At 53.9% G+C, this 286,460-nt stretch overlaps 5 protein-coding genes and 1 pseudogene across 5 annotated transcripts; 4 read left to right on the top strand and 2 right to left on the bottom strand.

Annotated features, from left to right (window-relative positions):
- Positions 1 to 46,522: 46,522 nt before the first annotated feature.
- Positions 46,523 to 147,642, top strand: LOC140389171 (uncharacterized). The gene is made up of 11 exons (XM_072473333.1): positions 46,523 to 47,251; positions 47,342 to 47,437; positions 47,531 to 47,764; positions 51,228 to 51,250; positions 51,348 to 51,463; positions 57,429 to 57,981; positions 129,672 to 130,015; positions 139,899 to 140,095; positions 146,582 to 147,094; positions 147,185 to 147,280; positions 147,374 to 147,642. Exons 1-11 carry the CDS (start codon positions 46,841 to 46,843, stop codon positions 147,629 to 147,631), a joined length of 2,841 nt encoding a protein of 946 aa, XP_072329434.1. The 5' UTR covers positions 46,523 to 46,840; the 3' UTR covers positions 147,632 to 147,642.
- Positions 73,686 to 96,109, bottom strand: LOC140390519 (zinc-binding protein A33-like; annotated as a pseudogene).
- A 4,803-nt stretch (positions 147,643 to 152,445) lies between the features above and the next one.
- Positions 152,446 to 191,428, top strand: LOC140389170 (zinc-binding protein A33-like). Its single transcript, XM_072473332.1, has 4 exons — positions 152,446 to 152,472; positions 155,017 to 155,039; positions 155,137 to 155,252; positions 190,798 to 191,428. The coding sequence occupies exons 1-4, from the start codon at positions 152,446 to 152,448 to the stop codon at positions 191,379 to 191,381; spliced, it is 750 nt and encodes a 249-aa protein (XP_072329433.1). The 3' UTR covers positions 191,382 to 191,428.
- Positions 191,429 to 213,813: 22,385 nt separating this feature from the next.
- Positions 213,814 to 221,397, bottom strand: LOC140389169 (zinc-binding protein A33-like). The gene is made up of 2 exons (XM_072473331.1): positions 221,256 to 221,397; positions 213,814 to 214,391 (listed from the first exon to the last, which is right to left on the bottom strand). Exons 1-2 carry the CDS (start codon positions 221,395 to 221,397, stop codon positions 213,814 to 213,816), a joined length of 720 nt encoding a protein of 239 aa, XP_072329432.1.
- Positions 221,398 to 224,455: 3,058 nt separating this feature from the next.
- Positions 224,456 to 237,142, top strand: LOC140390528 (zinc-binding protein A33-like). The gene is made up of 6 exons (XM_072475699.1): positions 224,456 to 225,177; positions 225,268 to 225,363; positions 225,457 to 225,690; positions 228,296 to 228,318; positions 228,416 to 228,531; positions 234,525 to 237,142. The coding sequence occupies exons 1-6, from the start codon at positions 224,767 to 224,769 to the stop codon at positions 235,079 to 235,081; spliced, it is 1,437 nt and encodes a 478-aa protein (XP_072331800.1). The 5' UTR covers positions 224,456 to 224,766; the 3' UTR covers positions 235,082 to 237,142.
- An 8,104-nt stretch (positions 237,143 to 245,246) lies between these two features.
- LOC140390523 (E3 ubiquitin-protein ligase TRIM35-like) lies at positions 245,247 to 262,929 on the top strand. Its single transcript, XM_072475694.1, has 3 exons — positions 245,247 to 245,678; positions 261,245 to 261,340; positions 262,565 to 262,929. Exons 1-3 carry the CDS (start codon positions 245,328 to 245,330, stop codon positions 262,838 to 262,840), a joined length of 723 nt encoding a protein of 240 aa, XP_072331795.1. The 5' UTR covers positions 245,247 to 245,327; the 3' UTR covers positions 262,841 to 262,929.
- Positions 262,930 to 286,460: the final 23,531 nt, after the last annotated feature.

The raw sequence follows: 286,460 nt of genomic DNA, 5'->3' as shown, positions 1-286,460 counted from the left end.
CCATCGAGGCAAGTTGATCACCGTGCTGCAATAACGTCTCCTCTACTTCTTTCAGCGCCTCCCCTTGCTCCCGTACCTCCGCCACTGCGCTCGCCACCTCCGTCCTCACTGGGGAAACCGCCTCCTCCACCAGCACACTCAAAACCTCCCTCATCTCCTTCCTCACCGTCTCCATGCATTTCGCAATCTGCGCCAACTGCTTTTCAAATTCCGCAGCCATCACCTTAGTTATTTCTTCAGCCGTAAGCAATGCGGCCTCCCCTGGTGCTCCAGCCTCCATTTTTCCTGGTGACCTCGCGGTGACCTTTCCACCCCCCGACGGACCTCCAGCTGTTTTTTTCCGGCAGTTTTCTTGCTCACCCTCGACATTTTTCTTTGTTCCTTTTTTCCTCCTGTGTCTCCACTGTGCCTCCTCCGTGCCTTCTCCCTCCTTCTGCCGCCTCCGCGGACCCTGGGACCGGGCTTAAAGCCCCGAAAATGCCTTTGCCGACCGGGAGCCCTCCATTGTGCGGCCGCCTCCCGCCCGCCGTCACCGGAAGTCTTCAGTGCAACACTATTTTATTGAATTATTAACTGTTTAAACATACTCAGACTGTGGGTTAATACGATACCAGCTTTAACTAAAGCCCTTTGCCTTGTCCTAACCAGTCGATGCACTCAGCACTTGGTGAATGTCTGTGTTACAGGCTGTGAGCTCTGTCCTCCTAGCTAGCTGCTACTCGAATGAGCGGGAACTCTGATGCCCCCTGTCTTTATAGTGCGTGTGCTCTCACTGGTGATTGGCTGCGGTGTTGTGTGTGTTGATTGGTCCCACTGTGTGTCCATCAGTGTGTGTCTGCACCATGATATACTGGGGTATATTATGACATCCCCCCTTTTATAAAAAATGTAGCTGCTTGACAATAAATAGTGAATGGTGAATGTTCCTGACTACGTGTGTGCAAAATATTTACAGGACTATGTACATGAAACTAAGCTATTTACATGGGAAGGTGCCTGGTGCAGAAAAACAGTGGGCGAAATTCTCCTACCCGCCCCGCCACATTTCTGCCCCGACCGGCCAGCGGGAGTCTCCGTAACACCGGCCGGTCAATGGGGTTTCCCATTGTGGGGCATCCCCACGCCGTCGGGAAACCCCCAGGCGCCGGCAAAACGGAGACTCCCGCCGGCGGAGAATGACGCCCAGTGTGTCACAAGAATAACGAGATGAACACTACATACAAACCACTTGAACGATTAAACGGAAGAACAGAAAAAATCAGAAAGCCCATAAGTCCACAAAGTTCACAAATTAAGCCTCAAGGGTGGGTTGGGAGCCGGCGGCTGAGGAGCGGCAGCGGCGGGCTGATGTTGTCCAGGTTGCAGGATGACGGAATGCTGGCGGAAGGCAGATCACTTGCAGGTAGGTCTAAGAAGTGCTAATATCCCTCAACTCCTGGTACCATGATGTGTTGGGTGTCCAGGTATGTGTCTGTATTGGCTGTGTGTGTCAGGCGATATGTGGTGCCGGTGTTTGCATGTCTGTCAGGTGTGTGTGTGTCGGGTGTATGTGTGCTGGGTATGTGTAAGTGTGTCTGCGGTGCCGGGGGGGGGGGGGGGGGGGGTGTTGGGGTATCTGTGCATGTTCGGAGTGTCTGTGTCGATTTGTCGAAGGTGTGTGTCGAGGAGTGTATCTATGTCAGGTGTCTGTTTGCTTGTGTGTTGGGACAGTGTGCATGTCCTGGGTTTGCGTGTGTTGGCGGTGTGTGTCTGTGACGGGTGTCTGTGTGCCTGCGGGCTGGATGTGTGTCTGTGTTGGGTGTCTGTGTGTGTCCTGGATGTGTGTCTGTGTTGGGTGTCTGTGTGTGCCCTGGACGTGTGTCTGTGTTGGGTGTCTGTGTGTGTCCTGGATGTGTGTCTGTGTTGGGTGTCTGTGTGTGTCCTGGATGTGTGTCTGTGTTGGGTGTCTGTGTGTGCCCTGGATGTGTGTCTGTGTTGGGTGTCTGTGTGTGTCCTGGATGTGTGTCTGTGTTGGGTGTCTGTGTGTGTCCTGGATGTGTGTCTGTGTTGGGTGTCTGTGTGTGTCCTGGATGTGTGTCTGTGTGGGTTGTCTGTGTGTGTCCTGGATGTGTGTCTGTGTTGGGTGTGCGTGTGTGTCCTGGATGTGTGTCTGTGTTGGGTGTCTGTGTGTGTCCTGGATGTGTGTCTGTGTTGGGTGTCTGTGTGTGTCCTGGATGTGTGTCTGTGTTGGGTGATGTGTGTGTCCTGGATGTGTGTCTGTGTTGGGTGTGTGTGTGTGTCCTGGATGTGTGTCTGTGCTGGGTGTCTGTGTGTGTCCTGGATGTGTGTCTGTGTTGGGTGTCTGTGTGTGTCCTGGATGTGTGTCTGTGCTGGGTGTCTGTGTGTGTCCTGGATGTGTGTCTGTGTTGGGTGTCTGTGTATGTGTTGGGTGTGTGTGTATGTGTTGGGTGTGTGTGTATGTGTTGGGTGTCATGTGTATGTGTTGGGGGAAAAAATAAAAAACGAATATATTTTTGAGAAAACCCCCTCAGATTCTTCTCAATAACCTCCTCATGACCCCAAAAACCTCTCCTGGTGACAATAATCAACATCTTGGTGACTCCGAAAACCTCCTCATCAATCTCTCTCTATTCCAGTGTCAGAAAAGTTAAATCTTTCCTTGCTGAACAAAGTTAGACAGAGAAAGTTTTCTTTCCGGAAAACAGTCCCTCGTTTGACAGGCAGGTACGTTGAGGGCTTGTTCACATCCTTTTCAGGGCAATATGCAAATAGCATGGTGGGTTTTATAATCTATGTGGTTACTACTAGAGAGGAACATTCGAACATTTGTCAAAACAATAGAACAGAACTAGTCTTAATAGTAGACCTGGGAGAGAAAATTGTGAGTCAAGGGACAATTTGGTGCTGTAAATGCAGTAAGTGTGAGGGCCAGGGCTACACTGCCCCCCCCCCCCCCGCCCCCCCCCCAATGCATCCCCGTCGAGTTCACGGGCCCAGTGAGGACCAGGACAGCTTTCTCAGCCCTGCAACTGTGCTAAAGTTTGCGAGCACCACCGGCATGCTGGGGAACATTCAACAGCTGGAACACCCAACTGCATAGACTCTGGACTCTGAGACTGGTAAATCTACCTTTTGAAATGGGGTTTAAAATTGCATCGATTAATGTGCGAAGCATTAAAGATACTTTGCGGTGAATAGCCACACTCGGCTACTTAGCAAACGTGACCTACTGTTCCTGCAGGAGTGCGGAATTCCGCACCTCAGCAACTACAGGCGCTGGTCGAGCTGGTGGTCCCACGGGCCATCCATCTGGTCAGGAGGAAACGACTGCCGCTCCTCCGGCCTGGGTATTCTGCTGCGGGGAGGCAACTTCACCATCTCCGGCGTTAAGGAGGTAGTGGGCGGGCGCCTCCTTGTAGCAGACGTTAAATACAATAACGTCCCTCTCAGGCTCAGTAACGTGTACGCCCCGGCTGTAAAGAGTGAGCGGGGGGCAGTCCTTCAGCAACTCCCGCTGCTGTTGGCCACCTCCAAGGCTGTCATTCTGGGCGGTGGCTTCAACTGCATCATCGATGCGGCTGGACGACCCGGCACAGCCAACAGCAAACTAGACGCTGCGTCCAGACTCCTCATGGAAACGGTAAAAGACGCCAAGCTGCTCGACGTCTTCAGCAACCCTGCAGACGGAGCGCAGCGTAGATACACATGGTCACGGCCAGATGGGTCCGTCCGCTCCAGGATAGACTTCTTCTTTGTGTCCCGAGCTTTCACGGTCAGGTCCACCGACGTAAGGCCGGTGTTCTTCTCTGACCACTGCCTCCTACTGGCCGACTGCAGGAGGACCAGGGGGCGGGCAGGGGACATGGAAGCTGAATGTAAAACTGTTGACTCCAGAGAACCTCGAGGAACTTAAAAGAGATTACAAAGGTTGGAGAACCGTGAAACCCCTCTTTGAGTCTCCACATCTCTGGTGGGAAGCAATCAAGGGGAACATCAAAAGGTTTTTCATCCTCAAAGGCATTCAAAAGGTGAGAGACAAGGGGCCATGTCCAGGCTCCAGAAAAGTATGCAGAATTTGCTCCAGCTGCAGTTGATGGGGGTGGATGTCAAGGAGGATCTCCAAGAGGTGAAGAGCCAGCAAGCCTCGCTCTACACCTCGGAGGCCTCCAAGGTTATCTTCCGTTCCAGAGTCCGCTCCGTGGAGCAGGACGAAAAGTGCTCACGCTTCTTCTTCCAAAAGGTGCACAGAGAGACCTCTGTGATCAGCAGCCTGAAGGAAGAAGATGGCTCTGTAAAGTCAACGCAGTCTGACATCCTGAGGATCAGCAAATCCTTTTATGCCGGACTGTATGACCTGAAGCCAACAGATAGCACTGTTTCCCAGACCTTCCTGTCGACTATCACGGAGGTCATAGGCGACAGCGAGCGGGAAAACCTGGACATACCGCTAACTCTGGAAGAGCTGACAAAGGCCGTCAGGTCCTTTGAGACGAGTAAAACTTCCGGAAGCGACTGCTTACCGGTTGAGTTGTACTCGGCTCTGTGGGACTGGATCGGCCCAGACCTGCTGGAAGTGTACGAGAGTATGCTTCTGGACGGCAGCATGTCAGAGTCCATGAGGAAAGGCATCATCACCCTCATCTACAAGCAGAAGGGGGAAAGGGAAGAAATTCGAAATTGGCGCCCCATTTCACTGTTGAATGTGGATTATAAAATTCTAGCCAAGCTCATCGCCAATCGGGTCAGGTCTGCTCTGGAGTCGGTGATCCACCCTGACCAGACCTGTGCTGTACCCGGCAGGAAGATCTCTGATAGCCTCGCGCTACTCAGGGATACGATCGCCTACGTGCAGGACAGGATGATGGACACCTGCCTCATCAGCCTTGACCAGGTGAAGGTTTTTGACAGAATATTGCACACCTACATGATGGATGTGCTCTCCAAAATGGGGTTTGGAGAGGGAATTCGCAATTGGATCAAACTGCTCAACACAAACATCTATAGCGCAGTCTCAATCAATGGGTGGGAACCAGAAAAGTTCCAGATCAAATCTGGAGTCAGGCAGGGCTGCCCTCTCTCCTCGGCCCTGTTTGTGTGCTGCATAGAACCTTTTGCCGAGTCCATCAGGAAGGATCCGGGTATAAGGGGAGTGACGATCCCAGGCAGCGGAGGCGTGCAAGTTAAGGCCTCCCTGTATATGGACGACGTCGCCGTCTTCTGCTCGGATCTCGCGTCTGTACGCAGGCTCTTGACCACCTGCGACCAGTTTGAACTGGCCTCGGGAGCCAAGGTAAACCGTGGCAAGAGCGAGGCCATGTTCTTTGGGAACTGGGCCGACCGGTCCTTTGTCCCCTTCACTGTCAGGTCAGATTACCTGAAGGTGCTGGGGATATGGTTCGGAGCCGCTGGGGCGTGCACCAAAAACTGGGAGGAGCGCATAGCAAAGGCAAGGCAGAAACTGGGCTGGTGGGAGCAACTATCCCTCTCCATTGCGGGCAAAACCCTGGTCATCAGGTGTGAGGTACTCTCGGTGTTACTGCACGTGGCGAAGGTCTGGCCCATTACCCGACCCTACGCCGCAGCAGTCACCCGGGCCATCTTCAAATTCATCTGGAGATCCAAGATGGACCGTGTCCGAAGGGACACCATGTACAAACCTCTGGAGAAGGGAGGGCAGAACGTACCCAACGTCTCCCTCATCCTGATGGCCATCTTTGTGTCCAGCTGCATCAAGCTGTGCGTGGACCCCCAGTATGCAAACACCAAGTGTCACTACATACTGAGGTTCTACCTGTCCCCGGTGTTACGAAGGATGGGCCTGGCCTCATTGTCGCGGAACGCTCCAAGTAGTTGGACCGAGCCGTACCACCTGTCCCTCGTGGAAAAGTTTTTGAAGAAAAACACCTTTGACCACAAGGCAATGAAGCAGTGGTCAGCACGTAATGTCCTCGAGGCCCTCAGGGAAAAGCAGACTGTGGAGGACGTTGGACGGTTCCCTGAGCAGACTGCCAGAGTCATCTGGCAGAACGTCTCATCACCAGAACTTACAAACAAGCACCAAGACACAGCTTGGCTGGTGGTGAGAAGGGCCCTCCCTGTCAGATTCTTCATGTACACCCGAAGGCTCAGCGCCGTTGCACGCTGCCCTCGGAGTGGCTGTGGGGGAAATGAGACGGTCACACACCTCCCTGTGGAATGTGCGTTTGCAAAGAAGGTCTGGAGAGAGATGCAGTGGTATTTGTCAAGGTTCATCCCGAGCAGCTCTGTGACACAGGACTCTGTGCTCTACGGACTGTTTCCAGGGACACACACCGGGACAAATATCAACTGCTGCTGGAAGGTCATCAACTCGGTGAAAGACGCTCTTTGGTCTGCCTGAAACTTGCTGATCTTCCAGTGCAAAGAGCTGTCCTCGAACGAGTTTGCCCACAATGGAGAGGGAGCGTTGCCGCCAAGGCGCTATGGGGAAAGACCGCTGTGTAAGGTCTTACCAGCAAATGTACACCGAGGGGCGGGTAACAGTGGAAACCCCCCTTGGTCTGGGTCATTAACACTCCAATGCATAAAAGAAACATGACAATGTAAATGTTTAAGAAGGAATTGTGACATAAAGAGCGATATGTGTGTAAGGTTATCAACATTGAATGGAAGAAAGTCAAGGGAATGTGTAACTCTGATGGAAATGTACAGTCAAGACAATTCGAAATGTTCTGTAATGTTTACGATAGATTTTATGAATAAAGTATATTTTTTGAAAAAATTTTTTTTACGTCCAACCTCAACGTTTAGACTGGCAGGCGGATGCCAGCCCAGGATGGGGAAAACCCGGAAACAAGGAATTAAGGAATGTTAACACTCGGCAGGAAATAGGGCGGGGGGAGGCAATGCCTCCATCTGAATCCTAATTCTGATTACGGTCACCTCCCCACATTAAGGCCCGGTGACCTCCGGACCTCTCTATCCTCTGGCCCATCCCCAAGACCCTGATGTCCCCTTTGATGACCACCCAGGCCTCCCCTACCCTCCCCGCACTGGGACCCCTTTCACTTGCCTGCGTCTGCCAGAACATGGTGGCAGCTCAGAGCAGGCGGGTGTCAATGGCAAAGCCAGCATTTTGTTGTCCATCCCTAATATCTACACAGACTAATGGAGCCATTCACTGACTCAAACAGGAATGCTCCCTTCGCTAGTTATTGTCAGTAAACAGTCAACAGAATCATCTCCCCAAAAAGAAACAACTGTGTTCTACCACCACCAGGTGGCCAAAGTCAGTACTGCAGGGAAAATAAATCTGTGGAGTACCGTTCTCAGCCAGCGGGTGGCAGTGTTGCTCCATGCAAAATAGGACTTTTATGTTAAAACTATTTGTATTTATTTACCTGAATAAAGATCAAAATACAGGAACCCTGGGAGAGATATCATCAGATATTAGTGACTGAAATCCTGATATCATATTTGAGGCAGGAAATTAAGTTGTGTGAACTAATTGAGCTTGAAACAAATTTGAGGACCTGAATAACATAAAGATTCTGAGAAATTACTGAGTTAAAAATAAATCCATAGACAGTTTGTGGTTTTAGGTTTACTGTTTTGCTGACAAGTAATGTTGTTGCATCAAGTAAACTATATTTATACAATCTAACAATTTGATCTGTTGCAATAAAAACAAAATACTGCGAATGCTGGAAATCATCTGAAAAAGATTCATATTCCACTCGAGACGTCAACTCTGTTTCTCTATTCACAGACCGGACCTGCAGAACATTTTTCCAGACCTTTCTGTTTTTATTATTAATTTGACCTGCTGGTTAATTGAACAGGGAAACATGTTGTTCCAGTATCACCAGGAATTGCTGCACTGGTTTTAAAAAATCTAATTTTATTGCTGCAATACAATTCTCAGCCAGGGGGAGGTGGTGTTGCTCTGGAGGTGGGAAGTTGAGGCTGATGCTTATTTCTCCTCCTTTGTTTCTGAACCAATTCTCTTTCAGTTGTGAAGAAAGGTCCTGCCTGAATTGTCTGATCAGCGAGTTTTTGAGCATTTCGTGTTGTTGTTATTCCTGCCAGTACCAGGTATCCAGCAGCAGGTGGCGATACTGCGCTGTAAAACTTTACTGATCTTTGTGCAGCTCAACATCACCATCGTGTGGCTGAAGATGTCACTACAATGAACTGCAAGCGAAAATTCAAGATATTTAATTTGCTTTTTGTTTTAATCCTCTGGCATTTCTATTTGTATTATTTTTATTTACAGTCTGATTGGGATTTTACAATTTGGAAATTAAATGACACATTCAGTGACACCCTGTTGTCAGTGGTGGTTTCTGACCCCGACCCTGACCTCTGCCCCAACCTGAATCACGGGGTCAAGTCATTGTGACGTCGGGAATGATGTCACCACCCGAGGCCCCGCCCCTTTTCCCAATCCGGATCAGAACTGGAGCAGATTCTCAGAAACTGGTTTCCATCCCAAGTCCAGAAGAAAGGATAAAGTTTCTCAGTGAATTTATTCCCGGTGAAGGTGTGGAGATGGGACTTGGTGTCCACGTTGTAAACTGAAACTGTCCCAGACTCATAACTGAGATAAACTCCCACCTTCCCGGGGATCTGACCGACAGGGAGACGGGATCCAGGAGAGGAATTTATATAAAACAGATCATCAACCCGCCCAATGGTCCAGAATCCAGTCTCTGGGATCAGACTGACCGAGTCCTTCCTCTCCACAGACTCTGCGGCTACTCCCAGAATCCAGCGCCGATTCCCCGTCACCTCCACCTCCCAGTAATGTCTCCCGGATGTGAATCCCTCTGATCCCAGCACACAGGGAAAGTGCGTAAACCACTTCCTGGTGTCAGGGAGACTCCTCTGGGTGCGGGTCCACCTCAAAATCTTCAGATCCTCAGGCACCTCGAGCCGGGGATTTGCTGTTTCCACATCCAGGGTCACAGAGACTGGGAGATAAAGCAGAAAATTAGAGACTAACTGGGGATCGGGGGAGAGACTCACTGGGGATGGGGGAGAGACTCACTGGGGATCGGGGGAGATACTCACTGGGGATGGGGGAGAGACTCACTGGGGATGGGGGAGAGACTCACTGGGGATCGGGGGAGAGACACTGCGGTTCGGGGGGGAGACTCACTGGGGATCAGGGGAGAGACTCACTGGGGATCGGGGGAGAGACTCACTGGGGATCGGGGGAGACTCACTGGGGATGGGGGAGAGACTCACTGGGGATCGGGGGAGAGACTCACTGAGGTTCGGGGGAGAGACTCACTGGGGATTAGGGAAGAGACCCACTGAGGATCGGGGGAGACTCACTGGGGTTGGGGGAGAGACTCACTGGGGATCGGGGGAGAGAGACTCACTGGGGATCGGGGAGAGACTCACTGGGGATCGGGGGAGAGACACACTGAGGATCGGGGGAGAGACTCACTGGGAATCGGGGGGAAGAGACTCACTCGGGATCGGGGAAAGACTCACTGGGGATCGGGAAGAGACTCACTGGGGAGCAGGGAGAGACTCACTGCCGATGGGGGAGAGACTCACTGGGGATCAGGGGAGACTCACTGGGGATTGGGGAGAGACTCACTGGGGATCAGGGGAGAGACTCACTGGGGATCGGGGGAGACTCACTGGGGATCAGAGGGGAGACTCACTGGGGATCAGGGAGTAGAGACGCACTGGGGATCGGGGAGGGACTCACTGGGGATCGGGGGAGACGCACTGGGGATCGAGGGAGAGACTCACCGGGGATCGGGGGAGAGACTCACTGGGAATCGGGGGGAGAGACTCACTGGGGATGAAAAATGAAATGAAATGAAAATCGTTGATTGTCACAGGGAGGCTTCAAATGAAGTTACTGTGAAAAGCCACTCGTTGCCACATTCCGGCGCCTGTTCGGGGAGGCTGGTACGGGAATTGAACCGTGCTGCTGGCCTGCTTTGGTCTGCTTTCGAAGCCAGCGATTTAGCCCTGAGCTAAACCAGCCCCTGGGGATCGGGGAGGGACTCACCAGGGATCAGGGAGAGACTAACTGGGGATCGGGGGAGAGACTCACTGGGGATCGGGGGAGATACTCACTGGGGATGGGGGAGAGACTCACTGGGGATGGGGGAGAGACTCACTGGGGATCGGGGGAGAGACTCACTATGGTTCGGGGCGGAGACTCAATGGGGATCGGGGGAGAGACTCACTGGGGATCGGGGCAGAGACTCACTGGGGATCGGGGAGAGACTCACTGGGAATCGGGGGTAGAGACTCACTGGGGATGAAAAATGAAATGGAATGAAAATCGCTTCTTGTCACAGGGAGGCTTCAAATGAAGTTACTGTGAAAAGCCCTTCGTCGCCACATTCCGGCACCTGTTCGGGGATGCTGGCACGGGAATTGACTACGTGCTGAGGGACGCACTCAAGTTTGGGGCAGCTGCCGCCAAGGCGCAATGGGGAAAGACCACTGTGTAAGGTCTTTCCAGCAAATGTAACGAGGGGCGGGTAACAGCGTAAACCCCCCTCGGTCTGGGTCATTAACACTCCAATGCATAAAAGAAACATGATGTGGAGATGCCGGCGTTGGACTGGGGTGAGCACAGTAAGAAGTCTTACAACACCAGGTTAAAGTCCAACAGGTTTGTTTCGATGTCACTAGCTTTCGGAGCGCTGCTCCTTCCTCAGGTGAATGAAGAGGTATGTTCCAGAAACAAATATATAGACAGATTCAAAGATGCCAGACAATGCTTGGAATGCGACCATTAGCAGGTGATTAAATCTTTACAGATCCAGAGATGGGGTAACCCCAGGTTAAAGAGGTGTGAATTGTGTCAAGCCAGGACAGTTGGTAGGATTTCGCAGGCCAAATGGTGGGGGATGAATGTAATGCGACATGCATTCCAGGTTCCGGTTGAGGCCGCACTCATGTGTGCGGAACTTGGCTACAAGCTTCTGCTCGACGATTCTGCGTTGTCGCGCGTCCTGAAGGCCGCCTTGGAGAACGCTTACCCGGAGATCAGAGGCTGAATGCCCTTGACTGCTGAAGTGTTCTCCGACTGGAAGGGAACATTCCTGCCTGGTGATTGTCGCACGATGTCCATTCATTCGTTGTCGCAGCGTCTGCATGGTCTCGCCAATGTACCAAGCTTCGAGACATCCTTTCCTGCAGCGTATGAGGTAGACAACGTTGGCCGAGTCGCACGAGTATGTACCGAGTACCTGGTGGGTGATGTTCTCACGTGTAATAGTGGTATCCATGTCGATGATCTGGCACGTCTTGCAGAGATTGCCATGGCAGGGTTGTGTGGTGTCATGGTCACTGTTCTGAAGGCTGGGTAGTTTGCTGCAAACAATGGTTTGTTTGAGGTTGATCTGTAAAGATTTAATCACCTGCTAATGCTCGCATTCCAAGCATTGTCTGGCATCTTTGAATCTGTCTATATATGTGTTTCTGGAACATACCTCTTCATTCACCTGAGGAAGGAGCAGCGCTCCGAAAGCTAGTGACATCGAAACAAACCTGTTGGACTTTAACCTGGTGTTGTAAAACTTCTTACTGTAAAAGAAACATGACAATGTAAATGTTTAAGAAGGAATTGTAACGTAAAGAGCGATATGTGTGTAAGGTTATCAAAGTTGAATGGAAGAAAGTCAAGGGAATGTGTAACTCTGATGGAAATGTACAGTCAAGACAATTCGAAATGTTCTGTACTGTTTATGATAAATTTTATGAATAAAGTATATTTTTTGAAAAAAAAAGTTTTACGTCCAACCTCAACTTTTAGACTGGCAGGCGGATGCCAGCCCAGGATAGGGGAAACCCGGAAACAAGGAATTAAGGAATGTTAACACTCGGCAGGAAATAGAGCGGAGGGGAGGCAATGCCTCCATCAGAATCCTAATTCTGATTACGGTCACCTCCCCACATTAAGGCCTGATGACCTCTGGACCTCTCTATCCTCTGGCCCATCCCCAAGACCCTGATTTCCCCTAGATGACCACCCAGGCCTCCCCTACCCTCCCCGCACTGGGACCCCTTTCACTTGCCAGCGTCTGCCAGAACATGGTGGCAGCTCAGAGCAGGCGGGTGTCAATGGCAAAGCCAACATTTGTTGTCCATCTCTAATATCTACACAGACTAATGGAGCCACTCACTGACACAAACAGGAATGCTCCCTTCGCTAGTTATTGTCAGTAAACAGTCAACAGAATCATCTCCCCAAAAAGAAACAACTGTGTTCTACCACCACCAGGTGGCCAAAGTCAGTAATGCAGAGAAAATAAATCTGTGGAGTACCGTTCTCAGCCAGCGGGTGGCAGTGTTGCTCCATGCAAAATAGGACTTTTATGTTAAAACTATTTGTATTTATTTACCTGAATAAAGATCAAAACACAGGAACCCTGGGAGAGATATCATCAGATATTAGTGACTGAAATCCTGATATCACATTTGAGGTAGGAAATTAAGTTGTGTGAACTAATTGAACTTGAAACAAATTTAAGGACCTGAATAACATAAAGTTTCTGAGAAATTACTGAGTTAAAAATAAATCCATAGACAGTTTGTGGTTTTAGGTTTACTGTTTTGATGACAAGTAATGTTGTTGCATCAAGTAAACTACATTTATGTAATCTAACAATTTGATCTGTTGCAATAAAAACAAAATACTGAGAATGCTGGAAATCATCTGAAAAAGATTCATATTCCACTCGAGACGTTAACTCAGTTTCTCTATTCACAGACCGGACCTGCAGAACATTTTTCCAGACCTTTCTGTTTTTATTATTAATTTGACCTGCTGGTTAATTGAACAGGGAAACATGTTGTTCCAGTCTCACCAGGAATTGCTGCACTGGTTTTTAAAAATCTAATTTTATTGCTGCAATACAATTCTCAGCCAGGGGGAGGTGGTGTTGCTCTGGAGGTGGGAAGTTGAGGCTGATGCTTATTTCTCCTCCTTTGTGTCTGATTCAATTCTCTTTCAGTTGTGAAGAAAGGTCCTGCCTGAATTGTCTGATCAGCGAGTGTTTGAGCATTTCGTGTTTTTGGTATTCCTGCCAGTACCAGGTATCCAGCAGCAGGTGGCGATACTGCGCTGTAAAACTTTACTGATCTTTGTGCAGCTCAACATCACCATCGTGTGGCTGAAGATGTCACTACAATGAACTGCAAGGGAAAGTTCAAGATATTTAATTTGCTTTTTATTTTAATCCTCTGGCATTTCTATTTGTGTTGTTTTTATTTACAGTCTGATTGGGATTTTACAATTTGGAAATTAAATGACACATTCAGTGACACCCTGTTGTCAGTGGTGATTTCTGACCCTGACCCTGACCTCTGCCCCAACCTGAATCACGGGGTCAAGTCATTGTGACGTCGGGAATGATGTCACCACCCCGAGGCCCCGCCCCTTTTCCCGATCCGGATCAGAACCGGGGCAGATTCTCAGAAACTGGTTTATATCCAAAGTCCAGAAGAAAGGATAAAGTTTCTCAGTGAATTTATTCCCAGTGAAGGTGTGGAGATGGGACTTGGTGTCCACGTTGTAAAATGAAACTGTCCCAGACTCATAACTGAGATAAACTCCCACCTTCCCGGGGATCTGACTGACAGGGAGACGGGATCGAGGAGAGGAATTTATATAAAACTGATCAACATCCCGCCCAATGGTCCAGAATCCAGTCTCTGGGCTCAGTCTGACCGGGTCCTTCCTCTCCACAGACTCTGCGGCTACTCCAAGAGTCCAGTCACGATTCCCCATCACCCCCACCTCCCAGTAATGTCTCCCCGATGTGAATCCCTCTGATCCCAGCGCACAGAGCCAGTGTGTAAACCTCTTCCTGGTGTCAGGGAGAAACCTCGGGGTCCTGGTCCATCTCAAAATCTTCAGATCCTCAGGCACCTCGAGCTGGGGATTCGCTGTTTCCAAATCCAGGGTCACAGAGACTGGGGGAAAAAAACAGAACATTATAGACTCACTGGGGATCAGGGGAGAGACTCACTGGGGATCGGCAGAGACTCACTGGGGATCGGGGAGAGACTCACTGGGGATCGGAGGGAGAGACCCACTGAGGATCGGGGGAGAGGCTCACTGGGGATCGGGGGAGAGACTCACTGGGGATAAGGGGAGAGACTCACTGGTGATGGGGGAGAGACTCACTGGGGATCTGGGGAGAGACTCACTGCGCATCGGGGGGGGACTCACTGGGGATCGAGGGAGAGACTCACTGGGGATCGGGGAGAGACTCACTGGGGATCGGGGGAGAGACTCACTGGGGATCGGGGGGAGAGACTCACTGGGGATCGGGGGGAGACTCACTGGGGATCAGGGGGAGAGACTCACTCGGGATCGGGGGGAGAGACACACTGGGGATCGGGGGAGACTCACTGGGGATCGGGGGAGAGACTCACTGGGGATCGGGGGAGACTCACTGGGGATCGGGGGAGAGACTCACTGGGGATCGGGGAGAGACTCACTGGGGATCGGGGGAGAGACTCACTGTGGATCGGGGAGAGAATCACTGAGGTTCGGGGCAGAGACTCACTGGGGATTGGGGAGAGAATCACTGAGGTTCGGGGGAGAGACTCACTGGGGATCGGGGGGAGAGACTCACTGGGGATCAGGGAGAGACTCACTGGGGATCAGGGATTGACTCATTGGGGATCGGAGGGAGAGACCCGCTGGGGATCGGGGAGAGACTCACTGGGGATCGGTGAGAGACTCACTGGGGATCAGGGGGAGAGACTCACTGGGGATCGGGGGAGAGACTCACTGGGGATCGGAGAGAGACTCACTGGTGATCGGGGGGAGAGACTCACTGGGGATCAGGGATTGACTCATTGGGGATCGGAGGGAGAGACCCACTGGGGATCGGGGAGAGACTCACTGGGGATCGGTGAGAGACTCACTGGGGATCGGTGAGAGACTCACTGGGGATCAGGGGGAGAGACTCACTGGGGATCGGGGCAGAGACTCACTGGGGATCGGAGAGAGGCTCACTGGGGATCGGGGAGTGACTCACTGGGGATCGGGTGAAACTCACTGGGGATCGGGGGAGAGACTCACTGGCGATCGGGATAGACTCACTGGGGATTGGGGAGAGACTCACTGGGGATCGGGGGAGAGACTCACTGGGGATCGGGGGGGAGACTCACTGGGGATCGGGGGGAGAGACTCACTCGCGATTGGGGGAGACTCACTGGGGGTCGGGGGAGAATATCACTGGGGATCGGGGGAGACTCACTGGGGTTCAGGGGGGAGACTCACTGCGGTTCGGGGAGAGACTCACTGGGGATCGGGGCAGAGACTCACTGGCGATCGGGATAGACTCACTGGGGCTCGGGGAGAGACTCACCGGGGATCGGGGGAGAGACTCACTGGGGATCGGGGGGAGAGACTCACTGGGGATCGGGGCAGAGACTCACTGGCGATCGGGATAGACTCACTGGGGATCGGGGAGAGACTCACTGGGGATCGGGGGAGAGACTCACTGGGGATCGGGGGGAGAGACTCACTGGGGATCGGGGGAGAGACTCACTGGGGATTTGGGGGGAGACTCACTTGGGATCGGGGAGAGACACACTGGAGATCGGGGAGAGACTCACTGGGGATCGGGGAGAGACTCACTGGGGATCGGGGAGAGACTCACTGGGGATCGGGGAGAGATTCACAGCGGATCGGGGAGAGACTCACTGGGGATCGCGGAGAGACTCACTGGGGATCGGGGGAGAGACTCACAGGGGATCGGGGGAGAGTCTCACTGGGGATCGGGGAGAGAATCACTGGGGATCGGGGGAGAGACTCACTGGCGATCGGTATAGACTCACTGGGGATCGGGGAGAGACTCACTGGGGATCGGGGAGAGACTCACTGGGGATCGGGGAGAGATTCATAGCGGATCGGGGAGAGACTCACTGGGGATCGGGGAGAGACTCACTGGGGATCGGGGGAGAGACTCACTGGGGATCGGGACGGACTCACTGGAGATCGGGGAGAGACTCACTGGGGATCTGGGAGAGACTCACTGGGGATCGGAGGGAGAGACTCACTGGGGATCGGGGAGAGACTCACTGGTGATCGGGGAGAGATTCACAGCGGATCGGGGAGAGACTCACTGGGGATCGGGGAGAGACTCACTGGGGATCGGGGGAGAGACTCACAGGGGATCGGGGGAGAGTCTCACTGGGGATCGGGGAGAGAATCACTGGGGATCGGGGGAGAGACTCACTGGGGATCGGGGGGAGAGACTCACTGGGGATCGGGGGAGAGACTCACTGGCGATCGGTATAGACTCACTGGGGATCGGGGAGAGACTCACTGGGGATCGGGGAGAGACTCACTGGGGATCGGGGAGAGATTCATAGCGGATCGGGGAGAGACTCACTGGGGATCGGGGAGAGTCTCACTGGGGATCGGGGGAGAGACTCACTGGGGATCGGGACGGACTCACTGGAGATCGGGGAGAGACTCACTGGGGATCTGGGAGAGACTCACTGGGGATCGGAGGGAGAGACTCACTGGGGATCGGGGAGAGACTCACTGGTGATCGGGGAGAGACTCACTGGAGATCGGGGAGAGACTCACTGGGGATCGGGGAGAGACTCACTGGGGATCGGGGAGAGACTCACTGGGAATCGGGGGGCGACTCACTGGGGATCAGGGAGAGACTCACTGGGGATCGGGCAGAGACTCACTGGGGATCGGGGGGGGGAGACTCACTGGGGATCGGGGGGGCGAGACTCACTGGGGATCGGGGAGAGACTCACTGGGGATCGGGGGAGAGACTCACTGGGGATCGGGGGAGACTCACTGGGGATCGGGGAGAGACTCACTGTGGATTGGTTAGAGAATCACTGGGGTTGGGGAAGATTCTCTCCTCGATTTCACTATTTCTGATTTTATTTCCTGTTGCTCAACAGCAAGAGGATTTGCCCTGAGGGGAGGAAACTCATTCTGTTGGACTGTGTGTGAGTGACATCATCAAAATAAACTCATCTCTTCTTCAATATTGACTGGGAAATTTAGATCCAGATCCCAACACCGAGATATTTCCATTCTGCTCCGGAAACAAGTAATATTTGATGTGAGGCCACATGTGGAGGTGGTTATTCAATGTGATCCTCCACAGACAAACCTCTACCTTAATCCTCTCCCTGGATGTATAAAAGATATTCATCTGGAGTGAGTGCAATGTTTCCTCAAGGCAATTGAGAAAATGGGCTTTGCTGACACTTTGAGGAAATGGATTGCAATCCAGGGCTTGTTCCCCAGGCCCACAGTGAACAGCAGCTGACTCCATCGCCCTCAGCTCTCCTCCTCCCTCAACAGGCAGACAAAGCCTCATTCCCAGGCTTCCTGCCCCAACCTTGCTGTGCACAGAATTTTCTTCCTTGAATGGAGCCGGTGAATGGAACCTGGAAACATTCAACTGGCTTCACCTGGGGGAAGGATCTGTGACAAATGAAATGTAAATGAAGTGTAAGTATAAAGGAAAGAGTGAAGGAGAGCGGAGAAGCAACTGGACTAACCAGCAACTAAATATCCCGCCAATAAATAGAGTTATACAACAGGAGAGTAAAGACAGAGTGAAAAGTGAAAGGGGACAAATGCAATTTGCTCATTGCCGCCCCATCCGTCTGCTCTGAATAATCAGCAAAGTGCTGGGAGGTGGATGTGATGGGCAGAGATCTCAAATGACACTTTCTCACCCACAACTTTTAATGGTCCATTAAATTGTCCGTCCCGCCCGCCCCGCTCCCCCCTCCCGCGGGGGTGGCAGCAGTTTGAATGTCAATGAATGTGGGAGTGACGGCAAAGGGCTGCCGGGGAGTTTTGTTTGTGGATGCAGACATTTCCCTGAAGGATGTGAGTGAAATATGACAGAGTGAGGGGGGTGAAGCTGCAGCTCTCCCTGTGCAGCCGCCTCACCTGCGCTTCTCCATTTCCCCGCCGCCCCTTTTCTGACCAGGTGGCTCTGATTTTAAACGGTGTTTAACTGCCGAGCAGAGGAGCGCGCGCGCCGCCCCGCTGCAGAGTGAGTGAAGGCGGCTGGAGAGCGGCCGCGAGCCAGCGCGCGTGCGCCAGCTCAGCGCTCAAAGCCCAACGGTCACAGCGCGAGCGGAGCGGCTGGAGAGAGTGGGAGAGACAGAGGCTGCGATTGGAGGATCAGTCAGCGGCCCGGGAGAGACAGAGGTTGTGATTGGAGGATCAGTTAGCGGCACGGAGAGACAGAGGCTGTGATTGGAGGATCAGTCAGCGAGCCGGAGAAACAGAGGGTGTGATTGGAGGATCAGTCAGCGGCCCGGGAGAGACAGAGGTTGTGATTGGAGGATCAGTCAGTGGCACGGAGAGACAGAGGCTGTGATTGGAGGATCACTCTACCCACTCACTCCCTCTCCACAATCGCCCATCTATTTGTCTCTTCACTCCCCCTCCTTCTCTCCCCCCCAGACCCACACTGATCCTCGCTCATCTTTCACTTCCCAGTTCACACACAGGCTTTAGAGCCGCAATGTTAACCTGGCTTCTCTCTCTCCCCACAGCTGGGCAGTGAGCTGTGTATTTGCAGCATTTTCCACTCAGGTTTCCAGCCTGGGGACTGAGTTGGATGTTTCAGTGTCTCTGGGAACTGCCTCTGGAGGCAGCAGCTGACCTGAAGAATTTGGAAGCTGCCACTTGCTGTTGGGGCTGCTGACTGCTGCTAACATTGGAGGAATTGACCAGATTTTTACCAGGCCTCACTTTTTAATTCCTTCTTTCAGATGAAGAACCTCATTGAGAATAAAATCCCTCAAGTGAAGCAATTATTCCCAATGTGAAAGTTGAGCTCTGACAATGACCATATTCACAGACTCCAGGGAAATGCTCCATTTACCCATTTACAGAATTACAGCCAATTACTCTCACATTTAAACTTCTCACTTTCCCAGTAGCTGTAGATCAGTTAAACTGAGACCCTGTCCCGTTTACAGATCCGGATCGGAACCGGATCAGAATCTCAGCCACTGAATATCCCCCAAAATCCGGAAGAAATGCTCAATATTTCCTCCTTTTTCCTCAACTGAGAATTCCCTGGGTGAACCGAGCCCCACATCTTGACCATCAGAGAACCATTTCCTGGATTTCTGCTCTCACTCTTTGCCTTTCAGAATCGTGATCGGATTCTCCTTGTCCTCACCATCCAACCCATCAGCCTCCACTTTCAACAGATCCTCCATCTTTTTCACCACCTCCAGTGTGGGACCATCACCAAACACACCTTCCCCTCCCCTTTCAGCATTCAGAAGGGACCATTCCCTCGGTGACTCACTGATTCACTCCTCAATCACCCCCAACTCCTCCTCAATCACCCCAACTCCTCCTCAATCACCCCAACTCCTCCTCAATCACCCCAATTCTTCATCAATCACCCCCAACTCCTCAATCACTCCCAACTCCTCCTCAATCACCCCCAACTCCTCCTCAATCACCCCCAACTCCTCCTCACTCACCCCCAACTCCCCCTCAATCACTCTCAACTCCTCCTCAATCACCCCCAACTCCCCCTCAATCACTCTCAACTCCTCCTCAATCACCCCCAACTCCTCCTCAATCACTCCCATCTCCTCCTCAATCACCCCCAACTCCTCCTCAATCACCCCCAACTCCTGCTCAATCATCCCCAACTGCTCCTCAATCACCCCCAACTCCTCAATCACCCCAATTCCTCATCAATCACCCCCAACTCCTCCTCAATCACCCCCAAATCCTCCTCAATCACCCCAACTGCTAACATTGGAGGAATTGATCAGCTTTTTAACCGGGGCTCACTTTTTAATTCCTTCTTTAAGATCCAGAATCTCATTGCAAAGAAAATCCCTCAAGTGAAACAAGGGCAGCACGGTAGCATAGTGGTTAGTGCAATTGCTTCACAGCTCCAGGGTCCTAGGTTCGATTCCCAGCTGGGTCACTGTCTGTGAGGAGTCTGCACGTCCTCCTTGTGTCTGCGTGGGTTTCCTCCGGGTGCTCCGGTTTCCTCCCACAGTCCAAAGATGTGTGGGTTAGGTGGATTGGCCATGCTAAATTGCCCTTCGTGTCCAAAAAGGTTAAGTGGGGGTTACGGGGAAAGGGTAGATATGTGGGCTTGAGTAGGGTGCTCTTTGTAAGGGCCGATGCAGACACGATGGGCCAAATGGCCTCCTTCTGCACTGTAAATTCTATGAACTCTTCCTCAATCACCCCCAACTCCTCCTCAATCAGCCCAGGATAATCCAGTAACAACGTCTCCACTTACTTTTGACCAAAGTATCTCCCAGACAAGCCCCAGAAATACATTTCATGTCTTCACACCCACTTCAGTGATTTTTAATCTTTTCCACCAATTAATCTCCTCTCTGACTCGGAATACAGGCCCAGATTTGTGAATTCACCACCTGACACACAGCAAGATCCCAAACTGGGAAATTTCACTTCCCAACCTGGCCTTTTCTGAACATTGTCCAGACCGGCAGTGTGCAATTTCCCAATAGGGACTTGGTGTGTGACAGGAACATGGAAGTGGGAAGTCCAGGCTCATGTTTATTTTCCCTCCTTCGTTTCTGATCCAATTCTCTTTCAGTTGTGAAGAAAGGTCCTGAATTGTCTGATCAGTGAGTGTTTGAGCATTTTGTGTTTTTGGTATTCCTGCCAGTACCAGCTTTCCAGCAGCAGGTGGCGATACTGCGCTGTAAAACTTTACTGATCTTTGTACAGCTCGACCTGAAAATCGCTTATTGTCACAAGTAGGCTTCAAATGAAGTTACTGTGAAAAGCCCCTAGTCGCCACATTCTGGCGCCTGTTCGGGGAGGCAGGTATGGGAACCTGGTGATGGTGACGGACATCACCATCTTCTGGTTAAAATTGGCACTACAATGAACTGCAAGGAAAATTTCAACAGTCTGGGCTCAATTTTCACTGTAATCACCCGTCACAAAATAGGCGCTGGAGTCAAGTGCGGGAGCAGAGTGAGAAATGGAAACACAGAAGAAATCCCAGCTTCAGACTGGGAAGCAGTTGCCATACCAGGCTGTGAGGCAACCAGATAGGATGCTTTATATGGGGCATCAGTGAGAATTGATGAGACTCAATGTGGCCAAATTACCTTAGTTTCCTGAGGACGCACAGGTGCTGTTGTGCTTTCTTGGTCGTAGCGTTGATGTGGGTGGACCAGGGCAGATTGTTGGTGATGTCCACATCGAGGAATTTGAAGCTGGAGGATGGGACTGGGGTGGGCTGTTTGACTGACTGAAGCAGGGAGTAATGAAGGAAGGAGAGAGACAAGATATATAATTTACTTTTTATTTTAATCCTCTGACATTTCTATTTGTGTTGTTTTTATTTACAGTCTGATTGGGATTTTACAATTTGGAAATTAAATGATACATTTCGTGACAACCTGTTGTCATTGATTGTTTCTGACCCCCGACCCCTAACCTCTGCCAGAGAACCATAGAATCCCTCCAGTGCAGAAGGAGGCCATTCTGCCCATTGACTCTGCACCGACCCTCTGAAGGAGTATCCTACCGAGGCTCAAACCCCAGTCTATTTCCTTCAGCACTCCTAACTTTTTGCACACTAAGGGACAATTTTGCGTGGTCAGTCCACCTAATCCTCACATCTTTGGACTGTGGGAGGAAACTGGAACACCCAGAGGAAACCCACACAGATACGGGAAGATTGTGCAATCTCCACACAGACAGGCACCCTGGGTCCCTGGTGCTGTGAGGCAGCAGTGCTAACCACTATGCCACCATGCAGTCCCGACACTAATCACGGGGTCAAGTCATTGTGACGTCAATGATGATGTTCCCATTCCGAGGACCCGCCCCTCTTCCAGATCCAGATCAGAACCGGAGCAGATTCTCAGTAACTGGTTCCCATCGCAAGTTTCAAAGAAAGGATAAAGTTTTTTTCTGAATTTATTCCCAGTGAAGGTGTGGAGATGGGACTTGGTGTCCACGTTGTAAAATGAAACTGTCCCAGACCCATAATTGAGAGAAACTCCCACCTTCCCGGGGATCTGACCGACACGGAGAGGGGATCGAGAAGAGGACATTATATTAAAGTGTTTACCAAACCGTGCAATGGTCCAGAATCCAGTCCTTGGGATCAGATTGACCGGGTCCTTCCTCTCCACAGACTCTGCGGCTACTCCCAGAGTCCAGCCCCGATTCCCCGTCACCTCCACCTCCCAGTAATGTCTCCCCGATGTGAATCCCTCTGATCCCAGCACACAGGGCCAGTGTGTAAACCTCTTCCTGGTGTCAGGAGGGCTCCTTCCGGGACCAATCCATCTCAAACTCTTCGGATCCTCAGACACCTCGAGTCAGGGATTCGCTGTTTCCACATCCAGGGTCAGAGAGACTGGGAGAAAAAAACAGAAAATTAGAGATACAGGGATCAGGGTGTTTGTCGAGGGTCAAAGGGGACGTCTCACTGAGGATCAGAGGCAGAGCCTCGCTTGGAATCAGAGGGCAGAGCCTCGCTTGGGATCAGAGGGCAGATCCTCACTTGGGATCAGAGGGCAGAGCCTCATTTGGGATCAGAGGGCAGAGCCTTGCTTGGGATCAGAGGGCAGAGCCTCGCTTGGGATCAGAGGGCAGATCCTCACTTGGGATCAGAGGGCAGAGCCTTGCTTGGGATCAGAGGGCAGAGCCTTGCTTGGGATCAGAGGGCAGAGCCTCGCTTGGGATCAGAGGGCAGAGCCTCGCTTGGGATCAGACGAATGAGACGCAATATCCTCCTCCCTCAACAGGCAGACAAAGCCTCATTCCCAGGCTTCCTGTCCCAACCTTGGTCATGGACACGAGTCTGGTCCACAAGGTGGAGATGTATCAGGAGGATGAGGATTGTAGAGGAGTAAAGGTTCAGCTGGGAATGGCGGAGTTTCCACTTGCTGAAGTTTGTAAAGTATCGATGGGTTCTGGAGACAGAGCTTCATCTGAGAGTTCCTGTATTGGTGATGTTTAGGGAGCTGACAGTTTCAGCTGACCGAGCTGAGAATGATTTTTAGAAAGTGGATTAGATGCATGAATCAGACTTTAATTCCAATCAGGACCATTTTTATCATCATTTCTTTAACAAAGCATTTAAACATAAACTCTCTTTGATATTTATATATCAAATATAAGGAGCGGGATTCTCCGTCCCGCCGCACCGGATTTCAGGTTCACCCCGCCGGCAGGATTCTCCGTCCCGTTGCACCGGGGGCGGGATTCTCCGCAATCGGCGCGATGTCCGCCGACCGGTGCCAAAAACGGCGTGAATCAGACCGGCATCGCGCCGCCCCAAAGGTGCAGAATCCTCCGCCCCTTGAGCGGCCGAGCCGTAACATTGAGGGGCTAAGCCCGCGCCGGACTGATTTCCATCCCGCCAGCTGGCGGGAAAGGCCTTTGGTGCACCGCCAGCTGACGCGGAAATGACAGTGCCAGGTGGCGCATGCGCGTGAGCGTCAGCGGCCGCTCACGGCATACCCGCGCATGCGCAGTGGAGGGAGTCTCTTCCGCCTCTGCCATGATGGACAACGTGGCGAAGGCAGAAGGAAAAGAGTGCCCCCACGGCACAGGCCCGCCCGCGGATCGGTGGGCCCCGATCGCGGGCCAGGCCACCGTGAGCCAGATCGCCCCGCGCCCCCCCCAGGACGCCAGAGCCCGCCCACGCCGCCATGTCCCGCCGGTAAGAGAGGTGTTTCAACCACGCCGGCGGGACAGGCATTCTAGCAGTGGGACTTCGGCCCATTTGGGCCGGAGAATCACCGGGGGGGGGGGGGGGGGGCGCCAACTGGCGCGGCGCGATTCCTGCGCCCACCGACTATCCGGTACCGGAGAATTCGGCAACCGGCGGGGGCGGGATTCACGCCAGCCCCCGGCGATTCTCCGAGCCGACGGGGGGGGTCGGAGAATCGCGACCCGGATTTCAGGTTCACCCCGCCGGCGGGATTCTCCGTCCCACTGCACCGGATTTCAGGTTCACCCCGCCGGCGGGATTCTCCGTCCCGCCGCACCGGATTTCAGGTTCACCCCGCCGGCGGGATTCTCCGTCCCACTGCACCGGATTTCAGGTTCACCCCGCCGGCGGGATTCTCCGTCCCGCCGCACCAGGGGCGAAATTCTCCTACCCGGCCCGCCACATTTCTGCCCCGACCGGCCAGCGGGAGTCTCCGTAACACCGGCCGGTCAATGGGGTTTCCCATTGTGGGGCACCCCCACGCCGTCGGGAAACCCCCGGGCGCCGGCAAAATGGAGACTCTTGCCGGCGGAGAATGACGCCCCAGATTTCAGATTCACCCCGCCGGCGGGATTCTCCGTCCCGCCGCACCGGATTTGAGGTTCACCCCGCCGGCGGGATTCTCCGTCCGGCCGCACCGGATTTCAGGTTCCCCCCCGCCGGCGGGATTCTCCGTCCGGCTGCACCGGATTTCAGGTTCACCCCGCCGGCGGGATTCTCCGTCCCGCCGGCTGGTCAATGGGGTTCCCCATTGTGGGGCAGCCCCACACCATCGGGAAACCTCCGGGCTGCCGGCAAAATGGAGAATCCTGACGGCGGAGAATCCAGCCCAAGATATAAATCAGGACAGAGGAACTTATCTGAGTTTTACCAGGGTTAATGACATCCAGCATTTCTCTGCACACTGGGAACGGGAAAGGGCTGTAGAATCTTCCGATGGACAGGACACCATCTGCTCCTGACAGCTTTTTACCCCGATTGTGAATCCTGTAAATAGTTGATTATAAATTGACCATAAACACTTTGCTGAGTAATTTTCCCGACTTGCACTGAGTTTCAGTAAAGTTCATGACCTACCGGTCTTCCGGTGACAGCCATGGAGTGAGTGGTCGCACATTTGGTAGCTCCCGCTCGTGGCGGTCTTTTTGGGGCTTTGCCCCCGGTTTTCAAGTGGAAGGGAGGCGTAAAAAGGTTCAGGAGTGTGAGTAGAGGAGATTGACCCTCTAGTTTATGGAGCTGAGGACCAGAAGTGCCCGAAAAAGAAGGAACAAGTTGATCGAAGTGGGTGTGGAGATGCAAATGCACGTGGAGATGGCGAGGGGGCAGGAAGCGGCCTTGCCGGCTCAGTGGTCGACGGAGCAGCTGGTGAGTTTCTTGAATGAGGAGTTCACCCAGCAACGAAAGGAGAGTCTGGAGGACCTGGTCCAGGCGGTTGACTCGATCAAGGCGGTGGTTGACCGCGTGGAGACGAGACTGGCAGCTCAGGGTCGGGCAATCCAGACGTTGGAGGAGTTGGCGGGGGAACACGACGACCAGGTCACCTCGATGGCAGTGGAGATGGGGCTGATGTGGGACCACCAGAAGCAGTTGGAGGAGAAGGTGGAGGAGGTGGAGAACCGGTCACGCAGGCAGAATATTGGGATCATGGGTCTGCCGGAGACGTGCGAAGGGGCCGATGCCGGCACGTCCACAGGGAAGATGCTCGAGAAGCTGCTTGGTGAAGGTGCGTTTGACCGGCCGTTGGAGGTGGACCGAGCTCACAGGGCGTTGATGAGGAGGCTCCGGAGGGAACGAGCCGCCGAGGGCGATGGTGGTGCGGCTGCACCGGTTCCTTGGTCAGGAGCGAATCATGAGGTGGACCAGGCAGGCGAGGCGCTGCGCCTGGGAGGGCAGTGAGATTCGCGTGTACCAGGACCTGAATGCAGAGCTGGCCAAGAAGAGGGCAAGTTTCAATAAGGTCAAGGCGTCCCTCTACAAGGAGGGGGTGAAGTTTGGACTATTGTACCCGGCACGCCTATGGGTGACGTATGGGGCCGGGAACTATATTTTGGATCTTTGGAAGAGGCAGCGGTGTTTATGACAGACAATGGACTGGCAGGAGAAGGTAGACCTTGAACTCTGGTGGAAGGACTTTTGTTCGGGACCATTCCTGTTTTCCCTTGGTTTTTGGCTTCAGTTCTGTTTTTTTCATTTTTGTTCTTTGTCAAGGGATGAGGGCGGCTGGTTTCTTTATTCTGTTCCTAATGATTGCTTGCACTAATGTTTGAGCAGGGGGGAGGGGAGCAGGGGGGGGGAGGGGAGCGGGGGGAGGGGAGCGGGGGGAGGGGAGCGGGGAGGGGAGGGGAGCGGGGGGAGGGGAGCGGGGGGAGGGGAGCAGGGGAGGGGAGCGGGGAGGGGAGCGGGGGGGGAGGGGAGCGGGGGAGGGGAGCGGGGCGGAGGAGGAGGGCAATCCGGAGGTATATAAACATCAACTATACGGGTGAGGTGTCGGCGGGTATGGTCTGGGAGGCGCTGGAGGAAGTTATCGGGGGGGAATTAATTTCTATTCAGGCACACCAGGAGAAGGCGGAGCAGGGGGGAGAGATAGAGGCTGGTGGGAGAAATCCTACAGGTGGACAGAAGGTTCGCAGAGAGCCCGAAGGAAGGGCTTTTGAAGGAACGCCAGAGGCTACAATTGCAATTTGGTCTCCTATCCACGGGCAAGGCGGTGGGACAGCTGAGGAGGGTGAGAGGGGCGGTGTGTGAGTACGGAGAATTAGTGAGCAGGATGCTCGTGCATCAGTTGTGGAAGCAGGAGGCGGCGAGAGAGATGGGATAAGTGAGAGATACGGGGGGGGGGGGGGGGGGGGGAAGGTGGTCTTGGATCAGGCGGGGGTGAATGGAGTGTTTTGAGATTTCTACAGCAAGGTGTATAAATCAGAACCCTCAGCCGGAGAAGAGGGGATGAGGCAATTTTTGGGAGGACGAGGAGCTGGTCAAGGGCCTGGGGGCCTCAATCGGGCTTGGGAGGTAATGGAGGGGCGTGAGGCAATGCAATCGGGTAAGGCCCCGTGACCGGAAGGATACCCGGTGGAATTTTATAAGAGGTTTTGCGGGGTGCTGGGGCCACTGTTGGGAAGGGCATTTAATGAAGCAAAGGAGTTAGGAGTGCTCCCCCCGACGTTGTCGCAGGCGTCGGTCTCTCTCATTTTGAAGCAGGACAAGGACCCGGAAAACTGTGGATCATACAGACCAATCTCCTTATTGAATGTGGATGCCATACTGCTGGCAAAGATCCGAGGTTGAGCTGATGGTGGCTATGGACGCTGAGAAGGCCTTTGATCGGGTGGCGTGGGGGGACTTATGGGAGGTCCTGGGATGGTTTGGGATTGGGCAGGGATTTGTGGACTGGGCCCAGTTGCTATATCAGGCACCGGTGGCGAGTGTGCGGACGAATTGGGTGAGGTCGGAGTATTTTAGGCTGTACCGGGGGACGAGGCAGGGGTGTCCACTCTCCCCACTACTGTTTGCCCCGGCCATAGAGCCCTTGGCAATGGCGCTGCGAGCTTCGAGGGTCTGGCAAGGGATAGTGCGAGGCGGGGTGGAGCATAGGGTCTCGCTCTGTGCGGATCATTTGCTCTTATGTAGGTGAGTAGAGCAGTTGAAGGGGGACCTCCGGAGGTGGGACGTGCTCCCCCTGTCTCTGGCGGGGAGGGTACAGACTGTGAAAATGACAGACCTCCCGAGGTTGCTGTTTGTTTTTCAGTGTCTCCCAATTTTTACCCCAAGGTGTTTTTTCGGAAGATGAATGTGGTAATTTTGGGTTTTATTTGGGCCGGTAAAACCCCGCAGGTGAGGAAGGTGCTGCTGGAATCAGGCGTGGGGAGGGGGGCTGGCTCTTCTGAACTATTAACTTTTACCGGGCGGCGAATATATCAATGGTCAGGAAGTAGGTAGTGGGGGAGGGGTCGGTGTGGGAGCGAGTGGAGGCGGCATTCTGTAAGGGCACGAGTTTGGGGGCATTGTTAACAACACCTCTGCCATTCTCGCCGGCTCGGTACCCCTCAAGCCCGGTAGTAGTGGCAGCCCTGAGGGTGTGGGGACAGTGGCGGCAGCACAGGGGTTTGGAGGGGGCGTCGGTGTGGGCACCAATATGCGATAGCCATCGGTTCGCTCCGGAGGGGCTCGACAGGGGGGTTTCAGAGGTGGCAGCGGGTGGGGATCGAGAGATTTGGGATCTGTTTATTGATGAGGGTTTTCTGAGTTTGGAGGAGCTGGAGGAGGAGTTTGAGTTGCCGGTGGGAACAGGTTCCGGGACCTGCAAGTGAGGGATTTTGTACGGAAGCAGGTCTCGAGCTTTCCACGCCTCCCGCAAAGGGGGCTGCAGGATAAGGTGATGTCGAGAACTGGAGTTGGGGAGGGGAAGGTCTCGGAGATCTATAAGGAGCTGATGGAGTGGGAAGGAGCCCCAATAGGGGAGGTGAAGAGAAAGTGGGAAGACGAGTTGGTGTGGGGGTGGGGGGGGGGGTAGGAGGCCGGGTTATGGGAGGAGGCCCTGCGGAGAGTTAACGCGTCCTCGTCGTGTGCCAGGCTCAGCACACGACGTTGCTTCCCTGGTGGCCCGGAGACGGATTTTACTGGGATGGAGGGACTTGGAGCCCCGAAGTCGGGGGTTTGGGTTAGCGACATGGCGGGGTTTCTCAGGCTTGAGAAAATTAAATTCGCCTTGAGGGGTTTGTTGTGGGGGTTCGCTCGAGGTGGCAGCCGTTCATCGATTTCTTCCAGAAAAATTAGACTGTCAGCCGGTGGGGGCGGGGGTGGGGGTGGGGGGGTGGGTGGGGGGGGTGGGGGGGGGGGATGGTGGGTGGGGGGGGAATGGGGGGGAGGGGAGGCATGGAAGTGCCGAATACGGGTAGGAAAACCGATGGCGTGAGGGCCGGGAAGGGCTGGTGGTGTGTTTTTCTAAGCCATGTTGGTTGGGGGTTGTGTTTGGGGGGAATGATGGTTATTTTGTTGTGGGTCCTGTTGAATGTTATTGTTGAAAAATGTTAAAATTCTAAATGCCTCAATAAAATATTTTCTGAAAAAAAAAGTTCCTGTCTTACCTCCTCTTCCGAGATGCTTCCTCCTGAAATAAAGAAAGCACAAATCTGAGTTGAGAGACGGACTGCCTCGATCAGGGCTGTCCAACCTTTCCAGCTGGATGAGCCACATTTCCATTACTCACTCAAGGGTTGATGATCAAATTTGGGTGAGAAAAGTTTTCACTCAACATTAGACGTGAATGTGAAAAATATCATTGTCACCGCAATGAATTTCAAAAAAGAGGGATGACTAAAAATGTCCATTAAAAAGTTCCAAGAAATAGAGTTCACCATGAAAACTTCAGTTTATCTTTTCACCTCAGGAGCAGAGCTGGAGAGAGACAGACTGGGCCCTAAATCCTGGTTGTCAAACAAGTGGTGGGGACCAGGCCTGAGCCAAGGGCTTGTTTTTCACTAACACTGACCTTGCCTCTGGGGGCACACATTCCGTGGTGGGCTTGGCGGAATTCATACAAAAGTGGGGGTAAAGGGCTGGAAGTGGATTTTCTTTCAGCCTGGGGATTTCCTCTTCTCCCCACCTGCTTTGTGGATGGGTGGTTGGGGAGGGAGGCTGAGGAAGGCAGAGTGTGTGTCCGGGTTCACACCCAGTCTCAGAGTTTCTGCTCTCGCACACTCAATCACCACACACACAGACTCTCTCACCATCACACACACTTACATCCATAGACACTCACACACACTCAATCACCCAGTTACCTACACACAGACTCACACACACACACACACACACAATTTCTACCTCACCTATACACAAAAACACTCTCTCAGACGCAGAGTGGGATTCTCCCCGACCCGGCAGGGGGTCGGAGGATCCCGCCCACAGACTCTATCTCATACATACTGTTATGGGCCAGGGTTTAAAAATCCAAAGTGTAGTCTGGAGTTCACCTGACCTCTAACTTTTATGTTGAATTTGGCTCGGATGAGCACAAGAGCTTTCACTTAAGGTGTGATTTAACCATCTTCCCAGATACTTTAATCGAAACCAGCTTTATTCTAAGAACTTAGTTAACATTTATATAAACACACAGCAAGAATTTTTATCAATTACAAACATAAAGACACCCCACAGCTGCAGTAATCTATGTAAACACTGAATGGATTCCCCCTTAACTGTTCCAATTTAAAAACTAAATCCCATAAATCAAAACCCACTGAGATTGAGGCGGTGTCCAGGCATGGACCGCCATTGCTGTGGCCTGCAAAGCAGCCATCTTGCTGCGCACCCCACTGACCAACCTTGGCCATTGGTTCTGCAGAGTGAAACTGGCCTTATGGGTGCCCCCACCCCCTCACCTCTGCACCCCACCCTCCGCCATGCCGCCACACCTGCTGGCGGAGCACCATGCGCCCCACCCAGGGAAAGGCCCACTGTAACCCCTACGGAGGCGCCGGGAGGGGGACGCAAAGTGTACTGCTGGCAAGGGCTGTGCCAGCTGACGGTACCCCTGTCATCAGAGACGGGCGCCAGGGCCAGAAGCTTCACAGTGCTGGGCGCCGACGGGCCGGTGGGTGGGGGACAATGGGGGGCTGGGGCCACAGTGCCAATTGGGGCCACCATGTAGCCAGTTGGACCTGTCTGGGTACGGGGGTAAGCCCCATGCTAACATGTCATGTGAGAGTACCTTTAAGAAATGGATGTTTAAGCAAAGTACGGTGAAGAAAATAGTGATGTCAGAGAGTGAGTGGAGCTGAGCTCCATTTTGAGGCTAGTTCTGAGTTTTAGTTTCAGTTTTGAGACAGCAGCTTGGATGTGACTGTGTTTTTGGCTGTGAGCTGCAGGAAGAAAAGCAAGGTGCTGGAGCTGAAGTCAACCAAGCTGATATATCTCTGCCACCCAATAGAAATTATGTATTAACTGTGACCTGGTGTGTTACTGTTTTTGTGAAGGTGAAGTCTTTTGGATGTGTAAAGGAACAGTTTGCAGGATTGGGTAGTGTTGTATTATTTTCGGGGTTATCTTTGAAGTAAGGGGTGTTAAGAGATCCAATGTTTATTTAAAAGGTTAATTTGAGTTCATGGAATAAACATTGTTTTGTTTAAAAACCACGTGTCCATAATTGTAATACTACACCTGGGGAACAAGCCGTGTGCTTCAAAAGCAACAATCCATCAAAGGTGGGGGTTGGTTGAACTCCATGATACATTTTGGGCTTCTGAAAACACCTCTCCCATAACAAACATATCAACCTTTCACCCCCTGCAGACAATGGGTATTGGAACACAACCAGCAATGATGGCCTTCCTGCTGGTCTCCGCAGCCCTGGGGATGTTCTGCGGCTGTACGAGCTGGAGCTCCTCGAGGAGGAGGAAGCCGCAGCAGTGGAGCGGGCAGCAGTGGAACAGGAGGCAGCTGCCCACGATGGAGAGCCGGCTGCCCTATAGGCCGCGGAGGAGGAGGTCAGGAGGATGCACCGCATGAGGCCTCATGTGTACCGGCAGCGCCTGTGAACCGAGGACCTGTGGGACCGGACATGCCGTCGAACACTCCGGCTCAGCAGGGAGACTGTGCAGCATATCTGCCGGATCCTGGCACACCTGGCACTGCAGGGGTATGGGGGAGGACACCCGCCCCCCCGGTCACCCTGAACCTTTATGCCACGGGGTCCTTTCCGGCACTGAGTGGGGACCTGTCCGGGATCTCACAGACCTCGGTGCACAGGTGCATCCGTGCCATCATGGAGGCCCTATATGCCCAGGCGGCTCAATGAATCCATTTCAATGTGGACCTCGCCTCCCAGAATGCCCGGGCAGCGGGTTTCACCACCATCGCTGACATGCCCCCTACGAGCAGCTGCAGATGACAGGCCGCTCTACACAAACCGAAAGGGGTCCATGTGACCATCAGCTGCACATCATTCACGTGTGCGGTTGATACCCGGGCCGTGTGCAGTACGCCTTCGTCCTGGCACCCTCGACGATTCAGACATGTTCAAGACGCCCCTCCCCACCGGCCGGGGGTTTGGCTCCTGGGATTCCCGCTGTGGTCGTGGCTGACGATGCGTATCCGAGTTCACAACCCGCCACCGAGACCCAGGACAATGACGCCGATGCAGCGACCAGGAGCATGATCGATCGGTGATTCCGCCTCCTGAAGATACGGTTCAGGTGCTTGGTCCGCTCTGGAGGGGCCTCCAATATGACGCTGGGAGGGTCGCCCGCATCATGGCGGCCTGCTCCGTCCTCCACAACATCGCGCAGCAGAGGGGCGACGTGCTGGAGGAGGGGGAGGGGGAGGGGGGAGATGGGCAGGACATGGAGCCCAGGCAGGCACGGGAGGCTGCACGATGTGTGCGCCAGGGCCAACGCGCACGGGATGCTCTGATTGCCTCCAGGTTCACTGACTTCGGGTGGAGATGGGGGAGGGGGTGGGGATGGACTGGTCAGGGGCACGGACTCCGCTTCCCACCCTCACACCTCTCCCCCCTCCCCTCCGCCAGACACCTCACCGCCTGCAACTCCCTCCGTGATACATACCTGCCCCACTACGGGGTGATGACAACCCGCTCTGTGATGAGCCCTGGTTCTCCGCATCGTTTGACAATGTCTGACTCCTGCCCAAGGTGACACTTTCCACCGTCCACCTGGGTGATCCCTGCCTGCGAGCTGGCCATACCATCACACGGTGCCATCGAATCCTTGGGGTGATGGTGGTGGGAACGGCCGAGGGTGCAGGGGGGGCAAGCTACCCACAAGGCCTGCTCATCTGCTCATTCTCCCCCGCATCCCCCCCCCGCACCCCTCTGTGGCCAACCCAGTCCCCCACTCACACCCATCTGACAGAGCACCGAGGCAGGTTGTAGCAGTGTGAACAGCTGTTTAATTTGTGCCCTCGCTCCTATAACTAAACTGTGCCCTGCACCCATGCCAACGTAACCGGTGTCTAACTTTCTGGCCTGACAGGCCCTAACACTACATCTTGGTGGATCACAGACGGGACATCAGGAGTGGAGGCGGCCTGCTGTGATTCCCGGCCTGTGACCTGGGTCTTCTGAAGCGACTGGGCCTGAATGGGCCCAGCTGCTGCCCGGGTGTCCCGGGTGGCGTGATGCCGCCCTGTTCTGCCTGCTGCCCACCAGATGCACCAAGAACAAGAGCAGGTGGGGGGGGGGGGCCGAGGTGCTGTTGCACGGGTCCCATCACCTCCTCCTCCCTCTGGGTGTTCGATGGCCCTAGGCTGCTCCGTGGGGCAGGGTACAAGCAAAGCTATCCCCTGAGGCTCCCCTGCCACCTGGCCCTGCCAGTCCTGGTGACCCGCTCAGGTCTCGACCAGAGTCTCCACGGAGCACAGGGAGTGGACCATCTCCGTCTGGGCCTGCGCGACATCACCCATTGACTGTGTCACCACCTTCTGGGTCTGTGTCACATCAGCCAGTGACTGCGCCATTTCCCTCTGGGACTGGGCCACCTCCCTCTGAGTTTGTGCCACGGTGGTCAGCACCTGGGCAATGCCGCCGACATTCCCAGCCATGGCCTGCTGTGACTGGGCCATGCTGAGGAGCGCCGCTGTAATTTCCAGCTGGCTCTGGCACATGGCTGCCTGTGAGAGGGCCGCCCTGTCCTGGGCCTCGGCCAGCGCTTGCACAGAATGCCCCAGGCCTTGGACATGCTGATCCATGGCCGAAACCGTCGCCCCCAGTGCCTCCACCGCGGACGCCACCCGTGTGGTGTTGGCCTGGACGGCACCACCTCCTGCTCCTCCACACGGTTGGACTCCTCCAACTGCACCTGCAGATGCTGGATGTTCGCCGACAACCCCTCATGTAGTCCCTGGCTCTGTGACTGCACCTCCTCAATCAATGGGATCGTCCGTTCCAGAGGCCCGAAACCTATCTGGACGGCAGCGGGGGACACTGGCTGGGGGTGGGGTACACTGGCTGGGGGCGGGGGACACTGTCTGGGGGCGGGGGACACTGGCTGGGGGCGGGGGACACTGGCTGGTGGTGGGGGACACTGGCTGGGGGCGGGGGGCACTGGCTGGGGGAGGGGGACACTGGATGGGGGTGGGGGACACTGGCTGGGGGCGGGGGACACTGGCTGGGGAGGCTGACACTGGCTGGGGGGTGGGGGACACTGGCTGCGGGCGGGGGACACTGGCTGGGGGCGGGGGACACTGGCTGGGGAGGGGACACTGGCTGGGGGTGGGGACACTGGCTGGGGAGGGGGACAGTGGCTGGGGGGGGACACTGGCTGGGAGAGGGGCACTGGCTGTGGGAGGGGGACACTGGCTGGGGAGGGGGACACTGGCTGGGGGAGGGGGACACTGGCTGGGGGAGGGGGACACTGGCTGGGGGTGGGGGACACTGGCTGGGGGGGGGACACTGGCTGGGGGCGGGGCACTGGCTGTGGGAGGGGGACACTGGCTGGGGAGGGGGACACTGGCTGGGGGAGGGGGACACTGGCTGGGGGAGGGGGACACTGGTGGACCCATCCCATCTCCAGCAGGTCCTGCAGGACACAAGACAAGATGCATGATTAGACCACGGGCCGGGGGGAGTGGGGATTTGGGGGTGCGGGTGAGGGGGAGGCGAGGGTGTGGGTGGTGTGGTATTGAGGGTGGGGGGGAGGGTGGGGGGATTGGGATGGGGGTGGTGGGGGGGGTCAGGGTGATGGTGGGGATGGGGGTGGGGGTGAGGCTGGGGGTGAGGGTGAAGCTGGGGGTGAGGGGTGGGGGTGGGGGTGAAGGTGAGGGTGAGGCTGGGGTGAGGGTTAGGCTGGGGGTGAGGGTGAGGCTGCGGATGAGGGTGAGGGTGAGGGCGAGGGTGAGGGTGGTGTTGGGGAGTTGTTGACACACGTGTCACGGGGAATGGTAACTCAGCAGGGTCTCACATCCTCGCCCGCGGCCGAACTCCACCCCGGCGACCTCCTTTTCTTAAGGGCCACCGACCACGTCCAGGGCCCTCTGCTCTGCCACGGTGAGGGGCCGCAGGTCCGGGGGTCCTCCTCCAGTTATCCCCCCCTCCCGGCGGGTATTGGCGGCCTTCTCCTGGCGTGAGTGAAACAGAAAATGACCGTGTTCGACAGTCCGAGGCCTGCAGCCCAGGAGGTGGGTAGCTGGTGGACTCAGTGGCCAGTTCACCCGGCCATGGGGCCGGTATGAGAGCCGGCATGTGGTCAGGTTTGGGGTTGTGGCGGGGGGTGGGGGGGGGGGGGTGAGGCAGTTTACAGGGGGGGGGAATAGGGAGTTCAGGAGAAGCGTCTTTACTGAGAGTGATGACAGTGTCGACCTCAGGATCACACAGTGTGTTTGGGGTGAAGGGTAAAGATATATTTAATGAGAAACTAGATAAGAACATGTCGACAGGAATCAAGTGTTCCCGGAAATCCCACATCAATTTCCTGTCAGTTTCTCAAAACAGCTTCAGTTCTTCCTGATGTTCCTCACAGTGAAGTTTACTTTCCTTCTCTTTCCCATTCAGCTTTAATTTTCGAGCTTTCTCTGACAGATTCAACAAAGAACAATACAGCACAGGAACAGGCCCTTCGGCCCTCCAAGCCTGGACCTGTCATGATGCCAACCTTTGCCCAAACCCTCAGCACTTCCTTGTGCCGTATCCCTCTATACCCATCCTATCCATGTGCTTGTCAAGATGCCTTTTGTTTTTTTGTAAAACATTTTATTGAGGCATTTATGGTTTTATAATAACAAAAGACATAAGTGCAGATTTAAAAAAAAAATTTAGAGTACCTAATTATTTTATTTTCCAATTAAGGGGCAATTTAGCGTGGCCAATCCACCTAACCTGCACATTTTTGGGCTGGACCGACATAGTCTAAATCCCTCCCCCATACCCCCCCTATGCTCCCTGACCTCCCCAAGAAGTCGATAAACGGCTGCCACCTCCGAACAAATCCTAATGATGATCCTCTCAGGGTGAACTTGATTTTCTCAAGCCTGAGAAACCCATCCATGTCGCTAACCCATACGCCTGTTTTCAGGGGCTTTGAGTTCCTCCACGCGAGCAATATCCGTCTCCGGGCTACCAAGGAGGCAAAGTCCAAAACCTCAGCGTCTCTCGCCCCCTGGACTCCCGTGTCTTCCGACGCTCCAAAAATCACCACCTCTGGACTCGGTGCCACCCTCACCTTTAACGCCCTGGACATGACATCAATTAAAAAAAATAAAACATCTGCAAATCCCGGCCTGGATCCCCTAACATGTGGACATGATTTGCAGGCCCTCCTGCACATCGCCCACACCTGTCCTCTACCCCAAAAACCTGCTCATCCGGGCCACAGTCATGTGTGCCCGGTGAACCACCTTGAATTGTATCAGGCTGAGCCTCGCACATGATGAGGACGTATTAACTCGGCTCAGGACATCCTCCCACAGACCCGCCTCTACCTCCCCTCCCAGCTCATCTTCCCATTTACGCTTTGTCTCTCCTATCTAGGGTTCCTCCCACTCCATAAGTTCCTTGTAAATTTCCGATACCTTCCCCTACCCGACCCCCGTTCTAGAAACTACCTTGTCCTGTATCCCCTGTGGCGGTAGGAGCAGATAGGTAAAAACCTGCCTTCGCACAAAATCCCTTACCTGCAGATATCGGAACCCATTCCCTCCCGGCAATTCACACTTCACTTCCAGATTCTCCAGACCGGGAAAGCTCCCATCAATAAACAGATCCCCCAGCCTCTCAATACCCGCTCTCTGCCACCTCCGAAACGCTCCATCCATCATCCCCGGCACAAACAGGTGATTACCACAGATTAGAGCCCACACTGACGCTCCCTCCACTCCCATATGCTTCCGCCATTGCCCCCAGACTCTCAGGGCCGCCACTACCACCGGGCTTGTGGAGTACCGGGCCAACGAGAACAGCAGAGGTACCGTTACCAATGCCCCCGAACTGGTGCCCTTACATGATGCCACCTCTACCCGCTCCCACACCGACCCCTCCCAACTACCCACTTCCTAATCATGGCTAAATTCACCGCCCAGTAGTAGTTCCTAAAGTTCGGCAGCGCCAGCCCTCCCTCCACTCGGCTCCGCTCCAGCAACATTTTCTTTACTCGCTGGGTTTTATGCGCCCACACAAACCAAGTTCACCCGCTTAAAAAAGGCCTTTGGAATAAAAATAGGGATACACGGAAAAACAAACAAAATTCTTGGGAGAACCGTCACCTTTACGGTCTGTACCCTCCCCGCCAGTGACAACCGGAGCATGTCCCACCTCCGGAAGTCCTCCTTCATTTGTTCAACTAACCGGCCCAGATTTAATTTGTGGAGCTACTCCCATCTCCTTGCCACCTGAATACCCAGGTACCGAAAACTATCGTGAAGTACGCCACGCCGCCGGGGGGCCATTGCCAAAGGGCCGCTCAGAAATCCTCCGCTCACGACCGGCTGAGTTCCCGACGGCGTGGAACTAACCACCTATTGCCGGTCGGGATGCTCGCGTGGAGCTATGAAGCAATTGTGCTGTCCACAATGCTACCGTGCTGCCCGATAGGCGGCTGGCGATTTAATGTGCGGGGGTTGAGGCTCGGGCGCATCATCGGGATGGCTCCACAGTCCGAGTCCGCCATGGAGCACGGCGCGGCCGCTGGAGGTCACCGCCGTGCGCAGGCGCGGCCTCTGACCCAGAAGTGCAAGGGCGCATATCTGCAGCAAAAGCTGCGAGATTCACTCCAGGTCCCTGCTAGCCCCCTGCAGGGCTATGAATTCAAGTAACTTTTTGCAGGAATTTCAGGAGTAAAACTCCACGGTTTTTACACCGGCGTGGGGACATAGCCTCAATAATGGAGAATCCAACCCCTTTTCTTCGGTCAACATCGATGCAAACTACTCATTTAGTACCTCGCCCATTTCCTATGGCTCAACACATAGATTCCCCCCACTGTCCTGAAGTGGTCCAATCCTTTCCCTGGCCACCCTCTTGCTTTTTACATATCAATAAAAAGCTTTGGGATTCACCTTAACCCTACTTGTCAAGGACTTTTCATGACGCCCCCTAGCCCTCCTAATTTCCCACTTCACTACCTTCCTACATTCTTTATACTCAAGAGTTTCCACTGTCCCCACCCTTCTAGACCAGACAAAAGTCTCCTTTTCTTTTTGACGAGGTTCACAATATCCCTCGTTATCCAAGGCTCCTTAAATTTCCCAGACTTATTCTTCGTTCTCTCAGGAACGTGACTTTTCTGAATCCTAATCAACTGTCACTAAGATCCGATTGGCTCTGAGGTTTCTTTCTGGAAACTCCTGTCTACATTCCGGGCAGGAGTTTCTCTCCTTCTTTTCCCAACACTGGGTGATACAGGAGCGGCAGAAGTTGTGTCCACACTCCAGTGAAACCGGATCAGTGAAGAAATCAAGACAAATGGGACAAATTGCCTTCCCGGACAAACTTTTCTCCTGCTGTCTGGAAGCCATGTTCACACTCAGCACTTCCTGATTCAAACCACTTATAGTTCCAATGTTCCTGCTCTGCTGCTGAACACATTCAGTTCAGTAATTCCCTCACGATGCTCACTGCAATCCTCAAGGAATTATTGTTATTTGCTGCTCTCGGTCCCGCCCACTTTGAGAGCTGGAGACATAACCCGGAGCAGAATGAAGAATAAACAGGGTTAGAGTGAACGACAGGGAATAATTGAAATCATACGATGAGAGTGAAGGTCTATTGGTGGTGGGGGTGGGTGGAGAGAGGATGGGAGGAGGTGGGGATTTTGTCCTGTGAGTGACTGGCAGCCTGCTGCTCTCCTTCATATACTTCTGTCTCAAATGTCAGATGTCAGAGGTAGGTTCTTTACTCAGAGAGTAGTAAGGGCGTGGAATGCCCTGCCTGCAACAGTAGTGGACTCGCCAACACTAAGGGTATTCAAATGGTCATTAGATAGACATATGGGCGATAAGGGAATAGTGTAGATGGGCTTTAGAGTGGTTTCACAGGTCGGCGCAACATCGAGGGCCGAAGGGCCTGTACTGCGCTGTAATGTTCTATGTTCTATGTTCTCTTTGCCCCAGCTGTTTGTCTCTGTCCTGTACATTCAAACTTGGCTGTTTGAATTCCATTTAGGCCTGTCTGTGGTTCTGACCGTGGTTCTGTTAAAGTATCCAATTGTATATTGGCCATTTTACCACAATCATTTCTCCGGGGTCACTGTAGGTTCCCACTTAATACAGTCCAGAGATCCCTCCATGGAAATGCAACCCCAAGGTAAGGCCATAATAAGACCATGAGGCAGAATTGGCCATTAGGCTCATCGAGTCTGCTCCGCTATTCAAAGAGGTCATGGCTGATCTGATAAAATCCTCCACTCCATTATCCCGCCTTAGCCCCAAAATCCTTGATTCTGGACTGGACTGTACGCAGAACAATACTTTTCACTGTAACTTGGTACACGTGACAATAAAACAAATTCAACAAATCCAGTCAAATCCGATTCCCTCGCTGATTAAAAATCTGTCTATCTCAGCCGTGAACATGCTTAACGACCCAGCCTCTACAGCTCTCTGCGGGAAAAAATTCCACAGATTCACTCCTCTCTGAGAGAAGAAGGGCGGGAATCTCCCTTCTGGGGACAAAGTCCCCATGCCCGCGGGGAAAACGGGCGAGAATCACTCCGGACGGGGTGATTCTCCATTTCCAGGGGGCAAGCATAGCCCCGGCCTGTGTCCAGCAGCTCTGGCTGCCCGCGGGGCCCTGCTAGCCAGACCGCGCGTCCGCGCAGGCGCATAGCGGCCGCAAGCGGGTCCGTGAATGTGCGCGGCGGCCCACCTCGCCTCGGGCGCCGCCGACATGGCGGAGCCATACAGCAGGCCCGGGCGGAGGAAGGTAGGTCCCCCACAGATCGCGATGGCCCACCAATCGGTGGCCCCCGATCGCGGGCCTGGCCACCGCTGAGGCCCCCCCTGGAGTCAGATTCCCCCGCCCTCCCCACCACGACCGCGGGTCCCAGCTCCCGCCGGGTGGTACCACATGAATACCGCGCCGGCGGGAGTTCCGCGGAGAATCGTCGCAGGGGCCTCTTCCAACAGCCCCCGACTGGCGCCACGTCAACCGCGCGCATGCGACTGGCGGGTCCACGGAAAATCGCGGATGCGCCGTCGCGCCGGGTTTCAGGCGTGAACGGCTATTCTCCACCCTCGCACCGGGCGTGATTCCGGCGGGGAGGGTCGGAGATTCCCGCCCAAAATTCGTCATCATCTCTGTCTTAAATGGGCCACTCCTTACTCTGAGATGGTACCCTCTGTTCCTAGTCTCTCACACACAGGGAGCATGGTTGCACAGTGGTTAACGCTCTTGCTTCACAGTGCCCGGGTCCCAGGTTCGATTCCCGTCTTGAGTCACTGTTTGTGTGGAGTCTGCACGTTCTCCCCGTGTCTGCGTGGGTTTCCTCCGGGTGCTCCGGTTTCCTCCCACAAGTCCTGAAAGACGTGCTGTTAGGTAATTTGGACATTCTGAATTCTCCCTCAGTGGACCCGAAGACGCGTCGGGATGTGGCGACTAGGGAATTTTCACAGTAACTCATTGCAATGTTAATGTAAGCCTACTTGTGACAATAATAAAGATTATTATTATTCTATCAGGGGAAACATCCTCTCAGCATCTCCCCTGTCCAGCTGCCTGAGATTCCTCTATGTCTCAATCAGGTCACCTCTCATTCTTCTAAACTCCAATGGGTACAGGCCCAACCTACTCAACCTCTCCTCATAAAAAAATCCCCCCATACCCGGGATCAACCTGGTGAACCTTCTCTGCACTGCCTCCAATGCCAGTGTCTCTTTCCTTAGATAAGGGGACCAAAACTGTTCACAGTAATTCTAGGTGATGTCTAACTCGTGCCTTGTACAGTTTTAGCAAGATTTCCCTATTTTTCTCCTCCATTCCCTTTGAAATAAGGATCCACATTCCATTTGCCTTCCCCAGTACCTGCTGAACTTGCACGTTGTTTTTTGTGATTTATTCACGAGGACCCCCCAATCCCTCAGTGCTGCAGCTTTCTGCAGTCTCTCTCCATTTAAATAATATTCAGCTCCTTTATTCTTCCCACCAAAACATTTTCCTACATTATATTCCATCTGCCAAGTTTTTGCCCACTCCCATACCTGCCTCTGTCCCTGTGTAGACTCTTTGTGTCATCCTCAACACTTGCCTTCCCACCTATTTTTTGTTATTTGCAAACTCGGCAATTCTTAATCAAATTGTAAACATGACAACAATTCACCTTTAAATGGTCCCTCCCTCTCCTGGAGAGGGGGTCGGGGGGACGGGGACGTGGGTTATTCATGAGACCCAGTGTCCTTTTCTTCACTTCAGCGTTCAGTTGAATTCACAAAGAGGATCCAGTTTCAGTGTCAAGGATTCTAGATCAGTGATCATACAGCGGGGGGAGGGATTCTCCCTTAGCTGCCGCCAAAATGGTGAAATGTGATTGGGCGGAGAATAGCTTCCAACGCCAAAATCGCGGCAGCCGCCGATTTGACGCCAAATCGTGATTCTCCGTCACCTCAAAAATGGCGTCAATGCATTTCACTCCGCACGTAGAGTAGGCACCGTTTGCATATCATTAGCGGGACCGACCCGGTACCCTCCAGCACCCCCGCGATTCTCCAGACCCGGTACCCTCCAGCACCTCCGCGATTGTCCAGACCCGGTACCCTCCAGCACCCCCGCGATTCTCCAGACCCGGTACCCTCCAGCACCTCCGCGATTCTCCAGACCCGGTACCCTCCAGCACCTCCGCGATTGTCCAGACCCGGTACCCTCCAGCACCTCCGCGATTGTCCAGACCCGGTACCCTCCAGCACCTCCGCGATTCTCCAGACCCGGTGCCCTCCAGCACCTCCGCGATTCTCCAGACCCGGTACCCTCCAGCACCTCCGCGATTCTCCAGACCCGGTACCCTCCAGCACCTCCGCGATTCTCCAGACCCGGTACCCTCCAGCACCTCCGCGATTGTCCAGACCCGGTACCCTCCAGCACCTCCGCGATTGTCCAGACCCGGTACCCTCCAGCACCTCCCCGATTCTCCAGACCCGGTACCCTCCAGCACCTCCGCGATTCTCCAGACCCAGAACCCTCCAGCACCTCCGCGATTCTCCAGACCCGGTATCCTCCAGCACCTCCGCGATTCTCCAGACCCGGTGCCCTCCAGCACCTCCGCGATTCTCCAGACCCAGAACCCTCCAGCAGCCCCGCGATTCTCCAGACCCGGTACCCTCCAGCACCTCCGCGATTCTCCAGACCCGGTACCCTCCAGCACTTCCGCGATTCTCCAGACCCGGTATCCTCCAGCACCTCCGCGATTGTCCAGACCCGGTACCCTCCAGCACCTCCGCGATTCTCCAGACCCGGTACCCTCCAGCACTTCCGCGATTCTCCAGACCCGGTACCCTCCAGCACCTCCGCGATTGTCCAGACCCGGTACCCTCCAGCACCTGTGCGATTCTCCAGACCCGGTACCCTCCAGCACCTCCGCGATTCTCCAGACCCGGTACCCTCCAGCACCTCCGCGATTCTCCAGACCCGATACCCTCCAGCACCTCCGCGATTCTCCAGACCCGGAACCCTCCAGCACCTCCGCGATTCTCCAGACCCGGTACCCTCCAGCACCTCCGCGATTCTCCAGACCCGATACCCTCCAGCACCTCCGCGATTCTCCAGACCCGGAACCCTCCAGCACCTCCGCGATTCTCCAGACCCGGTACCCTCCAGCACCTCCGCGATTCTCCGTCTCTGATGGGCCGAGTGGTTCACTTATGCTTTTAAAAATGGTGAAACCGGCATCGTGGCTGCTGAGGGAGAGAGAGGGGTACGGAATATGTCCATCATCACCATAGTTTACTGACAGGTTGCTGGCTGGGGCCTTCTGCCAGGGCCGGGGGGAGTACTAGGGGGTGGCTAGGAGATGGGCTGTAGGGTTGGGGTGGACGGGCACAGGACACCATTGCCGCAGCCGGCAAGGCCGCCACGTAGCTGCGCCAACCGCTGTCTGCCCACTTTGAACCTGGTGCCAGGGGTCGTATAGGTGTCCCCCCAGGGCACCCCCCTGAGTGCCCTCTGGCCCCAAATGACCCACAGCTGTATGGGCACACTCCAGCACAAGCAGTGCCATGGTTTTGTCTGGAGTAAGTATGTGTGGGGAGTGTAATGTGTATGTGTGGCTGCAGCTTGTCAGCCTCCCGAGTGTCGAATCCCGCACCGTTTTTCATTGGAATAATTGTGTTCCACGAGGCCCCGGTGCTCGGCCCTGAATGGAAGCGGAATTGGTCCAGGGGCGGCGCCCCTTTTTCTGTCGTAAAAGTCCACAGATTCTCCGCGGCGTCAACACTTCGGGCTGGATTCTCCCATTTTGTGGCTAAGTGCCGACGGCGGCATGGAAACCGTGGCCTTTTACGACGCCAAAATCGGCGCCCAATCCTCACCGATCCTGGGACCGGTGCAGGGCCAGCAGCCGCGGCGGGTGAAACTCCCGGCTCCCACGACACAAACGGCGGAGGAATGGCCGGGTCCGTGACGCGCAGGCGCATGGCGACGACCAGCTTTAGCTGTCGATACGGCCCCGCCAGCCGTGCGCGGAACAACCTGCCAAATACTGCCCCCATGGCTACCCCATGGCCACCCCCGGCAGTCCCCCCTAGCCCTCGCGGAAGCCCCCCCCCCCAGCGAGCAGCATGCCTCCCGGCCGACTGTGGCACCGCTGGTCACAGTCCGCAGCCCCCACTCCGGGTTCCCAACCGCTGAGACTACATTTTGATAAGATCCTTCACAAGAGGTTAGTTGGCAAAAATTACCGGCGGGATAGGCAATTTATCGGCGGGACTTCGGCCCATCCGGGCCGGAGAATCCAGCGGGGGGGCCCGCCAACCGGCGCGGCCCGATTCCAGCCCCCGCCGAATATCCTGTGCCGGAGACTTTGGCAACCGGCGGGGGCGGGATTCACGGCAGCCCCCGGCGATTCTCCAACCCGGCGGGGGGTCGGAGAATGCCGCCCCAGGAGTGGGGAAGATTCTCGAGTCAATTATAAAAGATGTAATAACAGAACATTTGGAAAGCATTAACAGGATTGGACAAAGCCAACATAGGTTTATGAAGGGCTTCAATAATCCACTGGAGTGTTTTCAGGATGTAACTCGTAGAATAGATAAGGGAGAACCAGTAGGTGTGGTATATTTGGATTTTCACAAGGATTTTGATAAGATCCTTCACAAGAGGTTAGTTGGCAAAAGTTAAAGCACATGGGATTGTGGGAATGTACGTGGATCAGGAATTGGTGACAGACAGGAAAGAGTGGGAATCAATGGATCTTTTTCCGAGTCACAGGCAGTGACTAGTGAGGTACCAAATGGGTCAGTGTTTGGGCCCCAGCTGTTCACGATATATATACACAACCTGGATGAGGGAACCAAATGTAACATTTCCAAGTTTGTGGATGACACAAAACTGGGTGGAATTGTGAGTTGTGAGGAGGATGCAAGGAGGCTTCAAGGTGATTGAAACAAGTTGAGTGAGTGGACAAACACATGGCAGATGCAGGATAACGTGGCTAAATGTGAAGTTATTCACTGCGGTGTGAAAAACAGAAAGGAAGAGGATTATTTAAATGGTGATGTATTGGGAAGTGTGGATGTACAAAGGGATCTGGGTCCTTGTACACCAGCCAATCAAAGTGGGAGAGGCAGCTGCAGCAAGCAATTAGGAAGGTGAATGGTTTGTTGGCATTCATTGTGAGAGGATTGGAGTTCAGAAGTAGGGATGTGTCACTGCAGTTATACAGGGCCTTGGTGAGACCACACCTGGAGTATTGTGAGCAGTTTTGCTCTCCCTGCCTGAGAAAGGATTTACTTGTCACAGAGGGAGTGCAGCGGAGATTCACTCGGCTAATACTGGGGTTGGGGGGACAGTGCAATGAGGAGAGAATGATTCGACTGGGCCTGTGTTCACTCGGGTTTAGAAGGATGAGAGGAGATCTGATTGAAACGTATAAAATTCTAAAATGGCTGGACAGACTAGATTCAGGGAGGATGTTTTCCCTGGTTGGGGAATCTCGAACCAGGGGACACAGTCTCAGGATACGGGGAAGACTATTCAGGACTGAAATTAGGAAATATTTCTTCATTCAAAGGGTTGTGAACCTGTGGAATTCTTGACCACAGGAGGTTACCACAAGTCACTGAATATATTCAAGAAAGAGACAGATAATTTTTACATTTCAATGGCTTCAAGGGGTTTGGGGGGAAGCGGGAATGTGGCATTGAGATAGAGGATCAGACACAATCATATTGAATGGTGGAGCAGGCTCGAAGGGCCGAATGGCCTACTCCTTTTTTATATGTTTCTGTGTTTATGTGTGGGGTTTGGGGGGGGTGGGGTTCCCCCTGTGCTTGTGGGGGACGGGGTTGCCCCTGTGCTTGTGGGGGAGGGGGTTCCCCGTATCCGTGGGGGGTGGGGCTGTATTATTTTAACACAGATCAGGGCGCCCCGATCTCGGTGGAGCCGGCGTTGCCGGATCTATCAGGCCCCGCCCTGCCAGCGTGAGGGTGAAAACCACGGCCATAGATTTTCTGAGCTCAGAGTGCCAGAGAATCTGGAGAGAAAACTCAGCTGTGCAGCTGGAGAGCTACACACCGGCTTTCTCTCTCTAACCAGCTCTCTGTGCACAGAGAGCAAAATCCCATCCAATGTGTCAAAGAGCAGCACGGAGTTAATTCCTTCTGGATTGTGGAAAAGGGTCAGGAATGACCAGGATGCTGAAGAGAATGGAGATTCTCGTCATTCACAAAAAGTCCCATCTGGTCAGTGTGTGAAATAGTCCCTCCGAATCAAACTGCCTCTGCCCGGCTTCACACACTGATCCCTGTTTGGGCAGAGATGTGAAAGTGAGTGTCTGCCTCCTCAAAACCAGACCGTTCCCGATTGGCAGCTTTGATTGGCAGCCTGCCCTGGAGAAGGAAAACTCTGATTTGAAACCCCAGCCATGGGTCAAATAGTAAAGTCTTCATTGGCTGACAGTGCGGAAGGAGACAGACAAGACCAATGGTCTGGATGTAGAAAGAGCTGCTGAGGCCCTCCAGCTTGTTCAGTATCGAGGAAAAGGACAAGTGTAAAGTTAAAAGCTGCAGCCTTTCAGCTGCTACACTGTGACACACATTACACCAGTGCAGCAATAGCTGCCTCAGAGCAGAGAGCGGCTCTGTACAAACCTCACCCACTTCAATATACACACTGTGCAGCTTGTTCAACAAATCAACTCATCCAACACCCCCAGCATCAGTATGAAAAGCCCTGAGGGCTGGGGGAGGAGTCAGCCAGCACCAGAGACATTTCAGACTCGCTTTTAATTCAAATATTATTCTTGGAAGAAATTCAGACAACCTTGTAATTCTCCAAAGCTTATTTTTATCAAAAAATCGTCATTTTCACAGTGATATAAGTTTCAGTCAAAATTCATAACAAATAAATACCAAACATCCAACTTGAGTTGGAGTCAGGCTGGGTTTACGTAAAGGGACAGGTCAGGAGGAGCTGGACAATATGTTTCAGTTTGTGTTTCCCACAAAGTAAAACACAACTTGACCATCCGTGCCTGGGGCTGCTTTGAGACAGAAGTATATGAAGGAGAGCAGCAGGCTGCCAGTCACTCACAGGACAAAATCCCCACCTCCTCCCATCCTCTCTCCACCCACCCCCACCACCAACAGACCTTCACTCCCATCGCCTGGGTTCAATTATTCCCTGTTGCTCCCTCTAATCCTGTTTACTCTTGATTCTGCTCCGGGTTTTGTCTCCAGCTCTCAAAGTGGGCAGGACCGAGAGCAGCAAATAACAATAATTCCTTGATGTGGAGATGCCGGCGTTGGACTGGGGTGGGCACAGTAAGAAGGCTGACACCAGGTTAAAGTCCAACAGGTTTGTTTCGAATTGCTAGCTGTCAGAGCACTGCTCCTTCCTCAGGTGAATTCCGTGAGTATTGCAGTGAACGTCATGAGGGAATTACTGAACTGAATATGTTCAGTAGCGGAGCAGGAACATTGAAACTGAAAGTGGTTTGAATCAGGAAGTGCTGAGTGTGAACATGGCTTCCAGAGAGCAGGAAGAAAGTTTGTCCGAGGATTTAATTTGTTCCATTTGTCTTGATTTCTTCACTGATCCGGTTTCACTGGAGTGCGGACACAGCTTCTGCCGCTCCTGCATCACTGAGTGTTGGGAAAAGAAGGAGATAAACACCTGCCCGGAATGTAGACAGGAGTTTCCAGAAAGAATCCTCAGAGGAAGTCGGATCTTAGTGAATCTGGCTGAGAAAGCTCGAAAATTAAAGCTGAATGGGAAAGAGAAGGAAAGTAGACTTCACTGTGAGGAACATCAGGAAGAACTGAAGCTGTTTTGTGAAACTGACAAGAAATTGATCTGTGTGAATTGTGTCGATTCGCAGGAACACAGAGAACACCGCTTCATCCCGATTCAGAAAGCTGTTGAAATCTACAAGGTAAAAGGGAACAGATTTGATCCCCTGATTATCTGATCACATTTTCAGGATCTAACCCTTTTATTTTCTGATTTTCTCTCCCAATCCCAGGATGGGGTGAAATCTTCCTTCGATTCTCTCACAGAGAAGAAATCGACGGTTCTCGAAATGGAGCAGCAGCAGAAACAGAAGATTTCCCAAATTAGGGTAAAGTCTCCCTGAGCTGAGCTTCCAAATTTAATTCATTATTTTGTTGTTTATATTACAGAAACATATTATTTTTAATGTTTCTTCTTATAGAAACAGTCGGTCAGTCTGCAGAGCCACATCACATCCGAGTTCACTAAAATGCACCAGATTCTCACTGAGAAAGAGCAGCGTTTCATCCGAGATCTCAGGGAAGAAGAGGAAAAAATTCTAAAACCAATGGAGGAAAATCTTTGTGAAATTCAGGAGAATTTAAATTCTATTCAGGAGAAACTCTCAAAGTTGGAAAACCAGTTGGAACAAAAAGACGGAGTGAGATTTCTGAAGGTGAGGGATTATATTTCAGTTTAGTTCAGTGAAAGTTCACAGTCACAACATGATCCACACGAGCCTCCTCCCATCCTACTTCATTTCCCTGTCAATATATCCTTCTGTTCCTTTCTCCCTCATGTGTTTATCCAGCTCCTCCTTAAATGTATCCCTGGCTTTCCCTGGCTGGTGGAATTTAATGCTGTTCCCCCCAGGGTACATTTAGTCAGGGTGTGGGGTGAGTGGAAGGGGACATGGGGAATGACACTGTGGAGTTTCTGTTGTCTTTCCATCTCTACACAGATTAAGTCCGTGGTGGTAAGTCTTGTGGGACAGCCTTCCTGTAACCAATTCAGCCCCTTCACAGGGCAATGAATGTTCTCATCCTGCTGTCACTGGTATTCCCCCAGCAATGAGCAGGGGTCTCACAATACGGGAAGCCTGAAAATCAAACCCTGTTGGGGTTACTGGTGGGATTCTGGGAGGGGGTGAGGGAGAGGTGGTGGGATTGAGGCTGTAGCGGGAATGCCCTTGTTCAGTTGCACTGTGTACCTGATTGAGGGACTGTAAGAGGTTCACGCTCCCGTTTCCTCTGACTGATGGTTCTCGACTCGAGGATTTTGTAAAGGACAAAATTACACAGACACGGGGATTGGCTCAACCACAAACTTGTTGTTTAGTAAAAACTCTCCCAACACCCGAATACAAAGAGCTGTAAATAGTGTAAATAACATGAAACAATATTTAATTGTTTTTTCCGATTTAAATCCCTCCACAATTTAACCTCAGCTTCCACATAAACACACAAATCACCACAACTTATTAAAAAGCCTCTCCTGAAAATCCACAGACAAAACCCCACATTTCAGCCCAAACGTTCCTCAATTCAAACCCAAATCCCCCCAGGATTTGGATGTTACACTGAAGTTATTTTAAAACCTCAGCCCCAATCCCCCTCGGATTTGGCTGATAAATTACAATTCCCCACCCGGCTGCTCCTTTTGGTGTGAATTAAGACCAAAAGAGCATAAGACATAGGAGTGGAAGTAAGGCCATTCGGCCCATCGAGTCCACTCCACCATTCAATCATGGCTGATTTCAACTCCATTTACCCGCTCTCTCTCCATAGCCCTTAATTCCTCGAGAAATCAAGAATATATCAACTTCTGTCTTAAAGACACTCAACGTCCCGGCCTCCACCGCCCTCTGTGGCAATGAATTCCACAGACCCACCACTCTCTGGCTAAAGAAACTTCTCCTCATCTCTGTTCTAAAGTGACTCCCTTTTATTCTAAGGCTGTGCCCCCGGGTCCTAGTCTCCCCTGCTAATGGAAACAACTTCCCTACATCCACCCTATCTAAGCCATTCATTATCTTGTAAGTTTCTCTTAGATCTCCCCTCAACCTCCTAAACTCCAATGAATATAATCCCAGGATCCTCAGACGTTCATCGTATGTTAGGCCTACCATTCCTGGGATCATCCGTGTGAATTTCCGCTGGGCCCCCTCCAGTGCCAGTATGTCCTTCCTGAGGTGTGGGGCCCAAAATTGCTCACAGTATTCTAAATGGGGCCTATTTAATGCTTTATAAAGTTTTTATATTCCAAGCCTGCTTTTATATTCCAAGCCTCTTGAGATGAATGACAACATTGCATTTGCTTTCTTAATTACGGACTCAACCTGCAAGTTTACCTTTAGAGAATCCTGGACTAGGACTCCCAAGTCCCTTTGCACTTCAGCATTATGAATTTTGTCACCGTTTAGAAAATAGTCCATGCCTCTATTCTTTTTCCAAAGTGCAAGACCTCGCACTTGCCCACGTTGAATTTTATCAGCCATTTCTTGGACCACTCTCCTAAACTGTCGAAATCTTTCTGCAGCCTCCCCACCTCCTCCATACTACCTGCCCCTCCACCTATCTTTGTATCATCGGCAAACTTAGCCAGAATGCCCCCAGACCCATCATCTGGATCGTTAATATATAAAGAGAACAGCTGTGGCCCCAACACTGAACCCTGCGGGACACCACTCGTCACCGGTTGCCATTCTGAAAAAAAACCTTTTATCCCAACTCTCTGCCTTCTGCTTGACAGCCAATCGTCAATCCATGTTAGTACCTTGCCTCGAATACCATGGGCCCTCATTTTACTCAGCAGTCTCCCGTGAGGCACCTTATCAAAGGCCTTTTGGAAGTCCAGATAGATAACATCCATTGGCTCTCCTTGGTCTAACCTATTTGTTATCTCTTCAAAGAACTCTAACAGGTTTGTCAGGCACGACCTCCCCTTACTAAATCCATGCTGACTTGTCCTAATCCGACCTGGGAGCCAGGTTGACCGTTCTTGACCCTCCTTCTTGACTGCAGTGCCAGACCCTTGGATCTTGTCCTTTTAATGATGATTCTTATCGGAATATCACAAACACATTTCCTGAAGCCATCCTGCTGGAGGGTCAGTGCTCAGCACCTTTCAGTCTCTTTACACAGTCATTTTCAATCCCAGGGTCGCGGCGTTCCCGATCACGGAAAGGGGGACCCTCATAAAATCCAACCCATGGGATTTAAACTGAATTGAAAAAGCAGCAGTTAATGATGTTGGAAACAGGTTTAAACTGGCTTCACAAACTCATTAATGAGACTAATTAACTTCCTGCCGCTAGTCCGGTGCATTGACGGAGATGTACGAGGCAAGTTTTTTACACAGAGGGTAGTGGGTGCCTGGAACTCGCTGCCGGAGGAGGTGGTGGAAGCAGGGACGATAGTGTCATTTATGGGGCATCTTGACAAATACATGAATAGGATGGGAACAGAGGGATACGGACCCCGGAAGTGTAGAAGATTTTAGTTTCGACGGGCAGCATGGTCGGCACGGGCTTGGAGGGCCGAAGGGTCTGCTCCTGTGCTGTACGTTTCTTTATTCTTCCCGACTTTGACTTAATCCCGGGAGGTTGTCCTGCCATCGACAGACTGAGCCGTGTCCTCTCGTGTGATTCCCTGTGTCCGGACACCATGCTCGCTGCTGTGACAGACTGGAGTAAATTCCACCCCGTGTGATAGTGAGTTCCACATTCCCATCACTCTCTCGGCAAAGAAGTTTCTCCTGAACTCCCGATTGGATTTATTTGTAACTATATTATGTTTCTATCCCTATTTCTGGATTCTCTACAAGTGTAAACATCTTCACTGAATCTATCAAACCCGACCCCTTTCATCATTTGAAAGATCTCTATCAGGTCTTCTCTTGTCTACAGTAACGTTGATCAATCTTTGCTGTTAGTTGAAGCCTCTCAGTTGCTGTCAATCTTTTTGATACTTTCTCCTGTGCTTCAATATCCTTTGTGGAACATCCTCTTTCTATTCCATGTCTGCAGCAATGGGAATTGACAATTCTCAGCAGCTTGTAACAATGTGAGGGTCATTTCTGCTTTCTGGATATAGACAGTCCGTCTCTGTCAACTCAGATTTGTGTTTTGTTTATTTCAGGAGGAAGCATCTGGGAAGAGGAGGTAGGACATGAACTTTACTGAAACTCAGGGCAAGTTGGTAAAATTACTCAGCAAAGTTTTTGTGGTCAATTTATAATCAACTCTTTAATATTTACAGGATTAGCGATGAGGGTAAAAAGCTGTCACTAGCAGATGGTGTCCTGTCCATCGGAAAATTCAACAGCCCTTTCCCGTTCCCAGTGTGGAGAGAAATGCTGGATGTCATTAACCCTGGTAAAACTCAGATAAGTTCCTCTGTCCTGATTTATATCTTATATTTCAATCAATATCCATATAAACATCAAAGACACCGGGCGGGATTCTCCGGTCCGCCAGCCCCCTTTTCCTGGGCAGCGGCCCTCACCGGCAGCGGGATTCTCCGTCTCCGCCACCTGCCAATGGGATTGCCCATTGTGGCCACCCCACACCGCCGGGAAACCCGCGGGCGTGGGAGCGCTGCCGGCGCAACGGAGAATCCGTCGGCAGAGAGAATGTTTAAGAGCTTTGTTATAAAGAAATGAGGATAAAAATGGTCCTGATTGGAATTAAAGTCTGATTCATGCACCTAATCCACTTTCTAAACATCATTCTGAGCTTGGTCAGCTGAAACTGTCGGCTCCCTAAACATCACCAATACAGGAACTCTCAGATGAAGCTCTGTCTCCAGAACCCATCGATACTTTACAAACTTCAGCAAGTGGAAACTCCGCCATTCCCAGCTGAATCTTTCCTCCCCGAAAATCCCAGAGTGACCGTATTTAACCGCGTGTTTCCCAACGCTCGCAGTGCCGAGAAACTCATGGCGATAAAACGCCCCCCACGTTGGGTAAGGTGCCTGTGGGGAACGCGGGGCCGAGGCCACTCATCGCCCCGTTTTGTGCAGTGAGGAGCTCCGCTCGCCCGAACTCCTCAGTGCAGCGAGAGATCGGGGCGCCATTTTAAAATGATATCCCGATCTCCCAGGCCACCGATGCCACCCCGACACCCCCCCCTCCCAAGCACCAACTCACTTTGGGAGGGTCCCCATCTCCCCCCGCAACACACACGCTGGACACCCCCAGCCCGATCACCAGCACACAGAAAATGGCAGCCTGGCACATTGGCAGTGACAGCCTGGCAGTGCCCTTGTCAGCTAGCAGTGTGATGCGACCATCAATTCACTCAAAGAGACGAGGAGAAGTAAACCGTGGTTTTAATCAACTTAGAACAGTGCCTGCCTGCGACTGGTACAATACTGGGAACCGCCTGCAGGTCAGCTGCTCTTTATACTTCCTTTCAAGGGGAGGAGCCATGGGCAGAGCCCGTACATGCCCCAACATATCCCCCTGTGGGTGAAGCCACACAATGGCCCATAGGTGGAGCCCACAGGGTTAACAACATAACACAACAGCAGAACATGGTACAAATGCACTGGTGAATTATTAGCACTATACATTCCCCACACAGGGCCACCTGGGTGCCTGTGTGCTTTGTTTGGGGTGAGCTCTGCTATTCCCCTGCTTCCCCTGCAGTGGGGCTGAGCTTCTGATGAGTGAACTGAGGAGCGGCAGCACCTGGTGTGTCACTGATTGAGCTTGGCCACGCCCATCCCGGTGATGGCTCAGCCGGGGTCTGAGGCTTTCCAGAGGGGCGGCCTGGGTGGCTCCCAAATGACCAGAGGCTCTGTGAACATTTCCAGGACACAGTGAGCAGTCAGCAGAGTGAGCAGCCAGGGGCCTGTGAGTAGCACCAAAGGGGTGTGTTTAAAACCCAGACTGCAGCAATGGGGGTCTGAGCCAGGCCACCCCGATCCCGAGGGGGACACCCCGAGTGCACAGACCTGTCACCAAGTCGCTCCCCGTTACTCCCCCCGGCCCAGGCAGCCCCCCCAGCAAGTCCCACAATTATTGAGGCTTTTTGAGGGTTTTTTCCCCTCTCTCTGCCCCTCAGCAGCCATGGAGCCCAGTCCCCGTTTGTAAATACTTGCACTAATTCACACCCGCGAGACTTCTGCCTGAGAGGGGCGGAGCATCGTGGAAGGGCGGAGCATACTGTGTCCAATCCGCTGATTAGATTTAAATCTATGTAAATGAGGGTGTTACATGGGCCCGCTGCAGGGCACAAACTTTGATTTCACCGCCAGGGAGGGACTGGAGCCTGGCGTCGGAATCAGTGCCGGGCACAAACCTCGATTTGTGCATTACGCCCGATTCTCCGCCCGATCGCACTTCCGGTGCCGTGAAGCGGAGAATCCGCCATATTTGTTTCCACGGAGCAGAACGGAAATATCTCGGTGTTGAGATCTTCATCTAAATTTGAGGAGAGATTAGTTTATTTTGATGATGTCACACACACCCCACACACGCAGTTACACACACACACACACACACACACAGTTACACACACAGTTACACACACACACAGTTTTACACACACACACAGTTACACACACACACACAGTTACACACACACACAGTTACACACACACACACACAGTTACAGACACACACAGTTACACACACACAGAGTTACACACACAGTTAGACACACACATGTGGTAGTATGTATTGGGGGTCATGTGGGACTGGAAGCCCTAATGTCATTGGCTGACAGATCCCGGGTCCTGGTTGGCCGTTGACCTCATACTCCGCCCTGAAGGCGAAGTATAAGAAGCCGGTGCCTTCCCCCGCAGGCCAGTTTACTATCGGGCTGCTGGGGAACAGACACGCTTAATAAAGCCTCATCGACTTCACTCTGTTTGTCTCACGGAGTCTTTGTGCGCCACAACACACAGTTACACACAAAGTTACACACACACAGTTACACACACAGGCACACAGTTACACACGCACAGTTACACGCACACCAACACACACAGTCACACACACACAGTTACCCACACACACACACAGTAACACACACAGTTACACACACACAGTTACACAAACACACAGTTACGCACACACAAACACAGTTTCATGCACAGTTACACACACAGTTACACACACACACACAGTTACACACACACATACACACAGTTACACACACACAGTTACACGCACACAGTTACACACACACAGTTATACACATACACAGTTACACACACACGCACACAGTTACACGCACACACAGTTACACACACACACACAGTTTCACACACACACACCCACACAGTTACACACACAGTTATACACACACACACAGTTACACACACACAGTTACACACACAGTTTCACACACACAGTTACACACACACACATACACACACAGTTACACACAAACATACAGTTACACACACACATACACAGTAACACACACACAGTTACACGCACACACACAGTTACACACACACAATTACACACACACACACAGTTACACACTCACATGTACACACACACAGTTACACACACACAGTTACACACACGCACACATAGTCTCTCCCCGATCCCCAGTGACTCTCCCCCGATCCCCAGTAAGTCTTTCCCCCGAACCCGTGAGTCTCTCCCCCGATCCCCAGTGAGTCTCTACCCCCGATCCCCAGTGAGTCTCCCCGATCCCCAGTGACTCTCCCCCTGATCCCCAGTGAGTCTCCCCCCCGAGCCCCAGTGAGTCTCTCCCCCCGATCCCCAGTGAGTCTCTCCCCCGATCCCCAGTGACTCTCGCCCTGATCCCCAGTGAGTCTCCCCCGATCCCCAGTGACTCTCCCCGATCACCAGTGAGTCTCTCCCCGATCCCCAGTGAGCCTCTCCCCCCGATCCCCAGTGAGTCTCTGCCCGATCCCCAGTGAGTCTCCCCCCCGATCCCCAGTGAGTCTATCCCCCGATCCACAGTGAGTCTCTCCCCAATCCGCAGTGAGTCTCCCCCCCCCGATCTCCAGTGAGACTCTCCCCGATCTCCAGTGAGTCTCTCCCCCCGATCCCCAGTGAGTCTCTCCCCCGATACCCAGTGAGTCTCTCCCCCGATACCCAGTGAGTCTCTCCCCCGATCTCCAGTGAGTCTCTCCCCCCGATCCCCAGTGAGTCTCCCCCTGATCCCCAGTGAGTCTCTCCCCCGATCCCCAGTGAGACTCTCCCCAATCCCCAATGAGTCTCCCCCGATCCCCAGTGTGTCTCTCCCCCCGATCCCCAGTGAGACTCCCCGTTCCCCAGTGACTCTCCCCCTGATCCCCAGTGAGTCTCCCCCGATCCCCAGTGACTCTCCCCCGATCCCCAGTGTCTCTCCCCCGATTCCCAGTGAGTCTCTCTTCCCGATCCCCAGTGAGTCTCTCCCCCCGATCCCCAGTGAGTCTCCTCCCGATCCCCAGTGAGTCTCCCCCTGATCCCCAGTGAGTCTCTCCCCGATCCCCAGTAAGTCTCCCCCGATCCCTACTGAGTCTCTCCCCCGATCCCCAGTGAGTTTCTCCCCGATTCCCAGTGAGTCTCTCCCCCCGATCCCCAGTGAGTCTCCCCCGATCCCCAGTGTCTCTCCCCCGATTCCCAGTGAGTCTCTCTTCCCGATCCCCAGTGAGTCTCTCCCCCCGATCCCCAGTGAGTCTCCTCCCGATCCCCAGTGAGTCTCCCCCTGATCCCCAGTGAGTCTCTCCCCGATCCCCAGTAAGTCTCCCCCGATCCCTACTGAGTCTCTCCCCCGATCCCCAGTGAGTTTCTCCCCGATTCCCAGTGAGTCTCTCCCCCCGATCCCCAGTGAGTCTCTCACCCTGATCCCCAGTGAGTCTCTCCCCCGATCCCCAGTGAGTCTCTCCCCCCGATCCCCAGTGAGTCTCCCCCCGATCCCGAGTGAGTTTCTCCCCCCGAAACGCAGTGAGTCTCTCCCCGCCGAAACCCAGTGAGTCTCTCCCCCATGATCCCCAGTGAGTCTCCCCCCACGAAACCCAGTGAGACTCTCTCTCCGAAACCCAGTGAGTCTCTCTCCCCGATCCCCAGTGAGTCTATCCCCGATCCCCAGTGAGTCTCTCCCCCGCGATCCTCAGTGAGTCTCTCCCCCCAATCCCGTGAGTCTCCACCGATCCCCAGTGAGTCTCCCCCGATCCCCAGTGAGTCTCCCTTCCGATCACAAGTGAGCCTCTCCCCCGATCCCCAGTGAGTCTCTCCCCCCGAAACCCAGTAAGTCTCTCCCCCCGATCCCCAGTGAGTCTCCTCCCCGATCCCCAGTGAGTCTCTCCCCCCGATCCCCAGTGAGTCTCACCCCCCCCCGATCCCCACTCTCTCCCCGATCCCCAGTGAGTCTCCCCCCACGAAACCCAGTGAGTCTCTGCCCGATCCCCAGTGAGTCTCCCCCCCCCGATCCCCAGTGAGTCTATCCCCCGATCCCCAGTGAGTCTCTCCCTAATCCGCAGTGAGTCTCTCCCCCATCGATCTCCAGTGAGTCTCTCCCCGATCCCCAGTGAGTCTCTCCCCCCGATCCCCAGTGAGTCTCTCCACCGATCCCCAGTGGGCCTCTCCCCGATCCCCAGTGAGTCTCTCCCCCGATCCCCAGTGAGTCTCTCCCCCGATCCCCAGTGAGACTCTCCTCAATCCCCAGTGAGTCTCCCCCCGATCCCCAGTGAGTCTCTCCCCCCGATCCCCAGTGAGACTCCCCGTTCCCCAGTGACTCTCCCCCTGATCCCCAGTGAGTCTCCCCCGATCCCCAGTGACTCTCCCCCTGATCCCCAGTCTCTCCCCGATCCGCAGTGAGTCTCTCCCCGATCCGCAGTGAGTCTCTCCCCCGATCCCCAGTGAAACTCTCCTCAATCCCCAGTGAGTCTCCCCCGATCCCCAGTGAGACTCCCCGTTCCCCAGTGACTCTCCCCCTGATCCCCAGTGAGTCTCCCCCGATCCCCAGTGACTCTCCCCCGATCCCCAGTCTCTCCCCGATCCGCAGTGAGTCTCCCCCCGATCCCCAGTGAGTCTCTCCCCCGATCCCCAGTGAGACTCTCCTCAATCCCCAGTGAGTCTCCCCCGATCCCCAGTGAGTCTCTCCCCCTGATCCCCAGTGAGACTCCCCGTTCCCCAGTGACTCTCCCCCTGATCCCCAGTGAGTCACCTCCCGATCCCCAGTGAGTCTCCCCCTGATCCCCAGTGAGTCTCCCCCCGATCCCCAGTGAGTCACCCCCCGATCCCCAGTGAGTCTCCCCCTGATCCCCAGTGAGTCTCCCCCCGATCCCCAGTGAGTCACCCCCCGATCCCCAGTGAGTCTCTCCCCGATCCCCAGTGAGTCTCTAATTTTCTGTTTTTTCTCCCAGTCTCTGTGACCCTGGATGTGGAAACAGCGAATCCCCGGCTCGAGGTGTCTGAGGATCTGAAGAGTTTGAGATGGACCCGGACCCGGAGGCGTCGCCCTGGCACCAGGAAGAGGTTTACACACAGGCTCTGTGTGCTGGGATCAGAGGGATTCACATCGGGGAGACATTACTGGGAGGTGGAGGTGACGGGGAATCGGGTCTGGACTCTGGGAGTAGCCGCAGAGTCTGTGGAGAGGAAGGACTGGGTCAGTCTGATCCCAGAGACTGGATTCTGGACCATTGGGTGGGATGTTGATCAGTTTTATATAAATTCCTCTCCTGAATCCCGTCTCCCTGTCGGTCAGATCCCCGGGAAGGTGGGAGTTTATCTCAGTTATGAGTCTGGGACAGTTTCATTTTACAACGTGGACACCAAGTCCCATCTCCACACCTTCACCGGGAATAAATTCACTGAGAAACTTTATCCTTTCTTCTGGACTTGGGATGAAAACCAGTTTCTGAGAATCTGCTCCGGTTCTGATCCGGATCGGGAAAGGGGCGGGGCCTCGGGGTGGTGACATCATCACTGACATCACAATGACTTGAGGGTCAGGGGCAGAGGTCAGGGGTTGGGGGTCAGAAACTGCCGTCGACAACAGTTTGTCACTAAATGTGTTGGTTAATTTGCAGATTGTAAAATCCCAATCAGACTGTAAATAAAAACAACACAAATAAAAACGTCAGAGGATTAAAATAAAAAGGAAATTAAATATCTTGAACTATCCCTTGCAGTTTATTGTAGTGCCGATTTCAGCCACACGATGGTGATGTTGAGCTGTACAAAGATCAGTGAAGTTTTACAGCGCAGTATCGCCACCTGCTGCTGGATACCTGGTACTGGCAGGAATACCAACAACTCAAAATGCTTAATCGCTGATCAGACAATTCAGGCAGGACCTTTCTTCACAACTGAAAGAGAATTGAATCAGACACAAAGGAGGGAAAATAAACATGAGCCTGGACTTCCCACTTCCATGTTCCTGTCACACACCGAGTCCCTATCGGGAAATTCCACACAGCCGGTCGGGACAATGTTCAGAAAATCCCAGGTTGGGAGAGTGAGATTTCCCAGTTTAGGATCTTGCTGTGTGTCAGGAGCTGAATTCACAAATCTGAGCATGTATTCCGAGTACAGAGAGGATAAGAATGTCCTCCTGGTTTAATAACTGGGACATTGGTGGATAGTTCGAAAGTGCGAATTAAAGTGAAATTGGACAGAGCAACACCACCTCCCCCTGGGTGAGAATGGTATTACAGCAATAAAATTAGATTTTTAAAACCAGTGCAGCAGCTCCTGGTGAGACTGGAACAACATGTTTCCTTGTTCAATTAACCAGCAGATCAAATTAATAATAAAAACAGAAAGTTCTGGAAAAATGTTCAGCAGGTCCGGTCTGTGGAGAGAGAAACAGAGTTGACATTACTTGTCAGCAAAACAGTAAACCTGAAACCACAGACTGTCTGTGGATTTATTTTTAACCCAGTCATTTCTCAGAATCTTTGTTATTCAGGCACCCAAAGTTATTTCACTGTTCAATTAGTTCACAAAACTTCATTTCAGTCACTAATATCTGATGATATCTCTCCAGGGTTCCTCTGTTTTAATCTTTCTTCAGGTAAATGATTAAAAACATTTTAAACATCACAATCCTGTTTTGCATGGAGCAGCACTGCCACCCGCTGGCAGAGATCGGGACTCCACAGATTTATTGGTCCTGCATTACTGACTATGGCCACACGGTGCTGCTAGAACACAGCTGTTTCTTTTTGGGGAGACGATTCTGTTGACTGTTTACAAACTTAACTATAACTAGCGAAGGGAGCATCACTGTTTGTGTCAGTGAGTGGCTCCATTAGTCTGTGTAGATATTAGGGATGGACAACAAATGCTGGCTTTGCCATTGACACCCGCCTGTTCTGAGCTGCCACCATGTTCTGAGATTGGGTTCTTTGGCTCGGACTCTGGGTCTGGGACGTGGTTCTCAGACAGACTGGAGACAGACTTTAGTATCCGCTTCAACACTTGTTTATCAGGATTACTTCTGAACCGGTTACAGAATAGGCACGTAGCTCTTAGGCATGATTCCAAACTCTCCCTTGTGATCCATCTCATAACTGACTAGTGTCAGTGGCAGATCATCAACGTCACACAATAGAATATCGCACCTGTTAAACTTTTAAAGAACACGTGAATGCTTTATACATATTAACCCTTTATACAACATGCGACACGGTAGCACAGTGGTTAGCACTGTTGCTTCACCACACCAGGGTCCCAACTTGGGTCACTGTCTGTCCAGGTGCTCCGGTTTCCTCCCACAAGTCCCGAATTCTCCCTCTGTGTACCTGAACAGGCGCCGGAATGTGGCGACTAGGAGATTTTCACAGTAGCTTCATTGCAGTGTTAATGTGAATCTACTTGTGACACTAATAAAGATTATTATTATATCAAGAAACGGCTGAAGGCACTGGATACTGCAAAGGCTCTGGGCCCTGACAATATTCCGGCAATAGTACTGAAGACTTGTGCTCCAGAACTGGCCGCACCCCTAGCCAAGCTGTTCCAGTACAGATACAACACTGGCATCTACCCGGCAATGTGGAAAATTGTCCTGGACACAAGAAACAGGACAAATCCAACCCAGCCAATTACCACCCTATCAGTCTACTCTCCATCATCAGTAAAGTGATGGAAGGAGTCATCAACAGAGCTATCAAGCAGCAGTTACTCGGCAATAACCTGCTCACGGACCCTCAGTTTGGGTTACGCCCAGGGTCACTCAGCTCCTGACCTCATTACAGCCTTGGTTCAAACATGGACAAAAGAGCTGAATGCCAGAGGTGAGGTGGGAATGACTGCCCTTGACATCAAGGCAGCTTTTGACCGAGTGGGAACAAGGAGCCGCAACTAAACTGGAGTCAATGGGAATCAGAGGGAAAACTCGCCGCTGGTTGGAGTCATACCCGGCACAAAGGAAGATGCTTTTGGAGCTTGGAGGTCAATCATCTCAGCTCCAGAACATCACTGCAGGAGTTCCTCAGGGTCGTGTCCTGGGCCCAACTATTTTCAGCTGCTTCATCAATGACCTGCCTTCCATCAAAGGGTCAGAAGTGGGGATGTTCGCAGATGACTGCACAACAAGGGGCTGGTTTAGCACACTGGACTAAATCGCTGGCTTTGAAAGCAGGCCAGCAGCACGGTTCAATTCCCGTACCAGCCTCCCCGAACAGGTGCCGGAATGTGGCGACTCGGGGCTTTTCATTTGAAGCCTGCTTGTGACAAGAAGCGATTTTCATTTAATTTCAATGTTCAGCACCATTCGCGAATCCTCCGATAATGAAGCAGTCCGTGTCCAAATGCAGCAAGACCTGGACAATATCCAGGCTTGGGCTGACAAGTGGCAAGTTACATTCGCGTCACACAAGTGGCAGTGTCAGGCAATGACCATCTCCTACAAGAGAGGATCTAACCAACGGCCCTTGACATTCAATGGCATTACCATCGCTGAATCCCCACAACAAACACCCTGGGGGTTCCCATTTAACAGAAGCTGAACTGGACTAGCCACATTCATACTGTGGCTACCAGGGCAGATCAAAGGTTAGGAATCCTCCGGCGAGGAACAAAACCGTTGACCCCCCAAAGCCTGTCCAGCATCTACAAAACACAAGTCAGGAGTGAAATGGAATACTCTGGATGAGCGCAGCTCCAACAACACTCAAGGAGCTCGACACCATCCAGGACAAAGTAGCCCCGCTTGTTTGCTCCTCCTTCCACAAACGTTCAAACCCTCCACCACCGATGTACAGCGGCAGCCGTGTGTACCATCTACAAGATTCACTGCAGTAACTCACCAAGGTTCCTTAGACAACAGCTTCCAAACACATGACCACTACCATCTAGAAGGACAAGAGCAGCAGATAGTTGGGAACCCACCTCCTGGACGTTCCTCTCCAAGCCACACACAACCCTGACTTGGAAATATATCGCTGATCCTTCACTGTTGCTGGGAGAAAATCCTGCAGCTAACAGCACGGTCGGTGTACCTACCCCTAAAGGACTGCAGCGGCTTCAAGAAGGCAACCCACCACCACCTTGTCAAGGGGGCAACTAGAGATGGGCAACATATGCTGGCAGAACCAGCATCACCCACATCCCGTAAATGAATTTTAAAAAATCTTTAAGTTTACGCTAAAATTGTCTTTGTGGGTTAAGGGTTAAGACTTCAGTTTTGTTTCATGTTGAAAGATACAAGTCTGTAGGTTTAATTTCACTTTAAACATTGCCTGCATTGCAATGAGGGTTTTACTACTCTAAAAGCAAACACAGGGTATAAACAAAACTAAGCTATTGCTTAGAAACCAGAGGGTCACACTGAAAAGCAGAAGTACTTGAGTTTCAGTTTGGAAACAGGCAACCCAGAGGTAAGAAGCATTTCACAGAAACTGCTCGAACAGACAGGACAGTGCACAGGGACAGAGAGCCAGTCGCAAACTAAAGAACAGGAAGTTCCAGAATGGGACACAGGAAAGTCTCTGACGTGTGAAGTCCACAAAAGTTAAATTAATGAGTGGAGAAAGGTAGACCTGGAAATCCAGACCTGGAGGTGCAGACCTGGAGATGTCGGCTCGCGAGAAGCCAGGTATCCGGGATAATCAAATGTTTGGTGACACCTTAATCCAGCCTGTGAGACAGTGGTGGTCCATTGGAGTAGCTGGGCCTGAGAGATCGTGTGGAAGCTTGAATGTACGTGGTGATCCAGGGTAGAGGAATTCCAAATGGAGAGGTTGAAGTCCTGAAGGTGGATTCTTGGTGAAGCTATCCGAGCGAAGGTAAGTGGGGGATGATTCCAATATGTTTTCTTTGGAAGTGGAGTTTGGAAATTCTCGTGTGAAATTCAGAGTTTCAGTCAGTCCAGTTGGCTCACAGTGACAAGAATCTGGGAGAATTGGGAAACCCATAGAAGTTGTCACTTGGATTCAGAGTGTGGTGTGTCTGACCACATTTCACCTGGTGCTTTACATGGACTGTGTATTTACTGAGAACATTAGATTAAAAGCCTGTAACTTGTGTTATCCTTACAAATCTGTAAATATCTGTAAAGGTACAGCTGGGATGAAGGAATTGTGAATAATAGGGGGCAGCACGGTGGCATAGTATTTAGCACTGCTGCTTCACCTCTGGGTGCTCTGGTTTCCTCACACAGTCTGAAGATGACCAGGTTTGGTGGGATTGTGTGTTTTGGGTGGGGGAGTGGGACTCGGTTGGGTGTTCTTTCAGAGGATCAGTGCAGACTCGAAGGGCCGAATGGCCTCCTCCTGCACTGCAGGGATTCTATGGATAGTTAATATTTTTTTGTTTTCTTTTTTTAAAAATATATTTATTAAAGTTTTTTAACACAATTTTTCTCCCTTACTAACAAGAACCACCCACCCCCCCCCCACCCCCGTAACAAAATAACGAGAAATCGCGCAGAGCAAGATATATACATGGCAAAATGATATATTTATATAGCTTTGTACACTGGCTCTCTTCCGTACGTGCCAGTTTCCCCAACCCTTCATGTTATCTCTTACTCATCCACCCTCACAGGCAGACCCCTCCCCCTTCCCCCCCCCTTCCCCACCCTCCCAGGACGTGTGTCTCCCCCCCCTCCCCCCCCCACACCAAGGTTGCTGCTGCTGCTGACCGATCTTCCTCTAACGCTCCGCGAGATAGTCTAGGAATGGTTGCCACCGCCTGTAGAACCCCTGCGCAGACCCTCTCAAGGCGAACATAATCCTCTACCCCAAAGAACCTGCTCAACCTCGCCCCCGTCAAGTGCGCTCTGTGAACCACCTTAAATTGAATCAGGCTGAGCCTGGCACACGAGGAGGAGGAATTAACCCTACCTAGGGCATCAGCCCACAGACCTTCCTCGATCTCCTCCCCCAGCTCCTCCTCCCATTTACCCTTCAACTCTTCTACCAGCGCTTCCCCCTCTTCTTTCATCTCCTGGTGTATTTCCGACACCTTGCCCTCCCCGACCCACACCCGAGATCACCCTGTCTTGAATTTCTTGTGCCGGGAGCAATGGGAATTCCCTCACCTGTCGCCTCACAAAAGCCCTCACCTGCATATATCTAAAGGCATTTCCCGGGGGTAACTCGAACTTCTCCTCCAGTGCCCCTAGGCTCGCAAACGTTCTGTCAATGAACAGGTCCCCTATTCTTCTGATCCCCGCCCGATGACAGCTCTGGAACCCCTCATCCATCTTCCCCGGGACAAACTGGTGGTTACCCCTGATCGGGGACCACACCGATGCTCCCATTGCATCCCTGTGCCGTCTCCACCGACCCCAGATCCTTAGCGTTGCCGCCACCACCGGGCTCGTGGTCTACTTTGTCGGCGAGAGCGGCAGCGGTGCCGTCACCAACGTCCCCAGGCTCGTTCCTTTACAGGACGCCATCTCCATCCTCTTCCATGCCGCCCCCTCTCCCTCCATAACCCACTTGCGGATCATCGCCACATTTGCTGCCCAGTAGTAGCTCCCCAGGTTTGGCAGCGCCAACCCTCCTCGGTCCCTACGCCGTTCCAGGAACCCTCTCCTTACTCTCGGGGTTTTATTCGCCCACACAAACCCCATAATACTCCTGCCTACTCTCTTAAAAAAGGCCTTAGTGATCACGATGGGAAGGCACTGAAACACAAACAGAAACCTCAGAAGGACCACCATTTTGACCGACTGCACTCTACCCGCCAGCGAGAGCGGTAACATGTCCCATCTTCTGAAATCCTCCTCCATTTGCTCCACCAGCCTCGTCAGATTCAGTTTATGTAGGGTCCCCCAACTCCTGGCTATCTGGATCCCCAGATACCGAAAGCTCCCCTCCGCCCTCCTCTCCTCAGCGGTAGGTCCCCTATCCCTCTTTCTTGGTCCCCCGCCTGTAATACAAACAGCTCACTCTTCCCTACATTGAGCTTATAGCCCGAAAACTCCCCAAACTCCCTTAGAATCTGCATGACCTCCACCATCCCCTCCATTGGATCCGCCACATACAGCAACAGGTCATCCGCATATAGCGACACCCGATGCTCTTCTCCCCCTCGGACCACCCCCCTCCATTTATTAGACTCCCTCAATGACATGGCCAATGGTTCGATCGCCAATGCGAACAACAGGGGGGACAGGGGGCACCCCTGCCTCGTCCCTCGGTACAGTCGAAAGTACTCCGACCTCCGCCGGTTCGTCACTACACTCGCCACCGGGGCTCTGTAAAGGAGCTTAACCCAACTGATAAACCCTCCCCCGAACCCAAACCTACACAGCACCTCCCAGAGGTTCTCCCACTCTACTCGGTCAAAGGCCTTCTCCGCGTCCATAGCTGCCACTATCTCCGCCTCTCCCTCCTCCGATGGCATCATCATCACGTTTAAGAGCCACCGCACGTTAGTGTTTAATTGCCTGCCCTTTACGAATCCCGTCTGGTCCTCATGGATCACCCCCGGGACACAGTCCTCGATCCTCGTGGCCAGCACTTTTGCCAGCAACTTTGCATCCACATTGAGGAGCGAGATCTGCCTGTACGATCCACATTGCAGTGGGTCCTTGTCCCGCTTTAGGATCAAAGAAATTGTCGCTTCCGACATTGTCGGGGGCAGCGTCCCCTCCTCTCTTGCCTCATTAAAGGTCCTCACCAGTAGCGGGGCCAACAGGTCTACGTACTTCCTGTAGAACTCCACCGGGAACCCATCCGGCCCCGGGGCCTTCCCCGCCTGCATACTCCCCAAACCCTTGCTCAGCTCCTCCAACCCAATTGGTGCCCCCAAACCAGCCACCTCTTGCTCCTCCACCCTCGGGAATCTCAGTTGATCTAGGAATCGTCTCATCCCCTCTTCCCCCGCTGGGGGCTGGGATCTGTACAGCTCTTCATAGAAGGCCTTAAATACCTCGTTTATTTTCGTCGCACTCCGAACCGTGGCTCCTGTAATTGATAATATGGAAAGATGTGTCATTTGAAACATGGCAGTCTGGCAATGTCTGGTCTGAGAGAAACATGAGAGAATACAGGGAAATATCCCACAAAGGGTTAACAGCAGCTGCCAGGGAAGGATTGTAAAATGCAGATATCCTTGGTCAAGCAGGCTTAGCAAACAAGACAAACAGGATTTTGAATGAAGCCAAAAACAATGGCTCACACCTTCATTGAAAGTAACTAACTTAGTAAGGAGCTGGGAAAGAATGGATGAGGTTTCTAGGTTGAAAATTTGCTAATACCAGGTTTATCAGTCTACGAGAAACATAATTCAAAGCCAAAATCAAAGTCAAAATTGAGCTGAGGACACATTTGGAAAATAAAACTATAGAAATGACAGGAATTAAAAGTAACACCTCTTGAAACCAAAGCATTTTGAACACCACAAAGGACACAATGTAATCAGATCTATGAGATGAAGTCATGTCAAAATGAATACTTCGTTGGATTAGACTGTTTTAGATCAAAGTTCCTTTTTACAATCAAAGAAAATAAGAGTTACTTTACAATAACATCAAAAAATTGAATTGCTAGAAAGCAAATATAAACCTCGAGACCAGGGCAGGAATTATCCAGAACCAGAACTCAGGGAGAGAGAGAGAAGCAGAGAAGGGACAAGCAGCTAGACTCAGATTACAATCAGCTCGGCCATGGGAAATGGACAGGGCAGAGCAGCTGAGCTAAAAGAGCTGATACATCTAAAGAAGACCAGATTTTAAAAAGAAGATTGATTGTCAAGTTGGGCCTGAAGGTCCCTTCAACCAACCAGAAGGATCCAGAAGCAAGATCTTTTTACTTTTCTGTAAAGACAGTGATTGCATCTTTTAAAAATAAAAATAAAAATATAATAATAAAATAACTTAAAAGTTTTAACCTGAAACAGTGGTTATTAGCCTACTTTACTTACTTAGCAATGCGGGACCCAGGATTGATGCTACTAAGTGGTAAGTAGATGAAATCTTCGGTGAAGGTATGGGTTATACCAGGGGATAACTTGAAAATATAGTTTGACCTGAATAGCACCCACTGAAGCTTGCATCGGAGTCGGGGAGTGAGAATCCCTGATCACCATTTAGAATGTCGGCCCTTTTTGGTATAGGGGGACTTCTAAGAATAGTGGTGAGTTTTCAAAAACACTCCCCTTCCATCTTTGACTCCCCCTATTTCCCTCGCTGCCATCCTCTTACGGAGCTGGTGTGCCAGCATCCGACTAGCCTTTTCCCCATACTCGTAGGTCGCCCCCTGCACTTTCCTCCACTGTGCCTCCGCCTTCCCTGTGGTCAACAGGCCAAACTCCGTCTGGAGCCGTCATCTTTCCCCAAGTAATCTTTCCTCCGGGGCCTCTGCGTATCTCCTGTCCACTCTCAAAATCTCCCCCACTAACCTCTCCCTTTCCATACCCTCTGTCTTCTCCCTATGAGCCCTAATGGAGATTAGCTCTCCCCTGATCACCGCTTTCAACGTCTCCCATACCACCCCCACCCGCACCTCCCCGTTGTCGTTGGCCTCCAAGTACCTTTCGACACCCCCCCTCACCTTCCCACACACCACCTCGTCCGCCAGCAGTCCCACATCCAGCCGCCACAACGGGTGTTGGTCCCTCTCCTCTCCCAGCTCCAGTTCCACCCAGTGCGGGGCATGGTCCGAAACGGATATGGCCAAATACTCCGTCCCCTCCACCCTCGGGATGAGCGCCCTGCCCAGAACAAAAAAATCTAACCGGGAGTAGGCTTTGTATACATGGGAGAAGAAGGAAAATTCCCTGGCCTGCGGCCTTGCAACCCGCCATGGGTGCACTCCCCCCATCTGATCCATAAACCCCCTAAGTACCTTGGCCGCCGCCGGCCTCTTTCCAGTCCTTGATTTGGAGCTGTCCAGTGCTGGATCCAACACTGTATTGAAGTTCCCTCCCATTATCAGTCCTCCTATCTCCAGGTCCGGAATGCACCCCAACATGCGCTTCATGAATCCTGCATCATCCCAGTTCGGGGCGTATACGTTTACCAACACCACCCACGTCCCCTGCAGCCTACCGCTCACCATTACATATCGCTCGCCATTGTCCACTACAACAGTCTTGGCCTCAAATGACACCCGCTTTCCCACCAATATTGCCACCCCTCTATTCTTCGCGTCCAGTCCCGAGTGGAATACCTGTCCTACCCATCCCTTTCTTAACCTGACCTGGTCCGCCACCTTCAGGTGTGTCTCTTGGAGCATGACCACGTCCGCCTTCAGTCCCTTTAAGTGCGCGAACACTCGAGCCCTCTACACCGGCCCATTCAGGCCCCTCACGTTCCACGTTATCAGCCGGATTGGAGGGGCTCTCAACCCCCCCTCCCCCGCCGACTAGCCATCTCCTTTTCTGGGCCAGTCCCGTGTCCACGCCTCCCTCACCCTCCAGTCCCCCAGAGGGGGGACCCCCGTCCCGACCACCTCTTCTGTGTCCCATTCCCTTTCGGCCAATGCAGCAGCAACCCTTTCCCCCCCCCCCCCCCCCCTTTCCCCCCTCCCCTCCCCCCGCTAGACCCCTGTCTAGCTTTTTTGCTCCCCCCCATGTCACTCCCGTAAGTCAGCTGACACCTACTGACCCCGGCTTCCCCCGCCGTCCCATTGACCTCCCCGTGTGGGAGTCTCCCGATCAATATACGTTCCTTTGTTCCCCTTCCCACCTCTCTTCCCGCGCGCTGGAATAAACCCCGCGCTTTCCAAAGCCCGCTCCGCCCCCTCTGGCGCAGCTCCTGTCGCGGCCTTGTCTCTCTCCCCCAACCCATGTGACATTTCCTGCGCGTGATTGACCCCCTATATACAACAACCATCACACATCAAACCTCAAACACCCCCCCACCCTCACAAACCCTCAGTTAGAGTCCAACTTTTCAGTTTGTATAAAGGTCCACGCCTCTTCAGGCGTTTCGAAGTAATAGTGTTGGTCCTTGTATGTGACCCACAGTCGCGCTGGCTGCAGCATTCCGAATTTCACTCCTTTCCGGTGCAACACCGCTTTGGCCCGGTTGAAACCCGCTCTCCGCTTTGCAACCTCCGCGTTCCAGTCCGGGTATATTCGGATCTCTGCATTGTCCCACTTACTGCTCCGCTCCTTCTTGGCCCATTTCAGGACCCATTCTCAGTCCGTGAACCGGTGAAACCTCACCACCATCTCCCTTGGCGGCTCATTAGCCTGGGGCTTCCTCGCCAGCACCCGATGTGCCCCGTCCAATCCAGCGGCCTCGAAGGGGCCTCCGCGCCCATCATCGCCTCGAGCATTGTGCTCGCGTATGTCCCGGCATCGGCCCCCTCCACTCCCTCAGGGAGACCCAGGATCCGCAGATTCTTTCTCCTCGACCTGTTCTCCAGGTCTTCGAGTCTTCCCGCCCACCTCTTGTGTAGCGCCTCGTTCTGCTCCACTCTCACCGCCAGGCCCACGAGCTCGTCCTCGTTCTGACTGACTCTTTTCTGTATCTCCTGGATCTTAACCTCGTGGGCCTTCTGGGTGATCCCGAGTCCTTCAATTGCCGAAAGCATAGGCGCCAACATCTCCTTGCGCATCTCCTCGCGCTGCTCCTCGAAGCAGCGCTTGATGAACTCCTGCAGCTCCCCTTTGTCCCTGGCCGCCGCCATTTTGTTTTTTTCCCCTCGCTTCTCCCGTTGCTCCAGTGCCGCCATTTTGGCCGTTGCACTTCTGGTCCATTTCATAGAAGTTGGAGGGGAACCTCTCTCTTCCCTTCCCCACGGGTTGCGTCAAAAGAAAAGTTCCGTTGGGGCTCCTCTAGTGAGCCCGAAAGTCCGTGGTAGCGGGAGCTGCCGAATCGTGCAGCTTAGCTCCGCATAGCCGCAACCGGAAGTTAATATTTTCTTGTTTAATAATTGTTTTGTTCAAAGTTCATCGTCCTGTGACTCTGTTCATCCACGTCTCTAAACTTAACCAGGGGACACAAAATACTTTCCATCTGCAAAATACCCTTTATTCATAACATATCTGAAAGAACATTATAAACATTTCAAAGTGGCCGTCACACAAAGTGCAATAATATTCAGCTTCTCTACATACATCATGTTGCTCTCTGAGGTGCTTCAATACAGTCAAAGAAACATTACAGACATTTCAAAATGGTTGTTACAAATGGTGTAAAACTATTTCATTGTCGACAGAGATCAAGTTGGACTCTGAGGAGCTTCAATACTATTGTGACCCATGGAATGGTTCTATTTCTCTAGTTGCTGCAAAGGGAAAAGAATTTGAGGTTCCTCGCTCTCAGTTAATCACAAACACAGAGCAGGGTTTATTTGGCGATGTTGCTCTTACAGAACAAGATGGTGAACTGAAAACCCACGTAAACACTCTGCTGATGTCACTACAGATCACGTGACGTTCCACCAGCAGCTGGATTACTGAATACAGAACATAACTATTGATAATGAGACATCTCCAATTGTAGAATTATTGTTGTGGTGGGGGAGGAGGGAAAGGTGCGGGAGGCTTCTCAGCCAGCTGAGCTTTTCCCTATCTGCTCACCTCTTCCAATGTCCCTCCAAACAGTCAGCCCCCAGAGGGCACGGCCATCGGTAACTGTCTCCCAGTTGTCAGACTCAATGTCCATCATCTTCATATCTCACTGGCGGTGTCCTTGTAGCGGGGATATGGACTTCCAGCAGTGACCCAGTGTCCAGCTCACTGTACAGAAGATCTTTGGGTAAATGGCCGTCATCCACCTGGTGAATGTGACTGAGCAGCAAAGACGTCACTGACTGAGTAATGAGTGTCTGTTCATAGAGCTCATTGAATTTCACACATTTTAATCAATGTCTTGTCAGCAAAGTATGAGTTGCTCTAAGTTTGCTAATTGTTTTCTCTTTGTCTGTATGTATTTAAATAGTCATTTATTAATGCAGAACTTGAGTATTTGTGAAAAGAGAGACATCCTGTCAAAGCTTTTCATTTCGCACTTATCAGGCCAGACACAAGAATGCCAAGAATACTCGCCTTTTTGAATTTGAACAAAACCTTTGGGGGGACTGTTACCTGGTATATTCTCCATGACAACGTCTCAACCAATCAATGTCCCCCCGCCAACTAATCAGCACTCTTTTTCTCATGTGGTATTATTTGTTGTTCCCTTTGAAATTTGGAATTTTTGCCTCTGTCCTGATGAGTCAAGATGAAAAGCTTTGACAGCCTGTCTCTTTTTCAGCAATACTCATGTTTGTATTTCTTGCATTCATGGCCTGGGAATGTCAAATAAAAATTGGCACTTGGAGTTCCTGACACAATGGAAATGTGACCGATTGAGTTTATCCATTTCAATTTAAGATTTGGAAATAACTTTGAATGACATTCAAGTGAAAGATTTGGAGTGAATTTATTCCAACTAAAGTTTTCCTGTGTAAAGGTGAAAAGCTGTGTCTTTGGCCAATCTAAACACTTCAAATTATTTTGTCCGGGTTTATTCTAAAATCATCCCAGGGTCAGTGACAGTAACAAGACAGAGCAGCGAGTTAAAGTTTGGGAATGGAATGGAAGTGCAGGCGAGATAAATGATGTCAAAGTGAAACATCCCCTTTTAACCATTCAGTGATGCCGGGTCAGACTCTGTCCTGGGAACAACACCAACCAAAGCTTCTTTTGTGGAGGATTCACTATCACTCTCCCCCAAAGTGTGATATTCCAGAAAGACAATGGCGAAGGATAGAACTGGAGCCAATCTTTACACACTTTTATATCATTTATTTACAGAATTAGACAATACAAGCATGTACCTCCTAACCCAACAAGGACAGTTTCAGTCTGTATCTATTTTTTTCTTATGTAGAAATCCTAAACAAGAAGTTCCCCATCTGAAAGGGGCAGGAATAACCCATTGTGACAAAAATCCAAAACATTTAAAAGAAACTTTAAAACTCAAATTACAATGACTTTCCCAGGGTTGATGATGAACACCAGGCATCAACCCATCCCCCCCCCCCACCCCACCATCACCCCTACCGCTGCCCCCCTCCCACCCCGTACCCACTGGCCATGCGTGCGACCAAGCGTACCAGTGGAATCAACTGCCCACTGCCTGGACCTGTTAATGGTCACCTTTACCAGGCCCAGGAGCAAGAGGACAAGGGGGTCCTCTGCCCGATCTCCTCAGCACTGGGTGGTCAATGATCAGTAAGGTGGGGTTGAACTGTAACCAGAAATTGAGGACCAGCCCCTTCAGATAATGGAAGAGGAGCTGGAATCTCACACACTCTGTATAAATATTAAACACAGACGTCCCACCCCCCACCCCCCACCCAGTGACCCAGCGTGTGGGACCTTCCCCTCCCCACCCAGTGACCCAGCGTGTGGGACCTTCCCCTCCCCACCCAGTGACCCAGCGTGTGGGGCCTTCCCCACCACCACCCAGTGACCCAGTGTGTGGGACCTTCCCCTCCCCACCCAGTGACCCAGTGTGTGGGACCTTCCCCTCTCCCACCCAGTGACCCAGTGTGTGGGGCTTCCCCCTCCCTCACCCAGTGACCCAGTGTGTGGGGCTTCCCCTCCCCCACCCAGTGACCCAGTGTGTGGGACCTTCCCCTCCCCCACCCAGTGACCCAGTGTGTGGGGCCTCCCCCTCCCCCACCCAGTGACCCAGTGTGTCGGGCCTTCCCCTCCCCTACCCAGTGACCCAGTGTGTGGGACCTTCCCCTCCCCCACCCAGTGACCCAGCGTGTGGGACCTTCCCCTCCCCCACCCAGTGTGATGGGCCTTCCCCTCCCACACCCAGTGACCCAGTGTCTGGGACCTTCCCCTCCCCCACCCAGTAACCCAGTATGTGGGACCTTCCCCTCCCCACCAGTGACCCAGTGTGTGGGGCCTTCCCCTCCCCCCACCCAGTAACCCAGTGTGTGGGGCCTTCCCCCCCACCCAGTGTCCCAGTGTGTGGGACCTTCCCCTCCCCCACCCAGTAACCCAGTATGTGGGACCTTCCCCTCCCACACCCAGTGACCCAGTGTGTGGGACCTTCCCCTCCCCCACCCAGTAACCCAGTGTGTGGGGCCTTCCCCCCCCACCCAGTGTCCCAGTGTGTGGGACCTTCCCCTCCCCCACCCAGTGACCCAGTGTGTGGGGCCTTCCCCTCCCCCACCCAGTGACCCAGTGTGTGGGGCTTCCCCCTCCCCCACCCAGTGACCCAGTGTGTGAGCCTTCTCCCGCACGGTGGCACACTAGTTAGCACTGCTGCCTCACAGCGCCAGGGACTCGGGTTCAATTTCGGCTTTGCGTGACTGTGTGGAGTTTGCACACATTCCCCGTGTGTGCGTGGGTTTCCTCCGGGTGCTCCGGTTTCCTCCCACAGTCCAAAGATATGCAGGTTAGGTGGATTGGCCATGATCAATTTCTGAAAGGTTATGGGGGTAGGGTGGGACATTGGGCCTAGGTAGGGAGCTCTTTCACAGGGTCAGTGTGGACTCGATGGGCCAAATGGACTCCTTCCGAATTGTAAGGATTTTATGATGTTACCATCACCACTCAGTGACCCAGTGTGTGGGGCTTCCCCTCCCACACCCAGTGACCCAGTGTGTGGGGCTTCATCCGCACGGTGGCACAGAGGTTAGCGCTGCAGGACCTTGCCCTCCCCCAACCAGTGACCCAGTGTGTGGGCCCCCCACCCTCCCCCACCCAGTGTGTGGGGCTTTCCCCTCCCCCACCCAGTGACCCAGTGTGTGCCCCCCCCCACCTAGTGACCCAGTGTGTGGGCCCCCCCACCCCCACCCAGTGTGTGAGGCCTTCCCCTCCCCAACCCAGTGACCCAGTGTGTGGCGTCTTCCCTCCCCCACCCAGTGACCCAGTGTGTGGCCCCCCCACCCTCCCCCACCCAGTGTGTGGGGATTTCCCCTCCCCCACCCAGTGACCCAGTGTGTGCCCCCCCCCACCTAGTGACCCAGTGTGTGGGCCCCCCCACCCTGTGTGTGGGGCCTTCCCCTCACCCACCCAGTGACCCAGTGTGTGGAGCCTTCCCCTCCCCCACCCAGTGACCCAGTGTGTGACGCCTCCCCCTCCCCACCCAGTGTGTGGGGCCTTCCCCTCCCCCACCCAGTGACCCAGTGTGTGGGAACTCCCCCTCCCAGTGACCCAGTGTGTGGGGCCTCCCCCTCCCAGTGACCCAGTGTGTGGGGCCTCCCCCTCCCAGTGACCCAGTGTGTGGTGCCTCCCCCTCCCCACCCAGTGACCCAGTGTGTGGGGCCTCCCCCTCCCCCACCTACAGGAAACAGTCTTTATTTGGATGAAGGGATAGAACCCTCATCCTCCTGGATTGTTACTGTCCGCGGACAGATTTTCAGGGGTTCTGGGTTTTTACCCCCAGCAGTGAGTTCTGGATTGAAATAAGGATAGAGTTTCTCAGTGAATGTCCCAGCGAAAATGTAGATATGGGACTTGTTATCTGAGTTATAAAAGGAAACCTTCCCTCCCTCATAATCCAGAGAGACTCGAATCTTTCTCGGCTTCACTCTCAGATCTAAGAGTTTTGATGGATTCTCACAAGCCCAGTATTTATTCTCCTGTCTCAGAATCAATGTCCAGAATCTGTTATCTGGATTCAGGGTGAATTCTCCCTTCCTGTTTACGGATTCCTTGGCCACACCCACATCTCACTCAGTCTTGTTTCCCACCTCCACCTCCCAGGAATGTTTTCCTGATGTGACGCCCTCTGATCCCAGGACAACAGCATAGTGAACAAATCTCTCCGGATTGTCGGGAAGCTGCTCCCATTTCTCAGTGTATCTCACGGTGCTCAGGTCCTCAGACAGGAGAAGGACAGGATGGGCTGTATTCGGGTCGAAGGTGACTGGAGCTGGGGACAGATGGACACGGATGAAATGTTCGTCCCTCTCACTGTAACTTTCACAGCCGGTTAGTGATTGGCAAAATCAGCAAGGAACCAGAATTAGAAATTCATCCCCCGGGGAAGAGTTTAAACAGAGTACAGGGGAAACGGGAAGACACGGGAAACCGGGGAAGGTTTTACCCGGAGATCACACCCTGCAGTGAGGCTGAGGAAACCCCGTTACAGAGAGAGAGAGAGAGAGTGACAGACAGAAAAGGACAGATGGAAAGCACAAGACATACAGAGAGAAGGAGAGAGTGGGGTGTCATGATATTCAAGTGAACATCACAGCACATACACACACACATAATGATGGACAGATCAACGGACCAATTAGCACACACAACACGACAACCAGTCACAGACAAGAGCATACACAGTACAAAACAAGGAACATGACACTTTCTGGGCAGTCCAGCAGGAGACGGCTCAGGGCAAGGACCCCCATGCCAGACACTCAGACAGTCACCATGTGCTGAGTGCCAGAGTTTGTTATGTCAATAGTTAAATGAAATAAAACTGCGTTGTACCAATCGCAACCGTGTTGGTTCGTCTGTGTCTCAGAGTACCCAACACTTCATGGTACCAGAAGTGAATTAATACCTACCCACAAATCTGCCATCCTGCGCCATGGACACCGTCAACACACCGCAGCCGTTGCAAGTCGCTGTGAACCTCGGCGTCAATTGGACGTTGTTCAAACAGCGTTTCGAACTCTTTTTGGAAGCCAACGAAAAACAGAGCGCCTCGGACAAAATAAAGATCGCCATCCTCCTCACCACCGCAGGTCAGCACGCCATCTATGTCTACAACTCCCTGGTGTTCGCGGAAGGCGAGGACAAATCTAAGTACAACACGGTCCTCCTCAAGCTCGACCAACACTTCAACGTTGAGGTCAACTAGAGCTTCGAGAGGTATGTCTTCCAGCAGCGCCTGCAAGGTAAGGATGAGCTCTTTCAGCCATTCCAGCATCTCCGCATACCCGCGCAATCCTGCGGTTACGACACCACCTCAGAGTCCATGATCTGGGACCACATCGTTTTTGGGGTTGCCTCGGGCACCCTATGCCAGCAGCTTTTAAAAATAAAAGGCCTAACCTTAGCATCTGCAGTTGAAGCCTGTGTCCTGCACGAGAACATGACTAGCCGCTATGCCCAATTTCAGGTGATCGAATCGCCGCGGAGGGGGTCCTACGCGACCCGATCGGTGAGCCAGGTGCCCCACGAGGCCGAACGGGTCCAGGCGATCGAGTTTCTCCCGGCCCGCGGCCCGGACGAGGGCGGCCGTTTCGCGCACTTTTCGAGGCCTCCCGTGCTTGTGCGCGCCAAAACCTACAGCAACACTGAGGGACATGATGCGCAGGCGCGCTCGATGCAAGACCGAACTGCGCATGCGCAGTGGCGCAATGAACGCCATGACGTCATGACGTGCGGCAACTGTGAAGCTGCACATTTAAAAGGGCAATGCCCCGCGAAAACCCGACAATGCCTACGCTGTGGCAAGGTGGGCCACTACGCTGCTTACTGTCGAGCAGCTCAACCTATCGATCTTCCACATCTCCGACAACCAATGCGGACCATTCAGCCTCCACATTACGACATCCAGACCGGTGACACAGATGACCGAGACGCCTTCCGGGTTGCGGTCATTGATGGGAACCGAGTCAACACAATCAATCCGGGTGATGAATGGTGTGCCACCCTGACGGCCAACCCAAATTCGTCGCCCACCTACTAGACTGGACTTATGAGGCTGTTTACACGTTGAACTCATGCAACCACTGTTGTAACATGTTTATGTTCTTATCGTTACAGGAATTCGTTTTATCGTTCCACATTTCCCCGTTCTTTGTTATGGTACAACCTCGTTATTATGTCACACCCGGCATCGCCCCTTGTATTGAGTTAAGCCTCATGTACATGCTGTAAATATTACACACACACACATTTAGCTGCACTCAGTACACATCTCTATTTATAACCACGTAGGCACATAATTTTGTAAAAAAGGGGGATGTCATGATATTCAAGTGAACATCACAGCACACACACACATACACATTGATGGACAGATCAACGGACTAATTAGCACACACAACACGACAGCCAATCACAGACAAGAGCATACACAGTACAAAGCAAGGAACACGACACTTCCTGGGCAGTCCAGCAGGAGACGGCTCAGGGCAAGGACCTCCATGCCAGACACTCAGACAGTCACCATGTGCTGAGTACCAGAGTTTGTTATGTCAATAGTTAAATGAAATAAAACTGCGTTGTACCAATCGCAACCGTGTTGGTTCGTCTGTGTCTCAGAGTACCCAACACTTCATGGGGTGAAGCGAAAGAAAATGTGAGGGACAGCAAGGTAAGAGAGAGCGAGTGGGAGCAAAGGAGAGTGAGGGAGAAAGAGAAAGAGAGGGAGAATGAGAGGGAGAGAGAGGGAGAGAGCGAGGGAAACAAGACACAGCGGGAGTGTGAGGTATAGAGGGAGATCGAGTCAGTGACCGAGGCAATTAAGAGAGTGAGATCAAGGGTGTGACCGAGAGCGAGGTAGAGAGAGAGGTAGAGAGCGAGTGAGAGTGAGGGAGAGAGTGAGAGCGAGGGAGAGAGTGAGGGAATGAGGGAGAGAGCACGATCGAGGGAGAGAGCGAGCGAGAGAACGAGGGAGAGCAAGGAAGAGTAAACAGGGAGAGCGAGGGGTAGGGAGAGTTGGGGACGGTAAGCGAGGGGGAGGGAGGAAGAGTGAGGGAAGGAAGGAAGAGTGAGGGTGAGAGTGACAGTGAGGCAGAGAGTGAGGGCAAGGGGGAAAGCTAGGAAGAGAGCGAGGGTAGAGAGTGAGCGACCGAACGAGAGAAAGATCGAGGGAGAGTGAGGAAGAGCAAAAATGAGGAAGAGAGCGAAAGGAGAGCATGAGGGAGAGAGTGGGATCGAGGGAGAGAGCGGGATCAAGGGAGAAAGCAAGAGTGAGGGAGAGCGAGCTGGAGAGCGAGGGAGAGAGTGAGGAAGAGAGCGAGATAAAGGGAGCAAAAACATGGGAGAGTGCAAAAGAGAGGGAAAGAACGAGGGAGAGAGTGAGATCAAGGAAAAGAGCAAGAGCGAGGAAGAAAGCAAGAGCGAGGGAGAGAGCGAGAGTGAGGACAGAGCATGAAGGAGTGAAGGAGAGGGAGAGTCACAGGGAGGGAGTGCAAGGGGGGAGCAAGAGCGAGAGGGGTTCAGAGTGAAAGGGAACGAAAGCGAGGGAGAGCGAGATGGAGGAATGGTGATCAAGGGAGAGCGAGAATGAGGCAGAGTGAGGGGGAATGTGCGAAACTGAGGGAGCGAGCGAGGGCGAAGGAGAGCCAAGGGGTGGGAGTGCAAGGGGGGAGGGAGGCCGAGGGAGAGAAAGCGAGGGTGAGGAAAAGTGCGAGATAGAGTGAGAGGATAGATCGGGGAAGAGCGAGGGAGAGGGAGAGAGCAAGCGAGAGAAGGCAAGTGATGGTGAACGTGAGCAAGAGTGAGGGATTGGGAGTGTGAGGGACAGGGAGACCAAGGGAGAGGGAGTGTGAGAAGGGGGAGAGCGAGAATGAAGGAGAATGAGAACGAGGGAGAGCCAGCAGCAGGGAAAGCAAGGGGCCTGGAGAACGAGGGAGCGGGAGAACAAGGGGGAGGGAGAGTGAGAGGGTGGAAGAATGAGGGGTCGGAAGAACGGGGCGAGGGTGAGCGAGGGGCAGGGAGGGTGTGTGAGAGCGAGGGGGAGGGAGAGTGAGCAGGAAGGCGGGTGTGGAGGAGTGAGAGCAAGGTGAGGGAGAGAGAAGGGATGAGAGTGCGGGGGGAGTGATAGCGAGGGGGACAGAGAGAGTGAGGGGTGAGAGTGAGGAGGAAGGGGGAAACCATTACAGACTCAAAATGAAAATCTCGACCTGAAAGCCTCGATTGAAGAAAGCTGTGCTAGAAACAGCCATCTGTAACAAAGTCTCTTTCATTTTACTCACAGCATTATTTTTACACCCATCTTCCCCCCTCTGTGTTTGTCTGTCTTGTGTGAGTGTGTGTGAGAATGTGTGTGAGTGAGTGCGAGTGTGAGTGTGTGTGAGTGAGTATCTGAGTGAGTGTGTGTGCGTGAGAGTGTGTGTGTGAGTAGAGGATGGGACGAGTTTAAGTGGGGGGGGGGGTTAGGAATTAGTCAACCTTTTGTATTTGCTGCATATGTAACTATAGTTAGTGTCATTAATAAAATTAATTGTTTTTAAATTTACAAACCTGGTGAGTGTAATTATTGGGTGGTGAAGGGCCAAAGACTTTGGGTGTATTTCTCTGAATTATTTATTAATTTAAATTGTGTTGTTATTCCGGGTCAAGTGGGGCTGAATTGACGGCGCACTCGCCCAGGGGGTCGTAACAATAGCTGATCTGACAATTCTGTATTTTAACAGAAAACTGACTGAAGTAAAATCTAATCTGTTACAAATACAATTCTGTATTTAATATAAAGAGACCGGTCCCTTCTACTAATAACCGAGAGAGCTGTTTAATAGCTGGGGTCAGGAAGCTCACACCCACCTGTATTAATCACCGTCAGCATCTTTTTCCACACTCTGTACTGCAGTGAGCCAATGTACTTCCCCACATTTATTAACGGGTAAACCTTCTGTGGCTCTGGGAGAGTTCGCTTCAGTCTGAAACAGGAGATAAAGGTCAGTGTTGGATCATTCCAGGCTGGGCGAGAAATAGGTTAGAAATTAAAATCAAATCAGGGGATGAATTTTACCTTTTCTGTAAATCCGGAAATTTCTGTGAAATCAGAACAATTATTACTGTTTGTGTTTGGAGAACATTTTATCACAAAAAGTAAAGTTACAGACTGGATTGCACAGAAAAGTACACTTTAAATAGAGAAAGTTATTGGACTGCCTCTTGCTGTCCTCACTGGACTGTGAGTTACTCCACAATATTACAAATGACTCAATCTTACTGCACAACACAACTCACAGAGTTACAATCCAATTATAAAATCCTCATCAATGTCCAATTACTGGAATTAATTTATTAACACTCACTTGGTGGAACAGATTTTAAATATTGCTGAAAATACAGACATGTTACTGATGGAAAATGACCAGATGAACGGGAATTCCATTGTCATGAAGTACAGGTTATTAAACAGACAGGGTCATTTATATACATGTTGTAAACATTGAGCAGTCCACAGGGAGAAAAATGTCCGGTTTGGGGACAATTCCAGTTTGTGGACAATTACGGTTTGTGGACAATTCTGGTTTTTGGACAATTCCGGTTTGTGAACAATTCCGGGTTTGTGGACAATTCTGGTTTGTGGACAATTCTGGTTTTTGGACAATTCCGGGTTTGTGGACAATTCCGGTTTGTGGACAATTCTGGGTTTTGGACAGCCGGATTTGGGGGGCTGTACCTGTACCAGTGTCCAATAGAAATCACCTAGAAACTGGGGTAAATCTGCAATGTTAGTTTAACCGTCAGTCTTGGGACTCATCAAACTTGTGTTTGAATCTTTGTCTGCAGTGATACTACAGACAGAGTGTCAGACCACTCTGTGTAAGCTGAAGCAGACAGAATGAATTAGAATGTCAGCTCCACTTGCTGTGAGTCACACTGAGCTCAATGAGCAACCAGCTGAGTGGGAACTCCATTGTCAGAGGCAGCGGCTTTCCGCTGAGGTCTTAAACCCAGCTCTCTTCTGTCTGCTCAGGTGAAGGTAAAAGATCCCAAGACTCTATTCCAAGAAGAGCACAGGAGTTCTCTCAGTGTCCTGGTCAACATTTATCCCTCACCCAACACTGTTCAAATAGATTCATCAGCATCTCAATACACAGCAGAGAATTCACTAAAGTAAATACTCAGGGGTTCACTGAACTTCCTGGGAAATGCTGAAAATCAAATTGATCTTAACTTAAATGTTTTCAGTGTGGAGACTCTCCCCTCTCACTCTCTGAACATTGAACTATTTAACTGCTGGGAGGAAGCTTCACCTATCTGTGTATCTGCCCCTGGAGAGCTCTCTCCTGGACAGAATCATTCCAGTTCTAGCCAGGGAGGAGCCAAGCATTGGAAACATGGTCCTGCCTGGCTGGATCCTGGACTGTAGTTCCCAGTCTCAGACCAACAGCTGGAAATGTCCACTCGGGGGAGAATGGTCTGACCATTCGGAGGGTTCCTCACTCTGGATGAAGCTGATTTTCTTCATTGTTTAATTTGATGAAACTATCCCTCTATAATATTACAGTAAACAAGCTCCAGAGTTAGTCATTTCCGTGTTAAAGAGCCGTCAGTGATCCTGGGTGTGAGACAGAGGAAACCAAATGTGACAGGTGATGGGGTTGTTTTGGTCGGTGAGTTTTATATTCTAGATTTTGATGACACAACCTGCTCATTCTTCAAGACGGTGAAGGAGAGAAAAATAAATAAACAGTTACCGTTAAAAACTTGATGTTGTCCTGTTCACTCAGCTCTTGTTCAGTCTCCTGAACAGTGACTGAAAGCGATGAGATTTCCTCCGTTATCTTCTCAATCCTCTCCTTCATCTCCTGACTCTTTTTCTCTTTCTCCAGTTTCAGATCTTCCAACTCAATCCTCTCTTCCTCACGGAGAAACTGGTGAAGTTTTTCAAATTGGGCTTTAATCTGTTTCTCTGTCTTTACACTTTGGTCCTTTGGGAAATATCAGTGAGATTGAAAATTAATGAGGATTTTTAAAAGGTTATTCAGCCTGAACAGTTCTGTTCAGATCAGAATATTCCAGAAAAAAACATTCCCAATCTAGTTAGTTCCCAAACTGGATAATTTATTAAGATGAAGACATGACTTTGATACAGAAAACTATTCCCTCATGCAGTGAAATCTAGTTAATTGATTAGATAGAATAGATAATCGATTCGCAGATGATAATTTATTCAGGAGAGGGAGCTCTAACTGAGGATCGAGTTACTGATTTCTCTATTTGGTTTCCTGGTGATTATCTTGGATTTGAAACCCCAGGTTTTGGACTCTGTCCAGTAGAAACATTCTCTGTATCTACACTATCAAACCCTGAAATAATTATAAAGAACTCAGCTGACCTCACAGCTTCTCTATTCCACAGTCAGTTTAAGCTTTCCTGATAGGTTTAACCTCTTAGTTAAGACCATAAGAAATAGGAACAGGGGAATAGGCCATTCGGCCCCTCGAGTCTGCTCCGCCATTCAATAGGATCGTGGCTGATCCGACATTCTTCATGTCCACGTTCCTGCCCTTTCCCAGTATCCCTGATCAGCAATCTATCTGCCTCAGCCTTAAATATACACAAGGACTCTGCCCCCACAGCTCTCTGTGGTAAGGTGTTCCAAAGACCCACAACCCTCTGAGAGAAGGAATTCCTCCTCATCTCAGTCTGAAATTGGCTCCCCTTTATTCTGAAACTGTGCTCTCTGGTCCTAGACTCTCCCATGAGGGAAACATCCTCTCAGCATTTACCCTGTCAGCCCCTTAACAATCCGATATGTTTCAATGAGATCATCTCTCATTCTTCTGAATTCCAATGAGTAGAGTCCCAATTTTCTCATTCGGCAATCCTTCCATACCGGGGAATCATCCTGGTGAACCTTCACTGAACCGCCTCTGTGAGTGGGAGAGGATCTCAAATAAATCACTCAATGCCCAGGGCTCCTCCTGGTCCTCGCATCAAACTGTTTATTTCGCCGGCGGGGAGATGACGTCTGTTAAAGTCCCAGACCACCTCTCCGCCGAACAAAGGAAAACATCCATTCTTATACATTTTCAAAACAGCTACACGGCTCATTTCGGCTGGACCTTGTCCAATAATATTGGTTATAGATTACATACATTAGTTATATATACAATTAAATTTGACATTATGTAAAGTGGGTTGGCCCCTTACCAGCCCCTGACTTCATGAAGAAGCCACTCATACTAACTGTTAAAGTTAACTTCCCTGTCTGCATCTGGACACCTTGGGCTGGCGAGGATACATAATGCTCTTTGTCCTGTGGAGCTGTTATCACTCGCTGGTGAAGTACTCCCATTTTTCCCATGTCTGTTTCAATCATTCTTGTCTCCCTGACTAACTCTGCTGTCTGGAATTGAATGATGTTACTTATACCAGTTTGCAACTGAACCCAGGCGAATGGTTGTTCTGGAATGTGGGTAGTTCAGCTAAAAGCCATTTTGTGTCTTTAGTATTGTTAGCTCAGCGAACCGCCATTTTGTGTCCTTTCTGATATTAGTAATTTTTAGTTTACAAAATCACATGCATTGTTTAGACACTATCTATTCCTACAAATTGCCTCTTATACACGTATCTGAGCCAATGGGTACCTTTTGTCTAAGAACCTTCTTTCTAAATCTGACTTCAACAGCCTCCATTGAAATAATATCTTTCCTTAAATAAGGGACCAAAACTGCTCCCAGTGCTCCAGATGTGGTCTCACCAATACCTTATACAGTTGCAGCAAGACTTCCCGACTCTTATCCTCCAACCCCCTTGGAATGCGGGCCAACATTCCATTAACCTTCCTGATTACCTGCTGTACCTGTCTGCGAGCTTTCTGTGTTTCGTATACAAGATCCCCAAGTCCCTCTGTGTCACAGCTTTCTGCAGCTTTTCTCCATTTAAATAATACTCTGCTCTTTTGTTCTCCTTTCCAAAATGAACAACGTCACATTTTCCCACATGACACCCCGTGTGCTAACTATTTTCCCACATACTTAACCGATCAAAATCTCTTTGCAAATGGCCTGTGTCCCTCTCGCCATTTGCCTTTCCATCTATTTTGGTTTTTTTTGCAAATTTGGCTACAAGACATTCACTTCTTCCCTCGGTGTCATTAATACATATTGTAAACAATTGCGGTCCCAGAACTGATCCATGTGGAGCCCCACTGGTTACAAACTGAAAAAGAATCCCTCATCCCATTCGCTGTTTCCTTCCTTCACCCCCAATCCACCCTCCCCATTTCTCTCCTTCACTGACAATCCCCTCCTCCTCCCATTTCCCTCATTCGCACCCCCCTTGTCCACCCTCCAAGGATCTGCGAAATATCACCTCAGGGTGATGGGCCTGTGTCGGCACTGTCAGCGAGCGGGTCACGATACAAGGCAGGAGAGTGATGATCCCTCGCTGTGAGGTTAGCTCTGGTGCTCCTCAGTTTATGCAAAAGTCTGATTCTGTCTGTCTGCTGACAGGACCCTCACACTCATCCTCTGAACAGGGTCTGCATCGGGGGCTTTTGATCTTGGATCACTGTGCCCGAGGGGGGCAGAGATGGTGGAAGCGGAGGGTAACAGGGGATGGGGGTGCGGGCAGCCTGCTGTAAATATTAACGTGACAGATTTACTACCTTATTCCCAATGCTTTGTGCATTCAGATAAGTTCTGGAACCATCCTTGTGATTTCTTTTACACCTACTCCACTGTCTCTTTATAATTCTTATCATCGAGACCAGAATTCTGCCAGAATACAGAACAAAATAAGATCAGAAATACCTGAATGTGAATGAATGTTTTCTCATAATCACGTTTTACAGTGTTACATTCCTCCTCCTTGTCCTGGACTGGCTTCAGTGAGGTTCGCAGTTCCTCCTGAACAAAAACATAATTTGTACATCTTTCTGAAATAGGAACCCCAAATTAAATCTCATTCTGTTATTCACAGTGTGAGGTAGATGTTCAGTTCACAGTCTGTGTAAAACTGCTGTTCAGGATACTGGCTTAGACATTGTGAAATAAACTTTGAAAAGTTTCTCAATCCTAACTGTGGCTCATTATTCCTCTGAAATCTGTGACCCACAAATCATGGAAAAGCTGGTCTGACTCCATGAAAATTGTGGGAGACGAGGAGATCCCTACCCTGGAATGGAGCTGCCCAGGTTTGGAGTGCCGAGTGAGGGCTCACTACTCACACCCTTATCCTGAAAATCGGGGGCATCAGGAATGGGGCAGGAATTTTCTTTATTCATTTATGTGATTTGGGCATCACTGACCAGACCAGTATTCATTTTCCATCTCGAATTTCTCTCAGGACGGTGGTTGAGAGCTGCCTTCTTGAAGCAGCTGCACTCCCTGAGGTGTAGGTACACCCACCGTGCTGTTAGGGAGGGAGCTCCAGGATTTGGACCCGACGACACTGAAAGAACGGCTGATATTTTTCCCAGTCAGGATGGGGAGTGACTTGGAGGGGAACCTCCAGGTGAGGGTGATCCCAGGTATCTGCTGCTCTTGTCCTTCTCGATGGTGGTGGCCGTGGGTTTGGAAGGTGCTGCCTGAGGAACCTCGGTGAGTTTCTGCAGTGAATCTTGTCGATGGTGCACACGGCTGACACTATTGGAGGTGGAGGGAGTGAATGTTTGTGGAAGGGACGCCAATCAAGCGGGGTTGCTTTGTCCTGGTTGGTGTTGAGCTTCTTGAGTGTTGTTGGAGCTGCACTCATCCAGACAAGTGGAGAGTTTTCCATCTCACTCCTGACTTGTGGACAGGCTTTGGGGAGTCAGGAGGTGAGTTACTTTCAGCAGGATTCCCAGCTGCTGACTTGCTCTTGTAGCCACAGTATTTATCTGGCTCGTCCCGTTCAGCTTCTGGTCAGTGGTCACCCCCAGGATGTTAATAGTGGGGGATTCAGTAATTTTAATGACCATTGTCACAGTTTTGAGTTTCTATCACCAGTTTTACAATTGCTCCCTCCACTAGAATCCAGGCCTGAGTTGAGCTACTGACCACATGTCTACACCTTCACTAAAACTATTTCCACCTCCATCGCTCTCCCGACATCACCCGTCTCAGCTCACCTGCTGTTGAATCTCTCATTCACGACATTGTTACCTCCAGACTTGACCATTCTGACATTCTTCTGGCAGCTCTCCCACATTCTACCCTCCAGAAACTTAAAATCATCCCAAACTCTGCTGCCCATCTCCTCACTCACAGTGAGTCCCATTCCCCCATCACTCCTGTGCCCACTGACTGACACTGTCATCTCCTCACTCACAGTGAGTCCCATTCCCCCATCACCCCTGTGCCCACTGACACTGTCATCTCCTCACTCACAGTGAATCCCATTCCCCCATCACCCCTGTGCCCACTGACACTGTCATCTCCTCACTCACAGTGAGTCCCATTCCCCCATCACTCCTGTGCCCACTGACACTGTCATCTCCTCACTCACAGTGAGTCCCATTCCCCCATCACCCCTGTGCCCACTGACACTGTCATCTCCTCACTCACAGTGAGTCCCATTCCCCCATCACCCCTGTGCCCACTGACACTGTCATCTCCTCACTCACAGTGAGTCCCATTCCCCCATCACCCCTGTGCCCACTGACACTGACATCTCCTCACTCACTGTGAGGCCCATTCCCCCATCACCCCTGTGCCCACTGACACTGACATCTCCCCACTCACAGTGAGTCCCATTCCCCCATCACCCCTGTGCCCACTGACACTGACATCTCCTCACTCACAGTGAGTCCCATTCCCCCATCACCCCTGTGCTCACTGACTGACACTGACATCTCCTCACCCTAAGTGATCTGGGGTCTATGTTCATAGATCTTTGAAAGTTGCCACTCAAGTGGATGGAGCTGTGAAGAAGGCCTATGGTGTGCTAGCGTTCATTAGCAGAGGGATTGAATTTAAGAGCCCTGAGGTGGTGATGCAGCTGTACAAAACCTTGGTAAGGCCACATTTGGAGTTCTGGTCGCCTCATTTTAGGAAAGATGTGGAAGCTTTGGAAAAGGTGCAAAGGAGATTTACCAGGATGTTGCCTGGAATGGAGAGTAGGTCTTACGAGGCAAGGTTGAGGGTGCTCGGCCTTTTCTCATTAGAACGGAGAAGGATGAGGGGAGACTTGATAGAGGTTTATAAGATGATCAGGGGAATAGATAGAGTAGACAGTCAGAGACTTTTTCCCTGGGTAGAATAAACCATTACAAGGCGACATAAATTTAAGGTGAATTGTGGAAGATACAGGGGGGATGTCAGAGGTAGGTTCTTTACCCAGAGAGTAGAGGGGGCATAGAATGCACTGCCTGTGGAAGTAGTTGAGTCGGAAAAATGCGGGACCTTCAAGAGGCTATTGGATAGGTACATGGATTACGGTAGAATGATGGGGTGTAGATTAATTTGTTCTTAATCCAGGACAAAAGTTCGGCACAACATCGTGGGCCGAAGGGCCTGTTCTGTGCTGTATTTTCTATGTTCTATGTGCACGGGGTGTATTTCTAGATTGATGTTTTTCATCATGGATAAGGCGCTGCTGGGGCAGCACGGTGGCGCAGTGGGTTAGCCCTGCAGCCTCACGGAGCCGAGGTCCCAGGTTCGATCCCGGCTCTGGGTCACTGTCCGTGTGGAGTTTGCACATTCTCCCCGTGTTTGCGTGGGTTTCGCCCCCACAACCCAAAGTTGTGCAGGGTAGGTGGATTGGCCACAATAAATTCCCCCTTAATTGGAAAAAATGAATTGGGTACACTAAATTTTTTTTTTAATTTTAAAAAATGAATAAGGTGCTGCTGGCGGGAGTGGCCGACTGGGGTATTCGGTGGTCGTGGTCTCTGACCACGCAACTCACTGGGTGGATTTCTGGATCGATGTTTTTCCTCATGTATAAGGTGCTGCTGGCGGGGGGGGCCGACTCGGGTATTTGGCGATCGTGGTCTCTCACCACATGCCGCACTGGGTGGATTTGCGGGTGGTTCAGGGGAGGCCCAATGGCCGTAGTGTCAGATGGACTTGGGCTGTTGGTGGAAGAGGGGTGTGTGAGCTGGTGAGGGCTCCATTCGGGCCTATATGGAGGTGAATGATATAGGGGAGGTCACAGCCGCCACATTGTGGGAGGCACTCAAGGCTGTAGTTAGGGGGGAGTTTATTTTGATTCGGGTGCACAGGGAGAGGATGGAGCGGGAAGAGAGGGAAAGGCTGGTCGAGGAGATCTTGAGGGTGGATATGAGGTACTGGGTGGTGCCTGAGGAAGGGTTGTTGAAGGAGAGGCTGAGGCTCCAGATGGAGTTTGGGTTAGTGTCGATGGGGAAGGTGGTAGGGCAGTTGCGGAGGGCCAGGGGGGCAGTTTATGAATACGGGGGAAGACAAGCAGGATGCTGGCCCATCAGTTGAGAAAACTGGAGGTGGCGAGGGAGAATGGTAGAGTGAGGGATGAGGGGGGTATGATGGTGATGGATCTGTAGGGGGTGAATGGGGTATTTGAGGCCTTCTATTGGAGGCTTTATGAGTCAGAGCCCCCGAGGGGGGAAGAGATGCTGAGGCGGTTCTTGGATGGGTTGGAGTTTCGAACGTGGAGGAGGGTCGGGTGCAGGGCCTGGAGGCCCCAATTGGGTTGCACAAAGTGATGGATGGCATGGGGGCGATGCAGTCCTGGGTCCGGATGGGTTCCCAGTGGAGTTTTATCAGAGGTTTGGGGTGGAGCTATGGCCACTGCCGGTGAGGGCTTATAATAATCTGAGGGAGAGGGGGACCTCCCCCTACTTTGTCACAGGCTTCTAGCTCCCTGATTCTTCAAAAGGCTAAGGACCCGGAGCAGTGTGGGTCATACCGCCCGATATTGCTGAATGTCGATGCCAAGCTATTGGCGAAGATGCTGGCATCGCGGAATGAGGACTGCGTGCTGGGGTTGATTGGGGAGGATAAGACAGATTTGGTGAAAGTTGTCGGCGAATGTCTGGAGGTTATTGAACGTGATTATGATGCAGGAGGCTGAGGCAGTGGTGGCGATGGACGTGGAGAAGGTATGTGATCGGGTGCAGTGGACGTTTTTGTTTGAGGTGTTGGGGAGGTTTGGGTTCGGGCAGGAGTTTGTGGATTGGGTCCGGTTGCTGTATAAGGCACCGGCGGCGAGTGTGCGGATGAACCAAGCGAGTTCGGGGTATTTTGGGTTACACCGTGCGACGAGACAGGGGTGTGCGCTCTCCCCGCTGCTTTTCGCCTTGGCAATAGAGTAACTGGCATTGGTGCTTAGCCATTGAGGAATTGGAGAAGGATTGAGCAGGGGGGCGGGGGGGGGGGGGGGGGGAGCGTCGAGCAGAGGGCTTCGTTGTACGCAGATGATCTGCTGTTATATATTTCGGACGTATTGGGCTGTATTGGGGGTATCATGGGGACTTGGGGGAATTTGGATGGTTTTCGGGTATATATTGAATATGATAAAGACTGAGGTGTTCCCGATCAATACCAGAGGGCAGGAAACGAGATTGGGGAGCTGCCGTTCGGTGGGGACGAGCTTCAGATACCTCAGTATCCAGGTGGTCCGAGCTGGCCTCAGCTACATAGACTGAATTTGGCTCGATTGGTGGAGGGGATGAAGGCGGATTTTAGGAGGTGGGATGTTTTGCCATTGTCGTTGGCAGGACGGGTGCAGACAGTTAAAATGACCCTGCTGCCTAGGTGTGTGCTCGTTTTCCATAAACTACCCATCCTTGTCCCTGAGTCGTTTTTCAGGAAAGGTAATGGATTGATCTCAGAGTTTGTTTGGGTGGGGAAGGCCCCGCGGGTACAGCGGGATTTTCTGGATTGGGTGAGGGGGAGGGGTGACTGCCGTTGCCCAATTTAATTAATTATTATTGGGCTGCGAACATTGGGATGGTGAGGAAATGGGCTGTGGAGGAGAGGTCGGTTAGGGGACGGGTGGAGACGGCATCGTGTAGGGCGACGTGTTTGAGGGATTTGTTGTTGGTGCCTCTGACGTTCTCGCCGGCCAGGTATTCCGTTAGTCCAGTGGTGGTGTCGGCTCTGAGGGTGTGGGGGCGATGAAGGCAGCACTCGGGGTTGGAGGGCATGTCATTGTGGGCGCCTATTTGTGATAACCATAGGTTTGTGCCAGCGAGACTGGATGTGAGGTTCCAGGGTGTGGTGGCAGGCGAGGATTGAATATGTCGGGGACCTGTTTATTCGGGAAAAATTTGCGGGGCTGGAGGAGTTGGAGGAATTGTTTGAGTTGCCTAAGAGTAAAGGCTTAGGTTCCTGCAGGTTCGGGATTTTGTGAAGCGAGAGGTGCCGTCTTTCCCGGGATTGCTGCCTCCGGTGCTGCAAGATAAACCTCTGTCGGGGGCCGAAATAGGGGAGGGGAAGGTTTCGGGTATTTACAAGGAACTGGTGGAGTGGGAGGGTGCCTGGGTGGAGGATGGTAAATGCAAGTGAGAGGAGGAGTTGGGAGAGGAGCTGGGGGCTGGGACATGGGCTGAGTTTTGCGGAGGGTGAATGCGACCTCGTTGTCTACAAAATTAAGCCTCACCCAGTTTAAAGTGGTGCATAGGGCCCACATGATGGTGGCGAGGATGAGCAGGTTTTCAGAGGGGGTGGAGGATAGGTGTGGGCGGTGGGTGCAAGGGGGGGGGGTGGGCCGCGAACCATGTCCATATATTCTGGGTATGTCCAAGATTGAGGGGGCTCGGACAGGGGTTCTCGAATGTGATGCTGAGGTTCTGGGGGTGAGGGTGGCCCCGAGTCCGGAGGTGGCAATATTTGGGCTGTCAGGAGATCCGGGAGTGCAGGGGGGGAAGAGAGGCCGGTGTATTGGCCTTTGCCTCCCTGATAGCCCGGAGATGGATTTTGTTCTGTTGGCCAACTTCCTTCTCTTGTATAACACCACCCCCGATGCCAGTCCTGGAGTCACACTGGCGGAGCTACTGATAGGTCGTCGCCTCCAGACTCGATTAGATTTTGTTTTGCCCAATTTGTCAGGGAGGGTGGATGCTGGGCCGGCCTCCCGAAAGAAGCAGCACCGTTATATAAAAGGAGACGGGTCATTTAACGGTTGGCGAACTAGTCTTCGTAAGAAACTTTGCTTCAGGTTCACTGTGGTTACCCAGCGGGATTGTGGTAAAGTCTGACAGGACCGACGGGTGTGGAAGCAGATAGACCATGTCGCGAGAGAGAGGCCACAACCCCAGTGGCTGAGCAGGTGGAACCAGCAGCATCGCCAGTGTCCCCACAGTGGAACCAGAACTGAGGGAACTGGGGAGTTCCATAAAGGCCCCGCCAAATACCCCTGGAGGTGCTGGAGAGGTTGGGGGGGGGGGGGGGGGGGGCCCGAAGGAATGGTCGAATCCTCGAGGCGACCACCTGCTGTCGACAACAAAACTACCTCATTGGTGGAGGAGCCTGTTGGGGGGCTGAGGCGGTCCATTAGGCCTAAGAAGTACCCTGACAGATTAACCCTAAGAAAGACTGCTGTGGACTCCCTCCTTTTTTGTCTCAGCCTTTTCTTGTACATATTTAACTGTACATGGCCCATGTTGTAATGATGTTGCTGGGGGACCTAAGGGGGGAGGGATGTGGTAGTACGGCCTCTTTCAGGAACGATCCTCACAATCCACGTGACCAGCTCGGGGTCTATCGTGCGAGAGCGGGCGAACCCCGACCAATGGGGGAAAAGCGCAAGGCCCTGGGAACCAGGGTGTGGGCAGTGTGAACCCAGGAGTCGTAGAGTAAAGTCCTATTTCAGAGACCTGTGTGCCTGTGTATAGTTAACCTTCACCTTGTTATCAATAAACCCCTTCTGGGTATACAAGAAGCCTCCGCAGCCCTGATAAATATAAGTTGTTGATTAGCTTCTATTAAAGTGGTGTTCAGACTGAAGTGAAATTCCTTCACTTTCTGTTCCTGGTTTCTGAAGGAGTGACACAAATAATAGTTCATCTAAAGACCGAGTAATTAAATAATAAACATTGAGAGACACTCAAACCCAAATCTATGAATGTTCTCTGTTCAGGATTCCGGTATCTGTTTCTGTATTTTGTTTCATAAGAACATAAGAACTAGGAGCAGGAGTAGGCCATCTGGCCCCTCGAGCCTGCTCCACCATTCAATGAGATCATGGCTGATCTTTTGTGGACTCGGCTCCACTTTCCGGCCCGAGCACCATAACCCTTAATCCCTTTATTCTTCAAAAAACTATCTATCTTTATCTTAAAAACCGTTAATCAAGGAGCCTCTACTGCTTCACTGGGCATGGAATTCCATAGATTCACAACCCTTTGGGTGAAGAAGTTCCTCCTAAACTCAGTCCTAAATCTACTTCCCCTTATTTTGAGGCTATGCCCCCTAGTTCTGCTTTCACCCGCCAGTGGAAACAACCTGCCCGCATCTATCCTATCTATTCCCTTCATAATTTTATATGTTTCTATAAGATCCCCCCTCATCCTTCTAAATTCCAACGAGTACAGTCCCAGTCTACTCAACCTCTCCTCGTAATCCAACCCCTTCTCTGGGATTAACCTAGTGAATCTCGTCTGCACACCCTCCAGTGCCAGTACGTCCTTTCTCAAGTAAGGAGGACAAAACTGAACACAATACTCCAGGTGTGGCCTCACTAACACCTTATACAATTGCAGCATAACCTCCCTAGTCTTCAACTCCATCCCTCTAGCAATGAAGGAAAAAATTCCATTTGCCTTCTTAATCACCTGTTGCACCTGTAAACCAGCTTTTTGCCAACATTGTATTCCATCTGCCAGACCCTAGCCCATTCACTTAGCCTATCCAAATCCCTCTGCAGACTTCCAGTATCCTCTGCACTTTTTGCTTTACCACTTATCTTAGTGTCGTCTGCAAACTTGGACACATTGCCCTTGGTTCCCAACTCCAAATCATCTATGTAAATTGTGAACAGTTGTGGGCCCAACACTGATCCCTGAGGGACACCACTAGCTACTGATTGCCAACCAGAGAAACACCCATTAATCCTCACTCTTTGCTTTCTATTAATTAACCAACCCTCTAACCATGCTACTACTTTCCCCTTAATGTCATGCATCTTTATCTTACGCAGCAACCTTTTGTGTGGCACCTTGTCAAAGGCTTTCTGGAAATCCAGATATACCACATCCATTGGCTCCCCGTTATCTACCGCACTGGTAATGTCCTCAAAAAGTTCCACTCAATTAGTTAGGCACGACCTGCCCTTTATGAACCCATGCTGCGTCTGCCCAATGGGACAATTTCCATCTAGATGCCTCGCTATTTCTTCCTTGATGATAGATTCCAGCATCTTCCCTACTACCGAAGTTAAGTTCACTGGCCTATAGTTACCCGCTTTCTGCCTACCTCCTTTTTTGAACAGTGGTGTCACGTTTGCTAATTTCCAATCCGCCAGGACCACCCCAGAGTCTAGTGAATTTTGGTAAATTATCACTAGTGCATTTGCAATTACCCTAGCCATCTCTTTTAGCACTCTGGGATGCATTCCATCAGGGCCAGGAGACTTGTCTACCTTTAGCCCCATTAGCTTGCCCATCACTACCTCCTTGGTGATAACAATCCTCTCAAGGTCCTCACCTGTCATAGCCTCATTCCCATCAGTCACTGGCATGTTATTTGTGTCTTCCATTGTGAAGGACCCAAAAAACCTGTTCAGTTCCTCAGCCATTTCCTCATCTCCCATTATTAAATCTCCCTTCTCATCCTCTAAAGGGCCAATATTTACCTTAGCCACTCTTTTTTGTTTTTTATATTTGTAGAAACTTTTACTATCTGTTTTTATATTCTGAGCAAGTTTACTCTCATAATCTATCTTACTCTTCTTTATAGCTTTTTTAGTAGCTTTCTGTTGCCCCATAAAGATTTCCCAGTCCTCTAGTCTCCCACTAATCTTTGCTACTTTGTATGCTTTTTCCTTCAATTTGATACTCTCCCTTATTTCCTGAGATATCCTCGGTCGATTTTCCCTCTTTCAACCGTCCTTCCTTTTTGTTGGTATAAACCTTTGCTGAGCACTGTGAAAAATCGCTTGGAAGGTTCTCCACTGTTCCTCAACTGTTTCACCATGAAGTCTTTGCTCCCAGTCTACCTTAGCTAGTTCTTCTCTCATCCCATTGTAATCTCCTTTGTTTAAGCACAAAACACCAGTGTTTGATTTTACCTTCTCACCCTCCATCTGTATTTTAAATTCCACCATATTGTGATCGCTCCTTCCGAGAGGGTCCCTAACTATGAGATCATGAATCAATCCTGTCTCATTACACAGGACCAGACCTAGGACCGCTTGTTCCCTCGTAGGTTCCATTACATAATGTTCTAGGAAACTATCGCGGATACATTCTATAAATTCCTCCTCAAGGCTGCCTTGACCGACTTGGTTAAACCAATCGACATGTAGATTAAAATCCCCCATGATAACTGCTGTACCATTTCTACATGCATCAGTTATTTCTTTGTTTATTGCCTGCCCCACCATAATGTTACTATTTGGTGGCGGATAGACTACTCCTATCAGTGACTTTTTCGTCTTACTATTCCTGATTTCCACCCAAATGGATTCAACCTTATCCTCCATAGCACCGATGTCATCCCTTACTGTTGCCCGGATGTCATCCTTAAATAACAGAGCTACACCACCTCCCTTACCATCCACTCGTCCTTCCGAATAGTTTGATACCCTTGGATATTTAACTCCCAGTCATGACCATCCTTTAACCATGTTTCAGTAATGGCCACTAAATCATAGTCATTCACGATGATTTGCGCCATCAACTCATTTACCTTATTCCGAATACTACAAGCATTCAGGTAAAGTATACTTCTGTTGGCTTTTTTTACCTCTGTTCTGAATCTTAACACCTCGATCAGTAACCTCTCCTAAGTTATATTTCCTTTTAACCTTTCTCCTAATTTTCCTTGCCGTTGAACCCATACCTTCATGTAACAACCTGCCGCGTCACTTACCATTAATGTTTTCACTTCCTGTTTTATTCCTTTTAGTATTCCTGGTCCTATTCACTGAGCTCCCCTCAGTCACTGTACCTTGTCCTGTCGCCCTTTTTGATTTTTGACTATGGCTTCTCTGCCTTACACTTTCCCCCTTACTGCCTTTTGTTTCTGTCCCTGTTTTACTACCTTCCAACTTCCTGCATCAGTTCCCATCCCCCTGCCACATTAGTTTAAACTCTCCCCGACAACTCTAGCAAACACCCCCCCATGGACATTTGGTTCCAGTCCTGCCCAGGAGCAGACCGTCCGGTTTGTACTGGTCCCACCTCCCCCAGAACCGGTTCCAATGCCCCAGGAATTTGAATCCCTCCCTCTTGCACCATCTCTCGAGCCACGCATTCATCCTATCTATCCTGACATTCCTACTCTGACTAGCTCGAGCACTGGTAGCAATCCTGAGTTTACTACCTTTGAGGTCCTACTTTTTAGTTTAACTCCTAACTCCCTGAATTCAGCTTGTAGGACCTCGTCCCATTTTTTACCTATATCGTTGGTGCCTTTGTGCACCATGACAGCTGGCTGTTCACCCTCCACCCCCCCCCCCCCAGAATGTCCTGCAGCCGCTCTGAGACATCCTTGACCCTTGCACCAGGGAGGCAACATACCATCCTGGAGTCTCGATTGCTTGTGCAGAACCGCCTGTCTATTCCCCTTACAATTGAGTCCCCTATCATTATAGCCCTGCCATTCCTCTTCCTGCCCAGCTGTGCAGCAGAGCCAGCCACGGTGCCATGAAACTGACTGCTGCTGCCTTCCCCTGGTGAGCCATCTCCCTCAACAGTATCCAAAGCGGTATATCTGTTTTGCAGGGAGATGACCGCAGAGGACACCTGCACTGCCTTCCTATGGTCCTTGCTCTGTCTTTTGGTCACCCATTTTCTATCTCCCTCGGTACCTTTCACCTGCGGTGTGACCAACTTGCTAAACATGCTATCCACGACATCCTCAGCATCGCGGATGCTCCAAAGTGAGTCCATCCACAGCTCCAGAGCCGTCAAGCGGTCTAACAGGAGCTGCAACTGGACACACTTCTTGCACGTGAAGGAGCCAGGGACAGTGGACGTGTCCCTGAGCTCTCACATCGCACACGAGGAGCATGACACGGGTCTGAGATCTCCTGTCATGTCTTAAATCTTCGGTTAACTTCAACAATTACAATTTCCCCCCCCCCAAATAATAATAAATAAATAAATAAACAACGAAGAAAAAAATAAATAAATATACCAATGAAAAGAAAAAGAAAACAGAAACACTACTTACCAGTCACTTACCAGGGATGAAAAGCACCTCCACCCCACCCAGCTTTGAATTCCCACCTAGATTCAAATTCCCAAACTCACTCTTGGTTGTGTCTCACTCTGGCTGTGTCTTCTCTGGCTCACTGGGAGAACTCACTGGGAGTGAGTTTACAAGTTGCTCTTTTTAAATTGTCCTGAATTGACTCCCCTCCCCCACCTGCTTTTAGATCAAGGTAGATTTAAGTGACTGACACTTAACTGCCAACCAGTTATGTGAGTGGGTGGGGCATCCCTTGTTAACCTACACTGCACAATTCTAGCTTAATTTAAATTAATTTAAACTCCTGAAATTTAAAAGGAGCTGCCTTACTGATTTGATTCAATTCCCACCAAGATTCAAATTCCCAAACTCACTCTTCAAACTTTCAAACAAGATCTCCTCACCTTAAACTCCTCAGCAGCTTCTTCCACTGGCAGCAACTCGTGGTTTTGATGATTTTTTGAACTCTGACAAACCAGACAGATGGGCTGATTGTCAGTTTTACAAAATAATTTCAGCTTCTCCTTGTGACGGCTGCATTCCTGATGAATTTTATCACCTTTATCACTTTTTACAAACATTTCCACGATGTTGGAAAGGGTGTGGATTGGTCTCAGGTCTCTGGATGGATTCTCCTTCCTACAGATGGGACAGGGGGTGGTGTCAGCTTCCTCCCAGTACTGGGTTATACAGGATCGACAGAAGCTGTGATCACAGTCGAGTAAGACAGGATCTTTATACAGATCATGGCAAACAGCACAGGAAAGTTCATCTTCCATCTCGAAGGGCTGATCACCTTGTTCTAAGCTCCAAGTAAAATGGTGATCGGAGTTCAGTGAAACCTTTCAGTTTCATTTCTGATTCCAGCAGTAACTTTATAAACCACAGCCCAGAAAGGGACGGAGCAAATGAGTAATATAAATAGACTGCAGATAAACAGGTTTGTTCATTGATATTGTTCAGAGAATCACCACCCTGACAGGCCTGACTCTGTCTCTGATCCTGTAAAAAGGTAGAATCGATTTTACATTATTCGAATACAGAACAAACAGAACAGTGCATCTGGACAGAGTTAATTTTGACTGTTGTCACAGGCAGGAGTGAGTGTTAATTCTTGCACAGTCAACAAGACAACAGATTCCTTTCACTATAAAAAAAATGTTAAAAGTTTAAAAGCAAAGACAATGGGTGTTGGATTGGGAAGTGAAGAGGTCACTTTCTAGGTGTTGTGTAGAGGTCACTTTCTAGGTGTTGTGTGGGGGTCACTTTCTAGGTGTTGTGTCGAGGTCACTTTCTAGGTGTCGTGTAGAGGTCACTTTCTAGGTGTTGTGTAGAGGTCACTTTCTAGGTGTTGTGTGGGGGGTCACTTTCTAGGAGTTGTGTGGAGGTCACTTTCTAGGTGTCGTGTAGAGGTCACTTTCTAGGTGTCGTGTAGAGGTCACTTTCTAGGTGTCGTGTAGAGGTCACTTTCTAGGTGTTGTGTAGAGGTCACTTTCTAGGTGTTGTGTGGGGGTCACTTTCTAGGTGTTGTGTCGAGGTCACTTTCTAGGTGTCGTGTAGAGGTCACTTTCTAGGTGTTGTGTAGAGGTCACTTTCTAGGTGTTGTGTGGGGGGTCACTTTCTAGGTGTCGTGTAGAGGTCACTTTCTAGGTGTTGTGTAGAGGTCACTTTCTAGGTGTGTAGAGGTCACTTTCCAGGTGTTGTGTCGAGGTCACTTTCTAGGTGTTGTGTAGAGGTCACTTTCTAGGTGTTGTGTGGAGGTCACTTTCTAGGTGTTGTGTGGGGGTCACTTTCTAGATGTTGTGTGGGGGTCACTTTCTAGGTGTTGTGTGTGGGTCACTTTCTAGGTATTGCGTTGTCTCTGACTCTCTTGGTCGGCCGAAGCTCCTCGCCTCATGGGTCCGCCGGTTCGTCTGCTCGTTGCTCGTGGCCCTTTCCGCCACTTCTGTCATCTCATCAGCCTCCTGAGCTCCCCTTCGCTGGCATTTTACCCCATTGTTCCTTTTCTTTCGCTGGGATTGTTTTATTGCTGATTTTTCAGGTGAAATTCAGCTAATTGTGTCTTCTGTGGTTGTGGTTGGGAGGAGAGCCACCTGATGTGCGTCCGCTCAGCACATCACCATCACCGGAAGTCCCATCTCTCATTCTTCTAAACTCCAATGTGTAGAGGTCCATCTGCTCAACCTGTCCACGTGAGAAATCCCAGAAATCAGCCGAGTGAACCTTTTCCCTGCTTCCAATCCAGCTATATTCCCTCCTGAAGTAAGCAATTAGCGAGCAGGAACCAAAGGTAGCAGTAACCGCTGGATTGCTCTCAATCTCATGAGCACGGAAATAAGAGTACAGAGTTAATCAATGTGTGGCTGGAGAGAGAGCAGGAAGGAGGGCTTTACATTCCTGGCACACTGGGACCAGCTGTGTACAGACTGGGCGAGCCGTATCAGAACAGAACCGGGTTCAATTTCTTTGCAAGTTGATTTGCTGGTGTTACTGGGGAGAAAATAAACTAACTTGGCAGCTGTGTGGGAATTCGGAGGAAATAAGAGAGAAGAACACCAAGATGAGAGAGTGTGGGGCGAGACACACGACACTGCATAGGAAATAAGAGAGGGGCAGAGAACAAGGGAGGGTTCCAAAGGCCACAGAGCGGGCATCCTCTGGTTGGGCTGAGCTCTGCTGACCCCCTGCTTCCTCTGCCAACACCTGGCGGGCTCCTGATTGAGCTTGGTCCTTGAGGAAACAGCTGGGTTATGAGGGGTGTCCAGAAAGATGGCCTGGATGGACCCCCAAATGACGAGAGGCCTTCTGAGTATTTGAAGGACACATGAACAGTCAGCAGTGTGAGCAGCCAGGAGCCTGCAAGTAGCAACTAAGGGGTTTTGATGTCCCTTCAATTCACCGAGAGGCAGAGAGAGCGAGTGAACATTAGGCTTTATTAATCATGAACTTGCCGAGCCAGAGTCGGTTGTACCGATGAGTGGCAATTGCACTGAGAGCTTCTCGGGGCTGGAAAGGGCTTGTCCGGGGAGGAGTGGAGCATAGAGTCTCGTTATACGCGGATGATCTGCTGTTATATGTATCGGACCCAATGGTGGGGATAGACGGAATTATGGCAACCAGATACAAACTGAACATGGCTAAGAGCGAGTTGTTTATAATTAAGGCGAGGGGGCAGGAGAGTTGGCTGAAGGGGTTGCCGTTCAGGCTAGTGGGGGCGAGTTGGGATATTTGGGTATTCAGGTGGCACGGGACTGGGACAAGTTGCATAAGCTCAACCTGTCCCGACTGGTGGAAAGAGTGAGGGAGGAGGTCCGGAGGTGGGATGCGTTCCCGCTGTCATTGGCGGGGAGGGTGCAGACTGTTAAGATGACGATTCTCCCGCGGTTCCTGTGTGTTTTTCAGTGTCTCCCCATCTTTAGCCCGCGGTCCTTCTTTGAGAGGCTGAATAAAATTATTCTGGGATTTGTATGGGCAGGGAAGTCCCCGCGGGTGAAGAGGGTGATGCTTGAAAGGAACAGAGGAGAAGGGGGCTGGCGTTGCCGAACTTCAGCAAGTATTACTGGGCGGCCAACATAGCGATGATAAGAAAATGGATGGTGGGTGCGGGGTTGGTTTGGGAGTGGATGGAGGCTGCTTCGTGCAGGGGCACTAGCTTAACAGCCCTGGTCACGGCGCCTCAGCCGCTTCCGCCGGCACGGTACTCCACCAGCCCGATAGTGGTGGCGGCTCTTCGGATCTGGGGCCAGTGGAGGAGGCATGTAGGGGAGGTAAGAGCATCGGTGTGGACCATAATCTGCGGCAACCACCGATTTGCCCCGGGGAACATGGACTGTAGAGGAGGGCGGGGATTGTGAGGATGGGGGATCTGTTCCTGGAAGGGAGCTTTCCGAGCATGAGGGCGCTGGAGGAGAAATTTGGGCTGGTGAGAGGGAACGACTTTAGACACTTGCAGGTGAGGGATTTTATACGCAGACTGGTGCCGTCCTTCCCACGTCTCCCGCCGAAGGGGAGGCAGGACAGGGTAGTTTCTGGGTGAGAAGTGGGAGAGGGTAGAGTTTCAGACGTCTACAAGGAACTAATGGGAGCTGACGATACGCAGACCCAGGACCTGAAGCTTAAGTGGGAGGAGGAGCTCGGGGGGGAGCTGGAGGACGGTATTTGGGCAGAAGCCCTGAGCAGAGTAAACACGACCGCAACATGCGCCAGTCTCAGCCGGATCCAGTTTAAGGTCGTGCACCGGGCCCAGATGACGGTGGCCCGGATGAGCAGATTCTTCGGGCTGGAGGACAATTGTGCGAGATGGGGCGGAGGGCCGGCTAACCATGTACACATGTTCTGGTCGTGCCCTAAACTCAGGGGGGATTGGCAGGGATTCGCAGATGTCATGTCCCGGGTATTGAAAACTGGGGTGGTAATGAGCCCGGAGGTGGCAATCTTTGGGGTTTCGGAGGACCCGGGAGTCCAGGAAGAGAGAGAGGCCGACGTTCTGGCCTTTGCTTCCCTGGTAGCCCGGCGACGAATACTGTTCACATGGAGGGACTCATAGCCCCCGAGGGCTGAGGTATGGCTATCGGACATGGCGAGCTTTCTTGGCCTAGAGAAAGTCAAGTTCGCCTTGAGAGGTTCGCTACTAGGCTTTGTCCGAAGGTGGCAGCCATTTATTGACTTCTTGGCAGAGGAGTAAGTGTCAGCGGGGGGGGGGGGGCGGGGGGCAAGGGTAGTGTAGAGTGGAATAGGGGGATATTGAGGCAGGTCCGTGCGTGAACAGAACAGTGGTTTGCACCATGTTTAATTTGTAATTTGTGTCTTAACTTCTTTTTTTCTGTACTGTACATTGTCACTTTTTCTATATGCTTAAAATACCTCAATAAAATCGTTTGTTTAAAAAAAAACTCCTTCCAGTAATCCTCCAGTTTTGGACAGGACCAAAACATATGAATGTGGTTTGCAGCAGCCCCCCCCCCCCCCCCCACCCCCACCCCCCCCCCCCCACCCCGCAACGTTCACACACATCTTCTACCGCCTCAAAGAACCGGCTCATCCTCGCCCAGGTGAAGTGTGCTGTGTGTACCACCTTCAGCTGTATCAGCCCTAACCTTACGCACGAGGTGGAGGTGTTCGCTCTCCGGAGCACCTGACACCAGAACCCCTCCTCCATGCCGTCTCCCAACTCTTCCTCCCACTTTGCCTCGATCCCTTCCAGCGGTGCCTTCTCCTCTTCCAAAATAGCCCGGTAAACCGCCGACACTACCCCCTTCTCCAGTCCCCCTGTTATCAGCACCTCCTCCAGCAATGTGGAGGTCGGCTCCATCGGGAACCTCTGTATCTCCTTTCGTGGCAAAAGTCTCGAACCTGCATGTATCTAAATATTTCCCCCTGCTCCAGCCCATATTTTGCTCCCAGCTCCTTCAATCCTGCAAAACTAACTGAGGCAGTTAACCAAGGTTTGGTTCAACCAAATCTGCAAGGACACTCAGGGTTTTAGATGGTCTATTTTATTATCCTGCTTCCTTACATTGTGCACTTTTATTTACTTGTCGATTTGATGAGACGGGTTTTTAACTTGTGTGTGTACAAACGGCAATGTTTATTTAATGTCTGGATAGACAGAGTATCAGCTCGAGACCTCTCTCTTCTCCACAACGATCCCTGTCCAGAATTGTTTGGAACGACACTCGTTAAAGACTCATTCATTCAAACAGGGGGAGTGTCATCAAATGGCTGCCAGGACATTGAACCTAAAAGTTGGCCAACTGAGGAGGATGCTGGGATTTAAAAGCAGACTTGTCCAAAGTCTGCTGAAATCCGCAGTCTGGCAAAAGCAGACAGAGCGCAGCCCCGCCGGACTCCAGCAGTCAGGTGCTGACTGGAAGCAGCAGAAGGAAGGAGCGCGAATGGACACAAGACAAACAGAATCTCAGCAGAGACAAAGGAGGCATTTGTATCTGAACCCTCTCTCCGGACAGAACGGCACCTGGGCGGAGGGAAAGGACAACCTTCCCCACACATCCAAACCAATTCAGGGCAGCTCCCTGACTGGGGAGACGACAGTCTAGAGACTGGAGGCTGACCCTGAATCTCTCTCTCTCATCCATTCCATCGAGCAAGAAACCTCCACCCAACACTGACAGACACCCGACCCAGAGAGCCACCTGAGGTAGAGAGTGAGAGAGAGAGAGAAGGAGACAGAAAGAAGGAGAGAGAGAGAGAGAGGGAGAGAGAGGAACTATTGCATCCTGCCAACTTTGCCAGAACATTAGACATAAAACATAGAACATACAGTGCAGAAGGAGGCAATTCGGCTCATCAAGTCTGCACCGACCCACTTAAGCCCTCACGTCCACCCTATCCCCGTAACACAATAACCCTCCTAATCTTTTTGGACACTAAGGGCAATTTAGTATGGCCAATCCACCTAACCTGCACGTCTTTGGACTGTGGGAGGAAACCGGAGCACCCGGAAGAAACCCACGCAGACACGAGGAGAACGTGCAGACTCCGCACAGACAGTGACCCACAGCGGGGAATCGAATCTGGGACCCTGGTGCTGTGAAGCCACAGTGCTAGCCACTTGTGCTACCGTGCTGCCCTCTCCAATTTTGTGCACAACATGGGAAGTGTTAATAAGAAGGTCTCAGACAGAGAGGCAGAAGTATTGTAGTCAATGTTAAATGAATTTGGTTTAGTTATTTGGGTAATAAAGTTGCGACAGTTTCATCAGAATCTGAGGTGTGTGGTTTCTGGCTGGTTTCAATGTGACAGAGCACCTGGGTAAATATCGTTAAGCAAGATAAGTGTGTGACTGCAGGTGTTTTGCCGCTGTCTGCACTCGTATGAGGGACCTTGTCAAAAGCCTTTGGAAAATCCAAAAATATCACATCCATTGGTTCTCCCTTATCTATTCTACTAGTTATATCCTCAAACAAACTTCAGTAGATTTGTTAAACATGATTTCCCTTCATAAACCCATGCTGGCTTTGTACAATCCCATTAATACTTTCTAAATGTTCTGTTATCACATTTTTTATAATAGACTCCAGAATCTTCCCCACTCCTGTGTCACGCTAACTGCTCTGTAATTCTCCCTTTTTTCTCTCCCTCCCTTTTTAATCAGTGGGGTGATATTTGCCACCCTCCAATCTGCAGGAACTGCTCCAGGGTCTATAGAATTTTTGAGGATGGTCACCAATGTGTCCAACATTTCCAGAGCCAATTCCTTTAATAATCTGGGATGGGGATTATCAGGCCCTGGTGATTTGTCAGCCTTTAACCCCATTCATTTCCCCAGCACCATTATCTTACTGATACTGATTTCCTTCAATTCCACCCTTTCACTGGACCCCTGCTTCCATCACATTTCTGGGAAGTTATTTGTGCCTCTTTGTGACTCCCCCCTCCCCTCCCCCTCCCCCTCCCCCTCTCCCTCCCCCTCCCCCTCCCCTTCCCCCTCCCCCTCCCCCTCCCCTTCCCCTTCCCCTCCCCCTCCCCCTCTCCCTCCCCCATCCCCCTCCGCCCTCCCCCTCTCCCTCCCCCTCCCCTCTCCCTCCCTCCTCCCCTCCCCCCCCTTCCCCCCCCCCTGGAATTATCCCATTCATGTCCAAAGGTGTGTGGGTTTGGTGGGGTTACAGGGATAGAGTGGGGAGTGGGCCAGTGCAGACTTGATGGGCCGAATGGCCTCCTCCTGCACTTTAGCAATGATTCCATGATTTCTATGATAAAGTCTGTCTCCAGTCTGTCTGAGAACCACGTCCCAGACCAGAGTCTAAACCAAAGAACCCAATCTCAAAGAACAAAGAAAGGTGCAGCACAAGAACAGGCCCTTTGGCCCTCCAACCCTGCGCCGACGGTGCGGCCTAACTTAAAACATTTTACACTTCTGCTGACTGCTCACTGTGTCCTGAAAATAACAGATATCTGATTTAGCAGCTCCAATTAACATAACTACTGTTGCACCCAACTTCTTTCTGAATTTACGCATACTTTACAGCCAGAATTCTCTGCTCTCTCCCCTCAGGGGGGTCTGAGGAGGTGGCGGGAGTGAGACGTGAAATTGCTTGGATGGGATTCCCCCAGATTCCCACCCATCCTGACCCTGCAGTGATTTCACACTGGGTTGGGCAGAACCTAAGATGGGAAACCTGCCCTTGCCCCAATTAATGGCCACTTCAGGGCAGTTTTACATCCAACCTCAACTTTTAGACTGGCAGGCGGATGCCAGCCCAGGATGGGGGAAACCCAGAAACAAGGAATTAAGGAATGTTAACACTCGGCAGGAAATAGAGCGGGGGGAGGCAATGCCTCCATCAGAATCCTAATTCTGATTACGGTCACCTCCCCACATTAAGGCCCGATGACCTCTGGACCTCTCTATCCTCTGGCCCATCCCCAAGACCCTGATTTTCCCTTTGATGACCACCCAGGCCTCCCCTACCCTCCCCGCACTGGGACCCCTTTCACTTGCCTGCGTCTGCCAGAACATGGTGGCAGCTCAGAGCAGGTGGGTGTCAATGGCAAAGCTAGCATTTTGTTGTCCATCCCTAATATCTACACAGACTAATGGAGCCATTCACTGACACAAATAGGAATGCTCCCTTCACTAGTTATTGTCAGTAAACAGTCAACAGAATCATCTCCCCAAAAAGAAACAACTGTGTTCTAGCACCACCAGGTGGCCAAAGTCAATAATGCAGGGAAAATAAATCTGGCGTACCGCTCTCAGCCGGCGGGTGGCAGTGTTGCTCCATGCAAAATATGATTTTTATGTTAAAACTATTTTTATTTATTTACCTGAATAAAGATCAAAACACAAGAATCCTGGGAGAGATATCATCAGATATTAGTGACTGAAATCCTGATATCATATTTGAGGCAGGAAATTAAGTTGTGTGAACTAATTGAACTTGAAATAAATTTGAGGACCTGAATAAATAACATAAAGATTCTGAGAAATTACTGAGTTAAAAATAAATCCATAGACAGTTTGTGGTTTTAGGTTTACTGTTTTGATGACAAATAATGTTGTTGCATCAAGTAAACTACATTTATGCAATCTAACAATTTGATCTGTTGCAATAAACACAAAATACTGCGAATGCTGGAAATCATCTGATAAAGATTCATATTCCACTCGAGACGTCAACTCTGTTTCTCTATTCACAGACCGGAACCTGCTGAACATTTTTCCAGAACTTTCTGTTTTTATTATTAATTTGATCTGCTGTTTAATTGAACAGGGAAACTTGTTGTTCCAGTCTCACCAGGAATTGCTGCACTGGTTTTTAAAAATCGAATTTTATAGCTGCAACAAAATTCTCAGAAAGGGGGAGGTGGTGTTGCTCTGGAAGTGGGAAGTTCAGGCTGATGTTTATTTCTCCTCCTTTGTTTCTGCTCCTCCTTTGTTTCTGAACCAATTCTCTTTCAGTTGTGAAGAAAGGTCCTGCCTGAATTGTCTGATCAGCAAGTGTTCGAGCATTTTGTGTTTTTGGTATTCCTGCCAGGACCAGGTATCCAGCAGCAGGTGGCGATACTGTGCTGTAAACGTTATTGATCTTTGTACAGCTCAATGGTCCAGAATCCAGTCTCTGGGCTCAGACTGACCCAGTCCTTCCTCTACACAGACTCTGCGGCTACTCCCAGTCTCCCGCCCCGATTCCCCGTCACCTCCACCTCCCAGTAATGTCTCCCCGATGTGAATCCCTCTGAGCCCTGCACACAGAGCCAGTGTGTAAACCTCTTCCTGGTGTCAGGGAGACTGCTCCAGGTCCGGGTCCATCTCAATCTCTTCAGATCTTCAGACACCTCGAGCCAGGGATTCGCTGTTTCCACATCCAGAGTCACAGAGATTGGGAGAAAAAACAGAAAATTAGAGAGACTCACTGGGGATCGGGGGAGAGAGACTCACTGGGGATCGGGGGGAGAGACTCACTGGGGTTTGGGGAGAGAGACTCACTGGGGATCGAGGGGAGAGACTCACTGGGGATCGGGGGGAGAGACTCACTGTGGATTGGGGGGGAGAGACTCACTGGGGATCAGGGGGAGAGACTCACTGGGGATCGGGGTGAGAGACTCACTGGGGATCAGGGGGAGACTCACTGGGGATCGGGGGGGAGACTCACTGGGGATCGGGGGGAGACTCATTGGGGATCGGGGGAGAGACTCACGGGATCAGGCAAGAGACTCACTGGGGATCGGGGAGAGAGAGTCACTGGGGATCGGGGGGGGGGGAGACTCACTGGGGATCGGGGAGAGACTCACTGGGGATCGGGGGAGAGACTCACTAGGGATCGGGGGAGAGACTCACTCGGGATCGAGCAGAGACTCACTGGGGATCGGGGGGAGAGACTCACTGGGGATCGGGGGGGAGAGACTCACTGGGGATCGGGGTGGAGAGATTCACTGGGGATCGGGGTGGAGAGACTCACTGGGGATCGGGGTGGAGAGAGTCACTGGGGATCGGGGAGAGACTCACTGGGGATCGGGGGGAGAGACTCACTGGGGATCGGGGGGAGAGACTCACTGGGATTGGGGGAGTCTCACTGGGGATTGGGGGGGAGAGACTCACTGGGGATCGGGGGGGGAGACTCACTGGGGATTGGGGGGGGAGAGACTCACTGGGGATCAGGGGGAGAATCACTGGGGGTGGGGAAGATTCTCTCCTCGATTTCACTATTTCTGATTTGATTTCCTGTTGCTCAACATCAAAAGGATTTGCCCTGAGGGGAGGAAACTCAGTCTGTTGGACTGTGTGTGAGTGACATCATCAAAATAAACTCATCTCTTCTTCAATACTGACTGGGAAATTTAGATCCAGATCCCAACACCGAGATATTTCCATTCTGCTCCGGAAACAAATAATATTTGATGTGAGGCCACATGTGGAGGTGGTTATTCAATGTGATCCTCCACAGACAAACCTCTACCTGAATCCTCTCCCTGGATGTATAAAAGATATTCATCTGGAGCGAGTGCAATGTTTCCTCAAGGCAATTGAGAAAATGGGCTTTGCTGACACTTTGAGGAAATGGATTGCAATCCAGGGCTTGTTCCCCAGGCCCACAGTGAACAGCAGCTGACTCCATCCCCCTCAGCTCTCCTCCTCCCTCAACAGGCAGACAAAGCCTCATTCCCAGGCTTCCTGCCCCAACCTTGCTGTGCACAGAATTGTCTTCCTTGAATGGAGCCGGTGAATGGAACCTGGAAACATTCAACTGGCTTCACCTGGGGGAAGGATCTGTGACAAATGAAATGTAAATGAAGTGTAAGTATAAAGGAAAGAGTGAAGGAGAGCGGAGAAGCAACTGGACTAACCAGCAACTAAATATCCCGCCAATAAATAGAGTTATACAACAGGAGAGTAAAGACAGAGTGAAAAGTGAAAGGGGACAAATGCAATTTGCTCATTGCCGCCCCATCCGTCTGCTCTGAATAATCAGCAAAGTGCTGGGAGGTGGATGTGATGGGCAGAGATCTCAAATGACACTTTCTCATCCACAACTTTTAATGGTCCATTAAATTGTCCGTCCCGCCCGCCCCGCTCCCCCCTCCCGCGGGGGTGGCAGCAGTTTGAATGTCAATGAATGTGGGAGTGACGGCAAAGGGCTGCCGGGGAGTTTTGTTTGTGGATGCAGACATTTCCCAGAAGGATGTGAGTGAAATATGACAGAGTGAGGGGGGTGAAGCTGCAGCTCTCCCTGTGCAGCCGCCCCACCTGCGCTTCTCCATTTCCCCGCCGCCCCTTTTCTGACCAGGTGGCTCTGATTTTAAACGGTGTTTAACTGCCGAGCAGAGGAGCGCGCGCGCCGCCCCGCTGCAGAGTGAGTGAAGGCGGCTGGAGAGCGGCCGCGAGCCAGCGCGCGTGCGCCAGCTCAGCGCTCAGAGCCCAACGGTCACAGTGCGAGCGGAGCGGCTGGAGAGAGTGGGAGAGACTGAGGCTGTGATTGGAGGATCAGTCAGCGGCCGGGAGAGACAGAGGCTGTGATTGGAGGATCAGTCAACGGCCCGCAGAGACAGAGGCTGTGATTGGAGAATCAGTCAGCGGCCCGGAGAGACAGAGGCTGCGATTGGAGGATCTGTCAGTGGCCCGGAGAGACAGAGGCTGCGATTGGAGGATCAGTCAGTGGCCCGGAGAGACAGAGGCTGTGATTGGAGGATCAGTCAGTGGCCCGGAGAGACAGAGGCTGTGATTGGAGGATCAGTCAGTGACCCGGAGAGACAAAGGCTGTGATTGGAGGATCAGTCAGTGGCCTGGAGAGACAGAAGCTGTGATTGGAGGATCAGTCAGCGATTCGGAGAGACAGAAGCTTTGATTGGAGGATCAGTCAGTGGCCCAGAGAGACAGAGGCTGTGATTGGAAGATCAGTCAGCAGCCCGGAGAGACAGAGGCTGTGATTGGAGGATCAGTCAGCAGCCCGGAGATTGTCACGTTTGCAGTGTGACGCACTGTGGTTCATTGTTGTGTCCTTGAAGCTCCATGTATCAATACACAGGAGCCTGTTCTTTGCAGACAGAAAGAATGCGTACACACACTTCGCCTGTTTCAGCAAACCGCTCTCGCCTCGCTGCTACCCCTCTTTCGCCTCGCTGCTGCCCCTCTTTCGCCTCGCTGCTGCCCCTCTCTCGCCTCGCTGCTGCCCCTCTCGCCTCGTTGCTGCCCCTCTCTCGCCTCGCTGCTGCCCCTCTCCCCCCTCGCTGCTGCCCCTCTCTCGCCTCGCTGCTGCCCCTCTCTTGCCTCGCTGCTGCCCCTCTCTCACCTCACTGCTGTCCCTCTCTGCTGCCCCTCTCGCCTTGCTGCTCTCCTCTCTCACCTCGCTGCTGCTCTCTCTCACCTCGCTGCCCCTCTATCGTCTTGCTGCTGCTCCTCTACCGCCTTGCTGAGCCCCTCTCCCGCCTTGCTGCTACCCTTCTCTCGCCTCGCTGCTGCCCCTCTCTCACCTCACTGCTGCCCCTCTCTCACCTCGCTGCTCTCCTCTCTCACCTCGCTGCTGCCCCTCTCTCACCTCGCTGCTGCCCCTCTCCTGCCTCGCTGCTACCCCTCTCTCGCCTCGCTGCTGCCCCTTTTTTGCCTTACTGCTGCTCCACTCACCAGGCCTCATCAAACACCACCTGCCAAGAGGTGGAGTTTGTGGATCCAGGATTAGACTATTCAGCCACAACAGAACCCACCTCGCTGGAGTGAAAACAAGTCATCCTCGATGCTGAGGGACTGCCCAAGAGAGACGGTTTCAGCTGAACAAAATAAGTGACAGCCATTTGCTCACTAATTTCTCAAGATAATACTTTGGCCAATCAGGGTCAAGCTGCCTGCGTTAGATTCTACACCATGCTCGGCAGTTAACCATCAGTCATCATCACTGGTGCATTTTCCATGGGAATGCTTCTACCAATCAGAGCCCACTTGCCAACAAATCAGCACTCTCTTCTCATACAGTATAAATTGTTTCCTTATATCGGTCTTCTTGCAAAATGTCCTGATGGGTACAAGATAAAAAGTTTCAATGTCTTTTTTCAGCAATATTCAAGTTCTGTACTGCCAAATGACTACTTTGTGTTGGTTTGATTTACAGTCTGATTGGGATTTTACAATTGGAAATTTAATGACACATTTATGACAACCTGTTATCAATGGTGGTTCTGACCCCTAACTCCTGACCTCTGCCCCTGACCCTAATCACGGGGTCAAGGTATTGTGACATCAGGAACGTTGTAACCATGCTGAGGCCCCGCCCGCTTTCCAGATCTGGATCGGAACCGGAGCAGATTCTCAGAAACTGGCTTTCGTCACCATTCCAGAACAAAGGATAACATTTCTCAGTGAAGGTGTGGTCTGATCAGATGATGTGTTATTCTGATAAGTGCAAGATGAACACCTCCAGCAACCTGTCCCTCTTTTCAGCAAGATTAAAATTTTGTACAACCGAGCAACAGTCAGGGAACAATGAAAAATCTAAACAAAGTTCTGATTGCCATAACTGATTCAGTAAACTCCGAACATTACAAAGTTCACCTTTTACTTTGTCCCAATGGCCGGGAGGCAGTGGCATAGTGATATTGTAGCTGGACTAGCAATCCAGAGACCCAGGATAATGATCTGGGGACCTGGCCTCGAATCCTACCACGGCAGGTGATGGAATTTAAACTCAACAAAATATCTGGAATTAAAAGTCTAATGATGACCATGAAACCATCGTCGATTGTCAGGAAAAGCCATCTGGTTCACTAATGTCCTTTAGGGAAGGAAATCTGCCGTCCCTACCTGGTCTGGCCTACATGTGACTTCAGACCCCCACAGCAATGTGGTTGACTCTTAACTGCCCCCTCAAGAGCAATTAGGGATGGGCAATAAATGCTATGCACATAAAAAAAAAGTGGAACAAACTCAAATTGAACGCAATGGACTGGATTCTCCGCTGTTGGGATTCTCCGTAGCGCCGGCAGCCCGAGAATTTCCCTACGGCGTGGGGCTGCCAACGATGGGAAACCCCATTGGCCGGCTGGCGAGAAGGAGAATCCCGGGGGCGCACCAGAAATCCTGCAGTTTCTACCTTATATCTGCATTTTCTACGTCCAACATAATGATGGTAATTGAAAGATAATAATTAAGGGATTAAAATGGAACCAATCGGAATATGGGACAGACTTGGCTAATTTAGAACCTGCATTCAGAACCATTAAAGTTTTTAAAAAATCATTCTGGCAATATTCGCTTCACTGGTAAAGTCAGTATTTCTTGCCTGTGAGCAGGGGAATGTTCAAAATTAACAAACAGAATTAACCTTTGTTCTGAACACTAACAGAAATATTGTAGAATCTCATTCAGTAACTGGTTGTTGGAGAGTAACAATTATCTAAACAACAGAACATTCGAGATGTATCAGACTGAAACTCTCCAGTGTTAATGTGTGATCAAAGGTGACACGGCCTCACCCAGTTCTATCTGAAGCTATCTCAGCAATTAAACTGTTTGCAAAGTTTAAAGTCCCTTTATTGGGCTTATATTATCGGAAAAAGGTTTCAGAGTCTCCTATTGAATGTTTGTAGCTAATGAAATGAAATGAAAATCGTTTATTGTCACAAGTAGGCTTCAAATGAAGTTACTGTGAAAAGCCCCTAGTCGCCACATTCCGGCACCTGTTCGGGGAGGCTGGTACGGGAATTGAACCGTGCTGCTGGCCTGCCTTGATCTGCTTACAAAGCCAGCGATTTAGCCCTGTGCTAAACAGCCCCATAAAGGATGCAAAGTGGTTTCCAGCACTGAACATTTGAAATACTGTTCATCGTGACAAAAATATCAAAGTCCAAAGTAAAAATGAGGAGGTTCGAAGTAAAAAGGGAAAATGAGTTTTATTAGTTTTCTAACAAATGGAGGAAGAAGGATTCTGCGATCAGTCACCAGTAGCAACGGGGTTAAGGGACAACGAGGTGTGTTTCTGGAGAAAAGAGAGATTGAGAGTGAGGATGAGAAAGTGGGAGGTGGAGATTTGTGATAATCAGTCAGAGTGAAAACTACAGTGAATCCCAATTTCAGCCCCTGTGCTCATAGGTTTAAATTTATCGATATTTTGTTATCCCATTTTGTCTTGTTTCTCTGATAGATGAAAACGTGAATGAATTTCGTTTAAACTGGAGAATTAATGGCTTCTTTGATCTGAGAGAGAAAGACAGAAGGCGGGATTCTCCGTCCTGGTGCGGCGTTCCCCCGGGATTCTCCGTCTCGCCAGCCGACCAGTGGGGGGCTGCATTCTCCGTTCTGGAGACTAAATCCCCACGCCAGCGTGAAAACGGAGGAAAACTGGTGCAAAACGGCCATCGGTTCCCTGTTCCGGGGGAGGCTGGCAGCCAGGCAGCATAGAGCTCCCAGCGCTAGCTGCCGATACGGCCTGGAGAGCTGCCGGGTCTGTGGCTGCGCAGGCGGCGGCCTAGAGCGTCCATGCGTGCTTCATGGCAGAAGACACTCGCGGACCAGGTCTGCGAAATAGTCTCCCCCTTCGGCCGGCTCGTGCGCCCCGGACCACCCCACCACCGTGCCCCCAGCCCCGAATATGTCCCCCTCTGTCCGTGGATTGGCCCACCCCCATCTGTGGCGGCGCTGGATAGAGTCCGCAGCCACCAATCTGAGTTCCCGCCATCGGCAACTTGGCCTGGCAGGGGTGGAGCATCGGGGGCGGGCCTCAGCCTATGTTCAGAGGCCGTGGATACGGCATGCGGCGTACTCTCTGTGTATACCGCTTTTCAGGGGGCGGGGCATCGCAAAAACAGCCTCCCCCCTGATATTGGCGTCATCGGGGATTTTCTGTCCCGTCGCCGAATGCAATTTCGGCGTCGGGGATCGTCAAATCCAGCCACCACGTCAGGAAAACCCCAGGCGGTCGACACAACGGAGAATCCCGACAGCGGAGAATCCAGCGAACCTTACATTTATAACCATTGGGCAACCCAAAGCAATCTATGTTTCAAATCCACTCAATTAATATCCCATCTGTAAAATCACCTCTGCCAATGCTGCTCTCTTTAGCAATTCACTGAAAATAAACAACATGGGAATGTTCTCTGTGCTTGGAAAACATTCCAGAAACTCCTGTAAATTCACTGAGACCAAGTCCCTGGTGAAATAAGTTGGAGCAGTGAGAGTAAGTTGAGGCTAAATGAATACATTTGATGGACTGAGGTTGTCTGTCATTCCACGGAGCATTGGGCGTTCTGTGATGTACCAGTTAACAGGGTCCAATGACCCTGTTGTTTTCACCAATCTCACCCAGAGCCAGTGGAACCGTTGATTCTGTGCTGCCATTCCTGGCTCAGAGACAGAGGGGACAGGAACAAACTCGCTCCGGAGAGGCCCCAATCCAATCTGAAACTAGCTCCACAATTAAACTGGTTATCAAAGGTTAAAGGTTGATTCTTGGATATAATGAAAATGAAATGAAATGCCGGAATTCTCTGGTCGTCGGGATTCACTTTTCCCGCTGGCAACACATTCCCGCCCGCAGGTTTCCTGGCGACTTGGGGGTGGTTTCAATGGAAATTCCATTAACAAGCAGCAGGAAAAGAGAATCCGCTGCCAGCGAACGGGGCGTGTCCAAGAAACACACGGGTTGGGAATCGGAGAATCCCGATCCTGTTATTGGAAAACAATTCCAGAATCAAATTGAACATTTCCAATTTCTAATGGAATCTTATAAAGTTGGTCCCAGCAAAACAAACACCTGAAATACTGTTCATTGTGATAAAGGTTAAACAGCAAGTGAAAGTCAGGAATTCAGGAGTAAACAGGAAAGAGAAGATTAATTTTCTGACACAGTTGGGAATGGGAGTAGTTATCAGTATCTCTGGGTTCAGTGAACACCAGCTGTCTTTCTGCAGGAAGGAATAACATGGGAACATCGGAATGAGGAACAGGAGGACCCATTCAGCAATTCAAGCCTCCTCTGCCATTCAATATGATCATGCCTGATCGGGTTGTGGTCAGAACTCCACTTTCCTGTCTGTTCCCCAGAACCGGTTATAATAAACCTTTAATGTGGCAGCACGGTGGCACAGTGGTTAGCACTGCTGCCTCACGGCGCTCAGGACCCGAGTTCGATCCTGGCTCTGGGTCACTGTCCGTGTGGAGTTTGCACATTCTCCCCGTGTTTGCGTGGGTCTCACCCCCACAACCCAACGATGCACCGGGTAGGTGGATTGGCCGCGCTAAATTGCCCCTTAATTGGAAAAAGATAATTGGGTACACTAAATTCATAAAAGAAAATATACCTTTAATGGATAACAGAATGACATCAGACATCATGGCCGGGATTCTCCAATCCCGCGGCCAAGTTCTGTCCTGGCGTGAAAAGCAGCGCGAGCCACTCCGTGTCAACGAGCCCCAAGTGTCAGGTATTCACCCCTTCCTGGGGGCTAGTACGGCACCAGAGTGGTCTCCGCTGCTCTCGTGCCTGAAACCCGGTGCGCCACGGCCGGCGTGGGTCCCTACATGCGCGCCACGGCTGGCGCGTGTTCACGCATGTGTATGGGTTGCCTTCTCCGCGCCGGCCCCCAGGCAATATGGTGGAGCCCTACAGGGGCCCGGCGTGGAGGAACATAGGCCCCCTACGGAACTAGCCCGCCCGCCGATCGGTAGGCCCCGATCGTGGGCCACGCCATCGTGGAGGCCCCCCCCCCCATGGTCGGATCCCTCCGCCCCCCCCCACCAGGACGGCCCCCAGAGACAGAACTCTGAGAACCCGCCGGAGACATAACCCGGCGGGACTGGGCCGAACGAGGCCCGGAAAATCGCTTTCAACGGCCCCGGACCGGAGCGGCGGCGATCCCGCTGGCGCCTGAGAATCGGCGACTGAGAATCGGCGGGCTGTCAGCGGAGCCATGTATCCAGTCTAATTTATCTTTTGCTTTGAGCAGAGCACAGCACACACAGCTCTGCTGCTGGTGTTTTCAAGCTTTCTATCCACAGGTGCCTGGCCTTGATGAATGAACCCACAATGTGTTCACCCAATCGCTGATTCCCTGACGAGTGATTGGCACCTTTCTACATTATAACACAACATGGTGCTCAGCAGCGGTCAGACAGTCTGACAGCAGATTAAACACAGGTGCGACATGGTGACCAGCCTGAGATTGTGCTGCACGGCATGAGGCAAGGCTAGATGTTTCAGTCAGACAGCAGTGAAGCCGCAGTATCAGAGAGTGTTGTAAACACAGTGTGGCACCACCCCCCCCCCCCCCCCCGGCAGGGGGATTCTCCGTCCCACCGCACCCGTTTACTGGTGTGGCCCCCCCCCCCCCACCGCCGGCAGCGAGATTCTCCGTCCCACCGCACCCGTTTACTGGTGTGCCCCCCCCCGCGGGATTCTCCGTCCCACCGCACCCGTTTACTGGTGTGCCCCCCCACCCCCCCGGCAGCGGGATTGTCCGTCCCACCAGACCCTTTTACTGGTGTGGCCCCCCCCCCGGCAGCGGGATTCTCTGTCCCACCGCACCCGTTTACTGGTGTGGCCCCCCCCCCCGGCAGCGGGATTCTCTGTCCCACCGCACCCGTTTACTGGTGTGGCCCCCCCACAGCAGCAGGATTCTCCGTCCCGGCAGTCGGCCAATGGGGTTGCCCATTGGGGCCTCCCCATGCCGTCGGGAAATCCGCGGGCGTGAGTGCGCTGCCGACAAGACGGAGAATCCCGCCGACGGAGAATCCAGCCCCCGGTTTCTTGATTCAGATGTACCTGAACCAGACAAGCAAACCATGAAAGCTCACCCAGCAATTGGAAATGAAGACCTCTCCTGGCTGAACCGTGGGTGAACAGAAGAAGAGTTAACGGATCCGTACAGGATATGGGGCGGACTTTTCCCACAATTTGGCGAAGTGTCACTTTCAACATGAAAACCGGGAACAATCCCCCGGCCCCGGCGGTGTGATCCAGACGCAATGTTCAGGCATTTCGAAAAATAAATTTCCCCACGTGAAAAACTCCACACATGTGACACAAAGCGTCTGATCGGCCCATCCCGAGGGTCACCTGAACAGCTGAACCAACGGGGACCCTGCATTTAAACGATGCCCCAGCACCTGCTCACAGTTAACCCAGGAGGATGGAGGCAGGAATCCAGCTCCACGCTTCACCGAGAATGTTGGAGGCCATTGAAGGGGAAAAGGGCGACAATCTCCCCTTCGGCTGACAGGAGACCCTCCAACAAGATCAGGAACCCGGCCTGGGGCACGGTGGGTGTACTGGTCGGTGCCAACACCCTCAACAAGAGGATGGGGGCAATCCCGAAAAACAAATGTGGGACCTCCTCCACTCTGCCAGGGTAAGTGCTTCTCGTCTCCTTTCACCAAACCCCCTTTCAATCACCCCTCCCAAAGCCACTAGGACCCCACATGCTGCAGCTCGCAGGGACCCACCATCCGACTTCCCAAACCTTTGCTCATCCTCCCTAGTGCTCCTTTCCTCACAATTCCTCCCTGCTCACACGCAGTTCCCGCACATGCCGGGTATCTTCGCCAACACACCCGGCAGGCGGCCTGCTCACCTCATCCCCATTTGTCTCCCTGCCGGATAGGATTGTTCACAACCGCCGTGAGCGAGCGGAGACAGGCGGTGGCATTGCTGCTCGGAGGGTCCTGACTCCATTGGAGGAGAGAGCCCTGAGGCAGGGGAGGAGCAGGAGAGGGCCTGTGCCGAGAGTAAGGTGGGCCTGCGAGAGGAAAGTGAGGAGCCTCTGCGTTTTCATCCAGCTGCCCAAGCCCATGTGAGTTGTGTGTGTTCCTGACGTTTGCCCTCTCCATGCACTAATACTCCTTCCCTTGCAGGAGAACCCCCGGGAACCTGGCACGTCCTCTCCCCCACCCCCCACCCTCGACACAACCTCGGAGGAGGTGTCTGAGGAGGACACAGGCTATGTGTCATGGCGATCACCCACACCATCCCCCAGCACAGAGACACACGCCTCAGTGGGTAACCGTAGCAGGCAGGTATCTGGGTCACTAACTGGTGGGCATCACACTGCTTCTGATGGGCATCAGGTGTTGGCAGGAACGTCGGAGATCTGCTGGATCCCAGGACTCGGTTCGTGCCGCCAAGTTCTTTGTGCCTGGATTTGTTCATCCCTCTGTATGAGATACAAAGGCAGAGCCGGGAATACCAGGAAGGGGTGTCAGAAACACTCCTGCGACTGCAAGGCCAAATGGAGGAGTCCCAAAGCCTTTGTCGCAGGAGATTGTGCGGGCAGTGCGAGGCACCCAGGCCAAGACTGCAGGGGTGACGGCCGCAGTGGAAAGCCTGGGGGTTTGAAGTCAGATCCATGGTGGAAGATCTCCGAAGCATGGCCCAGTCTTGAAATCCATGGTTGAGGGTTTTGTCTGCCTGCTGCATCCACGAGAGCCAGCGCCAGAGGACGGTGGGGCTTCTGGACTTACTCCTCCTGTCCCTCTATTCCATGGAGTGACTCAGGGGCTCATGAGCATCCGGAGGGAGGAGGATCCACTCGTATGCAGCCCAGGGCCTTCCACCTGGGAATGCCCCGCCAATCTGACTCATCCTTCCAGAGACTGGCGCCTCTCAAGCACAGCAGACAGAACAGGGCGGCACTACAACACCAGTGCCACCCAAAAGTAGGCCAGGACCCTCTAGATCCTGGCCTTCCAGAAGATGCAGGCCAAGGGCATCTCAGGGGCATCAGGGCCTGGACGACAGCAGGTTGCCTCCACCTCAGATTTGCATCCTGGGGACACATCTAGACATAGTGGGAGGGGACGTAAGGTGAAGTAAGTGTAGGGGCACAGCGTGGGCACGGGTGATGTTAGGCACGATTAGGTCGGAAACACTGCCAACGCCAATGTTGAAATCTCACTGTACTGAATATTATTACTGCTTTAACACCTCAGCACCTGAAGTTTCTTCCTAATAGCCTGGCCCCTCCCACCATCTGGACATAGAGGCCCCTCCCCCTCTCACCATCAGCACACAGAGGCCCCTCCCACCATCAGCACACAGGGGCCCCTCCTACCATCAGCCCACAGGGGCCCCTCCTACCATCAGCCCACAGGGGCCCCTCCTACCATCAGCACACAGGGGCCCCTTCCACCATCAGCACACAGGGGCCCCTCCCACCATCAGCACACAGGGGCCCCTCCCCCTCTCACCATCAGCACACAGGGGCCCCGTTCACCATCAGCACACAGGGGCCCCTCCCACCATGAGCACACAGAGGCCCCTCCCCCTCCCACCATCTGCACCCAGAGGCCCCTCCCACCATCAGCACACAGGGGCCCCTCCTACCATCAGCACACAGGGGCCCCTCCCACCATCAGCACACAGGGGCCCCTCCTCCTCTCACCATCAGCACACAAGGGCCCCTCCCACCATCAGCACACAGGGGCCCCTGTCACCATCAGCACACAGGGGCCCCTCCCACTATCAGCACACAGGGGCCCCTCTCACCATCAGCACACAGGGGCCCCTCTCACCATCAGCACACAGAGGCCCCTCCCACCATCAGCACACAGGGGCCCCTCTCACCATCAGCACACAGGGGCCCCTCCCACCATCAGCACACAGGGGCCCCTCTCACCATCAGCACACAGGGGCCCCTCTCACCATCAGCACACAGGGGCCCCTCCCACCATCAGCACACAGGGGCCCCTCCCACCATCAGCACACAGGGGCCCCTCTCACCATCAGCACACAGGGGCCCCTCTCACCATCAGCACACAGAGGCCCCTCCCACCATCAGCACACAGGGGCCCCTCCACCTCTCACCATCAGCACACAGGGGCCCCTCCACCTCTCACCATCAGCACACAGGGGCCCCTCTCACCATCAGCACACAGAGGCCCCTCTCACCATCAGCACACAGAGGCCCCTCCCACCATCAGCACACAGGGGCTCCTCCCACCACCAGCTCACAGGGGCCCCTCCCCCTCTCACCATCAGCACACATGGGCCCCTCCCACCATCAGCACACAGGGGCCCCTCCCCCTCTCACTATCAGCACACAGATGCCCCTCCCCCTCCCACCATTAGCACACAGGGGCCCCACTCACCATCAGCACACAGGGGCCCCTCCCACTATCAGCACACAGGGGCCCCACTCACCATCAGCACACAGGGGCCCCGCTCACCATCAGCACACAGGGGCCCCGCTCACCATCAGCACACAGGGGGCCCTCTAACCATCAGCACACAGGGGCCCCACTCACCATCAGCACACAGGGGCCCCTCCCACTATCAGCACACAGGGGCCCCTCCCACTATCAGCACACAGGGGCCCCTCCCACTATCAGCACACAGGGGCCCCGCTCACCATCAGCACACAGGGGCCCCTCCCCCTCCCACCATCAGCACACAGGGCCCCCTCCCAATATCAGCACACAGGGGCCCCTCCCACCATCAGCACACATGGGCTCCTCTCACCATCAGCTCACAGGGGCCCCTCCCACCATCAGCACACAGGGGCCCCTCTCACCATCAGCACACAGGGGCTCTCACTGGGCCTCCATGCCCTCCGAAAGACGAGGTGCTCTCAGAGAGACTGTTTCATTTGCAGTACCAGGACTCAGGCCTGGAACCCTGAATCCCCCTCCAGAGATTTAGGACAGAGGAATGTCTCATTAACCCTCGTTCACACATGAGCCGGGGAGTCAGCCTGCTGGCATCAGACAGACAGGAGTCAGACAATGCATTAACTGAGGAGTATCACAGACCATTCCACACTGCGATCAGCATCACCCTCCTGCATTGACAGGGTAGCAGGCACTCTTGATCTCCCTCTCCCCAGCTCCCTGAATGGTGAGTCATCCCCCCCTCCAGCCCCTGGTCATAAAGGGGTGCCAGCCTCCTGATGGGGGCACCCAGCAGTGCACCAACCAGTCCCTTTGCATGAAGCGGGAGGTGATGAGGAGGTCTCTAGCTTTCCTGCCCGTGTGCACCCTCGCTCCCATCTGGTCTCCATCCTCAGCCTCCTCAGCAGGCTCTTCCTCGGCGGCCGCTGGACGTCCTCTTCATCCGAGGAGACGCACCGCTCCAGCAAGTCCTCCTCTGGCAGCTCTTCACCATATTTCAGAGCTGGGTTATGGAGGGTGCAGCAAACAAGCACGATGCGGGAAACCCTCTGGGGTCTGCTGCAGAGCTCCACCGGACCTGTCAAGGCAACAGAAACGCACCTTTGAAAGTTCGATGCACCGCTCAATGATTGAGTGAGTTGCATTGTTTGCCTCATTATGTCGGTTCTCTGCAGCAGTCTCCGCACTGGCTTCATTAGGTTTGACGTGAGAGGATAACCCTTGTTGTCAAGGAGGCACTTCCGTAGCCGTGATGTCTCTCGACAGATTCCCAGTGGGTTCTGTCCCCTTGGAGTCCCTGGTGCTCAATGGAGACAGTGATACTCGTCTCCTCACTCCCTCCCAGAGGCCATGTCGCCTGGTCCCTGTTTTTAAAGAGCAGCAGTGATTCGCGCTGACTTGACATCACCACTGCTGGTGGGAAGATTCATTGAAGGTGGAAGAAGCGACATTCAGTCCGGTAAGTATATTGTAATACATTCAAATTCATGCAAATCAGGTTGACGCCCTTCCTGGGCATCATTGAGGGGGCTGAGAAGATCGCGGTCGGAAATCTCGCTGATGCAAATCCCATTTTTGGCCATTACAGGATCTGTGTCGGCGGCTAACATGGCAACTAAATCCTGCCCAAGGCCTACATCGGAAAACCGGTTCAGAATCAAGTTAAACTTCCGTATTCATCGACAAGAGTTCATGTAATTTCAACTTCAGACAATAGAATCCAGCGACCACTTCAACAGATTCAGAGAAAAGCGGGAAAAATTATTTTTGTGAATGAAAAGCTGGCAGGTAGAATTATTGAGTTGGTGATCGCATCCACACCTGTGGAAAAGTTCCAGAAAGATCTGCGAGAGAAGCTCAAAACCTACAGCATCAAAGAACAACGCAAGGATGGACTTGAGTACTAAGTGAGCCTCGCAGGTCGCTGAATCTTACAGGTCCTAAACACAATTCTCATTGTTGTCACACTCACTAAAACCCCAAACCTAACAAGACATGTAAAAGATGCCCCAAGGAACTGCCCAGTTTTCAGATAATTCTGCAAGGCATGTGGCAGAAAAGGCCATTGCCAGTGACTGTGCACTAGAGCAAAGGGTGTTGCAGCTGGAAAGAACCATGTACTGATCCAAACAGACCATATACAATGGGGGCCTTCAAACAATAATGACCACCCAGTACCCTGTCAGAAATATTGACATGAGGTGATTGACAAACCATGACCACAATCTTCAGGATGAATCATAAACTCATGTTCCGCACCATCAATCTTCTGGAAAACATAAATACTGATCTCCCTCAGTTCTTCCCTCTCACTATACCTTTCATTCTCCAACATTTCTGGGATCTGATTTGTGTCCTCTTTTGTGAAGACAGAACGAAAGTATGTATTCAATTGCTCAGCCATTTCTTTGTCCCTTATTATGCATTTCCCTGTTTCTGTCTGTAGGGGGCCTACATTTATCTTTACCAATCTCTTTCTCTTCACATATCTATAGAAACTCTTAGTGTCAGTCTTTATGTTCCCTGCAAGCTCACTCTCGTACTGTATTTCCCCCTTCTTAATCAATCCCTTGGTCCTTCTTTGCTGAATTCTAAACTGCTCCCAGTCCTCAGACCTATTATTTTTCTTGGCCAATCTGTATGCTTCTTCCTTGGATCAGATACTATTTCTAATTTCCTTTGGAAGCCATGGATTGGCCCTCTTACCCATTTTGCTTTTGTGCCAGACAGGAATAAACAGTTGCTGCAGTTCCCTCATGCGTCCCTTGAATGTTTTCCGTTGCCTATCCACTGTCATCCCTTTTAGTAACTCTCCCCAATCTATCAAGGCCAACTCACGCCTCATACCTTCATAGTTTCCTTTATGATTCACAGTCTGAGGATACAGGGTAGACGGTTTAGGACAGAGATGAGGATAACATTTCTTACACCAGAGAGTGGAATTTGCTGCCACAGAAAGCAGTTGAGGCCAAAATATTGTGTTTTCAAGAAGCAGTTAGATATAGCACTGGGGGCGAAGGGGATCAAAGATATGGAGGGAAGGTGGGATCAGGCAATTGAGCTGGATGATCAGCCTTGATCTGAATGAATGGCAGAGAAGAGCCAAGTGGCCTTCTCCTGCTCGTATTTTCTATGTTTCCATGTAATGGAGTGACAGACAAGAAAGCAAATCCCAGAGAAACCAAAGGACAGAAACCTGGGAATGAAAAAGAGAAGCTCCAGAAAATTAAAGTTAAAGGAAACTGAGCAAAGGTAAAGTTCATTGAAGTTAAGGACAGAGCTGAAAAGTACAGACCTGACTTAAGCAAGGAGTCAGGAGGGCTAGAAGGGGTCACGAAAAGTCATTGGCAAATAGGGTTAAGGAAAATCCCAAGGCTTTTTACACGTACATAAAAAGCAAGAGGGTAGCCAGGGAAAGGGTTGGCCCACTGAAGGATAGGCAAGGGAATCTATGTGTGGAGCCAGAGGAAATGGGCGAGGTACTAAATGAATACTTTGCATCAGTATTCACCAAAGAGAAGAAATTGGTAGATGTTGAGTCTGGAGAATGGTGTGTAGATAGCCTGGGTCACATTGAGATCCAAAAAGACGAGGTGTTGGGTGTCTTAAAAAATATTAAGGTAGATAAGTCCCCAGGGCCTGACGGGATCTACCCCAGAATACTGAAGGAGGCTGGAGAGGAAATTGCTTAGGCCTTGACAGAAATCTTTGGATCCTCACTGTCTTCAGGTGATGTCCCGGAGGACTGGAGAATAGCTAATTGGAGGGCTGTGACCAGTGGTGTTCCACAGGGATCAGTGCTGGGACCTTTGCTGTTTGTTGTATATATAAATGATTTGGAGGAAAATGTAACTGGTCTGATTAGTAAGTTTGCAGACGACACAAAGGTTGGTGGAATTGCGGATAGCGATGAGGACTGTCAGAGGATACAGCAGGATTTAGATTGTTTGGAGACTTGGGCGGAGAGATGGCAGATGGAGTTTAATCCGGACAAATGTGAGGTAATGCATTTTGGAAGGTCTAATGCAGGTAGGGAATATACAGTGAATGGTAGAACCCTCAAGAGTATTGAAAGTCAAAGAGATCTAGGAGTACAGGTCCACAGGTCACTGAAAGGGGCAACACAGGTGGAGAAGGTAGTCAAGAAGGCATACGGCATGCTTGCCTTCATTGGCCGGGGCATTGAGTATAAGAATTGGCAAGTCATGTTGCAGCTGTATAGAACCTTAGTTAGGCCACACTTGGAGTATAGTGTTCAATTCTGGTCGCCACACTACCAGAAGGATGTGGAGGCTTCAGAGAGGGTGCAGAAGAGATTTACCAGAATGTTGCCTGGTATGGAGGGCATTAGCTATGAGGAGCGGTTGAATAAACTCGGTTTGTTCTCACTGGAACGAAGGAGGTTGAGGGGCGACCTGATAGAAGTCTACAAAATTATGAGGGGCATAGACAGAGTGGATAGTCAGAGGCTTTTCCCCGGGGCAGAGGGGTCAATTACTAGGGGGAATAGGTTTATGGTGAGAGGGGCAAGGTTTAGAGTAGATGTACGAGCAAGTTTTTTACGCAGAGGGTAGTGGGTGCCTGGAACTCGCTACCGGAGGAGGTGGCGGAAGCAGGGACGATAGTGACATTTAAGGGGCATCTTGACAAATACATGAATAGGATGGGAATAGAGGGATACGGACCCCGGAAGTGTAGAAGATTGTAGTTTAGTCGGGCAGCATGGTCGGCACGGGCTTGGAGGGCCGAAGGGCCTGTTCCCGTGCTGTACATTTCTTTGTTCTTTGTTCTTTGGTGAATTTGGTTCTTGTGAAGAAGCCAGAAAGATCTGAATTAATCATAAGGTTGGTGATATCTTTCGGCAGCCTGTGAAGCAATTGGCGGCATGAGTCCTGAGAGATTGTGTGAAAAACCCGAAAGCTCGTGGCTATTCAAGACAAAGGAATACTTAAAGAAGAGTTGGAAATTCTGGAAGTGGATCCTTGCTGGGACAGTTGAGGGAAAGCATTGTTTGAAAGAAGATTCTAAGTGTCTTTTTGAGAGTGGTAACACCCATGTGGAAGTTGGGGTCCAGTGTGTTCAGTCGTTCACAGTGTAATAATGATCTGGGTGGATTTGAGGATAAATCCACAGATGTTTGATTGGGTGGCATCTGCTAATTTGTTCAAATACATCACAGTTCCCCTCCATGATTTCTATCCCTACATTGTCCTTCTCCATAGTGAACATAGATGCAAAGTACTACTTTAAACCCTAACCTATGTCTTCCGCCTCCACCCACACATTGCCACAAGATTCCTAATGATCCCTCCTCTTTCCCTGGTCATCCTCTTGCCCTTAATATACTTATAAAACACCTTTGATTTTCCTTTATTTTACCCACCAATGTTTTTTCATGCCTCGTCTTCGCACTCCTTATTTCTTTTTTAAGTAACATCTGCACTTTCTATACTCCACCAGGGCTTCCGCTGTTTTGACACGTCGGTATCTGCCATAAACCTCCCTTTTTTCCCCTTTTCCAACCCTGGATATTCCTTGACGTCCAGTGTTCTCTGGACTGGTTGCTCCCACCTTTCACCTTTCTAGGAACATGTTGGTCCTCTCCATTTCTTTTTGAATGAATCCCACTGCTTCAATGTAGATTTTCACACAAGTAACTACTCCATGCTGACTTCGGTCAGATCCTGTCTTATCCTATTAATTTGGCCTTACCCAGTTCAGAACTTTTATTTCCGGTCCATCTTTCTCCGACCTTAAAACCTACTGAGTTATGGTCAGTATCACCAAAATGCTCCCCCACTGAAACTTTTACCACTTGCCTGGCTTAATTCCCTAAAACTCGGTCCAGCACGGCCCCCTCTCTTATAGGACTTTCTCCATCCTGGCAGAAAAAGGGCTCCTCGATGCAGTTTATGAATTCCGCCCTCCCTGAGCCTTTCACACTTTGATTATCCCAGTTAATATTGGGGAAGTTGATATTCCCTACAATTATAACCCTATTGTTTTTCCATTCCTCTGAGATTTGCCTCCATCTCTGCCTTTCTATCTCTGACTGTTTGGGAGCCGATAGTACACTCCCAGATATGTGATTGCTCCTTTTTTATTCCTAATTTCTACCTATATGGCCTGATTTGAGGAACCTTCGAAGATATCATCTCTCCTTACTGCAGTAATGACTGCATGACCAATATTGTGACATCGCTTCCTCTTTTACACCCCCTCCCTTGTCTGGTCTGAGGATTCTATACACCGGAATATTCTTCTATATTTGGCTGTCCATCACCTCCAATTCTAGCTCAACTCTATATCCCATCCCCTGTCACGACTCCCACCCTCCAACAGCACCAGCACAAATCCCTGCAAGGATGTTCATCCCATTCCGGTTCAGGTGCAACCCGTCCAACTTGTGCAGGTCCCACTTTCCCAGAAATGGACCCAGTGATCCAGGTCCAGGTCCAGGTCCAGGTCCGAAAGCCCTCCCTCCTGCACCATCTCTTCAGCCACGCATTGATCTGCTCCAGCCTCCTAATCCTATACTCACTGACGCGTGACATTGGGAGTAATCCAGAGATTACAACCTTTTGAGCTCCTGCTTTTCAATCTGCTGCCTAACTCTCTAAATTCTTGCTGCAAGACCGCATCTCTATTTCTACCTTTGTCATTGGTACCAATGTGGCCATGACCTCTGCCTGTTTGCCGTTCCCCTTCAAGAATGGCCTGCAGATGTTCAGTAACATCCCTGACCTGGCACCAGGGAGGCAGCGCACCATCCTGGAGGCATGTCTGCAACTGCAAACACCTGTCTGCACCCCTCACTATCGAGCCTCCTGCCACTATTGCTCTTCCACTCTCACTCCTCCCCCCCTTGTAAAGCTGAGCCACCCACAGTGCCGTGAACTTGACTCTGACTGGATTCCCAAGAGGAACCGTCACTCATTCCATTTTCCAACACAGAAAAATGGTTCCTGAGTGAGATTCACGCCGGGGCTTTTCTTTTTTAAAAAAATATTATTTTTATTCAATTTTAGCAAATTTTCAACAATCCCCACCCCCCCCTTACAGAAAAAAGAAAAGCATAAAACACACAGATCAACATCGTATACTTATATCGCAAAATCCCCCAATGTACACCCCCCCCCCAATGAAACAAGAAAAACGCATACCAGCACCGCCCCCCCCCCCCCCCCCTGCCCCGGGGTTGCTTCTGCTGCTGACCACCTCCTAACGTTCCACTAGAAAGTCGAGGAACGGTTGCCACCATCTGAAGAGCCCTTGCACAGACCCTCGCAAGGCAAATTTACCCTGTCCAATTGAATGAACCCTGCCATGTCGCTGATCCAAGCTTCTACGCTTTGGGGCTTCGCATCCTTCCACTGTAGCAGAATCCTCTGCCGGGCTACCAGGGATGCAAAGGCCAGAATACCGTCCTCTTTTGCCTCCTGCACTCCTGGCTCGTCCGATACCCCAAATAATGCTAACCCCCAGCTCGGCCTGACCTGGGTGTTCACCACCTTAGACACAGTCCTCGCAAAGCCCCTCCAAAACCCATCCAGCGCCGGACACACCCAGAACATTTGGTTTTCTGGGCTCCCCGAGCACCTCACACACCTGTCCTCTACCCCAAAAAACCTACTCAACCTCGCCCCTGTCATATGCGCTCTGTGAAGAACCTTAAATTGCATCAGGCTAAGCCTGGCGCAAGAGGAGGAAGAATTAACCCTACCCAGGGCATCAGCCCACAGACCCTCAACTATCTCCTCCCCAAGCTCCTCCTCCCATTTACCCTTTAGCTCCTCCACCGAGGTCTCCTCCTCTTCCTGCATCTCCTGATAGGCCGCCGAGACCTTGCTTTCTCCAACCCACACCCCCGAGAGCACCCTATCTTGAACCTTACGTGCTGGAAGCAGTGGAAATTCCCTCACCTGCCATCTCACGAACGCCCTCACCTGCATGTACCTGAAGGCTTTTCCGGGGGGCAGCCCAAATTTCTCCTCCAGCGCCCCAAGGCTCGCAAACGTCCCATCTATAAACAGGTTCCCCATTCTTATAATTCCTGCCCGATGCCAGCTCAGAAACCCCCATCCATTCTCCCTGTGACAAACCGATGGTTCTCTCAGATCGGGGACCAAACCGAGGCCTCTACCTCACCCCTGTGGCGCCTCTACTGCCCCCAAATTTTCAGAGTCGCCGCCACCACCGGACACGTGGTGTACGTTGTCTGTGGGAGCAGCAGCTGTGCCATCACCAGCGCCCTCAGACTCCTGCCCACACAGGACGCCATCTCCAGCCTCTTCCATGCCACCCCCTCCCCCTCCATTACCCACTTACGGATCATCGGCACATTGGCAGCCCAGTAGTACCCACATAGATTGGGCAACGCTAGCCCTCCTCTGCCCCTGCTACACTCCAGAAACACCCTTTTTACCCTTGGGGTCTTTTTCGCCCACACTAATCCCATGATGCTCCTGCTGACCCGTTTAAAAAAGGCCTTAGGGATCAGGATGGGAAGGCACTGGAACACAAAGAGGAACCTCGGAAGGACCATCATTTTCACTGACTGGACCCTACCCGCCATCGACAGTGGCAACATATCCCACCTTTTAAACTCCTCCTCCATGTGCTCCACCAGCCAGGTCAAATTGAGCTTGTGCAGGGCCTCCCAACCTGGATCCCCAGGTACCGAAAGCTCCTTTCTGCCCTCTTCAGCGGAAGCTCATCTGTCTCCCTTCCCTGGTCCCCTGGGTGTATCACAAAGAGCTCTCTCTTCCCTACGTTAAGCTTATATCCAGAAAAGTCCTCAAACTCCCTGAGGATCTGCATAACCTCCGGCATCCCCTCCACTGGGTCCGCCACATACAATAACAGGCCATCGGCATACAGCGACACCTGGTGTTCCTCTCTCCCCCAAACCAGTCCCCTCCAGTTCCTGGACTCCCTCAGTGCCATGGCCAAAGGCTCAATTGCCAATGCGAACAACAAGGGGGATAGGGGACACCCCTGCCTCGTCCCCCGGTACAGCCGAAAGTATTCCGACCTCCGCCGGTTCATGGCCACACTCGCCATCGGGGCTTCATAAAGTGGCCTAACCCAACTGATGAACCCCTCCCCGAACCCAAACCTCCTCAGCACTTCCCAAAGATACTCCCACTCTACCCTATCGAAGGCCTTCTCCGTGTCCATAGCCGCCACTACCTCCGCTTCCCCCTCCACTGCAGGCATCATAATTACGTTGAGGAGCCTCCGCACATTGGTGTTCAACTGCCTTCCCTTCACAAATCCCGTCTGGTCCTCGTGAATCACCCCCGGGACACAGTCCTCAATTCTGGTAGCCAGCACCTTCGCCAACAACTTCGCATCGACGTTGAGGAGCGAGATCAGCCTGTACGACCCACACTGTAATGGGTCCTTGTCCCGCTTCCTAAGCTGATGTGCCAACATCTGGCTCGTCTTCTCCCCATATTTATACACCGCCCCTTTCGCTTTCCTCCACTGCACCTCTGCCTTCCTGGCAGTCAACAGGTCGAATTCGGCCTGGAGGCTTTGTCGCTCCTTGAGTAATCCCTCCTCGGGGACCCATGCATTCCTCCTATCCACCCTTAATATCTCCCCCACCAATCTCTCCCTCTCTCTCCTCTCCTTCCTCTCCTTATGGGCCCTAGTGGAGATTAGCTCTCCCCTGACCACTGCCTTCAGCGCCTCCCAGACCACCCCCACCAGCACCTCCCCATTGTCGTTAGCCTCTAAATATCTTTCAATGCACCCCCGGATCCGCCCGCTCACCTCCTCATCCGCCAACAGTCCCACATCGAGGCGCCACAGCGGGCGCTGGTCCCTCTCCTCCCCCAACTCCAGCTCCACCCAATGCGGGGCATGATCTGAGATAGCTATGGCCAAATATTCCGGCCCTCCACTCTCGGGATTAGTGCCCTACTCATAATGAAGAAATCTATCTGGGAGTAGGCTTTATGGACGTGGGAAAAATAGGAAAATTCCCTGGCCCACGGCCTGGCAAACCTCCATGGGACCACTCCCCCAGCTGGTCCAGAAACCCCCTAAACACCTTGGCCGCCGCCGGCCTCTTACCCATCCTGGACCTGGAGTGGTCCAATGCTGAGTCCAACACCGTGTTGAAGTCCCCCCCCCATTATCAAACTCCCTGACTCCAGGTCCGGAATCCGACCCAACATGCGCCTCATGAATCCGGCATCGTCCCAATTCGGGGCGGATACATTCACTAGTACCACCTGCACCCCCTGCAACTTACCACTCACCATCACTTACCGACCTCCATTGTCTGCCACGATGTTCAGCGCCTCAAACGACTACCGCTTCCCCACCAAGATCGCCACCCCTCGATACTTCGCGTCCAACCCCGAGTGTAAAACGTCCAACCCCGAGTGGAAAAACGCCGGGGCTTTTCTAACGACCTGCCTCCCTTCTTCTGACTGGTGGTCTCTCATTCCCTCGCCGACAGCACTTCCTATAGTTGCAGGGTGACCATGTCTAAATACATGCTCTCCATGTAACTCTCAGCCTCACTGGGGCACCTCAGTGTCTCCAGGCAATGCTCAATCTCCGAAACCCAGAGCTGAAGTTGGTCAATCCGGTCTCACTTCCCGCACATGTGGTCATCCAGACTTCCCGGAGTGTCTATGAATTCCCACATGGTGCAGATGGTGCAACACAAAAACTGAGCTCCCCATCATTACTCTAGTTAAAAGGCTCTTACCTTACATTTATACCCAGTAGAAATTCAGTTAAGCATTTAAAACAAAAAGATAAACTCTTTTCTTACCTTAATGTAGCTTTTAAATGGAGGAAACAACTTCCCCACTACCTATCAGTCAGATCTCTCACTTGTGCTGACGTAACTTTTCAGAAATTGACTACAACTCTGAGAAGAATGTTAGAGATTGGAGGAAGCTCTCTACACAGCTCAGATTCCTCAGAATAAATGTGTAAACAGGAAAGATATCAGAGAAGGACGTTAGAGATTGGAACAGCTCAGATTCCGCAGAATAAATGTGTAATATTACAATCCCAGTTACTCCTACATCCCGGCTGTACCTTTACAGATATATAAAGATATATAAGATAACATACGTTACAATTTATCTTGAGTCCTAATGTTTAAGTACACAGTCCATATATATCAATAGGCAGACTGTGGTCAGACACACCACACTGAATGCAAGTGACAGACGCCACCCAAGACAAATTCTGTGGATTTCTCAACAAACCCCCCAGATATTTGTCACACTGTGAGCCATCTGGTCTCACTGGACCTCTGGCTTTCACAAATGGATTTCAAATGCCCCTCTCGAGTAACACACTTTGAAATCTTTTCCTACACGAGACATTCTTGCAGATGTCTTCGCCAAGGAGCCACATTCAAGATTTCAACCTCGCTTTTCGGTATTTCTCTGTTCTGGATCACCACATGTATTTTAAGCTTCTACACAATCTCTCAGGTACCCAGCCAGGCCAACAGAACACTACTGATTCTCAGGCTGTATTAAAGTCACCAACCTTAGTATTATGTTGGATGTCTGGCGTCTCATGCGTTGACTTCTGCAGGCCTATATCGAGCTCAGTATTTAACTGGGAGCTTCTCCCTGTCTCTTTCTTTAACTTCAGTCAGAAATGTCTTGTTCAGATGCCAGACCTTTGATGCTTTGACTTCAATCTTCCTGGGACTGTCCTCTTTCAATTCCCTGGTTTCTAGAGCTGTCTGTGCTTTAACATCTGGGATGCTGCTTCTGCCCCTTTATCTATTATCCTGCCTGTACTGGCAGTTTCTGCAAAAAGCCTCTTGCTTCTGGGTCCAGACAAAAACACAAGAAAATGCAGGAGGCCCAAGTGACTTTGGGGGAGACAGGTATGGATATCCAGTTGGATGCGATAACAGTATTTGAAGCTCATGCTCGCAGCATTCGCTACTTGATAGACAGCGAAAGGGAGACTGCTGCACGATTCCGGCAGGGGCAACTTTGTCATGCATACGGCTCATGGATGGTGGGGCAGATAAAGCACAACCTCGATCAGATCCAAAGGGGGGAGGTACCTGACTGGATAGACAGCTCACGCTTGACACAGATCGCCAGTCAGCCAGGGGAGCTGGATAAGTGTACCCTGAAAGGTCTTACCAGGGTACACCCGGTTGTTCCCGATTGTGGGATGAGCGAAACTACTGGGATGGGAATAGTCCTGATGATTTCCATTGTTATACCGGGCTAGGGACCTTTTCCCTTGTTCCAACTGGAGAACATCGGGATAGTCTGGGGAAATGCCTCCTTCCGTTATCACTTGACCGAGACAGCAGCCATACGACAGAGCAATTCTTTCTGTGGGGTCTCCCTTGCAGGGTGTAAACAGAGGGGTGACATTACAGTGTTCCCCCAATCTGTGGGAGAGGGAGACATGGATGAATGTGGCTTTAACCAAATTAATCGCGTGACAATCACCAGGCAGGAATGTTCCCTTCCAGTCAGGGAGCACTTCAGCAGTCAAGGGCATTCAGCCTCTGATCTTCGGGTAAGCGTTCTCCAAGGCGGCCTTCAGGTCACGCGACAATGCAGAATCGTCAAGCAGAAACTGATAGCCAAGTTCCGCACACATGAGTACGACTCAACCAGGACCTTGGATTCATGTCGCATTACACTCACCCCCCACCATCTGGCCTGGGTTTGCGAAATCCTACCAACTGTCCTGCTTGAGACAATTGACACCTCTTTATTATGTCATTATCTCTTTCTCCAGTCGCACCATCTGGATCTGTAAAGACTTAATTACCTGCAAAGACTCGTATTCAAAGAATCATCTTGCATCATTGACTTTGTCTATATATGTGGTTGTGGAACCCACCTCTTCATTCACCTGAGGAAGGAGCTGCACTCCAAAAGCTAGTGATTCAAAACAAACCTGCTGGACATTACCTTGGTGTTGTCAGACTTCTTACTGTGCTCAGTTGAGAATGACATAAGTCTCTCTGCCCCCAGGGGGAGATTATGACTTTGCTCGATAAACTCCCCATATTATAGCCCCGCTGTAATAATGCAGCCTTTTGCCAGAAACAGAAAGAAATGCAGGTCTGCCATAACCTCCATAACCGGGATGTTGCAGGGCTGGTTAGAATGAAAATGCCCGAGAACTATTGGTTCCGATCGCAGGCTGCCCACCAGATGGAACCTGGTGTCTGGAACTGGCCGCAAACGCCCCTCAACATTCGCAAGGTTTCCAGGACTTTACAGCCGATATAACCGTCACCCTGGGTCAAGTTCCTGTACATTGGAAAGCCATCATAGGGATGACCCAGAATAAAGGGGAAGGAGCCCAGGAATATGGGAATAGGAACTTCAAAGCTTTTCTAGTGCATTGCTGCATGGCCAATGCTGATCGACAGATTCCTGCCTTCATTCCAATGTATGGACTGAGCCCTGCGCACCAGGCAATATTAAAAACATGCCCGGTCTCTTTTAATAATTATGATGACATAGAAAATTGGGCGATGGCAGTAGATAACCAGCAGAAGTCCAAAATAGCAAAATTCCGCTGTCCCAATTACCGGAACCGATCCTGGCATCGCCGCTACAAAAACAGCACAGTAAGAAGTCTTACAACACCAGGTTAAAGTCCAACAGGTTTGTTACAAACACAAAGGTTTGTTGAAACAAACCTGTTGGACTTTAACCTGGTGTTGTAAGACTTCTTACTGTGCTCACCCCAGTCCAGCGCTGGCATCTCCACACAAAAACAGAAGGAACATGTTATAACTGCCATAAGCCGGGTCATCACTGCGCTGATTGCAGAGCCCTAAAACGGGACAATGGAAAGAGATGTCAAACTAGCAATAAAACAGGACACAAGGTGAAAGACTGCTGGGTGAAGGGGGGTGGGCAGGAAGGAAAGGGTCCCCAACAAAGAACAAAGAACAAAGAAATGTACAGCACAGGAACAGGCCCTTCGGCCCTCCAAGCCCGTGCCGACCATACTGCCCGACTAAACTACAATCTTCTACACTTCCTGGGTCCGTATCCTTCTATTCCCATCCTATTCATATATTTGTCAAGATGCCCCTTAAATGTCCCTATCGTCCCTGCCTCCACTACCTCCTCCGGTAGTGAGTTCCAGGCACCTACTACCCTCTGCGTAAAAAACTTGCCTCGTACATCTACTCTAAACTTTGCCCCTCTCACCTTAAACCTATGCCCCCTAGTAATTGACCCCTCTACCCTGGGGAAAAGCCTCTGACTATCCACTCTGTCTATGCCCCTCATAATTTTGTATACCTCTATCAGGTCGCCCCTCAACCTCCTTCGTTCCAGTGAGAACAAACCGAGTTTATTCAATCGCTCCTCATAGCTTATGCCCTCCATACCAGGCAACATTCTGGTAAATCTCTTCTGCACCCTCTCTAAAGCCTCCACATCCTTCTGGTAGTGTGGCGACCAGAATTGAACACTATACTCCAAGTGTGGCCTAACTAAGGTTCTATACAGCTGCAACATGACTTGCCAATTCTTATACTCAATGCCCCGGCCAATGAAGGCAAGCATGCCGTATGCCTTCTTGACTACCTTCTCCACCTGTGTAGCCCCTTTCAGTGATCTGTGGACCTGTACTCCTAGATCTCTTTGACTTTCAATACTCTTGAGGGTTCTACCATTCACTGTATATTCCCTACCTGCATTAGCCCTTCCAAAATGCATTACCTCACATTTGTCCAGGTTAAACTCCATCTGCCATCTCTCCGCCCAAGTCTCCAGACAATCTAAATCCTGCTGTATCCTCAGACAGTCCTCATCGCTATCCGCAATTCCACCAACCTTTGTGTCGTCTGCAAACTTACTAATCAGACCAGTTACATTTTCCTCCAAATCATTTATATATACTACAAAGAGCAAAGGTCCCAGCACTGATCCCTGTGGAACACCACTGGTCACAGCCCTCCAATTAGAAAAGCATCCCTCCATTGCTACCCTCTGCCTTCTATGGCCTAGCCAGTTCTGTATCCACCTTGCCAGTTCACCCCTGATCCCGTGTGACTTCACCTTTTGTACTAGTCTACCATGAGGGACCTTGTCAAAGGCCTTACTGAAGTCCATATAGACAACATCTACTGCCCTACCTGCATCAATCATCTTAGTGACCTCCTCGAAAAACTCTATCAAGTTAGTGAGACACGACCTCCCCTTCACAATACCGTGCTGCCTCTCACTAATACGTCCATTTGCTTCCAAATGGGAGTAGATCCTGTCTCGAAGAATTCTCTCCAGTAATTTCCCTACCACTGAAGTAAGGCTCACCGGCCTGTAGTTCCCGGGATTATCCCTGCCACCCTTCTTAAACAGAGGAACAACATTGGCTATTCTCCAGTCCTCCGGGACATCCCCTGAAGACAGCGAGGATCCAAAGATTTCTGTCAAGGCCTCAGCAATTTCCTCTCCAGCCTCCTTCAGTATTCTGGGGTAGATCCCATCCGGCCCTGGGGACTTCTCTACCTTAATATTTTTTAAGACACCCAACACCTCGTCTTTTTGGATCACAATGTGACCCAGGCTATCTACACCCCCTTCTCCAGACTCAACATCTACCAATTCCTTCTCTTTGGTGAATACTGATGCAAAGTATTCATTTAGTACCTCGCCCATTTCCTCTGGCTCCACACATAGATTCCCTTGCCTATCCTTCAGTGGGCCAACCCTTTCCCTGGCTACCCTCTTGCTTTTTATGTAAGTGTAAAAAGCCTTGGGATTTTCCTTAACCCTATTTGCCAATGACTTTTCATGACCCCTTCTAGCCCTCCTGACTCCTTGCTTAAGTTCCTTCCTACTTTCCTTATATGCCACACAGGCTTCGTCTGTTCCCAGCCTTTTAGCCCTGACAAATGCCTCCTTTTTCTTTTTGACGAGGCCTACAATATCACTCGTCATCCAAGGTTCCCGAAAATTGCCGTATTTATCTTTCTTCCTCACAGGAACATGCCTGTCCTGTATTCCTTTCAACTGACACTTGAAAGCCTCCCACATGTCAGATGTTGATTTGCCCTCAAACATCCGCCCCCAATCTATGTTCTTCAGTTCCCGCCTAATATTGTTATAATTAGCCTTCCCCCAATTTAGCACATTCATCCTCGGACCACTCTTATCCTTGTCCACCAGTACTTTAAAACTTACTGAATTGTGGTCACTGTTACCGAAATGCTCCCCTACTGAAACATCTACCACCTGGCCGGGCTCATTCCCCAATACCAGGTCCAGTACCGCCCCTTCCCTAGTTGGACTGTTTACATATTGTTTTAAGAAGCCCTCCTGGATGCTCCTTACAAACTCTGCCCCGTCTAAGCCCCTGGCACTAAGTGAGTCCCAGTCAATATTGGGGAAGTTGAAGTCTCCCATCACCACAACCCTGTTGTTTTTACTCTTTTCCAAAATCTGTCTACCTATCTGCTCCTCTATCTCCCGCTGGCTGTTGGGAGGCCTGTAGTATACCCCCAACATTGTGACTGCACCCTTCTTATTCCTGATCTCTACCCATATAGCCTCACTGCCCTCTGAGGTGTCCTCTCGCTTTATAGCTGTGATACTCTCCTGAACAAGTAGCGCAACTCCACCTCCCCTTTTACATCCCCCTCTATCCCGCCTGAAACATCTAAATCCTGGAACGTTTAGCTGCCAATCCTGCCCTTCCCTCAACCAGGTCTCTGTAATGGCAACAACATCATAGTTCCAAGTAGTAATCCAAGCTCTAAGTTCATCTGCCTTACCCGTAATGCTCCTTGCATTAAAACATATGCACTTCAGGCCACCAGACCCGCTGTGTTCAGCAACTTCTCCCCGTCTGCTCTGCCTCAGAGCCACACTGTCCCTATTCCCTAGTTCTCCCTCAATGCTCTCACCTTCTGACCTATTGCTCCCGTGCCCACCCCCCTGCCATACTAGTTTAAACCCTCCCGTGTGACACTAGCAAATCTCGCGGCCAGGATATTTATGCCTCTCCGGTTTAGATGCAACCCGTCCATCTTATACAGGTCACACCTGCCCCGGAAGAGCTCCCAGTGGTCCAGATAACAGAAACCCTCCCTCCTACACCAGCTGTTTAGCCACGTGTTTGTCTGCTCTATCTTCCTATTTCTAGCCTCACTGGCACGTGGCACAGGGAGTAATCCCGAGATTACAACCCTCGAGGTCCTTTCTTTTAACTTTGTGCCTAGCTCCCTGAACTCCTGCTGCAGGACCTCATGCCCCTTCCTGCCTATGTCGTTAGTACCAATACAGTCACGGGAAAAGGACCCGGACCCCAATGAGAATCATGCCGATGTGAACAAAATGGATCACCAGCAGCTGCTCGACATTATGCAACAACTATCCCGATATCGACCCCAATGGAGAGCCCGGCCCCCGGTAAAGGGCCCAATCCCCGTATGTGGGTTAATGCATCGTTAGGGGGCTGGCAATGTGATATGTTAATTGACACGGGGGCTTCGGTGTCCTTAACTAACTTGGACGTTGCCACCACCCAACACCACATCACAGTGATTGGAGTGGGAGGGGGGGTGGGGGGAAAGAGAATTACTGCATGTAAAAGCGAACATACATTATTGGAACTGGGTGAAATAATGCTGCCCACTCAGTTCTGGGCATTTACTAACCCTGAGGGCTCTACCCTGGCGATGAACATCGTCGATGAACTAAGGGCTATCGTAGATGCCCGAAACAAACAGTTAATCGAGACCGCAAAAAAGGAAACAAGTACCGAATGGTCGGGAAATGGGTCCCTGAGTGGAACGTTGCCGTGATAGGCAACATGAGCATAGACTCTCAGACCCGAGACTGGTTAAAAGGCGGGATATTAGGGAAGCTATCCCAGGCCATTCCCGGAGTATGGGCAAATAACAAACAGGACTGTGGTCTTATCCATATGACCCCGGGAAAGATCGTAGGGCCAATGCATGCATCGCACCGCCAATATCCCATTAAGCCTGAGGCTTTGCAGGCCACCGAAGAGATAGTGCAGGAATTAGTCCGGCAGGACGTCCTGCGACCAACGGTGTCGGTCACAAACTCACCAATGTGGCCGATCAGGAAACTAGACGGGGGCTACCATTTAACCATCGACTATACCGCTTTCAATAAGGTAATCCCGAGAAAACACCCTATAGTGACCAGCCCAGTGACCATTTTCAATGGACTGTGCCCGGAGCACAGAATCGTCATGGTTCTGGATAGAGCAAACGGGTTCTGGTCCATCCCTTTAGACTCCGAGTCACAGGAGAAATTTGCATTCACCTCAAAGTGGAAACAGTAAACCTGGACCCGTTTACCGCAGGGATTCCATAACAGCCCAAATACTTTTCATCAAGTCATGAGTAGGGCCCTGGAAAGATGCGACCTCACCCCGTACAACAGCACCCAATTTTCCAAATTTCCTGGGATTCCATGGTCTCTTACCTTCGCTATCAGTCTCCCATGTGGCACCTTATTAAAAGTCTTGTTGAAGTCCAAGTAAACTATGTCAAATGCATCTCCCTCTTCTAGACACCTGGTCATCTCTTCGAAAAATTCTATCAAGTTGGTCAGACATGCCCACCCCCCTTCACCCAGCAGTCTTTCACCTCGTGTCCTGTTTTATTGCAATTTTTACATCTCTTTCTATCCCTTAACAAAACCATGTTCTTGATGACCCCCTGCCTGGCTAAATACAGATTAATTCTCTCTCAGAATTACTTCCAATAGTTTCCCCACCACCGAGGTTAGACTGATTGTCTGTAGTTTCCTGGTTTATCCCATCCTCCCTTCTTTATAAATGATATTACATTGGCTCTCGTCCAGTTCTCTGGGACCTCTCCTGTAGTCAGAAAGGAATTGAAAATTATTGCCAGTGCCCCTTCTCTTTCCTCCCTTGCCTCATTCAACTGCCTGAGATACATTCCATCTGGCCCTGGAGGTTTGTCTACTTTTAAGCCTGCCAGGCCTCTCTGAACCTGCTTTCTGTCTACGTTAATCTCTTTAATTTCATCACAATCCTTCTCCCTGATTTCTATACCCACACTGTCCCTTTCACGAGTGAACACCACACAAAGTATTAATTTAGAATCCCACCTACGTCCTCCGGCTCCATACACAAATTACCACTGTGGTCCTGAATGGGCTCTAATCATTTCCTAATTATCCTTTTACCTTTAATGTACTTGTAAAAACATGTCAGGATCTACCTTTATTTTACCAACCAGTGTCCTTTCCTGTCCCCTTTTTACTCTCCTAATTTCCTTTTAAAGTTCCCTCTTGCACATTCCACATGATTCTAAGGTTTCTGCTATTTTGTACCCTCAATATCTGCTAAAAGCCTCCCTTTTTCTCCTGATCCAATGCTGTATATCCCTCAATATCCAAGGTTCACTGGATTTGTTGGTCCCACCCTTTTTCTTGATTGGAACATGTTGGCCCTGTTCTCTCCCTATTTCTTTCTTGAATACGTTCCACTGTTCTGTCACAAATTTACCTAAAGTGTTCTCTCCCAATCCACTTTGGTCAAACCATATCTGATCTTATTAAAATTGGCCTTCCCCCAGTTTAGAACTTTGATTTTCATCCTTGTCCTTTTCCATAACAATCTTGAATCTAACAGAGTTATGATCACTGTCTGCAACATGCACCCTCATTGATACTTCAACCACTTGCCTGGCTTCATTACCTAAAATTAAATCCAGGACCTTCCCTTCTCTTGTAGGACCTTCTGCGTACTGGCTTAAAAAGTTCTCCTGGATGCATTTTAAGAATTCTGCTCCGTCGAAACCTTTCACATTATGATGACCCAGTTATTGTTGGGGGGTTAAAATCCCCCACTAACATTACCCAATTACTTTTACACTTATTTGAAATTTGCCCACTTATCTGCTCTTGTATTTCTCTCAGATTGATAGGGGGTTTAAAGAACACTCTCAGCAATGTGATTGCTCCTTTTTGATTTTTAAGTTTATTCCCATATGGCTTCATTTGAAGAGCCTTCTAAGATATCGTCCCTCCTTACTGCTGTAATTGATACCCTGATCAAAATTGTGAACCCCCTTCTCCTCTTTTACCTCCTTCCCTGTCTTCCCTGAAGATCCTCTATCCTGGAATATTGAGCTGCCAATTCTGCCCCTCTCTCAACCATGTTTCAGTGACAGCAATGACATCATACCCCCATGTTTTAATTTGTGCCCTCAACTCATCTGTGTTATTCGTCAGACTCCTTGCATTAAAATAAATACCATCCAATCTTGCCAAACTCCTTTGTAACTTAACTGGTCGAGAAATTCAATGCATTCCTGACCAATCTCTGCTGAGCCTTCGCTCAGTATACTAGCCCCCTCCAGCCAAGTCCGTTTAAACCCTCCTCAACAGCACTAGCAAACCTCCCTGCAAGGACGTTGGTCCCATTTCAGTTCAGGTGAAACCTGTCTCCCTTGTACAAGTTCCACCATCTCCAAAGACGGCCCAATGTCCCAGAAATCTAAAGCCCTCTCTCCTGCACCTCCTGTCCAGCGGCACATTCATCTAGACTAACCTCCTATTGATATACTCACCAGCACATGGCACCAGAAGTATTGCAGTCATTCCTACCTTCTGGGTCCTGTTTATTAATCTACTTTGTAGCTCTCTAAATTCTGTTTGCAGGGCCTCACCCCTTTTTCTGCTTGTATCATTGGTACCAATATGTACCACGATATCTGTCTGTTTGCCCTCCCCTTTCAGAATGCCCTGCAGCTGTGACATCCCTGACCCTGGCACCAGGGAGGCAATATACCATCCTGGAATCTCTTTTGCTACCGCAGGAACACCTGCCTGTTCCCCTACCACTACAGCCCTGATGTTTTTCCTCCTCCTCTCTTGTGCAGCAGACCCACCCATGGTTCCACAAAGTTGGCTGCCACTGCTTTTCCCTACACAGTAATCTCCCCACAGTGTCGAAAATGGCATATCTGTTAGAAAAGGGGATGGCCACAGGGGACACCTGCACTACATGCCTTCCTCGACTCTGCCTGGTTACCACTCATGTCCTTTCTGCCTGTTTCATCCTCACCTGCAGTGTGACCACCTCACTGAACGTGCTATCCACGACACGCTCAACATTGCGGATGCTCCACAGTGAATCCACCCTCAGCTCCAGCTCTGAAATTAGGTTAGCCAATAGCTGCAGTTGGTCTTACTTTATGCCCTCACGCCCATTGTGTTTAGACTTAGGTAAGCAGGCCAGGGGCTGGTTTAGCACACTGGGCTAAATCGCTGGCTTTTAAAGCAGACCAAGCAGGCCAGCAGCACGGTTCAATTCCCGTACCAGCCTCCCCGAACAGGCGCCAGAATGTGGCGACTAGGGGCTTTTCACAGTAACTTCATTGAAGCCTACTTGTGACAATAAGCGATTTTCTTTTCATTTCATTTCATGGGACCTGAATGGGATAGAAATTATGTAATTAATGGGAGGAGCCAGATCTGTAGCAAGCAGTTTTGGCTGTAGGATTATTTAGTCTGACAAAGACAGATCTGCAGGCTGTTCTTCAAAGGATCTCTCCCTCTCACCAAGCAGTCTTTCCAAGAAAGCTCTAAACAAGAGTACTGCAAGTATCCCTGTGTTTGTGAACTTTACTTACAAGTGTCTTTTGACCTGTAATGGCTTTGCTTAATGGGAAATAGAGACGGTATAAGTTAGTAGTTAAAGTGATTGCCTTTATTTTAAGAATTGTTGAACTGCCAATTGAAAAGCTATTTTCTGTGATGTTAATGCGGTCACTCCCGAGTTAATGATAAAGTTTGTTTTGATGTAAAAGATCCATATTTGTCAGTGGAATCACTCCTGGAGTGAAGTATCCTTTCCTCACAGTTATACAAAATTGAAAAATCGTTGGGATTTTGTCCGGTTTCCTCACAGAAATTGGGGTCTGGGGTCCGGTACGTTAACGATGAATGGAGGAGGGAAGACATTCACCAAGAGAAGCAGCAAACGGGCACCGACATTAGTAATCCTGTGTGAATGGGTTGTAGAATCTTGGGATGAAATCAGAATGGAGATTGTCATCCAATCATTCAGGAAAAGTGGGAATACCGTTGATGGGACAGAAGATGATTATTTGTGGAATGTGGCTGATGATGAAGTGATTGCTGATGAAGATGATGTTGATCCGGATGATGATGCCATTGAAGAAGCAGATTGGGACGTTTTATCTGAAGAAGAGGGGGAGGTGATTTTTATGGATTTTAACCCACGGTCGGTTCATGTTCTGCTGCTGAGGAGAAATCTTTTCTGATCTGTGAATGTACAAATATATACAGATGCATCTTGTTTCTGTGAACTAAATTTGATGAATTTAGTGTCGAGAAATGAATGTCAGTCTCCATGGAGAGTATTATTTATTTATAAATCAAAATTCAATGATAAAAATATTTTGAGGCTCCTCTTGCGTCACTTCTTTTTTTTATAAATTGGTTTTTATTCAAAAACTTTTCCAAAACCACTACAAAAAGAAAACAAAAAACAGAGTAAAAAAAGCGAATTAACAACTTAACAAAACAAGGTGGGTATCTACCCCTTACAAGTGAAATCCATCCACAACCCATACCCACCCCCCCGCACCCCCCGCCCCCGGTTTGCTGCTGCTGCTGACCTCTACTTAACGTTCCGCGAGAAAGTCAAGGAACGGTTGCCACCGCCTGGAGAACGCCTGCACAGGCCCTCGCAAGCCAAACTTTATCCTCTCCATTCTTAGAAACCCAGCCATGTCACTGACCCAAGTCTCCACACTTGGGGATTTCGCGTCCCTCCACATTAACAAGAGCTGACTCCGGGCTACCAAGGAGGCAAAGGCCAAGACTCCGGCCTCTTTTGGCTCCTGCACTCCCGGGTCTTCTGACACCCCAAATATCGCTATCCCCCAACTCAGCTTTACCAGAGTGTCCAAGACCTTGGACATAGCCTTTGCAAAGCCTCTCCAGAATTCTTTAAGTGCCGGGCATACCCAAAACATATGGACTTGGTTTGCTGGGCTCCCCGAACACCTCACTCACCTGTCCTCCACCCCAAAGAACTTGCTCATTCTTGCCACTGTCATATAGGCCCGGTGTACCACCTTAAACTGAATCAGGCTAAGCCTGGCACAAGATGAGGAGAATTGACCCTGCCCAGGGCATCTGCCCACAGGCCCTCATCCAGCTCCTCACCCAGCTCCTCACCCAGCTCCTCCTCCCACTTGCCTTTCAGCTCCTCCGCCGAGGCCTCCTCCGCCTCCTGCAGCTCCTGGTATATGTCCGATACCTTTCCGTCCCCTACCCACCTGCCCGAGACCACCCTGTCCTGTATCCTACGGGCAGGCAGCAGCGGAAATTCCCCCACCTGCTTCTTCAAGAAAGCGCGGACCTGCAGGTACCTAAAGGTATTCCCTGGGGGCAACCCGAATTTCTCTTCCAGCGCCCTCAGGCTAGCAAACGTCCCATCTATAAACAAGTTCCCCATCCTTTTGATACCCGCTCTGTGCCAGCTTAGGAACTCACCGTCTATTCTACCTGGAACAAACCTGTGGTTGTTTCGTATTGGGGTCCAGACTGAGGCCCCTACCTCCCCCCTGATCCTCTGCCCCCAGATCCTCAATGTCGCCATCACCACCGGACACGTGGTGTACTGTGCCGGCGGGAGCGGCAGCGGTACCGTTACCAGTGCCCCCAAGCTAGTATCCTTGCAAGACGCCGCCTCCAGCCGTTTACCCTCCGCCCCCCCCCCCCCCTCTACTACCCATTTCTGGATCATGGATATGTTCGCTGCCCAATAATAGCTGCAGAAATTCGGAAGCGCCACCCCCCACCCCCCCTCCCACCCCACCCCGGCTGCGCTCCAGGAACAGTCTCTTAACTCGCGAGGTCTTGTTTGCCCACACAAATCCCGTGATAATTCTGTTCACCCGCTTGAAGAAGGACTTGAGGATGAGAATGGGAAGGCACTGGAAGACGAACAAGAACCTGGGGAGGACCGTCATCTTCACGGACCGCACCCTGCCCACCAGGGAAAGCGGCAGCATGTCCCACCTCTTAAAGTCCTCCTCCATCTGATCCACCACCGCGTTAGGTTGAGCTTGTGCAGGACATCCCAACTCTTAGCCACCCGTATGCCCAAGTAGCGAAAGCTCCTCTCCACCATCTTAAGCGGTAGCTCTCCCAGTCTCTTTTCCTGGCCCCTCGCATGTATCACAAAAAGCTCGCTTTTCCCGACATTCAACTTATACCCCGAGAAATCCCCGAAATCTTTAAGGATCTGCATGACCTCCCCTATCCCCTCCACCGGATCTGAAATATACAGCAGCAGGTCATCTGCGTACAGTGAAACACGATGCTCCTCCCCTCCCCGAACCAGCCCCCTCCAGTTTCTAGACATCCTCAGCACCATGGCCAGCGGCTCGATTGCCAGGGCAAACAGCAGGGGGGACAGGGGGCACCCCTGCCTCGTTCCTCGATGCAGCCTAAAGTACTCAGACCGCAGCCGGTTCGTAGACACACTCGCTACAGGGGCCTGATACAGTAATTTGACCCACCCTATGAATTCCTCGCCAAATCCAAATCTGCCGAACACTTCCCACAGGTACTCCAACTCCACCCGATCGAAGGCTTTTTCCGCGTGCATTGCAGCCACCACCTCTGCATCCCCTCCTTCCGAGGGCATCATGATCACGTTCAAGAGCCTCCGCACATTCGTGTTCAGCTGCCTGCCCTTCACAAACCCCGTCTGATCCTCATTAATCACTCCCGGGTCACAGTCCTCAATTCTGGTGTCCAGGATCCTGGGCAACAGTTTGGCGTCTCCATCAAGAAGCGCTATCGGCCTGTCGGAGCCACATTGCAACGGGTCCTTATCTCGCTTAAGGATGAGCGAGATCAAGGCCCCCGACATTGTCGGGGGAAGGGTTCCCCTTTCCTTTGCCTCATTGAAGGTTCTCAGCAATAATGGGCTCAACAGCTCTGAGAATTTCCTACAGAATTCTACGGAATATCCGTCCGGTCCCGGGGCCTTGCCCGACCTCTCCCTCTCCATCCTATTCCTCTTCTCTCTGTGGGCCCTGATAGAAATGAGCTCCCCACTGATAACTGCCTTCAGCACATCCCAGACCATACTCACTGAGACCTCCCCTGTATCGTTGGTTGCCACATAGCTTTGGATACTCCTCCGAATCCGCCCACAGACCTCCTCATCCGCCAATAGTCCTACGTCCAGTCTCCACAGAGGGCGTTGGCCTCTCTCCGCCCCCAGCCTCAACTCCACCCAGTGCGGGGCATGGTCTGAGATTGCAATGGCTGAATACTCTACCCCCTCCACTCTCGGGATTAATGCCCTGCTTACCACAAAAAATCAATCCACGAGTACATCTTGTGGACGTGCGAGAAGAAAGAAAACTCCTTCGTCCTTGGCCGAGCGAATCTCCACGGGTCCACTCCCCCATCTGGTCCATGAACCCCCTCAGGACCTTGGCCGCTGCCGGCCTCTTACCCGATCTAGACCTAGACCGGTCCAGTGCCGGGTCCAGGACCGTATTGAAGTCCCCCGCCATTACCAGACTGCTTGACTCCAGATCCAGAATCCTACTCAACATCCGCTTCATGAACCCTGCATCGTCCCAGTTCGGGGCATACACATTCACTAACACCACCCGGGCCCCCTGCAGCTTGCCACTCACCATAATATATCTGTCGTGTTGGGGTGTTCTGGTTCACAAACAAGCCAACAATGCTGGAAGTGGTGTGACGCTATTTTAATAACTGTTCAACTATGCTAACATACTGTAAACGTGGGAATGAACAATACCAGCTTAACTGTGGACCCTTTCCTATCACTAGCTATGGTGAGGCACTCAGCACATGGTGAATGTCTGTGTTGCAGGCTGTGAGCTCTGTGCTCTGAGCTGGCTGCTGCTAGAAATGAACGGGAACTCTCCTGTCCCCTGTCTTTATCGTGCTTGTGCTCTCACAGGTGATTGGCTGCGGTGTTATGTATGCTGGTTGGTCCTACTGCATGTCCATCAGTGTGTGTATGTGATTGCATAATAATGTACTGATGTATATTATGACAATATCTACCCCCTTTATCCGCCACAATACCCCCCGGCTAAAATGCCACCCGCTGGTTACCAAGACTGCGAGCCCCCTGGTCCTCGCATCCAGCCCTGAGTGAAAGACCTGCCCCATACATCCCTTCCTCAGCCTGGTTTGATCAGCGAGCTTCAGATGCGTTTCTTGTAGCATGGTTACGTCTGCCTTTCACCGCCTTAAGTGCGAAAATTCACGGGCCTTCTTGACCGGCCCATTCAGGCCCTTCACGTTCCAAGTGATCAGCCTGGTCATAGAACATAGAACAATACAGCGCAGTACAGGCCCTTCGGCCCACGATGTTGCACCGAAACAAAAGCCATCTAACCTACACTATGCCATATAATCCATATGCTTATCCAATAAACTTTTAAATGCCCTCAATGTTGGCGAGTTCACTACTGTTGCAGGTAGGGCATTCCATGGCCTCACCACTCTTTGCGTAAAGAACCTACCTCTGACCTCTGTCCTATATCTATTACCCCTCAGTTTAAAGCTATGTCCCCTCGTGCCAGCCAATTCCATCCGCGGGAGAAGGCTCTCACTGTCCACCCTATCTAACCCCCTGATCATTTTGTATGCCTCTATTAAGTCTCCTCTTAACCTTCTTCTCTCCAACGAAAACAACCTCAAGTCCATCAGCCTTTCCTCATAAGATTTTCCCTCCATACCAGGCAACATCCTGGTAAATCTCCTCTGCACCCGCTCCAAAGCCTCCACGTCCTTCCTATAATGCGGTGACCAGAACTGTACGCAATACTCCAAATGCGGCCGTACCAGAGTTTTGTACAGCTGCAACATGACCTCATGACTCCGGAACTCAATCCCTCTACCAATAAAGGCCAAAACTCCATAGGCCTTCTTCACAACCCTATCAACCTGGGTGGCAACTTTCAGGGATCTACGTACATGGACACCTAGATCCCTCTGCTCATCCACACTTCCAAGAACTTTACCATTAGCCAAATATTCCGCATTGCTGTTATTCCTTCCAAAGTGAATCACCTCACATTTCTCTACATTAAACTACATTTGCCACCTCGGAGGATTAATTTCCAACCCCCACCACCCAGCCGACTAGCCAATCCCATTTTTATGCCAGCCACGTGCCTGTGCCTCCCGCACACTCCAGCTCCCCAGCCGGAGGCTCCCCGTCCCAACTCAGAAAATTGCTTCCCCTTCAGCCAGCAAAGCAGCATCCCAGCCCAACCACCACCCCCCCCCCACTCAACCCCCCTCATCCTAGTCAAGCATCCGCTTAACCCCCCTTCCCCCCCCATTGCACTCCCGCAAGTCAGCTGACTCATGCTGACCCCGGCCGCTCCCGCCTCTACCTCCATTCCCACTGTTGGCTCCCTTTACGGGTCTTCAACCCCCCCCCTCCCCCCCCCCCCCAACTAAGAGAGCCCCCCCCCCCTTCTTCCTGTGTGTCAAGAGAAAAAACAAAACTCAATCAAACAAACAAACTTCGGGTGCTATCGCCAACGTAGAGCGACCCCCCCCCCCCCTCCCACCCGCAAACTGCTCTCATTGTCTGGCCTGTCCCCGCCACCTGTGATGCAGCTATTCACCAACTGCGACCCGGCCCAGAACCTTGAGGGCCCAGAACAAAGGGGCAACAAAAAAAGTAAAACACAGGAAAAACCAACATAACACCGACCCCCCCTCCCGACCCCCCAGCCCCCCCCGCCCAGTCCCCACCGGGGTGCCCCAACAACATACAGCAGTCCATTAGTTTGAGTCCAGCTTCTCGTTCTTAATAAAAGTCCACGACTCATCCGGCGTATCGAAATAATGGTGCCGGTCTTGGTACGTAACCCACAGCCTCGCCGGTTGTAGCAGCCCGAACTTCCCTTTGCTGTGAAGGACCGCCTTGGCCCGGTTGAATCCCGCACGCTTCTTGGCCAGCTCTGCACCCCAGTCCTGGTAAATACGGATCTCGCAGTTCTCCCACTTGCTGCTCTGCTCCTTCTTCGCCCATCGCAGGACACACTCCTTATCGGTGAAGTGGTGGAATCTTCCCATCATAGCTCTCGGCGGCTCATTCGCCCTAGGCCTCCTTGCCAGGACTCTGTGCGCCCCATCCAGCTCCAGGAGCCGCAGAAAGGCCCCCGGGCCCATCAGTGTTCCCAGCATCATGGTCACATACACAACCACATCCGACCCCTCCACGCCTTCAGGGAGACCCAGAATCCGCAGGTTCTGCCTCCTCGACCTGTTTTCCACGTCCTCCAGCTTCTCCTGCCATCGTTTGTGCAGCGCCTCGTGAGCCTCCACTCTAACCGCAAGGCCCAAAATCTCGTCCTCGATATCAGAGGCCTTTTGCTGCACCTCATTGATCGTCGTCCCCTGCATCTTCTGGGTCTCCACCAACCTTTCAATAGAAGCCTTCATAGGGGCCAACATCTCCGCCTTTAACTTGGTGAAGCAGCTTCTAAGAAACTCCTGCTGCTTCCGTGACCACTGGGCCCACACTGCCTGATCCCCGCCGGCCGCTATCTTGCCTTTTCGCGTCCGTTCTCCTCTCTTCTCCAAAGCTGCTGATCTAGGTTTGGCCATTCTGTGCAAAAGTGGATGGGAAATAGACAAGTGAACAATATTAACACCCTGAGCATAATAGTGAACTTCATCAGGAAATCACTGAGCTGAAGGTAAATAACATCGACACAAAAAGTGGTTTGAATCAGGAAGTGCTGAGTGTGAACATGGCTTCCAGACAGCAGGAGGAAAGTTGGACTCAGGAGGCAATTTGTCCCATTTGTCTTGATTTCTTCACTGATCCGGTTTCACTGGAGTGTGGACACAACTTCTGCCGCTCCTGTATCACCGAGTGTTGGGAAAAGGAGGAGAGAAACTTCTGCCCGGAATGTAGACAGGAGTTTCCAGAAAGAAACCTCAGAGGATGTCGGGCCTTAGCGAATCTGGCTGAGAAAGCTCGAAAATTAAAGCTGAATGGGAAAGAGAAGGAAAGTAAACTTCACTGTGAGGAACATCAGGAAGAACTGAAGCTGTTTTGTGAAACTGACAAGAAATTGATCTGTCTGATTTGCAGAGATTTGCGGGAACACAGAGAACACCGCTTCATCCCGATTGAAGAAGCTGTTAAAATCTACAAGGTAAAAGGGAACAGATTTGATCCCCTGATTATCTGATCACATTTTCAGGGTCTAACACTTTTATTTTCTGATTTTCTCTCCCAATCCCAGGATGGGGTGAAATCTTCCTTCGATTCTCTCACAGAGAAGAAATCGACGGTTCTCGAAATGGAGCAGCAGCAGAAACAGAAGATTTCCCAAATTAGGGTAAAGTCTCCCTGTGCTGAGCTTCCAAATTTAATTCATTATTTTGTTGTTTTTATTACAGAAACATATTATTTTTAATGTTTCTTCTTGTAGAAACAGTCGGTCAGTCTGCAGAGCCACATCACATCCGAGTTCACTAAAATGCACCAGATTCTCACTGAGAAAGAGCAGCGTTTCATCCGAGATCTCAGGGAAGAAGAGGAAAAAATTCTAAAACCAATGGAGGAAAATCTTTGTGAAATTCAGGAGAATTTAAATTCTATTCAGGAGAAACTCTCAAAGTTGGAAAACCAGTTGGAACAAAAAGACGGAGTGAGATTTCTGAAGGTGAGGGATTATATTTCAGTTTAGTTCAGTGAAAGTTCACAGTCACAACAGGATCCACACGAGCCTCCTCCCATCCTACTTCATTTCCCTGTAAATATATCCTTCTGTTCCTTTCTCCCTCATCTGTATCCAGCTTCTCCTTAAATGTATCCCTGGCTTTCCCTGGGTGGGTGGAATTTAATACTGTTCTCCCCAGGGTACATTTAGTCAGGGTGTGGGGTGAGTGGAAGGGGACATGGGGAATAACACTGTGTGGAGTTTCTGTTGTTTTTCCATCTCTACACATGATGTGGAGATGCCGGCGTTGGACTGGGGTGGGCACAGTAAGAAGTCTTACAACAAGTCCAACAAGTTTATTTGGAATCACGAACTTTTGGAGCATAGCTCCTTCATTAGGTGAGCAAAGAGGTAGTTCCCGCTTCACTCACCTGATGAAGCAGCTACGCTCCGAAAGTTCGTGATTCCAAATAAACCTGTTGGACTTTAACCTGGTGTTGTAAGACTTCTTACTGTGCCCACCTCAACACAGATTAAGTCCGTGGTGGTAAGCCTTGTGGGACAGCCTTTCTGTAACCAATTCAGCCCCTTAACAGGGCAATGAATGTTCTCATCCTGCTGTCACTGGTATTCCCCCAGCAATGAGCAGGGGTCTCACAATACGGGAAGCCTGAAAATCAAACCCTGTTGGGTTTACTGGTGGGATTCTGGGAGGGGGTGAGGGCGAGGTGGTGGGATTGAGGATGTAGCGGGAATGCCCTTGTTCAGTTGCACTGTGTACCTGATCGAGGGACTGTAAGAGGTTCACGCCCCCGTTTCCTCTGACTGATGGTTCTTGACTTGAGGATTTTATAAAGAACAAAATTACACAGACACAGGGATTGGCTCAATCACAAACTTGTTGTTTAGTAAAAACACTCCCAACACCCGAATACAAAGAGCTGTAAATAGTGTAAATAACATTACACAACATATAATTGGTTTTTCTGATTTAAATCCTTCCACAATTTAAACTCGACTTCCACATAAACACACTAATCACCACAACTTATTTAAAAGCTGATGCGCAATCAATTACTCTTGAGACAAGGTGAGTCATAACTAATAGGCTTTAATCTGCTGGAACTGTTCCCCAGCAGCTTCAATACAGAAAGTGAAGGCTGCTGGGATGGCATTGGTACTTATACTCCGCCTCTCAGGGCGGAGCTATGTACATCAGCCAATGGTAGACTCCTGGGTCTAGCCAATGGTCATCCACATCTCGGGTACCGCAATACCTGGTATTACCACATTCACCCCCTGTTAAAAAAGAGCCCGGCGGGGTGATGGCCAGTGTTAATGTCGCCTTTCGCATGGTAGGACCAGGTATTGAGGTGCCGTGATGTCGAGGGTAATAGCAAAGTGTTCATGGTGCAGCAATCAGTCGATCGGGTGGCCTGGTCATCCTTCTGGAGCGTCTGGGCTTCGGTGGTGATCCTGATGGGGGTACAGGCGGTTGCGATTCCGGGAACGTGGTTTCGTCCTCCTAGGCAGCTTCGTCACCCCTAGGCGGCGCTGTTGGGGTGAAACGTGGCCAGGGGCGCGCCTGTAGGGGGCGTTGGTGCTTGTTCGGGCCTAGGCAGGGGCGGCGGTAGTACTGACCCTCCGGTCAGGTGCTGCGGGGAGGGTGGGGGTGGGGGCACTGGTGCGGGGGCGCGTGGGGCTCTGGCGGGCGCCAGGTCCCGAAGGGAGACCGTGTCTTGGCGGCAGTCAGGGAACGCTACATAGGCGTACTGGGGGTTGGCGTGCAGCAGGTGGACCCTCTCGACCAACGGGTCCGACTTGTGCGCCCTCACATGTTCCGAAGCAGGATGGGTGGTCCGGGTATCACTAGCCAGGTTGGGAGCGAGGTCCCGGAGGAGGACTTCCTGGGGAAAACAAGGAGACGTTCATGACGTGTCTGATTTGTGGTAGTACAGAGCAGCGACCGGATGGAATGAAGGGCGACTGGGAGGACTTCCTGCCAGCGGGAGACTGTGAGATTCCTGGACCATAGGGCTAGCAGGATGGTCTTCCAGACCGTTCCGTTCTCCCTCTCTACCTGTCCGTTACCCCGGGGGCTGTAACTGGTCCTCCTGCTCGAGGCGATGCCCTTGCTGAGCAGGAATTGACGCAGTTCGTCACTCATAAAGGAGGACCCCCCTATCACTGTGAATGTATGCGGGGAAACCGAACAGTGTAAAGATACCCTGGAGGGCCTTGATGACGGTGGTTGTGGTCATGTCTGGGCAGGGGATGGCGAATGGGAACTGGGAGTACTCGTCAATCACGTTCAGGAAGTACGTGTTGCGGTCGGTGGAGGGGAGGGGGCCTTTGAAATTTACGCTGAGGCGTTCAATGGGACGGGAAGCCTTTATCAGGTGCGCCCTCTCTGTCCGGTAGACGTGCGGTTTGCACTCCCCGCAGATTTGGCAGTCCCTGGTGACGGACCTGACCTCCTCGATGGAGGAGGGCAGGTTGCGGGTATTGATAAAATGACAGAGACGAGTGACCCCCGGGTGGCAGAGGTCCTCGTGGAATGATCGGAGGCGGTCCACTTGTGCGGTGGCACAAGTGCCGCGGGACAGGGCATCAGGAGGCTCGTTCAGCTTCCCCGGATGGTACAAGATCTCGTAATTGGAGGTGGAGAGTTCGATCCTCCACCGCAAGATCTTGTTGTTCTTAATCTTGCCCCGCTGTGCATTATCGAACATGAAGGCAACCGACCGTTGGTCCGTGAGGAGATTGAATCTCCTGTCGGCCAGGTAATGCCTCCAGTGTCACACAGCTTCTACTATGGCCTGGGCCTCTTTTTCGACCGAAGAGTGGCGAATTTCGGAAGCATGGAGAGTCCGGGAGAAGAAAGCCACGGGCCTGCTCGCTTGGTTGAGGGTGGCCGCCAGAGCTACGTCGGACGCATCGCTCTCGACCTGGAAGGGGAGTGACTCGTCGATGGCGCGCATCGTGGCTTTAGCAATGTCTGCTTTGATGCGGCAGAAGGCCTGGCGGGCCTCCGTCGACAGGGGGAAGGTTGTGGACTGGATCAGGAGTCGAGCCTTGTCTGTGAAATTGGGGACCCACTGTGCATAATATCTGAAGAAGCCGAGGCAGCGCTTTAGGGTCTTGGGGCAGTGAGGGAGGGGGAACTCCATGAGGGGGCGCATGTGCTCAGGGTTGGGGCCTACAACTCCACTTCGCACTACGTAGCCCAGAATGGCTAAACAGTCGGTGCTAAACACGCATTTATCATTATTGTAAGCCAGATTAAGGGTATTCGCGGTCTGGAGAAATTTTCGGAGATTGGTGTCGTGGTCCTGCTGGTCATGGCCGCAGATGGTGACGTTATCAAAATACGGGAACGTTGCGCGTAAGCCGTACCGGTCAACCATTCGGTCCATCTCTCGTTGGAAGACCGAGACCCCGTTCGTGACACCGAAGGGAACCCTTAAAAAGTGATAGAACCGCCCATCTGCTTCGAAGGCAGTGTACTGGCGGTCACCATGACGGAGGGGTAGCTGGTGGTAGGCAGACTTGAGATCCACCGTGGAGAAAACCTTGTATTGCGCGATCCTGTTCACCAGGTCGCCTATACGGGGGAGAGGGGACGCATCCAGCTGCGTAAATCTGTTGATGGTCTGGCTGTAGTCAGTGACCATCCTATGTTTCTCCCCTGTCTTTACCACCACTACTTGAGCTCTCCAGGGACTGTTACTCGCTTCGATGACCCCTTCCCTCAGCAGCCTTTGGACCTCCAACCTGATAAAGGTCCGGTCCTGGGCAATGTACCGTCTGATCCTGGTGGCGACGGGTTTGCAATCCGGGGTGAGGTTCGCAACAGGGAGGGCGGGTCGACCTTAAGGGTCGCAAGGCCGCAGGCAGTAAGGGGGGGTATAGGGCCGCCGAATTTAACGGTCAGGCTTTGCAGATGGCACTGGAAATCCAGCCCAAGGAGGGTGGCTGCGCAGAGGTGCGGCAGGACGTACAGGCGGAAATTGTGGAATTCCCTGCCTTGGACAGTGAAGTTCGCTAGGCAGAACCCCTTTATCTCCACTGCGTGTGACCTGGAGGCCAAGGAGATCCTTTGGTGAACGGCATGGGTGACAAGAGAATAGCGCCTTACCGTGTCGGGGTGAACAAAGCTTTCCGTGCTCCCAGAGTCGATCAAGCACGACGTCACGTGGCCGTTGATGATGGAGATCGTCGTTGTAGCTTTCGCAAGTGTCCGGGGCCGACTCTGGTCCAGAGTCACCGAGGCCAGCTGCAGTAATGGAGAGTTCGAGTTCTGGTCGGGCAGCGTGTAGTCGGCTGTGCCGGGGACCTGAGGCCCCATCCAAGATGGCGCCAGCCATGGGTTGCACATGGAGTCCGGGGATGAAGAAGATGGCGGCGGCGACGGACAAATTGCCGGCGTCCACCCGTCCAGCGTGGTGGCCGGGGGGCAAAATGGCCGCGCCCGCAGGTCGCACGCGGCCTGAGGATAGGGGGGTGGCGGTGGGCGCTGGACGGCCAGGGCCTGAAAGAGGGGCTGCCGATAGTTGCTGGAGACCGCGGCCACAGCGCGGGCCTGGCAGACCCCGACATAGTGGCCCTTCTTGCCGCACCCTTTGTAGGTGGCGGTGCGGGCCGGGCAGCGCGGGCAGGGATGATTCACCTGCCCGCAGAAGAAACAGCGTTGTCCGGTGGCGGTAGCGGGCCGTCTCGCCGCACAGGCTTGCGGGGTCAGGGGGAAGGTCTGAGGGGCTGCCGCAGAGGGGTGCCACACAGCCCAGGGGGCCGCCGCGCGTCCGGGAGCAAAAGCCAATGCGGTTTTATACACAACGTCCATGGATCCAGCCAGGGCCCGTGCCTCAGTCAGTTCAAGAGTGTCCATTTCTAGGAGCCTTCGGCGGATAGCGGGGGAGGTCATACCTGCCACGAAAGCATCCCTGATCAAAAGTTCCATGTACTCGTTCCCCGAAACTGGCGGGCAGCCACAGTTTTGGCCCAGCACCAGCAGCGCCCGGTAGAAGTCTTCCAACGTTTTCTCGGGGCTTTGCCTCCTAGTCGCCAGCAGGTGACGAGCATAGATCTGGTTCACAGGGCGGATATAGTGTCCTTCTAGCAGCTCGATCACTGCAGCACAATTCTCCGCCTCCTCGATCAGAGGGTAGATCCCAGTGCTGACCCTCGAGCGTAGAAGGTGCATTTTTTGTCTTTCCGTGGGGGTGTCGGTGGCCGTGTCGAGGTAGCCCTTAAAGCACGCCAGCCAATGTTTGAAGATAGCAGCAGAGTTGTTCGCGTGGGGGCTGAGCTGAAGGCACTCCGGTTTGATACGGAGATCCATCCTTTCAACTGAAGTTGTAGCAGATTAAATTGATGCGCAATCAATTACTCTCAAGACAAGGTGAGTCATAACTAATAGGCTTTAATCAGCTAGAACTGTTCTCCAGCAGCTTCGATACAGAACGTGAAGGCTGCTGGGACGGCATCGGTTCTTATACTCCGCCTCTCAGGGCGGAGCTATGTACATCAGCCAATGGTAGACTCCTGGGTCTAGCCAATGGTCATCCACCTCTCAGGTACCGCAATACCTGGTATTACCACAAGAGCCTCTCCTGAAAATCCACAGACAAAACCCCACATTTCAGCCCAAACGTTCCTCAATTCAAACCCAAATCCCCCCAGGATTTGGATGTTACACTGAAGTTATTTTAAAACCTCAGCCCCAATCCCCCTCGGATTTGGCTGATAAATTACAATTCCCCACCCGGCTGCTCCTTCTGGTGTGAATTGTAGGCCCGGGAGCCAGGTTGACCGTTCTTGACCCTCCTTCTTGACTGCAGTGCCAGACCCTTGGATCTTGTCCTTTTAATGATGATTCTTATCGGAATATCACAAACACATTTCCTGAAGCCATCCTGCTGGAGGGTCAGTGCTCAGCACCTTTCAATCTCTATACACAGTCATTTTCAATCCCAGGGTCGCGGCGTTCCCGATCGCGGGAAGTGGGATCCTCATAAAATCCAACCCATGGGGTTTAAACTGAATTGGAAAAGCAGCAGTTAATGATGTTGGAATCAGGTTTAAACTGGCTTCACAGACTCATTAATGAGACTAATTAACTTCCTGCCGCTAGTCCGGTGCATTGACCCCTTCCCGACTCTGACTTAATCCCGGGAGGTTTTCCTGCCATCGACAGACTGAGCCGTGTCCTCTCGTGTGATTCCCTATGTCCGGACACCATGCTCGCTGCTGTGACAGACTGGAGTAAATTCCACCCCGTGTGACAGTGAGTTCCACAATCCCATCACTCTCTCGGCAAAGAAGTTTCTCCTGAACTCCCGATTGGATTTATTTGTAACTTTATGGTTGTGTTATGTAATTTGGAAGAACACAAGCTGCCACTTGATGCAGTTTTGAGTAAAAGTTGCTCCAAACTTTGAAGTGAGTTGAATGTGTTTTATTGAACTATTAGCACAGTTCTCAATGAGTTCGACTCTCTGCTAATCTACATGTAGTAACTCAGTCTAACTGAACCAGCCTTGCTCTAAGCCACGTGCTGGGGTGTGATGCTGAGGATACACCCTGTCTCACTCTGTAGATGTTGGTCTGTGGAAAGAGGCGGGGTGTGAGTGCCTCATCCCTTTTATAGTGAGATACCACCCCTCAGTGTCCTGACTGCTCATTGGTCGTGTCCAAATTCTATGTGTTCATTAGCTGCATGTTTGCAGAACATAGACATACTGTGCAGAAGGAGGCCATTCGGCCCATCGAGTCTGCACCGACCCACTTAAACCCTCACTTCCACTCTAATCCCATTACCCAACAACCCTCCAAACCTTTTTCGACACTAAGGGCAATTTACCATGGCCAATCCACCTAACCTGCATGTCTTTGGACTGTGGGAGGAAACCGGAGCACCCAGAGGAAACCCACGCAGACACAGGGAGAACGTGCAGGGTCCGCACAGTTAGTGACCCAGTGGGGAATCGAACCTGGGACCCTGGCGCTGTGACGCCACTGTGCTAGCCACTTGTGCTACCGTGCTACTATATCATGACATATATTATGTTTCTATCCCTATTTCTGGATTCTCTACAGTGTAAACATCTTCACTGAATCTATCAAACCCGACCCCTTTCATCATTTGAAAGATCTCTATCAGGTCTTCTCTTTTCTACAGTAAAGTTGATCAATCTTTGCTGTTAGTTGAAGCCTCTCAGTTGCTGTCAATCTTTTTGATACTTTCTCCTGTGCTTCAATATCCTTTGTGGAACATCCTCTTTCTATTCCATGTCTGCAGCAATGGGAATTTACAATTCACAGCAGCTTGTAACAATGTGAGGGTCATTTCTGCTTTCTGGATATAGACAGTCCGACTCTGTCAACTCAGATTTGTGTTTTGTTTATTTCAGGAGAAAGCATCTCGGAAGAGGAGGTAGGACATGAACTTTACTGAAACTCAGGGCAAGTTGGTAAAATTACTCAGCAAAGTGTTTGTGGTCAATTTATAATCAACTCTTTAATATTTACAGGATTAGCGATGAGGTTAAAAAGCTGTCACTAGCAGATGGTGTCCTGTCCATCGGAAAATACAACAGCCCTTTCCCGTTCCCAGTGTGGAGAGAAATGCTGGATGTCATTAACCCTGGTAAAACTCAGATAAGTTCCTCTGTCCTGATTTATATCTTATATTTGAATCATTATCCATATAAATATCAAAGACACCGGGCGGGATTCTCCGGTCCGCCAGCCCACTTTTCCTGGGCAGCGGCCCTCACCGGCAGCGGGATTCTCCGTCTCCGCCACCTGCCAATGGGATTGCCCATTGTGGCCACCCCACACCGCCGGGAAACCCGTGGGCGTGGGAGCGCTGCCGGCGCAACGGAGAATCCGTCGGCAGAGAGAATGTTTAACAGCTTTGTTATAAAGAAATGAGGATAAAAATGGTCCTGATTGGAATTAAAGTCTGATTCATGCCCCTAATCCACTTTCTAAACATCATTCCCAGCTTGGTCAGCTGAAACTGTCAGCTCCCCAAACATCACCAACACAGGAACTCTCAGATGAAGCTCTGTCTCCAGAACCCATCCATACTTTACAAACTTCAGCAAGTGGAAACTCCGCCATTCCCAGCTGAACCTTTCCTCCCCGAAAATCCCGGAGTGATCGTATTTAACCGTGTGTTTCCCGGCGCTCGCAGTGCCGAGAAACACATGGCGATAAAACGCCCCCCACGTTGGGTAAGGTGCCTGTGGGGAACACGGGGCCGAGGCCGCTCATCGCCCCGTTTTGTGCAGTGAGGAGCTCCGCTCGCCCGAACTCCTCAGTGCAGCGAGAGATCGGGACTCCATTTTAAAATGATATCCCGATCTCCCAGGCCACCAACGCCACCCCGACACCCCCCCTCCCAAGCACCAACTCACTTTGGGAGGGTCCCCAGCTCCCCCCGCAACACACACGCTGGACACCCCCAGCCCGATCACCAGCACACAGAAAATGGCAGCTTGGCACATTGGCAGTGACAGCCTGGCAGTGCCCTTGTCAGCTAGCAGTGTGATGCAACCATCAATTCACTCAAAGACACGAGGAGAAGTAAACCGTGGTTTTAATCAGCTTAGAACAGTGCCTGCCTGCGACTGGTACAATACTGGGAACCGCCTGCAGGTCAGCTGCTCTTTATACTTCCTTTCAAGGGGAGGAGCCATGGGCAGAGCCCATACATGCCCCAACATATCCCCCTGTGGGTGAAGCCACACAATGGCCCATAGGTGGAGCCCACAGGGTTAACAACATAACACAACAGCAGAACATGGTACAAATGCACTGGTGAATTATTAGCACTATACATTCCCCACACAGGGCCACCTGGGTGCCTGTGTGCTTTGTTTGGGGTGAGCTCTGCTATTCCCCTGCTTCCCCTGCAGTGGGGCTGAGCTTCTGATGAGTGAACTGAGGAGTGGCAGCACCTGGTGTGTCACTGATTGAGCTTGGCCACGCCCATCCCGGTGATGGCTCAGCCGGGGTCTGAGGCTTTCCAGAGGGGCGGCCTGGGTGGCTCCCAAATGACCAGAGGCTCTGTGAACATTTCCAGGACACAGTGAGCAGTCAGCAGAGTGAGCAGCCAGGGGCCTGTGAGTAGCACCAAAGGGGTGTGTTTAAAACCCAGACTGCAGCAATGGGGGTCTGAGCCAGGCCACCCCGATCCCGAGGGGGACACCCCGAGTGCACAGACCTGTCACCAAGTCGCTCCCCGTTACTCCCCCCGGCCCAGGCAGCCCCCCCAGCAAGTCCTACAATTATTGAGGCTTTTTGAGGGGGTTTTTCCCCTCTATCTGCCCCTCAGCAGCCATGGAGCCCAGTCCCCGTTTGTAAATACTTGCACTAATTCACACCCGCGTGACGTCTGCCTGAGAGGGGCGGAGCATCGTGGAAGGGCGGAGCATACTGTGTCCAATCCGCTGATTAGATTTAAATCTATGTAAATGAGGGTGTTACTTGGGCCCCGCTGCAGGGCACAAACTTTGATTTCACCGCCAGGGAGGGACTGGAGCCTGGCGTCGGAATCAGTGCCGGGCACAAACCTCGATTTGTGCATTACGCCCGATTCTCCGCCCGATCGCACTTCCGGTGCCGTGAAGCGGAGAATCCGCCATATTTGTTTCCACGGAGCAGAACGGAAATATCTCGGTGTTGAGATCTTCATCTAAACTTGAGAAGAGATTCGTTTATTTTGATGATGTCACCCAAACCCCACACACGCAGTTACACACACACACACAGTTACACACACACAGTTACACACACACAGTTACAGACACACACACACAGTTACAGACACACACGCACACACACACACACAGTTACAGACACACACACACAAACACACCCAGTTACACACACACAGTTACACGCACACACAGTTACATACACAATTACACACAAAGTTACACACACAGTTAGACACACACAGTTACACACACACAGTTACACACAAAGTTTCACACACACACACAGTAACACACGCACAGTTACAGACACACACACACACACACACAGTTACACACACACAGTTGCAGACACACACACACAGTTACAGACACACACACACACACAGTTACACACACACAGTTACACGCACACACAGTTACATACACACACAATTACACACAGTTACACACACACACAGTTACACACACAGGACACACACACACACAGTTACTCACGCACAGTTACACACACATGCACACAATTACACACACAGTTACACACACACCAACACACACACACACACCGACACACACAAAGTTACACACACACAGTTACACACACACACAGTTACACACACAGTTACACACACACAGTTACACACACACACAGTTACGCACACACACACAGTTACACACAGTTACACACACACAGTTACACACACACAGTTACACACAACCACACACAGTTACACACACGCACACAGTTACACACACAGTTACACACACAGTTACACACGCAGTTATACACACACAGTAATACACACAGTTACACACACACACACAGTTACACACACACATACACACAGTTACACACACACAGTTACACGCACACAGTTACACGCACACACACAGTTATACACATACATAGTTACACACACACGCACACACAGTTACACGCACAGTTACACACACACACACAGTTTCACACACCCACACCGTTACACACACACAGTTTCACACCCACCCACACAGTTACACACACACAGTTACACACACAGTTATACACACACACACAGTTTCACACACACTTACACAGTTACACACACACATACACAGTTACACACACACATACACAGTTACCCACACACACACACACACACAGTTACACGCACACACACACACACACACACATTTACACACACGCACACAGTTACACACTCACAGTTACACACACAGTTCCACACACACATATAGTTACACACACGCACACATAGTCTCTCCCCGATCCCCAGTGACTCTCCCCCGATCCCCAGTAAGTCTTTCCCCCGATCCCGTGAGTCTCTCCCCCGATCCCCAGTGAGTCTCGCCCCCCGATCCCCAGTGAGTCTCCCCCGATCCCCAGTGACTCTCCCCCTGATCCCCAGTGAATCTCCCCCCCCGAGCCCCAGTGAGTATCTCCCCGATCCCCAGTGAGTCTCTCCCCCCGATCCCCAGTGAGTCTCTCCCTCGATCCCCAGTGTGTCTCTCCCCCGATCCCCAGTAAGTCTCTACCCCCGATCCCCAGTGAGCCTCCCCGATCCCCAGTGACTCTCGCCCTGATCCCCAGTGAGTCTCCCCCGATTCCCAGTGGCTCTCCCCCGATCACCAGTGAGCCTCTTCCCCCGATCCCCAGTGAGTCTCTGCCCGATCTCCAGTGAGTCTCCCCACCGATCCCCAGTGAGTCTATCCCCGATCCCCAGTGAGTCTCTCCCCAATCCGCAGTGAGTCTCTCCCCCCGATCCGCAGTGAGACTCCCCGTTCCTCAGTGACTCTCCCCCTGATCCCCAGTGAGTCTCCCCTGATCCCCAGTGACTCTCCCCCGATCCCCAGTGAGTCTCCTCCCGATCCCCAGTGAGTCTCCCCCGATCCCCAGTGAGTCTCTCCCCGATCCACAGTAAGTCTCCCTCGATCCCTACTGAGACTCTCCCCCGATCCCCAGTGAGTCCCCCCCAATCCCCAGTGAGTCTCTGCCCGATCCCCAGTGAGTCTCTCCCCTCCGATCCTCAGTGAGTCTCTCCCCCCGATCCCCAGTGAGTCTCTCCCTCCGAAACCCAGTGAGTCACTCCCCCCGATCCCCAGTGAGTCTCTCCCCAATCCCCAGTGAGTCTCTCCCCCCGATCCCCAGTGAGTCTCCACCGATCCCCAGTGAGTCTCCCCCGATCCCCAGTGAGTCTGCCTCCCGATCCCCAGTGAACCTCTCCCCCGATCCCCAGTGAGTCTCTCCCCCCGAAACCCAGTAAGTCTCTCCCCCCGATCCCCAGTGAGTCTCCTCCCCGATCCCCAGTGAGTCTCTCACCCCGATCCCCAGTGAGTCTCGCCCCCCCGATCCCCAGTGACTCTCCCCTGATCCCCAGTCTCTCCCCGATTCCCAGTGAGTCTCTCCCCGATCCCCATTGAGTCTCTCCCCCCGATCCCCAGTGAGTCTCCCCCCGATCCCCAGAGAGACTCTCCCCACGATCCCGTGAGTCTCTCCCCCAATACCCAGTGAGACTCTCCCCACGATCCCGTGAGTCTCTCCCCGATCCGCAGTGAGTGTCTCCCCGATCCCCAGTTAGTCTCTCCCCCGATCCCCAGTGAGTCTCTCCCCGATCCCCAGCGAGTCTCCCCCTGATCCCCAGTGAGTCTCCCCCGATCCCCAGTGACTCTCCCCGATCCCCAGTGAGTCTCCCCCTGATCCCCAGTGAGTCTCCCCCCGATCCCCAGTGAGTCTCCCCCTGATCCCCAGTGGGTCTCTCCCCGATCCCCAGTGAGTCTCCCCCCCGATCCCCAGTGAGCCTCGCCCCCCCGATCCCCAGTGACTCTCCCCTGATCCCCAGTCTCTCCCCGATTCCCAGTGAGTCTCTCCCCGATCCCCATTGAGTCTCTCCCCCCCGATCCCCAGTGAGTCTCCACCCGATCCCCAGAGAGACTCTCCCCCCGAACCCAGTCAGTCTCTCCCCCAATCCCCAGTGAGACTCTCCCCACGATCCCGTGAGTCTCTCCCCGATCCGCAGTGAGTGTCTCCCCGATCCCCAGTTAGTCTCTCCCCCGATCCCCAGTGAGTCTCTCCCCGATCCCCAGCGATTCTCCCCCTGATCCCCAGTGAGTCTCCCCCGATCCCCAGTGACTCTCCCCGATCCCCAGTGAGTCTCCCCCTGATCCCCAGTGAGTCTCCCCCCGATCCCCAGTGAGTCTCCCCCTGATCCCCAGTGGGTCTCTCCCCGATCCCCAGTGAGTCTCCCCCCCCGATCCCCAGTGAGCCTCGCCCCCCCCGATCCCCAGTGACTCTCCCCCTGATCCCCAGTCTCTCCCCGATTCCCAGTGAGTCTCCCCCCGATCCCCAGTGAGTCTCTCCACCCGATCCCCAGTGAGTCTCCCCGATCCCCAGTGAGACTCTCCCCCCGATCCCCAGTGTGATTCTCCCCCCGAACCCGTGAGTCTCTCCCCCGATCCCCAGTGAGACTCTCCCCACGATCCCCAGTGGCTCTCCCCCTGATCCCCAGTGAGTCTCCCCCGATCCCCAGTGGCTCTCCCCGATCACCAGTGAGCCTCTTCCCCCGATCCCCAGTGATTCTCTGCCCGATCTCCAGTGAGTCTCCCCACCGATCCCCAGTGAGTCTATCCCCGATCCCCAGTGAGTCTCTCCCCAATCCGCAGTGAGTCTCCACCCCCGATCCTCAGTGAGACTCCCCGTTCCTCAGTGACTCTCCCCCTGATCCCCAGTGAGTCTCCCCTGATCCCCAGTGACTCTCCCCCGATCCCCAGTGAGTCTCCTCCCTATCCCCAGTGAGTCTCCCCTGATCCCCAGTGAGTCTCTCCCCGATCCCCAGTAAGTCTCCCTCGATCCCTACTGAGACTCTCCCCCGATCCCCAGTGAGTCCCCCCCAATCCCCAGTGAGTCTCTGCCCGATCCCCAGTGAGTCTCTCCCCCCGATCCCCAGTGAGTCTCTCTCTGATCCCCAGTGAGACTCTCACCCTGATCCCCAGTGAGTCTCTCCCCCGATCCCGTCTCTCCCCCCGATCCCCAGTGAGTCCCCCCCGAAACCCAGTGAGTCTCTCCCTCCGAAACCCAGTGAGTCTCTCCCTCCGATCCCCAGTGAGTCTCTCCCCGATCCCCAGTGAGTCTCTCCACCCCGATCCCCAGTGATTCCCCCCCCGAAACCCAGTGAGTCTCTCCCTCCGAAACCCAGTGAGTCACTCCCCCCGATCCCCAGTGAGTCTCTCCCCAATCCCCAGTGAGTCTCTCCCCACGATCCCCAGTGAGTCTCCACCGATCCCCAGTGAGTTTCCCCCGATCCCCAGTGAGACTCCCTCCCGATCCCCAGTGAACCTCTCCCCCGATCCCCAGTGAGTCTCTCCCCCCGAAACCCAGTAAGTCTCTCCCCCCGATCCCCAGTGAGTCTCCTCCCCGATCCCCAGTGAGTCTCTCCCCGCGATCCCCAGTGAGTCTCGCCCCCCGATCCCCAGTGACTATCCCCAGATCCCCAGTCTCTCCCCGATTCCCAGTGAGTCTCTCCCCGATCCCCAGTGAGTCTCTCCCCCCGATCCCCAGTGAGTCTCCCCCCGATCCCCAGAGAGACTCTCCCCCCGAACTGAGTCAGTCTCTCCCCCGATCCCCAGTGAGACTCTCCCCACGATCCCGTGAGTCTCTCCCCGATCCGCAGTGAGTGTCTCCCCGATCCCCAGTTAGTCTCTCTCCCGATCCCCAGTGAGTCTCTCCCCGATCCCCAGCGAGTCTCCCCCTGATCCCCAGTGAGTCTCCCCCGATCCCCAGTGACTCTCCCCGATCCCCAGTGAGTCTCCCCCTGATCCCCAGTGAGTCTCCCCGATCCCCAGTGAGTCTCCCCCCGATCCCCAGTGAGTCTCCCCCTGATCCCCACTGGGTCTCTCCCCGATCCCCAGTGAGTTTCCCCCCCGATCCCCAGTGAGCCTCGCCCCCCCCGATCCCCAGTGACTCTCCCCCTGATCCCCAGTCTCTCCCCGATTCCCAGTGAGTCTCCCCCGATCCCCAGTGAGTCTCTCCCCCCGATCCCCAGTGAGTCTCCCCCGATCCCCAGTGAGACTCTCCCCCCTATCCCCAGTGCGATTCTCCCCCCGAACCCGTGAGTCTCTCCCCCGATCCCCAGTGAGACTCTCCCCACGATCCCGTGAGTCTCTCCCCGATCCACAGTGAGTGTCTCCCCGATCCCCAGTGAGTCTCTCCCCCGATCCCCAGTGAGTCTCTCTCCGATCCCCAGTGAGTCTCCCCCTGATCCCCAGTGAGTCTCCCCCCGATCCCCAGTGAGTCTCCCCCTGATCCCCAGTGGGTCTCTCCCCGATCCCCAGTGAGTCTCCCCCCCGATCCCCAGTGAGCCTCGCCCCCCCCGATCCCCAGTGACTCTCCCCCTGATCCCCAGTCTCTCCCCGATTCCCAGTGAGTCTCCCCCCGATCCCCAGTGAGTCTCTCCACCCGATCCCCAGTGAGTCTCCCCGATCCCCAGTGAGACTCTCCCCCCGATCCCCAGTGTGATTCTCCCCCCGAACCCGTGAGTCTCTCCCCCGATCCCCAGTGAGACTCTCCCCACGATCCCCAGTGGCTCTCCCCCTGATCCCCAGTGAGTCTCCCTCCCGATGCCGAGTATCTCCCCGATCCCCAGTGAGTCTCTCCCCCCGATCCCCAGTGAGTCTCTCCCTCGATCCCCAGTGTGTCTCTCCCCCGATCCCCAGTAAGTCTCTACCCCCGATCCCCAGTGACTCTCGCCCTGATCCCCAGTGAGTCTCCCCCGATCCCCAGTGGCTCTCCCCGATCACCAGTGAGCCTCTTCCCCCGATCCCCAGTGATTCTCTGCCCGATCTCCAGTGAGTCTCCCCACCGATCCCCAGTGAGTCTATCCCCGATCCCCAGTGAGTCTCTCCCCAATCCGCAGTGAGTCTCCACCCCCGATCCTCAGTGAGACTCCCCGTTCCTCAGTGACTCTCCCCCTGATCCCCAGTGAGTCTCCCCTGATCCCCAGTGACTCTCCCCCGATCCCCAGTGAGTCTCCTCCCTATCCCCAGTGAGTCTCCCCCGATCCCCAGTGAGTCTCTCCCCGATCCCCAGTAAGTCTCCCTCGATCCCTACTGAGACTCTCCCCCGATCCCCAGTGAGTCCCCCCCAATCCCCAGTGAGTCTCTGCCCGATCCCCAGTGAGTCTCTCCCCCCCCCGATCCCCAGTGAGTCTCTCCCCCCGATCCCCAGTGAGTCTCTTTCTGATCCCCAGTGAGACTCTCACCCTGATCCCCAGTGAGTCTCTCCCCCGATCCCGTCTCTCCCCCCGATCCCCAGTGAGTCTCCCCCGATCCCAAGTGAGTCTCCCCCCCCCGAAACGCAGTGAGTCTCTCCCCGCCGAAACCCAGTGAGCCTCTCCCCCACGATCCACAGTGAGTCCCCCCCGAAACCCAGTGAGTCTCTCCCTCCGAAACCCAGTGAGTCTCTCCCCCCGATCCCCAGTGAGTCTCTCCCCAATCCCCAGTGAGTCTCTCCCCACGATCCCCAGTGAGTCTCCACCGATCCCCAGTGAGTCTCCCCCGATCCCCAGTGAGACTCCCTCCCGATCCCCAGTGAACCTCTCCCCCGATCCCCAGTGAGTCTCTCCCCCCGAAACCCAGTAAGTCTCTCCCCCCGATCCCCAGTGAGTCTCCTCCCCGATCCCCAGTGAGTCTCTCCCCCCGATCCCCAGTGAGTCTCGCCCCCCGATCCCCAGTGACTATCCCCAGATCCCCAGTCTCTCCCCGATTCCCAGTGAGTCTCTCCCCGATCCCCAGTGAGTCTCTCCCCCCGATCCCCAGTGAGTCTCCCCCCGATCCCCAGAGAGACCCTCCCCCCGAACTCAGTCAGTCTCTCCCCCGATCCCCAGTGAGACTCTCCCCACGATCCCGTGAGTCTCTCCCCGATCCGCAGTGAGTGTCTCCCCGATCCCCAGTTAGTCTCTCTCCCGATCCCCAGTGAGTCTCTCCCCGATCCCCAGCGAGTCTCCCCCGATCCCCAGTGAGTCTCCCCCCGATCCCCAGTGAGTCTCCACCTGATCCCCACTGGGTCTCTCCCCGATCCCCAGTGAGTCTCCCCCCCGATCCCCAGTGAGCCTCGCCCCCCCCGATCCCCAGTGACTCTCCCCCTGATCCCCAGTCTCTCCCCGATTCCCAGTGAGTCTCCCCCGATCCCCAGTGAGTCTCTCCCCCCGATCCCCAGTGAGTCTCCCCCGATCCCCAGTGAGACTCTCCCCCCTATCCCCAGTGCGATTCTCCCCCCGAACCCGTGAGTCTCTCCCCCGATCCCCAGTGAGACTCTCCCCACGATCCCGTGAGTCTCTCCCCGATCCACAGTGAGTGTCTCCCCGATCCCCAGTGAGTCTCTCCCCCGATCCCCAGTGAGTCTCTCTCCGATCCCCAGTGAGTCTCCCCCTGATCCCCAGTGAGTCTTCCCTGATCCCCAGTGACTCTCCCCGATCCCCAGTGAGTCTCCCCCTGATCCCCAGTGAGTCTCCCCCGATCCCCAGTGAGTCTCCCCCCGGTCCCCAGTGAGTCTCCCCCTGTTCCCCATTTGGTCTCTCCCCGATCCCCAGCGAGTCTCTCCCCGATCCCCCGTGAGTCTCTCCCCGATCCCCAGTGAGTCTCTCTCCCCAATCCCCAGTGAGTCTCTCCCCGATCCCCAGTGAGTCTCTCCCCCGATCCCCAGCGTGTCTCTCCCCGATCCCCAGCGAGTCTCTCCCCAATCCCCAGTGAGACTCTCCCCGATCCCCAGTGAGTCTCCCCCGATCCCCAGTGAGTCTCTCCCCGATCCCCAGTGAGTCTCTCCCCGATCCCCAGCGAGTCTCTCCCCGATCCCCAGCGAGTCTCTCCCCGATCCCCAGTTAGTCTCTCCCCCGATCCCCAGTGAGTCTCTCCCCGATCCCCAGCGAGTCTCCCCCTGATCCCCAGTGAGTCTCCCCCGATCCCCAATGACTCTCCCCGATCCCAGTGAGTCTCCCCCTGATCCCCAGTGAGTCTCCCCCGATCCCCAGTGGCTCTCCCCGATCACCAGTGAGCCTCTTCCCCCGATCCCCAGTGATTCTCTGCCCGATCTCCAGTGAGTCTCCCCACCGATCCCCAGTGAGTCTATCCCCGATCCCCAGTGAGTCTCTCCCCAATCCGCAGTGAGTCTCCACCCCCGATCCTCAGTGAGACTCCCCGTTCCTCAGTGACTCTCCCCCTGATCCCCAGTGAGTCTCCCCTGATCCCCAGTGACTCTCCCCCGATCCCCAGTGAGTCTCCTCCCTATCCCCAGTGAGTCTCCCCTGATCCCCAGTGAGTCTCTCCCCGATCCCCAGTAAGTCTCCCTCGATCCCTACTGAGACTCTCCCCCGATCCCCAGTGAGTCCCCCCCAATCCCCAGTGAGTCTCTGCCCGATCCCCAGTGAGTCTCTCCCCCCGATCCCCAGTGAGTCTCTCTCTGATCCCCAGTGAGACTCTCACCCTGATCCCCAGTGAGTCTCTCCCCCGATCCCGTCTCTCCCCCCGATCCCCAGTGAGTCCCCCCCGAAACCCAGTGAGTCTCTCCCTCCGAAACCCAGTGAGTCTCTCCCTCCGATCCCCAGTGAGTCTCTCCCCGATCCCCAGTGAGTCTCTCCACCCCGATCCCCAGTGATTCCCCCCCCGAAACCCAGTGAGTCTCTCCCTCCGAAACCCAGTGAGTCACTCCCCCCGATCCCCAGTGAGTCTCTCCCCAATCCCCAGTGAGTCTCTCCCCACGATCCCCAGTGAGTCTCCACCGATCCCCAGTGAGTTTCCCCCGATCCCCAGTGAGACTCCCTCCCGATCCCCAGTGAACCTCTCCCCCGATCCCCAGTGAGTCTCTCCCCCCGAAACCCAGTAAGTCTCTCCCCCCGATCCCCAGTGAGTCTCCTCCCCGATCCCCAGTGAGTCTCTCCCCGCGATCCCCAGTGAGTCTCGCCCCCCGATCCCCAGTGACTATCCCCAGATCCCCAGTCTCTCCCCGATTCCCAGTGAGTCTCTCCCCGATCCCCAGTGAGTCTCTCCCCCCGATCCCCAGTGAGTCTCCCCCCGATCCCCAGAGAGACTCTCCCCCCGAACTGAGTCAGTCTCTCCCCCGATCCCCAGTGAGACTCTCCCCACGATCCCGTGAGTCTCTCCCCGATCCGCAGTGAGTGTCTCCCCGATCCCCAGTTAGTCTCTCTCCCGATCCCCAGTGAGTCTCTCCCCGATCCCCAGCGAGTCTCCCCCTGATCCCCAGTGAGTCTCCCCCGATCCCCAGTGACTCTCCCCGATCCCCAGTGAGTCTCCCCCTGATCCCCAGTGAGTCTCCCCGATCCCCAGTGAGTCTCCCCCCGATCCCCAGTGAGTCTCCCCCTGATCCCCACTGGGTCTCTCCCCGATCCCCAGTGAGTTTCCCCCCCGATCCCCAGTGAGCCTCGCCCCCCCCGATCCCCAGTGACTCTCCCCCTGATCCCCAGTCTCTCCCCGATTCCCAGTGAGTCTCCCCCGATCCCCAGTGAGTCTCTCCCCCCGATCCCCAGTGAGTCTCCCCCGATCCCCAGTGAGACTCTCCCCCCTATCCCCAGTGCGATTCTCCCCCCGAACCCGTGAGTCTCTCCCCCGATCCCCAGTGAGACTCTCCCCACGATCCCGTGAGTCTCTCCCCGATCCACAGTGAGTGTCTCCCCGATCCCCAGTGAGTCTCTCCCCCGATCCCCAGTGAGTCTCTCTCCGATCCCCAGTGAGTCTCCCCCTGATCCCCAGTGAGTCTCCCCCCGATCCCCAGTGAGTCTCCCCCTGATCCCCAGTGGGTCTCTCCCCGATCCCCAGTGAGTCTCCCCCCCGATCCCCAGTGAGCCTCGCCCCCCCCGATCCCCAGTGACTCTCCCCCTGATCCCCAGTCTCTCCCCGATTCCCAGTGAGTCTCCCCCCGATCCCCAGTGAGTCTCTCCACCCGATCCCCAGTGAGTCTCCCCGATCCCCAGTGAGACTCTCCCCCCGATCCCCAGTGTGATTCTCCCCCCGAACCCGTGAGTCTCTCCCCCGATCCCCAGTGAGACTCTCCCCACGATCCCCAGTGGCTCTCCCCCTGATCCCCAGTGAGTCTCCCTCCCGATGCCGAGTATCTCCCCGATCCCCAGTGAGTCTCTCCCCCCGATCCCCAGTGAGTCTCTCCCTCGATCCCCAGTGTGTCTCTCCCCCGATCCCCAGTAAGTCTCTACCCCCGATCCCCAGTGACTCTCGCCCTGATCCCCAGTGAGTCTCCCCCGATCCCCAGTGGCTCTCCCCGATCACCAGTGAGCCTCTTCCCCCGATCCCCAGTGATTCTCTGCCCGATCTCCAGTGAGTCTCCCCACCGATCCCCAGTGAGTCTATCCCCGATCCCCAGTGAGTCTCTCCCCAATCCGCAGTGAGTCTCCACCCCCGATCCTCAGTGAGACTCCCCGTTCCTCAGTGACTCTCCCCCTGATCCCCAGTGAGTCTCCCCTGATCCCCAGTGACTCTCCCCCGATCCCCAGTGAGTCTCCTCCCTATCCCCAGTGAGTCTCCCCCGATCCCCAGTGAGTCTCTCCCCGATCCCCAGTAAGTCTCCCTCGATCCCTACTGAGACTCTCCCCCGATCCCCAGTGAGTCCCCCCCAATCCCCAGTGAGTCTCTGCCCGATCCCCAGTGAGTCTCTCCCCCCCCCGATCCCCAGTGAGTCTCTCCCCCCGATCCCCAGTGAGTCTCTTTCTGATCCCCAGTGAGACTCTCACCCTGATCCCCAGTGAGTCTCTCCCCCGATCCCGTCTCTCCCCCCGATCCCCAGTGAGTCTCCCCCGATCCCAAGTGAGTCTCCCCCCCCCGAAACGCAGTGAGTCTCTCCCCGCCGAAACCCAGTGAGCCTCTCCCCCACGATCCACAGTGAGTCCCCCCCGAAACCCAGTGAGTCTCTCCCTCCGAAACCCAGTGAGTCTCTCCCCCCGATCCCCAGTGAGTCTCTCCCCAATCCCCAGTGAGTCTCTCCCCACGATCCCCAGTGAGTCTCCACCGATCCCCAGTGAGTCTCCCCCGATCCCCAGTGAGACTCCCTCCCGATCCCCAGTGAACCTCTCCCCCGATCCCCAGTGAGTCTCTCCCCCCGAAACCCAGTAAGTCTCTCCCCCCGATCCCCAGTGAGTCTCCTCCCCGATCCCCAGTGAGTCTCTCCCCCCGATCCCCAGTGAGTCTCGCCCCCCGATCCCCAGTGACTATCCCCAGATCCCCAGTCTCTCCCCGATTCCCAGTGAGTCTCTCCCCGATCCCCAGTGAGTCTCTCCCCCCGATCCCCAGTGAGTCTCCCCCCGATCCCCAGAGAGACCCTCCCCCCGAACTCAGTCAGTCTCTCCCCCGATCCCCAGTGAGACTCTCCCCACGATCCCGTGAGTCTCTCCCCGATCCGCAGTGAGTGTCTCCCCGATCCCCAGTTAGTCTCTCTCCCGATCCCCAGTGAGTCTCTCCCCGATCCCCAGCGAGTCTCCCCCGATCCCCAGTGAGTCTCCCCCCGATCCCCAGTGAGTCTCCACCTGATCCCCACTGGGTCTCTCCCCGATCCCCAGTGAGTCTCCCCCCCGATCCCCAGTGAGCCTCGCCCCCCCCGATCCCCAGTGACTCTCCCCCTGATCCCCAGTCTCTCCCCGATTCCCAGTGAGTCTCCCCCGATCCCCAGTGAGTCTCTCCCCCCGATCCCCAGTGAGTCTCCCCCGATCCCCAGTGAGACTCTCCCCCCTATCCCCAGTGCGATTCTCCCCCCGAACCCGTGAGTCTCTCCCCCGATCCCCAGTGAGACTCTCCCCACGATCCCGTGAGTCTCTCCCCGATCCACAGTGAGTGTCTCCCCGATCCCCAGTGAGTCTCTCCCCCGATCCCCAGTGAGTCTCTCTCCGATCCCCAGTGAGTCTCCCCCTGATCCCCAGTGAGTCTTCCCTGATCCCCAGTGACTCTCCCCGATCCCCAGTGAGTCTCCCCCTGATCCCCAGTGAGTCTCCCCCGATCCCCAGTGAGTCTCCCCCCGGTCCCCAGTGAGTCTCCCCCTGTTCCCCATTTGGTCTCTCCCCGATCCCCAGCGAGTCTCTCCCCGATCCCCCGTGAGTCTCTCCCCGATCCCCAGTGAGTCTCTCTCCCCAATCCCCAGTGAGTCTCTCCCCGATCCCCAGTGAGTCTCTCCCCCGATCCCCAGCGTGTCTCTCCCCGATCCCCAGCGAGTCTCTCCCCAATCCCCAGTGAGACTCTCCCCGATCCCCAGTGAGTCTCCCCCGATCCCCAGTGAGTCTCTCCCCGATCCCCAGTGAGTCTCTCCCCGATCCCCAGCGAGTCTCTCCCCGATCCCCAGCGAGTCTCTCCCCGATCCCCAGTTAGTCTCTCCCCCGATCCCCAGTGAGTCTCTCCCCGATCCCCAGCGAGTCTCCCCCTGATCCCCAGTGAGTCTCCCCCGATCCCCAATGACTCTCCCCGATCCCAGTGAGTCTCCCCCTGATCCCCAGTGAGTCTCCCCCCGATCCCCAGTGACTCTCCCCCTGATCCCCAGTCTCTCCCCGATTCCCAGTGAGTCTCCCCCCGATCCCCAGTGAGTCTCTCCACCCGATCCCCAGTGAGTCTCCCCGATCCCCAGTGAGACTCTCCCCCCGATCCCCAGTGTGATTCTCCCCCCGAACCCGTGAGTCTCTCCCCCGATCCCCAGTGAGACTCTCCCCACGATCCCCAGTGGCTCTCCCCCTGATCCCCAGTGAGTCTCCCTCCCGAGCCCGAGTATCTCCCCGATCCCCAGTGAGTCTCTCCCCCCGATCCCCAGTGAGTCTCTCCCTCGATCCCCAGTGTGTCTCTCCCCCGATCCCCAGTAAGTCTCTACCCCCGATCCCCAGTGACTCTCGCCCTGATCCCCAGTGAGTCTCCCCCGATCCCCAGTGGCTCTCCCCGATCACCAGTGAGCCTCTTCCCCCGATCCCCAGTGAGTCTCTCCCCGATCCCCAGTGAGTCTATCCCCGATCCCCAGTGAGTCTCTCCCCAATCCGCAGTGAGTCTCCACCCCCGATCCTCAGTGAGACTCCCCGTTCCTCAGTGACTCTCCCCCTGATCCCCAGTGAGTCTCCCCTGATCCCCAGTGACTCTCCCCCGATCCCCAGTGAGTCTCCTCCCTATCCCCAGTGAGTCTCCCCCGATCCCCAGTGAGTCTCTCCCCGATCCCCAGTAAGTCTCCCTCGATCCCTACTGAGACTCTCCCCCGATCCCCAGTGAGTCCCCCCCAATCCCCAGTGAGTCTCTGCCCGATCCCCAGTGAGTCTCTCCCCCCCCCGATCCCCAGTGAGTCTCTCCCCCCGATCCCCAGTGAGTCTCTCTCTGATCCCCAGTGAGACTCTCACCCTGATCCCCAGTGAGTCTCTCCCCCGATCCCGTCTCTCCCCCCGATCCCCAGTGAGTCTCCCCCGATCCCAAGTGAGTCTCCCCCCCCCGAAACGCAGTGAGTCTCTCCCCGCCGAAACCCAGTGAGCCTCTCCCCCACGATCCCCAGTGAGTCCCCCCCGAAACCCAGTGAGTCTCTCCCTCCGAAACCCAGTGAGTCTCTCCCTCCGATCCCCAGTGAGTCTCTCCCCGATCCCCAGTGAGTCTCTCCACCCCGATCCCCAGTGATTCCCCCCCCGAAACCCAGTGAGTCTCTCCCTCCGAAACCCAGTGAGTCACTCCCCCCGATCCCCAGTGAGTCTCTCCCCAATCCCCAGTGAGTCTCTCCCCACGATCCCCAGTGAGTCTCCACCGATCCCCAGTGAGTCTCCACCGATCCCCAGTGAGACTCCCTCCCGATCCCCAGTGAACCTCTCCCCCGATCCCCAGTGAGTCTCTCCCCCCGAAACCCAGTAAGTCTCTCCCCCCGATCCCCAGTGAGTCTCCTCCCCGATCCCCAGTGAGTCTCTCCCCCCGATCCCCAGTGAGTCTCGCCCCCCGATCCCCAGTGACTATCCCCAGATCCCCAGTCTCTCCCCGATTCCCAGTGAGTCTCTCCCCGATCCCCAGTGAGTCTCTCCCCCCGATCCCCAGTGAGTCTCCCCCCGATCCCCAGAGAGACTCTCCCCCCGAACTCAGTCAGTCTCTCCCCCGATCCCCAGTGAGACTCTCCCCACGATCCCGTGAGTCTCTCCCCGATCCGCAGTGAGTGTCTCCCCGATCCCCAGTTAGTCTCTCTCCCGATCCCCAGTGAGTCTCTCCCCGATCCCCAGCGAGTCTCCCCCGATCCCCAGTGAGTCTCCCCCCGATCCCCAGTGAGTCTCCACCTGATCCCCACTGGGTCTCTCCCCGATCCCCAGTGAGTCTCCCCCCCGATCCCCAGTGAGCCTCGCCCCCCCCGATCCCCAGTGACTCTCCCCCTGATCCCCAGTCTCTCCCCGATTCCCAGTGAGTCTCCCCCGATCCCCAGTGAGTCTCTCCCCCCGATCCCCAGTGAGTCTCCCCCGATCCCCAGTGAGACTCTCCCCCCTATCCCCAGTGCGATTCTCCCCCCGAACCCGTGAGTCTCTCCCCCGATCCCCAGTGAGACTCTCCCCACGATCCCGTGAGTCTCTCCCCGATCCACAGTGAGTGTCTCCCCGATCCCCAGTGAGTCTCTCCCCCGATCCCCAGTGAGTCTCTCTCCGATCCCCAGTGAGTCTCCCCCTGATCCCCAGTGAGTCTTCCCTGATCCCCAGTGACTCTCCCCGATCCCCAGTGAGTCTCCCCCTGATCCCCAGTGAGTCTCCCCCGATCCCCAGTGAGTCTCCCCCCGGTCCCCAGTGAGTCTCCCCCTGTTCCCCATTTGGTCTCTCCCCGATCCCCAGCGAGTCTCTCCCCGATCCCCCGTGAGTCTCTCCCCGATCCCCAGTGAGTCTCTCTCCCCAATCCCCAGTGAGTCTCTCCCCGATCCCCAGTGAGTCTCTCCCCCGATCCCCAGCGTGTCTCTCCCCGATCCCCAGCGAGTCTCTCCCCAATCCCCAGTGAGACTCTCCCCGATCCCCAGTGAGTCTCCCCCGATCCCCAGTGAGTCTCTCCCCGATCCCCAGTGAGTCTCTCCCCGATCCCCAGCGAGTCTCTCCCCGATCCCCAGCGAGTCTCTCCCCGATCCCCAGTTAGTCTCTCCCCCGATCCCCAGTGAGTCTCTCCCCGATCCCCAGCGAGTCTCCCCCTGATCCCCAGTGAGTCTCCCCCGATCCCCAGTGACTCTCCCCGATCCCAGTGAGTCTCCCCCTGATCCCCAGTGAGTCTCCCCCCGATCCCCAGTGAGTCTCCCCCTGATCTCCAGTGGGTCTATCCCCGATCCCCAGTGAGTCTCCCCCCCGATCCCCAGTGAGCCTCGCCCCCCCGATCCCCAGTGACTCTCCCCCTGATCCCCAGTCTCTCCCCGATTCCCAGTGAGTCTCCCCCGATCCCCAGTGAGTCTCTCCACCCGATCCCCAGTGAGTCTCCCCGATCCCCAGTGAGACTCTCCCCCCGATCCCCAGTGTGATTCTCCCCCCGAACCCGTGAGTCTCTCCCCCGATCCCCAGTGAGACTCTCCCCACGATCCCCAGTGGCTCTCCCCCTGATCCCCAGTGAGTCTCCCTCCCGAGCCCGAGTATCTCCCCGATCCCCAGTGAGTCTCTCCCCCCGATCCCCAGTGAGTCTCTCCCTCGATCCCCAGTGTGTCTCTCCCCCGATCCCCAGTAAGTCTCTACCCCCGATCCCCAGTGACTCTCGCCCTGATCCCCAGTGAGTCTCCCCCGATCCCCAGTGGCTCTCCCCGATCACCAGTGAGTCTCTTCCCCCGATCCCCAGTGATTCTCTGCCCGATCTCCAGTGAGTTTCCCCACCGATCCCCAGTGAGTCTATCCCCGATCCCCAGTGAGTCTCTCCCCAATCCGCAGTGAGTCTCCACCCCCGATCCTCAGTGAGACTCCCCGTTCCTCAGTGACTCTCCCCCTGATCCCCAGTGAGTCTCCCCTGATCCCCAGTGACTCTCCCCCGATCCCCAGTGACTCTCCCCCGATCCCCAGTGAGTCTCCTCCCTATCCCCAGTGAGTCTCCCCCGATCCCCAGTGAGTCTCTCCCCGATCCCCAGTAAGTCTCCCTCGATCCCTACTGAGACTCTCCCCCGATCCCCAGTGAGTCCCCCCCAATCCCCAGTGAGACTCTGCCCGATCCCCAGTGAGTCTCTCCCCCCCGATCCCCAGTGAGTCTCTCCCCCCGATCCCCAGTGAGTCTCTCTCTGATCCCCAGTGAGACTCTCACCCTGATCCCCAGTGAGTCTCTTCCCCGATCCCGTCTCTCCCCCCGATCCCCAGTGAGTCTCCCCCGATCCCAAGTGAGTCTCCCCCCCCCGAAACGCAGTGAGTCTCTCCCCGCCGAAACCCAGTGAGCCTCTCCCCCACGATCCCCAGTGAGTCCCCCCCGATCCCCAGTGAGTCTCTCCCCCCGATCCCCAGTGAGTCTCTCTCTGATCCCCAGTGAGACTCTCACCCTGATCCCCAGTGAGTCTCTCCCCCGATCCCGTCTCTCCCCCCGATCCTCAGTGAGTCTCCCCCGATCCCAAGTGAGTCTCCCCCCCCGAAACGCAGTGAGTCTCTCCCCGCCGAAACCCAGTGAGCCTCTCCCCCACGATCCCCAGTGAGTCCCCCCCGAAACCCAGTGAGTCTCTCCCTCCGAAACCCAGTGAGTCTCTCCCTCCGATCCCCAGTGAGTCTCTCCCCGATCCCCAGTGAGTCTCTCCACCCCGATCCCCAGTGATTCCCCCCCCGAAACCCAGTGAGTCTCTCCCTCCGAAACCCAGTGAGTCACTCCCCCCGATCCCCAGTGAGTCTCTCCCCAATCCCCAGTGAGTCTCTCCCCACGATCCCCAGTGAGTCTCCACCGATCCCCAGTGAGTCTCCCCCGATCCCCAGTGAGACTCCCTCACGATCCCCAGTGAACCTCTCCCCCGATCCCCAGTGAGTCTCTCCCCCCGAAACCCAGTAAGTCTCTCCCCCCGATCCCCAGTGAGTCTCCTCCCCGATCCCCAGTGAGTCTCTCCCCCCGATCCCCAGTGAGTCTCGCCCCCCGATCCCCAGTGACTATCCCCAGATCCCCAGTCTCTCCCCGATTCCCAGTGAGTCTCTCCCCGATCCCCAGTGAGTCTCTCCCCCCGATCCCCAGTGAGTCTCCCCCCGATCCCCAGAGAGACTCTCCCCCCGAACTCAGTCAATCTCTCCCCCGATCCCCAGTGAGACTCTCCCCACGATCCCGTGAGTCTCTCCCCGATCCGCAGTGAGTGTCTCCCCGATCCCCAGTTAGTCTCTCTCCCGATCCCCAGTGAGTCTCTCCCCGATCCCCAGCGAGTCTCCCCCTGATCCCCAGTGAGTCTCCCCCGATCCCCAGTGACTCTCCCCGATCCCCAGTGAGTCTCCCCCTGATCCCCAGTGAGTCTCCCCCGATCCCAAGTGAGTCTCCCCCCGATCCCCAGTGAGTCTCCACCTGATCCCCACTGGGTCTCTCCCCGATCCCCAGTGAGTCTCCCCCCCCGATCCCCAGTGAGCCTCGCCCCCCCCGATCCCCAGTGACTCTCCCCCTGATCCCCAGTCTCTCCCCGATTCCCAGTGAGTCTCCCCCGATCCCCAGTGAGTCTCTCCCCCCGATCCCCAGTGAGTCTCCCCCGATCCCCAGTGAGACTCTCCCCCCTATCCCCAGTGCGATTCTCCCCCCGAACCCGTGAGTCTCTCCCCCGATCCCCAGTGAGACTCTCCCCACGATCCCGTGAGTCTCTCCCCGATCCACAGTGAGTGTCTCCCCGATCCCCAGTGAGTCTCTCCCCCGATCCCCAGTGAGTCTCTCTCCGATCCCCAGTGAGTCTCCCCCTGATCCCCAGTGAGTCTTCCCTGATCCCCAGTGACTCTCCCCGATCCCCAGTGAGTCTCCCCCTGATCCCCAGTGAGTCTCCCCCGATCCCCAGTGAGTCTCCCCCCGGTCCCCAGTGAGTCTCCCCCTGTTCCCCATTTGGTCTCTCCCCGATCCCCAGCGAGTCTCTCCCCGATCCCCCGTGAGTCTCTCCCCGATCCCCAGTGAGTCTCTCTCCCCAATCCCCAGTGAGTCTCTCCCCGATCCCCAGTGAGTCTCTCCCCCGATCCCCAGCGTGTCTCTCCCCGATCCCCAGCGAGTCTCTCCCCAATCCCCAGTGAGACTCTCCCCGATCCCCAGTGAGTCTCCCCCGATCCCCAGTGAGTCTCTCCCCGATCCCCAGTGAGTCTCTCCCCGATCCCCAGCGAGTCTCTCCCCGATCCCCAGCGAGTCTCTCCCCGATCCCCAGTTAGTCTCTCCCCCGATCCCCAGTGAGTCTCTCCCCGATCCCCAGCGAGTCTCCCCCTGATCCCCAGTGAGTCTCCCCCGATCCCCAGTGACTCTCCCCGATCCCCAGTGAGTCTCCCCCTGATCCCCAGTGAGTCTCCCCCCGATCCCCAGTGAGTCTCCCCCTGATCCCCAGTGGGTCTCTCCCCGATCCCCAGTGAGTCTCCCCCCCGATCCCCAGTGAGCCTCGCCCCCCCCGATCCCCAGTGACTCTCCCCCTGATCCCCAGTCTCTCCCCGATTCCCAGTGAGTCTCCCCCCGATCCCCAGTGAGTCTCTCCACCCGATCCCCAGTGAGTCTCCCCGATCCCCAGTAAGACTCTCCCCCCGATCCCCAGTGTGATTCTCCCCCCGAACCCGTGAGTCTCTCCCCCGATCCCCAGTGAGACTCTCCCCACGATCCCCAGTGGCTCTCCCCCTGATCCCCAGTGAGTCTCCCTCCCGAGCCCGAGTATCTCCCCGATCCCCAGTGAGTCTCTCCCCCCGATCCCCAGTGAGTCTCTCCCTCGATCCCCAGTGTGTCTCTCCCCCGATCCCCAGTAAGTCTCTACCCCCGATCCCCAGTGACTCTCGCCCTGATCCCCAGTGAGTCTCCCCCGATCCCCAGTGGCTCTCCCCGATCACCAGTGAGTCTCTTCCCCCGATCCCCAGTGATTCTCTGCCCGATCTCCAGTGAGTTTCCCCACCGATCCCCAGTGAGTCTATCCCCGATCCCCAGTGAGTCTCTCCCCAATCCGCAGTGAGTCTCCACCCCCGATCCTCAGTGAGACTCCCCGTTCCTCAGTGACTCTCCCCCTGATCCCCAGTGAGTCTCCCCTGATCCCCAGTGACTCTCCCCCGATCCCCAGTGAGTCTCCTCCCTATCCCCAGTGAGTCTCCCCCGATCCCCAGTGAGTCTCTCCCCGATCCCCAGTAAGTCTCCCTCGATCCCTACTGAGACTCTCCCCCGATCCCCAGTGAGTCCCCCCCAATCCCCAGTGAGACTCTGCCCGATCCCCAGTGAGTCTCTCCCCCCCGATCCCCAGTGAGTCTCTCCCCCCGATCCCCAGTGAGTCTCTCTCTGATCCCCAGTGAGACTCTCACCCTGATCCCCAGTGAGTCTCTCCCCCGATCCCGTCTCTCCCCCCGATCCCCAGTGAGTCTCCCCCGATCCCAAGTGAGTCTCCCCCCCCCGAAACGCAGTGAGTCTCTCCCCGCCGAAACCCAGTGAGCCTCTCCCCCACGATCCCCAGTGAGTCCCCCCCGAAACCCAGTGAGTCTCTCCCTCCGAAACCCAGTGAGTCTCTCCCTCCGATCCCCAGTGAGTCTCTCCCCGATCCCCAGTGAGTCTCTCCACCCCGATCCCCAGTGATTCCCCCCCCGAAACCCAGTGAGTCTCTCCCTCCGAAACCCAGTGAGTCACTCCCCCCGATCCCCAGTGAGTCTCTCCCCAATCCCCAGTGAGTCTCTCCCCACGATCCCCAGTGAGTCTCCACCGATCCCCAGTGAGTCTCCCCCGATCCCCAGTGAGTCTCCCTCCCGATCCCCAGTGAACCTCTCCCCCGATCCCCAGTGAGTCTCTCCCCCCGAAACCCAGTAAGTCTCTCCCCCCGATCCCCAGTGAGTCTCCTCCCCGATCCCCAGTGAGTCTCTCCCCCCGATCCCCAGTGAGTCTCGCCCCCCGATCCCCAGTGACTATCCCCAGATCCCCAGTCTCTCCCCGATTCCCAGTGAGTCTCTCCCCGATCCCCAGTGAGTCTCTCCCCCCGATCCCCAGTGAGTCTCCCCCCGATCCCCAGAGAGACTCTCCCCCCGAACTCAGTCAATCTCTCCCCCGATCCCCAGTGAGACTCTCCCCACGATCCCGTGAGTCTCTGCCCGATCCGCAGTGAGTGTCTCCCCGATCCCCAGTTAGTCTCTCTCCCGATCCCCAGTGAGTCTCTCCCCGATCCCCAGCGAGTCTCCCCCTGATCCCCAGTGAGTCTCCCCCGATCCCCAGTGACTCTCCCCGATCCCCAGTGAGTCTCCCCCTGATCCCCAGTGAGTCTCCCCCGATCCCAAGTGAGTCTCCCCCCGATCCCCAGTGAGTCTCCACCTGATCCCCACTGGGTCTCTCCCCGATCCCCAGTGAGTCTCCCCCCCCGATCCCCAGTGAGCCTCGCCCCCCCCGATCCCCAGTGACTCTCCCCCTGATCCCCAGTCTCTCCCCGATTCCCAGTGAGTCTCCCCCGATCCCCAGTGAGTCTCTCCCCCCGATCCCCAGTGAGTCTCCCCCGATCCCCAGTGAGACTCTCCCCCCTATCCCCAGTGCGATTCTCCCCCCGAACCCGTGAGTCTCTCCCCCGATCCCCAGTGAGACTCTCCCCACGATCCCGTGAGTCTCTCCCCGATCCACAGTGAGTGTCTCCCCGATCCCCAGTGAGTCTCTCCCCCGATCCCCAGTGAGTCTCTCTCCGATCCCCAGTGAGTCTCCCCCTGATCCCCAGTGAGTCTTCCCTGATCCCCAGTGACTCTCCCCGATCCCCAGTGAGTCTCCCCCTGATCCCCAGTGAGTCTCCCCCGATCCCCAGTGAGTCTCCCCCCGGTCCCCAGTGAGTCTCCCCCTGTTCCCCATTTGGTCTCTCCCCGATCCCCAGCGAGTCTCTCCCCGATCCCCCGTGAGTCTCTCCCCGATCCCCAGTGAGTCTCTCTCCCCAATCCCCAGTGAGTCTCTCCCCGATCCCCAGTGAGTCTCTCCCCCGATCCCCAGCGTGTCTCTCCCCGATCCCCAGCGAGTCTCTCCCCAATCCCCAGTGAGACTCTCCCCGATCCCCAGTGAGTCTCCCCCGATCCCCAGTGAGTCTCTCCCCGATCCCCAGTGAGTCTCTCCCCGATCCCCAGCGAGTCTCTCCCCGATCCCCAGCGAGTCTCTCCCCGATCCCCAGTTAGTCTCTCCCCCGATCCCCAGTGAGTCTCTCCCCGATCCCCAGCGAGTCTCCCCCTGATCCCCAGTGAGTCTCCCCCGATCCCCAGTGACTCTCCCCGATCCCCAGTGAGTCTCCCCCTGATCCCCAGTGAGTCTCCCCCCGATCCCCAGTGAGTCTCCCCCTGATCCCCAGTGGGTCTCTCCCCGATCCCCAGTGAGTCTCCCCCCCGATCCCCAGTGAGCCTCGCCCCCCCCGATCCCCAGTGACTCTCCCCCTGATCCCCAGTCTCTCCCCGATTCCCAGTGAGTCTCCCCCCGATCCCCAGTGAGTCTCTCCACCCGATCCCCAGTGAGTCTCCCCGATCCCCAGTAAGACTCTCCCCCCGATCCCCAGTGTGATTCTCCCCCCGAACCCGTGAGTCTCTCCCCCGATCCCCAGTGAGACTCTCCCCACGATCCCCAGTGGCTCTCCCCCTGATCCCCAGTGAGTCTCCCTCCCGAGCCCGAGTATCTCCCCGATCCCCAGTGAGTCTCTCCCCCCGATCCCCAGTGAGTCTCTCCCTCGATCCCCAGTGTGTCTCTCCCCCGATCCCCAGTAAGTCTCTACCCCCGATCCCCAGTGACTCTCGCCCTGATCCCCAGTGAGTCTCCCCCGATCCCCAGTGGCTCTCCCCGATCACCAGTGAGTCTCTTCCCCCGATCCCCAGTGATTCTCTGCCCGATCTCCAGTGAGTTTCCCCACCGATCCCCAGTGAGTCTATCCCCGATCCCCAGTGAGTCTCTCCCCAATCCGCAGTGAGTCTCCACCCCCGATCCTCAGTGAGACTCCCCGTTCCTCAGTGACTCTCCCCCTGATCCCCAGTGAGTCTCCCCTGATCCCCAGTGACTCTCCCCCGATCCCCAGTGAGTCTCCTCCCTATCCCCAGTGAGTCTCCCCCGATCCCCAGTGAGTCTCTCCCCGATCCCCAGTAAGTCTCCCTCGATCCCTACTGAGACTCTCCCCCGATCCCCAGTGAGTCCCCCCCAATCCCCAGTGAGACTCTGCCCGATCCCCAGTGAGTCTCTCCCCCCCGATCCCCAGTGAGTCTCTCCCCCCGATCCCCAGTGAGTCTCTCTCTGATCCCCAGTGAGACTCTCACCCTGATCCCCAGTGAGTCTCTCCCCCGATCCCGTCTCTCCCCCCGATCCCCAGTGAGTCTCCCCCGATCCCAAGTGAGTCTCCCCCCCCCGAAACGCAGTGAGTCTCTCCCCGCCGAAACCCAGTGAGCCTCTCCCCCACGATCCCCAGTGAGTCCCCCCCGAAACCCAGTGAGTCTCTCCCTCCGAAACCCAGTGAGTCTCTCCCTCCGATCCCCAGTGAGTCTCTCCCCGATCCCCAGTGAGTCTCTCCACCCCGATCCCCAGTGATTCCCCCCCCGAAACCCAGTGAGTCTCTCCCTCCGAAACCCAGTGAGTCACTCCCCCCGATCCCCAGTGAGTCTCTCCCCAATCCCCAGTGAGTCTCTCCCCACGATCCCCAGTGAGTCTCCACCGATCCCCAGTGAGTCTCCCCCGATCCCCAGTGAGTCTCCCTCCCGATCCCCAGTGAACCTCTCCCCCGATCCCCAGTGAGTCTCTCCCCCCGAAACCCAGTAAGTCTCTCCCCCCGATCCCCAGTGAGTCTCCTCCCCGATCCCCAGTGAGTCTCTCCCCCCGATCCCCAGTGAGTCTCGCCCCCCGATCCCCAGTGACTATCCCCAGATCCCCAGTCTCTCCCCGATTCCCAGTGAGTCTCTCCCCGATCCCCAGTGAGTCTCTCCCCCCGATCCCCAGTGAGTCTCCCCCCGATCCCCAGAGAGACTCTCCCCCCGAACTCAGTCAATCTCTCCCCCGATCCCCAGTGAGACTCTCCCCACGATCCCGTGAGTCTCTGCCCGATCCGCAGTGAGTGTCTCCCCGATCCCCAGTTAGTCTCTCTCCCGATCCCCAGTGAGTCTCTCCCCGATCCCCAGCGAGTCTCCCCCTGATCCCCAGTGAGTCTCCCCCGATCCCCAGTGACTCTCCCCGATCCCCAGTGAGTCTCCCCCTGATCCCCAGTGAGTCTCCCCCGATCCCAAGTGAGTCTCCCCCCGATCCCCAGTGAGTCTCCACCTGATCCCCACTGGGTCTCTCCCCGATCCCCAGTGAGTCTCCCCCCCCGATCCCCAGTGAGCCTCGCCCCCCCCGATCCCCAGTGACTCTCCCCCTGATCCCCAGTCTCTCCCCGATTCCCAGTGAGTCTCCCCCGATCCCCAGTGAGTCTCTCCCCCCGATCCCCAGTGAGTCTCCCCCGATCCCCAGTGAGACTCTCCCCCCTATCCCCAGTGCGATTCTCCCCCCGAACCCGTGAGTCTCTCCCCCGATCCCCAGTGAGACTCTCCCCACGATCCCGTGAGTCTCTCCCCGATCCACAGTGAGTGTCTCCCCGATCCCCAGTGAGTCTCTCCCCCGATCCCCAGTGAGTCTCTCTCCGATCCCCAGTGAGTCTCCCCCTGATCCCCAGTGAGTCTTCCCTGATCCCCAGTGACTCTCCCCGATCCCCAGTGAGTCTCCCCCTGATCCCCAGTGAGTCTCCCCCGATCCCCAGTGAGTCTCCCCCCGGTCCCCAGTGAGTCTCCCCCTGTTCCCCATTTGGTCTCTCCCCGATCCCCAGCGAGTCTCTCCCCGATCCCCCGTGAGTCTCTCCCCGATCCCCAGTGAGTCTCTCTCCCCAATCCCCAGTGAGTCTCTCCCCGATCCCCAGTGAGTCTCTCCCCCGATCCCCAGCGTGTCTCTCCCCGATCCCCAGCGAGTCTCTCCCCAATCCCCAGTGAGACTCTCCCCGATCCCCAGTGAGTCTCCCCCGATCCCCAGTGAGTCTCTCCCCGATCCCCAGTGAGTCTCTCCCCGATCCCCAGCGAGTCTCTCCCCGATCCCCAGCGAGTCTCTCCCCGATCCCCAGTTAGTCTCTCCCCCGATCCCCAGTGAGTCTCTCCCCGATCCCCAGCGAGTCTCCCCCTGATCCCCAGTGAGTCTCCCCCGATCCCCAGTGACTCTCCCCGATCCCCAGTGAGTCTCCCCCTGATCCCCAGTGAGTCTCCCCCCGATCCCCAGTGAGTCTCCCCCTGATCCCCAGTGGGTCTCTCCCCGATCCCCAGTGAGTCTCCCCCCCGATCCCCAGTGAGCCTCGCCCCCCCCGATCCCCAGTGACTCTCCCCCTGATCCCCAGTCTCTCCCCGATTCCCAGTGAGTCTCCCCCCGATCCCCAGTGAGTCTCTCCACCCGATCCCCAGTGAGTCTCCCCGATCCCCAGTAAGACTCTCCCCCCGATCCCCAGTGTGATTCTCCCCCCGAACCCGTGAGTCTCTCCCCCGATCCCCAGTGAGACTCTCCCCACGATCCCCAGTGGCTCTCCCCCTGATCCCCAGTGAGTCTCCCTCCCGAGCCCGAGTATCTCCCCGATCCCCAGTGAGTCTCTCCCCCCGATCCCCAGTGAGTCTCTCCCTCGATCCCCAGTGTGTCTCTCCCCCGATCCCCAGTAAGTCTCTACCCCCGATCCCCAGTGACTCTCGCCCTGATCCCCAGTGAGTCTCCCCCGATCCCCAGTGGCTCTCCCCGATCACCAGTGAGTCTCTTCCCCCGATCCCCAGTGATTCTCTGCCCGATCTCCAGTGAGTTTCCCCACCGATCCCCAGTGAGTCTATCCCCGATCCCCAGTGAGTCTCTCCCCAATCCGCAGTGAGTCTCCACCCCCGATCCTCAGTGAGACTCCCCGTTCCTCAGTGACTCTCCCCCTGATCCCCAGTGAGTCTCCCCTGATCCCCAGTGACTCTCCCCCGATCCCCAGTGAGTCTCCTCCCTATCCCCAGTGAGTCTCCCCCGATCCCCAGTGAGTCTCTCCCCGATCCCCAGTAAGTCTCCCTCGATCCCTACTGAGACTCTCCCCCGATCCCCAGTGAGTCCCCCCCAATCCCCAGTGAGACTCTGCCCGATCCCCAGTGAGTCTCTCCCCCCCGATCCCCAGTGAGTCTCTCCCCCCGATCCCCAGTGAGTCTCTCTCTGATCCCCAGTGAGACTCTCACCCTGATCCCCAGTGAGTCTCTCCCCCGATCCCGTCTCTCCCCCCGATCCCCAGTGAGTCTCCCCCGATCCCAAGTGAGTCTCCCCCCCCGAAACGCAGTGAGTCTCTCCCCGCCGAAACCCAGTGAGCCTCTCCCCCACGATCCCCAGTGAGTCCCCCCCGAAACCCAGTGAGTCTCTCCCTCCGAAACCCAGTGAGTCTCTCCCTCCGATCCCCAGTGAGTCTCTCCCCGATCCCCAGTGAGTCTCTCCACCCCGATCCCCAGTGATTCCCCCCCCGAAACCCAGTGAGTCTCTCCCTCCGAAACCCAGTGAGTCACTCCCCCCGATCCCCAGTGAGTCTCTCCCCAATCCCCAGTGAGTCTCTCCCCAGGATCCCCAGTGAGTCTCCACCGATCCCCAGTGAGTCTCCCCCGATCCCCAGTGAGTCTCCCTCCCGATCCCCAGTGAACCTCTCCCCCGATCCCCAGTGAGTCTCTCCCCCCGAAACCCAGTAAGTCTCTCCCCCCGATCCCCAGTGAGTCTCCTCCCCGATCCCCAGTGAGTCTCTCCCCCCGATCCCCAGTGAGTCTCGCCCCCCGATCCCCAGTGACTATCCCCAGATCCCCAGTCTCTCCCCGATTCCCAGTGAGTCTCTCCCCGATCCCCAGTGAGTCTCTCCCCCCGATCCCCAGTGAGTCTCCTCCCGATCCCCAGAGAGACTCTCCCCACGATCCCGTGAGTCTCTCCCCGATCCGCAGTGAGTGTCTCCCCGATCCCCAGTTAGTCTCTCTCCCGATCCCCAGTGAGTCTCTCCCCGATCCCCAGCGAGTCTCCCCCTGATCCCCAGTGAGTCTCCCCCGATCCCCAGTGACTCTCCCCGATCCCCAGTGAGTCTCCCCCTGATCCCCAGTGAGTCTCCCCCGATCCCCAGTGAGTCTCCCCCCGATCCCCAGTGAGTCTCCCCCTGATCCCCACTGGGTCTCTCCCCGATCCCCAGTGAGTCTCCCCCCCGATCCCCAGTGAGCCTCGCCCCCCCCGATCCCCAGTGACTCTCCCCCTGATCCCCAGTCTCTCCCCGATTCCCAGTGAGTCTCCCCCGATCCCCAGTGAGTCTCTCCCCCCGATCCCCAGTGAGTCTCCCCCGATCCCCAGTGAGACTCTCCCCCCTATCCCCAGTGCGATTCTCCCCCCGAACCCGTGAGTCTCTCCCCCGATCCCCAGTGAGACTCTCCCCACGATCCCGTGAGTCTCTCCCCGATCCACAGTGAGTGTCTCCCCGATCCCCAGTGAGTCTCTCCCCCGATCCCCAGTGAGTCTCTCTCCGATCCCCAGTGAGTCTCCCCCTGATCCCCAGTGAGTCTTCCCTGATCCCCAGTGACTCTCCCCGATCCCCAGTGAGTCTCCCCCTGATCCCCAGTGAGTCTCCCCCGATCCCCAGTGAGTCTCCCCCCGGTCCCCAGTGAGTCTCCCCCTGTTCCCCATTTGGTCTCTCCCCGATCCCCAGCGAGTCTCTCCCCGATCCCCCGTGAGTCTCTCCCCGATCCCCAGTGAGTCTCTCTCCCCAATCCCCAGTGAGTCTCTCCCCCCGATCCCCAGTGAGTCTCCCCCGATCCCCAGTGAGACTCTCCCCCCTATCCCCAGTGCGATTCTCCCCCCGAACCCGTGAGTCTCTCCCCCGATCCCCAGTGAGACTCTCCCCACGATCCCGTGAGTCTCTCCCCGATCCACAGTGAGTGTCTCCCCGATCCCCAGTGAGTCTCTCCCCCGATCCCCAGTGAGTCTCTCTCCGATCCCCAGTGAGTCTCCCCCTGATCCCCAGTGAGTCTTCCCTGATCCCCAGTGACTCTCCCCGATCCCCAGTGAGTCTCCCCCTGATCCCCAGTGAGTCTCCCCCGATCCCCAGTGAGTCTCCCCCCGGTCCCCAGTGAGTCTCCCCCTGTTCCCCATTTGGTCTCTCCCCGATCCCCAGCGAGTCTCTCCCCGATCCCCCGTGAGTCTCTCCCCGATCCCCAGTGAGTCTCTCTCCCCAATCCCCAGTGAGTCTCTCCCCGATCCCCAGTGAGTCTCTCCCCCGATCCCCAGCGTGTCTCTCCCCGATCCCCAGCGAGTCTCTCCCCAATCCCCAGTGAGACTCTCCCCGATCCCCAGTGAGTCTCCCCCGATCCCCAGTGAGTCTCTCCCCGATCCCCAGTGAGTCTCTCCCCGATCCCCAGCGAGTCTCTCCCCGATCCCCAGCGAGTCTCTCCCCGATCCCCAGTTAGTCTCTCCCCCGATCCCCAGTGAGTCTCTCCCCGATCCCCAGCGAGTCTCCCCCTGATCCCCAGTGAGTCTCCCCCGATCCCCAGTGACTCTCCCCGATCCCCAGTGAGTCTCCCCCTGATCCCCAGTGAGTCTCCCCCCGATCCCCAGTGAGTCTCCCCCTGATCCCCAGTGGGTCTCTCCCCGATCCCCAGTGAGTCTCCCCCCCGATCCCCAGTGAGCCTCGCCCCCCCCGATCCCCAGTGACTCTCCCCCTGATCCCCAGTCTCTCCCCGATTCCCAGTGAGTCTCCCCCCGATCCCCAGTGAGTCTCTCCACCCGATCCCCAGTGAGTCTCCCCGATCCCCAGTAAGACTCTCCCCCCGATCCCCAGTGTGATTCTCCCCCCGAACCCGTGAGTCTCTCCCCCGATCCCCAGTGAGACTCTCCCCACGATCCCCAGTGGCTCTCCCCCTGATCCCCAGTGAGTCTCCCTCCCGAGCCCGAGTATCTCCCCGATCCCCAGTGAGTCTCTCCCCCCGATCCCCAGTGAGTCTCTCCCTCGATCCCCAGTGTGTCTCTCCCCCGATCCCCAGTAAGTCTCTACCCCCGATCCCCAGTGACTCTCGCCCTGATCCCCAGTGAGTCTCCCCCGATCCCCAGTGGCTCTCCCCGATCACCAGTGAGTCTCTTCCCCCGATCCCCAGTGATTCTCTGCCCGATCTCCAGTGAGTTTCCCCACCGATCCCCAGTGAGTCTATCCCCGATCCCCAGTGAGTCTCTCCCCAATCCGCAGTGAGTCTCCACCCCCGATCCTCAGTGAGACTCCCCGTTCCTCAGTGACTCTCCCCCTGATCCCCAGTGAGTCTCCCCTGATCCCCAGTGACTCTCCCCCGATCCCCAGTGAGTCTCCTCCCTATCCCCAGTGAGTCTCCCCCGATCCCCAGTGAGTCTCTCCCCGATCCCCAGTAAGTCTCCCTCGATCCCTACTGAGACTCTCCCCCGATCCCCAGTGAGTCCCCCCCAATCCCCAGTGAGACTCTGCCCGATCCCCAGTGAGTCTCTCCCCCCCGATCCCCAGTGAGTCTCTCCCCCCGATCCCCAGTGAGTCTCTCTCTGATCCCCAGTGAGACTCTCACCCTGATCCCCAGTGAGTCTCTCCCCCGATCCCGTCTCTCCCCCCGATCCCCAGTGAGTCTCCCCCGATCCCAAGTGAGTCTCCCCCCCCCGAAACGCAGTGAGTCTCTCCCCGCCGAAACCCAGTGAGCCTCTCCCCCACGATCCCCAGTGAGTCCCCCCCGAAACCCAGTGAGTCTCTCCCTCCGAAACCCAGTGAGTCTCTCCCTCCGATCCCCAGTGAGTCTCTCCCCGATCCCCAGTGAGTCTCTCCACCCCGATCCCCAGTGATTCCCCCCCCGAAACCCAGTGAGTCTCTCCCTCCGAAACCCAGTGAGTCACTCCCCCCGATCCCCAGTGAGTCTCTCCCCAATCCCCAGTGAGTCTCTCCCCACGATCCCCAGTGAGTCTCCACCGATCCCCAGTGAGTCTCCCCCGATCCCCAGTGAGTCTCCCTCCCGATCCCCAGTGAACCTCTCCCCCGATCCCCAGTGAGTCTCTCCCCCCGAAACCCAGTAAGTCTCTCCCCCCGATCCCCAGTGAGTCTCCTCCCCGATCCCCAGTGAGTCTCTCCCCCCGATCCCCAGTGAGTCTCGCCCCCCGATCCCCAGTGACTATCCCCAGATCCCCAGTCTCTCCCCGATTCCCAGTGAGTCTCTCCCCGATCCCCAGTGAGTCTCTCCCCCCGATCCCCAGTGAGTCTCCCCCCGATCCCCAGAGAGACTCTCCCCCCGAACTCAGTCAATCTCTCCCCCGATCCCCAGTGAGACTCTCCCCACGATCCCGTGAGTCTCTGCCCGATCCGCAGTGAGTGTCTCCCCGATCCCCAGTTAGTCTCTCTCCCGATCCCCAGTGAGTCTCTCCCCGATCCCCAGCGAGTCTCCCCCTGATCCCCAGTGAGTCTCCCCCGATCCCCAGTGACTCTCCCCGATCCCCAGTGAGTCTCCCCCTGATCCCCAGTGAGTCTCCCCCGATCCCAAGTGAGTCTCCCCCCGATCCCCAGTGAGTCTCCACCTGATCCCCACTGGGTCTCTCCCCGATCCCCAGTGAGTCTCCCCCCCCGATCCCCAGTGAGCCTCGCCCCCCCCGATCCCCAGTGACTCTCCCCCTGATCCCCAGTCTCTCCCCGATTCCCAGTGAGTCTCCCCCGATCCCCAGTGAGTCTCTCCCCCCGATCCCCAGTGAGTCTCCCCCGATCCCCAGTGAGACTCTCCCCCCTATCCCCAGTGCGATTCTCCCCCCGAACCCGTGAGTCTCTCCCCCGATCCCCAGTGAGACTCTCCCCACGATCCCGTGAGTCTCTCCCCGATCCACAGTGAGTGTCTCCCCGATCCCCAGTGAGTCTCTCCCCCGATCCCCAGTGAGTCTCTCTCCGATCCCCAGTGAGTCTCCCCCTGATCCCCAGTGAGTCTTCCCTGATCCCCAGTGACTCTCCCCGATCCCCAGTGAGTCTCCCCCTGATCCCCAGTGAGTCTCCCCCGATCCCCAGTGAGTCTCCCCCCGGTCCCCAGTGAGTCTCCCCCTGTTCCCCATTTGGTCTCTCCCCGATCCCCAGCGAGTCTCTCCCCGATCCCCCGTGAGTCTCTCCCCGATCCCCAGTGAGTCTCTCTCCCCAATCCCCAGTGAGTCTCTCCCCGATCCCCAGTGAGTCTCTCCCCCGATCCCCAGCGTGTCTCTCCCCGATCCCCAGCGAGTCTCTCCCCAATCCCCAGTGAGACTCTCCCCGATCCCCAGTGAGTCTCCCCCGATCCCCAGTGAGTCTCTCCCCGATCCCCAGTGAGTCTCTCCCCGATCCCCAGCGAGTCTCTCCCCGATCCCCAGCGAGTCTCTCCCCGATCCCCAGTTAGTCTCTCCCCCGATCCCCAGTGAGTCTCTCCCCGATCCCCAGCGAGTCTCCCCCTGATCCCCAGTGAGTCTCCCCCGATCCCCAGTGACTCTCCCCGATCCCCAGTGAGTCTCCCCCTGATCCCCAGTGAGTCTCCCCCCGATCCCCAGTGAGTCTCCCCCTGATCCCCAGTGGGTCTCTCCCCGATCCCCAGTGAGTCTCCCCCCCGATCCCCAGTGAGCCTCGCCCCCCCCGATCCCCAGTGACTCTCCCCCTGATCCCCAGTCTCTCCCCGATTCCCAGTGAGTCTCCCCCCGATCCCCAGTGAGTCTCTCCACCCGATCCCCAGTGAGTCTCCCCGATCCCCAGTAAGACTCTCCCCCCGATCCCCAGTGTGATTCTCCCCCCGAACCCGTGAGTCTCTCCCCCGATCCCCAGTGAGACTCTCCCCACGATCCCCAGTGGCTCTCCCCCTGATCCCCAGTGAGTCTCCCTCCCGAGCCCGAGTATCTCCCCGATCCCCAGTGAGTCTCTCCCCCCGATCCCCAGTGAGTCTCTCCCTCGATCCCCAGTGTGTCTCTCCCCCGATCCCCAGTAAGTCTCTACCCCCGATCCCCAGTGACTCTCGCCCTGATCCCCAGTGAGTCTCCCCCGATCCCCAGTGGCTCTCCCCGATCACCAGTGAGTCTCTTCCCCCGATCCCCAGTGATTCTCTGCCCGATCTCCAGTGAGTTTCCCCACCGATCCCCAGTGAGTCTATCCCCGATCCCCAGTGAGTCTCTCCCCAATCCGCAGTGAGTCTCCACCCCCGATCCTCAGTGAGACTCCCCGTTCCTCAGTGACTCTCCCCCTGATCCCCAGTGAGTCTCCCCTGATCCCCAGTGACTCTCCCCCGATCCCCAGTGAGTCTCCTCCCTATCCCCAGTGAGTCTCCCCCGATCCCCAGTGAGTCTCTCCCCGATCCCCAGTAAGTCTCCCTCGATCCCTACTGAGACTCTCCCCCGATCCCCAGTGAGTCCCCCCCAATCCCCAGTGAGACTCTGCCCGATCCCCAGTGAGTCTCTCCCCCCCGATCCCCAGTGAGTCTCTCCCCCCGATCCCCAGTGAGTCTCTCTCTGATCCCCAGTGAGACTCTCACCCTGATCCCCAGTGAGTCTCTCCCCCGATCCCGTCTCTCCCCCCGATCCCCAGTGAGTCTCCCCCGATCCCAAGTGAGTCTCCCCCCCCGAAACGCAGTGAGTCTCTCCCCGCCGAAACCCAGTGAGCCTCTCCCCCACGATCCCCAGTGAGTCCCCCCCGAAACCCAGTGAGTCTCTCCCTCCGAAACCCAGTGAGTCTCTCCCTCCGATCCCCAGTGAGTCTCTCCCCGATCCCCAGTGAGTCTCTCCACCCCGATCCCCAGTGATTCCCCCCCCGAAACCCAGTGAGTCTCTCCCTCCGAAACCCAGTGAGTCACTCCCCCCGATCCCCAGTGAGTCTCTCCCCAATCCCCAGTGAGTCTCTCCCCAGGATCCCCAGTGAGTCTCCACCGATCCCCAGTGAGTCTCCCCCGATCCCCAGTGAGTCTCCCTCCCGATCCCCAGTGAACCTCTCCCCCGATCCCCAGTGAGTCTCTCCCCCCGAAACCCAGTAAGTCTCTCCCCCCGATCCCCAGTGAGTCTCCTCCCCGATCCCCAGTGAGTCTCTCCCCCCGATCCCCAGTGAGTCTCGCCCCCCGATCCCCAGTGACTATCCCCAGATCCCCAGTCTCTCCCCGATTCCCAGTGAGTCTCTCCCCGATCCCCAGTGAGTCTCTCCCCCCGATCCCCAGTGAGTCTCCTCCCGATCCCCAGAGAGACTCTCCCCACGATCCCGTGAGTCTCTCCCCGATCCGCAGTGAGTGTCTCCCCGATCCCCAGTTAGTCTCTCTCCCGATCCCCAGTGAGTCTCTCCCCGATCCCCAGCGAGTCTCCCCCTGATCCCCAGTGAGTCTCCCCCGATCCCCAGTGACTCTCCCCGATCCCCAGTGAGTCTCCCCCTGATCCCCAGTGAGTCTCCCCCGATCCCCAGTGAGTCTCCCCCCGATCCCCAGTGAGTCTCCCCCTGATCCCCACTGGGTCTCTCCCCGATCCCCAGTGAGTCTCCCCCCCGATCCCCAGTGAGCCTCGCCCCCCCCGATCCCCAGTGACTCTCCCCCTGATCCCCAGTCTCTCCCCGATTCCCAGTGAGTCTCCCCCGATCCCCAGTGAGTCTCTCCCCCCGATCCCCAGTGAGTCTCCCCCGATCCCCAGTGAGACTCTCCCCCCTATCCCCAGTGCGATTCTCCCCCCGAACCCGTGAGTCTCTCCCCCGATCCCCAGTGAGACTCTCCCCACGATCCCGTGAGTCTCTCCCCGATCCACAGTGAGTGTCTCCCCGATCCCCAGTGAGTCTCTCCCCCGATCCCCAGTGAGTCTCTCTCCGATCCCCAGTGAGTCTCCCCCTGATCCCCAGTGAGTCTTCCCTGATCCCCAGTGACTCTCCCCGATCCCCAGTGAGTCTCCCCCTGATCCCCAGTGAGTCTCCCCCGATCCCCAGTGAGTCTCCCCCCGGTCCCCAGTGAGTCTCCCCCTGTTCCCCATTTGGTCTCTCCCCGATCCCCAGCGAGTCTCTCCCCGATCCCCCGTGAGTCTCTCCCCGATCCCCAGTGAGTCTCTCTCCCCAATCCCCAGTGAGTCTCTCCCCGATCCCCAGTGAGTCTCTCCCCCGATCCCCAGCGTGTCTCTCCCCGATCCCCAGCGAGTCTCTCCCCAATCCCCAGTGAGACTCTCCCCGATCCCCAGTGAGTCTCCCCCGATCCCCAGTGAGTCTCTCCCCGATCCCCAGTGAGTCTCTCCCCGATCCCCAGCGAGTCTCTCCCCGATCCCCAGCGAGTCTCTCCCCGATCCCCAGCGAGTCTCTCCCCGATCCCCAGTGAGTCTCTCCCCCGATCCCCAGTGAGTCTCCCCAATCCCCAGTGAGTCTCTCCCCGATCCCCAGTGAGTCTCTCCCCGATCCCCAGTGAGTCTCTAATTTTCTGTTTTTTCTCCCAGTCTCTGTGACCCTGGATGTGGAAACAGCGAATCCCCAGCTCGAGGTGTCTGAGGATCTGAAGAGTTTGAGATGGACCCGGACCCCGAGGAGTCTCCCTGACACCAGGAAGAGGTTTACACACTGGCTCTGTGTGCTGGGATCAGAGGGATTCACATCGGGGAGACATTACTGGGAGGTGGAGGTGACGGGGAATCGGCGCTGGAGTCTGGGAGTAGCCGCAGAGTCTGTGGAGAGGAAGGACCGGGTCAGACTGAGCCCAGAGACTGGATTCTGGACCATTGGGCGGGTTGTTGATCAGTTTTATATAAATTCCTCTCCTCGATCCCGTCTCCGTGTCGGTCAGATCCCCGGGAAGGTGGGAGTTTATCTCAGTTATGAGTCTGGGACAGTTTCATTTTACAACGTGGACACCAAGTCCCATCTCCACACCTTCACCGGGAATAAATTCACTGAGAAACTTTATCCTTTCTTCAGGACTGGGGATGGAAACCAGTTTCTGAGAATCTGCTCCGGTTCTGATCCGGATCGGGAAAGGGGCGGGGCCTCGGGGTGGTGACATCATCCCTGACATCACAATGACTTGAGGGTCAGGGGCAGCGGTCAGGGGTTGGGGGTCAGAAACTGCCATCGACAACAGTTTGTCACTAAATGTGTTGGTTAATTTGCAAATTGTAAAATTCCAATCAGACTGTAAATAAAAACAACACAAATAAAAACGTCAGAGGATTAAAATAAAAAGGAAATTAAATATCTTGAACTTTCCCTTGTAGTTCATTGTGGTGCCGATTTCAGCCACACGATGGTGCTGTTGAGCTGTACAAAGATCAGTGAAGTTTTACAGCGCAGTATCGCCACCTGCTGCTGGATACCTGGTACTGGCAGGAATAACAACAACACAAAATGCTTAATCGCTGATCAGACAATTCAGGCAGGACCTTTCTTCACAACTGAAAGAGAATTGAATCAGAAACAAAGGAGGGGAAATAAACATGAGCCTGGACTTCCCACTTCCATGTTCCTGTCACACACCGAGTCCCTATTGGGAAATTCCACACAGCCAGTCTGGACAATGTTCAGGAAATCCCAGGTTGGGAGAGTGAGATTTCCCAGTTTGGGATCTTGCTGTGTCTCAGGAGCTGAATTCACAAATCTGAGCCTGTATTCCGAGTACAGCGAGGATAAGAATGTCCTCCTGGTTTAATAACTGGGATATTGGTGGATAGTTCGAATGTGCGAATGAAAGTGAAATTGGACAGAGCAACACCACCTCCCCCTGGCAGAGAATGGTATTACAGCAATAAAATTAGATTTTTAAAAACCCATGCAGCAGCTCCTGGTGAGACTGGAACAACATGTTTCCCTGTTCAATTTTTAAAAAATATATATATTTTATTCAAAATTTTTGGCCAACCATGACAGTACATTGTGTATCCTTTACACAGTAATATAACAATATAAATAACAATGGCCAGTTTTAAACAAGAAATAAATAATATATAAACAACATCAAAATTAAAAAAACAAAACTAAATGGCAACTGCCTTGTCCCAAATAAATACTCTCCAAAAATACAATTCAGCAGTCCAATATACAATTGCCTATAACAACAACCTATACATATTATACTTATACACTAACATCCCTGAGAGTCCTTCTGGTTCCTCCACCCCCCCCCCCCCCCTCCCACGCACCCCACCCCCCCACCCCCCGGGTTGCTGCTGCTGTCTTCTTCTTTTCCATTCCCTCTATCTTTCTGTGAGGTATTCGACGAGCGGTTGCCACCGCCTGGTGAACCCTTGAGCCAATCCCCTTAGGACGAACTTAATCCGTTCCAGCTTTATAAACTCTGCCATGTCATTTATCCAGGTCTCCACCCCCGGAGGCTTGGCTTCCTTCCACATTAACAATATCCTGCGCCGGGCTACTAGGGACGCAAAGGCCAAAACATCAGCCTCTTTCGCCTCCTGCACTCCCGGCTCTTCTGCAACCCCAAATATAGCCAACCCCCAGCTTGGTTCGACCTGGACCCCCACCACCTTCAAAAGCACCTTTGTCACCCCCACCCAAAACCCCTGTAGTGCCGGACATGACCGGAACATGTGGGTGTGATTCGCTGGGCTTCTCGAGCATCTCGCACACCTATCCTCTACTCCAAAAAATTTACTGAGCCGTGCTCGAGTCATATGCGCCCTGTGTAACACCTTAAATTGTATCAGGCTTAGCCTGGCACACGAGGACGATGAGTTTTCCCTACTTAGGGCATCAGCCCACAGCCCCTCCTCTATCTCCTCCCCCAGCTCTTCTTCCCATTTCCCTTTCAGCTCATCTACCATGATCTCCCCCTCGTCCCTCATTTCCCTATGTATGTCTGATACCTTACCGTCCCCCACCCATGTCTTTGAGATCACTCTGTCCTGCACCTCCTGCGTACGGAGCTGTGGGAATTCCCTCACCTGTTGCCTCGTAAAAGCCCTCAGTTGCATATACCGAAATGCATTCCCTTGGGGCAACCCATATTTTTCGGTCAGCGCTCCCATACTTGCAAACGTCCCATCTACAAACAGATCTCTCAATTGTGTTACTCCTGCTCTTTGCCATGTTCCAAATCCCCCATCCATTCTCCCCGGAGCAAACCTATGGTTATTTCTTATCGGGGACCACACCGAGGCTCCCGTCTTTCCCCTATGCCGTCTCCACTGCCCCCAAATTTTCAGAGTAGCCACCACCACCGGGCTTGTGGTGTATTTCTTCGGTGAGAACGGCAACGGCGCCGTCACCATAGCTTGTAGGCTAGTCCCCCTGCAGGACGCCCTCTCCAATCTCTTCCACGCCGCTCCCTCCTCTTCTCCCATCCACTTACATACCATTGAGATATTGGCGGCCCAGTAGTACTCACTTAGGCTCGGTAGTGCCAGCCCCCCCCAATCCCTACTACGTTGCAAAAATCCCTTCCTCACTCTCGGGGTCTTCCCAGCCCACACAAAACTCATGATACTCTTCTCAATCCTTTTGAAAAAAGCCTTCGTGATCACCACCGGGAGGCACTAAAATACAAAGAGGAATCTCGGGAGGAGCACCATTTTAACCGCCTGCACCCTGCCTGCCAGTGACAGGGATACCATGTCCCATCTCTTGAAGTCCTCCTCCATCTGTTCCACCAACCGCGTTAAATTTAACCTATGCAATCTACCCCAATTCTTGGCTATCTGGATCCCCAAGTAGCGAAAGTCCCTTGTTACCTTCCTCAGCGGTAAGTCCTCTATTTCTCTGCTCTGCTCCCCTGGATGCACCACAAACAACTCACTTTTCCCCATGTTCAGTTTATATCCTGAAAATTCTCCAAACTCCCCAAGTATCCGCATTATCTCTGGCATCCCCTCCGCCGGGTCCGCCACATACAACAACAAATCGTCCGCATACAGAGATACCCGGTGTTCTTCTCCTCCCCTGAGTACTCCCCTCCACTTCCTGGAACCCCTCAATGCTATTGCCAGGGGCTCAATCGCCAGTGCAAACAATAACGGGGACAGAGGACATCCCTGCCTCGTCCCTCTATGGAGCCGAAAATACGCAGACCCCCGTCCATTCGTGACCACACTCGCCATCGGGGCCCTATACAGCAGCTGTACCCATTTAATATACTCATCTCCAAAGCCAAATCTCCTCAACACCTCCCACAGATAATCCCACTCCACTCTATCAAATGCTTTCTCGGCATCCATCGCCACCACTATCTCCGCTTCCCCCTCTGGTGGGGGCATCATCATTACCCCTAGCAGCCTCCGTATATTCGTATTCAGCTGTCTCCCCTTCACAAACCCAGTTTGGTCCTCATGGACCACCCCCGGGACACAATCCTCTATCCTCATTGCCATTACCTTGGCCAGAATTTTAGCGTCTACGTTCAGGAGGGAAATAGGCCTATAGGACCCGCATTGCAGCGGGTCTTTTTCCTTCTTTAGGAGAAGCGATATCGTTGCCTCTGACATAGTCGGAGGCAGCTGTCCCCTTTCCCTCGCCTCATTAAAGGTTCTCATCAGTAGCGGGGCGAGCAAGTCCACATATTTCCTGTAAAATTCAACTAGGAATCCATCCGGTCCCGGGGCCTTCCCCGCCTGCATGCTCCTAATTCCTTTCACTACTTCCTCCATTTCGATCTGTGCTCCCAGTCCCACCCTCTCCTGCTCCTCCACCTTAGGAAATTCCAGCTGGTCCAGAAAACACATCATTCTCTCCTTCCCGTCCGGGGGCTGAGCTTCATATAATCTTTCATAGAATGCCTTGAACACTCCATTTACTCTCTCCGCTCCCCGCTCCATCTCTCCCTCCTCATCCCTCACTCCCCCTATTTCCCTCGCTGCTCCCCTTTTCCACAATTGGTGGGCCAGCAACCTGCTCGCCTTCTCCCCATATTCGTACTGTACACCCTGTGCCTTCCTCCACTGTGCCTCTGCAGTACCCGTTGTCAGCAAATCAAATTCTACGTGTAGCCTTTGCCTTTCCCTGTACAGTCCCTCCTCCGGTGCCTCCGCATATTGCCTGTCCACCCTCAGAAGTTCTTGCAGCAACCGCTCCCGTTCCCTACTCTCCTGCTTTCCTTTATGTGCCCTGATTGATATCAGCTCCCCTCTAACCACTGCCTTCAGCGCCTCCCAGACCACTCCTACCTGGACCTCCCCATTATCATTGAGTTCCAAGTACTTTTCAATACACCCCCTCACCCTTAGGCACACCCCCTCATCCGCCATTAGTCCCATGTCCATTCTCCAGGGTGGACGCCGTTCTTTTTCCTCCCCTATCTCCAAGTCCACCCAATGTGGAGCGTGATCCGAAATAGCTATAGCCGTATACTCCGTCCCCCTCACCTTCGGGATCAACGCCCTTCCCAAAACAAAAAAGTCTATTCGCGAATAAACTTTGTGGACATAGGAGAAAAACGAAAACTCCTTACTCCTAGGTCTACTAAATCTCCATGGGTCTACTCCTCCCATCTGCTCCATAAAGTCTTTAATCACCTTGGCTGCTGCCGGCCTCCTTCCAGTCCTGGACCTCGATCTGTCCAGCCCTGGTTCCAGCACCGTGTTAAAATCTCCACCCATTACCAACTTCCCCACCTCTAGGTCCGGGATACGTCCTAACATGCGCCTCATAAAGTTGGCATCATCCCAGTTCGGGGCATATACGTTCACTAAGACCACCGCCTCCCCCTGTAATCTGCCACTCACCATCACGTATCTGCCCCCACTATCCGCCACTATGGTCTTTGCCTCAAACATTACCCGCTTCCCCACTAGTATCGCCACCCCCCTGTTTTTCGCATCTCGCCCCGAATGAAACACCTGCCCCACCCATCCTTTGCGTAGTCTAACCTGGTCTATCAGTTTCAAATGCGTCTCCTGTAACATAACCACACCTGCCTTAAGTTTCTTAAGGTGTGCGAGTACCCGTGCCCTCTTAATCGGCCCGTTCAGCCCTCTCACATTCCACGTGATCAGCCGGGTTGGGGGGCTCTTTACCCCCCCCCCTTGTCGATTAGCCATCCCATTTTATCCAGCTCCTCACACGGTTCCCACGCAGCTGTGTCCCCCTCAGGCGGTGCCCCCCCGCCCCGCCCACCCCACCCCATACCAGCTCCCCCTTCTCCCCAGCAGCAGCAACCCAGTAAATCCCCCCTCCCAACCCCCCCCCCCCCGCTAGATCCCCCACTAGCGTAGTTGCACCCCCATATTGCTCCCAGAAGTCAGCAAACTCTGGCCGACCTCGGCTTCCCCCCGTGACCTCGGCTCGCACCGTGCGACGCCCCCTCCTTCCTGCTTCCCTATTCCCGCCATAATTATCATAGCGCGGGAACAAAGCCCGCGCTTCCCTTTTGGCCCCGCCCCCAATGGCCAACGCCCCCAGCTCCTCCACCTCCCTTCCTCCCTCCCCCACAACCTGTGGAAGAGAGAAAAGTTACCGGGTCGCAGGATTAACAACATAAAAATCATCTCTCCCCCCTTTTTCCCCCCTCTTCGCCCCCCATATTCGCCCCACCACTTTGTCTCAAACGTTCTTTTTTAATAACCCACTTATTCCAATTTCTCTTCAACAATAAATGTCCACGCCTCATCCACCGTTTCAAAGTAGTGGTGCCTCCCTCGATATGTGACCCACAGTCTTGCCGGCTGCAGCATTCCAAATTTAATCTTCTTTTTATGAAGCACCGCCTTGGCCCGATTAAAGCTCGCCCTCCGTCTCGCCACCTCCGCACTCCAGTCTTGATATACGCGGATCACCGCGTTCTCCCACCTACTGCTCCGAGTTTTCTTTGCCCATCTGAGGACCATCTCTCTGTCCTTAAAACGGAGGAATCTCACCACTATGGCTCTGGGAATTTCTCCTGCTCTCGGTCCTCGCGCCATCACTCGGTATGCTCCCTCCACCTCCAACGGACCCGTCGGGGCCTCCGCTCCCATTAACGAGTGCAGCATCGTGCTCACATATGCCCCGACGTCCGCCCCTTCTGCACCTTCAGGAAGACCAAGAATCCTTAAATTCTTCCTCCTCGCATTATTCTCCAGCACCTCCAGCCTTTCCACACATCGATTATGGTGTGCCTCGTACATCTCCATCTTCACCACCAGGCCCTGTATATCGTCCTCGTTCTCGGCAGCCTTTGCCTTCACGACCCGAAGCTCCCGCTCCTGGGTCCTTTGCTCATCTTTTAGCCCTTCAATCGCCTGTAATATCAGGGCCAACAGCTCCTTCTTCATCTCCTTTTTAAGCTCTTCCACGCAGCGTTTCAAAAACTCGTGTTGTTCAGGGCCCCATATTAAACTGCCACCTTCCGACGCCATCTTGGTTTTTGCTTGCCTTCCTTGCCGCTGCTCCAAAGGATCCACCGCAATCCGGCCACTTTCCTCTCCGTATCCAGGGGGGACTCCCTTCTGGTTTACCGCACAGTGCTTTTAGCCGTTAAAATTGCCATTGGAGCTCTTATTAAGAGCCCAAAAGTCTGTTCCACCGGGAGCTGCCGAAACGTGCGACTTAGCTGGTCATCGCCGCACCCGGAAGTCGTTTCCCTGTTCAATTAACCAGCAGATCAAATTAATAATAAAAACAGAAAGTTCTGGAAAAATGTTCAGCAGGTCCGGTCTGTGGAGAGAGAAACAGAGTTGACATTACTTGTCAGCAAAACAGTAAACCTGAAACCACATACTGTCTGTGGATTTATTTTTAACCCAGTCATTTCTCAGAATCTTTGTTATTCAGGCCCCCAAATTTATTTCACATTTCAATTAGTTCACAAAACTTCATTTCAGTCACTAATATCTGATGATATCTCTCCAGGGTTCCTCTGTTTTGATCTTTATTCAGGTAAATGATTAAAAACATTTTAAACATAACAATCATAACATAACAAGGGCTGGTTTAACACAGTGGGCTAAACAGCTGACTTGTAATGCAGGACAAGGCCAGCAGTACGGGTTCAATTCCCGTACTGGCCTCCCAGAACAGGGGCTTTTCACGGTAACTTCATTGAAGCCTACTTGTGACAATAAGCGATTATAATATGTATTATCAGGGGCTGTTTAGCACAGGGCTAAATCGCTGGCTTTGAAAGCAGACCAAGGCAGGCCAGCAGCACGGTTCAATTCCCGTAACAGCCTTCCCGAACAAGCGCTGGAATGTGGCGACTAGGAGCTTTTCACAGTAACTTCATTTTAGGGGCAGCACGGTAGCTCAAGTGGATAGCACTGCGGCTTCACAGCGCCAGGGTCCCAGGTTCGATTCCCCGCTGGGTCACTGTCTGTGCGGAGTCTGCACGTTCTCCCCGTGTCTGCGTGGGTTTCCTCCGGGTGCTCCGGTTTCCTCCCACAGTCCAAAGACGTGCAGGTTAGGTGGATTGGCCATGATAAGTTGCCCTTAGTGACCAAAAAGGTTAGGAGGGGTTATTGGGTTACGGGGATAGGGTGGAAGTGAGGGCTTAAGTGGGTCGGTGTAGACGCGATGGGCTGAATGGCCTCCTTCTGCACTGTATGTTCTATAATCCTGTTTTGCATGGAGCAGCACTGCCACCCGCTGGCAGAGATCGGGACTCCACAGATTTTATTGGTCCTGCATTACTGACTATGGCCACATGGTGGTGCTAGAACACAGCTGTTTCTTTTTGGGGAGACGATTCTGTTGACTGTTTACCAAACTTAACAATAACTAGCGAAGGGAGCATCACTGTTTGTGCCCGTGAATGGCTCCATTAGTCTGTGTAGATATTAGGGATGGACAACAAATGCTGGCTTTGCCATTGACACCCGCCTGTTCTGAGCTGCCACCATGTTCTGAGATTGGGTTCTTTGGCTCGGACTCTGGGTCTGGGACGTGGTTCTCAGACAGACTGGAGACAGACTTTAGTATCTGCTTCAACACTTGTTTATCAGGATTACTTCTGAACCGGTTACAGAATAGGCACGTAGGTCTTAGGCATGATTCCAAACTCTCCCTCGAGAGTCGAACACATGACTGACGAGAGTCATTGTTACATCATCATCAACGTCACACAATAGAATATCCCACCTGTTAAACTTTTAAAGAACACGTGAATGCTTTATACATATTAACCCTTTATACAACATGCGACACGGTAGCACAGTGGTTAGCACTGTTGCTTCACCACACCAGGGTCCCAACTTGGGTCACTGTCTGTCCAGGTGCTCCGGTTTCCTCCCACAAGTCCCGAATTCTCCCTCTGTGTACCTGAACAGGCGCCGGAATGTGGCGACCAGGAGATTTTCACAGTAGCTTCATTGCAGTATTAATGTAAGTCTACTTGTGACAATAATAAAGATTATTATTATAATAGCAAGAAACGGCTGAAGACACTGGATACTGCAAAGGCTCTGGGCCCTGACAATATTCCAACAATAGTACTGAAGACTTGTGCTCCAGAACTTTCCGCACCCCGAGCCAAGCTGTTCCAGTACAGATACAACACTGGCATCTACCCGGCAATGTGGAAAATTGCCCAGGTGTGTCTGGACACAAGAAACAGGACAAATCCAACCCAGCCAATTACCGCCCTATCAGTCTACTCGCCATCATCAGTAAAGTGTTGGAAGGAGTCATCAACAGAGCTATCAAACGGCACTTACTCAGCAACAACCTGCTCACGGACGCTCAGTTTGGGTTCCGCCAGGGTCACTCAGCTCCTGACCTCATTACAGCCTTGGTTCAAACATGGACAAAAGAACTGAATGCCGGAGGTGAGGTGGGAGTGACTGCCCTTGACATCAAGGCAGCTTTTGACCGAGTGGGAACAAGGAGCCCCAACTAGACTGGAGTCAATGGGAATCAGAGGGAAAACTCGCCGCTGGTTGCAGTCATACCCGGCACAAAGGAAGGTGCTTTTAGTGCTTGGACGTCAATCATCTCAGCTCCAGGACATCACTGCAGGAGTTCCTCAGGGTCGTGTCCTGGGCCCAACTATTTTCAGCTGCTTCATCAATGACCTGCCTTCCATCAAAAGGTCAGAAGTCGGGATGTTCGCGGATGACTGCACAACAAGGGGCTGGTTTAGCATACTGGACTAAATCGCTGGCTTTGAAAGCAGGCCAGCAGCACGGTTCAATTCCCGTACCAGCCTCCCGAACAGGTGCCGGAATGTGGCGACTAGGGGCTTTTCACAGGAACTTCATTTGAAGCCTACTTGTGACAATAAGGGATTTTAATTTCATTTCAATGTTAAGCACCATTTGCGACTCCTCAGATAATGAAGCAGCCCGTGTCCAAATGCAGCAAGACCTGCACAATGTCCAGGCTGGGCTGACAAGTGGCAGTGTCAGGCAATGACCATCTCCTACAAGAGAGGATCTAACCATTGCCCCTTGACATTCAATGGCATTACCATCGCTGAATTCCCCACAATCAACACCCTGGGGGTTACCATTTAACAGAAGCTGAACTGGACTAGCCACATTCATACTGTGGCTACCAGGGCAGGTCAAAGGTTAGGAATCCTCCGGCGAGTAACGAAACCGTTGACCCCCCAAAGCCTGTCCAGCATCTACAAAACACAAGTCAGGAGTGTAATGGAATACTCTGGATGAGTGCAGCTCCAACAACACTCAAGGAGCTCAACACCATCCAGGACAAAGTAGCCCCGCTTGTTTGCTCCTCCTTCCACAAACGTTCAAACCCTCCACCACCGATGTACAGCGGCAGCCGTGTGTACCATCTACAAGATTCACTGCAGTAACTCACCAAGGTTCCTTAGACAACAGCTTCCAAACACATGACCACTACCATCTAGAAGGACAAGAGCAGCAGATAGTTGGGAACCCACCACCTGGACGTTCCTCTCCAAGCCACACACAACCCGGACTTGGAAATATATCGCTGATCCTTCGCTGTTGCTGGGACAAAATCCTGCAGCTCCCTCCCTAACAGCACGGTGGGTGTACCTACCTCGAAAGGACTGCAGCGGCTTCAAGAAGGCAACACACCACCACCTTGTCAAGGGGAAACTAGAGATGGGCAACATATGCTGGCAGAACCAGCATCACCCACATCCCGTAAATGAATTTTTAAAAATCTTTAAGTTTACGCTAAAATTGTCTTTGTGGGTTAAGGGTTAAGACTTCAGTTTTGTTTCATGTTGAAAGATACAAGTCTGTAGGTTTAGTTTCACTTTAAACATTGCCTGCATTGCAATGAGGATTTTACTACTCTAAAAGCAAACACAGGGTATAAACAAAACTAATCTATTGCTTAGAAACCAGAGGGTCACACTGAAAAGCAGAAGTACTTGAGTTTCAGTTTAGAAACAGGCAACCCAGAGGTAAGAAGCATTTCACAGAAACTGCTCGAACAGACAGGACAGTGCACAGGGACAGAGAGCCAGTCGCAAACTAAAGAACAGGAAGTTCCAGAATGGGACACAGTAAAGTCTCTGAAGTGTGAAGTCCACAAAAGCTAAATTAATGAGTGGAGAAAGGTAGACCTGGAAATGCAGACCTGGAGGTGCAGACCTGGAGATGTCGGCTCGCGAGAAGCCAGGTATCCGGGATAATCAAATGTTTGGTGACACCTTAATCCAGCCTGTGAGGCAGTGGTGGTCCATTGGAGTAGCTGGGCCTGGGAGATGGTGTGGAAGCTTGAATGTACGTGGTGATCCAGGGTAGAGGAATTCCAAATGGAGAGGTTGAAGTCCTGGAGGTGGATTCTTGGTGAAGCTATCCGAGGGAGGGTAAGTGGGGGATGATTCCAATATGTTTTCTTTGGAAGTGGAGTTTGGAAATTCTCGTGTGAAAGTCAGAGTTTCAGTCAGTCCAGTTGGCTCACAGTGACAAGAATCTGGGAGAATTGGGAAACCCATAGAAGTTGTCACTTGGCTTCAGAGTGTGGTGTGTCTGACCACATTTCACCTGGTGCTTTACATGGACTGTGTATTTACTGAGAACATTAGAGTAAAAGCCTGTAACTTGTGTTGTCCTTACAAATCTGTAAATATCTGTAAAGGTGTAGCTGGGATGAAGGAATTGTGAATAATAGGGGGCAGCACGGTGGCATAGTATTTAGCACTGCTGCTTCACCTCTGGGTGCTCTGGTTGCCTCACACAGTCTGAAGATGAGCAGGTTCAGTGGGATTGTGGGTTTTGGGTGGGGGAGTGGGACTCGGTTGGGTGTTCTTTCAAAGGATCAGTGCAGACTCGAAGGGCCGAATGGCCTCCTCCTGCACTGCAGGGGTTCTATGGATAGTTAATATTTTCTTGTTTAATAATTGTTTTGTTCAAAGTTCATCATCCTGTGACTCTGTTCATCCACGTCTCTGAACTTAACCAGAGGACACAAAATACTTTCCATCTGCAAAATACCCTTTATTCATAACATATCTGAAAGAACATTACAAACATTTCAAAGTGGCCGTCACACAAAGTGCAATAATATTCAGCTTCTCTACATACATCATGTTGCTCTCTGAGGTGCTTCAATACAGTCAAAGAAACATTACAGACATTTCAAAATGGTCGTTACAAATGGTGTAAAACTATTTCAGTGTCGACAGAGATCAAGTTGGACTCTGAGGAGCTTCAATACTATTGTGACCCATGGAATTGTTCTATTTCTCTAGTTGCTGCAAAGGGAAAAGAATTTGTGGTTCCTCGCTCTCAGTTCATCACAAACACAGAGCAGGGTTTATTTGGCGATGTTGCTCTTACAGAACAAGATGGTGAACTGAAAACCCACGTAAACACTCTGCTGACGTCACTACAGATCACGTGATGTTCCACCAGCAGCTGAATACTGAATACAAACATAACTATTGATAATGAATCATCTCCAATTGTAGAATTATTGTTGTGGTGGGGGAGGAGGGAAAGGTGCGGGAGGCTTCTCAGCCAGCTGAGCTTTTCCCTATCTGCTCACCTCTTCCAATGTCCCTCCAAACAGTCAGCCTCCAGAGGGCACGGCCATCGGTAACTGTCTCCCAGTTGTCAGAGTCAATGCCCATCATCTTCATATCTCACTGGCGGTGTCCTTGTAGCGGAGATATGGACTTCCAGCAGTGACTCAGTGTCCAGCTCACTGTACAGAAGATCTTTGGGTAAATGGCCGTCATCCACCTGATGAATGTGACTGAGCAGCAAAGACGTCACTGACTGAGTAATGAGTGTCTGTTCATAGAGCTCATCGAATTTCACACATTTTAATCAATGCCTTGTCAAAAAATATGTGTTGCTCTAAGTTTGCTAATTGTTTTCTCTTTGTCTGTATGTATTTAAATAGTCATTTATTAATGCAGAACTTGAGTATTTGTGAAAAGAGAGACATGCTGTCAAAGCTTTTCATTTCGCACTTATCAGTTCAGACACAAGAATGCCAAGAATACTCGCCTTTTTGAATTTAAATAAAACCTTTGGGGGAACTGTAACCTGGTATATTCTCCATGACAACGTCTCAACCAATCAATGTCCCCCTGCCAACCAATCAGCACTCTTTTTCTCATGTGGTATTATTTGTTGTTCCCTTTGAAATTTGGAATTTTTGCCTCTGTCCTGATGAGTCAAGATGAAAAGCTTTGACAGCCTGTCTCTTTTTCAGCAATACTCATGTTTGTATTTCTTGCATTCATGGCCTGGGAATGTCAAATAAAAATTGGCACTTGGAGTTCCTGACACAATGGAAATGTGACCGATTGAGTTTATTCATTTCAATTTAAGATTTGGAAATAACTTTGAATGACATTCAAGTGAAAGATTTGGAGTGAATTTATTCCAACTAAAGTTTTCCTGTGTAAAGGTGAAAAGCTGTGTCTTTGGCCAATCTAAACACTTCAAATCATTTTGTCCGGGTTTATTCTAAAATCATTCCAGGGTCAGTGACAGTAACAAGACAGAGCAGCGAGTTAAAGTTTGGGAATGGAATGGAAGTGCAGGCGAGATAAATGATGTCAAAGTGAAACATCCCCTTTTAACCATTCAGTGATGCCGGGTCAGACTCTGTCCTGGGAACAACACCAACCAAAGCTTCTTTTGTGGAGGATTCACTGTCACTCTCCCCCAAAGTGTGATATTCCAGAAAGACAATGGTGAAGGATAGAACTGGAGCCAATCTTTACACACTTTTAAATCATTTATTTACAGAATTAGACAATACAAGCATGTACCTCCTAACCCAAAAAGGACAGTTTCAGTCTGTATCTATTTATTTCTTATGTAGAAATCCTAAAAAAGAAGTTCCCCATCTGAAAGGGGCAGGAATAACCCATTGTGACAAAAATCCAAAACATTTAAAAGAAACTTTAAAACTCAAATTACAATGACTTTCCCAGGGTTGATGATGAACACCAGGCACCATCCCATTCCGCCCCCCCCCTCCCCCACCATCACCCCTACCGCTTCCCCCCTCCCACCCTGTACCCACTGGCCATGCGTGCCATCAAGCGTACCAGTGGAATCAACTGCCCACTGCCTGGACATGTTAATGGTCACAGACGTCCCACCCCCCACCCCACGACCCAGTGACCCAGCGTGTGGGACCTTACCCTCCCCCACCCAGTGACCCAGTGTGTGGGGCCTTCCCCTCCCCCACCCAGTGACCCAATGTGTGGGACCTTCCCCTCCCCCACCCAGTGACCCAGTGTGTGGCACCTTCCCCTCCCCCACCCAGTGACCCAGTGTGTGGGGCTTCCCGCTCCCCCACCCAGTGACCCAGTGTGTGGGGCCTCCCACTCCCAGTGACCCAGTGTGTGGGGCCTCCCCCTCCCCCACCCAGTGACCCAGTGTGTGGCACCTTCCCCTCCCCCACCCAGTGACCCAGTGTGTGGGGCCTTCCCTCCCCACCCAGTGACCCAGTGTGTGGGGCCTCCCCCTCCCCCACCCAGTGACCCAGTGTGTGGGGCCTTCCCTCCCCACCCAGTGACCCAGTGTGTGGCACCTTCCCCTCCCCCACCCAGTGACCCAGTGTGTGGGGCCTTCCCTCCCCACCCAGTGACCCAGTGTGTGGGGCCTCCCCCCCCCCACCCAGTGACCCAGTGTGTGGGGCCTTCTCCTCCCCTACCCAGTGACCCAGTGTGTGGGGCCTTCTCCTCCCCACCCAGTGACCCAGTGTGTGGGGCCACCCTCTCCTCCCCACCCAGTGACCCAGTGTGTGGGGCCTCCCCCTCCCCCACCCAGTGACCCAGTGTGTGGGGCCTCCCCCACCCAGTGACCCAGTGTGTGGGGCCTTCCCCTCCCCCACCCAGTGATACAGTGTGCGTGGCCTTTCCCTCCCCCGCCCAGTGACCCAGTGTGTGGGGCCTTCCCCCCACCCAGTGACCCAGTGTGTGGGGCCATCCCCTCTCCCACCCAGTGACCCAGTGTGTGGGGCCTTCCCCTCCCGCACCCAGTGACCCAGTGTGTGGGGCCTCCCCCTCTCCCACCCAGTGACCCAGTGTGTGGGGCCTTCCCCCCACCCAGTGACCCAGTGTGTGGGGCCTTCCCCTCCCGCACCCAGTGACCCAATGTGTGGGGCCTCCCCCTCTCCCACCCAGTGACGCAGTGTGTGGGGCCTCCCCCTCCCCCACCCAGTGACCCAGTGTGTCGGGCTTCCCCCTCCCAGTGACGCAGCGTGTGGGGCCTCCCTCTCCCCCACCCAGTGACCCAGTGTGTGGGGCCATCCCCTCTCCCACCCAGTGACCCAGTATGTGGGGCCTTCCCTACCCCACCCAGTGACCCAGTGTGTGGGGCCTCCCCCTCCCCACCCAGTGACCCAGTGTGTGGGGCCTTCCCCTCCCCACCCAGTGACCCAGTGTGTGGGGCCTTCCCTCCCCCACCCAGTGGCCCAGTGTGTGGGGCCATCCCCTCCCCCACCCAGTGACCCAATGTGTGGGGCCTCCCCCTCCACCACCCAGTGACCCAGTGTATGGGACCTCCCCCGCCCCCACCCAGTGACCCAGTGTGTGGGGCCTCCCCTTCTCCCACCCAGTGACCCAGTGTGTGGGACATACCCCTCCCCACCCAGCGACCCAGTGTGTTGGACCTTCCCCTGCCCCACACAGTGACCCAGTGTATGGGGCCACCCCCACCCCCACCCAGTGACCCAGTGTGTGGGACCTTCCCCTGCCCCACCCAGTGACCCAGTGTATGGGACCTTCCCCTGCCCCACCCAGTGACCCAGTGTATGGGGCCTCCCCCTCCCCACCCAGTGACCCAGTGTGTGGGGCCTTCCCCTCCCCCACCCAGTGACCCAGTGTGTGGGACCTTCCCCTCCCCCACCCAGTGACCCAGTGTGTGGGACCTTCCCCTCCCCCACCCAGTGACCCAGTGTGTGGGGCCTCCCCCTCCTCCACCAGTGGCCCAGTGTGTGAGCCTTCTCCCGCACGGTGGCACAGTAGTTAGCACTGCTGCCTCACAGTGCCAGGGACTCGGGTTCAATTTCGGCTTTGCGTGACTGTGCGGAATTTGCACACTTTCCCTGTGTCTGCGTGGGTTTCCTCCGGGTGCTCCGGTTTCCTCCCACAGCCCAAAGATGTGCAGGTTAGGTGGATTGGCCATGATCAATTTCTCAAAGGTTATGGGGGTAGGGTGGGACATTGGGCCTAGGTAGGGAGCTCTTTCACAGGGTCAGTGTGGACTCGATCGGCCAAATGGACTCCTTCCGCATTGTAAGGCTTTTATGATGTCCCCATCACCGCCCAGTGACCCAGTGTGTGGGGCCTTCCCCTCCCCCCGCCCCCGCACCCCCCACCCAGTGACCCAGTGTGTGGGGCCACCCGCCCCCCCCCACCAGCCCTCCCCACCCAGTGACCCAGTGGGTGGGGCCTTCCCCTCCCCCACCCAGTGACCCAGTGTGTGGGGCCTTCCCCTCCCCAACCAGTGACCCAGTGTGTGGGGCCTTTCCCTCCCCCCACCCAGTGACCCAGTGTGTGGTCCCATCCACCCCCCCGACCCAGTGACCCAGTGTGTGGTCCCATCCCCCCCCCGACCCAGTGACCCAGTGTGTGGGGCCTTCCCCTCCCCCACCCAGTGACCCAGTGTGTGGGGCCTTCCCCTCCCCCAACCAGTGACCCAGTGTGTGGGGCCTTCCCCTCCCCCACCCAGTGACCCAGTGTGTGGGCCCCACCGCCCCAACCCAGTGACCCAGTGTGTGGGACCTTCCCCTCCCCCACCCAGTGACCCAGTGTGTGGGGCTTCCCCCTCCCCCACCCAGTGACCCAGTGTGTGGGAACCTCCCCTCCCCCACCCAGTGACCCAGTGTGTGGGACCTTCCCCTCCCCCACCCAGTGACCCAGTGTGTAGGGCCTTCCCCTCCCCCAGCCAGTGACCCAGTGTTTGGGGCCTTCCCCTCCCCCCACCCAGTGACCCAGTGTGTGGGCCCACCCACACCCCACCCAGTGACCCAGTGTGTGGGACCTTCCCCTCCCCCACCCAGTGACCCAGTGTGTGGGGCTTCCCCCTCCCCCACCCAGTGACCCAGTGTGTGGGGCCTTCCCCTCCCCCACCCAGTGACCCAGTGTGTGGGGCCTTCCCCTCCCCCACCCAGTGACCCAGTGTGTGGGGCCTTCCCCACCCCCACCCGGTGACCCAGTGTGTGGGACCTTCCCCTCCCCCACCCAGTGACCCGGTGTGTGGGGCCTCCCCCTCCCCCACCAGTGGCCCAGTGTGTGAGCCTTCTCCCGCACGGTGGCACAGTAGTTAGCACTGTTGCCTCACAGCGCCAGGGACTCGGGTTCAATTTCGGCTTTGCGTGACTGTGCGGAGTTTGCACACTTTCCCCGTGTCTGCGTGGGTTTCCTCCGGGTGCTCCGGTTTCCTCCCACAGTCCAAAGATATGCAGGTTAGGTGGATTGGCCATGATCAATTTCTGAAAGGTTATGGGGATAGGGTGGGACATTGGGCCTAGGTAGGGAGCTCTTTCACAGGGTCAGTGTGGACTCGATGGGCCAAATGGATTCTTTCCGCATTGTAAGGATTTTATGATTTCCCATCACCTCCCAGTGACCCAGTGTGTGGGGCCTTCCCCCCCCACCGCCCCCCCCCCCCCGCCCCCGCACCCCCCACCCAGTGACCCAGTGTGTGGGGCCTTCCCCTCCCCCACCCAGTCACCCAGTGTGTGGGGCCTTCCCCTCCCCCACTCAGTGACCCAGTGTGTGGGGCCTTCCCCACCCCCACCCAGTGACCCAGTGTGTGGGGCCTCCCTCTCCCCCACCCAGTGACCCAGTGTGTGGGGCCTTCCCTCCCCCACCCAGTGACCCAGTGTGTGGTGCTTCCCCCTCCCCCACCCAGTGACCCAGTGTGTGGGGCCTCCCCCACCACCCAGTGACCCGGTGTGTGGGGCCTCCCCCTCCCCCACCCAGTGACCCAGTGTGTGGTGCCTCCCCCTCCCCCACCCAGTGAAACAGTGTGTGGGACATACCCCTCCCCACCCAGTGACCCAGTGTGTGGGGCCTCCCCTTCTCCCACCCAGTGACCCAGTGTGTGGGACATACACCTCCCCACCCAGTGACCCAGTGTGTGTGTGGCCTTCCCCTCCCCCATCCAGTGATCCAGCATGTGGGGCCTCCCCCTCCCCACCCAGTGACCCAGTGTGTGGGGCCTTCCCCTCCCCCACCCAGTGACCCAGTGTGTGGGGCCTCCCCCACCACCCAGTGACCCAGTGTGTGGGGCCTTCCCCTCCCCCACCCAGTGACCCAGTGTGTGGGGCCTCCCCCACCACCCAGTGACCCAGTGTGTGGGGCCTTCCCCTCCCCCACCCAGTGACCCAGTGTGTGGGGCCTCCCCCACCCAGTAACCCAGCGTGTGGGACCTTCCCCTGCCCCACCCAGTGACCCAGTGTATGGGGCCTCCCCCTCCCCACCCAGTGACCCAGTGTGTGGGGCCTTCCCCTCCCCCACCCAGTGACCCAGTGTGTGGGACCTTCCCCTCCCCCACCCAGTGACCCAGTGTGTGGGACCTTCCCCTCCCCCACCCAGTGACCCAGTGTGTGGGGCCTCCCCCTCCCCCACCAGTGGCCCAGTGTGTGAGCCTTCTCCCGCACGGTGGCACAGTAGTTAGCACTGCTGCCTCACAGTGCCAGGGACTCGGGTTCAATTTCGGCTTTGCGTGACTGTGCGGAGTTTGCACACTTTCCCCGTGTCTGCGTGGGTTTCCTCCGGGTGCTCCGGTTTCCTCCCACAGTCCAAAGATATGCAGGTTAGGTGGATTGGCCATGATCAATTTCTGAAAGGTTATGGGGATAGGGTGGGACATTGGGCCTAGGTAGGGAGCTCTTTCACAGGGTCAGTGTGGACTCGATGGGCCAAATGGATTCTTTCCGCATTGTAAGGATTTTATGATTTCCCATCACCTCCCAGTGACCCAGTGTGTGGGGCCTTCCCCCCCCACCGCCCCCCCCCCCCGCCCCCGCACCCCCCACCCAGTGACCCAGTGTGTGGGGCCTTCCCCTCCCCCACCCAGTCACCCAGTGTGTGGGGCCTTCCCCTCCCCCACTCAGTGACCCAGTGTGTGGGGCCTTCCCCACCCCCACCCAGTGACCCAGTGTGTGGGGCCTCCCTCTCCCCCACCCAGTGACCCAGTGTGTGGGGCCTTCCCTCCCCCACCCAGTGACCCAGTGTGTGGTGCTTCCCCCTCCCCCACCCAGTGACCCAGTGTGTGGGGCCTCCCCCACCACCCAGTGACCCGGTGTGTGGGGCCTCCCCCTCCCCCACCCAGTGACCCAGTGTGTGGTGCCTCCCCCTCCCCCACCCAGTGAAACAGTGTGTGGGACATACCCCTCCCCACCCAGTGACCCAGTGTGTGGGGCCTCCCCTTCTCCCACCCAGTGACCCAGTGTGTGGGACATACACCTCCCCACCCAGTGACCCAGTGTGTGTGTGGCCTTCCCCTCCCCATCCAGTGATCCAGCATGTGGGGCCTCCCCCTCCCCACCCAGTGACCCAGTGTGTGGGGCCTTCCCCTCCCCCACCCAGTGACCCAGTGTGTGGGGCCTCCCCCACCACCCAGTGACCCAGTGTGTGGGGCCTTCCCCTCCCCCACCCAGTGACCCAGTGTGTGGGGCCTCCCCCACCACCCAGTGACCCAGTGTGTGGGGCCTTCCCCTCCCCCACCCAGTGACCCAGTGTGTGGGGCCTCCCCCACCCAGTAACCCAGCGTGTGGGACCTTCCCCTGCCCCACCCAGTGACCCAGTGTATGGGGCCTCCCCCTCCCCACCCAGTGACCCAGTGTGTGGGGCCTTCCCCTCCCCACCCAGTGACCCAGTGTGTGGGACCTTCCCCTCCCCCACCCAGTGACCCAGTGTGTGGGACCTTCCCCTCCCCCACCCAGTGACCCAGTGTGTGGGGCCTCCCCCTCCCCCACCAGTGGCCCAGTGTGTGAGCCTTCTCCCGCACGGTGGCACAGTAGTTAGCACTGCTGCCTCACAGTGCCAGGGACTCGGGTTCAATTTCGGCTTTGCGTGACTGTGCGGAATTTGCACACTTTCCCTGTGTCTGCGTGGTTTTCCTCCGGGTGCTCCGGTTTCCTCCCACAGCCCAAAGATGTGCAGGTTAGGTGGATTGGCCATGATCAATTTCTCAAAGGTTATGGGGGTACGGTGGGACATTGGGCCTAGGTAGGGAGCTCTTTCACAGGGTCAGTGTGGACTCGATGGGCCAAATGGACTCCTTCCGCATTGTAAGGATTTTATGATGTCCCCATCACCGCCCAGTGACCCAGTGTGTGGGGCCTTCCCCTCCCCCCGCCCCCGCACCCCCCACCCAGTGACCCAGTGTGTGGGGCCACCCGCCCCCCCCCACCAGCCCTCCCCACCCAGTGACCCAGTGGGTGGGGCCTTCCCCTCCCCCACCCAGTGACCCAGTGTGTGGGGCCTTCCCCTCCCCAACCAGTGACCCAGTGTGTGGGGCCTTTCCCTCCCCCCACCCAGTGACCCAGTGTGTGGTCCCATCCACCCCCCCGACCCAGTGACCCAGTGTGTGGTCCCATCCCCCCCCGACCCAGTGACCCAGTGTGTGGGGCCTTCCCCTCCCCCACCCAGTGACCCAGTGTGTGGGGCCTTCCCCTCCCCCAACCAGTGACCCAGTGTGTGGGGCCTTCCCCTCCCCCACCCAGTGACCCAGTGTGTGGGCCCCACCGCCCCAACCCAGTGACCCAGTGTGTGGGACCTTCCCCTCCCCCACCCAGTGACCCAGTGTGTGGGGCTTCCCCCTCCCCCACCCAGTGACCCAGTGTGTGGGAACCTCCCCTCCCCCACCCAGTGACCCAGTGTGTGGGACCTTCCCCTCCCCCACCCAGTGACCCAGTGTGTAGGGCCTTCCCCTCCCCCAGCCAGTGACCCAGTGTTTGGGGCCTTCCCCTCCCCCCACCCAGTGACCCAGTGTGTGGGCCCACCCACACCCCACCCAGTGACCCAGTGTGTGGGACCTTCCCCTCCCCCACCCAGTGACCCAGTGTGTGGGGCTTCCCCCTCCCCCACCCAGTGACCCAGTGTGTGGGGCCTTCCCCTCCCCCACCCAGTGACCCAGTGTGTGGGGCCTTCCCCTCCCCCACCCAGTGACCCAGTGTGTGGGGCCTTCCCCACCCCCACCCGGTGACCCAGTGTGTGGGACCTTCCCCTCCCCCACCCAGTGACCCGGTGTGTGGGGCCTCCCCCTCCCCCACCAGTGGCCCAGTGTGTGAGCCTTCTCCCGCACGGTGGCACAGTAGTTAGCACTGTTGCCTCACAGCGCCAGGGACTCGGGTTCAATTTCGGCTTTGCGTGACTGTGCGGAGTTTGCACACTTTCCCCGTGTCTGCGTGGGTTTCCTCCGGGTGCTCCGGTTTCCTCCCACAGTCCAAAGATATGCAGGTTAGGTGGATTGGCCATGATCAATTTCTGAAAGGTTATGGGGATAGGGTGGGACATTGGGCCTAGGTAGGGAGCTCTTTCACAGGGTCAGTGTGGACTCGATGGGCCAAATGGATTCTTTCCGCATTGTAAGGATTTTATGATTTCCCATCACCTCCCAGTGACCCAGTGTGTGGGGCCTTCCCCCCCCACCGCCCCCCCCCCCCCGCCCCCGCACCCCCCACCCAGTGACCCAGTGTGTGGGGCCTTCCCCTCCCCCACCCAGTCACCCAGTGTGTGGGGCCTTCCCCTCCCCCACTCAGTGACCCAGTGTGTGGGGCCTTCCCCACCCCCACCCAGTGACCCAGTGTGTGGGGCCTCCCTCTCCCCCACCCAGTGACCCAGTGTGTGGGGCCTTCCCTCCCCCACCCAGTGACCCAGTGTGTGGTGCTTCCCCCTCCCCCACCCAGTGACCCAGTGTGTGGGGCCTCCCCCACCACCCAGTGACCCGGTGTGTGGGGCCTCCCCCTCCCCCACCCAGTGACCCAGTGTGTGGTGCCTCCCCCTCCCCCACCCAGTGAACCAGTGTGTGGGACATACCCCTCCCCACCCAGTGACCCAGTGTGTGGGGCCTCCCCTTCTCCCACCCAGTGACCCAGTGTGTGGGACATACACCTCCCCACCCAGTGACCCAGTGTGTGTGTGGCCTTCCCCTCCCCATCCAGTGATCCAGCATGTGGGGCCTCCCCCTCCCCCACCCAGTGACCCAGTGTGTGGGGCCTTCCCCTCCCCCACCCAGTGACCCAGTGTGTGGGGCCTCCCCCACCACCCAGTGACCCAGTGTGTGGGGCCTTCCCCTCCCCCACCCAGTGACCCAGTGTGTGGGGCCTCCCCCACCACCCAGTGACCCAGTGTGTGGGGCCTTCCCCTCCCCCACCCAGTGACCCAGTGTGTGGGGCCTCCCCCACCCAGTAACCCAGAGTGTGGGGCCTTCCCCTCTCCCACCCAGTGACCCAGTGTGTGGGGCCTCCCCCTCCCCCACCCAGTAACCCAGTGTGTGGGGCCTTCCCCTCCCCCACCCAGTGACCCAGTGTGTGGGGCCTCCCCCTCCCCCACCCAGTGAACCAGTGTGTGGGACATACCCCTCCCCACCCAGTGACCCAGTGTGTGGGGCCTCCCCTTCTCCCACCCAGTGACCCAGTGTGTGGGACATACCCCTCCCCACCCAGTGACCCAGTGTGTGTGGCCTTCCCCTCCCCATCCAGTGATCCAGCATGTGGGGCCTCCCCCTCCCCCACTCAGTGACCCAGCATGTGGGGTTTCCCTCTCCCCCACCCAGTGACCCAGTGTGTGGGGCCTTCCCGTCCCCCATCCAGTGACCCAGTGTGTGGGGCCTCCCCCACCACCCAGTGACCCAGTGTGTGGGGCCTTCCCCTCCCCCACTCAGTGACCCAGTGTGTGGGGCCTCCCCCACCACCCAGTGACCCAGTGTGTGGGGCCTTCCCCTCCCCCACACAGTGACCCAGTGTGTGGGGCCTCCCCCCCACCCAGTGACCCAGTGTGTGGGGCCTTCCCCTCCCCCACCCAGTGAGCCAGTGTGTGGGGCCTCCCCCTCCCCCACCCAGTGACCCAGTGTGTGGGGCCTCCCCCTCCCCCACCCAGTGACCCAGTGTGTGGGGCCTTCCCCTCCCCCACTTACAGGAAACAGTCTTTATTTGGATGAAGGGATAGAACCCTCATCCTCCTGGATTGTTACTGTCCGCGGACAGATTTTCAGGGGTTCTGGGTTTTTACCCCCAGCAGTGAGTTCTGGACTGAAATAAGGATAGAGTTTCTCAGTGAATGTCCCAGTGAAAGTGTAGATATAGGACTTGTTATCTGAGTTATAAAAGGAAACCTTCCCTCCCTCATAATCCAGACAGACTCGAATCTTTCTCGGCTTCACTCTCAGATCTAAGAGTTTTGATGGATTCTCACAAGCCCAGTATTTATTCTCCTGTCTCAGAATCAATATCCAGAATCCGTTATCTGGATTCAGGGTGAATTCCCCCTTCCTGTTTACGGATTCCTTGGCCACACCCACATCCCACTCAGTCTTGTTTCCCACCTCCACCTCCCAGGAATGTTTTCCTGATGTGAATCCCTCTGATCCCAGGACAACAGCATAGTGAACAAATCTCTCCGGATTGTGGGGAAGCTGCTCCCATTTCTCGGTGTCTCTCACGGTGCTCAGGTCCTCAGACAGGAGAAGGACAGGATGGGCTGTATTCGGGTCGAAGGTGACTGGAGCTGGGAACAGATGGACACGGATAAAATGTTAGTCCCTCTCACTGTAACTTTCACAGCCGGTTAGTGATTGGCAAAATCAGCAAGGAACCAGAATTAGAAATTCTTTTTTTTTTAATTCAAAAAAATATACTTTATTCATAAAATTTATCATAAGCATTACAGAGCATTTCGAATTGTCTTGACTGTACATTTCCGTCAGAGCTACACATTGCCTTGACTTTCTTCCATTCAATTTTGATATTATACACACATCACTCTTCACATTACAATTCCTTCTTAAATATTTACATTGTCATGTTTGTTTTATACATTGGAGTGTTGGTGGCCCAGACCGAGGGGGGATTACACTGTTACCCACCCCTCGTGTACATTTGCTGGAAAGACCTTACACAGTGGTCTTTCCCCATTGCGCCTTGGCGGCAGCTGCCCCAAGCTTGAGTGCATCCCTCAGCACGTAGTCCTGGACCTTGGAATGTGCCAGTCTGCAACACTCGGTCGAGGACAATTCTTTGCACTGGAAGATCAGCAAGTTTCATGCAGACCAAAGAGCATCTTTCACCGAGTTGATGACCTTCCAGCAGCAGTTGATATTTGTCTCGGTGTGTGTGTCCCTGGAAACAGTCCGTAGAGCACAGAGTCCTGTGTCACAGATCTGTTCGGGATAAACCTTGACAAATACCACTGCATCTCTCTCCAGACCTTCTTTGCAAAGGCACATTCCACAAGGAGGTGTGTGACCGTCTCATTTCCCCCACAGCCACTCCGAGGGCAGCGTGCATTGGCGCAGAGCCTTCGGGTGTGCATGAAGAATCTGACAGGGAGGGCCCTTCTCACCACCAGCCAAGCTAGGTCTTGGTGCTTGTTTGAAAGTTCTGGTGATGAGGCGTTCTGCCAGATGACTCTGGCAGTCTGCTCAGGGAACCATCCAACGTCCTCCACGGTCTCCTTTTCCCTGAGGGCCTTGAGGACATTACGTGCTGACCACTGCTTCATTGCCTTGTGGTCAAAGGTGTTTTTCTTCAAAAACTTTTCCACGAAGGACAGGTGGTACGGTACGGTCCAACTACTTGGAGCGTTCCGCGGCAATGAGGCCAGGCCCATCCTTCGTAACACCGGGGACAGGTAGAACCTCAGTATGTAGTGACACTTGGTGTTTGCATACTGGGGGTCCACGCACAGCTTGATGCAGCTGGACACAAAGGTGGCCAACAGGATGAGGGAGGCGTTGGGTACATTCCGCCCTCCCTTATCCAGAGGTTTGTACATGGTCTCCCTTCGGACACGGTCCATCTTGGATCTCCAGATGAATTTGAAGATGGCTCGGGTGACTGCTGCGGCGTAGGGTCGGGTTATGGGCCAGGCCTTCGCCACGTACAGTAGCACCGAGAGTACCTCACACCTGATGACCAGGGTTTTGCCCGCAATGGAGAGGGAGCGTTGCTCCCACCAGCCCAGTTTCTGCCTTGCCTTTGCTATGCGCTCCTCCCAGTTTTTGGTGCACGCCCCAGCGGCTCCGAACCATATCCCCAGCACCTTCAGGTAATCTGACCTGACAGTGAAGGGGACAAAGGACCGGTCGGCCCAGTTCCCAAAGAACATGGCCTCGCTCCTGCCACGGTTTACCTTGGCTCCCGAGGCCAGTTCAAACTGGTCGCAGGTGGTCAAGAGCCTGCGCACAGACGCAGAATCCGAGCAGAAGACGGCGACGTCGTCCATGTACAGGGAGGCCTTGACTTGCATGCCTCCACTGCCTGGGATCGTCACTCCTCTTATACCCGGATCCTTCCTGATGGACTCGGCAAAAGGTTCTATGCAGCACACAAAAAGGGCAGAGGAGAGAGGGCAGCCCTGCCTGACTCCGGATTTGATCTGGAACTTTTCTGATTCCCACCCATTGATTGAGACTGCGCTATAGATGTTTGTGTCGAACAGTTTGATCCAATTGCGAATTCCCTCCCCAAACCCCATTTTGGAGAGCACATCCATCATGTAGGTGTGCAATATTCTGTCAAAAACCTTCACCTGGTCAAGGCTGATGAGGCAGGTGTCCACCTTCCTGTCCTGCACGTAGGCGATCGTATCCCTGAGTAGCGCGAGGCTATCAGAGATCTTCCTGTCGGGTACAGCACAGGTCTGGTCAGGGTGGATCACCGACTCCAGAGCAGACCTGACCCGATTGGCGATGACCTTGGCTAGAATTTTGTAATCCACATTCAACAGTGAAATGGGTCGCCAATTTCGAATTTCTTCCCTTCCCCCTTCTGCTTGTAGATGAGGGTGATGATGCCTTTCCTCATGGACTCTGACATGCTGCCTTCCAGAAGCATACTCTCGTACACTTCCAGCAGGTCTGGGCCCATCCAGTCCCACAGAGCCGAATACAACTCAACCGGTAAGCCGTCGCTTCCGGGAGTTTTACTCGTCTCGAAGGACTTGACGGCCTTTGTCAGCTCTTCCAGAGTTAGTGGTTTGTCCAGGTTTTCCAGCTCGCTGTCGCCTAGGACCTCCGTGATAGTCAACAGGAAGGTCTGGGAAACAGTGCTATCTGTTGGCTTCAGGTCATACAGTCCGGCATAAAAGGATTGGCTGATCCTCAGGATGTCAGACTGCGATGACTTTACAGAGCCATCTTCTTCCTTCAGGCTGCTGATCACAGAGGTCTCTCTGTGCACCTTTTGGAAGAAGAAACGTGAGCACTTTTCGTCCTGCTCCACGGAGCGGACTCTGGAACGGAAGATAACCTTGGAGGCCTCCGAGGTGTAGAGCGAGGCTTGCTGGCTCTTCACCTCTTGGAGATCCTCCTTGACATCCACCCCCATCGACTGCAGCTGGAGCAAATTCTGCATACTTTTCTGGAGCCTGGACATGACCTCTCGTCTCTCGCTCACCTTTTGAACGCCCTTGAGGATGAAGAACCTCTTGATATTCCCCTTGATTGCTTCCCACCAGAGATGTGGGGCCTCAAAGAGGGGTTTCACGGTTCTCCAACCCTTGTAGTCCCTCCTGAGTTTCTCGAGGTTCTCAGGGGTCAGCAGTTTTACATTTAGCTTCCATGTCCCCCTGCCTACCCCCTGGTCTTCCTGCAGGTGGCAGCCGGCCAGTAGGAGGCAGTGGTCAGAGAAGAACACCGGCCTTACGTCGGTGGACCTGACCGTGAAAGCCCGGGACACAAAGAAGAAGTCTATCCTGGAGCGGACGGACCCGTCTGACCGTGACCATGTGTATCTACGCTGCGCTCCGTCTGCAGACGTCGAGCAGCTTGGCGTGTTTTACCGTTTCCATCAGGAGTCTGGACGTAGCGTCTAGTTTGCTGTCGGCTCTGCCGGATTGTCCAGCCGCATCGATGATGCAGTTGAAGTCACCACCCAGGATGACCGGCTTGGAGGTGGCCAACAGCAGCGGGAGTTGCTGAAGGACTGCCCGCCGCTCACTCTTTACGGCCGGGGCGTACACGTTAATGAGTCTGAGAGGGACGTTATTGTATTTAACGTCTGCTACGAGGAGGCGTCCACCCACCACCTCCTTAACGTCGGAGATGGTGAAGTTGCCTCCCCGCAGCAGAATACCCAGGCCGGAGGAGCGGCAGTCGTTTCCTCCTGACCAGATGGATGGCCCGTGGGACCACCAGCTCGACCAGCGCCTGTTGTTGTTGAGGTGCGGAATTCCGCACTCCTGCAGGAACAGTAGGTCAGCTTTCACATTTGCTAAATAGTTGAGTGTGGCTACACACCATGAAGTATCTTTGATGCTTCGCACATTTATGGATGCAATTTTTAAACCCATGGTAAAAAGGCAGATTTACCAGTCTCAAGAGTCCAGAGTCGATACAGTTGGCTGTTCCAGCTGTTGGATGTTCCCCAGCATGCCGGTGGTGCTCACAAACTTTAGCACAGTTGCAGGGCTGAGAAAACTGTTCTGGTCCGCACTGGCCCCGTGAACTTGATGCAGATGCATTGGGGGGGTGGTGTAGCCCTGGCGTTCGTTGTGGCAGTCAGTAGGTGTTGGGGTTGCAGGCCGGTCTTCGCCTGGGTTGTTGCTACTCGTTACTATCGGGGGTTGGTCTGTGACCTTGTTTTCAATGTCCGGCGTTTGGTGGCCGTTGGTCATATTGCTGTTCCCATGAGCCAGAGGTTGATTGTTTCGGCGGGTTTTATTTTCTTCCCGGTCGGTGGTCTGGGGGGTCTGTACCTCCCGTTCCACGTTGGTGCTTTGTCTCTTTATTTGAGGCCGATTCTTGTCTTGTTTTCCCTCATCGGAGGAGGTGTCGGCGCTAAGTGCGCCGGCTGAAAGGTGTCGCTTTTCTCCACTCCCCGTCGGGGGGGGGGGGGTTTCAGTTTGTTTTTTTGTTTTCTCTTTCGTTTGTCCCTGTTCACTGTTTCCCAGGGCTCTTTATTCTTTGTCCCATCCTCTGCCTCTTCCATTGAGTGTTCCTCGTCAGATGGGGCTGGGGTTGGGTTGTCAGGGCGTGCTGGGCCTCCTCTTTTTGTTGGGGGCCCTTCTGTTGCTTTTCCGCATTCTGTGCCGTGGTGTCTTTTTCGGTGGAGGGTGTATGAACCTCCTCTCTGTCGCCTTTTTAACTCCGCTGCTGATGATCTGTGCATATGTCGCCCCGCGTTTCGGGCAGGCCCTGTAAAGATGGCCTGCCTCCCCACACAGGTTGCAACACTTGTCTTCTTTGCAGTCCTTAGTCATGTGTCCCTCCTGGGCAGCACGGTAGCATTGTGGATAGCACAATTGCTTCACAGCTCCAGGGTCCCAGGTTCGATTCCAGCTTGGGTCACCGCCTGTGTGGAGTCTGCACATCCTCCCCGTGTGTGCGTGGGTTTCCTCCGGGGGCTCCGGTTTCCTCCCACAGTCCAAAGATGTGTGGGTTAGGTGGATTGGCCATGATAAATTGCCCTTAGTGTCAAAAATTGCCCTTGGTGTTGGGTGGGGTTACTGGGTTGTGGGGATAGGGTGGAGGTGTTGACCTTGGTGGGGTGCTCTTTCCAAGAGCCGGTGCAGACTCGATGGGCTGAATGGCCTCCTTCTGCTCTGTAAATTCTATGATTCCTGTCTGCAGTTTTTGCAGAAGGTCACACTGCAGTTTGCGGCAACATGCCCCGTTTTGCCACAGGTGTGGCATACTCGTGGCTGTCCCACGTAGTAGAGGTAGCCACGATTTCCTCCAATGGCGAAACTGGAGGGGGGATGCAGGATGGTTCCTTTGCCGTCTGTTCTCAGAGTCACCTTGATCTGGTGCTCACTTGTCCAGATGCCGAAGGTGTCTTTCACTTGCACGCTGTCACTTTTCAGCTCAGCGTACCTGGCGAGGAACGTGAGCACATCAGACACGGGGACGTGGGGGTTGTACGTGTGCAGTGTCACAACCCGGTTTTGCTGCGGCGGAAGCGTAAACAGAGGCTCTGCAGTCAGGATAGGCAGGGGACTCTGGTTACCTTTTTCCTTGAAGACGTTCAAGAATTTGATGCACGCTGCGACGCTCTTGAAGGTGACATCAAAATACCCATTGTTGGGGAAGTTTTGCAGAAGATATCTGTTGCTTTAAACCCACAACAGTCAAGCAGCACCCGCTTCACGAAGAATTTCCAGTCCACAGGTGACTCTCCTTCCGCTTTCTTCACTGTGACTCAGACAGTGTTTCGCACTCCCCAGCCTGGTGGTCGGGATGCAGCTGCATCCATAGCTCGTGCGTTGGGTCTGAACTGTATCGGCGTTAGGCATGTAGATCCACCAATAGCAGCCGAGCTCCAAACGTTTCCTCTTTGACGACTTCAATCCCTCTGAGTTCTCCAATCCACGATCGACATTGAAATCCTCAGCTTCCCTCGATCAAACGAAACTACACTTGATCGTAGCCAAAAGGCCTGGGATACATGTCGCATTACAGTCATCCCCCACCATCTGGCCTGGGCTTGCGAAATCCTACCAACTGTCCTGGCTTGAGACAATTCTTTAGCTCTTTAACCTGGGGTTACCCCTATCTCTGGATCTGTAAATATTTAATCACCTGCTAATGCTCGCATTCCAAGCATTGTCAAGCATCTTTGAATTTGTCTATATACATGTTTCTGGAACAAACCTCTTCATTCACCTGAGGAAGGAGCAGTGCTCCGAAAGTTCGTGTTCGAAACAAACATGTTGGACTTTAACCTGGTGTTGTCAGACTTCTTACTGCGCTCACCCCAGTCCAACGCCGGCATCTCCACATCGTGTATGAACTTGTCAGCTTCTGGCAACGTCAGCAGGATATAAAAGTTTCTCTCTCGCTCTGTCTGTCTCTCTGTCTCTCTCTCTGTCTGTCTCTCTCTTTGTCTGTCTCTCGGTCTGTTTATCTCTATCTATCTCTCTGCCTTTCTCTCTGTCTCTCTCTCACTCTCTCTGTGTCACTCTCTCTCTCTGTCTTTCTCTCTCTCTATCCCTCTCTCTCTCTGTCTCCCTCTCTCTCTCTCTGTCTCTGTCTCCCTCTCTCTGTCTCTCTCTGTCGCTCTCTCTCTCTGTCTCCCTCTCTCTGTCTCACTCTCTCTCTCTGTCTCTGTCTCCCTCTCTCTCTCTCTGTCTCTACCTCAGCTGACTCTCTGGGTAGGGTGTCTGTCAGTGTTGGGTGGAGGTTTCTTGCTCGATGGAATGGATGAGAGAGAGAGATTCAGGGTCAGCCTCCAGTCTCTAGACTGTCGTCTCCTCCAGCCAGGGTGCAGCCCTGAATTGGTTTGGATGTGTGGGAAAGGTTGTCCTTGCCCTCCGCCCAGGTGCCGTTCTGTCCGGAGAGAGGGTTCAGATACAAATGCCTCCTTTGTCTCTGCTGAGATTCTGTTTGTCTTGTGTCCATTCGCGCTCCTTCCTTCTGCTGCTTCCAGTCAGCACCTGACTGCTGGAGTCCGGCGGGGCTGCGCTCTGTCTGCTTTTGCCAGACTGCGGATTTCAGCAGACTTTGGACAAGTCTGCTTTTAATTCCCAGCATCCTCCTCAGTTGGCCAACTTTTAGGTTAAATGTCCCGGCAGCCATTTGGCTACAAGAGATTAGTTGGCAAAATTAAATGGGATTGTGGGTAATGTACTGATGTGGATCAGGAATTGCTGACAGACAGGAAACAGAGAGTGGGAATAAATGGATCTTTTCCCGAGTGGCAGGCAGTGACTAGTGAGGTACCACAGGGGTCAGTGCTTGGGCCCCAGCTGTTCACGATATATATACACAACCTGGATGAGGGAACCAAATGTAACATTTCTAAGTTTTTGGATGACACAAAACTGGATGGAATTGTGAGTTGTGAGGAGGATGCAAGGAGGCTTCAAGGTGATTGAGACAAGTTGAGTGAGTGGACAAACACATGGCAGATGCAGGATAACGTGGCTAAATGTGAAGTTATTCACTGCGGTGTGAAAAACAGAAAGGAAGAGGATTATTTAAATGGTGATGAATTGGGAAGTGTGGATGTACAAAGGGATCTGGGTCCTTGTACACCAGCCAATCAAAGTGGAGAGGCAGCTGCAGCAAACAATTAGGAAGGTGAATGGTTTGTTGGCCTTCATTGTGAAAGGATTGGAGTTCAGAAGTAGGGATGTGTCACTGCAGTTATACAGGGCCTTGGTGAGACCACACCTGGAGTATTGTGAGCAGTTTTGGTCTCCCTGCCTGAGAAAGGATTTACTTGTCACAGAGGGAGTGCAGCGGAGATTCACTCGGCTAATACTGGGGTTGGGGGGACAGTGCAATGAGGAGAGAATGATTCGACTGGGCCTGTGTTCGCTCTACATTCCTGACTTATCTCCGGAGCATCTTGACAACAAGGACTCCTACGCCAGACTCCTATTCATTGACTACAGCTCCGCCTTCAACACCATAATCCCAGCCAAGCTTGTATCCAAACTCCAAAACCTAGGACTTGGCTCCTCCCTGTGTTACTGGATCCTCGACTTCCTGACCCATAGACCACAATCAGTGAGGATAAACAACAACACCTGCTCCATGGTAGTCCTCAATACCGGGGTCCTGCAAAGTTGCATAATTAGCACCCTACTCTACTCCCTCTGCACACACGACTGGGGCAAAATTTGGCTTCAACTCCATCCACAGGTTTGCTGATGACACGACCGCAGTGGGTCAGATCTCAAACAACGATGAGTCAGAATACAGGAAAGTGGGCAGCATAATCAAAGACCCCTCCCACCCAGATTATTCTCTCTTCTTCCATCAGGCAGAAGAAACAAAAGTCTGAGATCACGGACGAGCAGATTCAAAATCAGCTTCTTCCCCGCTGTTACCAGACTCCTGAATGACTCACCTATGGACTGAACTGATCTCTCCACACATCTTCTCTACTCAGTAGTACTACACTTCGTATGCTTCGCCCAATGTCTCTGTGTATGTATTTACATTGTGTATCTATCGTATGTTTTTCATGTATATAACGATCTGTCTGGACAGTGCGCAGAACAATAGGTTTCACTGTACCTCAGTACACGTGACAATAAATCCAAATATTGAAGAAAGAGACAGATACTTTTTACATTTCAATGGCATCAAGGGGTTTGGGGAGAAAGCGGGAATGTGGCATTGAGATAGAGGATCAGACACAATCATATTGAATGGTGGAGCAGGCTCGAAGGGCCGAATGGCCTACTCCTTTTTTATGTGTTTCTGTGTTTATGTGTGGGGTTTGGGGGGCGGGGTTGCCCCTGTGCTTGTGGGGGGTGGGGTTGCCCCTGTGCTTGTAGGGGCGGGGGTTCCCCGTATCCGTGGGGGTGGGGCTGTATTATTTTAACACAGATCAGGGCGCCCCGATCTCAGTGGAGCCGACGTTGCCGGATCTATCAGGCCCCGCCCTCCCAGCGTGAGGGTGAAAACCACGGCCATAGATTTTCTGAGCTCAGAGTGCCAGAGAATCTGGAGAGAAAACTCAGCTGTGCAGCTGGAGAGCTACACACCGGCTTTCTCTCTCTAACCAGCTCTCTGTGCACAGAGAGCAAAATCCCACCCACTGTGTCAAAGAGCAGCACGGAGTTAATTCCTTATGGATTGTGAAAAAGGGTCAGGAATGACCAGGATGCTGAAGAGAATGGAGATTCTCGTCATTCACAAAAAGTCCCATCTGGTCAGTGTGTGAAATAGTCCCTCCGAATCAAACTGCCTCTGCCCGGCTTCACACACTGATCCCTGTTTGGGCAGAGATGTGAAAGTGAGTGTCTGCCTCCTCAAAACCAGACCGTTCCCGATTGGCAGCTTTGATTGGCAGCCTGCCCTGGAGAAGGAAAACTCTGATTTGAAACCCCAGCCATGGGTCAAATAGTAAAGTCTTCATTGGCTGACAGTGCGGAAGGAGACAGACAAGACCAATGGTCTGGATGTAGAAAGAGCTGCTGAGGCTCTCCAGCTTGTTCAGCATCGAGGGAAAGGACAAGTGTAAAGTTAAAAGCTGCAGCCTTTCAGCTGCTACACTGTGACACACATTACACCAGTGCAGCAATAGCTGCCTCAGAGCAGAGAGCGGCTCTGTACAAACCTCACCCACTTCAATATACTCACTGTGCAGCTTGTTCAACAAATCAACTCAACCAACACCCCCAGCATCAGTATGAAAAGCCCTGAGGGCTGGGGGAGGAGTCAGCCAGCACCAGAGACATTTCAGACTCGCTTTTAATTATAATATTATTCTTGCAAAAAATTCAGACAACCTTGTAATTCTCCAAAGCTGATTTTTATCAAAAAATCTTCATTTTCACAGTGATATAAGTTTCAGTCAAAATTCATAACAAATAAATACCAAACATCTAACTTGAGTTGGAGTCAGGCTGGGTTTACGTAAAGGGACAGGTCAGGAGGAGCTGGACAATATGTTTCAGTTTGTGTTTCCCACAAAGTAAAACACAACTTGACCATCCGTGCCTGGGGCTGCTTTGAGACAGAAGGATATGAAGGAGAGCAGCAGGCTGCCAGTCACTCACAGGACACAATCCCCACCTCCTCCCATCCTCTCTCCACCCACCCCCACCACCAACAGACCTTCACTCCCATCGCCTGGGTTCAACTATTCCCTGTTGCTCCCTCTAATCCTGTTTACTCTTGATTCTGCTCCGGGTTTTGTCTCCAGCTCTCAAAGTGGGCAGGACCGAGAGCAGCAAATAACAATAATTCCTTGATGTGGAGATGCTGCCGTTAAACTGGGGTGGGCACAGTAAGAAGTCTGACACCAGGTTAAAGTCCAACAGGTTTTTTTCGAATTGCTAGCTGTCGGAGCTCTGCTCCTTCCTCAGGTGAATTCCGTGAGTATTGCAGTGAACGTCATGAGGGAATTACTGAACTGAATATGTTCAGTAGCGGAGCTGGAACATTGAAACTGAAAGTGGTTTGAATCAGGAAGTGCTGAGTGTGAACATGGCTTCCACACAGCAGGAGCAAAGTGGGTCCGAGGATTTAATTTGTTCCATTTGTCTTGATTTCTTCACTGATCCAGTTTTACTGGAGTGTGGACACAACTTCTGCCGCTCCTGTATCACCCAGTGTTGGGAAAAGAAGGAGAGAAACTCCTGCCCGGAATGTAGACAGGAGTTTCCAGAAAGAATCCTCAGGGCCAATCGGATCTTAGTGAATCTGGCTGAGAAAGCTCGAAAATTAAAGCTGAATGGGAAAGAGAAGGAAAGTAAACTTCACTGTGAGGAACATCAGGAAGAACTGAAGCTGTTTTGTGAAACTGACAAGAAATTGATCTGTGTGAATTGTGTAGTTTCGCGGGAACACAGAGAACACCGCTTCATCCCGATTAAAGAAGCTGTTGAAATCTACAAGGTAAAAGGGAACGGATTTGATCCCCTGATTATCTGATCACATTTTCAGGATCTAACACTTTTATTTTCTGATTTTTTCTCCCAATCCCAGGATGGGGTGAAATCTTCCTTCGATTCTCTCACAGAGAAGAAATCGACGGTTCTAGAAATGGAGCAGCAGCAGAAACAGAAGATTTCCCAAATTAGGGTAAAGTCTCCCTGTGCTGAGCTTCCAAATTTAATCCATTATTTTGTTGTTTTTATTACAGAAACATATTATTTTTAATGTTTCTTCTTGTAGAAACAGTCGGTCAGTCTGCAGAGCCACATCACATCCGAGTTCACTAAAATGCACCAGATTCTCACTGAGAAAGAGCAGCGTTTCATCCGAGATCTCAGGGAAGAAGAGGAAAAAATTCTAAAAACAATGGAGGAAAATCTTTGTGAAATTCAGGAGAATTTAAATTCTATTCAGGAGAAACTCTCAAAGTTGGAAAACCAGTTGGAACAAAAAGACGGAGTGAGATTTCTGAAGGTGAGGGATTATATTTCAGTTTCGTTCAGTGAAAGTTCACAGTCACATGATCCACACGAGCCTCCTCCCATCCTACTTCATTTCCCTGTCAATATATCCTTCTGTTCCTTTCTCCCTCATCTGTATCCAGCTTCTCCTGAAATGTATCCCTGGCTTTCCCTGGGTGGGTGGAATTTAATGCTGTTCCCCCCAGGGTACATTTAGTCAGGGTGTGGGGTGAGTGGAAGGGGACATGGGGAATGACACTGTGTGGAGTTTCTGTTATCTTTCCATCTCTACACAGATTAAGTCCGTGGTGGTAGGTCTTGTGGGACAGCCTTCCTGTAACCAATTCAGCCCCTTCACAGGGCCATGAATGTTCTCATCCTGCTGTCACTGGTATTCCCCCAGCAATGAGCAGGGGTCTCACAATACGGGAAGCCTGAAAATCAAACCCTGTTGGGATTACTGGTGGGATTCTGGGAGGGGATGGGGGGGAGGTGGTGGGATTGAGGATGTAGCGGGAATGCCCTTGTTCAGTTGCACTGTGTACCTGATTGAGGGACTGTAAGAGGTTCACGCTCCCGTTTCCTCTGACTGATGGTTCTCGACTCGAGGATTTTATAAAGGACAAAATTACACAGACACGGGGATTGGCTCAACCACAAACTTGTTGTTTAGTGAAAACTCTCCCAACACCCGAATACAAAGAGCTGTAAATAGTGTAAATCACATCACACAGCATTTAATTGGTTTTCCAATTTAAATCCCTCCATAATTTAACCTCGGCTTCCACATAAACACACAAATCACCACAACTTATTAAAAAGCCTCTCCTGAAAATCCACAGACAAAACCCCACATTTCAGCCCAAACGTTCCTCAATTCAAACCCAAATCCCCCCCGGATTTGGATGTTATTTTAAAACCTCAGCCCCAATCCCCCTCGGATTTGGCTGACAAATTACAATTCCCCACCCGGCTGCTCCTTCTGGTGTGAATTGTAGGCCCGGGAGCCAGGTTGACCGTTCTTGACCCTCCTTCTTGACTGCAGTGCCAGACCCTTGGATCTTGTCCTTTTAATGATGATTCTTATCGGAATATCACAAACACATTTCCTGAAGCCATCCTGCTGGAGGGTCAGTGCTCAGCACCTTTCAATCTCTTTACACAGTCATTTTCAATCCCAGGGTCGCGGCGTTCCCGATCTCGGGAAGTGGGATCCTCATAAAATCCAACCCATGGGGTTTAAACTGAATTGGAAAAGCAGCAGTTAATGATGTTGGAATCAGGTTTAAACTGGCTTCACAGACTCATTAATGAGACTAATTAACTTCCTGCCGCTAGTCCGGTGCATTGATCCCTTCCCGACTCTGACTTAATCCCGGGAGGTTTTCCTGCCATCAACAGACTGAGCCGTGTCCTCTCGTGTGATTCCCTATGTCCGGACACCATGCTCGCTGCTGTGACAGACTGGAGTAAATTCCACCCCGTGTGACAGTGAGTTCCACATTCCCATCACTCTCTCGGGAAAGAAGTTTCTCCTGAACTCCCGATTGGATTTATTTGTAACTTTATGGTTGTGTTATGTAATTTGGAAGAACACAAGCTGCCACTTGATGCAGTTTTGAGTAACGGTTGCTCCAAACTTTGAAGTGTGTTCAATGTGTTTTATTGAACTATTAGCACAGTTCTCAATGAGTTCGACTCTCTGCTAATCTAAATGTAGTAACTCGGTCTAACTGAACCAGCCTTGCTCTAAGCCACGTGCTGGGGTGTGATGCTGAGGATACACCCTGTCTCACTCTGTAGATGTTGGTCTGTGGAAAGAGGCGGGGTGTGAGTGCCTCATCCCTTTTATAGTGAGATACCACCCCTCAGTGTCCTGACTGCTCATTGGTCGTGTCCAAATTCTATGTGTTCATTAGCTGCATGTTTGCATATCATAGAACATACTGTGCAGAAGGAGGCTATTCGGCCCATCGAGTCTGCACCGACCCACTTAAGCCCTCACTTCCACTCTAATCCCATAACCCAACAACCCTCCAAACCTTTTTGGACACTAAGGGCAATTTAGCATGGCCAATCCACCTAACCTGCACGTCTTTGGACTGTGGGAGGAAACCGGAGCACCCAGAGGAAACCCACGCAGACACGGGGAGAACGTGCAGACTCCGCACAGTTAGTGACTCAGTGGGGAATCGAACCTGGGACCCTGGCGCTGTGACGCCACAGTGCTAGCCACTTGTGCTACCGTGCTACTAAATCATGACATATATTATGTTTCTATCCCTATTTCTGGATTCTCTACAGTGTAAACATCTTCACTGAATCTATCAAACCCGACCCATTTCATCATTTGAAAGATCTCGATCAGGTCTTCTCTTTTCTACAGTAAAGTTGATCAATCTTTGCTGTTAGTTGAAGCCTCTCAGTTGCTGTCAATCTTTTTGATACTTTCTCCTGTGCTTCAATATCCTTTGTGTAACATCCTCTTTCTATTCCATGTCTGCAGCAATGGGAATTGACAATTCTCAGCAGCTTGTAACAATGTGAGGGTCATTTCTGCTTTCTGGATATAGACAGTCCGTCTCTGTCAACTCAGATTTGTGTTTTGTTTATTTCAGGAGGAAGCATCTCGGAAGAGGAGGTAGGACATGAACTTTACTGAAACTCAGGGCAAGTTGGTAAAATTACTCAGCAAAGTGTTTATGGTCAATTTATAATCAACTCTTTAATATTTACAGGATTAGCGATGAGAGGAAAAAGCTGTCACTAGCAGATGGTGTCCTGTCCAGCGGAAAATTCAACAGCCCTTTCCCGTTCCCAGTGTGGAGAGAAATGCTGGATGTCATTAACCCTGGTAAAACTCAGATAAGTTCCTCTGTTCTGGTTTATATCTTATATTTCAATCATTATCCATATAAATATCAAAGACACCGGGCGGGATTCTCCGGTCCGCCAGCCCCCTTTTCCTGGGCAGCGGCCCTCACCGGCAGCGGGATTCTCCGTCTCCGCCACCTGCCAATGGGATTGCCTATTGTGGCCACCCCACACCGCCGGGAAACCCGTGGGCGTGGGGGCGCTGCCAGCGCAACGGAGAATCCGTCGGCAGAGAGAATGTTTAAGAGCTTTGTTATAAAGAAATGAGGATAAAAATGGTCCTGATTGGAATTAAAGTCTGATTCATGCACCTAATCCACTTTCTAAACATCATTCTCAGCTTGGTCAGCTGAAACTGTCAGCTCCCCAAACGTCACCAATACAGGAACTCTCAGATGAAGCTCTGTCTCCAGAACCCATCGATACTTTACAAACTTCAGCAAGTGGAAACTCCGCCATTCCCAGCTGAACCTTTCCTCCCCGAAAATCCCAGAGTGACCGTATTTAACCGCGTGTTTCCCGGCGCTCGCAGTGCCGAGAAACTCATGGCGATAAAACGCCCCCCACGTTGGGTAAGGTGCCTGTGGGGAACGCGGGGCCGAGGCCGCTCATCGCCCCGTTTTGTGCAGTGAGGAGCTCCGCTCGTCCGAACTCCTCAGTGCAGCGAAAGATCGGGACGCCATTTTAAAATGATATCCCGATCTCCCAGGCCACCGACGCCACCCCGACACCCCCCCCCCCCTGCCAAGCACCAACTCACTTTGGGAGGGTCGCCAGCTCCCCCCGCAACACACACGCTGGACGCCCCCAGCCCGATCACCAGCACACAGAAAATGGCAGCTTGGCACATTGGAAGTGACAGCCTGGCAGTGCCCTTGTCAGCTAGCAGTGTGATGCAACCATCAATTCACTCAAAGACACGAGGAGAAGTAAACCGTGGTTTTAATCAGCTTAGAACAGTGCCTGCCTGCGACTGGTACAATACTGGGAACCGCCTGCAGGTCAGCTGCTCTTTATACTTCCTTTCAAGGGGAGGAGCCATGGGCAGAGCCCGGACATGCCCCAACATATCCCCCTGTGGGTGAAGCCACACAATGGCCCATAGGTGGAGCCCACAGGGTTAACAACATAACACAACAGCAGAACATGATACAAATGCACTGGTGAATTATTAGCACTATACATTCCCCACACAGGGCCACCTGGGTGCCTGTGTGCTTTGTTTGGGGTGAGCTCTGCTATTCCCCTGCTTCCCCTGCAGTGGGGCTGAGCTTCTGATGAGTGAACTGAGGAGTGGCAGCACCTGGTGTGTCACTGATTGAGCTTGGCCACGCCCATCCCGGTGATGGCTCAGCCGGGGTCTGAGGCTTTCCAGAGGGGCGGCCTGGGGGGGTCCCAAATGACCAGAGGCTCTGTGAACATTTCCAGGACACAGTGAGCAGTCAGCAGAGTGAGCAGCCAGGGGCCTGTGAGTAGCACCAAAGGGGTGTGTTTAAAACCCAGACTGCAGCAATGGGGGTCTGAGCCAGGCCACCCCGATCCCGAGGGGGACACCCCGAGTGCACAGACCTGTCACCAAGTCGCTCCCCGTTACTCCCCCCGGCCCAGGCAGCCCCCCCAGCAAGTCCCACAATTATTGAGGCTTTTTGAGGGTTTTTCCCCTCTCTCTGCCCCTCAGCAGCCATGGAGCCCAGTCCCCGTTTGGAAATACTTGCACTAATTCACACCCGCGTGACTTCTGCCTGAGAGGGGCGGAGCATCGTGGAAGGGCGGAGCATACTGTGTCCAATCCGCTGATTAGATTTAAATCTATGTAAATGAGGGTGTTACATGGGCCCGCTGCAGGGCACAAACTTTGATTTCACCGCCAGGGAGGGACTGGAGCCTGGCGTCGGAATCAGTGCCGGGCACAAACCTCGATTTGTGCATTCCGCCCAATTCTCCGCCCGATCGCACTTCCGGTGCCGTGAAGCGGAGAATCCGCCATATTTGTTTCCACGGAGCAGAACGGAAATATCTCGGTGTTGAGATCTTCATCTAAATTTGAGCAGAGATTAGTTGATTTTGATGATGTCACCGACACCCCACAGTTTTACACACACACACAGTTACACACACACACACAGTTACACACACAGTTACACACACAGTTACACACACACACAGTTTTACACACACACACACAGTTACAGACACACACACAGTTACACACACAGAGTTACACACAGTTAGACACACACACAGTTACACACGCAGTTACACACAAAGTTACACACACACAGTTACACACGCACAGTTACACACACATGCACACAGTTACACGCACACCAACACACACGCAGTTACACACACACACACCGACACACACACAGTTACACACACACAGTAACACACACAGTTACACACACACAGTTACACACACACACAGTTACGCACACACACAGTTTCACGCACAGTTACACACACACAGTTACACACACAGTTACACGCACGTACACAGTTACACACAGTTACACACACAGTTACACACATGCAGTTACACACACACACAGTTACACACACACACACACAGTTACACACACACATACACACAGTTACGGACACACAGACAGTTACACGCACACAGTTACACACACACAGTTTCACACACACCCACACAGTTACACACACACAGTTATACACACAGTTACACACACACACTTACACACACAGTTACACACACACAGTTACACACACACATACACAGTAAACCCCCCCCACACACGCACGCACACACGGTTACACACACACAGTTACACACACACACAGACACACAGTTACACACACACACACAGTTACACACTCACAGTTACGCACACACAGTTACACACACACACAGTTACACACACGCACACATAGTCTCTCCCCGATCCCCAGTGACTCTCCCCCGATCCCCAGTAAGTCTTTCCCCCGATCCCGTGAGTCCCTCCCCGATCCCCAGTGAGTCTCTCCCACCGATCCCCAGTGAGTCTCCCCCGATTCCCAGTGACTCTCCCCATGAACCCCAGTGAGTCTCTCCCCCGATCCCCTGTGAGACTCTCCCCCGATCCCCAGTGAGACTCTCCCCCGATCCCCAGTGAGTCTCTCCCCCGATCCCCAGTGAGCCTCCCCGATCCCCAGTGACTCTCGCCCTGATCCTCAGTGAGTCTCCCCTGATCCCCAGTGACTCTCCCCCGATCACCAGTGAGTCTCTCCCCGATCCCCAGTGAGTCTCTGCCCGTTCCCCAGTGACTTTCCCCCTGATCCCCAGTGAGTCTCCCCCGATCCCCAGTGACTCTCCCCCGATCCCCAGTGATTCTCTCCCCCGATTCCCAGTGAGCCTCTCTGCCCGATCCCCAGTGAGTCTCCCCCCGATCCCCAGCGAGTCTCCTCCCGATCGCCAGTGAGTCTCCCCCTGATCCCCAGTGGGTCTCTCCCCGATCCCCACTAAGTCTCCCCCGATCCCTACTGAGTCTCTCCCCCGATCCCCAGTGTGTCCCCCCCAATCCCCAGTGAGTCTCTCCCCGATCCCCAGTGAGTCGCTCCCCGCGATCCCCAGTGAGTCTCCCCCCCGATCCCGAGTGAATCTCTTCCCCGAAACGCAGTGAGTCTTTCCCCCCCGAAACCCAGTGAGTCTCTCCCCCCGATCACCAGTGAGTCTCCCCCGATCCCCAGTGAGTCTCTCCCCCGATCCCCAGTGAGTCTCTCCCCCCCCGATCCCCAGTGAGTCTCCCCCGATCCCCAGTGAGTCTCTCCCCCCCGATCCTCAGTGAGTCTCTCCCCCCGATCCCCAGTGTGTCTCCACCGATCCCCAGTGAGTCTCCCTTTATCCCCAGTGAGTCTCCCTCCCGATCCCCAGTGAGCCTCTCCCCCGAATCCCAGTGAGTCTCTCCCCCCGATCCCCAGTGAGTCTGCCCCCGATCCCCAGTGAGGCTCTCCCCCCGAACCCCAGTGAGTCTCTCCCCCGATCCCCAATGAGACTCTCCCCACGATCCCCAGTGAGTCTCTCCCCGATCTGCAGTGAGTGTCTCCCCGATCCCCAGTGAGCCTCTCCTCCGATCTCCAGTGAGTCTCTCCCCCCGATCCCCAGTGAGTCCCTCCCCGGTGCCCAGTCAGTCTCTCCCCGATCCCCAGTGACTCTCCCCGATCCCCAGTGAGTCCTCCCTGATCCCCAGTGAGTCTCCCCCCGATCCCCAGTGAGTCTCCACCCGATCCCCAGTGAGTCTCCCCCGATCCCCAGTGAGTCTCCCCCGATCCCTCGTGAGTCTCCCCCTGATCCCCAGTGAGTCTCTCCCCCGATCCCCAGTGAGTCTCCCCCGATCCCCAGTGAGTCTCTCCCCGATCCCCAGTGAGTCTCCCCCCGATCCCCAGTGAGTCTCTCCCCGATCCCCAGTGAGTCTCTCCCCCGATCCCCAGTGAGTCTCTCCCCGATCCCCAGTGAGTCTCTCCCCGATCCCCAGTGAGTCTCTCCCCTGATCCACAGTTAGTCTCTCCCCGATCCCCAGTGAGTCTCCCCCTGATCCCCAGTGAGTCTCCCCCGATCCCCAGTGACTCTCCCCGATCCCCAGTGAGTCCTCCCTGATCCCCAGTGAGTCTCCCCCCGATCCCCAGTGAGTCTCCCCCCGATCCCCAGTGAGTCTCCCCCCGATCCCCAGTGAGTCTCCCCCCGATCCCCAGTGAGTCTCCCCCGATCCCCAGTGAGTCTCCCCCGATCCCCCGTGAGTCTCCCCCTGATCCCCAGTGAGTCTCTCCCCCGATCCCCAGTGAGTCTCCCCCGATCCCCAGTGAGTCTCTCCCCGATCCCCAGTGAGTCTCCCCCCGATCCCCAGTGAGTCTCCCCCCCGATCCCCAGTGAGTCTCCCCCGATCCCCAGTGAGTCTTTCCCCGATCCCCAGTGAGTCTCTCCCCGATCCCCAGTGAGTCTCTCCCCGATCCCCAGTGAGTCTCTCCCCCGATCCCCAGTGAGTCTCTCCCCCCGATCCCCAGTCAGTCTCTCGCTCGATCCCCAGTGAGTCTCTCCCCGATCCCCAGTGAGTCTCTCCCTGATCCCCAGTGAGTCTCTCCCCGATCCCCAGTGAGTCTCTCCCCCGATCCCCAGTGAGTCTCCCCCGATCCCCAGTGAGTCTCTCCCCGATCCCCAGTGAGTCGCTCCCCCGATCCCCAGTGAGTCTCTCCCCAATCCCCAGTGAGTCTCCCCCCTGATCCCCAGTGAGTCTCTCCCCGGTCCCCAGTGAGTCTCCCCCCCAATCCCCAGTGAGTCTCCCCCCTGATCCCCAGTGAGTCTCTCCCCGATCCCCAGTGAGTCTCCCCCCCGATCCCCAATGAGTCTCCCCCGATCCCCAGTGAGTCTCTCCCCGATCCCCAGTGAGTCGCTCCCCCGATCCCCAGTGAGTCTCTCCCCAATCCCCAGTGAGTCTCCCCCCTGATCCCCAGTGAGTCTCTCCCCGGTCCCCAGTGAGTCTACCCCCCAATCCCCAGTGAGTCTCCCCCCTGATCCCCAGTGAGTCTCTCCCCGATCCCCAGTGAGTCTCCCCCCCGATCCCCAATGAGTCTCCCCCCCGATCCCCAGTGAGTCTCCCCCGATCCCCAGTGAGTCTCTCCCCGATCCCCAGTGAGTCTCTCCCCGATCCCCAGTGAGTTTCCCCCGATCCCCAGTGAGTCTCTCCCCGATCCCCAGTGAGTCTCTCCCCCGATCCCCAGTGAGTCTCTCCCCGATCCCCAGTGAGCCTCCCCCTGATCCCCAGTGAGTCTCCCCCCTGATTCCCAGTGAGTCTCTCCCCGATCCCCAGTGAGTCACTCCCCTGATTCCCAGTGAGTCTCTCCCCGATCCCCAGTGAGTCTCTCCCCCGATCCCCAGTGAGTCTCTCCCCGATCCCCAGTGAGCCTCCCCCTGATCCCCAGTGAGTCTCCCCCCTGATTCCCAGTGAGTCTCTAATTTTCTGTTTTTTCTCCCAGTCTCTGTGACCCTGGATGTGGAAACAGCGAATCCCCAGCTCGAGGTGTCTGAGGATCTGAAGAGTTTGAGATGGACCCGGACCCGGAGGCGTCTCCCTGACACCAGGAAGAGGTTTACGCACTGGCTCTGTGCGCTGGGATCAGAGGGATTCACATCGGGGAGACATTACTGGGAGGTGGAGGTGACGGGGAATCAGCTCTGGAGACTGGGAGTAGCCGCAGAGTCTGTGGAGAGGAAGGACTGGGTCAGTCTGAGCCCAGAGACTGGATTCTGGACCATTGGGCGGTTTGATGATCAGTTTTATATAAATTCCTCTCCTGAATCCCGTCTCCCTGTCGGTCCGATCCCCGGGAAGGTGGGAGTTTATCTCAGTTATGAGTCTGGGACAGTTTCATTTTACAACGTGGACACCAAGTCCCATCTCCACACCTTCACCGGGAATAAATTCACTGAGAAACTTTATCCTTTCTTCTGGACTGGGGATGTAAACCAGTTTCTGAGAATCTGCTCCGGTTCTGATCCGGATCGGGAAAGGGGCGGGGCCTCGGGGTGGTGACATCATCACCGACATCACAATGACTTGAGGGTCAGGGGCAGAGGTCAGGAGTTGGGGGTCAGAAACTGCCACAGACAACAGTTTGTCACTAAATGTGTTGTTTAATTTGCAAATTGTAAAATCCCAATCAGACTGTAAATAAAAACAACACAAATAAAAACGTCAGAGGATTAAAATAAAAAGGAAATTAAATATCTTGAACTTTCCCTTGTAGTTCATTGTAGTGCCGATTGCAGCCACACGATGGTGATGTTGAGCTGTACAAAGGTCAGTAAAGTTTTACAGCGCAGTATCGCCACCTGCTGCTGGATACCTGGTACTGGCAGGAATAACAACAACTCAAAATGCTTAATCACTGATCAGACAATTCAGGCAGGACCTTTCTTCACAACTGAAAGAGAATTGAATCAGAAACAAAGGAGGGAAAATAAACATGAGCCTGGACTTCCCACTTCCATGTTCCTGTCACACACCGAGTCCCTATCGGGAAATTCCACACAGCCGGTCGGGACAATGTTCAGAAAATCCCAGGTTGGGAGAGTGAGATTTCCCAGTTTGGGATCTTGCTGTGTGTCAGGAGCTGAATTCACAAATCTGAGCGTGTATTCCGAGTACAGAGAGGATAAGAATGTCCTCCTGGTTTAATAACTGGGACATTGGTGGATAGTTCGAATGACCAAAAAGGTGAGGAGGGGTTATTGGGTTACGGGAATAGGGTGGAAGTGAGGGCTGAAGTGGGTCGGTGCAGACTCGATGGGCCGAATGGCCTCCTTCTGTCCTGTATGTTCTATGTTTTAGGTCCAGTCTGTGGAGAGGGAAACAGAGTTGACGCCTCGAGTGGAATATGAATCTTTTTCAGATGATTTCCTGCAGTCTCAGTATTTTGTTTTTATTACAACAGATCGAATTGTTAGATTGTATAAATATAGTTCACTTGATTCACCAACGTTACTTGTCAGCAAAACAGTAAACCTAAACCCACAAACTGTTTATGGATTTATTTTTAACCCAGCAATTTCTCAGAATCTTTATGTTATTCAGACCCTCAAATATATTTCAATGTTCAATTAGTTCACACACCTTCACTTCAGTCACTAATATCTGCTGATGTCTCTCCAGGGTTCCTCTGTTTTGATCTTTATTCAGGTAAATAAATAAACACATTTTTTACATACAAATCCTAATTTCCGTGGAGCCACACCGCCCCCTGCTGGTTGAGATCGGGTCTCCACAGATTTATTTGTCCTGCATTACTGACTTTGCTGGTGGTGCTGGAACACAGCTGTTTCTTTTTGGGGAGACGATTCTGTTGACTGTTTACAAACTTAACTATAACTAGCGAAGGGAGCATCACTGTTTGTGTCAGTGAATGGCTCCATTAGTCTGTGTAGATATTAGGGATGGACAACAAATGCTGGCTTTGCCATTGACACCCGCCTGTTCTGAGCTGCCACCATGTTCTGAGATTGGGTTCTTTGGCTCGGACTCTGGGTCTGGGACGTGGTTCTCAGACAGACTGGAGACAGACTTTAGTATCCGCTTCAACACTTGTTTATTAGGATTACTTCTGAACCGGTTACAGAATAGGCACGTAGCTCTTAGGCATGATTCCAAACTCTCCCTCGAGAGTCGAACACATGACTGACGAGAGTCATTGTTACATCATCATCAACGTCACACAATAGAATATCCCACCTGTTAACCCTTTAAACACATCAACCCTTTATAGACACGTTTGTCATAATATACACCAGTATATCATGGTGCAGACACACACTGACGGACACACAGTGGGACCAATCAACATACCAACACCGCAGCCAATCACCAGTGAGAGCACACGCATTATAAAGACAGGAGGCATCAGAGTTCCCGCTCATTCGAGTAGCAGCTAGCTAGGAGCACAGAGCTCGCAGCCTGCAACACAGATATTCACCATGTGCTGAGTGCATCTACTGGTTAGGACAAGGCAAAGGTCTTTAGTTAAAGCTGGTATCGTATTTACCCACAGTTCAAGTATGTTTAAATAGTTAATCTTTCAATAAAATAGTGTTGCACTACTTCAAGTGTTGGTGACTTATATGATCCAGAACACCCAACACATCATGATACCAGGAGTGGTTGCATACTAGCACTTCTTAGACCGACCTGCCTTCCGCCAGCATTCCGTCATCCTGCAACCTGGACAACATCAGCCCGCCGCCGCCGCTCCGCATCGCCGGCAACCTCGGGGCCAACTGGAAGATTTTCAAACTTCGCTTCCAGCTCTTCCTCGAAGCCATGGACAGGGAGGGTGCCTCGGACACCAGAAAGATTGCTCTTCTCCTCTCCACGGCCGGGGACCATACCATCCACATTTTCAACTCTCTCACCTTTGCAGATGACGAAGACAAGACAAAGTTCAAGACGGTTCTCCTCAAATTTGACACTCACTGCAGCGTGGAGGTGAATGAAAGTTTCGAACGCTACGTGTTGCAGCAGCGTTTGCAGGGTAAGGATGAACCTTTCCAATCCTATCTAACGCACCTCTGCATCCTTGCGCAATCTTGCAGCTACGGGCCCACCTCCGACTCCATGATACGCGACCAGATCATTTTCGGTGTTCAGTCGGACCCCCTACGTCAGCAGCTCCTCAAAGCAAAGCAACTCACCCTTGCGGCCGCCATCGAGACCTGTGTCCTACATGAAAATGCCGCGAGTCGGTATTCCCATATACAAGCGGCTGTAACGGCGCGGCAAGGTCCCCACGAGGCAGAACGGGTCCAAGTGATTGAGCACCTCCAGGGCCTCAGCCTGGATGAGGGCGGCAATTTCGCGCGCTTTTCACGGACTCCCGCGCCTGTACACACCAAACAGGGGGACGGCGATGTGGAGGAACGTAATGCGCAGGCGCGCACCATGCATGACCGCACCACGCATGCGCGGTGGCGCAGCGAACGTGCTGACGTCACAACGTGCGGCAACTGTGGCTCCGCCCATTTAAAGCGGCAATGCCCCGCAAAATCTCGACAATGCGTACGATGTGGAAGACTTGCCCACTATGCTGCCTGCTGTCGAGCAGCTCAGCCTTCCAATTCATATCGCTTCAGCCAGCCTCGCAGGAATGTTCGGGCAATTCAACCCACGGTCAATGAGTCCGATTCCGACCTCCCACACAGCAGTGACACCGAGGACCTGAAGATGCCTTTTCGAGTCGGTGTCGTAACGAAAAACAGGCTGTCCCCGAAGCAAAGACACCAGCCGCTGTCGGTATACAGCATCGATCCAGACGATGAGTGGTGTGCCACCCTGACGGTCAACCGGTCCCAAATACGACTCCGCCTGGACACTGGTGCCTCCGCCAATCTCCGTGTACCGAGATACAGTGAAAAGTATTTTTTTGTTGAGCTGCTCGCAGAAAAATACTTTTCACTGTACCTCGGTACACGTGACAATAAACAAATCCAATCTCATGGCGTGGTCTGCTTTTCAAAGCCTTCGTGTCAAACCAACCATTCTTCCATCGGCCTGCCAGCTATTGGAGTACAATGGCAACATCATTCCTGCTACCGGCTCATGCCAACTCGAAGTGATGCACAGGTCACGAAAAGCCATCCTTCCTTTCGAGATCGTGGGCTCCTCGAAGGACTCCCTGCTTGGCGCACAGGCGTGCAAGCTGCTAACTCTCGTTCCAAGAGTTCACTCTCTCTCTCCTGATGACACGTCTGCCTTCCAGGATGCTGACTTCAGGGCGCAACTCAACGCCATCATCGACCAGCACCACGACGTCTTCGAAGGCATGGGCACGCTCCCATATACTTACAAGATCCTACTCAAACAGAACGCCACGCCTGTGGTGCATGCACCTCGCAGAGTCCCAGCACCCCTCAAGGACCGCCTCAAGCAGCAGCTGCAGGACCTCCAAGACCAAGGAGTGATCTCCAGAGTTACGGAACCAACCGACTGGGTCAGTTCCATGGTGTGCGTAAAAAGGCCTTCAGGCGATCTCAGAATCTGCATTGATCCAAAGGATCTGAATCGCAACATAATGAGGGAGCATTACCCAATCCCCAAGCGCGAAGAGATCACATGCGAGATGGCTCGCGCCAAGCTCTTCACCAAACTTGATGCCTCGAAAGGATTCTGGCAAATCCAACTAGACAGATCCAGTCGGAATCTGTGTACCTTTAACACCCCTTTTGGCAGATATTGTTACAACAGGATGCCGTTTGGGATCATATCGGCGTCAGAAGTGTTCCACAGGATCATGGAACAATTGATGGAAGGCATTGAATGTGTTCGCGTCTATGTCGACGACATAATCATTTGGTCCACCACCCCGCAGGAGCATGTCAGTCGCCTCCAGCGCGTGTTCAAACGCATACGGGAGCAGGGCCTACGCCTCAACAGAGCCAAATGTTCCTTCGGTCAGACGGAACCAAAGTTCCCGGGGGACCACATCTCCCAGTTGGGTGTGCGGCCGGATGCGGACAAGGTGGCTGCTATCACGGACATGAAAAGGCCAGAGGACAAGAAGGCGGTCCTCTGATTTCTGGGCATGGTCAACTTCCTAGGGAAGTTCATCCCTAACCTCGCCTCTCATACCACAGCTCTCAGGAACCTGGTCAGGAAGACGACAGACTTCCAATGGCTTCTTGCCCACGAGCGCGAATGGAAAGAACTTAAAACCAAACTTACCACGGCCCCGGTATTGGCCTTTTTTGATCCAGCGAAAGAGACAAAAATTTTGACCGATGCCAGCCAATCTGGCATTGGGGCAGTGCTCCTGCAACGCGATGAGGCCTCATCATGGGCCCCCGTTGCATATGCGTCACGCGCCATGACCCCCACGGAACAGTGCTACGTGCAGATAGAAAAGGAGTGCCTGGGCCTTTTGACCGGTGTCGTCAAGTTTCATGATTATATGTACGGCCTTCCCCAATTCACCGTCGAGACCGACCATCGCCTGCTGGTCAATATAATACAGAAAGACTTGAACGACATGACGCCTCGCCTCCAGCGCATTCTGCTCAAACTCCGGCGATACGACGTCCAGCTCGTATACACCCCGGGCAAAGACCTGATCATAGCCGACACTCTGTCCAGGGCAGTCAACACCCCGTGTGACCCAGCGGGATTCATCTGCCAGGTTGACGCCCATGTGGCCTTCGTGGCCTCCAATCTACCTGCCACGGATGAACGCCTCGTCCAAATTCGGCACGAGACAGCGGCTGACCCCCTGCCAGAGCGTGTCATGCGCCACCTAACAGACGGGTGGCTCAAGGGCCAATGCCCGCAGTTCTACAACATCAGAGACGATCTGGCGGTAGTCGATGGTGTCCTCCTGAAACTGGACCGCATTGTCACCCTGCACAGCATGCGCCAGCTCGTCTTGGAACAGCTACACGAGGGCCATCTTGGCGTGGAGAAGTGCCGCCGACGGGCCCGAGAGGCAGTGTACTGGCCCGGCATCAATGACGACATCGCCAACACAGTGCTCAACTGCCCCACCTGTCAGCGCTTCCAGCCGGTCCAACCACGTGAGACCCTACAGCCCCATGAGCTGGTCACGTCCCCTTGGTCCAAGGTCGGCATCGACCTGTTCCATGCGCTGGGCAGGGATTATGTTCTGATTGTAGACTATTTTTCTAACTACCCGGAGGTGGTACGTTTGCACAACATCACATCGTCTGCAGTCATCCGTGCCTGTAAGGACACCTTTGCTCGTCACAGCATCCCACTCACTGTGATGTCGGACAATGGCCCCTGCTTCGCAAGCCAGGAATGGTCCAACTTTGCCAGGAGGTACAACTTTGTGCATGTGACACCCAGTCCAGCACAAGTGGCTAGCACTGTGGCTTCACAGCGCTAGGGTCCCAGGTTCGATTCCCCGCTGTGAATCACTGTCTGTGCGGAGTCTGCACGTTCTCCCCGTGTGTGCGTGGGTTTCCTCCGGGTGCTCCTGTTTCCTCCCACAGTCCAAAGACGTGCAGGTTAGGTGGATTGGCCATGATAAATTGCCCTTAGTGTCCAAAAAGGTTAGGAGGGGTTATTGGGTTACGGGGAAAGGGTGGAAGTGAGGGCTTAAGTGGGTCGGTGCAGACTCGATGGGCCGAATGGACTCCTTCTGCCCTGTATGTTCTATCTCTGCTCTGACTGAGGCTCCCGAGAGACGCTCTGCATTTCTTTGACAGCCCCTGACCAGAAGATTCTGGAAGAAATGCACAGCGGCAGCCAGTTGAGGTGGAGGGGGAAACTTATAGTGTAGCGGAAATCTGCAAATTATAGACACAAATTGGAAAGATTGGGGTCATTATCTCAGGCTACTGATCCTGGGATGGAGGGAAGATCTAATGAGGGAAGGCTGAGGGACTTGAGGCTGTTTTCGTCAGAGAGAAGAAGGTTAAGAGGTGACTTAATTGAGGCATACAAGGTGATCAGAGGATTGGATACGGTGGACAGTGAGAGCCTTTTCCCTCGGATGGTGATGTCTCGCACGAGGGGACATAGCTTTAAATTGAGGGGAGATAGATATAGGACAGATGTCAGAGGTAGGTTCTTTACTCAGAGAGTAGTAAGGGCATGGAATGCCCTGCCTGCAACAGTGGTGGACTCGCCAACACTAAGGGCATTAAAATTGTCATTGGATAGACATATGGACGATAAGGGAATAGTGTAGATGGGCTTTAGAGTGGTTTCACAGGTCGGCGCAACATCGAGGGCCGAAGGGCCTGTACTGCGCTGTAATGTTCTATGTTCTTTGTCAGAACTGGAGAAAGCTAACCACGAAACAGATTTGTTTTAAAGTCCTGAGGCAGGAAAAGTGGGTCGGGGGGGAACTAAAGTTAAGGACTGTAATAGGGCAGAGAATTGAAGATGTTAAATCACAAATAAAGGCTGATGGTGTAAAACAAACGAGCGTGGTAATAAAGTAAAGAATCAACTTGCTGGAAAAACAAGGGAGGGGTCTGGGCAGGACTGCAAGGAGAGATGTTGCACATCTCCTGCAAAGTGCAAACATAACTTGGACGCAGACCTGTTCCCATAGCAACAAATTGTATTTGGAGGAGGTGAGCGCAATGAGTGGAGAAGCTGTTCGACGTGAGAACAGGTCGAGCCAGGTCGGAGGAGGGTGCTGGTGGATGGGGATTAGTTGGGCCTCATTTCAAGGCAGAAACAGAGAAACTCCCTGAGGGGACGAGGATGTGGAAGATGTGGATGGCATGGTCCCCGGCCGTGGAGAGGAGAAGAACAATCTTTCTGGTGTCCGAGGCACCCTCCCTGTCCGTGGCTTCGAGGAAGAGCTGGAAGCGCTGTTTGAAAATTTTCCAGTTGGCCCCGAGGTTGCCGGCGATGCGGAGCAGCGGCGGCGGGCTGATGTTGTCCAGGTTGCAGGATGACGGAATGCTGGCGGAAGGCAGATCACGTGCAGGTAGGTCTAAGAAGTGCTAATATCCCTCAACTCCTGGTATCATGATGTGTTGGGTGTTCTGGATCACATACAGGTCACCAACACTTGAAATAGTGCAACACTATTTTATTGAAAGATTAACTATTTAAACATACTTGAACTGTGGGTTAATACAATACCAGCTTTAACTAAAGACCTTTGCCTTGTCCTAACCAGTCGATGCACTCAGCACAGGGTGAATGTCTGTGTGTTACAGGCTGTGAGCTCTGTGCTCCTAGCTAGCTGCAACTCGAATGAGCAGGAACTCTGATGCCCCCTGTCTTTATAGTGCGTGTGCTCTCACTGGTGATTGGCTGCGGTGTTGTGTGTGTTGATTGGTCCCACTGTGTGTCCATCAGTGTGTGTCTGCACCATGATATACTGGTGTATATTATGACACCTGTTACATCTCTAATGGTGCCCTGTTCCGATGGAAGGTACAGAAACGATAACAGTGTCTGTGTCTCTCTCCGCACAGAGTTTTCTGAGTATTTCCAGCATTTTTTGTTTTTAATTTCAGATGCACAAATATTCCTGCTTCATAATCATTCATAATATTTCATTTATTTCACCTCATCCATCTTTACAATATGGATTCTGTGCTCATTCCTTGCTCCTGCATGCATGCTAATAACTTCAAGCTCTAATTCACCACCGTCTCTCTTGACTCCTGCACAGTCTCAAAATTATCCCACTGCTTGTCCGACATCAATACCGGAACTTTTCTCCAATTAAATAGCGGGTGACTGAAGCCATTGCCACGATCCAATGGTCACGCTGCACCCAAAACGCAGCTCACCGTGTGGAAAATAAAAGCCGGGAGACTCCGCTCCCAGGATCTACCCAGCTCGCAACGCCTGGTGAGATCTAACGCGATCTCGCAAGGCGTTACGATGTAAATGAGCGGAATCACTTTAGAGCAAATCTGCATATCAGAGAGAGACAGCTAGTCTCGCGTTAATGTGCAGATTCCCCAGGTACCTGAGGCTTTGTGATTCATTCCCTTTGCCTCAGAGGCTTGGGTGAGTGCTGTACTGAACTGGTCCCCACAAACAGGGACCAGACATGATGGTGCTTGTGGGAGCCTCCCTGGGGATTGGAGGCCTCCAGCTGCATGCCCTTTGGACAGGTGGCACCCTGGTGCTGCTGGTGACACCTGGGCACCCTGCACTGCCAAGGTGCCCAGATGGCACTACCAGCTGGCAGGAGCATTGCCAGGTTGGCACTGCTAAGTTGCCAAGCTGGCATTTTTCTGAATTGGCCTGGGGTGCCCTCCTAAAGTGGGTTGGGGATGGTGGTCGCTTCGGGGTCCTCGGAGATCAGGATGCCTGATCTCTTGCTACACTGGGGAATTCCAGCAAGTGGTCCTTAGTGCAAAAAATGGTGTGATGTGCTCTCGGCCGCGTTCCCCGCTGAGGAACCTTATACAACGCGGTTGGGTTGTATAACTATGTGTTTCCCGGCGCTGCGAGCGGTTAAACGCGCTATGGGACCAAAAATCTGTCTATCCCAGCCTTAACGATATTCATTGATGAAGCATGCACGCCCCCCTGGGATAGGGAATTCCCTAGATTCACAACTCTTGGAGTGAAGTAATTTCTTCTCATCCTGGTCCGAAATGGTCAGCTTCTTATCGAGACTGCGCTCCCCTTGTTTTAGACTCCTCGACCCACAGAAACAATCTCTCAGGGTCCACCCTATTAAACGGGCAGCACGGTGGCACAGTGGTTGGCACTGCTGCCTCGCAGCACCAGGGACACTGGGTTCGATCCCAACCCTGGGTGACAGTCAGTGTGGAGTTTGTACATCCTCCCTGTGTCGCCATGGGTTTGCTCCGGTTTCCTCCCACAGTTCAAAGATGTGGAGGTTCGGTGGACTGGCCATGATGAATTGCCCCTAGTTGAGGTTAAGGGGGATTGGGCCTAGGCAGGGAGCTCTTTCAAAGAATCGGTGCAGCCCCGATGGGCTGAATGGCCTTCCTCTGCACTATGAATTCTATGATTCTTTGAAACCCCTTCAGAATTTTGTTTGTTTCAATGAGATCACCTCTCCTTCTAAACTCCAGAGAATTTAGGCCTCGTTTGCTCAGCCTCTCATCGTAGGGCACTCTCCTTATCCCAGGAACCAATCTATTAATTGGGGCAGCACGGTAGCATTGTGGATAGCACAATTGCTTCACAGCTCCAGGGTCCCAGGTTCTATTCCGGCTTGGGTCACTGTCTGTGCGGAGTCTGCACATCCTCCCCGTGTGTGCGTGGGTTTCCTTCGGATGCTCCGGTTTCCTCCCACAGTCCAAAGATGTGCAGGTTAGGTGGATTGGGCATGATAAATTGCCCTTAGTGTCCAAAATTGCCCTTAGTGTTGGGTGGGGTTACTGGGTTATGGGGATAGGGTGGAGGTGTTGACCTTGGGTGGGGTGCTCTTTCCAAGAGCCGGTGCAGACTCGATGGGCCGAATGGCCTCCTTCTGCACTGTAAATTCTATGATTAAGCCTTGGCTATGCGGTCTGCAATATAAGTACATTCTTTCTGATACATGGGGACCTAAACTCCACCCAGCCATCCAGTTACAGGCTCACCGAAATGTTGCATAATTACAGCAAGACTGGTTTAGTTTTTGTATTCCAACTCCCTTGAAATAAAGGCCAACATGCCATTTGCCTCCCTAATGGCTCACTGAACTTACGTGTCAACCTGCTGCATTCCTTCTACGAATACACCCAAGTCTCTTTGCGCATAAAAGCACACAAGGCTTAACGCCTTTTAAAAATGTTCAGCTCACACCCGGCCACGATGGAAGGCTCCCTGAAGGAAATGAATGAACCAAGTCTGGTTATTCAACAATCCATTTCTGCTCATCACAATTGCCTGTCCTGTTCTGAGATGTACTTATTGCCACTGGAGCCAGCGGCAGCGACTGACAAGTGTCCCAATTGATACGGGACCGCCAATTTTCAACTCGGTTGGACCTGAGCAACCCTCCGAGATGTCCAACTTTTGGGAGATGCTGAGAAACGATCAGAGGAAGGAGCTGTGCAGCCTCCACAAGGAGAAGGTGAAATTGTTTTGCAAAACGGACAATCAGCTCATCTGTGTTGTTTGCCAGAGTTCAAAAAGCCACCAAACCCACGGGTTGCTGCCGCTGGAAGAAGCTGCTGAAGAGTTTAAGGTGAGGAGATACTGTGTAAAGCAGAGGGACCTAACAGAATCGATCCTGATCACAATGGTGTTCATTGACTTGGGGTTGAGGCCTGGCTGTCAATACTTAAGACATTTTTGATACTGTGTTTGTATTTATGTCATTACAGAGCCATTAGTAATAATAATAATAATCGCTTATTGTTACAAGTAGGTTTCAATGAAGTTACAGTGAAAAGCCCCTAGTCACCACATTCCGGCGCCTGTTCGGGGAGGCTGGTCCGGGAACTGAACCCGTGCTGCTGGCCTTGCTCTGCTTTACAAGCCAGCTGTCTTTGCCCACTGTGCTAAACCAGCCCATTACTTGGGCTGCGAGTTGTATTGTTGTTTTCAGAGGCCAGGGATAAAACGTGCAAGTGTTAGATTGATTAATGTAGACGAGCCCTTCAACTGCCTGATCCAGATCTGAAGCAGTTAGTGCCAGCATGAATCGTTCTATCACCGACACCTCTCCAACAGCCTTTGGCAATATGGTAAAATAACCGGGATCATGAAACAGAGGCAGATCCATTTTTCCGGGCCTTTTCCGAAAGAACTGCCCAGACAGAGGCAGCTTTAACAGGAATAAGCAATTTGGAAGTGTGGGAAAATAAATTTATTTTGAATCCGTAAGGAGGTAGTGGGCATGATTTAATGTGCAAAATCAGAGTTTCATTTCAGGCACGTGTAGCATGGTCTGCCTCAGTGCCAGTAGCGCCAAGAACAACTCCGCTATCAAGCAGGACTCCGGTGAGGAACGCCCCGACAAGGCCGTACTTACCTCATTTCCTGAACTAACCAGCTCAGCTCGTCAGTGCAGGAAGAGATCAGGGTGGAGTTTAAAAACGGTAGCATAGTGGTTAGCACTGTTGCTTCACAGCTCCAGGGTCCCAGGTTCGATTCCCGGCTTGGGTGACAGTCTGTGCGGAGTCTGCACGTTCCCCCTGTGTCTGCGTGGGTTTCCTCCGGGTGCTCCGGTTTCCTCCCACGGTCCAAAGATGTGTAGGTTAGGTGGATTGGCCATACTAAATTGCCCCTTAGTGTCCAGGGGTGTGCGGGTTAGATGGGGTTGCAGGGAAAGGGCATGATCAATTGCCCTTAGTGTTTAAAAAAAAAGGTGAAGTGGGGTTACTGGGTTACGGGATAGGATGGCGGTGTGGGCTTTCCAAGGGCCGGTGCAGACTCGATGGGCCGAATGGCCTCCTTCTGCACTGTCAATTCTATGATTCAATGATTCTACGATCTCTTGACTCTCCTCAGATACCAAATCAATACCGGACTCCTCCCACTTCCCCAACCTACCTCTTAGGAGGTCCTCAAGCCCCCCAATCCCTCCTGAGAGCAGGCCGCTACCAGGTCCGATCCTAGCACAGGCAATCTAGCATCAGGGCACTTTGGCACTTCCAGCCTGGCACCCCGGCAGTGCGCCCGGCAGTGTGCCAGGGTGACAGTGATCGGTGCCATGTTGGCAGTACCAAGCGGGAATGCCAAGATACGAACCTGCCCAGAGCCCGACTACCCGGGAGTCTCCTATGCCCTGGGAGACACCCCCAGGTGCCATTATGCCTGGTCCAGGTTTGTGTGTACCAGTGCTAAATGGCGGCATGGCGAGCTCTCCCAGGTGTTTGTTCTTGGGCCTCGTGAGAATCGTGAGGCAACATTTTTAAATGAGCCTATTGGCTCGCTTAAATATGTTAATCTGGATCTTGCCCAGCGAGGGCGAGATTCAAAATGCGACGTCTCATAAGATCTCATTCGATCCGGCGACACATTCCGGGAAACATAAATCTCGCGAGAATGCCTCTCAAGAAATTTACCGATCTTGTTGCGTCACCGAGATCTAATGAGATCTCCCATGTCACAAAAAAATTGGTGGTGTGGTGAATAGAGAGGACAGCCCGAGTTTATAGGGTGACATAGACGGGCTGGTGAGATGGGCAGAATGGTGGCAAATGGAATTTAACCATGAAAAGTGCGAGGTAATACATTTTGGGAGGACTGACAAGACAAGCGAATATACAGGGAAGGGCCGGATGCTCCGAAGTACAGAGGATCAGAGGGATCATGGTGTGCATGTCCATAGATCTCTGAAGGCAGAAGGACAGGTCGGTAAGGTGGTTAAGAAGAAAGACTTTATTCCCTGAGCAGAGACTATAAGAGCGGGGAGGTTTGCATGGCGCTTATTAGGCCACAGTTGGAGTACTGTGTGCAGTTGTGGTCGCCACACTACAGGAAGGATGTGATTGTACTGGAGGGGGTGCAGAGGAGATTCACCAGGATGTCGCCTGGACTGGAGCATGTCAGCAATGGAGGGAGGCTGGTTAGGCCGGGGCGGTTCTCCTTAGAGCAGAGGCAGCTGTGGGGGAAGAGGGGGAGACCTGATAGAGATGTACACAACAATGAGTGGCATCGGGTAGATAGGAAGAAACTATTCCCCTTAGTAGAGGAGTCAATAACCGGGGCATAGATTTAAATTCGGGGCAGGTGATTGAGAGGGGATTTTGAGGAAAAGATTTTACATCCAGAGGGTGGTTGGAATCTGGAGCTCACTGCCTGAAATGTGGGGGAGGCGGAAACATTTAAGAAGCATTTAGATCAGCACTGAAAATGCCAGAGCATACAAGGCTACATTTGATCTGAGTTAGATTTATTGTCACGTGTACAGTGAAAAGTATTGTTTTGCATACAGTCCAGATCGTTTCATACATGAAAAAATACAGGACATACATAAATACCCAATGTAAATACAGACACACAGGCATTGGGTGAAGCACACAGAGTGTAGTGCAACTCAGTGGAGAAGATGTGTGGAGAGGTCAGTTCGGTCCATGAGGGTCATTCAGGAGTCTGGTAACAGCGGGGAAGAAGCTGTTTTTGAACCTGTCAGTGCCTGTTCTCAGACTTTTGTATCTCCTGCCCGGTGGAAGAGGTTGGAAGTGGGAATAACCCGGGTGGGAGGGGTCTTTGATTATGCTGCCCGCTTTCCCCAGGCAGCGGGAGGTGTAAATGGAGTCAATGGATGGGAGGCGGCTTCATGTGATGGACTCGGCTGTGTTCAAGACTCTGTGTAATTTCTTTTCATCTTGGGCCGAGCAGTTTCCATACCAGGCTGTGATGCAGCCAGATAGGATGCTTTCTATGGTGCATCTATAAAAATTAGTAAGAGTCAGTGTGGACATGCTGAATTTCCTTAGTTTCCTGAGGAAGTATAGGCGCTGTTGTGCTTTCTTGGTGGTAGCGTCAACGTGGGTGGACCAGGACAGATTTTTGGAGATGTGCACACCCAGGAATTTGAAACTGTTAACTATCTCCACCTCGGCCCCGTTGATGCTGACAGGGGTGTGTACGATACTTCACTTCCTGAAGTTAATAACCAGCTCCTTAGATTTGCTGATGTTGAGAGAGAGATTGTTGTCATAACACAACACCACTAGGCTCTCGATCTCCCTCCTGTATTCTGACTCATTGTATGAATCTGACCCACTACGGTCACGTCATCAGCAAACTTGTCGATGGAGTTGGAGCCACATTTTGCCACACAGCCGTGTTTGTATAGGGAGTAGAGTAGGGAGCTAAGTACGCAGCCTTATGGGGCCCCGGTATTGAGGACTATTGTGGAGGAGGTGTTGTTGTTTATCCTCGCTGGTTGTTGTCTATGGGTCAGGAAGTTGATGATCCAATTGCAGAAGGAGGAACCAAGTCATAGGTTTTGGGGTTTTATGAGATTGGCCGGGATTATGGTGTTGATGGCAGGGCTGTAGTCAATGAATAGGAATCTGATGTAGGAGTCCTTGTTGTCGAGATGCTCCAGGGTGAGTGTCGGGCGAGGGAGAAGGTGTCTGCTGTGGACCGGTTGTGACGTTATGCGAATTGCAGTGGATCAAGGGGTTCTGGGAGTGTGGAGTTGATGTGTCTCATGACCGACCTCTCGAAGCCCTTCATAATGATCGATGTCAAGGCAACTGGACAGTTGCTGTTGAGGCACATTGCCTGGTACGTCTTTGGCACCGCTGTGATAGTTTCTTTAACCTCGGAACGGAGTAGGGAGAGGTTGCAGATGTCCGCGAACACACCCGCCAGTTGGTCCACGCAGGATCTGACTGCACGACCAGGGACTCCGTCAGGACCCGTTGCTTTCCAAGGGTTCACTTTCAAGAAGGCCGCCAAGTGCTGGGAAATGGGATTGGAATAGATTAGGTCCCAATGGCCGGCACAGTCACGGTGGGCTGAAGGGTCTCGTTCTGTGGTGTAAAACTCTGTAACTATGATTAAACAAATCAGACCAGCGGTAAAAGTGTTTTCATTATTATCAAAAGAAATCTAAAACTGGGGAAAACAATAGCATTTGCAACTTTTGCTGGTCGATGGGATTGCGATAGCATTATTGAAGGTCAGGGCAAGTCATGTCGATATGCACCCCTCTCAGCTCTCATACGGGCTATTGATCCCTGTAATCTCCCAGGTCGAATGAAACTTTTGACTCCCCTTGTTAGTGTACACCCTGTCTACATCTGTGAAAAATATTCATTGAGCCTGCCTCCACTGCTCCCTGGGGGAGGGGGGCTGGAGAGAGTTCCAAAAATACACTCTCTGAGAAGAAAAACATTTCCGATCTCCATCTTCAATGTGAGAGGCCTTGGGCGTCATTCTCCGACCCCCAGCGGGTAGGAGAATGGCCGTTGGCCGCCGTGAATCCCACCCCCGCCGGTTGCCGAAGTCTCCGAAGGGAGAAAAGTCAGCGGGGCGTTAATGGCGCCGCTGCCGCGGAGAATGTCACGGGTCTGCGCAAGGCAGCCGATTTTCGGCCTGCCGATATTCTCCCTTCCGGATGGGCCGAAGTCCCGTCGACGTGATGACCGTTCACGTCGACGTGAATCAAACCTCCTTTTAATCGGCGTGACCCAGTGCTCCAGGCTCACGCAGACCAGCGAGGAGGTGAGTGACGGCCTGGGGGGTTGGCTCTGGGCAGGAAATGGCGTGGCCGCAGACTGATTGCGTGAGGAGAGGTGTGTCTCGGCTTGTGTGTGTGTGTGTGCGGCGGGTAGGGGGTGGGGGGGGTGGTTAGAGTATGCTGGGCGCCAGGGGAGTGCCGGGAGGGGGTCCGTGCCGGGTTGGGGGTTGGGGGGGGGTCCGTGCTGGGGTGGAGGTTGGGGAGGGGGTCCGTGCCGGGGTGGAGGTTGGGGGTTGGGGGGGTCCGTGCTGGGGTGGAGGTTGGGGAGGGGGTCCGTGCCGGGGTGGAGGTTGGGGAGGGGGTCCGTGCCGGGGTGGAGGTTGGGGAGGGGGTCCGTGCTGGGGTGGAGGATGGGGAGGGGGTCCGTGCCGGGGTGGAGGTTGGGGGTTGGGGGGGGTCCGTGCTGGGGTGGAGGTTGGGGTGGAGGTTGGGGAGGGGGTCCGTGCCGGGGTGGAGGTTGGGGGTTGGGGGGGGTCCGTGCTGGGGTGGAGGTTGGGGAGGGGGTCCGTGCCGGGGTGGAGGTTGGGGAGGGGGTCCATGCTGGGGTGGAGGTTGGGGGTTGGGGGGTGGGTCCGTGCTGGGGTGGAGGTTGGGGAGGGGGTCCGTGCCGGGGTGCAGGTTGGGGAGGGGGTCCGTGCTGGGGTGGAGGTTGGGGGTTGGGGGTTGGGGGTTGGGGGTTGGGGGGGGTCCGTGCTGGGGTGGAGGTTGGGGGTTGGGGAGGGGGTCCGTGCTGGGGTGGAGGTTGGGGAGGGGGTCCGTGCCGGGGTGGAGGTTGGGGGTTGGGGAGGGGGTCCGTGCTGGGGTGGAGGTTGGGGAGGGGGTCCGTGCCGGGGTGGAGGTTGGGGAGGGTGTCCGAGCCGGGGTGGAGGTTGGGGAGGGGGTCCGTGCTGGGGTGGAGGTTGGGGGTTGGGGGGGGTCCGTGCTGGGGTGGAGGTTGGGGAGGGGGTCCGTGCTGGGGTGGAGGTTGGGGAGGGGGTCCGTGCCGGGGTGGAGGTTGGGGGTTGGGGGGGGGTCCGTGCTGGGGTGGAGGTTGGGGGGGGGGTCCGTGCTGGGGTGGAGGTTGGGGGTTGGGGGGGTCCGTGCTGGGGTGGAGGTTGGGGAGGGGGTCCGTGCCGGGGTGGAGGTTGGGGAGGGGGTCCGTGCTGGGGTGGAGGTTGGGTGTTGGGGTCCGTGCCGGGGTGGAGGTTGGGGGTTGGGGGGGGTCCGTGCTGGGGTGGAGGTTGGGGGTTGGGGGGGGTCCGTGCTGGGGTGGAGGTTGGGGAGGGGGTCCGTGCCGGGGTGGAGGTTGGGGGGGGTCCGTGCTGGGGTGGAGGTTGGGGGGGGTCCGTGCTGGGGTGGAGGTTGGGGGGGGGTCCGTGCCGAGGAGGGTGATGGGAGGGCAAATGAGTTGGTCCACCTGGCCAGGTGCCAGCCTCCAACAGTTGGACCCATGCGGTCCATGCCACCTGGCTGGGGGGAGGAGGGGATATGGGCAATGATGACATGTCGTCGTTCCCCTCCCCCCCACCAGGCCGTCATGTTTTCAGATCATCCAGCGATGTTGGCCGCCGTGGTGGCAGCCGCTCATGTCTATGTTGCCCTGGATGAGGAGGAGGAGGAGCCTGCCAGAGAGGCGGCGCAGGCTGCCGCAGAGGGGCAGGCGGCAGCCGCCCAGGCTGGAGGGACACCTGACCGACAGGACGAGGAGGGGGAGGAGGACGTCGCGGCCCCACGGCAACGGTGGCACCCGAGGGCGCCCCGTGTGTACCGGCCCCGGCTGTCATACCAGGACCTCACGGACCGGGAATGCAGGAGGAGACTCCGGATGAGCCGGGAAACCGTGGCACACATCTGCCACCTGCTGGCACACCTGTCACCGCGTGGCACTGGCGGGGGACACCCTCTCCCCGTGTCCGTCAAGGTTACGGCGGCCCTGAACTTTTATGCAACGGGGTCATTCCAGGCACCGAGTGGGGACCTGTCTGGCATTTCGCAGACATCGGTGCACCGGTGCATCCGGGCAGTGACAGATGCCCTTTATGCCATGGCGCATCGCTACATCCGCTTCCCCGTGGACCGGGCCAGCCAAGATGCCCGGGCCGTGGGCTTCTCTGCCGTGGCCGGGTTCCCCATGGTCCAGGGCGCGATCGATGGGATGCACGTCGCCGTGCAGCCACCTGCAGATAACAGGGCCGTGTTCACCAATAGGAAGGGGACCTATTCGATGAACGTACAGGTGGTCTGCGACCACCGCATGATGATCCTGCACGTCTGCGCCCGTCACCCAGGCAGTGTACACGACTCATTCGTGTTGTCGCGGTCATCCATCCCCGGCATGTACGAGGGACGCCATCCCCGGCTGAGGGGCTGGTTGCTGGGCGACAGGGGCTACCCATTGCGATCGTGGCTGATGACGCCTATACGGAGGCCACGCAATGAGGCGGAGAACCGCTACAATGATGCCCATGTAGCGGCAAGGGGAGTGATCGAGAGGTGCTTTGGCGTGCTGAAGATGCGTTTCAGGTGCCTGGACCTCTCTGGGGGCGCCCTCCAGTATCGGTCAGATAGGGTCGGCCGCATCATTGTGGTGTGCTGCGTCCTGCACAACATAGCCCAACAGAGGGGCGATGTGCCGCAGGCAGAGGAGTGCGGAGTGGAGGAGGAGCAGGAAGAGGCACAGTCCTCCCCAGATGAGGGGGATGGGGGCAATGGTCAGGGCAGACGGGGTAGACACAGGCGGGTGGCTGTCCACCGTTACCGGCTGGCCCAGCGGGCACGGGACAGACTGATAGCCGCCCGCTTCACTGACTAGATGGGCGTGGGAATCGGGTAGTATGGCCACAGACCGCACACCATGGCAACAGCCGACCACCCACACCCCACACCCATTCACCCACCCAGCACCCTCACCCCCCTCCCCAACCCCACCCACCCCACCCGCATGCACACCACCCCCCCCCCCCCATTGCCGATCCACCGGCGGCACAACGGGCCGGGCTCACACAGTTGCGGGTGGACGCGTGTCTATCGCAGGCCATGGAGGATGATGACAACCCGCCCTGCGATGAGCTCCTGGCTCTACATCGTTGGACTATGTCTGACCCATAGCCACAGTACCACCATCCACCCGGACCATCCCTGCATGCGGCTGTGTCACTGCAGAGCACGGTCCTGTCCTCTGCCCGGGGGGATGTTGATGGCTGCCCAGGGGGAAGGGGGCAGACTCACCTGGGGCTGAGGTAAGACCACCCCTCACACACACACTTGCGCTCAACGTACATGACACGCCCGCACACTTTGGACAGAGCACAAAGGCAGCTTCGGTAGGTGTAACATTGACTTTAATAACCAAAGGAGTTCATGCACGTGCCCGAGCCCCTAAAACTCATCTGTGCCCTGCACCCGTGCCAACTTACTCAGTGTCTAATTGTTTGGCCTTACGGGCCCTTTGACTACGTCTACGTGGTTCCCCAGACGGTACAGCAGAACTGGAGGTGGACTCCTGTGATTCCTGCCCTCTGACACTGGATCCCTTTGGCGGCCGTTTCCTGGGGCGTCCTGGCCTAGATGGGCCAGGCTGCGGCCCGGGCGACTGGGATGGCAAGCTGCCAGCCTGTCCTGCCCGTTGCCCACCCGATGCACCTGGGACGGAAGGGGGGAGTCCGAGGTGTCGCGGTGTACCGGGACCTCCCCTACAGAGGGAGCTGGGACGGACCTCACCACCTCCTCCTCCCTCGGGGTGCCCGATGGCCCCCAGGCCTCTACATGGGTGGGGGATGCGAACGGACTGGCCATCCGACGCCCCCCCGACATCTGGCGCTGCCAGTCCTGGAGGCCCGTGCTGGTATCGACAGGGGTCTGCAGGTTTGCAGCCATGGAGCCCAGGGTGTTGGCCAACCCTGTCTGTGACAGTGCGACGCCGGCTCGCACATGGCCACTGGCGCCGATGCCCTCAGCGATGGCCTGCTGAGACTGGGCCATGGCCTGCAGAGACTGGGCCATGGCCTGCTGAGACTGGGCCATGGCCTGCAGAGACTGGGCTATGGCGTTGAGCGCCTCTGCCATCTGGCGCTGGCACTGGCTCATGGCCTCCTGTGAGAGGGCAGCCATTTCCTGGGCCACAGACGCCGCCTGCACGGAAGGCCCCAGGCCTCGCAAACCGTTCCCCATGTCTGACACCGTCGCAACCATTGCCTCCACCGCGGACGCCACCCGTGCGGTGTCAGCCTGGGTGGCACGCATGACCGGGACCACTCCCAGCTCCTGGACGCGGGTGGACTCCTCCACCTGCGGCCGCAGCCGCCGCAAGCCGCCCGTCACCCTCTTCGCTCGGCTCCGGGTCGGTGGTTGCATCGGGTCTATGTGTGGGTGTGGTAACTGCAGGAACCCGGGATCCATCTGGGCGGCAGATGTTCGCTTGGCCTGGGCTGCCCTCCGACCGACCGGTCCCTCTGCTGCTCCTACCTCCACCTGCTGTACCGGGACGGCTGTGTTGTGCGCACCAGTGAGTGTACCAGACGCCTCATCACTAAAGTGCCCAACCGTGGTGAGTGTTTCTGCGATGGTGGAGGGTGTTGGTGACAGCAGTGGCGTTGTGTCGTGCTCTTCGTCCCACTCTGACTCCATGGCACTTTGGGGTGGGGGTTCGTCTCCACCCATCCATTCTGAGTCACTGTCCGGTATTTCGTCTTCCCGGGTAGGGGTGTCCTGGGTAGTGCTGTCCTGGGTAGTGCTGTCCTGGGTAGTGCTGTCCCGGGTAGGGGTTTCCTGGGTAGTGCTGTCCCGGGTAGGGGTGTCCTGGGTAGTGGTGTCCTGGGTAGTGGTGTCCTGGGTAGTGGTGTCCTGGGTAGTGGTGTCCTGGGTCGGATGTGACGGGGGCCTGTGGCTGCCCCCCTCATCGCTGGGTGGTCGCTCCCGCACGTGACGGGGGTGTCGCCTCCCTGTTGCTCCAGGTCTCTCCGTCTCCCGTGGTGTGCGAGGGGCATCCTGCGGGCGTCGCATGCTGGAGGGTCCGGGTCTCTCCGTCTCCCGTGGTCTCCGAGGGGCATCCTGCGGGCGTCGCATGCTGGAGGGTCCGGGTCTCTCCGTCTCCCGTGGTGTGCGAGGGGCATCCTGCGGGCGTCGCATGCTGGAGGGTCCGGGTCTCTCCGTCTCCCGTGGTCTCCGAGGGGCATCCTGCGGGCGTCGCATGCTGGAGGGTCCGGGTCTCTCCGTCTCCTGTGGTGTGCGAGGGGCATCCTGCGGGCGTCGCATGCTGGAGGGTCCGGGTCTCTCCGTCTCCCGTGGTCTCCGAGGGGCATCCTGCGGGCGTCGCATGCTGGAGGGTGCGGGTCTCTCCGTCTCCTGTGGTCTCCGAGGGGCATCCTGCGGGCGGTCTGCATCTGCGGGGATGGGTGCCTGGACGTTTGGTCCTGCGATACACAATGAAGCATGCATGGTTAGACATCAGGCAGTGATCAGGTGATACGGGGGAGGGGGATATAGGGGAGGGGGGATATGGGGACGGGCTGTCGGTGGCTCACTTGCTGGTGGGCCCCCGACCTCTGCATCAGCAACCTCCCGGTCCTCAGGTCCGCCAGCCAGTTCCAGGGCCCTTTCCTCGTGTACGGTCAGTGGCCTCTCATCAGCGGGCCCTCCTCCAGTCCTCACATGCTCCCTATTGTTGTGTGCGCGCTTCTCCTGTGGGGGGGGGGGGTGTGGCAGGGGTAAAGGGCAACAGTGTTAGGCAGGTATATGAATGCACGCCATCGGTTGCGCGTGCATTGCAGAGGTTAAGGTTAGGGCTGGATTCACTTGGGGATATGGGGGAAGGGGGGATATGGGGGAGGGGGATATGGGGGAGGGGGGGATATGTGGGAGGGGGGAGGGGGGATATGGGGGAGGGGGGATATGGGGGAGGGGGGATATGGGGGGGGATATGGGGGAGGGGGGATATGGGGGGGGATATGGGGGAGGGGGGATATGGGGGAGGGGGGATATGGGGGAGGGGGGATATGGGGGGAGGGAGATATGGGGGAGGGGGGATATGGGGGAGGGGGGATATGGGGGAGGGGGGATATGGGGAGAGATATGGGGGAGGGGGGATATGGGGGAGGGGGGATATGGGGAAGGGGGGGATATGGGGGAGGGGGGATATGGGTGAGGGGGAATATGGGGGAGGGGGGATATGGTGGAGGGGGGAGGGGGGATATGGGGAGGGGGGATATGGGGGAGGGGGTATGGGGGAGGGGGGATGGGGGGATATGGGGGAGGGGGGATATGGGGGAGGGGGGATATGGGGGAGGGGGGATATGGGGGATATGGGGGAGGGGGATATGGGGAGGGGGGATATGGGGGATATGGGGGAGGGGGGATATGGGGGAGGGGGGATATGGGGGAGGGGGGTATGGGGGAGGGGGTATGGGGGGATATGGGGGAGGGGGGATATGGGGGAGGGGGGATATGGGGGAGGGGGGATATGGGGGATATGGGGGAGGGGGATATGGGGAGGGGGGATATGGGGGATATGGGGGAGGGGGGATATGGGGGAGGGGGGATATGGGGGAGGGGGGATATGGGGGATGTGGGATATGGGGGAGGGGGGATGTGGGGGAGTGGGGGATATGGGGGAGTGGGGGATATGGGGAGGGGGGATACGGGGGATATGGGGGAGTGTGGGATATGGGGGAGTGGGGGATATGGGGGAGGGGGGATATGGGGGAGGGGGGATATGGGGGAGGGGGGATATGGGGGAGGGGGGATATGGGGGATATTGGGGAGGGGGGATATGGGGGATATGGGGGAGGGGGGATATGGGGGAGGGGGACATGGGGATATGGGGGAGGGGGATATGGGGAGGGGGGGTATGGGGGAGGGGGGATATTGGGGAGGGGGGGATATGGGGGAGGGGGATATGGGGGAGGGGGGATATGGGGGATATGAGGGAGGGGGGATATGGGGGAGGGGGTATATGGGGGAGGGGGATATGGGGGAGGGGGGATATGGGGAGGGGGCTATGGGGAAGGGGATATGGGGAGGGGGGATATGGGGGATATGGGGGAGGGGGGATATGGGGGAGGGGGATATGGGGGATATGGGGGAGGGGGGATATGGGGGATATGGGGGAGGGGGGATATGGGGGAGGGGGGATATGGGTGATATGGGGGAGGGGGGATATGAGGGAGGGGGATATGGAGGAGGGGGGATATGGGGGAGGGGGGATATGGGGGAGGGGGGATATGCGGGAGGGGGGATATGGGGGATATGGGGAGGGGGGATATGGGGGATATTGGTGAGTGGGGGATATGGGGGAGTGGGGGATATGGGGGAGGTGGGATATGGGGGATATGGGGGAGTGGGGGATACGGGGGAGTGGGGGATATGGGGGAGGGGGGATATGGGGGAGGGGGGATATGGGGGAGGGGGGATATGGGGGAGGGGGGATATGGGGGATATGGGGGAGGGGGGATATGGGGGATATGGGGGAGCGGGGATATGGGGGATATGGGGAAGGGGGGATATGGGGGATATGGGGGAGGGGGGATATGGGGAGGGGGATATGGGGGAGGGGGGATATGGGGAAGGGGGATATGGGGGAGGGGGGATATGGGGGATATGGGGAGGGGGGATATGGGGGCTATGGGGGAGGGGGGATATGGGGAGGGGGATATGGGGGAGGGGGTATATGGGGAGGGGGGATATGGGGGAGGGGGGGATATGGGGGAGGGTGGATATGGGGGAGGGGGGAATATGGGGGAGGAGGGAATATGGGGGAGGGGGATATGGGGGAGGGGGGGATAAAGTGGAGGGGGGATATGGGGGAGGGGGGATATGGGGGAGGGGGGATATGGAGGAGGGGGGATATGGGGGAGGGGGGATATGGGGGAGGGGGGATGGGGGATATGGGGAGGTGGGATATGGGGGAGGGGGCAGGATATGGGGGAGGGGGGATATGGGGGATGGGGGATATGGGGGAGGGGGGATATGGGGGGGATATGGGGCAGGGGGGATATGGGGCAGGGGGGATACGGGGAGGGGGGATATGGGGGAGGGTATGGATATGGGGAGGGGGGATATGGGGAGGCTCACCCTGCCTGCTCTGACGAGGTCGTTCACCTTCTTGTGGCACTGGGTGCCTGTCCGTGGTGTCAGGGCCACAGCGGTGACGTCCTCTGCCACTTCCCTCCACAGACGCCGGCTGTGGCGTGGGGCAACTCTGCGGCTGTGCCCGGGATACAGGGCGTCCCTCCTCTGCTCCACCGCGTCCAGGAGCGCCTCCACATCGCGTGACTCGAACCTCGGGGCTGAGCGACGGCCAGCCATCCAGTCGGGTGTTGCGGTCGGGTGTTCCGGTCGGGTGGGGGGGAGCTGCGCGGCCTTATGAGCCGTCACGCCGTGCAGCGCGTATGACGCTGCACGGCGTGAACCACTGGGCAAGCGCGGATCCCGTTACGTCGCTGCTAGCCCATTTCGGGCCGGAGACTATCGTCCCATTTTTATGACGTGACGCAAGTGGGATTTGCGCCGTTTTTTGCGCCGATCGGCGGACTTTCCGCCGATAACGGAGAATTTCGCCCCTTATTTTTAAACTGTGTCGCTAAGTTCTCATGACGTCCACTGCATGGTTGCTTACCAAAGAGAAGCAGGACAACAGGGTCACCAGGAGAATAAGTGGAACGATACTTCATTTCTCACAAGCTATTCCAGTCAACATATCCTCAATGTTAACTCCATGCCTCAGACCACAGATTGGCTTGCAAAGCAAATGGAGATCAGATGGTTCCTATGGACAGCAGCTGATCCCTCGTTCCAACTTTACCACCAGACAGCAATCTGCAAATCGACCCCAAACTGCTGAATGTGAAGAAGAAGAGGCCTCATAAAATTCTGGAGAGTTCCACATAGGGCAGGAAGAGTCAATTCGGCCTCTAAATGTTTGTCCTACCATTCAATCAAATCCTGGCTGGTCTGGGTCTTAACTCTAGTCAATTATTTGATTTTATGATCCTTAATGTCAAAAATCTATCAAACTCCATTATGACAGATGAAATTAAAATCTGGATTTAAAAATCTAATGATGACATGAAACGATTGTTGTTCAAAAGAAAAAATCTGGCTCACAGGTCTGCATGTCAGTCAAGATCCACAGCGACATGATGGCACTGCAATGGCCTAGCAAGCCACTCCGTCAAGGGCAATTAGGGGTGGTCAAACACTCAGTTTGGGTTCTGCCAGAGTCATTCAGCTCCTGACCTCATTACAGCCTTGGTTCAAAAGTGGTCAACAGAGCTGAATATCAGAAGTGAGGAGAGAGTGACTGCCCTTGACATCAAGGTAGCATTCGACCGAGTATGGCATTGAGGAACCCTAGCTAAACTGGAGGGAATGGGAATCAGGGGGAAAACTCTCTGCTGGTTGGAGTCATACCCGGCACAAAGGAAGATGTTGTGGTGGTTGGAGGTCAATTGTTGCAGCATCAGGACATCACTGCAAGAGTTCCTTAAGGTACAGCAGTTCCTCAGGGTGGTGTCCTTGGCCCAACCATCTCCAGCTCCTTCACCTTCCATCCATCATAAGGTCAGAAGTGGTGATGTTTGGTGATGACAGGACAATATTCAGCACCATTCATGACTCCCCAGATAATGAAGCAGTCCATGTCCAAATGTAGCAAGACCTGGACAATATCCAGGCTTGGGCTGACAAGTGGCAAGTTACATTCACGTTACACAAGTGCCAGGTAATGACCATCTCCTACAAGAGAGGATCTAACCAACGGCCTTGACATTCAATGGCATTACATCACTGAACCCCCCCAATCAACATCTGGGGTTACCGTTAACCACAAACTGAACTGGACTAGCCATATAAATACTCTGGCTATCAGAACAGGTTGGAGATTAGGAATCCTACGGCAAGTAACTCAGCTTCTGACTCCTCAAAGCTTGTCCACCGTCTAGAAGGCACAAGTCAGGAGTGAGATGATAAACTCTCCATTTGTCTGGATCAGCTCAGCTCCAGCACTGAAGAAGCTCAACACCATCCAGGACAAAGCAGCCCTGCTTGATTGGCGTCCCTTCCACAAACATTCACTCCCTCCACCTCCGATGGACAATGTCAGCCGTGTGCACCATCGACAAGATTCACTGCAGGAACTCACCGAGGTTCCTCAGGCAGCACCTTCCAAACCCACGGCCACCACCATCTAGAAGGACAAGAGCAGCAGATACCCGGGATCGCCCCCACCTGGAGGTTCCCCTCCAAGTCACTCCCCATCCTGACTAGGAAATATATCGGCCGTTCCTTCAGTGTCACCGGGTCCAAATCCTGGAGCTCCCTCCCTAACAGCACGGTGGGTGTACCTACACCTCAGGGACTGCAGCGGCTTCAAGACGGCAGCTCAGCACCACCTTGTCAAGGGGCAATTAGGGATGGGCAATAATGTTGGTCTAGTCAGTGGGCCCCACATTCTGGAATTGAATTTTGAATTTGTTCTGGCCGGGACAGCAGTGCTCACATCCCAGTGAATAGAAAACAGGAACCTATTCATTTTCTATATTCAAGACAGTGAGAATTTCCATTGTATAAACCAAATGGAATTTAATTTTCAGATATTTATGGTATGCTCACGTTAATTGATGTTCTTTGTTCAGGCGAAGCTGCGAACCTTCCTGAAGCCAGTCCAGGAGAAGAAGAAGGACTGTAACGCTGTGAGAAGTGATTATGAGAAAATATTAAACCACATTCAGGTACTTTTGATGTCACTCTTTCTTTTTCTTTGACCAGTTCAATATTCAGTTCAAGATTAGGTGGATTTATGAGCAGCAGGGTAACACAGTGGTTAGCACTGTTGCTTCACAGCTTCAGGGTCCCAGGTTCGATTCCCAGCTTGGGTCACTGTCTGTGCGGAGTCTGCACGTTCTCCCCGTGTCTGAGTGGGTTTCCTCCGGGTGCTCCGGTTTCCTCCCACAAGTCCAAAGATGTGCAGGTTAGGTGGATTGGCCATGCTAAATTGTCCTTCGTCTCCAAAAGGGTTAAGAGGGGTCATTGGGTTAGGGGGATAGGGTGGAAGTGAGGGCTTAAGTGGATCGGTGCAGACTCGATGGGCCGAATGGCCTCCTTCTGCACTGTGTTCTATGTTCTATTCGTCACCAAAATAAAATATCACTTCAGCAAATCTCCATGTTCTGGTAAAACCCGAGTTCAATACAATACAGCAACACAATCCTCAGTGTTTTGAAATTAATTTAAGGGATGTGGGTATCGCTGAGGGCACAGAGCCAACTACATTGGTGTAGGTCTGGAGTCACATGTAGGCCAGACCAGGTAAGGACGGCAGATTTCCTTCCCTAAAGGGCTTAGTGAACCAGATGGATTTTTAGGACAATCGACAATGGTTTCATGGTCGTCATCAAACTTTTAATTCCAGATTTTATTGAATACAAATTTCACCACCTGTCCTGGTGGGATTTGAACCTGGGTCACTGGAGCATTTCCCTGGCTCTTTTAATTACTAGTTCAGCGACAATACCACTGCCTCCCCGAAGAGAGGGTTTTACTCTCGGGGCGACACGGTGGCTCAGTGGTCAGCATTGCAGCCTCACAGTGCCAGGGACCCGGGTTTAATTCCGGCCTTGGGTAACTTCCTGTGCGGAGTTTGCACGTTCTCCCCGTGTCTGCGTGGGTTTCCTCCGGGTGCTCTGGTTTCCTCCCACAGCCCAAAGGTGTGCAGGTTAGGTGGATTGGCCATGCAAAATTGCCCCTCAGTGTCCAAACGGTTAGGTAAGGTTACAGGGATAGGACAGAGGATTGGGCCCAGGTAAGGTGCTCTTTCAGAGGGTCGGTGTTGATTTGATGGGCCGAATGGGCTCCTTCTGCACTGCAGGGATTCTATGAATATTCTTATGAAGAAAACTGCACAACGTTTTTGGAATGTTCATTTCTATTAATCAACTTCCGTCCTCTTTCTCCAGGACCAAGGTATAAATGCAGAGAAACAGATCAACGCCCAATTTGAGAAACTTCACCAGTTTCTCCGTGAGGAAGAGAGGATTGTATTGGAAGGTCTGAAACTGGAGAAAGAGGAAAAGAGTCAGGAGATGAAGGAGAGGATTGAGAAGATAACGGAGGAAATCTCATCGCTTTCCGCTGCTGTTCAGGATATTGAACAAGAGCTGAGGGAACAAGACAACATCAAGTTTTTAATGGTAGCTCTTCATCTGTTTTTTTTTTCTTTGTCGCTTCCTTGACACCGTGTCCAAGATCATGCAGGTTGGCTAAAAGAAAACCTGAAACCTTGCCAGTTACGAGAACTGAAGGCTGACAGATCTGCTGAGAATTCCCGGAATTTCTTGAATTGTTCGGAATACGTCCCTGCTGACTCCGACACGTCAACTGCCATTTCAAGCTCCAATGAGCGTTGATTGACAGAAGGAGGTTCCCCGTCTCATTCGGGCCTATTACGATCCCGGACCAGATCCCAACAGTTGCTAGGATACCGGAGAGAAACCCCAATATTCTATTTAACCTGTATGACTGTGAGGAAAGTGTACTTCGCTGCAGGAGTGATTTCACCCACAAACAGGGATATGGCATATTAAAACAAACTTTATTACTAACACAGTCTCAATACCTTTAACCTTTTCAATACAAATAGCTTTCAATTATCAGTTGAACAATGTTTCTGAATACAGTGACACAATAACCCTTAACCGCTATCTTTACTCCCACTCAAACAAACCCATCTCAAACCAAAATCCACTTTGAAATACAGTTAGAACACTCAGAAATATTTGCTGTAAAGGGATAAACCACTTTGAGAGAGTGATATCCCTCAGGAACCAGCTGCAGTTTCTTGCCTGTCTCAACGTATTTCTTAACCTGCCAACCCTTTTCACCGGCAGATCTTTAACTCACTGTCTTGAGGTCAGCTGCTTCTGGCCTGTCCCCAGTCAAAGCTTTAACTGAACTGTTTAGGAAAGACACCGCTCGTGTGTCCACAGGCAGATCTTTAACTGAACTATGTTGGGAGCAGCTGCTTGTCTTCTGTTCAGATCCCAACCTAACTGCACTGAAACCCCAGAAACTGCTTCAGTCCTGGCTCCTCCCATTAACTCCATCACCTTGCAAAGCTGAACACAGTGGCCGCAATCTTCCGGCCACACTGTGCCAGAAAAACATTTCCCTGCGGTGCCGTGTGCGGTGAAAGCCGGGAGCCCCCACTCCCAGTATCTACCCGGCTCGTCATGCTTTGTGACATTCAAAGCAATCTCGCGAGACATTGCAAGGTGAATCCCGCCCGCGATGGCCTCTGGCGGCCGCGCCATGCAACATGGCGCCGGTCGTGGGTGGATCCGGTCTGCCAAACACTGCAACCCTGTAACCAACCTCGCCACCCTCCCTGGACCACCCCCCACCAGTCCCCGCTGCCCCCGCTGAAGCCCCCTCTGACAGTGGAACAGCCCCCTCTCCCGACTGTGGTGGCGTCCCCCCGACTGAGACCGCAGCCGCCACGCGATATCCCTGAATGGTGCGAGCACGCGAGAGCGATGCCGTCGGGGACTCGGCCCATTGGGGACGGAGCATCAGGAGAGGGCCTCAGGTGACATCCTGAGGCCGTCCTGACAGCGTGCGGCGTAGTCCCCGAGTGTGCCATTTTCGAGGCGGTGGAGCATCGCAAACGTGGTGAACGTGGATTCTCCGGCCGATCGCCGAATGCGATTTTGGCGTCAGCGATCGGAGAATCCAGCCCCATTTAAAATGGCGTCCCAATCTCTCGCTGCAACAGGGGGTACTGGCGACGCAGGCCCTCTTTAGGCCCCTTATTCAACACGTGTTTCTCAGCGCTCGAGTGCCAGGAAACACGTGGTTAAATGTGCTCGCTCGGGGACTTTGTTTCTTTCGAATTACCTCTCCTCAGGGAACCCCCTTAATATAAGCATAAATACATGAGCCCAAACCTTTGCAATGCTTTAATTGCACTTCTGGCTGCCTTGCAAACAGGATTTTTAAAAACACGACTGCAGCGGTCATACGCACCGTAACCCAGACTTTTCATGCTGACTGCACCAAATATATACACGATAATATATCTGAAATCCCCACATTATAACTTGAGAGGGCGCAACTCCACATCATGTGTGACTGACCAGGAGTCTCTCCCGCTCTTACCACCGGCCATTGGCACGTTTGGAAGGATTTACAGGTGAACAATCAGCCTGTTTGGCCACGTTTTGAACGCACCTTTCTTGGCCGTCAGGTCCAAAGGTGGGACTCGAACCTGGAATTTCTGTGTCAGAGCCAGGGACATGACCGACTGCACCACAAGACCTCCCAGTACCCAAAGGTTGATCCCTCACTCTGAGATTGTGATCCCTAGTTCTATTCTCCCCAGCCAGGGCAAACATTCTCCCAATATACACTCTGGGCAGGATTTTCCAGTCCCCCCTGTTGCCAGGATCATCCACTCCCACTGAAAGTCATTGGCTAGGCCACCGAATCTACCGTGGCGGGTCTCACCTCGACAGGCCACAACATCATGGAATGTTCCAGTCCAGCCCGTGGAATTTTCCAGTCCAGCCAGTGGAATGTTCTAGTCCAGTCAGTGGAATGTTCTAGTCCAGCCAGTGGAATTTTCCAGTCCAGCCAGTGGAATGTCCCAGTCCAGCCCGTGGAATTTTCCAGTCCAGCCCGTGGAATGTTCTAGTCCAGCCAGTGGAATTTTCCAGTCCAGCCAGTGGAATGTTCCAGTCCAGCCAGTGGAATGTTCTAGTGCAGTCAGTGGAATTTTCCAGTCCAGCCAGTGGAATGTTCTAGTCCAGCCAGTGGAATTTTCCAGTCCAGCCAGTGGAATGTTCCAGTCCAGCCCGTGGAATTTTCCAGTCCAGCCCGTGGAATGTTCTAGTCCAGCCCGTGGAATTTTCCAGTCCAGCCAGTGGAATGTTCTAGTCCAGCCAGTGGAATGTTCTAGTCCAGCCAGTGGAATGTTCTAGTCCAGCCCGTGGAATTTTCCTGGTCAGCCAGTGGCATGCATCACCACAGGATCCCATCCCTCTACCAATGGGAAGGGCAGGAAAATCCCAGCCCTCGTCTACTCAATTTTTCCTGTTATGGTACCTGAACCAGATCCCAATTCATATTGAGATCCCAACTATTTTTCAAGTTGTAAACTGTGAGGAAAGGCATCTTCACTCCAGGAGCGATTCCACTGACGAGTATTAAAGGAAACTTTATTATTCACACAGAATTTATCGCATTGTATTCCAAGAGAAAAATGCCTTTTAATTAATAGTTAAACAGTTCTCTCAAAACAACGTAAGGTCTTTTCTAAATTTGTGAAAAGATTAGTGTATTTTGATGATGTCATCCACACACCCAGTTACAGTTACACACCCAGTTACACACCCAGTTACACACACACAGTTACGCACACAGACACACACACACACACCCAGTTACACACCCAGTTACACACACACACCCAGTTACACACACGGTTACGCACACAGACAGTTACACACACAGTTACACACACACAGTTAAACACACAGTTACACACACAGCTACACACAGTTACGCACAGACACACAGTTACACACACACACAGACACACACAGTTACGCAGACACACAGTTACACACACACACAGTTACACACACAGTTACGCACACAGACACACACAGTTACGCAGACACACAGTTACACACACAGTTACGCACACACCCAGTGACACACACAGTTACACACACAGTTACGCACACAGACACACACAGTTACGCAGACACACAGTTACACACACAGTTACGCACACAGACACACACAGTTACGCAGACACACAGTTACACACACAGTTACGCACACACCCAGTTACACACACAGACACACACACAGTTACACACACAGTTACACACACACACACAGTTACACACTTACACACAGACAGACTTTGGATGAAAAACAGTTTCTGAGAATCTGCTCCGGTTCTGAACCGGATCTGGGAAAGGGGCAGGGCCGAGGGGTGGTGACATCATCCCTGACATCACAATGATTTGACCCCGTGATCAGGGTCAGAGGCAGAGGTCAGGGGTCAGAAACCGCCATTGATAACAGGTTGTCACTAAATGTGTTTGTTTAATTTGAAAATTGTAAAATCCCAATCAGACTGTAAATAAAAACAACACAAATAAAAATGTCAGAATTAAAATGAAAAAGAAATGAAATATCATGAACTTTCCCCTGCATTGTAGTGCCACTTTCAGCCAGAAGATGGTGATGTTGAGCTGTACAAAGGTCAGTGAAGTTTTACGGGGCAGTATCGCCACCTGCTGCTGGATACCTGGTACTGGCAAGAATACCCAAAACCCAAAATGCTTAAACACTCGCTGATCAGACAATTCAGGCAGGACCTTTCTTCACAACTGAAAGAGAATTGGATCAGAAACAAAGGAGGGAAAATAAACACTATCCTGAACTTTCCACTCCTATGTTGCTGTCACACGCCAAGACCCTATCGGGAAATTCCACACGGCCGGTCTGGACAATATTCCAAAAAGCCCAGGTTGGGAGACTGAATTTCCCAGTTTGGGATCCTGCTGTGTGTCAGGAGCTGAATTCAAAAATCTGGGCCTGGATTCCGAATACAGAGAGGATAAGAATGACTTCCTGGTTAAAGCAGCACGGTGGCGCAGTGTTAGCACTGCAGTCTTAGCAAAGCTGAGGTCCCAGGTTTAATCCCGGCTCTGGGTCACTGATCCGTGTGGAGTTTGCACAATCTCCCCGTGTTTGCATGGGTTTCGCCCCCACGACCCAAAGATGTGCAAGGTAGGTGGATTGAACACGCTAATTTGCCCCGTAATTGGAAAAAATGAATTGGGTACTCTAAATTTATATTTAAAAAAAGAATGACCTCCTGGTTTAATAACTGGGACATTGGTGGATAGTTAGATTGGGAGAATGAAAGTGAAATTAGACAGAGCAACACCACCTCCCCCTGGCTGACAATGGTATTACAGCAATAAAATTGGATTTTTGCAAATCAGTGCAGCAGCTCCTGGTGAGACTGGAACAACTTGGGCGTCATTCTCCGACCCCCCAGCGGGTCGGAGAATGGCCGTTGGCCGCCGTGAATCCCGCCCCCGCCCCCGCCTAAGTTGCCGGTACCGGAGATTGGGCAGGGGCGGGAATCGGGCCCCGCCGGTTGGTGGGACCCCCCGCTCAATTCTCCGGCCCCGATGGGCCGAAGTCCCGTCCAGAAATTACCTGTCCCGCCGCCGTAAATTAAAGCTGGTATTTACCGGCGGGACCAGGCGGCGTGGGAGGGCTCCGGGGTCCTGGGGGGGGGGGCGTGGGGCGATCTGACCCCGGGGGGTGCCCCCACGGTGGCCTGGCCCGCGATCGGGGCCCACCGATCCGCGGGCGGGCCTGTGCCATGGGGGCACTCTTTCCCTTCCACCACCGCCACGGCCTCCACCATGGCGGAGGCGGAAGTGACTCTCCCCACTGCGCATGTGCGGGAAACTGTCACCGGCCGCTGACGCTCCCGCGCATGCGCCGCATTTCCGCGCCAGCTGGCGGGGCAACAAACGCCATTTCTGCCAGCTGGCGGGGCGGAAATCCCTCCGGCGCCGGCCTAGCCCCGACATTGAGGGGCTAGGCCGCCAAAGATGCGGAGCATTTCGCACCTTTGGGGCGGCGCGATGCCCGTCTGACTGGCGCCGATTTGGGCGCCAGTCGGCGGACATCGCGCCGTTCGGGGAGAATTTCGCCCCATGTTTCCCTGTTCAATTAACCAGCAGATCAAATTCATCACAAAAACAGAAAGTTCTGGAAAAATGTACAGCAGTTTCATTTTCCTGTTTGTCTGCACGTTCTCCCTGCGTCTGCGTGGGTTTCCTCCGGGTGCTCCGGTTTCCTCCCACAGTCCAAAGACGTGCAGATTAGATGGATTGGCCATGATAAATTGTCCTTAGTGACCAAAAAGATTAGGAAGGGTTATTGGGTTACAGGTATAGGGTGGATGTGTCACACCCAGGACCCACATCACACTGCAGCTAAGCTCCCAGCAGACACACACTGCCCAGCCTCACCCCCATCTGTAGGACCTGCCCACACACAAGCCACTAAGCATAGAGGCGATTGGAGGCACACGGTGACCCTCTCCACTCCACGACCATGTGCCACCCTGCTGGTGGGATAGCACACAGCCCACCCAGTGAGGAGACCCACAGTAAACCCCACTGGAGGAAACCGGACACAGGCCAGAGAGCCTGTCGCTGACACGGGTTTCGTCACCCACCGGTACCCCTGTCGACAGGGATGATCGGTGAGGATAGAGCCTCCCCACATCACAGGCCCTGTCCCTCCTCCCTACATTCCACCTTCCCTGTCCCTCCTCCATTCCCTGTCGCTCCTCCCTTCCCTGTTCCTCCTCCCTTCCCTGTCCCTCCTCCCTTCCCTGTGGCTCCTCCCTTCCCTGTGGCTCCTCCCTTCCCTGTCCCTCCTCCCCTCACTCCATCCCACTACCCCAGCTTCTCCTCCCTCCCTCCGAGGGTCCTACCAGCATCACCACAGGGTGTTGGCGCTGGGTTGGCAGTATCACCGGGTCTTGTCCGCGGGACGGAGGATGATGACGACTCGCTGGGAGATGAGCTCTGGATCTCCTCATCGTTTGACACAGTCTGACTCCTGCCTTTAGGATCACATTCCACTGTCCGCCCGAGTCATCCCTGCATGTGTGCCGGCCAATCCGCCTCACAGGCCCATATAGCTTGTGGGGAGGGGGTTTGGGGAGATAGTGAGTGGCAACGGCTCACTCACTGGGTAAGCTGACATACACGGAGGCCTCACACTTCTGGCCCTGTTTCCTGCCACCTCTCACTGAGGGGGACCCCAGGTGGGACGTTCAAGTGTCCTGGGGCCCTGCCCCCGCCGTACATTCCAGAAGCTCGATCCCTGTCCGGACTACAGCTGCTTCCTGGGATCGGGCAGCCCTCCGACCGCCCGCTCCCTCGGGAGTCCCTGCCTCCACCTGATGTGCTGCAGCCTGTGTGAAGTGAGCACCAGAAGGTGACCCAGGAGCCTCTTCACTAAAATGCCCCCCGAGGTGATAGTCTCTGTGATGGTGGAGGGTGCAGGTGACAGCAGTGACGAGAAGTCGGTGTCTTCCCCGGACTGGTGCTCCGGGGTGTTCTGGGGATGTGGCTGGGGGCCAGCGAGCGGAGCTCCTCACTGCACAAAACGGGTCGATGTGCGGCCTCGGCCCCGCGTTCCCCACAGGCACCTTACCCAACGTGGGCTGCGTTTTATCGCCATGTGTTTCTCGGCACTGCGAGCTCCGGGAAACACGCGGTTAAATACTCTCGCTCCGGGACTTTGTTCCCTTTTAGTTGAATCGCGCCCTTACTCTCCCAAATGGAGAATCCCGGCCATGATATTTGATATGAGGCCACATGTGGAGGTGGTTATTCAATGTGATCCTCCACAGACAAACCTCTACCTTAATCCTCTCCCTGGATGTATAAAAGATATTCATCTGGAGTGAGTGCAATGTTTCCTCAAGGCAATTGAGAAAATGGGCTTTGCTGACACTTTGAGGAAATGGATTGCAATCCAGGGCTTGTTCCCCAGGTCCACAGTGAACAGCAACTGACTCCATCCCCCTCAGCTCTCCTCCTCCCTCAACAGGCAGACAAAGCCTCATTCCCAGGCTTCCTGCACCAACCTTGGTCATGGACACGAGTCTGGTCCACAAGGTGGAGGTGTATCAGGAGGATGAGGATTTTCAGGGAGGAAAGGTTCAGCTGGGAATGGCGGAGTTTCCACTTGCTGAAGTTTGTAAAGTATGGATGGGTTCTGGAGACAGAGCTTCATCTGAGAGTTCCTGTGTTGGTGATGTTTAGGGAGCCGACAGTTTCAGCTGACCGAGCTGAGAATGATGTTTAGAAAGTGGATTAGATGCATGAATCAGACTTTAATTCCAATCAGGACCATTTTTATCCTCATTTCTTTATAACAAATCATTTAAACATAAACTCTCTTTGATATTTATATCGAAAATGATTCAAATATAAGGCGTGGGATTCTCCGTCCGGCCGCCCCGGATTTCAGGTCCACCCCGCCGGCGGGATTCTCCGTCCGGCCGCCTCGGATTTCAGGTCCACCCCGCCGGCGGGATTCTCCGTCCCGCCGCCCCGGATTTCAGGTTCACCCCGCCGGCGGGATTCTCCGTCCGGCCGCCCCGGATTTCAGGTTCACCCCGCCGGCGGGATTCTCCGTCCGGCCGCACCGGATTTCAGGTTCACCCCGCCGGCGGGATTCTCCGTCCCGCCGCCCCGGATTTCAGGTTCACCCCGCCGGCGGGATTCTCCGTCCGGCCGCCCCGGATTTCAGGTTCACCCCGCCGGCGGGATTCTCCGTCCGGCCGCACCGGATTTCAGGTTCACCCCGCCGGCGGGATTCTCCGTCCCGCCGCACCGGATTTCAGGTTCACCCCGCCGGCGGGATTCTCCGTCCCGCCGGCTGGTCAATGGGGTTCCCCATTGTGGGGCAGCCCCACACCATTGGGAAACCTCCGGGCTGCCGGCAAAATGGAGAATCCTGACGGCGGAGAATCCAGCCCAAGATATAAATCAGGACAGAGGAACTTATCTGAGTTTTACCAGGGTTAATGACATCCAGCATTCCTCTCCACACTGGGAACGGGAAAGGGCTGTTGAATTTTCCGATGGACAGGACACCATCTGCTCCTGACAGCTTTTTACCCCGATTGTGAATCCTGTAAATAGTTGATTATAAATTGACCAGAAACACTTTGCTGAGTAATTTTCCCAACTTGCACTGAGTTTCAGTAAAGTTCATGTCCTACCGGTCTTCCGGTGACAGCCATGGAGTGAGTGGTCGCACATTTGGGAGCTCCCGCTCGTGGCGGTCTTTTTGGGGCTTTGCCCCCGGTTTTCAAGTGGAAAAAGGTTCAGGAGTGTGAGTCGAGGAGATTGACCCTCTAGTTTATGGAGCTGAGGACCAGAAGTGCCCGAAAAAGAAGGAACAAGTTGGTCGAAGTGGGTGTGGAGCTGGAAATGCACGTGGAGATGGCGAAGGGGCAGGAAGCGGCCTTGCCGGCTCAGTGGTCGACGGAGCAGCTGGTGAGCTTCTTGAATGAGGAGTTCACCCAGCAACGAAAGGAGAGTCTGGAGGACCTGGTCCAGGTGGTTGACTCGATCAAGGCGGTGGTTGACCGCGTGGAGACGAGACTGGCAGCTCAGGGTTGGGCAATCCAGACGTTGGAGGAGTTGGCGGGGGAGCTCGACGAGCAGGTCACCTCGATGGCAGTGGAGATGGGGCTGATGTGGGACCACCAGAAGCAGTTGGAGGAGACGGTGGAGGATGTGGAGAACCGGTCACGCCCCGGATTTCAGGTCCACCCCGCCGGCGGGATTCTCCGTCCCGCCGCCCCGGATTTCAGGTTCACCCCGCCGGCGGGATTCTCCGTCCGGCCGCCCCGGATTTCAGGTTCACCCCGCCGGCGGGATTCTCCGTCCGGCCGCACCGGATTTCAGGTTCACCCCGCCGGCGGGATTCTCCGTCCCGCCGCCCCGGATTTCAGGTTCACCCCGCCGGCGGGATTCTCCGTCCGGCCGCCCCGGATTTCAGGTTCACCCCGCCGGCGGGATTCTCCGTCCGGCCGCACCGGATTTCAGGTTCACCCCGCCGGCGGGATTCTCCGTCCCGCCGCACCGGATTTCAGGTTCACCCCGCCGGCGGGATTCTCCGTCCCGCCGGCTGGTCAATGGGGTTCCCCATTGTGGGGCAGCCCCACACCATTGGGAAACCTCCGGGCTGCCGGCAAAATGGAGAATCCTGACGGCGGAGAATCCAGCCCAAGATATAAATCAGGACAGAGGAACTTATCTGAGTTTTACCAGGGTTAATGACATCCAGCATTCCTCTCCACACTGGGAACGGGAAAGGGCTGTTGAATTTTCCGATGGACAGGACACCATCTGCTCCTGACAGCTTTTTACCCCGATTGTGAATCCTGTAAATAGTTGATTATAAATTGACCAGAAACACTTTGCTGAGTAATTTTCCCAACTTGCACTGAGTTTCAGTAAAGTTCATGTCCTACCGGTCTTCCGGTGACAGCCATGGAGTGAGTGGTCGCACATTTGGGAGCTCCCGCTCGTGGCGGTCTTTTTGGGGCTTTGCCCCCGGTTTTCAAGTGGAAAAAGGTTCAGGAGTGTGAGTCGAGGAGATTGACCCTCTAGTTTATGGAGCTGAGGACCAGAAGTGCCCGAAAAAGAAGGAACAAGTTGGTCGAAGTGGGTGTGGAGCTGGAAATGCACGTGGAGATGGCGAAGGGGCAGGAAGCGGCCTTGCCGGCTCAGTGGTCGACGGAGCAGCTGGTGAGCTTCTTGAATGAGGAGTTCACCCAGCAACGAAAGGAGAGTCTGGAGGACCTGGTCCAGGTGGTTGACTCGATCAAGGCGGTGGTTGACCGCGTGGAGACGAGACTGGCAGCTCAGGGTTGGGCAATCCAGACGTTGGAGGAGTTGGCGGGGGAGCTCGACGAGCAGGTCACCTCGATGGCAGTGGAGATGGGGCTGATGTGGGACCACCAGAAGCAGTTAGAGGAGACGGTGGAGGATGTGGAGAACCGGTCACGCAGGCAGAATATTGGGATCATGGGTCTGACGGAGACGTGCGAAGGGGCCGATGCTGGCACGTCCACAGGGAAGATGCTCGAGAAGCTGCTTGGTGAAGGTGCGTTTGACCGGCCGTTGGAGGTGGACCGAGCTCACAGGGCGTTGATGAGGAGGCTCCGGGGGGAACGAGCCGCCGAGGGCGATGGTGGTGCGGCTGCACCGGTTCCTTGGTCAGGAGCGAATCATGAGGTGGACCAGGCAGGCGAGGCGCTGCGCCTGGGAGGGCAGTGAGATTCGTGTGTACCAGGACCTGAATGCAGAGCTGGCCAAGAAGAGGGCAAGTTTCAATAAGGTCAAGGCGTCCCTCTACAAGAAGGGGGTGAAGTTTGGACTATTGTACCCGGCACGCCTATGGGTCACGTATGGGGCCGGGAACTATATTTTGGATCTTTGGAAGAGGCAGCGGTGTTTATGACAGACAATGGACTGGCAGGAGAAGGTAGACCTTGAACTCTGGTGGAAGGACTTTTGTTCGGGACCATTCCTGTTTTCCCTTGGTTTCTGGCTTCAGTTCTGTTTTTTTCTTTTTTGTTCTTTGTCAAGGGATGAGGGCGGCTGGTTTCTTTGTTCTGTCCCTATTGATTGTTTGCACTAATGTTTGAGCAGGGGGGAGGGGAGTGGGGGGAGGGGAGCGGGGGGAGGGGAGCGGGGCGGAGGAGGAGGTGTGTGGGCGGGTGAGGAAGGCAATCCGGGGGTATATAAACATCAACGATACGGGTGAGGTGTCGGCGGGTATGGTCTGGGAGGCGCTGGAGGAAGTTATCGGGGGGAATTAATTTCTATTCAGGCACACCAGGAGAAGGCGGAGCAGGGGGGAGATAGAGAGGCTGATGGGAGAAACCCTACAGGTGGACAGAAGGTTCGCAGAGAGCCCAGAGGAAGGGCTTTTGAAGGAACGCCAGAGGCTACAATTGGAATTTGGTCTCCTATCCACGGGCAAGGCGGTGGGACAGCTGAGGAGGGTGAGAGGGGCGGTGTGTGAGTACGGGGAATTAGCGAGCAGGATGCTCGTGCATCAGTTGTGGAAGCAGGACGTGGAGATGGCGAAGGGGCAGGAAGCGGCCTTGCCGGCTCAGTGGTCGACGGAGCAGCTGGTGAGCTTCTTGAATGAGGAGTTCACCCAGCAACGAAAGGAGAGTCTGGAGGACCTGGTCCAGGTGGTTGACTCGATCAAGGCGGTGGTTGACCGCGTGGAGACGAGACTGGCAGCTCAGGGTTGGGCAATCCAGACGTTGGAGGAGTTGGCGGGGGAGCTCGACGAGCAGGTCACCTCGATGGCAGTGGAGATGGGGCTGATGTGGGACCACCAGAAGCAGTTGGAGGAGACGGTGGAGGATGTGGAGAACCGGTCACGCCCCGGATTTCAGGTCCACCCCGCCGGCGGGATTCTCCGTCCCGCCGCCCCGGATTTCAGGTTCACCCCGCCGGCGGGATTCTCCGTCCGGCCGCCCCGGATTTCAGGTTCACCCCGCCGGCGGGATTCTCCGTCCGGCCGCACCGGATTTCAGGTTCACCCCGCCGGCGGGATTCTCCGTCCCGCCGCCCCGGATTTCAGGTTCACCCCGCCGGCGGGATTCTCCGTCCGGCCGCCCCGGATTTCAGGTTCACCCCGCCGGCGGGATTCTCCGTCCGGCCGCACCGGATTTCAGGTTCACCCCGCCGGCGGGATTCTCCGTCCCGCCGCACCGGATTTCAGGTTCACCCCGCCGGCGGGATTCTCCGTCCCGCCGGCTGGTCAATGGGGTTCCCCATTGTGGGGCAGCCCCACACCATTGGGAAACCTCCGGGCTGCCGGCAAAATGGAGAATCCTGACGGCGGAGAATCCAGCCCAAGATATAAATCAGGACAGAGGAACTTATCTGAGTTTTACCAGGGTTAATGACATCCAGCATTCCTCTCCACACTGGGAACGGGAAAGGGCTGTTGAATTTTCCGATGGACAGGACACCATCTGCTCCTGACAGCTTTTTACCCCGATTGTGAATCCTGTAAATAGTTGATTATAAATTGACCAGAAACACTTTGCTGAGTAATTTTCCCAACTTGCACTGAGTTTCAGTAAAGTTCATGTCCTACCGGTCTTCCGGTGACAGCCATGGAGTGAGTGGTCGCACATTTGGGAGCTCCCGCTCGTGGCGGTCTTTTTGGGGCTTTGCCCCCGGTTTTCAAGTGGAAAAAGGTTCAGGAGTGTGAGTCGAGGAGATTGACCCTCTAGTTTATGGAGCTGAGGACCAGAAGTGCCCGAAAAAGAAGGAACAAGTTGGTCGAAGTGGGTGTGGAGCTGGAAATGCACGTGGAGATGGCGAAGGGGCAGGAAGCGGCCTTGCCGGCTCAGTGGTCGACGGAGCAGCTGGTGAGCTTCTTGAATGAGGAGTTCACCCAGCAACGAAAGGAGAGTCTGGAGGACCTGGTCCAGGTGGTTGACTCGATCAAGGCGGTGGTTGACCGCGTGGAGACGAGACTGGCAGCTCAGGGTTGGGCAATCCAGACGTTGGAGGAGTTGGCGGGGGAGCTCGACGACCAGGTCACCTCGATGGCAGTGGAGATGGGGCTGATGCGGGACCACCAGAAGCAGTTGGAGGAGAAGGTGGAGGATGTGGAGAACCGGTCACGCAGGCAGAATATTGGGATCATGGGTCTGACGGAGACGTGCGAAGGGGCCGATGCTGGCACGTCCACAGGGAAGATGCTCGAGAAGCTGCTTGGTGAAGGTGCGTTTGACCGGCCGTTGGAGGTGGACCGAGCTCACAGGGCGTTGATGAGGAGGCTCCGGGGGGAACGAGCCGCCGAGGGCGATGGTGGTGCGGCTGCACCGGTTCCTTGGTCAGGAGCGAATCATGAGGTGGACCAGGCAGGCGAGGCGCTGCGCCTGGGAGGGCAGTGAGATTCGCGTGTACCAGGACCTGAATGCAGAGCTGGCCAAGAAGAGGGCAAGTTTCAATAAGGTCAAGGCGTCCCTCTACAAGAAGGGGGTGAAGTTTGGACTATTGTACCCGGCACGCCTATGGGTGACGTATGGGGCCGGGAACTATATTTTGGATCTTTGGAAGAGGCAGCGGTGTTTATGACAGACAATGGACTGGCAGGAGAAGGTAGACCTTGAACTCTGGTGGAAGGACTTTTGTTCGGGACCATTCCTGTTTTCCCTTGGTTTCTGGCTTCAGTTCTGTTTTTTTCTTTTTTGTTCTTTGTCAAGGGATGAGGGCAGCTGGTTTCTTTGTTCTGTTCCGATTGATTGTTTGCACTAATGTTTGAGCAGGGGGGAGGGGAGTGGGGGGAGGGGAGCGGGGGGAGGGGAGCGGGGCGGAGGAGGAGGTGTGTGGGCGGGTGAGGAAGGCAATCCGGGGGTATATAAACATCAACGATACGGGTGAGGTGTCGGCGGGTATGGTCTGGGAGGCGCTGGAGGAAGTTATCGGGGGGAATTAATTTCTATTCAGGCACACCAGGAGAAGGCGGAGCAGGGGGGAGATAGAGAGGCTGATGGGAGAAACCCTACAGGTGGACAGAAGGTTCGCAGAGAGCTCAGAGGAAGGGCTTTTGAAGGAACGCCAGAGGCTACAATTGGAATTTGGTCTCCTATCCACGGGCAAGGCGGTGGGACAGCTGAGGAGGGTGAGAGGGGCGGTGTGTGAGTACGGGGAATTAGCGAGCAGGATGCTCGTGCATCAGTTGTGGAAGCAGGAGGCGGCGAGAGAGATGGGGAAAGTGAGAGATACGGGGGGGGGGGGGAAGGTGGTCTTGGATCAGGCGGGGGTGAATGGAGTGTTTTGAGATTTCTACAGCAAGGTGTATAAATCAGAACCCTCAGCCGGAGAAGAGGGGATGAGGCAATTTTTGGGAGGACGGGGAGCTGGTCAAGGGCCTGGGGGCCTCAATCGGGCTTGGGGAGGTAACGGAGGGGCGAGAGGCAATGCAATCGGGTAAGGCCCCGTGACCGGAAGGATACCCGGTGGAATTTATAAGAAGTTTTCCGGGGTGCTGGGGCCACTGTTGGTAAGAGCATTTAATGAAGCAAAGGAGTTAGGAGTGCTCCCCCCGACGTTGTCGCAGGCGTCTGCCTCTCTCATTTTAAAGCAGGACAAGGATCCGGAAAACTGTGGATCATACAGACCAATCTCCTTATGGAATGTGGATGCCATACTGCTGGCAAAGATCCTGCCCACACGGATTGAGGATTGTTTCCCAGGAGTAATAGGGGAAGATCAGACGGGGTTTGTTCAGGGGCGGCACCTGGCGACCAACATTAGGAGACTCTTGAACGTTATCATGATGCCTACAGAAGGGTGCGAGGTTGAGGTGATGGTGGCTATGGACGCTGAGAAGGCCTTTGATCGGGTGGCGTGGGGGTACTTATGGGAGGTCCTGGGATGGTTTGGGATTGGGCAGGGATTTGTGGACTGGGCCCATTTGCGATATCAGGCACCGGTGGCGAGTGTGCGGCCGAATTGGGTGAGGTCGGAGTATTTTAGGCTGTACCGGGGGACGAGGCAGGGGTGTCCACTCTCCCCACTACTGTTTGCCCCGGCCATAGAGCCCTTGGCAATGGCGCTGCGAGCTTCGAGGGTCTGGCAAGGGATCGTGCGAGGCGGGGTGGAGCATAGGGTCTCGCTCTGTGCGGATCATTTGCTCTTATGTATATCAGACCCGTGGGGGGGGGATTGGAGGGATTATGGGGATATTCGGCCGGTTCTCGGGGTATAAATTGAATATGTGTAAAAGCTTTTGCGATCAGGCAACGAGGCAGGAGAGGAGATTGGGGGAGATGCCATTCAAGGTGGTGGGAGGGAGCTTTAGGTACTTAGGTATCCAGGTGGCACAGGAAGGGGGACAGCTCCACAAATTGAACCTGGGTAGGCGAGTAGAGCAGTTGAAGGGGGACCTCCGGAGGTGGGACGTGCTCCCCCTGTCTCTGGCGGGGAGGGTACAGACTGTGAAAATGACAGTCCTCCCGAGGTTGCTGTTTGTTTTTCAGTGTCTCCCAATTTTTACCCCCAGGGTGTTTTTTCGGAAGATGAATGTGGTAATTTTGGGTTTTATTTGGGCCGGTAAAACCCCGCAGGTGAGGAAGGTGCTGCTGGAATCAGGCGTGGGGAGGGGGGCTGGCTCTTCTGAACTATTAACTTTTACCGGGCGGCGAATATATCAATGGTCAGGAAGTAGGTAGTGGGGGAGGGGTCGGTGTGGGAGCGAGTGGAGGCGGCATTCTGTAAGGGCACGAGTTTGGGGGCATTGTTAACGGCACCTCTGCCATTCTCGCCGGCTCGGTACCCCACAAGCCCGGTAGTAGTGGCAGCCCTGAGGGTGTGGGGACAGTGGCGGCAGCACAGGGGTTTGGAGGGGGCGTCGGTGTGGGCACCAATATGCGATAGCCATCGGTTCGCTCCGGAGGGGCTCGACGGGGGGTTTCAGAGGTGGCAGCGGGTGGGGATCGAGAGATTTGGGATCTCTTTATTGATGAGGGTTTTCTGAGTTTGGAGGAGCTGGAGGAGGAGTTTGAGTTGTCGGTGGGAACAGGTTCCGGGACCTGCAAGTGAGGGATTTTGTACGGAAGCAGGTCTCGAGCTTTCCACGCCTCCCGCAAAGGGGGCTACAGGATAAGGTGATGTCGAGAACTGGAGTTGGGGAGGGGAGGGTCTCGGAGATCTATAAGGAGCTGATGGAGTGGGAAGGAGCCCCAATAGGGGAGGTGAAGAGAAAGTGGGAAGACGAGTTGGTGTGGGGCGGGGGGGGTTGGAGCGCGTGTCCGAGGCTGAGGGGATTTTGGCAGGGATTTGCGGACGTCATGCCAGAGGTCCTGCAAGGGAGGGTGGCTCCGAATCCAGAGGTGACGATCTTTGGAATGTCGGAAGACCCGGGAACCCAGGGGGGGAGGGAGGCCGACCTTTTGGCCTTTGCTTCCCTGGTGGCCCGGAGACGGATTTTACTGGGATGGAGGGACTTGGAACCCCGAAGTCGGGGGTTTGGGTTAGCGACATGGCGGGGTTTCGCAGGCTTGAGAAAATTAAATTCGCCTTGAGGGGTTTGTTGTGGGGGTTCGCTCGAGGTGGCAGCCGTTCATCGATTTCTTCCAGAAAAATTAGACTGTCAGCCGGTGGGGGCGGGGGGGGGGGGGGGGGGGGGGGGGCGGGGGGATGGTGGGTGGGGGGGGATGAGGGGGAGGGGAGGCATGGAAGTGCCGAATAAGGGTAGGAACACCGATGGCGTGAGGGCCGGGAAGGGCTGGTGGTGTGTTTTTCTAAGCCATGTTGGTTGGGAGTTGTGTTTGGGGGAATGAGGGTTATTTTGTTGTGGGTCCTGTTGAATGTTATTGTTGAAAAGTGTTAAAATTCTAAATGCCTCAATAAAATATTTTCCGGAAAATTAAGTTCATGTCTTACCTCCTCTTCCGAGAGGCTTCCTCCTGAAATAAAGAAAGCACAAATCTGAGTTGACAGAGAAGGACTGCACGGTAGCATTGTGAATAGCACAATTGCTTCACAGCTCCAAGGTCCCAGGTTCGATTCCCAGCTTGGGTCACTGTCTGTGTGGAGTCTGCACATTCTCTCCGTGTGTGCGTGGGTTTCCTCCGGGTGCTCCATGTCGTGTTGGGTGTTCTGATGCACAAATTATCCAACAGGTCTGTGCAACTCTGTTTTATTGTCCAACCAACGGTAACAACTAACTCCTGGCCTGGGTACGTGCTTCACCAGCTAACCTGTGGACCCAGCCTTATCACTATCTTTGAGAGGCACTCAGCACATGGTCTATGTCTGAGTGGCGCGCTGTGAGCTCTGCGCTCTGAGCTATCTCCTGGTAGAATGAGCGGGAACTGTGGTGTTCCCTGTTTTATAGTGCGTGTGCTATCACTGGTGATTGGCTGCGATGTTATGTGTGTGCTGGTTGGTCCAACTGCCTGTCCATCAGTGTGTGTGTGACTGCACCATGATATGCTGATATGGATATCATGACACTCCGGTTTCCTCCGACAGTTCAAAGATGTGCTGGTTAGGTGGATTGGCCATGCTAAATTGCCCATAGTGCCCTTAGTGTTGGGTGGGGTTACTGAGTTATGGGGATTAGGTGGGGTTACTGGATTATGAGGATAGGGTGGGGGTGTGGACCTTGGGTAGGGTGCTCTTTCAAAGAGCCGGTGCAGACTCGATGGGCCGAATGGCCTCCTTCTGCACTGTAAATTCGATGATCCAATTCTATGACTGCCTCGATCAGGCCTGTCCAACCTTTCCAGCTGGATGAGCCACATTTCTATTACTCACTCAAGGGTTGATGATCAAATTTGGGTGAGAAAAGTTTTCACTCAACATTAGACGTGAATGTGAAAAATATCATTGTCACCGCAATGAATTTCAAAAAAGAGGGATGACTAAAAATGTCCATTAAAAAGTTCCAAGAAATAGAGTTCACCACGAAAACTTCAGTTTATCTTTTCACCTCAGGAGCAGAGCTGGAGAGAGACAGACTGGGCCCTAAATCCTGGTTGTCAAACAAGTGGTGGGGACCAGGCCTGAGCCAAGGGCTTGTTTTTCACTAACACTGACCTTGCCTCTGGGGGCACACATTCCGTGGTGGGCTTGGCGGAATTCATACAAAAGTGGGGGTAAAGGGCTGGAAGTGGATTTTCTTTCAGCCTGGGGATTTCCTCTTCTCCCCACCTGCTTTGTGGGTGGGTGGTTGGGGAGGGAGGCTGAGGAAGGCAGAGTGTGTGTCCGGGTTCACACCCAGTCTCAGAGTTTCTGCTCTCGCACACACACAGACTCTCTCACTAACACACACTCTCACGTACATACAGACACCCACACACTCAATCACCCAGTTACCCACACACAGACTCTCTCTCACTAACACACACACTCACATCCATACACACTCACACACTTAATCACCCAGTTACCCACACACACAGACTCTCTCTCACTAACACACACACTCACATCCATACACACTCACCAACTTAATTACCCAGTTACCCACACACACAGACTCTCTCTCACTAACACACACTCTCACGTACATACACACTCACACACTCAATCACCCAGTTACCCACACACACAGACTCTCACTAACACACACACTCACATCCATACACACTCACACACTTAATCACCCAGTTACCCACAAACACAGACTCTCTCTCACTAACACACACAATCACATCTATACACACTCACACACTTAATTACCCAGTTACCCACACACAGACTCTCTCTCACTAACACACACACTCACATCCATACACACTCACACACTCAATCACCCAGTTACCCACACACAGACTCTCTCTCACTAACACACACAATCACATCCATACACACTCACACACTTAATCACCCAGTTACCCACACACAGACTCTCTCTCACTAACACACACACACTCACATCCATACACACTCACACACTCAATCACCCAGTTACCCACACACACAGACTCTCTCTCACTAACACACACTCTCACGTACATACACACTCACACACTCAATCACCCAGTTACCCCCACACACAGACTCTCTCTCACTAACACACACACTCACATCCATACACACTCACACACTTAATCACCCAGTTACCCACACACACAGACTCTCTCTCACTAACACACACACTCACATCCATACACACTCACACACTCAATCACCCAGTTACCCACACACAGACTCTCTCTCACTAACACACACACACTCACATCCATACACGCTCACACACTTAATCACCCAGTTACCCACACACACAGACTCTCTCTCTCTAACACACACACTCACATCCATACACACTCACACACTCAATCACCCAGTTACCCACACACAGACTCTCTCTCACTAACACACACACACTCACATCCATACACACTCACACACTTAATCACCCAGTTACCCACACACAGACTCTCTCTCACTAGCACACACACACTCACATCCATACACACTCACACACTCAATCACCCAGTTACCCACACACACAGACTCTCTCTCACTAACACACACACTCACATCCATACACACTCACACACTCAATCACCCAGTTACCCACACACACAGACTCTCTCTCACTAACACACACACTCACATCCATACACACTCACACACTTACTTAATCACCCAGTTACCCACACACAGACTCTCTCTCACTAACACACACGCATTCACATCCATACACACTCACACACTTAATCACCCAGTTACCCACACACAGACTCTCTCTCACTAACACACACACTCACATCCATACACACTCACACACTTAATCACCCAGTTACCCACACACAGACTCTCTCTCACTAACACACACACTCACATCCATACACACTCACACACTCAATCACCCAGTTACCCGTGCACACAGACTCACAGACTCACAGACACACACACACTTTCTACCTCACCCATACACAAAAACACTCTCTCAGACACGGAGCGGGATTCTCCCCTACCCGGTGGGGTGGGGGGTCCAGGCGGGACGGAGTGGCATGTACCGGATTCCTTCGCACCTTTAGGGGCTAGGCCCTCATCTTTAGGGGCTAGGCCCGCCCTGGAGTGGTTGGCGCCCCGCCGGCTGGCGTTGAAGGCCTTTGCCGCCACGCTAGTCGGGGCCGAAGGCTGCTGACGTCATCCCCGCGCATGCACGGGGGGTGGGGGGGTGTACACCTTTGCGTCGGCCATTGCAGAGGCTGAAGGTCGGTGCGTAGGAAAAGAGTGCCCCCACGGCACAGGCCCGCCCGCGGATCGGTGGGCCCCGATCGTGGGCCAGGCCACCGTAGGGGCACCCCCCGGGGCCAGATCGCCCCGCGCCCCCCCTCCAGGACCCCGGAGCCCGCCGGCGCCGCCTGCTCCCGCCGGTAAGGGACCTGGTTCAATCTACGCCGGCGGGACCGTCATAGAAGCAGCGGGACTTCGCAGCGCGATTCCCGCCCCCGCCAAATCTCCGGTGCCGGAGAATTCAGCGGCCGTCGGGGGTGGGATTCACGCCGCCCCCCGGCAATTCTCCGACCCGGCGGGGGTTCGGAGAATCCCGCTCACAGACTCTATCTCATACATACTGTTATGGGCCAGGGTTTAAAAATCCAAATTGTATTATGGAGTTCACCTGACCTCTAGCTTTTATGTTGAATTTGGCTAGGATGAGCACAAGAGCTTTCACTTGAGGAGTGATTCAACCATCTTCCCAGATACTTTAATCAAAACCAGCTTTATTCTAAGAACTTAGTTAACATTTATATAAACACACAGCAAGAATTTTTATCAATTACAAACATAAAGACACCCCACAGCTGCAGTAATCTATGTAAACACTGAATGGATTCCCCCTTAACTGTTCCAATTCAAAAACGAAATCCCATAAATCAAAACCCCCTGAGATTGAGGCGGTGTCCAGGCATGGACCGCCATTGCTGTGGCCTGCAAAGCAGCCATCTTGCTGCGCACCCCACTGACCACCCACCTTGGCCATTGGTTCTGCAGAGTGACACTGGACTTATGGGTGCCCCCACCCCTTCGCCTCTGCACCCCACCCTCCGCCATGCCGCCACACCTGCTGGCGGGGCACCAGGCGTTCCACCCAGGGAAATTCCCACTGTAACCCCTACGGAGGCGCCGGCAGGGGGCCGCAAAGTGTACTGCTGGCAAGGGCTGTGCCAGCTGACGGTACCCCTGTCATCAGGGACGGGCGCCAGGGCCAGAAGCTTCACAGTGCCAGGTGCCGACGGGCCGGTGGGGGGAGGGGACATTGGGGATAGGGGCCACAGTGCCAATTGGGGCCACCATGTAGCCGGTTGGATCTGTCTGGGTACGGGGGTAAGCCCCATGCTAACACGTCATGTGAGAGTACCTTTAAGAAATGTATTTTTAAGCAATGTACCGTTAAGAAAATAGTGATGTCAGAGAGTGGGTGGAGCTGAGCTCCATTTTGAGGCTAGTTCTGAGTTTTAGTTTCAGTTTTAAGACAGCAGCTTGGATGTGACTGTGTTTTTGGCTGTGAGCTGCAGGAAGAAAAGCAAGGTGCTGGAGCTGAAGTCAACCAAGCTGATATATCTCTGCCATCCAATAGAAATTATGTATTAACTGTGACCTGGTGTGTTACTGTTTTTGTGAAGGTGAAGTCTTTTGGATGTGTAAAGGAACAGTTTGCAGGATTGGGTAGTGTTGTATTATTTTCGGGGTTATCTTTGAAGTAAGGGGTGTTAAGAGATCCAATGTTTATTTAAAAGGTTAATTTGAGTTCATGGAATAAACATTGTTTTGTTTAAAAACCACGTGTCCATAATTGTAATACTACACCTGGGGAACAAGCCGTGTGCTTCAAAAGCAACAATCCATTAAAGGTGGGGGTTGGTTGAACTCCACGATACATTTTGGGCTTCTGAAACCACCTCTCCCATAACAAACATATCAACCTTTCACCCCCTGCAGACAATGGGTATTGGAACACAACCAGCAATGATGGCCTTCCTGCTGGTCTCCGCAGCCCTGGGGATGTTCTGCGGCTGTACGAGCTGGAGCTCCTCGAGGAGGAGGAAGCCGCAGCAGTGGAGCGGGCAGCAGTGGAACAGGAGGCAGCTGCCCACGATGGAGAGCCGGCTGCCCTATAGGCCGAGGAGGAGGAGGTCAGGAGGATGCGCTGCATGAGGCCTCATGTGTACCGGCAGCGCCTGTGAACCGAGGACCTGTGGGACCGGACATGCCGTCGAAGACTCCGGCTCAGCAGGGAGACTGTGCAGCATATCTGCCGGATCCTGGCACACCTGGCACTGCAGGGGTATGGGGGAGGACACCCGCCCCCCGGTCACCCTGAACCTTTATGCCACGGGGTCCTTTCCGGCACTGAGTGGGGACCTGTCTGGGATCTCACAGACCTCGGTGCACAGGTGCATCCGTGCCATCATGGAGGCCCTATATGCCCAGGCGGCTCAATGAATCCATTTCAATGTGGACCTAGCCTCCCAGAATGCCCGGGCAGCGGGTTTCGCCACCATCACTGACATGCCCCCTACGAGCAGCTGCAGATGACAGGCCGCTCTCCACAAACCGAAAGGGGTCCATGTGACCATCAGCTGCACATCATTCACGTGTGCGGTTGATACCCGGGCCGTGTGCAGTACGCCTTCGTCCTGGCACCCTCGATGATTCAGACATGTTCAAGACACCCCTCCCCACCGGCCGGGGGTTTGGCTCCTGGGATTCCCGCTGTGGTCGTGGCTGACGATGCGTATCCGAGTTCACAACCCGCCACCGAGACCCAGGACAATGACGCCGATGCAGCGACCAGGAGCATGATCGATCGGTGATTCCGCCTCCTGAAGATACGGTTCAGGTGCTTGGTCCGCTCTGGAGGGGCCTCCAATATGACACTGGGAGGGTCGCCCGCATCATGGGGCCTGCTCCGTCCTCCACAACATCGCGCAGCAGAGGGGCGACGTGCTGGAGGAGGGGGAGGGGGAGGGGGGAGATGGGCAGGACATGGAGCCCAGGCAGGCACGGGAGGCTGCACGATGTGTGCGCCAGGGCCAACGCGCACGGGATGCTCTGATTGCCTCCAGGTTCACTGACTTAGGGTGGAGATGGGGGGAGGGGGTGGGGAGGGACTGGTCAGGGGCACGGACTCCGCTTCCCACCCCCACACCTCTCCCCCCTCCCCTCCGCCAGACACCTCACCGCCTGCAACTCCCTCCGTGATACATACCTGCCCCACTACGCGGTGATGACAACCCGCTCTGTGATGAGCCCTGGTTCTCCGCATCGTTTGACAATGTCTGACTCCTGCCCAAGGTGACACTTTCCACCGTCCACCTGGGTGATCCCTGCCTGCGAGCTGGCCACACCATCACACGGTGCCATTGAATCCTTGGGGTGATGGTGGTGGGAACGGCCGAGGGTGCAGGGGGGGCAAGCTACCCACAAGGCCTGCTCATCTGCTCATTCTCCCCCGCACACACCCCCCCGCACCCCTCTGTGGCCAACCCAGTCCCCCACTCGAACCCATCTGACAGAGCACCGAGGCAGGTTGTAGCAGTGTGAACAGCTGTTTAATTTGTGCCGTCGCTCCTATAACTAAACTGTGCCCTGCACCCGTGCCAACGTAACCGGTGTCTAACTTTCTGGCCTTACAGGCCCTAACACTACATCTTGGTGGATCACAGACAGGACGTCAGGAGTGGAGGCGGCCTGCTGTGATTCCCGG

Source organism: Scyliorhinus torazame, chromosome 14 (assembly GCF_047496885.1).
Source record: "Scyliorhinus torazame isolate Kashiwa2021f chromosome 14, sScyTor2.1, whole genome shotgun sequence".
NCBI classification, from domain to species: domain Eukaryota; kingdom Metazoa; phylum Chordata; class Chondrichthyes; order Carcharhiniformes; family Scyliorhinidae; genus Scyliorhinus; species Scyliorhinus torazame.
The sequence above is the reverse complement of the archived record's forward strand: the minus strand, read 5'-3'. Positions and strand labels throughout refer to the sequence as shown.

Excerpts from the sequence above, each read along its gene's own strand:
- LOC140389169 (XM_072473331.1), bottom strand. The coding sequence starts at position 221,397 with ATGGCTGCCGGGACATTTAACCTAAAAGTTGGCCAACTGAGGAGGATG. Across the intron at positions 214,392-221,255 it reads CGCCGGACTCCAGCAGTCAG|CTCCAGTCACCTTCGACCCG; the intron begins GTGCTGACTGGA and ends ATCTGTTCCCAG.
- LOC140390523 (XM_072475694.1), top strand. The coding sequence starts at position 245,328 with ATGAACCAAGTCTGGTTATTCAACAATCCATTTCTGCTCATCACAATT. Across the intron at positions 245,679-261,244 it reads AAGCTGCTGAAGAGTTTAAG|GCGAAGCTGCGAACCTTCCT; the intron begins GTGAGGAGATAC and ends TTCTTTGTTCAG. Across the intron at positions 261,341-262,564 it reads AAATATTAAACCACATTCAG|GACCAAGGTATAAATGCAGA; the intron begins GTACTTTTGATG and ends CTCTTTCTCCAG.
- LOC140389170 (XM_072473332.1), top strand. The coding sequence starts at position 152,446 with ATGGATCCAGCCAGGGCCCGTGCCTCA. Across the intron at positions 152,473-155,016 it reads CAGCCAGGGCCCGTGCCTCA|GAGAAAGCATCTCGGAAGAG; the intron begins GTCAGTTCAAGA and ends TGTTTATTTCAG. Across the intron at positions 155,253-190,797 it reads GCTGGATGTCATTAACCCTG|TCTCTAATTTTCTGTTTTTT; the intron begins GTAAAACTCAGA and ends ATCCCCAGTGAG.
- LOC140389171 (XM_072473333.1), top strand. The coding sequence starts at position 46,841 with ATGGCTTCCAGAGAGCAGGAAGAAAGTTTGTCCGAGGATTTAATTTGT. Across the intron at positions 147,095-147,184 it reads AAGCTGTTAAAATCTACAAG|GATGGGGTGAAATCTTCCTT; the intron begins GTAAAAGGGAAC and ends TCCCAATCCCAG. Across the intron at positions 147,281-147,373 it reads AGAAGATTTCCCAAATTAGG|AAACAGTCGGTCAGTCTGCA; the intron begins GTAAAGTCTCCC and ends TTCTTCTTGTAG.
- LOC140390528 (XM_072475699.1), top strand. The coding sequence starts at position 224,767 with ATGGCTTCCACACAGCAGGAGCAAAGTGGGTCCGAGGATTTAATTTGT. Across the intron at positions 225,691-228,295 it reads ACGGAGTGAGATTTCTGAAG|GAGGAAGCATCTCGGAAGAG; the intron begins GTGAGGGATTAT and ends TGTTTATTTCAG. Across the intron at positions 228,532-234,524 it reads GCTGGATGTCATTAACCCTG|TCTCTGTGACCCTGGATGTG; the intron begins GTAAAACTCAGA and ends TTTTTCTCCCAG.